The sequence below is a fragment of the Chanodichthys erythropterus genome, chromosome 15 (assembly GCF_024489055.1).
Source record: "Chanodichthys erythropterus isolate Z2021 chromosome 15, ASM2448905v1, whole genome shotgun sequence".
Lineage (NCBI taxonomy): Eukaryota > Metazoa > Chordata > Actinopteri > Cypriniformes > Xenocyprididae > Chanodichthys > Chanodichthys erythropterus.
In genome coordinates, this window is record NC_090235.1 from 8,822,174 (window position 1) to 9,053,537 (window position 231,364).

The window sequence follows — 231,364 nt, forward strand, 5'->3', positions numbered from 1 at the left end:
GGGTCGGGAAAGTGTGTTTGGCACGCCAACTCCAAAAAATCCCTGTGTTTTTCCAGGGAGTGGTATTTGATCTTTATAAAAGGGTTACTGCTGGGTACATGGTGACAGAAAGGGAGAAAAAAACAACAAAAAGAAAAGAAAACGCCACAAAACTGTCTTGGTCCATTCTTCTGTTACAGTATGGCTGTGTAGCAAGGAACAGTATCGTTGCTGACCATGTCCATCTACTCATCTTCTGATGGCTACTTTCAGCAGGATAACACGTCATGTCACAGAGTTCAAATCATCTCAAACTGGTTTCTTGAACATGACAATGAGTTCACTATACTCAAATGGCCTCCACACTCACCAGATCTCAATCCAATAGTGCAGCTTTGGGATGTGGTGGAGCTGGAGATTCACATCATGAATGTGCCGCTATCATGACAGTATGGACCGAAATCTCTCAGGAATATTTTCCAGCACCTTGCTGAATCTATGCCATGAAGAATTAACGCAGTTCTGAAGGAAAAAGTTGGTCCAACCCAGTACGAGTAAGGTGTACCTAAATATATTATATATGATATTTATCTGAAGGTTTAGTTTCAATAAATGCTCATTTAGGTCTGATGAAATGTTTTTGGCTTAGAAAGTCACTGTTTGTTTTCATGAAATGGTTTTAGTTTGAAAGATCAAATACTTTAGATAAAATTCAGTAGATTGCACCAAAGTTAGGGGGTCACTGTGTTCATTGAATATGGACATCAGACATAATGGTAAAAACACACTCATCACATAAGGACAAGAGCCACTTTTGAAAATGAGATGCACACATCCTGAAACAATCCAAAACAACATCTCTTCTCTGAAATCCATTAACCTGATGAGGCCACTCTCAGAGAGATCAAAGGTGGTGTAGCTGTGCTCATTCACTTAAATGATGAATTCACTGTTGAATGAATCAACAACACAATATGAAGAGTGATTCTCAGAAGCGTGTTCTCCACTTTTTTCTTTGTGTCCAGAATTACACCTTCAAGTGTGCTTGTGAAAATGTAGGTGTGTTTATGGCATTGCCTCGGGATCTTCCTGTGTAAATGCATCTCTTGACTTGTGATAGTGCTAGAAACATCTAAATTCACTTGGGTAGGAAGAACATTTTCTTCCATGGCTTCTAAGGCAATTTCTTTGTTTAAGTCTAGGCTAAAGACTCATCTGTTTAGTCAGGCATATAGTTAAATTCCCACAGCCCACTGAACTAGCTCTATGCCGGGAGCTATTGTTTTTCACATCCTCCTTTGTGCACAGTGTGCAAACTCTCTGGGATACCCTGATGACACCACATTTGCTAAAATGTAATGCAAGAAATCTCATGTCCCTCAATGCAGTGCACTCAATTAGATTTCCAGTGTGACAAATTGCAGTTGCTGCTTCCAGTTCTTCACATCTACTTTTTGATGCGTTATTTAATCAGACTGCCAAAAATAACATTTTTTACATATTGCGGGATCTGTGACATCACACAGGGAAATATATTTGCATATGGCTGCCTCCAGAGAAAGACATCGCCGAATAGTTAAACATCATCGCACAATAGGCCCCGCCCACTTGCATTCAGTCACTTAATGGCTGACATTTGCCTACACTGGATGTGAGCGTTGCGTCAAATGCATTTAGAACCCATTATAAACATTGACACTGTCTACACTGTGTACAGACGCGCGTTCAGTTTCTGATGCGCTGGAGTCTGCCAACAACAGGACAAATGGAACTGTGATAGAACGTTCGCCTTTATGCATCCAGTTTAAACAACTTATTTGCATCTCTGGACAGATTTCAGAAAGATTCCAGCATCAGAAACAAGATGAATTATTTTAATGGTATCTCGGATTGTGTCTGAGGATTATATGTTTGTTTGGAGCATTTTTTCTTGGCAGCGAGGCACAGTGTTATGGGGAGTTCGCAGATGTTTTGTTGACAGACAAAGCAGCCGACTGTATTAGATCTGACAGTAGATGCATCAGAAGTAAATTATTTCATAATACTTTGTCTGTAAATTATGGTTTTATGTGGATAATGTTTTCAAAATTCCTGTTCATGGTTCACCGACCAGCCTTAAAGGAGCGGTCCTCTAAAAATAGATCATTTCAGACAGAGGGTCAGAATGAAGGTTTAAAATAATTGTTTTTCTGCATATATATTTGTTTTATGAACTTAATTTAACATGTTTTTTTTTTTTTTGCCTGACTACCTTTCAGCACCCATGAGCAAAAATGGGAGAATTCAAGTACCGGAGGTCCTACGCCAGCCGAACAACTGCCATTGAGATAGATGGGAGTACTAATGGATAGTTTTCTTCAGGTATTATAGACCTCTTTGGATTCAACATGCAACATAATGAGGCCATTGTGATCAGTTTTCATGCTACAGTTTGCACATTGCATACTGTTTCATGTACTACTATATACTGCACAGATAGCACTAGTTTTCTATTCTAAATATTGCTATTGTCTGGTGATTCTTCTGACATTGTCTGGCAGTCATACACTGGTAATTATGCAAAAAGCACCATGCAGATGACAGACGAGGTGAAGAAGTAATTTCATACCAATCACTGCTCATTACCTAACGAACATTGATGACACTCAGCCCTGGAGAGGCCATACAAACCAGTACTGATGAGTTGTAATCACATTCTTATTTACCTCTTTGGAGATAACGAGGTTTTGGAACACAATTAAGCAGCAGTCAGGTTAAAGCAGGGTAATTCCAGCATTATTTCCTACCGATGAATAATTAACGCTAGTATAATTGGTATTTATTTGCCTGCCAATGCTGGGCGTCGGAAATGCTTGTTAATTGTGTTTCCTTTGACTCGACTCTCAACAACTCTTTCGGTTTTAATTAATAAGAAATTAATTTTACAGTGCTCTGTTTTGGCAGGGTTAATTTGCATATTGTATGTAAGAGTGATGCTGAATATTGGTGTTTTATATAAGCAATTCATTTGAGGTACTTTCTGTATGAAGTCTTTCTTTCAATTCCTATCTCTTTCTTTTGTGTTACTCTACTGACTTATAAGTACAAAAAGTGACTATTCCCTAAAACCATAGTATTCTGCCTACTTAGATTACAATTTTGTTGGATTTGGGTGGAATTTTCAATTCCGACTTTGCAGAGTTGCGTTTGTATGATGTCATAAGCATTGCATATGTCTTCTGTATATAAGAGTATCCCAGAATGCATTGTGATGAGCTCAGTTAAGCTTTAAATAGTTTAGATTATAAGAAAAAAAAAATGTTCTGCAGATAATTTTTTATTAAAGGATTGAGTTAATAACAACATGCTAATGTCAAGCTCCATTGGAATTAACTGTAACTTCCCGTGAGGCACTTTGAATGACTCTAGAGTTGAAGAGCGTTTCAAATCAAGTCACAGTCATATCTTATTAGTGTTGAGAAGATAGTTTCCTCCTTTTTAAATACAGTACACTCATGTTAAGCACTATGTACTATATAGCGAATCTGCTTGATTATTATATCATCAAAAAATGTAAACTATATTATCAGCCAGTTATACACGTGTGTGTGTATATATATGCACACATATATAAAGCAATATACTGTATACAATATAGCAAATCTCTGCAGCAATATAATATTTGCAGCATTTGTGCTAAAGACATGAATGAATTCTCAAGTCGTGTCCTGGTGAGGAAAGATGTCGGCAGACTGAGTTTTCCCGGAGTTTAAACATCCCATCTCCACCCCCGGATCTGGATCCAACTCCTCCCAATTTCCATATCCCTAAACCTTCCCGTCTCCGCCCCCTAAATCTGGATCCAACTCCTCCCACTTTACATATCCCTAAACCTACCCATCTCTGCCCCCCGGATCTGGATCCAACTCCTCCCAATTTCCATATCCCTAAACCTACCCGTCTCCGCCCACTAAATCTGGATCCAACTCCTTCCACTTTACATATCCCTAAACCTACCCATCTCTGCCCCCCGGATCTGGATCCAACTCCTCCCAATTTCCATATCCCTAAACCTTACCGTCTCCAACCCCTAAATCTGGATCCAACTCCTCCCAATTTCCATATCCCTAAACCTTCCTGTCTCTGCCCCCTAAATCTGGATCCAACTCCTCCCACTTTACATATCCCTAAACCTACCCATCTCTGCCCCCCGGATCTGGATCCAACTCCTCCCAATTTCCATATCCCTAAACCTACCCGTCTCTGCCCACTAAATCTGGATCCAACTCCTTCCACTTTACATATCCCTAAACCTACCCATCTCCACCCCCGGATCTGGATCCAACTCCTCCCAATTTCCATATCCCTAAACCTACCCGTCTCCGCCCACTAAATCTGGATCCAACTCCTTCCACTTTACATATCCCTAAACCTACCCATCTCTGTCCCCCGGATCTGGATCCAACTCCTCTCAATTTCCATATCCCTAAACCTACCCGTCTCCGACCTACCCATCTCCGCCCCCTAAATCTGGATCCAACTCCTCCCACTTTACATATCCCTAAACCTACCCATCTCTGCCCCCTGGATCTGGATCCAACTCCTCCCACTTTACATATCCCTAAACCTACCCATCTCTGCCCCCTGGATCTGGATAAAACTCCTTCCACTTTACATATCCCTAAACCTACCCATCTCTGCCCCGTGGATCTGGATCCAACTCCTCCCACTTTACATATCCCTAAACCTACCCATCTCTGCCCCGTGGATCTGGATCCAACTCCTCCCACTTTACATATCCCTAAACCTACCCATCTCTGCCCCGTGGATCTGGATCCAACTCCTCCCACTTTACATATCCCTAAACCTACCCATCTATGCCCCCTCAATCTGTATCCAACTCCTCCCACTTTACATATCCCTAAACCTACCCATCTCTGCCCCCTCAATCTGTAACCAACTCCTCCCACTTTACATATCCCTAAACCTACCCAACTCTGCCCCCTGGATCTAGATCCAACTCCTCCCACTCTACATATCCCTACACTGTAAAAAAAAATCAAAAGTTGAGAAAACTTAAAAGACTAAGGCAACAAACTTCAGCAGATTTTTGAGTTCTCTCAACTTTTTGTTGTATAAACAAAGTTGAGAAAACTCAAAAATCTTCTGAAGTTTTTTACAGTGTAAACCTACCCATCTTCGCCCCCTGGATCTAGATCCAACTCCTCCCACTTTACATATCCCTAAACGTACCCTTCTCCACGACCCTGGATCTTGTGTTCTGCAGTGAAGGGCTATTGGGTTTTTTGGGGGGCCAATTCAGCATTGGGCCATCAGGCGAGATAGAGAACTCTGATTGGCTGTTCAGTTTAGTGAACGAGTTGAAGCGTGAGAATAATAGCAAAACAGTGAGCAAACAAGTCAAGGCAGTACTGACAGAAGGCTGTTCTAATTTTACGTCATGTAGGCTACCTGAGTGTTCCTGGGCAAATGTTTAATATTAACGTGAGCCGAGTGGAATATAGAGAGTGAATATCAGCATGAATGATATTCAAAACTGTAAGCACGCGCTGCTTTGTTTACTGCAGCCTGCAATGCCGGTCTCCCTTTCTGAATCACGAATATAAACAAATAGACAGCGGTCTCCTTACACGCAGGCACAGAACTTTAATAAGTTATCAGATCTTTTATTTTTGCCTTGTAGACAACAAAAAAGGTGATTTTGAAGGGGCTCAAATCCAACATCAATATGAAAGGAGCACCTTAGCAACTGTATAGCAACACCTATAGTGAGTTATGCAGGAGCAAAAAAAAAAAAAAAAAAAAATAGATGCACATTTATTTAAATTCCAAAAAGACAGTCAAACCACATTATATCTAGCAAATTACTTCCAGTAAATGTATTTAAAATGGCTAAAAATTTCACCTTGAGGGAAAAAAGCCTTTAAATGGCCCATCATTCGTTCCTTTATGTCCCTATAAAAAGAGTTTTGCTGGATGACACAGTCATGCAGCGTCACACTGTGAGATTCACTCAGTTAAATGCCATTGGAAAGTTCACACTACAGTATTACCCACGATACATTTCACCTGACAGCTCTGTCACAGCATTTGGTAATGATTTTTTCTTCATTCACAGGCACCCTTTCTTCATTGACAGAGCTGTCATTGTGAGTTCAGAATGAAATGTTCCATATCTGGCCTTTTTTCTTGTTCCTCAGAAGTTCTTTCATCTGTACACAAACATACTCTGTGAGTCTATGATGCTAAAATAAGCAAGTGCACTAAACAGCTTTATCTTTGACTGTGACGAGCTAGAAAAAGACAAAAATCAAAACACATTGACACAATAATTTCAGTGTATGAATTAGTTTATGACATTCATTGGTTCCTTACATAATGTTCTAAACAGCTTTTTCATGTTTTTGTCTTAACCAATCTTTGCTGCACTGGGTAGCTCCTTCCCCAGTGGAATCACATTGGTCCAAAATAATTACCCACATAGCTGGATGTTAAATAATAATGAGTCTTAACCAATCATTGCAGTGTTGCATTGTATAGCTCCACCCCAATCGAATATAACAGGTCCAAAATAGCTGAACATTAAAGGGGACCTATTATGCAAAATTCACTTTCATAAGGTGTTTGAACATAGATTTGTGTGTAAACAACAAATCAATGTAAAAAAGCGTGACGTTTGAATGTGTAAAACTCACAATTGCAAGGGTGTTCTGGGTTGTTTATGGAGATGGTTACTGTTTTTTGTGGTTGTTTGCTGGTTTGAGTCAAAAGACTCAATCAGGTTTTTTTGATAAGAAGAAAAAATAGAAAAATATACTCTAATCTGTTCTATTCCATTCATTTTAACACATTTTTATAATCTATAATAGAGCTTGTGGAAAAGCATGAGACCTTTCCAATGGCTCACACACCACCTGATGGACATGGATGGTCTCATGATCATTATCTTGAAGAGGGCAGTGGGGAGAAATTGAAGCTCATGAAGAACCTGGAACTGTAGAGGAGAGAATGGCATGTGTCATGGAGGCGTTTTCTGTGCAGTGAGATATGAGATTCATCTGTTTTTTTATCACTGTTTCTAAAAACAAACATATGGTTGTGAAATCTTATCCATATGCTGCAGGTTTTCTTCTCTCACAAACACTAATTAAATCTCTCACTTTTCTGCACACTGCTGTTTTCTGCAAACATCACACAGGTGTTAGATGCCTTGGAAGGGTCCACTTCTCCCTCTGTCTCTCTATAAATCATGTTAATATACGAAATTTACTAAAATCTGTTTTTTTTTAACCTTTATAATATTGGTTCACTTTCAAATAAAAAAATACCTCCAGCTTTACTCACTCTCGAGCCATCCTGTATATGACTTTCTTCTTTCTGATGAACACAATCTGAGAAATATTAATAAATATCCTGACGCATACAAGCTTTTTAATGGCAGTGAGCGAGGATCAACGAGAATGAGCTGAAGAAAGTGCTTCCATCCACATCCATCCATCATAAACAATGTAGTAATGTGTGTAGATATGGGAAGGAGGCGGAATACAAAACGAAAGTAAATGCCAGCAGACCCTCACAGATGTCTGCCAAACATAATAAAACATAACATAAAATCCAGGCCTGGTCCTCTCTCGTTCTTCACTTTCGTCGCTCCCCTTTTATGCTTCCGGAGCTCCTTCGTGAAAGATTTGAGACCGGTGCAACTCGCAGCTGACGCTCATCACTCGCGTCACCGGTCTTGCGCCGTTCCCTCACAGCTCTCGCCCGCCCTGCTCATCACAAACATATTCCACATGGCTCCGGGGTGTTAATAAAGGCCTTATGAAGTGAAAATATAAATATTTAACAAGTTATAAAATAAAATATCTAGCTTCCGCCAGACGGCTTTCAGTATTCAATTGCGAAAAAAAACGGAACTGGTGTCACGTCAGTTAAGCTTTTTCAGTAAGTTGAATAGGGAAGGCGTAGGACGTAGCATAAGTGTTTTGAACTGCGAGAGTTTTACATTTTATTCAAAAGTAGAATACGGAAAGTGGTCCATGTGACTACAGTAGTTAAATCTTAATGTTATGAAGCGAAGTCTGCCAATACTGAGCCGGCGTTTTTTTGTTTTTGTTTTTTGCACACAAAAAGTATTCGCTTCTTAACATTAAGTTTGAACCACTGCAGTCACATGGACTATCTTAACAATGTCTTTCTTCGCCTTGAAAGTGGTAATAACGTTGCAGTCTATTGGAGACCAGAAAGCTCACAGATTTCATCAAAAAATATCTTAATTTGTATTCCGAAGATGAACGAAGGTCTTACGGGTTTGGAACGACATGAGGGTGAGTAATAAATGACAGAATTTTCATTTTTGGGTGAACCCTTTAATACAAATTAATTATTTTGTATTTGACTACTTTTCTCAAAATATCTGTTGAATTTCTTTGAAGTATAATTCAGAAAATTCCATTTCCTGTCATTCAATTCCAAATTTCAATTCAGCTTCCTGTGATTCTATTTAAAATTATACTCATGAAAGGGTGGAAATTCTGAATTTATGGTGTGTGACAGTGATTTTTACTATGTTTTACAAGGTGTTTTTTAGGCACAATGTGAAGTAGAAATCCTTAAAATCCCCTTAAATATGGTAAAATCATAAAAATATGACAGACATGCATTAAAAATGTGGCCATGGCCATATCAAGACACCACATCAGAGACATGGGGCCAATTATTTTTACATTTTCTCCAGAAAAAAATGTAAAAAAATTTGTTACACTATAATATTAAAGAATTTCTGTATTTATTAAAGCTATGATGAAATCATTAGGTATTAAATCATATTCTTCAACACAGACCCCTCTACATTTCACATTTCATCATGTTTTTTTTCCATAATGCATCACACACCATAGCTAATGCTAAATTCACTCTCATACTGCCGTGGTTGATGTTTGCTTGCAGCGCATTGACTTCCTAGGATCTGCTGTATGTCCTAAACATCTGTTGTATTCCATCTCACGCTAATCAAACCTGTTGTTTCTCCCACAGGAAGTCCACGCCTGTCAGGGACTTTGCCTTGTCGAATTAGGCCTTTTAACATAACGTCCACATCAAAGTCGGCGTGCAGAATAAACACATCGCCATCATTCAACGTGAGCCTTTATGGGATGTTACCACAGATCAGTCTGTGGCAAATTCAGAGCGATGTATAATCTCCAGAAACCACAGAGTCTTTTTGATTCGTGTCCGCTGTGCACAGCACAAGTCCATCTTTGTTTTATTCATAATCGCCTGAGCTTCCTGATCAAAGACTCCCACAGCACCTCCGTCCACCCACTGAGCGCTCCTCTACGATTAAACGGGACTGCCTGCCTGTCTCGCACCATCCAGAACCCGCTGTAACCTTTTCATCAGGTACTTCCTTCGTTTCGGTCTTTGTTAGTTGTCCTTGTGGGAATTCTGCCTCTCTTTCTCCCCCTTCTCTTTCTTTCCAGGATAAAATGAATGGGGAATAATAAAGTCTATATTCTGCTTTGATGCTTCTACCTGAATAAATTCTCATGTTTTCAGCACATCGCTCTGTAGATATGAAGGAGGAAGCTGGCACGGTTGGTGGCATCTTCTAGTATGAAGTAAGATGTGACAGCTTTGCGGTTGATATTGAGACATTGATCCCAGACTATTTCGGCACTTTTCATCATTCAAGTTTATTTCTACTACTTTTTCAAGACATTCATTGTTCTTTAGACTTCCTGTGTCTCTTGTACAGCAGTGCCTTGTCGGAAGCCTTCGAGTACAAGACATTTTTGTGAGGGTTTTTTTTTTAAAATATAAATTCTGTCATTTGAAAAGCATGAAGGAGTTGCTATTCGGTTGCTAAGATGTTCTGAGTGGTAAGCAGTTGCTAGGGTGTTCTGGGTGGTTGCTAGGTGGTTTCTTGCCTAAGGGGCTGTTTTTACACGACACTGTTTTTAACTAAAAACAGAAAACTTTTTGTGTTTTGGCAGTTCATGTACACAACAACTGCGTTTTTGGGGCCTGAAAATGCAAACTTTTGAAAACGTGCATGTTTGACATCGCCAACTACTGGCCTGGCAGCATAATACAGCATTTTTAGTCATTTTCGCAGATCCGTATAAACAGAAATGGTTTTGACAACGTTGCCGTTTATATTATTATATTATTTATATTATTATATTGTTACATATAGTTTTGTCTATAAATGTATCCAAACAGTTGTTCCCTTGTCTAATAAAACATGTAATTTATTAAAGCGTCTTTGGTGTTTCCATGGTTTCCATGATGTCATTCATAGGTGACGCACGGACATGGTCCATTTCCTGGTTAAAATTGCTTATTTCTCTGGATTTAAACATTCTTGGAAACATCTGGGATAATGTAAGTACACAAGTCAACAAAATATGTAACAATGTTCTGGGTTTTGGATATTTTAATCCAAAAATCTTATATATTGTGCCTTTAATAGTGAGAATTGGACCCAAAACTAATGTGTTACCAATGTTTTAAATATAAATTGAAATAATGCAAACAGATGGCTTCAACAAAAGTATGTATATATCAATTTATAAAGATCCTTCGTTTATAGATTATTTTTAAAAATCAGTTTCCCTTTGGAAAAAAAAAAAAAAAAAAAAAAAAAGAATGTTTTTACTCCCAGAGCATTTACTGTTCAGAGCATGAATATTGCACTATTTTTTTTCACCCATTTTATCATCTTGGTGAAAATAGCAAATTTGGTCGCTTAGAGAAGTATTAACTCACATCTCCTTTAAAAACTGCATTATTTAAGATTTTATTTATAGCTCAAACGTTGTGGGACAAGTTATGCACTAGAGTTGCTTAGTGCCAGGGGTTTGTTCAAATCCCTAACTAAGAGCAATAGTAATAATTATGCTTGACTTAACAAACAACATTAATTATTAGCAAACACGTTTGGTTTCAGGCCCAAGAAAATGCACAGAACCCAAGAGCCGTGTTTGACTGAGAGTTGAAATGGACCATAAATTATCTACTTAATATTAATGCATAAAGTACTGATAATTATACGACTCCATCAAATTCGAAATGTCAAAAACGAGGTCATGAATGGATGATTTTCTAATTCAGCTCTAACTCAAAAGTTAGTGATACATGCAAATGACTTATTTTATGGATTTTTTCACAGCCAATTGAGAGTTAAATCTATCTCTCCGCTAAATGAATAACCCACTTTTCAATAAATCAATTTATTAATTCACTAAAGTTCTGTTTAATTAACTGGGTCGGTCAGGGAGCCTCACATATGCAGAAATAACGGCGCCCTCTTTGTTGTTCATTAACAAGCGAATTAGATGGGAGCAGTTTAGTGTTTTTTTTAATCTTTGAACATGTTAATTAACTTTGAGGTGTATACAGTGAGCAGAAAAATTAATCATTTTCATGTTTTAATCAAAAGGGATGCAATTCATGAGAGATATCTGGAAATATATCATTAGGCTATATTAGACATCAAATAATGGCAGAGCTGTGGCGTTGGCGGTTAGCAAATTTGTTGCAGGTGTATTAGGCTGTGGCACTCATGGGAGCCCTATTCCCCATTTCTCTCCCATATTAATAAATAATAATTGATAAATAATGGCTGAAATACACTTTTCCAGGGCTCTGCTATACAGTAACCAATAAGGTGGTTGCTATAGGATATTCTGGCTGTTTGCTTGATGGTTGTTTAAATATCGCTCAGATTCCTCATTTGATGCAAATTTATGAGATATTTATTATAATCTGCCAGGCAGAAATCATTAGTCTGATCACTTAATAGGAAATACATGAGAGTTATTATTCATATCCATAGCTCCATTCATGTGCAAAATGAACATTAATTCTATACGTTCATGTCATGTCATGTCAGTGATTGTATTTACGATTTGATTTTTTAATTAAGCAATGAGATGAGGGCGTCAGTTGTGGAGGAAGAATTCGGGTATTGATCATAAGTTTTATTTGTGTATGTTGCCAAAAAATACCAGTTTAACCATTTTATAAAAGGTAAAAGTCTTGTTCAAATGTTTGAGGTCTGTAAAATTGTTCAGTGTTTTTAAAATAATTCCCATATGCTTATCAAGGCTGTATTTATTAGATGAAAATACAGTAAAAAAAAGCAATATTTTGAAATAATATTATATAAAATGTAATTTATTCCTGTGAAGGCAAACTCAATATGGTGATTTGCTGCTCAAGAAACATTTCCTATTATTGTCTTGTTGAAAACAGTTGTGCAGCTTAATATTTTCGCTGAAACCATGATACATTTTTTTCAGTATACTTTGAGGAATTTAGAAAGTTAAATAGAACAGCATTTTGTAAAAATGTAAAATACAAAATGTCTTTACTATCACTTACTATCTTTAATCAATTGAATGCATCCTTGCAGAATAAGAGTATGAATGAAGTCATGACATGAGAAAACTAAATTTGCTTTGATCTTTTGACATATGAGATATCTTTGTACCATTTCATAGCTTAAAACTTGACTTCACGCTGACTTCATTTGTATATGCCTGCCTCCAGAGAAAGACATCGACGAATAGTTTTACATCGCTGCACCACAGGCCCCGCCCACTGGCATTCATTTGCCTAATGGCTGACATTTGCAGAGTCTGGTTGTGAGTGTTGAATCAAAAGCAAACCATTATAATCACTGATGCTGTCTACACTGGATACAGTGTATAGATGCGTGTTTCTGATGTGCTCCAAACACTTGAGTCTAACGACAACAGGACAAATGGAAGAGTCCTATTTAAACAGATAATTTTCTCATTTCTGTAGAGACTTCAGAAGGATACCAGCATCAGGAACAAATATTTTTAATGATACTGCTTCCTATGCAATGATGTTACTGGCTTAAAGGAGCCGCCCTTTAAAAATGGATAATTTCAGACAAAAGGTCAGAATGAGGGTTGAAAACACTTGTTTTTCTGCATTAACATCATAAGTGAACCTTAAAGAACAAATTAAAATAACAAAAAAAAGACCCCTTTAAAAGATTTTTTTTTTTTTTGAATGCTATTATACAGTATATACTGTATAAAACATAATTGTATGGGCAATAGTAATAGTGATACCTTACTTATTTATAAAAGATGCTAAATGCTGGAATACTCTACAAGACTACGCAGTTTTTCTCTGTCACAACCACAAGTCATGTAATGTATTCCAACCTTAAGTTACACCCAGGAAATGGTCCAAAAATACATAAGTTCCAGATTTTTCCATCATGGTCGAACAAATCCTTGGGATTATTTGAGTCGGACCTCAAAGTGGTAGTCGTGCAGAGGCCCAGGGGCCGCCTGAGGGGTCTAGGGCAGAGGGCGATTCAGAATCAGTGCTAGGTGTTTTAGCAAGGCATGCTTCAGTTGGTTTATCGCTGACTTTGGAATAGAAAGCCAAGCACGAGTGAAGGAAATCACTAGGGGATGAGTGTAATGAAGGAATGGGAGGGAGGACAGGAAAACATGTCACTGTTGGTAAGTTTTGAAGAGTGTTAAAGTAGATGGTGGAGGGTTGGAAATGTGTTTGGGGAAGCTTCTTCAGAGTTCAAAGAGAGGAGCATACAAAACCCCATCCCATCTTGCAAGATTAACTCCGTACGGCACAACCTATGACAAGTCTCATGGCTTTATCCGCTGGTCAGATTTCAAAGTTAATATAAGGACAGATGAGATGCAGCAATGCACTATATATATATATCACAAAGCAGATAATCTCAAAATGCCCTGGATCAAGGTTAATCTGTCATAAAACACAATCTTAGCAAGAAAACATCTAATTCTCGACATCTTTGGCATGTTAGACCATGAAGATTTAACTCCTAAAGCATATTGTCCATTTAGTTGCAAACATTATGGGTGAGGAGACATAATGTTTAGTCCATTTAGTGCAATATATGTTTTATGTTGTGATGTAGAATGTTACAAGGATGAGCAGTTGTTATACAGCATTTAAACTTACTTTCCTTTGCTCTGATCTCTCTGGATTATCTGAGATTATGGGATTTCATATTTAAAATCACTACAGATGTTTCCCTCAATCAAGAATAAGAGATTCCGGAGAACCAAAGACACCATGAGACCCTCTGAGATTTGATAATCACCTGTCCTGGGAATTTATGCAACGTGCAATTGCGAGCATCGCAATTTAAAGGGGACCTATTATGCCTCTTTTCACAAGAAGTAATATAAGTGTCTGGTTTCCCCAGAATGTGTCTGTGAAGTTTCATTCATTTATTATAGCTTGTCAAATTTGCCCATATTTGGTTGTGAGCAAAAACACACAATTTTTGCGTGTGTACCTCTAAATGCAAATGAGCTGCTGCTTCCGGCCTGCTTTTCAAAATACATTTTAAAATGAAAACGACCTTCGTCTACACTGGCATTTCCACAGAATTTCAGAAACTACACTATATTGCCAAAGTATTGGGACACCCCTCCAAATCATTAAATTCAGGTGTTCCAATCACTTCCATGGCCACAGGTGTATTAAATCAAGCACCTAGGCATGCAGACTGCTTCTGCAAACATTTGTGAAAGAATGGAGCTCAGTGAATTCAAGCGTGGTACCGTGATAGGTTGCCACCTGTGCAATAAGTCCGTTTGTGAAATTTCCTCACTACTAAATATTCCACGGTGAACTGTTAATGGTATCATAACAGAGTTGAAGCAATTGGAAACAACAGCAACTCAGTCACGAAGCGGTAGACCACGTAAAATCACAGAGCAGGGTCAGCGCATGCCGAGGCACACAGTGAGCAGAAGTCGCCAACTTTCTGTAGAGTCAATAGCTACAGACCTCCAAACTTCAGATTAGCTCAAGAACAGTGCGTAGAGAGCTTCATGGAATTGGTTTCCATTACCGAGCAGCTGCATCCAAGCCTTACATCACCAAGTGCAATGCAAAGCGTTGGATGCAGTGGTGTAAAGCATGCCACCACTGGACTCTAGAGCAGTGGAGACGTGCTCTCTGGAGTGACGAATCACGCTTCTCTGTCTGGCAATCCGATGGACGAGTCTGTGTTTGGTGGTTGCCAGGAGAACGGTGCTTGCCTGACTGCATTGAGCCAAGGGTAAAGTTTGGTGGAGGGAGGATTATGGTGTGGGGTTGTTTTTCAGGGGTTGGGCTTGGCCCCTTAGTTCCAGTGAAAGGAACTTTTAATGCTTCAGCATACCAAGACATTTTGCATGTCACGACCAAAAATGCATGTCACCGTTCAAGTGAACTGCACAATGGCTGCTAAAAATGACAACAAAGCCAGCAAAGTTTGTAGTTCAATCTCCATGTTGTTGTTTATATGGAAGCAAACATGGGCAGCCATCATTTTCAAAAGTCTCCGTTTTGGTCTGTTTATACTAAAACGCAACCCTGGTGTTTTCAAACTAAAAAGGGGCTTTGAAAGTCTTCGTTTTTCAAGGGTTAAAAATGCCAGGGTAGTGTTAGCGACAGGCACAACTGTAGAAAAAATGTAGCGTTTTAAAACAGAAATGCACTAGTGTAAATGATAATTGTCAGTAACAGTGTTCAGCCTTACACTGTTCAAACCAGAGTCAGAGAGACTCAGTAAGAAGTTACAACTTGGACATCTGGACATTTCTGAGCAGTTAGTGGATAAATTTGTGTAGCTGCTGTGGAGTTTATTCAACTCATCTACTAGCATGTTAATCTTTTGTGCAAAACCTGTATGGACACCCACTATACATAGCGTACCTGTTTGCCAAACAGAGCCATACACACCAGGGGCCCGTTCTTCGTTATGTCGCTTATTACATCTGAGATCAAATGACACATCCAAGATGATATCATCGTGCTAATCGTGATCCGGCTAATTGGGTTCTTCGAACACACCTGTTGTTAATGATTAGTATCGCTGGATTGAGTTATCTGAGATAATTGTGCATTCATGTGTTGGCTTAAAAGGGGATATGTATCGATAGTAGAAACCTTGATCAGCAATGCAGCGATTGGCTGGAGTAAAGACGGCAACGTAATGACATCATAGAATGAGAAAAGACACCTGACGAAAAACTTGATGAATTTCTAGACATTTATAAGGAAAGAGCCAAGCGAATAAATGACAGAAGAACGACATGAATGTTAGATAAATGAAATGTGCACTATTTTTTTTTACATGATTACCCAATTATTTAGGCTATATTCACAATTTCTATTATTTGTACATTACATTTTTTATTTCAATGTTGTAATTAGCAACTAATTTACCTTTGAAGCATATTTGACAGCATTAATTAAAGTTTCTTAAGGGTCATGATCAAGTTATCTGCATCTCCTGCACTTCATCAAGCCACTCCTATAATATATGTCGCGGTTCAAATGCACAAATGCATGTATGGCATAGACATCTGTACATCATGTGTGTAAGACTCCAATAAAAAATATTACATAATTATTCCCTCACGTATTATTCTCTCACAGAGTAAAACTGTCGGTGTCTATTATGACACTACACGGCATTATAGTGTTATTTGCAAATTTATTTTTAAATCATTATTATTGTCCCTGGTTTACATTAGGGTACTCTTGTGGGAAAGTAGCAGAGGCTGGGACAGACTTTAAACATTACCTCTGCTTAAAAAGATGCAATCTAATCCTGTTTACATGAAATAAGCCTGCTCCCAAGCAGGTTTGAGCTTACGGACCTGTTGCTATGACAGCAAGTCTAGGATGAGCTTCGAAGAACCAAACGATCCAAGATCATGCCAAATCGTCAACAATCAAATCCAGCTAACTGAGTTAGCGACGTACAAAGAACGGGCCCCAGGCTAACATTTATGATTTGCTATCAAATGCTGTGAATGGTCTAATATATATATTTTTTTCTTTCAAAATAACACTTGTGAAAACAAAATGTGCAGTTTAAGGGGCAGTGATATTATAATAAGATGCCCTTCCTATGTCACTAGGGGAGTGAAATCTGAACGGCTCATTTTTTCTCATGCTTGTAGAGAAAGATTGACCAAAACAAAGTTATTGGGTTGTCCTTTTTCATGTTTTCTGGGTGGGCAGATGCACCGGGGACCCTATTATAGCACTTAAACAGAAAAAGTCAGATTTTCTGTATATGTCCCCTTTAAGGCTCACATGTATATTTGTATAATAATATAGAGATTCTTGCTTTGCTGTGACAGGCATGAATTTTTATGTGGTTGTGAGTGTATATGGATGTATTTCGGTGAGGAGAAGGAGAAGAATGACAATAAAAAGCAGATAAACTTTATGATGAAACATCAAGAAAGTATTATTTTCTTTCAAGAAAAAAGCAAAACAAAACAACAAAAACACTTGAATGGTGGTGTACGTCTTTGTGACCCATTACACAATGCTCAAAATAATGTTAGGAAGTTTTGTTTTTTTCACAATGTCACAATTGTGATAGTTGATGTTTTATCATTTTACTTTCTTGGCTTGATTGGATGTTTATTTTTATCTTTGTGTGCTACACTAACTAACTAGCAATAAGAAGTCAAAAAAATCTTAATTTTTCTGAACAAAAAGATTTTTTGTAATACCGTTTTAACTGGTAATGTTTTAATTAGATGTCCTCAGAATCACTTTTCATATCACTTTAAGTCTATTTAACTAGCAAAAGCAAGTTTACTTCTGACATCATTTGATTAATTCTGTGGTGTTTTATTATCTGTTTGTTTGTTTGTTTCTCTCATTATGTTCGATAAAATCAGTATGATGAACATTTAAAAGGATGCTTCTTAAGATAATAAAATGATCATGTAAACTAACTCTTGATCTCAAAGCAATGATTAACTTTAACTTTTAATTTAATTCTGCCAGTCATATGGTTTATTCTCTTTCTATTAATGCGTGTAAAAAGCAAATTATATTTAAAAAAGTCTGTATACACTTTTATTCTAAAAGAGTTTAGAAAGTACTGCATAACTCGAATGACACAAAGATCAGAATGCAATATTATATATTATAAGTATTGTGCTGCCATTAAGAGCACCTGGTGGCTTTTTCAACAGATGGTTCATGTTCATAAGAAGATAGATTCACATGCTTACCCAGTTTCATTTCCATACACAGCCTGCATGCACACATGATAAAAGCCTTTCAGGACGACCTGGTGTGAAAACACTGCTAAAATCACTGTTATGTGTCTCAAATCCTTTTTTGTGAAGGCAAATTCGTATTTGGGTCAAGATTTCGGGCAACTCTCTCTTTCACACTCCATTTCATTGTCTATTTTGCTCTGTCTTGCTCCCACCTCCCATGCCTCCGTCTCTATCCTCTCTCATCCGAGAACACAAGAGGACACGTTAACCTCTACCGCTTAGTATAAAGGAGAGGAATATTATAGGTGAGCTGCTGCATGTTTAGTGCTGATTGGTGGGTGTAAGCGCAGCAGACACAGGGGCTTGTTGCTTTTCCAAACTGCCCGCTGACCGGCCAATCACCTTGAAAATATGGGTAAGATGGACAGGCCTGACTGTGAAGCACTTTAGATGGACAGGCCTGACTGTGAAGCACTTTGGAAGATCATTTTCATAATCAGCACATCAACAAACGCCCTACAGCCTAACACACTGCCCTATTGGAAGAGACCACAGGGTCCAAAATTTGTGAATGTTGAAGACAGCCATTTTGTTTATGTGTGCTTGTCTGCTATCTATGCCAGTGGGTCATGTCCGTAAAATGGGTGTATATATATATATATATATATATATATATATATATATATATATATATATATATATATATATATACAAAGCCAGGGATGGGCAGTATTTATGATACATGTATTTCAAATACGTATTTCAAATACAAAATAGTATTTTGTAATTTGTATTTGATAGGGTTGATGAAAATGGCTTTGTATTTTGTATCAAAATACTTTAGTGTTTTGTATTTTTGTATTTTAAAAATACTGTAAAATACTGTGTAAGAAGTCTACATGATGACATCATAAAATTGCAGCTTCTGATTGGTGCCAGTAGTTTGCAGAGACTTTTTGAGATCAGAACAGAAAAATTGATCCATATGGAAGAAGGTGGTCAAGGTAAGAAACGCGCAGGCTGCTAGCTTTCCTTACATTTTTTTGCATAAATTGCTATAATTTTTAACAGATCGTGTTAAGTTTTGGTGTTCGTTTTGATAGCCTAGGCTAAACAGTTTACCAATTTACAATTTACATTCTTGAAAACAATTATACCGCGCAGCAGCCCCCTATATTGCTGAGGCAAAGTAGGCCCTTTGTTACCAAACACCAAGTGACTAAATTAGGAAACTGTTGGTTACTTTAAATTAACCTTCATCTGGGAGATCACAGGGATATGTTAATATTTGATCTGTTAAAGCCACAATATGAACTGACCCTTCGCAAAGACCCGCCCCCCTTAGTTACTGTTGCTTTGTCCGACAAGCCGTGGCGCTGTGACACCACAATGCATCACGGAGCAAAGAGGACACTGACAACACGTCGACAGACAAGACAGAGCAGGTTACTTATGATATTTAACAAAGTCCCAGCTTTAAAACTGTGTGGTTTTTTTTTTAAGAATTTCAAACAATAAAAACCGTTTTGTTGCTCTTTAAAGGTGCCCTAGATTCAAAAATTGAATTTACCTTTGCATAGTTGAATAACAAGAGTTCAGTACATGACATACAGTAAGTCTCAAACTCAATTGTTTCCTCCTTCTTATATAAATCTCATTTGTTTAAACGACCTCCGAAAAACAGGCGAATCTCAACATAACACCGAAAAAAAGTCGGGGTGTACGCCCCAATATTTGCATAATGCCAGCCCATGATGTTCCCAACATTATAAAATGCATAGACAATGGCAGCCAGTTAACGTCTGGAGCTGCACACAGCCGAATCATCAGACTAGGTAAGCAAGAACAATAGCGAAAAATGGCAGATGGAGCAATAATAACTGACATAATCCATGATAATATGATATTTTTAGTGATATTTGTAAATTGTCTTTCTAAAAGTTTCGTTAGCATGTTGCTAATGTACTGTTAAATGTGGTTAAAGTTACCATCGTTTCTTACTGTATTCACGGAGACAAGAGCCGTCGCTATTTTCATTTCTTTAAACACTTGCAGTCTGTATAATTCATAAACACATCTTCATTCTTTATAAATCTTTCCAACAGTGTAGCAATAGCCGTTAGCCACGGAGGACAGCGTCAAATTCACTCAGAATAAAACTTTTAACATCCAAATAAATACTTTACTCACGCAGGTAATTCGAAGCATGCATGCAGCATGCATGACGAACATCTTTTAGAGATCCATTTGAGGGTTATATTAGCTGTGTGAACTTTGTAAATGCGCTGTAATATAGTCGACAGCTCGTGTGGCAGGAAGCACGCGTCTTAAAGGGCCGGCGCAGAGTGTAAATCAGTGCATTGTTAATGGTGCCCCAAAATAGTCAGTTAAAAAAAGTAATTAAAAAAAAATCTATGGGGTATTTTGAGCTGAAACTTAACAGACACATTCAGGGGACACTTTAGACTTATATTACATCTTGTGAAAGAACGTTTTTGGGCATGTTTAATATGTCGTGACAGATTGCTGTAGCGCCTCAGCTCAAACGGCTCATAAACTGATCATCTCTTACTACGAGTCCATTTATAACATCAAATAAACATGAATGAACATGAGAATCAATGTTGTTTAAAACACGGAAAGATGTCAATATAAGTTACCCAATTTTTCAATTTTAACTCCACCGAGGTTAATCTTCTAACTCCTATCTGCTTTGTCGGACAAAATGGCGGATTACTTTTGAGTGTGTAGCAAAAGAGTAGACAAGCTTTGGGACATACTATCACGTCATACAATTGCGTCTTTGCTCTCTGCCGCATCCAGTCACCGTAAACTGCCCTGTCAATCATCTTACATCCTCCACATTTCATTTAGCTAATTTCCTACTGTATCGGAGAGAAATGCAGCACGTTGATCTGCAGTCGCAAGTCTTTCATGTGGAGAACTCTCCTCCGCATAATGATGCATTTAAAAGTTCATGGCAGATCTTTATAAAAGTTCACATTGGTATTTGCAAATGAAAAATAACACATACACCATTAAAATAAATATTTTCTATCAGTTTGAACTGATTATTAGTCACTCAAACAACCTCTCAGCGTCGATCGTGCATATTCGCCATGTTTTGTAGTTTTTAACACTTTTTACTAGTGTTTGTAGTTCTGAACTGAATCCTCATACAACGCGCAATGGGTTGTGGGCAATATTAGCCTCTATAGTGTGCACGGATCCACACTTTGAAAATCTACCGGAAATAGTAGACCATCTGGGGACTTTTGGCACACTCTTTTCAACATGCTATGCTTTGGGACCGTTTGGGACACACTTATTTTAATCTCACATACTATTTAGGATGGATAGTATTGACATTGGGACAGAATTCAAATGAGCCATTTTAATCTAGATTAATCTAGATCAATTCCAAGATTAATCCAGATTAAAAAAAAAATCTATGCCCACCACTATAAAATACAAAAGTTTATTTTGATGCATGGTGTGGCTGCTGTATTGTGTAGTTTATTTTGATACACTTAATATTAAGGTATTTGGTATTTTATTTTAAAATACATTTTGATGTATTTTTGTCCAACCCTGCACAAAGCCAATATGTATACATTAATATTCAATCTCATGTTTAAGTAACTTGTTTTTTTATTTTATATATTGTTTTATTTATTTCAAGCATATCTCCTCATGAGTCCTCATGTCTTTGTTAGAAGCATCATCTTTTCTGTGTGCTGACGAAGTGCAAACCTGTATTGAGTCGATGCAAGATATTGCCATGGTTACAAAAGTTGTTCCTGCTCTGCTGTCTGAAGGTGGGAATGGAAAGGGAACATCCTTTGCACCTCTATGGAGGCAGGCATGCAGCTACGGTAAATTGTTAAATGCCTGAAGATCGATATGCCTTGTCCGCTCGCCTCCTCGCTGATGGGTAGAAATGCTCTCAGCTTTCATTAGGAATGTCAGCAAACCAGAGATCTGACCTATACGCTGCCAGAGGTCAAACTGGCGCCCACTCGTGTACACCATGCCGAATTTAAGATTTGCTGAAGACTAAATAGGATCAACTATTTTAAGGCTTGAGCTTCATCTTCAAGCGTGTCATCTTTCAGTGGATATTAACTTATTCTTTTTGTCCAAAACATTCATAACTTGGAGACTGGCTGTAACCTATAACATTTGTCATGTCAGTTTTTCATATTTTTGCCTGTTTATTCATATTTGTAAATAAGTGTGTTTCTCTAGATCTTTCTAGTAGTCTGAGGTCAGTGCCCTTTGCCTGGACTTCAGCATGCACATAGAGATACTGAGCACCATCTAGTGGTGTGAAACAACAAGACTGAACACAATTACTCATTCTCAGTAACATCCTGCGCTCTGAAAGGTTTCAAAAGGAGTTTTTTGTAGTGATGCAATAAAAGAACCATTTTGGGTTTCCCAAAGAACCTTTCAGTGAACAGTTCTTAAACTGACCAGTTTTTTTCTTAGTGTGAAGAACATCTAGAGTAATGTAAAGAACATAAAAATGTTCCATGGATGTTAAAGCTTCTTCATTGAGCCATCAGTGGGAAAAAAGAACCTTTATTTTTAAGAGTGTGAGAAGGATTGTTATTTTGTAATCAGACCTAAATTGCATTATAAATCCTATAATATAATTGCATAATAATAGACCATTTTAAATGTTAAATCACTATTATTATTGCTCATATAGCTGACTTTAAAGATTTTTCAAAATTTCAGTCTTAAATATTTGGAGTGTAAATAATCCCACTTCATTTTTGTGCTGTTAATTTTCTTCCTGATAGATTTTATTTGCACCTGGTGAATTTTACAACACACAATCACCTAAAGACCACCTGGAAAAACATGGAACTGCTTATCAATAAATAAAAAAACCACTCAGAACAGCTTGGCAACCACATAGCAATGGCACCCAGGTAACCACAGGCAAGCAAAAAACTCCAAAAGGAGTTTTATTTATTATAATAACTAGAAGAAAAAAAAAAAAAAAAAAAAAAAAAATATATATATATATATATATATATAATATATATATATATATATATAATATATATATATAATTATTATACAAACAAAAAACATAAAAAGTTAATAAAAATAAAATTTGAAAGCATACAGATTCCCCAAAAAGTAATTTTATTTATTTATTTATAATAATAATAATAATAAACTGGTATTATTTAAAAAATAAATAAATAAAAACATAAAAATTGCCCAGATTGCATTAATATAAAATTTTTAAATGCATTTTAATGCATACAGATTCACCAAAAATCATTTTATTTATAATAACAAAAAAACATGCAAACAAACCAACTAGATTGGTATTATTGGTACTATTTATAGAATGCCCAAATTGCATTAAAATAAAAATAAATTTGGGCATTAAAAAAAATCAATAAATAAATACCTAGACTGGTATTAAGAATAAGCAATATATTCATAATATTAACTATAAAACAAAACAACAAACAAGAAAGAAAAAAAAAACAACCTAGACCAGCAAGTATTAAAAAAAAAAAAACACAAAATAAAAATAAAAAAGCATTTTAAAGCTTACAGATTCTCCCATAAAGAATTGTATTTATAATAACAAACAAACATGCAAACAAACAAACTACACTAGTAAAAAAAAAAAAAATAGTAAATAATAAAAAAATAGACAAGTGTAAAATACAAATGGCCTAAATTTGATAAAAAAAAAAAAAAAAACAATTCTAAAGCATACAGATTCCCATGCAAACCCGATTCCAAAAAAGTTGGGACACTGTACAAATTGTGAATAAAAAAGGAGTGCAATAATTTACAAATCTCATAAACTTATATTTTATTCACAATAGAATATAGATACCTGATTGGGTATAAAAAAGCCTCTCAGAGTGGCAGTGTCTTTCAGAAGTCAAGAGGCAGAGGCAGAGGATCACCAATTCCCCCAATGCTGCGGCGAAAAATAGTGGAGCAATATCAGAAAGGAGTTTCTCAGAGAAAAACTGCAAAGAGTTTGAAGTTATCATCATCTACAGTGCATAATATCATCCAAAGATTCAGAGAATCTGGAACAATCTCTGTGCGTAAGGGTCAAGGCCGGAAAAACATACTGGATGCTTGTGATCTTCGGGCTCTTATACGGCACTGCATCACATACAGGAATGCTACTGTAATGGAAATCACAACATGTGCTCAGGAATACTTCCAGAAAACATTGTCGGTGAACACAATCCACCAAGCCATTCGCAGTTGCCGGCTAAAACTCTACAGGTCAAAAAAGAAGCCATATCTAAACATGATCCAGAAACGCATGCGTTTTCTCTGGGCCAAGTCTCATTTAAAATGGACTGTGGCAAAGTGGAAAACTGTTCTGTGGTCAGACGAATCAAAATTTGAAGTTCTTTTTGGAAAACTGGGACACCATGTCATCCGGACTAAAGAGGACAAGGACAACCCAAGTTGTTATCAGCGCTCAGTTCAGAAGCCTGCATCTCTGATGGTATGGGGTTGCATGAGTGCGTGTGGCATGGGCAGCTTACACATCTGGAAAGGCACCATCAATGCTGAAAGGTATATCCAAGTTCTAGAACAACATATTCTCCCATCCAGACGTCGTCTCTTTCAGGGAAGACCTTGCATTTTCCAACATGACAATGCCAGACCACATACTGCATCAATTACATCATGGCTGCGCAGAAGGAGGATCCGGGTACTGAAATGGCCAGCCTGCAGTCCAGATCTTTCACCCATAGAAAACATTTGGTGCATCATAAAGAGGAAGATGCGACAAAGAAGACCTAAGACAGTTGAGCAACTAGAAGCCTGTATTAGACAAGAATGGGACAACATTCCCATTCCTAAACTTGAGCAACTTGTCTCCTCAGTCCCCAGATGTTTGCAGGCTGTTAAAAAAAAGAGGGGATGCCACACAGTGGTAAACATGGCCTTGTCCCAACGTTTTTGAAATGTGTTGATGCCATGAAATTTAAAATCAATATTTTTCCCTTAAAATGATACATTTTCTCAGTTTAAAAATTTGATATGTCATCTATGTTGTATTCTGAATAAAATATTGAAATTTGAAACTTCCACATCATTGCATTCTGTTTTTATTCACAATTTGTACAGTGTCCCAACTTTTTTGGAATCAGGTTTGTATTTTTCACATGAATCCCACACACAGAAATCAATAACAGTCTAACAGTCGAACTCTTATCCTGTTAGAGACAGATCTGTGGTTTCCTTCAGTCCTCCAGATCCGTCATATCCCTGAAACGCGGCTCCGTGGCCGTCTGTGTCCTCCCTCAGGAGCTCGCTTTCAGTCTGGGATGTTTCTTCATCCATCATACGTGACAGGCCTGTTGGAAAACACACAAAACATGCTGCTTCCTGAGAACAGGCTGCTGGGAAGGTAAGATCATGTGACCTGGAAACATGTAAGATCTCGTTAAACTGTTTAGCTCTTTCCACACCAAAGAAATTGACCTATAGGGTAAAAACGGACAGAAACAAAGAAAAAAAAAAACATGTTCTGGGTTGAAACAAATAAGGATTTAAGGAGCATTAGTACATATAGTTTTACTTGTCCTTCACTATTACAATGTTACTTTTCTGGCTATACATTTAAAAACTGTCACTTTTCTTTAAGTTTATCCCGCAATGTCTTACAAACATGTATTTCTTTTAAATATGTCAGTTTATAAAGTGTGTTTTTTCTTCTGGTAATCAAGTGAATGATTTATTTAGCTTTTAAAAAAAATAAATAAAATAAAAATAGAAATGTATCGTTATAAATGTCTTTACTGTCTCTATTGGTCAATGTAATACATCCTTAGTGAATAAAAGCATTCATTTCTTTCAAAAAATAAATAAATAAAAGAATTACCAAACTTTTGAACGGTAGTGTATGTATGTGATCTTAGAGCTTAAGTTCTATTGAACATAGACGAATCATTTAATATAAATCATGTGAAGGAAAAGATGTGATATCATTTCGGCGAAAGACAGACCGCAGATCTCCAGTAACGTCTGCCCACGTCTCTCTTCCTGCAGGAAAGCAGCTATCACATTTGATAATGGACCATTTAACGGCTTTCTCTAGGTAATGAGGCAGATGACTCAACTTCCTGTTAACACAAAGAGCAGTCTGGGAGCGAGACAAACTGACAGAACGAGACAGTGAGGTAAGAGTAAATACACCAACCTTCTGAAGAAAATTAGTGGGGTTTTTGCCAGTGCAAAACTCGATGCTTGGATGTTTTTGGTGGTTACTAGGGTGTCCTGGGTGGTTGCTAGGTAGCCAGATGTCTATAATATTCTGGTCTCTAGATATCATGTTGGAAAATCTATCTTAGACTGGTTAGTTGTCTTTTTGGTACGTGGTAGCTAATTTCTTTAGATGGTCTACACCAGGGGTTCTCAACTCTGGACCTCAAGGTCCAATTTCCCACAGTTTAGCTTCAGCCCTGATCAAACTCACCTGCCTACTATATCTTGCAATCCTGAAGACTTTGATTAGCTTGTTAGGTGTGTTTGGTCAGGGCTAAACTGTACAGGAAAATGGATCTTGAGGGCCAGAGTTGAGAACCCTTGGTCTACACTAGAGATAGGCAAGTTCAGTCCTAGTGAGCCGCTGTCCTGCAGAGTTTAGCTCCAACTTTAATCAAATACACCTGAACAAGCTAATTAAGCTCTTTGGGATTACTAAGGCTAAAGCCAGCTTTTTTTCAGGGTTGGAGCTAAACTCTGCAGGACAGCGGCTCTCTAGGACCGGACTTGCCTACCCCTGGTCTACACTATTAAACAAAGTTTCCAAAAGGAGATTTTGCAGCAATACACAGAATAACCATTTTTGGTATTCAATAGAACCATTCAGTGAACAATTCTTAAAAGAACCATTTTAAGTGTGAAGAACATTTTAATAATCTAAAGAACCTTTTTCACTCCATAGAACCTTTGTGGATTGGAAAAATTCCATGGATGTTAAAGGTTCTTGGAACCATAGATGCCAACAAAGTATCTTTTAAGAGTAAAGCTGGTCCAAGCTGATAATTACCTGGTTTACCAGCCATGATGTTCCAAAAATAACAAAACATACCTCTTCACCACCTTTAAATTGGTATAGCCAACTGGTTTGTTGCTTATCCAAGATAGCTGGACCAGCTAGAAACCAGATAAACTCTTAAAAATAAAGGTTATTTTTTAGTATCTATTGTTCCATTAAGATCCATGAAACCCAAAAAGTTATTTATAGTAGAAAAAGTTCTTTACATTTGTTTTAAACATACTTCACTTTGAGGGAAAAAAAGGTTCTTGAACTGTCCACTGAAAGGTTCTTAAGGGAACCCAAAATGGGTCTTCTATGGTTCTATATATATATTTTATATATATATATATATATATATATATATATATATATATATATATATATATATATATATATATATATATATATATATATATATATATATATATAATCTCAATCAACATTTATTTATACAGCCCTTTACAACATTCAAGGTGAACCAAAGTGCCTTCCAATAAAAAAACAAAACAATGTAAACAAAAATTAAAAACCAACAACAAGAAAATAAATAAAATACACGAAAACGCCACAACAACTGCTAGATATTAAAAGCCAGTCTAAATAAATAAGTTTTGAGCTTAGCTTTAAAAAGGCCCAGGTCAGTGATAGTGCGCATATCAGAGAGAAGCTTATTCCAGAGTCTGGGCCCAGCAACAGAAAAAGCCCGGTCACTCCAGTGTTTGTACCGTGACCTTGGGTCTTCCAGAAAAAGTTGATTTGTTGACCTAAGAGCCCTGGTTGGCTGATGCAGAGCCAGCATCTCAGTAATATAAGGTTCACAAAATATATGTAGGTATGACATGATCTCTAACCCTATAGCATGAGCAAAAGTGTTGGTGATTCTTGCCTTTGCAAACTTCACTCATCAACACTTTATTTTAACACTGTTATAGTGCCCATAAGACAACAGCATCTGCAAAGCACAGATAGCCACGTTCATAATTGATAAGTGTACATCTTCAGCTGTCTCCTAAAAACAAGCTCTTAAAAACTAAAGAGCATGGCAGAAAGCAATGCAACTTTCACAAAGTGAAAACTGTGCTGTGATGGACACTTGATTTCTCAGCTGGCTGTAGTTTCTTGTCAAACGTCTGTCTTGTAGGTGTTTGAATTGTCAAGCTCTTGTGAGCGTGTGGATTGAAGAGTAGCTTTGTGTGAAGGAATGCCAGGGAACAGAGTGTGTTTTGAATTAAGTCATGTCATACCTACAGACTTCATCTGTTTGCTTGCTAGAAAACGTCTTGTCAAAAAAATATTTTGAACCTTTTGATATAGAACATTTATTCAAAGGAATAGTTCAGCCAAACATAAAAAAAGTCCTCATTTACTCACCCTCATGCTCTTTCAAACCCATTTTCTTTCTTCTATCCGACATAAAAGGAGAAATTTAGCAAGATGCCGATGCTGCCTTTTTTTCTGTACATAGAAAGTGTATGGTGAATATGCTCAATGTTGAAGAAAAAAAGGCATAAAGCAACATAAAAATAGTCTTTAAGATTCATGTGCTATATTTAAATTCTTCTGAAGTAATTTGATACCTTAATGTGAGGAACAGACTGAAATTCAAGCTGTTATTCACTGAAATTAAAGCTGTTATTCACTTCAAACCTCAAATCTCATTCACACGTCTATATTTAAGTATAGTGCACCAATATGTATCACACCGAGTTTGATGCCAAACATCATATGCTCTTACACTGATCAGGCATAACATTATGAGCACTAACCGCTGAAGTGAATAACACTGATTATCTCTTCATCACGGCACCTGTTAGTGGGTGGAATATATTAGGCCGCAAGTGAATATTTTGTCCTCAAAGTTGATGTGTTAGAAGCAGGAAAAATGGGCAAGCGCGAGGATTTGAGCGAGTTTGACAAGGACCAAATTGTGATGGCTAGACGACTGGGTCAGAGCTTCTCCAAAACTGCAGCTCTTGTGGGGTGTTCCCGGTCTGCAGTGGTCAGTATCTATCAAAAGTGCTCCAAGGAAGGAACAGTGGTGAACTGGCGACAGAGTCATGGGTGGCCAAGGCTCATTGATACATGCGGGAGCGAAGGCTGGCCCGTGTGGTTCGATCCAACAGACGAGCTACTGTAGCTCAAATTGCTCAAGAAGTTAATGCTGGTTCTGATAGAAAGGTGTCAGAACACACAGTGCATCACAGTTTGTTGCGTATGGGGCTGCATAGCTGCAGACCATCCAGGGCGCCCATATTGACCCCTGTCCACCATGGAAAGCGCCAACAGTGGGCATGTGAGCATCAGAACTGGACCACAGAGCAATGGAAGAAGGTGGCCTGGTCTGATGAATAACGTTTTCTTTTATATCACGTGGATGGCTGGGTGTGTTGGTGTGTCACTTTCCTGGGGAACACATGACACCAGGATGCACTATGGGAAGAAGGCAAGCCGGCGGAGGCAGTGTGATGTTTTGGGCAATGTTCTGCTGGGAAACCTTGGGTCATGCCATCCATGTGGATGTTACTGTGACAGGTACCACCTACCTAAGCATTGTTGCAGACCTTGTACACCCTTTCATGCGATTCCCTGGTGGCTGTGGCCTCTTTCAGCAGGATAATGTGTCCTGCCACAAAGCAAAAATGGTTCAGGAATGGTTTGAGGAGCACAACAACGAGTTTGAGGTGTTGACTTCAAATTCCCCAGATCTCAATCCAACTGAGCATCTGTGGGATGTGCTGAACAAACAAGTCTGATATAGTCCATGTCTTCATTTTGACCATATTTGTCTGGTTAGACCTTTGTCGTAACATAAGCTGTAGCATCTCTGAGCCATTTGAAATGCTTACAAGGGATATGCTGAAGATGGATACAGTAATTGCTAATACTAACTGGCTTCAATGCACCTTATTTTCCACAAAAATGTATCATACAGTAAGAATGCTACTTGCTACTTTTGTCCTGTTTAATCTGGCAATCGTTCTCCCATTGGTGTCATGTGTTCTAATAAGACCTTGTGAGAGGCCGGTACTGTTCGCGTTGTCAGATTTACAGCATGCTAATTACTCCTGCCAGAGTTCTCGTTTATTGACAATGGCTTCCTTGAAAAAGCTTGTCGAGGGACTAATAATGACCAGCTGCTTCCCACACTGGAGCGCAAACTAATGAATACTCTTTCAATCAGGGCCTGTGATGGATTTAATGACAAAAATCATTTCCACCCACAGGCTCAATGAAACACGGACCAATATAAGCAGAATTGCATTGGTCCCAGAGGACTTGAAATCCGCGTGACCCGGATCAAACGCCGGTGGTAAATGGGGTTCACTGTCTTTGTTTCATTTCATTTTGTGTTTGTTTTCGCTTGATAAGTGATGAATGAAAAGCTTTATTGTATCAGTGCGTATCTCAATGGCTGCCATCTGTCTGAGGGCCCCGTTCGTATGCCGTCGTGGGAGGAAGCGGCTTTATTGATTCGATTCTGAGGCTGAGTCTCCTTGCAGACTATGCCAAATCTTTGAGTTAAATGACAAACGGGCTGAGAGAAAAGAAAAAATACTCTTCTAAACGTGCACCAGGACGTGAATGTATTTCCTGAGGACATCCCTCGTTGCCAAGGGTGTCACATTTTGGCAGGCTTTGATTGGTTTGATGGCTTCAGCGTCCTCAAGAAGGGTTGTTTCACAACCTTTAAGAGGATTTACAATGTTTTGTGCTGGGAGCCTTCGGGTTTGTCTCATTAATACCTGGGAATCTCTCTGGATTTGTTATGGGATGAAATGAATGTTGCAGACTTTCTGTTATGCTTTGAAATGTGTAATCCTCCTTCAATTCAAGGTCAAGTTATTGAGGTCTGCACTTCATTATTAAACTCTAATCTTTATTTAACAAGTGATATGGTGAACATGCTAATGGCAAATAAACATATCTGGGATTTACAGTGTATAGTTACAAATATGGGCCAGATATAGCCTATTGAATAAAGCAATAATGCACTCATTAAATGGATTTTACTGCAGGTAAGAAGTGTTCTTATGCAAACCGAGTGCCAACACCCCCCTTAGTGGCACAACATCTCCATAAAACATTGGCATTGAGTAGCCTATTTGCTATAAGTAATGCAGTTTATATCAGTGGTTCTCGATTGGTTGGGCCATGGGACCCAATTTTTCCATGTTCATTAAGCACATTTAAAAAATGGTTGACACACACAAGAACCATCCCACTTTACTTAACATGCATTAAATTGTAAGAATATGACTAATACTGATGAATAAACAGTTTAAGGTACGGCTATTAAATAGCAGTCCCAAAGTAGTATTTGTTAATAGCCTACAATAAGTTTAATAAGTTGGTATGAGCCACCACAGTAATTTTAAAATATACAAAATAAAGTGAGTTTACGGAAACAACAGTTACCGTGGTAAATACACAATAACATGAACTGTAAATAGGGCCAATGACATGACTGGTGTTTTTTTGTCCGAAGGCCTTAATAATAATAAAAAACAAAGATATGACATCCAAAGTATGTAAGGTAATACAACTAGATCACTTTTATTGAATCCAAAAGGTTTTAATCATATGTTGCTACATATAAAGGTATTTTAAAGACCTCTAGGCCTACCATTTTAATGGGCCTGTTCATAGGCCGAGAGAATTTTTTTTTTTTGCTGTCGGCCCACTGGTAAAGTGCCCGGTATGCCAGATGGCCAGTCCGCCCGTGGTCATGAAGCAACTAATTCTATCTTAACTATTTGAAAATTTCATGTTTTCGCATACTCATACGCATGTCCCGAAACATCACGTCATTCGGTACAACCGCTATAAAACATGGAAAATGTTGGAATATTTTAAAAACTTGTACAAAGTATAAAATGTTTGTCTTTTTGTTAGCTAGCTACTGTAGCAAGCTAACTAGATATCAGTCCATTAGCATTGTTTGAAAATATTGTCTATTTGGTATAACCAAAAGTGTCATTCGGTAAAACTGAAATTTTGGTTAAACCGAATGACTATTTTTCTTGTAAAAAATGACAAAAGCATTGTTAATGGATTATAAAAAACACATAATCTCATTGTTAACACTCAATAAAACTTCAAAATTAATTATATCTCATTTAGTTGTTTTTTTTTTTTCCCCTTTTAAAAACCTTATTCGTCAATGACCCAATAAAACACATAAACTGCTCCTGATGAATGGAATAAACAGCCTATTTGGATGCAAATCCTTCCCAGCTAACACACGATGTACCAATTACATAATTTATTGGTACCTTTTGGTAATTTCATGACTTACTAATTGACAACATAACCACGACGTTGCATGCTCGTAATTTCTTTTGCACTTTATTTGTAATGAAGTGATATACAGTGCTTGCTGCCGCATTTGCATGTGCAACATAACTGCGCTATGAGCACAATATAACCACTGAAAGGACAGGAAAGTTCGCTATTCTGAGGTGAGAGACTTTTTATTTCATAACGAAAATAACGTTACAATAATGACACTGACATATAATCTGACAACACCTCATCTGACCACAGATACTGAATCAGGACCACACTTTTTTTAGGCACTCTTTACTTGAACTTTTGGTGCGTGCAAGTCATGTCGGAAAGATCGTATTTACGAGCAGAACCGACATGAACGCCACCACAATGTCGTAAATACCAGTGCGAAGCTCGTAATTTTCTTTAAGCTCCGATCTGTACGAGTTGAGGACGTGTCAGTCAGAAACATAGCGAAATGCCACAATACACTACAGGTATTTAGCAGTGACATTGTCAGGCTTTTCTATTTACAACGAAGTAAGTTGATTCCAAGCAAAAAATATGATGGCATCACAATATAAAAATGTAATATGTAACAATAAAGTTTACAATGGCTTCATAAATTAATTAAAAAACATAAAAAAGCAACATACAACTAATACACATTCTTTGCTCTACATTTTCTTGAAGCAGAAGTGTTATTTTGTGTAATTAATTTAGAGAAGGCACACCGCCATTATACTCTGAGGAAAGTGACATGAACGCATCTACCATCGTACACACGACTTCCCACCTCGTAAATACAAATTTCCCAAGAGGACTTGAACGCACCATTTGTCAACAGCTTTCATGCACATCTTTCAAAATAAAAGTCTCGCATGATATAAAAATAAAATAATGTTTGTTGTTGTTTCTTTGACTACGCACTCCGCGACCCACTTTTGGGTGGTGACCACTGATCTATAAAAATGTTTCAGTTGAGAAACACTGGTTTATATGGTTCCTTTGCATAATTGATTCCAATTGGTCAATACTGCCTGTCTGTTTACACTATGCTGCTACATTTTTAAATAGATGTTGTTTGTGGATATTGTGAGGTTACAGCACAATTTCAATATGAACAATAAACAAAGAAACAAAGTCTACTTTTAAAAGAAGAATACTATTTATTGTAATACTTCATTTGATCATAATATAATGTAATATTTCTCAATGTACACAGAATATATACTTATTTATATATTTGGGCATAAGCTACTACAAGGAACACAAAGTAATTAAAGCAAACAGAAAAAAAAAACATCAGAATATCATTGGCACAAATGTGAAAAATACATACTGGAAGAAAAACTAACTCAAATAAACACATTACAGTCTCACAGTGAATACATTTTCATCGGTTTTCACATTCATGACTTAATACACAGATCTGAATGAAAACACAAACGTATGCTCTAAATGAAGAACCGCTTACCCAACATTTGAGGAGACGAGCTGCCTCTTTATAAACACACACACACACACACACACACACACACACACACATGTTTGTTTTTGTGAAATGTGGGGACATTCCATAGACATAATGGTTTTTATACTGTACAAACCGTATTTACTATCCCCCTACACTACCCCTAACCCTAAACCTAACCCTCACAGGAAACTGTGCACACTTTTACTTTCTCACAAAAACTCATTCTGTGTGATTTATAAGCCTTTTGAAAAGTGGGGACATGCTGAATGTCCTCATATTTCACCTTTTTTTGTAATACCCATGTCATACCCATGTCATTATACACATTTATGTCCTGATATTTCACAAAAACAAGTACACACACACACACACACACACACACACACACACACACACACACACACACACACACACACACACTCCTAAATATTTGATTTGAATGGGAGTAATTTGTGTCTTAGAGATCTGTCAACCATGATGTTTGAATTAAAGACAGAGAAAGGTGTAACATTGTAAAAGGAAATATGTTTAAAGTCATATTGTTTGCATTCCATTTAACTTCCATTATGTGACATATTTCTGAGTTCAACAGGATGTTCAACGAGAAAAAGGCAGGACTTCATCTACTGGGAATTGATTAGATTGTGAAATGCGGTCTCTTAAAAGTGTCGTAACTACAGCATCTAGACACCAAAACGCATCTTCATAAATGGATAGATGTAAGAAGCCGTGTATTCTGATCAAATACATTTTTGCTAATAACATATTAAGCACAAATATATTATTGTACATAACCTAACCCTAATTGATGGAGTGTGTAGCTTTTTATTTCTTATACAACCATGTAGGAAGACACATCATGGCCATATTCCAGGATGACAATGTCAAGATTCATCAGGCTCAGATTGTGAAAGAATGGTTCAGAGAGCATGAAGAATCATTTTCACACATGAATTGGCAACTCTGAGTCCAGACCTTAAATTCATTGAAAGTCTTTGGGATGTGCAGGAGGAGACTTTACACAGTGCTCACCTCTTGCATCAATAATCGATGCATCTCTTGATGGAAATAAACATTGTGATGTTATTTCCATTAAGAGGTGCATCGATTTTTGGTCAAGATCTTGCCAATTCATGTCTGAAAATGATTCTTCATGCTTCCTCCCAACCATTCTTTCACAATGTGAGCTTGATGAATCTTGACATTGTCATCCTGGAATATGACCATGATGTTTCTTCCTACTAAGGGTCGCACCGACTAATCGACTATATAATGCTTTAAGCGTGACTTCGACTAGTCACTAGTCATGGCCTATAGTGGCCGCAACAGGATAATAAATCTTTAAAGTCCACATTTACACTCCGTATCCAACAGTTAATGACAAATAAATGCATTTTTCAAGAGCGCTACACAAGATATGTTTGATTATACCATCTGTATGCTCAATATTGATTGGATGAATACACATTTTAAACAGCTTATTGTAAGTTAGTCGCCGTTCTAAACTGCACTGCTACATAACACACACACAGAGACATAGATCGTGCACGTTCCGTGATTTATCAATAAAATAGCAAATTTTAGCAAATATTTCTTAACTAAAACCCACAGCTTCACTATTCGTAGAGAGATGCTGCCAGATAGAATTAATTCACACACGCAATCGCTTTCTCACTAATGCATTCATATAAATGTAATCTTTACTGTGTTATTTTATCTGTATCTAATTTAGAACGAGCTGAAATCTGCGAGAAATATAACAACACAAAGACAAAAGAACTGATAAAATAAATTTATGTAGGAGCAATAGCCTTGTGGGCAGCGCTGTCACATTACGCCATAGCTGTGCACAAGGCAACCTGTGTTCCAGTCTTAGTTTAAGGTTGTTCACACAGGATGCATTTTTCTTTCAAAAATGTGAAACGCAGGCAGTGGAATAGGGAAAAAATGCAAGGTCTCAACACGCTTTTTTAATTTGAACTTAATCGCCACGTTTTTAGAATGTCGTGTCATGCGCGAGACACTGCAAAAGACGCAAGACGTGAGTGCAATGGTTATATACACATCCGTCTTGCATAGAAAAAAAAACCTTTTACATATAAGAAAAAATCAAAAAGTAGTGCATTGGAATGGAAAAAAAACATGTTCTGTGTGAACGGCCCCTTATTGACTCTACTTTAATCACATAAATGTCAACTTTAGAAAATCTGAAGTCGTTCAACCCCTACTTCCTGCATAGTTGTTTAAAAAAAGAAAGCTACACACTCCATCAATTAAGGTTAAAAGAACTGTTCCCAAACATATAACATGCTACAGCAGAAGCATAATAATCACTGCAATAATTATCCAATCATAGACTTGTAAGCGTTTGCCTATTTAAATCCAAACCGCAACTTGTTTCTTCTTTGTGGCTGGGCAGTCTATATGAAAAAGGACAAGTCCTTCATTGTATAAAACCCCAATTTCCTGCTTCAATAATAAATGTTTCTATTGCATACACTTTCTATTGTACTTCCTTATCAATAACACTTAATTGATTGTGTTACAATCTGAAAGATAATAATAATGGGTTATTGAAGGGTTCAAGTGCTTCAAGTATTTTTTTAATGTATAGCATCTGTTAATACAGTTTTGCCCTTGGTAAGTATTCGCACTTCAGATTAGCTCTATTCCCGTAATTAATATGCTTGACTTGTGTGAGCAAACTCTGCCATCAGCCCACATTAGCTGGCAAACAAACAAACAAGCACACTGAGACCCCAGTGCAGCAGAGCATGATGGGTAATGGGGCATTATGGCTGATGGCTCCTTCAGCGGTAAAAAAAGCAGTGGAGTCATGTGACACACTCCTGTACTAAGAGGCGGAGTTAAATTAGTGTCAATCACCGTGACAGTGTATTTACCGACTAATCAAGCGTCAGTCAGCGTGTACATAAAAGCTTAGCGGGGACAGAAAGGGCATCTTCTAAGTCTGCTGACACGGCGGCACTGATCTAAACCCAATCACACGGTGCTGACAGCAGCTGAATGAGACCCAGAACTCACTGAAAACAAGAGCTAAAGATGCTGAACGAGGTGAAAACCCGAGGTGTGGCTGCAGAGAGATGTTTGTAAGTGTTACCCTTGAGGAGCAGACAGATGAATAACAGGCTTTATGGGAAAACTAAGTGTGTGCATTGTAATGGGGCCTCAGAGAGATCAGACCGAGGTCATTCCAGTGAGATACAATGCAATAAATAAGAAAAGCTGCTCTGGTGGAGTTCAGTGGTAAAACAGACCAGCAAGAACTAAAAACACAGTTTTGCTAACACAACGACGTGGCAATTGAAACCATTCACCCATCTCACGACAACCACACACACAAATTTGCTTACAGAACATGTTTTCAACAAAACGGGGCTGCAACTTCCATAAACACTAAAGACACTTTCAATTTTCATGGGGTTTCAATGAACAATTCTTAAGCGAAACAATAAATGTTAATGAAAAAAAAAAAAAAAAAATCTAATATCAGAGCTGAAAAGAAAGCTGTTGAAGTTTTAGGTACACTACTATTCAGAAGAATATATATATATATATTTTTTTTTTATACTTTTATTCAGCAAAATGTATTGAATTGATCAGAGGTGACAGTAAAGACATTTGTTACTAAAGATTTCTATTACAATATTGTTTTTTGTTTTTAACTGTTTGCAACATTGAGAATAATTAGGAATGTTTCTTGAGCAGCAAATCAGGATATTAATGATTTCTGAAGGATCATGTGACACTGAAGACTGGAGTAATGATGCTGAAAATTCAGCTTTGATCACAAGAAATAAATTTACATTTTAAATATTATCAAATAGAAAACAGTCATTTTAAATTGTAATAATATTTCACAATATTACTGTTTTTTACTGTATCTTTGATCAAATAAATGCAGCATTTGTGAGCATATGAGACTCTTTTAATAATTTTGAGACTGTTTTAATAATTTTAAAATTTCTTACCAACCCTAAACTTCTGAATATTAGTTTAGTAAAGGTTTTTGACTTTGATCTATTATACATCAGATCCGCTTTAGACCTATCCATACAGTCAAAACCTTTTCATACAAACATATTTTCTGTCATTTGTGCACAAAATCAATTTCTATGTTAAGCATAGTGTAAATGAGGCTATAAATGATTGGATGGGTGTAAAAAGAAAACCAATTACAATTCAAGTATGCAAGTATCGCTCTACCCTGCCTTGCAAACACTTTAAGTAAAGATGGAAGTATTCTGTTAACGTTCGAAGGAGTATTAACAAAAGCATGAGATAAGGAAATGCATTTTCTGTCAAGTGTGATGGCAAAACATCTTTCCCATACATTTGAGTTCATTCAATCCTGAAGTATTAATAAAGATATAGATATGAATGCCCACACAATCAAACTGCAGCAAATTAAATTGAAAATGTCTTACAAGAATGTATTGATTTAGTTATTATTTTTCGTGTTTTTATAGGGCTATGTTGTCATTTTTGGAGTTTTTGGACACCCAACACTCCTTTGTTGTTCCATGGAAGAAAGAAGAACTCTGGTTTGGAATGATGACAGAATGTTCATTCAAGTGAACTAACCATTTAAAATGAATCAACGAAACACTGAAATGATAGAAGATGTTGAGAAATACTCACTTTGTGATAGTTAAGGCTGGAATGGTAAACACATTCAGATCATGATCTCTGTTCACCAAATGAATACTGTTACAGGGGAATGTATTCCATCACGATACAAAAAACAATGGATTTGGCTTATTTCACAGTGAGATTCACACTTCACAACATGAGTCAAAACACACAAACTATAAAAGAATGACTCAGTAAAATGAAACTTAAAAACACTGAAGCGTTCTCATAACGCGAAACTCAAACGCCAGGTGAATGACTGAATTTACTCTTCAAGTATTAAATTCCAGTGAGATTGACTTCAAGTTACGAACGGCGCAGCAAATATACGTTCGGTGACTGGAGGGAATGGAGAACCAAGGCTGTTGTTACAACACCAGCTACACACCGAATTTACATTCAAATGATTAACTCTCCAGTTATGATTATTCAATGTTAAGTTACTACGTCAAAGCTTCGTTAAGGCGAGTGTAGGCCTCCAGCTGTTAGTTTCCTCTATTTGCTTAGTATACAGTGTTCTTTCTGTACAGATTTTACATACGTTTATTCAGATTCACAGTCTGAATCTTCAATTTCTGTTTTCTTTGCATCCACAGGCGGAACTTATTGAAAAAATTCCAGAGCTCATTATGACTCTGAAATGAAATGTGATTGGCTGATTTGAAATGTAATCTGATTGGCTCTCCAACAGAACTTGAGGCATGATGTCATCTCTAAAGCTCAGCTATTTGAAGTAGTTGAGCCCGGCCACCAGAAGAAACTTCTCCAGGAAGAGTTCAGAGTCAAGCACCGCGATGTGAGCTGCGCGTCCGATCAGCGTGTTGGCCGTGTTCGGTAACGCATGAAACACGTTCTGTCTGATCAAACGACAGTTTGGAGCGCTCTGCAATGGCTGGAGTAAGTTATTGATCATCTCTGTATATACTGGACCTGTTAGGGAACAAATGGATATAACGCACATTACATACAGAATATACTATAATATAATTCCAGCTTTGCATCACAGTTACTTTAAATAGTAATGATATTTCACAATATTACTGCATTTTTGATCAAACAAATGCAGCCTTGGTGAGCAGAGATTTCTTTGAAAAACATTTTTAAAATTCTTAGCAATGCCAAACTTGTGAAAAATTCTAAATAAATGTAACGTTTTTTCCTGGTGCAATGCCTTGCCCCGTAGACTTTGATTTTAAATGCACTGCATGTAAAATGCACTTTTATGAATAAATGGCATGCGACAGTCTTGCATAGTTTTCAAAGAACTGATGCATAAACCTTGCAAATTCTGCAAATCTAGTGACTAGTTCTTTCCCAGAAGGGTCTTAGAATTCGTAAACATGACTTTGTCTCCCAGCGGATTGAGAAAAACCTGTGCCCGCAGACTCTTGGAAATCCTACCAATCTGATTGGAACTCGCCATATTGAGAAAGCTCATGCCATTTGTTTTTTTTTTTTGCAGTCTGCAGCTAGCTATGCATTGACATAGTATGCACATTCATATCCAAACCAAGTCTCTATTTCTAGCCATCCTCCATTGTTCTATGTGATCATAGTCTTTGTGTGTGTGTATGTGACAGCTCAGAGTGTGTATCCTTAGCTCTGTCTGTCACACTGACACTCACAGAGAGGCTGAATTCTCTAATCTGTCTCTCAAACTGAGAGAAAAATACCTGTCAAAGAGCTGCACGCCACTGACTGGTGACAGTCTCATAAACTGAAGAACACTCTCTTTCCTCTCGCTTTCTCTTTAACTTCTTGTCGCAGCTTCCTTTTCATTCACACCACTGGCAGAGCGATTTGCTGCTAATGGGGTATGTGTGCAGAAACATCTCAGGTTGATTTGTATTTTATATGTAAAAAAATTAAAAGAATTGTTGAAGCGATTGATCTCAGGGCATTCAAATCGGTAGCTAGGGTGTTGCTAAGTGCTAAGTGGAAGTTGCTAGGGCATTACTATGCTGTTGCTAGGCTGTTTTGAGTGTTTTAGAATGTTGGTATGTGGTTGCTGGAGTTTTCAGCACTATTCCATGGGTGTTCCAAAGGAATATATACGTAGATGGGTTTTGACTGCTCCAGACACGTTGACAGGTGTGATAACAAGGACGTTAAAAACAGCAGCCTCTAGTGTAAGTCACTAGTGCACCTCTTGAGACCAGGGGAGTGAGGTTTACCTGCACAGCTCTTTACTAGCTGGCCTGTATTACACTCACTCCCACCCGGGTCATGGCACCAATGTAACCTCCTCCGGTTCTACTTGTTCTGCTTTGGATGGACCTGTTGAGGCCAGGGGAGTGAGGTCTACCTGCACAGCTCTTTACTAGCTGGCCTCCATTACACTCACTCCCACCCGGGTCACGGCACCAATGTAACCTCCTCTGGTTCTACTTGCTCTGCTTTGGATGGACCTGTTGAGGCCAGGGGAGTGAGGTCTACCTGCACAGCTCTTTACTAGCTGGCCTCCATTACACTAACTCCCACCCGGGTCACGGCACCAATATAACCTCCTCCAGTTCTACTCCACTGCTCTGAGCAGACTTCTTGAGGCCAGGGGTGTGAAGTTTACCTGCACAGCTCTTTACTAGCTGGCCTCTGTTAAACTGGTTTGTTTTAACTCAATATGCAATATCCATATGCAGAATTATCACATTAATGACAAACTAAATACTGTGAAAATCATCTGCTAAGATCTATTGCAGATATACATATTTGAATACATGTGAATAACTAGGTTGCAGATGCACAGACAACTTGGCTGTTACAATATGGCAGATGGCTTACGTATAGCGGCCCATAGAAACAGACACTAATGAAGCGTTTATGTGTAATATATATATATATATATACAGTACAGTCCAAAAGTTTGGAACCACTAAGATTTTTAATGTTTTTAAAAGAAGTTTCGTCTGCTCACCAAGGCTACATTTATTTAATTAAAAATACAGTAAAAACAGTAATATTGTGAAATATTATTACAATTTGAAATAACTGTTTTCTATTTGAATATATTTCACAAAGTAATTTATTCCTGTGATGCAAAGCTGAATTTTCAGCATCATTACTGCAGTCTTCAGTGTCACATGATCCTTCAGAAATCATTCAAATATGCTGATCTGCTGCTCAAGAAACATTTAATGTGTACAATTGTACAAAATATTTGTGTACAATATGTTTTTTCAGGATTATTTGATGAATAGAAAGTTCAAAAGAACAGTGTTTATCTGAAATTTAATCTTTTGTAACATTATAAATGTCTTTACTGCCATTTGATTTAATGCATCCTTGCTGAATAAAAGTATTAATTTCTTTAATTTCTTTTAAAAAAAAAAAAAAAAAATTCTTACTGACCCCAAACTTTTGAACGGTAGTGTATAATGTTACAAAATCTTTGTATTTCAGATAAATTGTGTTCTTTTGAACTTTCTATTCATCAAGGAATCCTGAAAAAAAAGTAAACTGTGAAAAAAAATGTTTTCAACATTGAAAATAATCATAAATGTTTATTGAGCAGCAAATCAGCATATTAGAATGATTTCTGAAGGATCATGTGACACTGAAGACTGGAGTAACGATGCTGAAAATTCAGCTTTGCATCACAGGAATAAATTACTTTGTCAAATATATTTAAATAGTACACAGTTATTATAAATTGTAATAATATTTCACAATATTACTGTTTTTTACTGTATTTTTTATTAAATAAATGTAGCCTTGGTGAGCAGACGAAACTTCTTTTAAAAACATTAAAAATCTTAGTGGTTCCAAACTTTTGGACTGTACTGTGTATATATATATATATATATATATATATATATATATATATATATATATATATATATATATATATATATATATATATATGTTATGGGTTGTTCCTGTTGGCTGCTATGGGGGTTGCAATGTCCTTTCTAGGGAGTTCTGGGTTGGAACATGACGTTTTTGAGCTAACAGACCTGTGGTTCTGTCTTTAAGGGCTGTCCGACACATCTCAATGCGGGCTGAGTGGAAGGGCACGTATCGGTCCTGTGGGGAGGCCACCAACACCACGTTCTTGAAGAACTGCAGACCTGGACAAAGAAAGTAAGACAACTTAGGTATTTATGTATATGTGTTGGTGTTCATCCTTGATTATTTGCCCATGTGTCTACCTGGTTTCTTGCTGAGCGTGTAGAGGAAGGTCTGTCGTGGGTCAGTGTGGTCCCTGAACGTAAGCTGCAGTAGGGATCCAGACTTCTTCAGTTTCTGCATTAGCCATAGACCTGAAGAAGTCATAGGGGTTTATAAAGACGTGGAAACCGTGATACATTTTTCCAGGACTCTTTGATGAATATAAAGTTCAAAAGAACAGATTTTATTTGAAAAATAGAACTCTTTCGTAATATTTTAAATGTCTTTTTTGACATTTTTGATCAATTTAATACATCCTTGCTGAATAAAAGTGTTAATTTCTAAAAAAAAAAAAAAAAAATCATACTGACCCCAGGTTTTAAAGGTTTTGTATCTGTGTGATGTATTTCTGTGTGTACCTGTGCTGACCAGCGTGCTGTTGTTATACAGTGTTCCCAGGTGGGGTCCAGACAGGGACAGGAAAGTGTGGAGTTTACAGAGGTAACAGCGAAATCTGGGTCGGGTCAGAACAGAGCGAATGATGACATTCCCCAAAGAGTGTCCGATAAAACTGCAGAAAAGAAACAAAAAAGTCAGGCATCAAACTTTCCAAAAATGGTGGATTCAGTTTTGATGAGCTTCTAGGTCTCTTTACATTTAAATTATTTCTACATTTCACTTAGGAGCTACAGCTTCAATTAAGTCTCTCACGATATTCATTAAACTTTTTTTAACGTTTGATTTTGAAAAGACATTAGAGACTTTATAGCAGGAACAAAGACAGAGAGGACAGGGAATGGGAAGTATATCAAAAGACAATAAAATGACTGTAAAATGAAGATTAAAACTGAACTAGGAGAAACGTTTGTTCCATTTTCCAGTGGATTGTGTGAATTTAATTGCTTTTGAATTCCAAACACCACCTTTCTTTAACTCTACTGCCATCTTGTGGTAATAAAAGGTATAACATGCAGTTCTAGTGGGATCAGTGGTCTATTACCATCCAGGAGCCAATATCACACTTGAACTTCTGTGTACACTATTTGTATCGTGGACTCTAAAAGCAAGTGCAGCTTTATACTTAATCTGGATCAAGCATTTGGAGGCAAATCTTGTCTACAACATACTATTTAGTAGCAAGAAACCACTGAAGATCATACCTTTATCAAATTGTTCATGAATACCACTGTGTAAAGTGGTTGTGGCAGATGTATCTAAATGTCCAACCACAAGGGGGCGCACTAGTCTGTAATTTGTGTATATATGTACATTGTGTGTGTAGGATCACAGGGTTTTAATAAGTCATATGCATTGTTTAACTGGCTAACATGACATAGTTAGGCCTTGCTAGTAGATACCGTAACTCTCTGGATGCAAAAAGCATGAAATTGAATGTCTATTGGTCCAGACCAATAGTTTGAGCTCTAATGCTGTGCAGCTGAAATTGGCTGTGGTTTTATTGCACTGATATAATATGCTGGTAAGTTTTCTGCTGTTGATTGAGGTAATATGTTTATAAACCTGATTCGGTGGATGGTGAGGTTATACAGCTGGATGTGCTGAATTATCTCGTCCATAAGTCTGTCAGTCATGGTGTCAAAATCTGCAAATGTGTCCACCTGGAGACAGAAAATGAGGGAATGTCAACAGAAAACTGATCAATAGTGGGGACCAAATAGTTGTTATTGGTTGTTGAGTGCAGTACATGAGTATTGCTACAAGAGCTCACCAAATAGTATTATTCCCATTGTTACCTATAATAATTGTCTATTTTTAATCACTTTTTAAAATTGTTCCTATTTAAATCTACAAAGTCTTCCCAATGGTTTATTATGCCTTCCTGGCTCATATTCTCCATGTTGTTCAGTAATATCGTTCAATATTGCTGAAAAGATTTGCTCATTTTTGGCGTGATCTTGGTGTGATTCTGATCTAATCCCTGACTTTGTCATTGTCATTATGTAATTAATGTCCTGAGTGCTCTGATTGGCTGAATGGAGTTCACCAAGTTTGCTGGTTGGATGGATGTTCTACCTGGTTGCGTTCTGACATGAGGAAGTCCAGTCTAGATCCTGGCAGCCCGAGCTCTATAAATGTCTTGACCAACCGCAGATCTGCACTGTTACCTGGTAAAACAATCACAAAAAAGATTGCTACAGATACACGTATTATTTTTCATCTTAAATGTTTTGTAAACCTCTATAAATCTATATGTATGTCTTTAAGGTTGGAACGTTTACCATCAAGTCCATGGACACACACCACAAGGTGTATCCCATCCTCAAACTCTGTGTCATCTTCCTCAGGGGGGAAGTATGGAAGATCAGAGGCGAGGTAAGGCAGGTCACTGTAGAGAGTGCCTCTGAACACCAGCTCACTCAGCAGGGCTTCCTTTGCCTTATAGAAGCTATGAGTCAACAATGAAGAACTTTAATACTACAGTGAACGAGCACTAAAGTAGTATAGTAACAGGGTGCTGTGGGCTGGTTACCAGGGTGTTGCTATGCAGTTGGATTTAGCACATTCCATTGCAGTTTTATTGTTTGATAAGGAAATTGACATTTTTGATCCTAGCACAAACAGTGCAGCAAAATTTACTACCTAGGTGTAGCAATTTGTTCAAATAATTAAGCATGAGCACTAGTAATAGTGACACACTATATAGTAGGAGTTTAACGGTACACAAACATTATGGTTCGGTACGTACCTAAGCACTGATGTCACGGTTTGGTACAGGTTCGGTAATATTTATTTATTTTTTTATATAATAATCAATACTCAAATAAAAAAAAAAATTATATTGCACATAAGGGGTTTTGCATTAACTTCTAAATCTAATTATAAAATCAATCATTTACACAGTTACTGTCATATCTTGTTTTCATGACAAATTTATTTAAACGTATATTAAATAATTACTAACAGGTAAAGTAAATATAATGAATATATAGACTAATATAGTGCATATATTTAGTGAAATGCTCCCTTCTAGAGTTCCTTTCTCTAGTGAACTAACATGCTGTGAACACTAAATGACTTGCCTGAGGTAAATGTAGTGCTACTTGAGATATTATTCTCAAGCTGTTTTATTGATGACTTTCCGTGGTTGAAACACTGAGTGAGAGATTACACGTAAACATATCTAAGCATAGATCGTCTGTTCTTCTTCTTCTTCAGCACTTTTTCCTGTTGTGGCGGTTAGCAAACAGCGTTGCATTACCGCACATGCCCCCTGCTGGATTGGAGTGTAGATCATCTGTGACTGACTGTATTCATCATCTTACTGTATGCACTGAACCGTGACGTCTGTACCATGATGGTTCGGAATGACTACATGTACTGTTACATCCCTACTATATAGTATATAGACACACATTAGTGACTAATTTAGTAATAGTAAACACACTAACAATAAAATGTTGCTGCTAACTTTAAGCATGAAACTTTGTTTAAAAGAAAACCTTACTTAATCATTCTCTCGTTGATTTCCTGGTCAGCACCAAGGAAGGTGTTGGAGGAGATGATTCCGAAGGAGCCCAGGGGTTGATGGGTAATGGGGGAGGTGGCTTGGCGTGTGGAGATTCCACTGACTGACGGTGAATCACGAAGTACGGACGAGAAGGGCAAACATGTGGGAGCGCACGACACCGACAGGTTCACAACCTCCACCACTTTTTTATTCATGAATGCCAGACCTGTACTTTGCACTTTATTGGCTCTGCTCTGCCCCTCTAGTGCCTGCTGCTCTCTCTCATTGGCCAAAAGCTTGATGAGATCTGCGGGCCTTTCTTTCTCATTAGCAGTAATTCCGTGACTGCTCTTGTCATCGGTTGGTAAATCTGGGAGGTTCTCCGTACTTACTTCCTCGAGTTCATTCAAATGAATGTTACAGACACTGAGATCATCATGGTCCTTTTGATATGCATTTAACTCTAGCACCCCTTTGTGTTTGCAATATTCATTTTCACAGCTACAAATCTCCATGTTGTCATCCATTAGACCAGAATACTCTTTAAGCAAAACGTTTCCTTGACATTCCTCAGAGTTTTCAGTCAGTTCCTCCACTGTGGCATTTTCAACACCATTATCCAACAAAAATTGCTGGTATAGTAACATTTCTGTATTTACAAAAGCAAGATCTGTCTTTTCCTGATTGGACGACTCATCTGTGTCAATCTCCTGATTGTTTGTTTCGTTTCTGTCTGCACTAGTAACACCATGAAGATTCTGCTTCACCTCATTGGCTGCTTCAGTACTCTGCCTTAGCTGATTGGCCACACAAATATTCATCTTCTCCTGATAGATTGATTCCTCTCTGCCCTCCCTAGTATTGCCTTGAATATTCCGCTTCACCTCTTTGGCTTCTTCCTCACTCAGCCTCAACTGATTGGCCATACTAACATCCCCTTTCTCTTGATCGGTTGTTTCCTCTTTTTCCTCCCTAGGAAGATTCCGCTTTACCTCACTAGCTGCTTCCTCACTCAGCCTCAGCTGATTGACCACACAGACCACCTGATTAGGTGTTTCACGATCCTCCTCGGTGTCGTCAGGGCTGCTGATCTGCGGCGCTGAGGCGGATTTGGTCAAAGTGTTGAGCTGCCTCTCATCCTCCTCTTCGTACGGTAGCGAGCTTATGGAGGTCAAAGAGGCCTGTGTGGCACTGGGCAGGCTGCTGTGACTTTCCGTCTGTAAGCCCTCCAGAGAGCTCTGATGCACCGCCTGATGCCGTACCAAGTTCTGCAAGACGTCACGACCCCCTGCGACAACTCCTCGACCCTCCAGGGTCCAGGCTACAGAGCTTGGCTCGCTCTCAATACCCGAGTCTGAGATAACAGAGGAGGATCGGTTCATTAGCTTAGACCCGCCCAAGAATACGCCTCTGGGCGGGTTTTCGGACAAGCGACGGTTCTGTTGTAGAAAGTTACGAGAAGGGGACGTGGCTAAAGGGTCGGTTCCAAGAGACTTGGTGTTCAGTAGATTAGCTGGTGATGTATTCTTGCTCCCATAATCCTTTGCAGGTGCTTCAATGTATCTGTCATCTAATACTGCCTGTGGCTCCTCGTTGCCAAGACTCCCAGTATTGCCTGGTGTTTGAAGATGGTTGTCATGGTTATGATTGGGCAAGAACTCGAAGCTGTCAAGACTCGTGAGGTCGGGAAGTTCTGCAGCATCTGCTGGAACAAGCAGCAATGCCTGTCTGCTACTAAAATCAGTACTTTGGGTAATATTAGTTTGTTTTAGACCTGCATGATCAGATTCATCAAAGTCAACGGTTTCTTTTTGGCAGCTAGTTTTCTCCAGGTTACCCGTATCTATTGCGTCATCGCTGTCTACAGACCTACAGTCAACATCAAATCCTTCCTCTGTTTCATATTGGCATGTGGCTTCATCAACAGACCCATTTCTTGAATCACTTCTTGTCATGATGCATTCGCTTCTATTAATATCTGTCTCACACACATGGCCAATCAGAGTCTCTCCTTGAGGTCTTGTCTCTTTATAATCAGTGATGCAATCCTCCTGCTGGCCAATCAGCGCCATGTAAGTGGGCAAATCCATGCTATCTTCACAGGGAGGTTTCTCAGGGGGTGGTGCTGGTGAATTGGTGTCATGTGTTCCTTCAACTGTACTGATAGTTCTGGTTAGCTCAGGACATGGTTGAGAGTTCAAAACAGACTGATTTTGCTCATGGACGTTGTAGTCTAGAACAGAGAAACAGAAAAGCATTCGACTGTGTTTGTTCTGTTATTAAAAAAAAATGAAGGATACTTTAAGCCGTGTCCCTACCAAAGCGTTTTTATCCAGCTGAAAACGCTAGGCGCTCTGCTGCTTCAGCATTATTAAGCTCATTATTGTGTTCTTTTATTTATTAGTTTGTTAGTTAATTATTCTGTTCATTTAATCTTTTGTTCATTAATTAATTAATTAGTTAACTTATTCATTCATTAGTTTGGCCATTAATTAATTCTAATTTTAAACAGGGTCTCCGTTGGCTGTCACCTAAACAGGGCGTGTCCACGTATCTGTCCTCGAAGATGATTGGCAGGCTGCTCCAGTCTCCGTCAATGTCCAGGCATTCCACAGGAAGTGGAGGCATTCGGAGCAGGTAATCAGAGTTGCGCATCTCTGTGGCCACCTGTGCGTGTCTGTTGATTCTGTCATGAGAGATACACAGAGGTTTCAATGCGTTTCACATGTGTATTTATGGCACAGTTACATGCTTGCTGTACTATATATGTTAATTATTCTTATTTATATGAGAAATGAAACAAAACTATGGTATATGAATGTGGTAATCATTCAGCACCATGGTATTAAAGTGATTTTGCCAGTTTGCTAGTGTATTTGTGCATGTGTCTGAAAGAGAAAGACAGACACTACATTAAAGACTCACAGCTCCTCCTGAAATGTAAGTGAGGACTCTTTGGGATGTTCTGTGAAGAAATACGCTTCAGAAAATCTCCTGACCTGCACAAACATACACACAGACATTCAGTATGTACACAAATCATACAACACTACTTGTAGATCTCAAAGACACATTCTTTGTTGTTCGTTTCGATTTTTTAATCAGAGGCACTTTTGAATATTCAAATCAGCTCTTCACGTAAAATGATAAATTGTACACGCAAATACCTAATAATAAATTTAACATAATAGTATTTTTAACATGCAAAGTAGAATCTGTGATTTAAACACTTTTTTTAGTTGTTAAAAGCCTGTGTGAAAAAAAAGTTACTTCTTTTCTTTAAAATCAGTTTTTAGTTGTCAAAAAAGTTCCCCTTCTTGAAGAATCACACATTTCAAACTAATTCCTATACTGTATCAAGTCACTGTAGATCATGCTGAGTTATACATCATTCATGCTGCATCTGAATCATTTCAACTTTTCTCTCTCTATTTGTCTTGCAGGCACATTATGAATGCATTACAATCTTGTGTCTTATATATCTTTTTTAAGATCAGTCACACGTCCTCCACGGTGAGCAGGAATATTTTATAAAGGAACCTTGTGTAATAAAACCGCTCTAGTAATAAAGACAAAATTGGATTCATCTCTTTATCTTTTTCATCATTATAATAACTCACAGTTCTGTAATTAAAAGCTGAGCTGTCCTGTGGGTGGAATCACTGCATGTATCAGAAGAGATGAAGTTTCTGTCTAATACATCGCTCAAGATGAAGCAGAGTTGTGAGGGATGCTGGGAAATTCAGGCTGTGTAGGCGAACCTCAGTTTATTCCAGGATTTATCCTACAATAATATAAATCAGACTGACTAGAGACGAATTCTACTCTTAGCAATAATGCCAATTTGCCAGTGGGATTATTAAGTGAGCTACTGTATTTGAATTTATATATTTCATAAAGCGAAAATGGGCTTTAGAAATTCACCCTGTATGGCACTAAAAAACAGGGTTTTGCAACATTTGTAGAAGGCTTACATAATCCAGGGTTAGAAAAAGACCTATAGGTGTTGAACATGCTCATTAAAGTAGAAATGGCCTTTGCAACCCATTTTACTTCTGTAATTTTACATGTTTCTGAGTGAAACATGACACACTATGTAACTTTTTTTGTTCAAAATTAACAAAATTTAAATAAGCCAATGCATCATCAATGCTTCTTGCAAAAAGTGTTTATGTCTCACCCTGATTGACTATGGTAAGCCTATTATAAGTGTTTATCTTTTAAACCTATTGGGATGGTTTTTGTGGGAAATTGTGTACATGAATCACTCGCCAGTGCGTGTGTCTTCATATCAGTAAATCGAGAAAAGTTGCTCTGGCTACTTTGATGCGTGTATGGTGTGGGAGTGGCATAGGTTAGTTGACAGCGAGTGTGAATGGTTGACATGGAGCCACTAAATCTCCAACCTCCAGGGAATCGCCCGTTTTAAAACACGCTGAACAGAGGGGAGTCTGCTGGCAAAAGAAAATGCGACAGAGCTCGTAATAAAACAAGAACCAACATTAGCTTGGCTTTTCACAAGAACTGAGGGATTTGAAATGTTGTATAAGCATCGCCATGTTGATGGTGTTTTTTTTTTTACAGATGAGTAAGGTATTTTATTGAACATATAAGTTGCCATATGTAGCTCTAACAGAGTTCATTGTAAAGCATTATCTATTGTGAAGGGCCATTTGATTGTAGCTCTATGCTGGAATTCATTTTCAAGGGAGTACCGTGTCTACTAATGGGTATAGCTTGAGTAACGTCTTCAGCTAGTTAGATCCTTTCCATCTAAACTGGTTATATTGTTAAGCCTAGTAGTGAATGTTTTATTAGCAATAGGATAACCATATTCATCCTCACAGTCGCACAGAGCCAAAGCACAACCAAAACAATGTTCTTCCGCAAAATGCATGCAGTTTTGTTTTTTAACCACTAGAGGGCCAAAAGTTACATAGTGTACCTTTAACAAGATAAAATGTAGTCCAGGACTTCCCAGCCTAACATAAAACAGCCTCTCTCACCCTTAGCGTGTGGTGCTCCTGGGCCAGGTATGAGCGGATATGTGGATTAGGAACCGTGGCTTCCAAAAACTGTGTCCAAAGAGCAGACAGCTGAGCACAGAGCTGCGTCAGATCTTTACTGATCTGTTCAGCTACCTTCTCATGGCCACTTTGCAGCTACAGAGAGAGAGAGAGAGAGGTCAGTCTTATTTAGTCACAGAGCAATACTGATTCATGTGATGGTGTTAAAGAACCTAAATCATTGCCATTGTGTGTTTTTTACGGTTATTTGATAAGTACAGTGTTTCCCAAACCTGCAGTTCAATAGTCAGCTGGTTTAATGTTTCTTCAAGGGGAAGATCCTCTGGAAACAAGAACATTGGGGAAAGGTTAGACCATGCAAAATTTCACTTACAAAAAAGTATCATGGTAATACCTTTTTTTTTCTTCTTTAAATTACCTCTGAGCATGTGAATACCATGATAAATTGATATTGGTGATCATTCAATACCACCCAGTATGTGTCAAAGTACCATAGTATTACCATCCATGTAATCACTATATTATGATATTGTCAGTTTTGAAGATGTCTGTGTTATCTTGATGATATAATGCAGGGATTCCCAAACTTTTTTGTCAGCTGAATCCCTTTGACAAAGTATTTACTTAAAGTACCTCCTGAGAGTTAATATTTCAATACAGTAGTTTAAAAACACATTCACAAGTTCATGATTTTCTGATATTGGTTAATGGTCACATGACATACAGGCAAACAAATAAAATATTCATCTTTTTTAATAAGTGTTATATTTATCATTAGCTTTCCAACACTTTTAAACCACCTGCAAACTTTGTCCTTAAACTTTGTCCTGTTCCTTACACAAAAATAATGAATGAACTTCTTTTATGTTGCTGTTATTGTGCTTTTGTCTTTTGTGGAGCATCTGTTTAAAATATTGTTGTATGTCCCACAGAAGAAAGAAAATCTTGGTGGTTTTGAAAGACATGATGGTGAGTAAATATTGACAGAATAGTAATTTTTGAGTGAACTGTCCCTTTAAACCATCTTAGAGAAAGCCACACACATTTAAAATAAATGAGTTGCATAAGAGGTAGTGTTTATACCCGTCTCCATGCTTTGCAGTTGAGGGATCTCCTTCATTAGTGCTGTGTAATATGAGCGCAGAGCTCTGTGAGCCACCAGCAACAGTTTACAGATGCGCCGGTGCCACGTGTAAGCTCTCTGCAGACAGTTCTCCGATGGCACATAAAAACTGCCCTGGAAACAAACACACAAGCACACAGGACATACAGGGTGGAGGTCAGCTTTTACTGCATGTCACACTTCTTCCCTGTTATTTCTGCTCACACATAACCAGGTTGCATAAACGCTGAACAAAGGTTTTCTCAGCTTTAGCACAGCTTTAGTTACACAGCTACTGCTGAGTTCTCATAAATGCTCATTTAATAGCTGAAAGCACATGCTTCTCATGACAAAAAGAGGAAAAGGAGAATAGACCATGTCTGTCGGTCTATCTGTCTATCATTTATGTGTGAAGTGGTTGTTATGAGCAGCAGCTGTATGTTTGTTTAGCTGAGCCTGAAGCTCAATAATTAGATGAAGATCAAACGCAAGGTAAAACTTTAAACGCAGTCAGTTTCCCAGCAGTAAAATGGAAGTGTGCATACGTGGCACTTGCTTATGGAGAACGACACAGGGACGTCCTGTCGTCAGGAAGTGCACACGTATACTTCTCTGAGACGACAGACCCTCTCTGTTAACATACTGTACCGATAACTACAAAAGATTGTTTATATTATGTCACTCTTTTATGCAAAGCTGAATCAGCATCATTACTCCAGTCTTCAGTGTCACATGGTCCTTCAGAAATCATTCTAATATGCTGATTTGCTGCTCAGGAAACATTTCTTATTATTATCAATGTTGAAAACAGTTGTGCAGCTTAATATTTTTGTGGAAACTGTGATACTTAGGATTCTTTGATATATAAAAAGTTCTGCGTTTATTTCAAATGGAAATCTTTTGAACATTATAAAAGTCTTAACTGTCACTTTTGAGCAATTTAATGCACCTTTGCTTTATAAAAGTATTAATTCCTTTAAAAAAGTTACAATAAAGTTGAAACAGGCTTCTCTATGAATCTAACACTAAATGCGAGCTATTTTTAAATGTACAGTTTTATAACTATACCAAAAAACAGAGGTGATGCTCTAAAGTTTTGGAGCAAAAGCTCATAGATTGCTGATGCAGGAGTGATTGTGTGTCTGTTGGGCCTCTAATATGTCTTTACTGCATACTTGTGTATACTGTGTAATGTATGTATGCTCAAGGTGTAAAGATTGTGGTGAACACTGTCATTATATGTGTGAAGCTTTGTAATCTACATTCAGTTATGTCCTTTTGACTCAAACAGATGCGTACTGAATTCAGTCTCTCTCTCTTTCTCTCTCACACACACACACATGCACACACACAAACATCTGTTCTGTGCTTTCTGTTGACATTTCTCACTTTTAAGTATCTGTAACAGCTGGAAAACTCACACAGTCAATATTACACTCACATAAAAATGACATATTTTGATCATAGATTGAGTTCATAGAGCCAAACTGAATGTAAGAAGTTTGAGTGCAGAGTAAATGCATCGTGGGATAGTGTCATCACTGGGTGACCATGTGGTCAACTTGTGTACAAACACATTCATGCAAGTCTGTGCACTATATATTACAAGTACATTCAAGAATCAATTTGATCTAGTTCAACTCACCATCTTCAATTGCAGCAGTTAACAGGGAGAATATAAAACAATCCAAATTTTAGGTTGTTCACTGAAGTTTTAGTTCTCACACAAAGTTATTATATGATTCAGAAGTCTTGTAATATATACAAGCCATATTCCTTTTATGATACTGTTTGGTAACATTTTATTTTAATGGTCCACTCTAGACATTCTACTGACTATAAGTAACTTTTCCCTTTTGACCGGGAACTCGCACTGCATCCGAAGACACTTTGGGGAACACCAAAGTGTCTTCAGACGCAGTGTCTCATTCCCCTTCTCAGGGAACCATGGTTATATGCGTAACCTGAGACGGTCAACTTATTCAGCTAACCCGAACCCTATCACCTAACAGTATACTATCAAGGGCTTTTCACATTGCGCTTAACCCTGGCTTATTGTTGTTCAAATACCGCTTTTAACCCCGGGTAAAGGAACGTTTCACACTTTTAATTGAGAAGCAGGGTTTGTCCTGCTTTTTACCCGGAGTTATGAAACCCTGCTCCGGATTGCGGTGCTAAACTTGTACAGTGTGAAGCAGTGCTAGAATGTTACAGCTCGACGTTTAGCAACAGACAACCAATCGCATACTCATATTTGCATGCTTTGGATAGGCATGGAACAGTCACAGTGTATTTAAACAATAATTTCAGCATTTGAGAGAAAAAAATGTCAAATGCTGATAGAAAACGCAGCAATTTGAGTGAAGAGACTGTTTCATTCTTGCCTTTATAGTCCAAAATGTCCATTCAGTATAAACTTAGTGAGCTATTTAAAAAGGTCATATCCAATCAATGACACTGACACCACAGATATGCAAATAAGAATGTTAACCCAGGGTTTAAGAATGTACAATGTGAAACATTAGCTTATGACTACCCAGGACCCAGGATTGTTAACCCCGGGTTAATTATGAGCCGTGTGAAATGTGAAGCAAGATAACCCAGGATTCTGTTTACACAGGGTTTAGAATGACCCAGGGTTAATTATTTCAAGTGTGAAAAGCCCTTCAGTCTACCAATACTCTAATGAGAGTTAGGTGACATGTAGTTGCAAAGTTACTTATGCCTCGTTTCCACTGAACGGTTCGGTTCGGTACGGTTCGGAGCGGTACACCTTGATCAGGCTTGCGTTTCCACCGCAAACAGTACCCTTACTTGATAGGCGTGGCCAGAAAATAGTGATCGACGTCATTCTCGCGCGAAGAAGAAAACTATATAGTAAACAACAATGGAGGACAAGCTACAGCAGATCTTGTTCTTGCTTCTCGGCTTGAGGCTGTCTGTCACAAAAAGAAGACGAGTTTTGCATTCGGCGTTTCAGAATACAAAGATTGCAAAGTTCAGACGTCCATGCCGCAGCACCTACCAGCAAGCGGAGGAGAAACCCCGCGTAATTTAAAAACTATTTTACTGTGTCATGAAATGTAGTTTTAAAAGTTTTTCAGGCGAGAATGTAGTTGTTTAAATCTCAAATCTGTGGTTAATTTATAAAGAGAGTGCCTATTTGAAAATTTGATCTGACGTTGTCGGAGTTGTGAGATCCAGGCAATCACCGGGCGCTCGGTGCTAATGTACCCAGCTGAGAGCAGCTGTACCTCGGCTAGTCCTTCTGACATTCGCCGCTGGCTCTGATGTCTCTGTAATGGTTAAAAACAAGATATCATTCATCTTGTGTATAACGGGCAATCTTTGGTCTCATGAATTTATAATTTGTTCCCGGTCAAATCGCTTTGGCTGAAGGGAAAATTAAGTTTTATAACTTTATATATTTATTTAACTTTACCGTTGTAGTGTGCTGTACGTTTGACTGAATTGTTTGTTTGTCTTTATTTCTTATTGTAGCCTATAGCTTCTCATATTTTACTTATAATGGTTATTATTGATAATTAAAACTGACGTTTAACAAAAAGAGAAGGCTGTTTTGTCTTATTTCATGTCATTTTATTATAGGCTACATACAGTGAATATAATCAGAGTACATATGCACATATTGCCTGAATCACACATTAATAGGTTTCATAGTTTTTAAATAAAAACGAAAAGAGGCAGGGTTGTGTTTTATATTTTGTTTTGTTATATAGCCTACATGAAGTGAAGATAATTAATGCACACGTTGTCTGAACCACATTTGTGTGTGCTGTGTGGCGCCTCTTGTGTTGTCATTCCCCTTGTAGCACGCGCAAGTGACGATTCTCTGTCAACCAATCAACTTTCTGCAGAGTGTAGCTCCACCCTTTTGGTACGGTACTGTTGTGCTTGGTACCCCAACGAAAGGGTCCCAAAAAAGTGGTACGTTACGGCTCGGAATTAGGGTACCATTCACAACTTTTGACAATGGAAACGGAAAAAAATGCGTACCGTACCGTACCGAACCGAACCGTACCGTACCGCTCAGTGGAAACGAGGCATATAGTTAAAAATGTCTAAAGTGTCTAAAAATATCTAAAGTGGACCATCGAAATAAAATGTAACCTACTATTTTTGCATGCTTTTAGAAGTGTGACATCTCCAGTCCTCATTCATTGTAATTGTAGGGGAGAACCTGACAATTTCTCAAAATTTCTCTTTTGTGTTCTAGGCTACAGATGAAAGAAAGTTTGGATGGAACAATATAAAGATGAGTAAATGATTAATGAACCATTCCTTTAAGTGACCAAATACATTTTGCAAAAAACAAAAATATCAACTCATCACCCAATAAGCTTAAAGATTTAATCTTATGGCATATATAGAGAAAAGAGTATGATAAAAAAGCATCACATTATATCCTTCATCGTAAAGTAAAAGTGCTGAGGAGGCCTGTGAGCTCTTATAGAAAGAAGAGAGAGATGCTTGCTCCTCATGTTTAAGGCTGTTAAAGCTGGGCTCGTTACGATGATCAAACGCTGCCTCCCTCCAGCATAATGCTGTACTTAATAAAGTGCCCTGCAGGGGGGGTGTAAACATAGGACCCATATGGAGACGAGAGAGCTCGTTACGATTTCCTGCCTAAATGGAAATCTCCACAGGCAAGAGAAACCTCTCAATCCTTCCAATCAGAAAAAAAAAAAAAAAATGCAGGGCTACTTTGTCCTCAGCTACTGGTCAGAAAGGACAAATTACCTATGCTGTTTAATTCTAAATTGTTCTGGCTGAAGGTCTGAATTTCATGTAGAGCCAACTGAAGCAGGTAGCTATTATTTGGAAATACTATATACTAGCATATTGAATATTATATGCACTGCATGCTGCCTGGTATTTTTAAAAGAAATAATTGCATTACGCACCCAGTAGTATTCAAAGTTTTAAAAATGACAATTAAGTTGCATTGCATTATGGGATACTCATATAGCATCTCAGTGTATTGTACATTTTGGTAAGTATAATAGGTAATATGGATTGTCTATGCATACTGCAAGAATTGTTTGAGTATTATGGAATTATGCTATTCACACAACATAGCATCAGCATTTTCTTTCTTGATATATATTCTTTCTCTTATTGTGCTTGATCAGTGCATATTAATACAAATAAAAAAAAAACATGTAATGAATCAATCTCTGCAGCAGTTTTCCTTTTCTAACAAATTGAATGGGACTTAAACCATCTAAGAATCTAGTTTCAGATTCTGAAAGATGTCAGAATCACATGGTTGGATTTAAAAATTCAGTATAGAGATCAATAGAATCATTTAAACATAAGATTATGTTTCTGTGTAAAGTGAGTTGATCAGGTTAGATGTATGTGGTTACCTCTGTTGGAACAGGTTTGCAGTATCCCGCCCCAAACATCAGATTCTCCACTGACATTGCAGAGGGCGGAGCTTCACTCTCTGGAGATCCTTTACCTAGCCAAGCCCCCCTACCACTGCGCGCAAAACTAGAGGAAGACAAATGACAGAATGTAGGTACCTATGGCGTGATAAATGTGTGCAGCTGCTATCAATTGAATTAGCGTAAGGGTTCGCGGGGTGGGACCGCTCACAAGATTATTTATACTTTGTGTCTGACTGAAAACAAGACCTGCTGTGTGTCACATGGTCCTCACATAACCCACCTGTCTGATTAGTTTGTAAATGTCAATCTTGAGAATGTTTGTCATTAATGAGGCTTCTGTTCTCTGAAATCCATTACACATTACAGCTGACAAATACACACACTTTTGATTTGACAGCTTTGCTTTCAGAAGGGTTCAGGGAAAGATCTAGCACTTTAAAAGCTAAGTTTTAAAGAACATATCCACAGCAGTGAAAATACATCACATCCTGCCAATAAAAACTCCTACAAACAGGAGGTAGACCAGATCCAACAAACAGTATTCACCATTAAACTAGAAAAGCTCATAAATAATACTTGCCTTATACCCCAATGATAAAATATCAAAACTAAATTAAATTAAACTTCCCTAACACACCTAATTATTAAATTAAATTAAATAATACTTTCCTTATACCTTAATGATAAAATATCAAAACAAAACTAAATTAAATTAAATTAAACTTGCCTTACACGCCCAATGATTAAATTAAATTAAATTAAATAACACTTGCCTTATACACCTAATGATAAATTAATTTAAATTAAAGAATACACAAGACAGTAGTAATGGCTGCTGAAAAGTCAGCTTTGCCATCACAGGAATAAATTACATTTTAAAATATATTCAGATAGAAAACAGATATTTTAAATTGTAATAATAAGAGACTTTCAAAAATATAAAAAGAAAAAAAAATGTAAAGACCCCAACCTGTTGAACGGTTGTGTTACATTAATTATTCAAATAAATTAAAAATATAAAAACTACATTAAAATAGGAAGCAGTTATTTTAAATTGTAATAATATTTAACAATGTTACTGTTTTTACTGTGTAATTCAATTCAGTTAAATTAAATAATACTTGCCCTTAATAATTAAAATATATAAATTGAATTAAATTAAATTACATAATATTTGCATTACACCACTACTGATGAAATATCAAAATGGGTGATTGGCTGAAATCTGGTGGGGTGTAGTTTTGTGTGATCACCTAATCAGTGGTTGGTGCAGTGCCACCAGGGAGGCGTGGATTGAGACGGAGATGACGGACAGGTGGAAGTAGTCAAACATGACGGGAAGGTGATGGTGCAGGCCTTGGTGTGGATGGAAGTGCAAACCCAACGTCCTGCTGCTAATCAGAGGCACTGAAGAGATATCCGCCAACCTAAAACATGAAGACATGGACATTTTCAGTAAAGTTGCGTACATTTCCTGTAACCCTAAGACACCAAACAATACAATGCGCGCAGTTCAAAATAAGGAGGAAAACACATATATGTTTAGATAGATAGATATTTTTAATTAAATAAATATTATAGTTTATATATTATAGAATTTATGATAGATTTTATTTTCTCAGGTCTGCAATATGCAAGTAACAACCATACTGTGGCAGCCAGAGAAAAAGAGCAGCAGAAAAAGACCTGAATACAGGAAACTCGAGAAGGAAAGCAAATGTGAGGAGGAGAGGGAGATGGACAGGTAGGGTAGTTAATGAGCTCGCCTCACTGATGTCCCTGCAGAGCTCAGGGGCCACGGGGGCCGACCGCTGCCGCCGCTCTGAGCTCTGGGGCTCTGCTGCAGGTAAGACGCTCAAGTAATTGCTCTCATTTATGCTGCTTTGAGACAGAAGTGTGTGTGTGTGTGTGTGTGTGAGAGAAAGTATTTTAAGCTGAGGGCCATCGGTGTGGTTGCTCTTACTGTTCTTGATTAACACACACACACACACACTGTGCCAGCCTGAGGCTCTACCACACTCTCTCTCACTGCAGATCCTTAAATACAGACAGACAGAGAGATGATACAGAGAGAAGAAATTCTGGAAAGAGGGGGGAAATGGCTGTATGTGTTTGGAATGAAATATTGTGCATTATATATTACATCATAAAATGTATGTGAAATAGTATGCAAATGTTTCAAAATGTATGCTAGATTGTTCTCACATTACCTCATTTTCACCTTCTGTGTTTAGTGTTTAGTAGCTAATGACTAAATGTACTGAATACAGTGTGCTGTGTGTCTCCCATAATGCAATGCACTTGATTTGATCTCCCATTTTCTCTGTGATGGATGAAACAATATCAGTTGTGATTTTTAACATCTCTTTGTTGACACTGATGCATTGGACTGGCACATGTAAAGATATTATTATTCAAAATTGGATAGATTGCATAATGTTTTATTTATTTATTTATTTTTTAGAAACTATTGTCAAAAATTGTAGGCAAATAAATAGTATATAATAATACAGTAGGGTAGTATTCCATACCAAACATACACAAAAGTGAATGTCAAAAGTTTGGGGTCAATAAGATTTTTTTATTATTATTATTATTTGTAATTTTATTTAGCTATATTAAATAGATCAAAAGTAACAGTAAAGACAAAAAAAGATGTCACAGGTTCCACAAAAAACTTGTTTAACATTGATATTAATAAGAAATGTTTCCTGAGCAGCAAATCAGCATGTTAGAATGACTTCTGAAGGATCATGTGACACTGGAGACTGAGGTAATGATGCTGAAAATTCAGCTTGATCACAGGAATAAATTAGATTTTGAAACATATTCAAATAGAAAACAGTTATTTTGATATTTCATAATATTTCTGGTTTTACTGTATTTTTGATCAAATGTTTGAACTGTAATGTAGTCTTCAATGTTAAAAAGCATGGTCGATACTGCTTCATTTTCATTCATCACTCTGTACATGGAACATAAAGTGCATTGCATTGTGGGATACAGTACCCAGCGCAATATGCTCTGCTTGTATATTAAACATTTATAGAACGTAGAAGGTCATTTCCTGAATACTGAACATCCACATAGTGTGCAGAGTATACTGACTGCATATAGCAAAAATAGCCTGATATTATGCTGTTCTGAACACAGGCGGTGATGGTGCAAAGAAAGAAAAAGGTAGAAAAGAGACTTACTGCTGTTCATTGTCAGTGAAGTGCAGATCTAGTTTGAGCTGGACGTCCACCTCACTCACGGCTTCCTCCACCTGAGAGAGACACATCACCACACCTGTCAGTCAAAGCTAACTGCAGGTTTCAAAAACAAACCAAAATCTTTTCTACAGTGTTTCTAGAGCATGCTGTTAGCAGCGCCAGTGTCCTGGACCCGATTTATACGCTGAATGCATAAATGTAAATGTAAATAGAGTGAAACTCAAGAAGGCTGTTGTAAAACATAATAGTAACATAGCATCAATGGACTAAACAGTATTAGTTAATGAATTGTTTAGAACCAGTCAAAAATACTTTTAATTGAAAGCTGTTGCTTTGTGGTTGCTAAGGCGTTGTGATTGGTTGGCGCTGAGTGGTTGCATTCTCTTTATGATCTCATAGAGTTGTCAAAAGTACTGTACAGAAGAGGATTAGGGCCAAGCAATAATAAAAAAATAAAACCATCTAGAGATTAAAGTTGTTATCAAGAAAAAACTCGTTACATTTCGAGAAAAAAGTCGAAATAAAATGTTGAGAATAAACTCGTTAAATTACGAGAAAAAACTTGTTAAATTTTGAGAAAAAGGTCGAGATAAAATGTTGAGAATAAACTCATTAAATTACGAGAAAAAAGTTGTTCAATTTCAAGAAAAAAGTCGAGAATAAAGTCATTAAATTACGAGAAAAAAGTCGTTAAATTATGAGAAAAATGTCGTTAAATTTTGAGAAAAAAGTCGAGATCAAATTAATGACTCGTAATTTAATGACTTTATTCTCAACATTTTATCTGGACTTTTTTCTTGAAATTTAACAAGTTTTTTCTTGTAATTTAATGAGTTTATTCTCAACATTTTATTTCGACTTTTTTCTCGAAATTTAACAACTTTAATCTCAAGATGGTTTTATTTTTTTATTATTGCTTGGCCCTAATCCTCTTCCGTAGTACTGACTTTGGTACCAATCGGTAATGAAATTTTAAAAAAGTAACTCTTGGAGTGCGGTTGAGTGGATTCGTGAACACCTCTGATTGGCCTTTGTGTTGACGTGCTCATCGGATATATCTTGTGATTGGCTACAACGATCAACGCACGGCAGCATTTGAAAGCACACGCGAGTGTTTAATTTGAAAGCATTTTGAAAGTGGGAGCGTTTGAAAGCAGGCATCTATCAGCGGACCGGTCTGCAATAGACTCTTGCCTTTAAACAATCTGTATCTGTGTACTCGGTGAAGAGAGTCATTGATGACTATTTACAAATTTTTTTGAAGCTTTGATCATTGAAGCCAATCACAGACATATCCGATGAGTGACTCAACACAATGGCCAATCAGAGGTGTTTACGAATCCGCTCAACAGTGCTCAAAGCGTCATATTTCAAAATTTCAGTACCGACTTGGTACCGAAGTCGGTACTTTTGACAACACTACTGATTTCTAGATATGGCTACTAGCTACTAGCAAAAAAATTATAAAAATCATAGCATACCAGTCTTCAAGTAATTTAAGGTTTTATTCATCATGTATTTCTTATGCAAAATTGGAGCATTTCACATGCCCCACATGTAACAACATTGTTTCTGATGTGCAGAAAATGTGAGGAAACACACGACACATGAATATTTTGTTGTATGAATATCTGAACATGCAATATATCAAAAGAAAGAACAGAAAAACTGTTTTATTCCAACTTCATGCATTCTTTTTTATCATCACTTGAATGTAGGTAAAAAGCAACATTTTGAACCAAAGGCTGAGAAAATCGCAACTACAGCGTGCATAAGCAATGCTTTTATTGCTTTTTTTCTGCTTCTTTTTCATCTGTGTTTTGATCCAGAGATTCTGTACTCGTTCACAAGATGTGTAATAGCGCCCCCTACGGTATAACAATGAAAACATGGAAAGCCGGAAAATTCCGTCAGGCAGGGAAAGAGTTAAAAGAGTTAATTCTCATGAATAATGCAAAGAAAAGCTCAGAAACTGATGACATAGACGTGTACTCTCCAGCCACTGAAGCCAATAACCACTTCTAATTAACACATATATCTCATTGTTTATGACGTTGGTTCAACTTTGCTTTTTTAAACCGGAAGAACGAAATGGCTCAGAAAAACAAAAAAATAACCACTTTCCCCTTAATAATGAGTGCTATCGTTGTTTTCATTGATGTGAAATCAGTACAGTATCTGTTAACATCTCAAAAAATGTGTTTTGGAGTTTCATGACCCTTTAATGTGAGTGGACACAACCGCAGTAATTTTTGCCATTTTATGTGATCATGCCAACAAGCATATTGTTGTTGAAGAAGAACGTTTTAAATTAAATTAAATTTGATTATTTCATTATTAGTGGTGTATTATTATTATTATTATTATTATTATTATTATTAAGCATTTCTGTCAGTTATAATGTGCAGTTGAAAACACAACGCCAACAATTTTCCCAAATTTGATATATAAGAGTTTTGTATAAATCTGTTGTCAACAAAAGAGAAAAAAGGTTCTCCTGTAGTTTTAAAGCTTTATGGTTTAACGTTTGAAAGCAAAGACATTAAAACTGCAAAGAATATTAGTACTGTAATTTTACAGTTGTTTTGTCAAATAAAATGCTATATAAAATATTAATAATATTAAAATACTCAAATATTAAATACTCTCTTTTTTTACCATTCAACTGTATTCTTACTATAGTAATATTTCTTTGTTTTTGTTTTTTTGTTTTGTTTGTTTTTTTCACATGCTCACGTCTCGTATGTTGTTTTCCCATGTGCAGAATCTTTATGTGATAACAGGTGAGAGTGAACAGAACCACATGAACTTTATGTGCTCTCACATGTGTGCAGATATTTAATGACGGACCCTTACATGAAAACGTGACTTACACAGGAGGTTCCACACCGTTCTGACAAACTGGTGCACCCTCCGTCAATCTTTGAAAACAAACAGGGCTGCTCCAATTATTGATACACAGATTGATTAAACTCACACTCTGGGGAAATGGAAAGCTATTTTTAGACTTCTTATCTAGGGGGAGAGATAGAGAGTGAAATGGAGTGAGACAGGTAGGAGAGCGGGCACAGATAACTGCTTCAAGGTTAATAAGAATGATGGCCATAGAAATCTGATAAGACACTCTCCTACCTACAACTCCCTGCCTCTCCCTATCTCTCTTTTACCCATTTCACATATTTCATAATGTCTAAAATGAGCTGGTGTATGTGTTTGATAATGGTAATAATAATAAGGTAATACTATTTGAATATAACAGTTTAACAATGCTGTGATAAAGTAAGTACACCCCATGAAAATTATTTATTTTTTTGTTCTTGTTCTTCAACATTGTTGGACATATTGAGGTTTAACTGGCATTTCATCAATGTTAATAGATAAAATGGCTATTTAATTCAACAAATGGCACCTGGATTATACATTTTGTAACAAATATATGAACAAATATTGCCTTTTCCTGTGTGGGAAAAGTGCAAGTACACCCCTAACATCATGAAATCATATATACTACCATTCATATGTTTAGGGTCAATAAGATGATTATTATTATTATTATTATTTAAAGAAATGAATAAAGTGACAATAAAGACTTTTAAAGTGACAGTAAATGCCTTTACGTTGTTGCAATAGATTTCTATTTTAAATAAATGTTCTTTTCAACTTTCTGTTCATTTAAGTATTCTGGAGAAGAAAAACAAAATGTATCACAGTTTCCATTAAAATTTCCATTCCAATTTTCCACTTTATAATATGCCATTTACCTCTGCAGATTTTTATTTAATTGATTTGATTGAAGTGTAAAGTTATTATTATTCCAGCTCGCATTGTATTTGTCACATCTGTCAATCATTACTATGGTTTTTGATTTGCCCATACCTGTGTCTTCTTAAAGTGTTAGTTCACCCAAAAATGAAAATGATCTCATGATATACCCACCCTCAAGCTATCCTATGTGTATATGACTATATTTTGAAGCCAAAAAAAAAAAAAAAAAAAAATGCATCCATCCATCATAAAAGTAATCCATACGGCTCCAGGGTGGAAGAGTAACCTCTGACTCGACGCATGACGTAATGAGGAACGCGGAAGCGCAGAGGATAGAGCAAAACAAAACACCGATCACAAATTAGAAGTCTAAAATGAACATTTTTAAAGAAAAATGTCAGAGGATATATTATCGATATAAGAGAAGAGGAGCTTAAGTTTGTTGCACAGCCCTATTTGTCTGAACCTCGAGAGGCGTCTAAGCTTGCGATACCCCTACATTGCGTCAAGGGGTTAATTATTTGGCACAGTATGCATATGGTTGTCTGCCGGGAGCTAGTTATTTGAATTTATAAAGTTTTAAATATGGATATTTTTCTAACAAAAATTACATCGCTTTGCTTCAAAAGGCCTTCATTAACCCCATGGAATATATCTCCGATTGTGTTTATCTGAATGAAGGTGGCTTGAGGGTGAGTAAATCATGGGATCATTTTAATTTTTGTGTGAACTATCCCTTTAATTATCTCATTTAGTCCCTAGTGTTTCTCTGTGTATACAGTGGGTACGGAAAGTATTCAGACCCCCTTAAATTTTTCACTCTTTGTTATATTGCAGCTATTTGCTAAAATCAATCAAAGTTCATTTTTTTTCCTCATAATGTACACACAGCACCCCATATTGACAGAAAACCACAGAATTGTTGACATTTTTGCAGATTTATTAAAAAGAAAAACTGAAATATCACATGGTCCTAAGTATTCAGACCCTTTGCTCAGTATTTAGTAGAAGCACCCTTTTGATCTAATAAAGCCATGAGTCTTTTTGGGAAAGATGCAACAAGTTTTTCACACCTGGATTTGGGGATGCTCTGCCATTCCTCCTTGCAGATCCTCTCCAGTTCTGTCAGGTTGGATGGTAAACATTGGTGGACAGCCATTTTTAGGTCTTTCCAGAGATGCTCAATTGGGTTTAAGTCAAGGCTCTGGCTGGGCCATTCAAGAAGTTGTTGTGAAGCCACTCCTTCATTATTTTAGCTGTGTGCTTAGGGTCATTGTCTTGTTGGAAGGTAAACCATCTGCCCAGTCTGAGGTCCTGAGCACTCTGGAGAAGGTTTTCGTCCAGGATATCCTGTACTTGGCCGCATTCATCTTTCCCTCGATTGCAACCAGTCATACTGTCCCTGCAGCTAAAAAACACCCCCACAGCATGATGCTGCCACCATGCTTCACTGTTGGGACTGTATTGGACAGGTGATGAGCAGTGCCTGGTTTTCTCCTCACATACCGCTTAGAATTAAGGCCAAAAAGTTCTATCTTGGTCTCATCAGACCAGAGAATCTTATTTCTCACCATCTTGGCAAACTCCATGCAGGCTTTCATGTGTCTTGCACTGAGGAGAGGCTTCCGTCGGGCCACTCTGCCATAAAGCACTGACTGGTGGAGGGCTGCAGTGATGGTTGACTTTCTACAACTTTCTCCCATCTCCCGACTGCATCTTTGGAGCTCAGCCACAGTGATATTTGGGTTCTTCTTTACCTCTCTCACCAAGGCTCTTCTCCCCCGATAGCTCAGTTTGGCCGGACGGCCAGCTCTAGGAAGGGTTCTGGTCATCCCAAACATCTTCCATTTAAGGATTATGGAGGCCACTGTGCTCTTAGGAACCTTAAGTGCAGCAGCATTTTTTTTGTAACCTTGGCCAGATCTGTGCCTGGTCACAATTCTGTCTCTGAGCTCTTCAGGCAGTTCCTTTGACCTCATGATTCTCATTTGCTCTGACATGCACCGTGAGCTGTAAGGTCTTATATAGACAGGTGTGTGGCTTTCATAATCAAGTCCAATCAGTATAATCAAACACAGCTGGACTCAAATGAAGATGATCAGAATAAATGGACAGCACCTGAGTTAAATATATGAGTGTCACAGCAAAGGGTCTGAATACTTAGGACCATGTGATATTTCAGTTTTTCTTTTTTAATAAATCTGCAAAAATGTCGACAATTCTGTGTTTTTCTGTCAATATGGGGTGCTGTGTGTACATTAATGAGGAAAAAAATGAACTTAAATGATTTTAGCAAATGGCTGCAATATAACAAAGAGTGAACAATTTTAGGGGGTCTGAATACTTTCTGTATCCACTGTATATAGTCCTGATTTTCAGTTGTTCTTGGTCTGAGCTTGTCGATACTGTGGTTGTCCTGTTTCCTGTTTTTTTTTTCTTCTATATTTCATGAAAAAATGCAATTTTGAGTTTATTGCTTATAGATCCAGCTCTTGCATGCTTGCATATAGATCTAGCTCTTTATTTTCATGTTTGCAACCCATTGCATGACAGTATTCTGTGTGTAGTAGATTCTTTTTGTGGGATTTGAACCTACAACCTTCCACCTACCAGCCCAGTTTTTTTTTTTTTTTAATACTAGGTTGCTGATATCACCATAACTCACATCACAGCCCTCACTTCTGTTTTCAGAGCAGCGTGACACTCACCCTCTCCCCGTCCAGCAGCAGGTGCACTCTGAAGTTCATGCGGTCCTCCAGGGACACCTCCTCATTCCTGTACAGGATCTGAAAGATCCGACTGAACACTCCACCATCATGAACCCCAGCGCTGCTGAAACTGCACTCGCCTGCCCAGACACAGAGAAAAGAAGGTAGATTAGTTTCTCCACTGTTCACATCAAAGCATCTCCAGTGAGAGATTCTCCACTGTGTGCACATCAGAGCATACTCAGTGACGGGTCCCAGCAGAAAGAGAGATGTAGATGTGTTTCATTCATATTTAGTGTGTTGTTTTCTGACAGTGTATGGCAGGAATGTGATTTTCTATGTTTGGGGCTCTGAAATTGAGAGAAAGCAAAAAATCTAATGAAAAACTTGTGCTTATGCAGTGCCTGTAGGAATACAATTATCGTATCTAAATTGCAAGTCCTAGGCAGTACATGGAGAATAAGTGGAAATTATAATATAATATAATATAATATAATATAATATAATATAATATAATATAATATAATATAATATAATATAATATAATATAATATAATATAATAATTACTAAATTCCTTGCAATTAAAGTTTCCTCTAAGGAGAGAAAATCATGAATCTGTCCATCAAATCCAGCATTGCTTGTCCCGTTTTTCTCTAACCTTACACTAAAACAGCCACCATCAAGGCCATAACCATCAAACGTCGGCCACTGGCTCCACGTCCACCCGGAGAGAGACTAAGATCTTGTCTGTGATGGATGACAGCACCTCAGTGGGGTTTCTCTTCAGTGGAGAGGATGATAGCGCATGTCAGTGAGGTGCTGAGCGAAACAGTGAGGGTCTCCCGTAAAGACAGACCCCTGCTGAGTCTGTCTGTCTCTTGCCTCTGTCTGTCTCTCTCTTTCTATATCTTTCTTCCTCGCTGTGTGTCACCAAAACAGTTCTGCAGTGCGCCGATGCCCCAGAGACGCAGAGAGAGAGAGAGAGAGAGTGTGTCGGACAGTAGTGTCTAATCTTGCCAGGGGAGTCATGTGGTGTGTATATGTGTGTGTGTTTGATGGAGGGGAAGATTCAGAAACTGAGAAAAAAGATGATGGATAAGGTCAGTGTGTTTCTGATGAACACTATTTCAAGCCGTCTGACAGCAGTATGGAAATTCACAGCACTGCTCTGTAATGCGGCATATTGTATAATCTATAATATATCTTAAAGGGATAGTGCATTCAAAAATGAACATTTTGCATTTATTTAATCACCTTCAGGTTGTTAAAACCTGTATGACTTTTGTAAAACAAGAAAAGATGATTTATGATGAATATCCTGGATGCTATTTTCAACATAATGAACATGAAGGGGCTGTCAATCTCCAAAATATTGAAATTATTATTAAAAATTATCCTAAAAGTAGTCCATATGACTTGTGCACTCTTTCAAAGTCAATTGATAGCTTCAGGTTAGAATAGACTGAAATTTAAGACTTTTTTTTTTTTTTTTCATACTTCCGACTTGATCTATTATGCTTTTTTACATGTTCAACTTTCTTTAGTGTGTAACTGCTGTTTTTGCATGAAAAATGTTTGGGAAGTTACAAAGTACAAAGTCACTCCAAAGGGAGTTATTATTTCTGAACTCCTTGAAATGCCTTGATTGTAGTCTTGAGTTTTCTTCCAGAAATGTTAACACCACAAAAGTCATCATTTAAATAATTCCCACCTAAGGCATACTCAAAAATGTGGTCATAAGCGTGACATTTCTGAGATGTGGTGCATTCCAAATGGGAACTTCGGAGTGAAAACAATCATGTCTGCCATATTGAAGGGTCGTTCCAAACCGAAGTGCTCAAAACTATCCACTTCAAAGGGCCCTTCGGAATGAAGGATTTCGAAGGGTACAACTGATGGACACTTCGGGCCCCATGATCCTTTGCACAGGGAAGTTGTTTGACGTCACAGAATAGGTACAGGTGGTTAGGAGTTTGATTTTACCTACATGTATATATAGTATTTTTCTATACTGTAATATTTATACGAGTAAGATTTGGTACATTATTATAGTCAAAATGACACTGTACTTCAACAAAAATACTTTACAGCTCCCTTTATCAGTCCGTTCAAATGTTTCAAATACATACACAATATACATTATATTTAAAGTAAAAGACTGACAGTAGCTTATAATGTTACAGTAAATGATTGCGTATTAATACAAAAAGTAAACCAGGGGGAAAAGACAAAGGCGCCTCCTTGATTGATGCTGAAGTGTGTTCCAAAAAAAAAAAAAAAGTTTTTTCGACCCCTACACCTTTCATCCCTTCAAAGCTCTCACCCCAGAGGGTAAACCCTTTGAAGGGATTAGGGCATAGGGATGAGCCCTTCCGACACTCAAAGTGGTTGACCAATCACAACACACTGGTCCAGCTGTCCAATCAAAGCACATTGCACTTTCTAGAAGGAGGGGCTTCATAGAGACCATAAATAAAGAGAGCATTACTGACAGTAATGAGGAGCTGCAACAATGTCAAATTATATATATATATATATATATATATATATATATATATAATTTTAAAGGGTTAGTTCACCCAAAAACTAAAATGTATTACTTACCCTCATGCCGTTCCACACCCCTTACTAAAAACACATTTAAATCAGCTCATGTGAGTACAGTGGTTCAATATTAATATTATAAAGCGACGAGAATATGTTTGGAGCGCCAAAAAAAAAAAAAAAAAAAAAAACCAAAATAACGACTTATAAAGTGATGGCCGATTTCAAAACACTGCTTCATCGGAGCAGATGAATCAAGTGTGTCGAATCTTCTGTTCGGAGCGCCAAAGTCACGTGATTTCAGCCGTTGGCAGTTTGACACGCGATCTGAATCATGATTCGACACACTGATTCATTTATGCTCCTATGCTTCCTGAAGCATTGTTTTGAAATCGGCCATCATTAAATAAGTCGTTATTTTGTTGTTTTTTGCCGCACCAAAATATGTTCGTCGCTTTATAATATTAATATTGAACAACTGTACTCACATGAACTGATTTAAATATGTTTTTAGTACCTTTATGGATCTTGAGAGAGGAAATGTCCATTGCTCATTATGGAGGCCTCACTGAGCCATCGGATTTGAACTAAAATATCTTAATTTGTGTTCCGAAGATTAACGAAGGTCTTACGGGTGTGGAACGCCATGAGGGTAAGTAATAAAAGACAGAATTTTCATTTTGGGATGAACTAACCCTTTCATGAAGCCTTCGCACTAAAAGCACAAATAAGGTCTCATTGAAAGCAGACACTATGCAGTTTATTGTAAAGTCATAATTAATTATTGTCATAATGAAAAAATAGTTATAAATAGCTTTAAAGTTCTGTAAAGTTATTAGAAATGTATTTTTATGAAATGTCTTTATGAAAATAAAATTAAAAAGTTGTAGCAATCTAAAAAAAAATGCACTGCAGCTAAAGCCACATATTTCAAATCTGAAGGTGACAAGTCTAAAACTCTGAGTTTTATTAAATGTTTTTTCAAGATCATGTCATGTGATTTTATTTTGAGAAGACTCTAAAATGCTAACTGATGATTATAACCATATTTCAAGCATATATTCAGTGTATTGTCTCTGTTGTTTTGTGGTGCAAACTGTCCCACTCAGTTTCACTCTCCCCTGCACACATTCACACCTCTCCGGCCTGGATATGGCCCAAGCGTTGATATTCATTAGTTATAAAAACTATGTTCAGGCAAAATTTGCATTGGACTACAAAATTTTAGCACTGGGCCTTTATTCTTTTATTATATATACATATATATATATATATATATATATATATATATATATATATATATATACATATATATATATATATATATATATATATATATATATATATATATATACATATATAGTCTTTTTGCTTTTTGTGGTTCCTTTGTGTCTCCATCACTCAAAATTTCCCTTTTTGTGTTTCACAGCAGAAAGAAAGCCATACGAGTCTGGAACAGCATGGCACTGAGTAAATGAGAGAATTTTTAGGGCCCAAGCGAAAATTCGCGCAGGGCCCTCTTGTTCTTCTAAGGATTATTATTATTATTATTATTTTTTTTTTTTTTTTTCGTCTTCCGGGGCTTTTTGGGGGCCTTAACATGCTCAAAAACTCTTGAAAATTGGCACACACATTGGAATCCGCGGCCATTAGGACGCCGGAGAGGCTGGTACCCGGGCGTGGCAGGGGGGCTCGACAGCGCCCCCTTGAAAAAAGTCTGAAAATTTGGTCCATATATTAAACATGCTTGCACGTATTAGTATGAAACTCGGTACACATATAGACCTCATCGGGCCGAACAACTTTCGCGCTCTAAGTTAATCGCCACGCCAACAGGAAGTCAGCTATTAAGGGTTGTTTGAAAAACGCATGCTCTGGAATTTGATATACTCCTCCTAGACGATTAATCCGATCGCCACCAAACTCGGTCAGCATGAAGTCAAGACACTGATGATTAAAAATTGCCAGGGGATTTTTGATATCTCGAACGGTTTGGCCGTGGCGAGGCAACGAATTTATGGCGAGAAAAAGGAAACAGGAAATGTGTTATAACGTCTTAATACATATATTGATCTTTATGAAACTTCACGAGTGCGTTCGTTATAGGAGTCTGATCACATGGATGTGACTATTGTGAGTCAAAGTTATAGCGCCACCAACTGGCAGCAGGAAGTGTATCACTTTTTGAAATGTTTTGAGATCACCCTCTTATTTTTACCTGATTTGCTTCAAACTTCATCAGTGTAATGTCAATACACAGCAGATGTAGACCTATGACAGGATTTTTGATATTTGAAATATTGTTGCCATGGCAACAGGTCAAACTGTAATAATATTCTTGAGTGTTTTTGAGGCTCTTAACATGCTTCAAATTGCATGAAACTCGACACACACATCAATATTGTCAACCAGTAGACATGGACAAAGCCATAGAAATGGGCGTGGTGGAGGGGCTCAGTAGCGCCACCTTTTGACAAAAGTGGGGGTTAGTTTTTCCTACAGTCACCAAACTCGGTACACATATTATTCTCATCAAGCCGGACAATTTTCTAATTTACATTCATTAGCTCCGACCAACAGGAAGTCAGCTATTTTGGTTTGAATGTTAATTTTTTGAAAAAACAGGCTATGAATTTTATACTACTACTCCTACAGGGTTTATCCAATTTACACCAAGCTTTTTTTAACTTGTTGCGAACACATTGAAGTTGTTTAATTGCAAACGGATTTTGGATATCTCAAACGGTTTGGCCGTGGCGAGGCAACGAATTTATGGCGAGAAAAGGGAAACAGGAAATGTGTTATAACTTCTGCATACATTGATTGATGTTTATGAAACTTCAGGAGTGTGTTGGTTGTAGTAGTCTGATCACATGGATGTAACTATTGTGAGTCAAAGTTATAGCGCCACCAAATGGCAGCAAGAAGTGTATCACTTTTAAAATGCTTTGAGATCACCCTCTTATTTTTACCTGATTTGCTTCAAACTTCATCAGTGTAATGTCAATACACAGCAGATGTAGACCTATGACAGGATTTTTGATATTTGAAATATTGTTGCCATGGCAACAGGTCAAACTGTAATAATATTCTTGAGTGTTTTTGAGGCTCTTAACATGCTTCAAATTGCATGAAACTCGACACACACATCAATATTGTCAACCAGTAGACATGGACAAAGCCATAGAAATGGGCGTGGTGGAGGGGCTCAGTAGCGCCACCTTTTGACAAAAGTGGGGGGGTTAGTTTTTCCTACAGTCACCAAACTCGGTACACATATTATTCTCATCAAGCCGGACAATTTTCTAATTTACATTCATTAGCTCCGACCAACAGGAAGTCAGCTATTTTGGTTTGAATGTTAATTTTTTGAAAAAACAGGCTATGAATTTTATACTACTACTCCTACAGGGTTTATCCAATTTACACCAAGCTTTTTTTAACTTGTTGCGAACACATTGAAGTTGTTTAATTGCAAACGGATTTTGGATATCTCAAACGGTTTGGCCGTGGCGAGGCAACGAATTTATGGCAAGAAAAGGGAAACAAAGTGTTATAACTTCTGCATACATTAATTGATTTTGATGAAACTTTGGCTTAGCCTTCGTTGTACAAGGCTGATCACATGGATTTGACTATTGTGATTCAAAGTCATAGCGCCACCAACTGGAAGCAGAAAATGTGTCACTTTCAGCATACATTGAGATCACCCTCTTATTTTTACCTGATTTGCTTCAAAATTCATCAGAATAATGTTAAAACTTGGCACATGTAATCCTTTGAAAATGGGAAGGGAGGAGGGGCTCTATAGCGGCACCTTGTAGTGCAGTAAATGTGGAGTGAATTTGACATAGTCCTTTGATGTTTAACCGTTTTAAGTGCCTATTGCCCGCTGTGCACAGTTGCCCTGAAGCCACCGGGGTGGCGGTGCCACCGGGCTTGGGCCCGCCATCGCTGCTCGCAGCTATATTTATATTTGAGGGCATTTGTTTCTGGCTGTATTGTCCTAGTGCAGAACATTTGTCACCATATATGCAAAAACTTTTGATACAGCAAGATGTTTTTTGAGCTACATTTACAAAAGAATACTCATTCATATACTAGTTCAGTTTCTGCAGCTGTCTGATAGCAGTATGGTAATTCATTGCACTCCAATCTGACACGTTGTACAGTCAGAATTAGCATTTTAGCTCATGTCTCCAGGGTTTAATTATCATATCATGTGACATATGATTCATTCTCTTCATACCTATAATATTGTTCATGTTGTGTGAAGCTGTAAGGGATGCTGGATGTGTTAACTGTGGAGATTTTAATACACTGTTTTGACAGTGAGTATAGCACTGCATTACCTTTTCTTTTTTTTTACATGTGATAATGGAAGGAATAATGTGCATAATGAATAATAATACAGAGCGGGAAGCATCCAAAGCAGCGCAAGTTGAAGAAGAACTTAAAATGCAAAACGGAGTTTGTACTATTTTAACAGTTTAAATATTTTAACAGTAGAGAGCACACAGACACTGTAACACTTAAGTTTAGTTAGTCAGCCAGACAGTTGTCCAGATGGCATTTTAAAACTGGAAATAAAATTGCTTCAGAGCCCGAATGACGGACATATCCAAAATGGCCGCTGATGCCAGTGAGTGTGAGAGGTTGATTCAAACCGCTGCTGGCGTTCAGTCAAACAAGCCACGCCAAGACTCAATGTCAGACAGAGGCCGCAGAGTTTTGCTGCCAAATACAGACACACACGCACTGTAAATCCTCAGTAAAGACATTAAGATAAGATAGCTAAAGAAACACTGCTGTTCTCATATAACTAGAACTTAAACAAAATGAGCAACTGAATGAACAGGAAATACTTCATTTATTAGTGTCCTGGTTTCAAAGTTGTTTTTTTTTTGTTTTTTTTTGTAGTTTTGTTTCTGGTTTAGACACAGTTTTGCAGTTTTTTTTGTATGTGTGTATTAAAAACCACTACTGTTTAAAAGTTTAGGGTCAGTACGATGTTTTAATAAAAATTAATAATTTTATTCAGTAAAGTCGGATTACATTGATCAAAAGTGGAAGATTTTTGATTTAATTAACACTAACTAGCAATGAGCAAGACATTTGTTACAATATTTATTAATCTTTTGAGCATCAAATCAGCACATTAGAATAAGACTGGAATAATGGCATGTACTGTACTGAATAATGTAAAGAAATGTGTCTTTTTTTTAATAAATACCAGAAGAATCATAAGATTAGTCAGCAGACATCCGAAAACAAAATTCTAGTCTTGTTAGTATCTTGCACGTAAACAGAAGATGAAAGTGTGCTCAGAAGCTCATTACGGTGATGTGATGTCATTCAGATGACAGTATTTGATCTGTACTTCATAGTGTGCTGGAATCACGAGTATCTGTGGCCTGACTGAAATAACATTTCACTTTCACAAACATGCGAATACGCTTTCTTATAACTGCAAAAGCAAAATTGGAAGTAAATGGCAGTCCCATTGGTAATTAGGAGTGATTAATTCTCAAAAATGTGTTTGGAAAGATATGACAAAGAAGGTTACTTGACAACACTGTGTTGAAGAATACCCACAAGGATAGAAAACCAGATGTGTGTGTGTGTGTGTGTGTGTGTGTGTGTGTGTGTGTGTGTGTGTGTGTGTGTGTGTGTGTGTGTGTGTGTGTCAAATAGTTATTTAGGATCTTTTGAAAATGGTCTAAACAGGTGTCATACCAGCAATAATTGTGTGTGTGTGTGTGTGTGTGTGTGTGTGTGTGTGTGTGTGTGTGTGTGTGTGTGTGTGTGTGTGTGTGTGTGTGTGTGTGTGTGTGTGTGTGTGTGTGTGTGTGTGACCAGAAGCCGTCAATGTTGTGAAAACAGACTATATTTTCAGCTGACACTACATGGCGTCCTTGTCCCTGACTGCCGTCAGATGGCCATAAAACTAAAGCCATCTGTAGATTACTGTTTTGAGCACAAAGTGTGAGCTGAGAATGTGAGAAGAATGTAAGTTAGCACGCAGAACAAAACAAAGAAAACGTAAATTACATAGTGTGTATGTTTCTGTAACCAGGGGGGTTCAGGTCACAGAAAACCATGAGAAAATGTCTTTAATCATGCAGCAAAAATTTTAACCGCAAATGTAAACCTTTGTGTATAGTATACTAGAATAAGCCAGTGAGAGACCATGTAGCCTATTCATACATCCCACCCTGCAAAAACAAATTTCCTGGAGATGAGGACTGTCCGTTCAAAAAAGCCATAAAAAATATCATAATTACAGAAGACTTTTTGGCCCTTGAATTACCTGTAGTTCAAGCTAGCCAGGTCCGCGGTTCCCTACACCAAACATTATTTTGCACTTTGTTACTCTTGATAAGAAACAAAGTCTCAGCTTCCAAATTGTGTCCAGTTTTCATGAAATTCAAACAATAAATGGCATTTGACGCTCTTAAATGTGACGTGACAATGAATGAACATCAAAAGGTATGTTGATAGATACAGTACAATTTACGGAAATGTAGTATGTCTCAATTTGTGTTTAAATTCCGGAAAGACATCAATAAAACAGCTTGTGAACAATATTTCACTTGCATTAACCTCAGGAAAGTTATCAGGTGTTCACCGTTCTTTATTTAGCTAGAGAGGAGCATTTACTATGTTTAAAGTGTTTATGAAAACTACCTTATGTGCAGTTGAGTTGTATACAAACATTTCAGTTTTTATTTCAGTGCAGAAAAAATCCCAGTAAAATTTACGGTAAAAAAAACAGCAGCTGTGGTTGCCAGAACTTTACCGTAAAAAATACAGTAGCAATGTAAAAAAAATGTACAGTAAAATATTGATTTAATTAACTGATATAATGCTAATTTACCAATCTAATGAAGTACTGATATCTGTTTTGTACCTTTATAATACACTGACAGTCACCAAACACAGTGGTGATAAGAGTCACATGATGAATCAATGTTCATCACAAGCAGATTTTCCACAAGCTGAGAAGGACAATACTAACATATAGAAGGTGCACACAGTGTCATTCACACACACACTAAACACCATCATGGTAACATGCATGAAATTTTAAAAATGAAATAAACATTAATTTAACAACATTAGATGTAACATAAAACCCTAATGTACATAACAGATTAGAAAAAAATGAGAAAAACTACGAAGAAACAGAGTTATTTCAACGAAAATATATCAAATGTGAAGTGTCACGCAGGGAATTGTGGGAATGTCAGTTTATGGTTTTTCACTGTAAATTTTACAATGAATTGTTATTTTCACTTCCAAAAACTTTTTACCGTAAAATTACATTAAATGTACCGTTAGGTCTATTACAGTTAATCACCGTATATAGTACAGAAACTTTCTGTAAACCAATTGACAGTTTTTCACTGCAGCATTTTTACAGTCTTTTACTGTTAAAATCACAGTCATTTTTTACAGTGAATTATATCTGAAAAGAAGCTGTTTAATATAGTTTGGACTCTGTTGTTAGGCTAATTTTAACCTCTAATATTATAGCAATGTACTAAGTGTCCCCTGTATAGTTAATTCAATTTAAGTATTTCAGAGAACTGTGTAATGAATTTATACAATTTGAAAATAGCATATCAAATTAACAAATCAGTTTTTATTTCACAGTTATTGTCATTGCTGATCTGTTTTTGGCTTTGAAAGTAAGTGATAGAGTATAATTGATAATATGTCCAACTCTAAAAGCTTTATATCTAGATAGTAAATACTAGGGACTTTATCTCTGTTTGACTCTCTCTCTCTCTCTCTCTCTCTCTCTCTCTCTCTGTCCTCTAAAGGCTGTGTTTTGTCTGCACATTTATTTTTAACAGCAGGAACAGAGACAGCGAGGGGAATCCTCCCAAAATCCTCTCTGGGAAAGAGCCCTTGACTTAAACCACACTGACATCCTGGAGCAGACTCTTTCAATGGGCTTCACTATCATCAGTGAAACAAGGTATATAAAATCAATAACTGTAACCAAAATGATTAAAGTCCTCACAAACACATGCATTGTGCTTAATAACAGTGCTTGCAGCAAGTTTGACAGTAAAATTGTATTTAAAAATTGTTGTTCAGGAGGTGAATTTGAATTTGTTTCGAAAGTGCTGCTTTAAGGAAGCAGTGGCCCTGTAAAAGGAATGAATTTAGAGATGCATCTCCTCAGAGAAGATTTTAGCAGGCTGACAGTTTAAAACTTTCGGATGGTGCATCTTGAATCTAAACCACCACCACTAAACATATTAAATCTAAAAAATGGAAACAATAGAATGAATATACACTCACTAGCCGGTGTCACCAACTGATTAGTTGCGTATTGTCTGACACATAGATTTATGGAGACACTGAAACAACACAAAGTAAAGAATATAGGTCAATATAGAAAGTTCTCACCTGTGTATCCAGGTGTCGTGGCAGTGATTCTGTGGGGAACACGAGGAGACACGCGTAGACTTGCCCTCACCTGATAGAAGCTGCAAATGACAGAGAATTATTGAATTATTATAGATTTTATTCACAAATTACAAAGTGGAAAAGACCTTGAAATGAGACAAACCAAAGCAGAGAAAGTTACATTTAGTCTGAAACAGATATCCTTGCTTAAAAAAATCTCATAACCCAAACATAAAATCAAGATACAGTATAAACTAAACTCATATATTTTTTTCCCCGTTATTGAAGAATATATAGTTCTTGAAAAGTTTCAATGAATTGTGGTTAATTTAATGTTAATTTAATGTTTCAGCACTTTTAAATGTGCTGAAACAAAAAGTAATTTTTCCACAATATTACTGTTTTATTTTATTTTTCATCAAATAAATACAGCCTTGGTGAGTTTCTTTTAAAAACGTTTAAAAATATGAATTATTCCAAACATTTAGAAGAATTTCCAATGTATAAAATCGGGTCATTTGAACATCTTGTGTTTCCTAATAAAAAGATTGTGGGATGCTCTTCTGAACCATACTGGTAAAGATCTCTACACATGTGACTAAATTATTAATCCCTTCAGGACAAAATGGCAATAAATAATGGATATGATGCATGTTCTGATAGGATTTACACTGACCAAGACCAAGATAAACAGCCGTTTATCTGGTCAGTGTGAAATCGTATGCAGTGAATCTCTATTAGATCATAAATAATGATGATGAATTAATATGAAAGCTTAGTCTGCATGTTCAGACGCCCAGACTCCATCAGGGGGATTGTACAAACAAAGGTCACCTTGGCCAGTGAAGTGACTGTGGTTGCATGTTAAATGTTGAAGCACTTCACAGATCACACTCTCTGGAGTTCCTGGACTAAGTTGGGTCATCCCTGCACTTCACTTCAGCTCCGTAAGAACATCTACACCACAGTATGTTGACAGAACACTATAAAATGTGTCTACAGCATTATTATATGCACTGTAGCATGCTGTGCTAAAGTGTCTATGCTCTATAGCAAGCACTAAAATGTCTGTTGCACATGCTAAAACATGTCTGCAGTGCAGTACAAGCTACAACATGTTTGAAATACATGATGGACTGTAGCAGCATGTGCTAAAATGTCTGTAGCGCATGTTACAGCACGTCTACAATGTAGCACAAGCTACAACATGTCTAAAATTATATAGCACCAAATGTCTGTAGCATCTTAAAGGGTTAGTTCACCCAAAAATGAAAATTCTGTCATTAATTACTCACCATCATGTCGTTCCAAACCCGTAAGACTTTCGTTCATCTTTGGAAGACAAATAAAATATTTTTGGTGAAATCCGAGAGCTTTCAAGGCCCAGAAAGGTAGTAAAGACATCATTAAAATAGTCTATGTGACTACAGTTGAGCAACCTTAATGTTATGAAGTGACAAGAATATTTTGAGCTAAACAAAAACAACAACAAAAAAGGCTTTATTCAACAATTTCTTCTCTTCCATGTCAGTCTCAGCGCTGTTCGCGGAAGAGAAGAAATTGTTGAATAATACGAGTGTGAGCAATTAATGACAGAATTTTCATTTTTGGGTGAACTAACCCTTAGGTAGTGAATGTTTTATGAGCAGTAGGATAAGTTATGAGAACAAACCACATTCATCCACAGTCATGCAGATCTGAAGCACAACCAAAACCATGTGCTTCTGCAATTTTTTTATTTATTTTTTTAACCCTTAGAGGGCCAAATATTTCATAGTGGATTTTACTTAAAGGTACACTAACTAACTTGAAGGGTTAGTTCACCCAAAAATGAAAATTCTGTCATTAATTACTCACCCTCATGCCGTTCCACACCCGTAAGACCTTTGTTTATCTTCAGAACACAAATTAAGATATTATTGATAAAACCCAATGGCTAAGTAAGGCCTGCATTGCCAGCAAGATAATTTCAATGCTCAGAAAGCTACTAAAGATGAAAAAAACACTTTATTCAACAATATCTAGTGATTGGCGATTTCAAAACACTGCTTCGGAGCAGGTTCCACTGGTTCGGAGCGCGTATAAAAAAAACTGCCAAAGTCACGTGATTTCAGTAAACAAGGCTTCGCTACGTGATAAGTGCTTCGGAATTTCAGTGGTTCACCACTGGGGGGCGTGACTTTGGCAGTTTGATACACGCTACCAAACCACTGATTCAAAACAAAAGATTCGTAAAGCTTCGAAGCTTCATGAACAAGTGTTTTGAAATTGCCCATCACTAGATATTGTTGAATAAAGTCATTATTTTTTTTTTTTTGTGCACACAGTAGTCACATGAACTTTTAAATATGTCTTCAGTAGCTTTCTGGGCATCTGAAAGTGTTAATTGTTTTGCTGTCAATGGAGGCCTCACTGAGCCATCAGATTTTATGAAAAATGAAGATGAGTGAAGGTCTTACAGGTGTGGAACAACATGAGGGTGAGTAATTAATGACAGAATTTCATTTTTGGGTGAACTAACCCTTTAAGTAAAATTAACAAAGTGTACAAGAATATAATTTACTCAATTTCTTTAAGGTAACGGTTTAAAAATATATACATATTTATCTTAATTTTTGACCTACATTTTTTAGTTTGTCACTGCTTGCCACTGCACTGAATAAAACGGGGGCTGTTAAAAACAAACAGTATATTACAGCAGTCTGTGTCTTCTGGGGATTATTTCAGAGGAGATTCAGAGGTTTAGCTTCCTGCATTATGGAGGGGGAAGGGGCAGTCAAATCTCTGCAAAGCTGATGTTTCAGCCAACGGCCTTGCTTTAATCTCAGAGCAGACGCGGTGAGCTGAACAACATTATGACTGACCTCTACTCCATCACAACCTCTGCTTCACACAGCTGTCAGTAGACTAAGGATAGAGAGGAAATGCTATTCTGGATCTGCTGACAAACAGTTGTCTAATGAGACGTAACTGACTGTAGATGTGCTGCTGGAGTCTCTAGGATGTCTGGCCTTATCGTAGACTCGTTTTATCCAAGACACAGAGCAAACCATTTAGGTTCTTTTCCAGAAACTTTGATGGTCACCCTTGGGGTTGAGCTTGCAACCTTTGTTAGCACTGCCCTGTTCGTAAAGACAACTTTCTCTTTGTCGTAAACAATGCCTTTAGCATTCTGTGGTCTTCAAGTCTTCCTAGGAAGCTGCGTATGATTTTAGAAATCATAAATCATAGTTATGGTGTGATGTGAGAGAGGCAATAAGCTTTTTTTTTTTATTTGTCTGCCAGCTTTTTGTGTTATAAAATGAATGAGTAGAAGTAGTAGAATTTTTCTTAAAGTTTTTTCCCAGCTCTTTATCAACAGTACACCAAATGTGTACAAATTAACTGTTAACGCCACTGTTAATTAGATGTAGGTAAAATGGAAAGTATCAATGTAAAGTCCTGTAATTGGCTCATTTTAATTATGTTTTGGCCTTTGCTAATTCATTTTAAACTGATCTGCGGTGTGACATACATTTTTGACATGAATTGTTCTATTCCATTGTCATAAAAATATAGTTTTCAACATAATAATCAGAAATGTTTATTGAGCAGCAAATCAGCATATTAAAATAATTTCTGAAGGATCATGTGACACTGAAGTTTAGAGTAAAGCCCAAAGTATAGTTCACTTTTTATGCATACATGAGGGTCAGCGTACAGTGTGTGACGCAAATTTCGTCATCAGAAGTGTACGCGTATACTGTACTAGCACAATTTTTGTAACCATGTGTATTTGTACGCTTAGGTCACACATGTGCATTTATTTATAAAATTTAATTTTTTTTTTGCAGTAATTCGTTTATCCACAAAGTGACAACCATGCCCTGGGGCCATCAATTCACAAGGTAGTCAAAGAAAACCTGCATAAACAGAACAGACCAGAACGCATGCAAGCTACAGCGACGATGGAGGCCTACATAGACGAGAGATTGTGTGATGAGGTTATAAAGTACCCTTATTTGTACAACTCTTGCATGAAAGAGTACATGCACATGCGTTGAACGCCTGTGTACGAGTTAAATGAAGTATACTTTGCAAGGCTGTGTGTTCGACTGTGCACATACACTGGCCTACGCTTAAAACGAAGTATACCCGGGGCTTAATGCTGCTTCAAATTTAGCTTTGTATCACATGAATGAATTATATTTTAAAATACAGTTATGGAAAAAATTAAGAGACCACTCCAAGTTCAGAAATCAATGTTAAGTGGTCTCTTAATTTTTTCCATAGCTGTATATTAAAATAGATTTTTTTTTATTTTGATTAAATAAATTAATAGCCTTAGTGAGCTTAAGGGACTTTTCTCTCTCTCTCAAAAAAAAAAACATCTTTTAAACATTATTGTATAACATGATGCCAGTTATGTTTAATGTCAACCACCTATCTAAACACAGAATTAGCACCAAAGTGACTGTTTCAGAAGAATCATAAAGGTCATGGCAGGCAGCACATTTTTGTCCCTGAAACTCAAATTAGTTGCTAGTCAGATCCATATATGCTGCATAGTTAAAAATCAGGGACCTGTAAAATTATTGAATTCCCTGTAGACTTCACCTGCTGCTCACAGCAAGAGTGTAATTGATTTGGCTTGAACCAACGACAGAAACATAATGTACAAAAACAGCAAAAATCAATCATTAATCTACCAGTCTAGTGAACCGAACACCTTCACGTGACACCTCATGGTCTTAGCAGGGGAGATGTATATGAAAACAGTGTTTAACACTCAGTCCACACTAGCTAGCGGTACCTCAAGGTACAATCTTTATGGTTATAGTCAAAGCAATCTAGTTTTTTGCATTTGCAATGTAGATAATGGTAGATAATGAGTGCATTGACAGTGTTAAAGTATTTTATTATTATTAGTTATTATTTTAACAATTTTATTAGCAAGGAAGATTCTCTTCTCAATAAATAGCTTGCATTTCTGCATATGTTTGTGCCTAGACATGCACAGCCATCACTAAAAATAAGTTTAATTGTTCACTATTGTCAGTAAAAGATTTTTTTTTTCTATGAAACATACATACAAATGAAATTCCTAAAATAAGTGACACATACATATTCTGAGAAGTGTGTACTTTTTTGCATCACTTGTTGTACTAAATATATTGTTTTTTAAAGAAGCTTCAGAGTCACTCTCCCTGTCTGCTATTGAACAGATAGTCCCGCCCCAAACTCACACCATTGGTTGAGTGAATGTTATGTCGGAACCAATCAGGCTGCCCAAAAAGATTACAATTTAATTTGGTGTCACTAATGGCCTAGAAATCACACATTTCACCTTTAAAAATTAATTCAATTGCATGTTCTTTTCCTGTTAATGCATTTCCTGTTGAAACAGGAGATTGGAGTGGCACATATTGACAAAAAAGATTGAGTGACAAAAAAGTTTCAGTAAGATTCTGTTTGTTTGTTTGTTTGTTTGTTTGTTTTTGAAAAAAAAAATAAGAATAAGAATACTTTAATTCAAATTTTTTTATCATGGTTTCCACAAAAATATGAAGCAGCACAGCTGTTTTCAACATTGATAATAATAATAAAAAGAAATGTTTCTTGAGCAGCAGATCAGCATATTAGAATGATTTCTGAAGGATCATGTGACACTGAAGACTGTAGTAATGATGCTGAAAATTCACAGGAATAAATTACTTTTTTTTTTTTTAATAATTCAAATAGAAAAGTTATTTTAAATTGCAATAATTGTTCACAATATAACTTTTTACTGTATTTTTTGTCAAATAAATGTTGCATAGGTGAGCATAAGAGACAAAAACATTAACAAATCTTACTGGCCCCAAACTATTTAAAGGATTAGTTCACTTTCAAATGAAAATTACCCTTCAGCTTCACTCACCCTCAAGCCATCCTAGCTATATATGACTTTCTTTCTTCTGATGAACACAATCAGAGAAATATAAATAAATATCCTGACGCAGCCGATATAATGGCAGTAAGCACTACTAAACAAGCATGAGCTGAAGGAAGTGTCTCCATCCACATCCATACATCACAAACGTGTACTCCACATGGCTCCGGGGGTTTCATAAAGGCCTTCTGAAGCGAAGCAATGCATTTGTGTAAAAAAAAAAAAAAAAAATCCATTAAAAATCCATATTTAACAGGTTATGACGTAAAATATCTAGCTTCTGCCAGACCACTTTCCGTATTGAAGTTACGAAGAAAGTGTAAAACTCTAGCAGTTCGATTATAATATCGCCTTTCCTATTCAAGTTACGGCTGACGCAACTGACGCTACGCTAGTTCTGTTTTTTTTTCGTAATTTGAATACGGAAGGCGGTCCGGCGGAAGCTAGTTAACTTGTTAAATATGGATTTAATTTAAGTCTGAACAGTTTTAGATATGCCCTTGAGTCCAAGATGAGTCATTAACATTTTTTTGTGCATTTTCCTATTAAAAGTTAATTATGTATACTTTTAGAAACACTAACTGTTAGCATATGATTTCCAAGCTAATGAAACATTAACTAAAGCTCCAACACAATGCCGTCTATTCATTGCATCTGAAAAGAACATAAAAAAAATCTGGAATGTGAGAGCCCATTCACAACTGCACAGAGTGATCCAAACCTGCTCTTAGCGTTTGCACATGATGCCGTCACCATGTGCTCTTCCTGAACAGGTTGTTTAGAGAACAGACGCTTAAGCCATTCATCAGAGCCTCCAAACATGCAGAAGAACACAGACTTACCCTCTCTGGAAGAGATCCACATTGTGAAACTTGTGAAACTCCAGCGAGAACTCCACAGTGCCCTGTACTTCCGACATCATCTATTCCATCACCTAGAGAGACCAAGAGAAGTTCATTTGCAGCTAAACACATCAAAGCTTGCATTGTTTTGTTAGCTGTCCCAGAATGCATTTCTCTTTCAGAACTCTCTGTGTTGCTCTACCGTTGTCAGCGGAGCTGTGTTGTTCAATGAACATAATCCAGTGACTCAGTAATAGAGCGGCAGACGCACACCCGTGACTCAGGAAGACGCCATCTCTAATTACTCAGGCTCTGACTCATCACAGACAATATTTGTTCTGAGAAACTGATGTGCTGCTCTGCGATGATGCAGAGCTCCAAGACGAATGACAGCGGTGGCATTTCTGGACATGGTCCCAAATCATACTTATGACACCATACGTCTAAGAGGCGCCACAGTTCAAAGCTACTTCGCTCAGGCTGGACCTGTATGAGTGTACGGGATGCTAATCATATCTAATGGCTTCTTCCCACACAACAGGTCGTGTTGTGTTGACATGAGTGGAATGGCTGGAATCTGAGAGGATATTTGCTTTTCCAGACTGGCTTTATGGTGGATGAATAAGTGTGTTTTAGACAGGAATACTTAGTCATGGTTATTAGTATTCACAAATTCACTCAGTTTGTTATGAATTTGTCTTTTTTGTAGTGAAAGACTGATATATCCACCAGGCCATCAGCTTATATTGATGTACGTACACACACACACACACACACACACACACACACACACACACACACACACACACACACACACACACACACACACACACACATATTATGGCAGCATTTCTTATACTGCGTGCAATTAAATTAAATCATTTTAATTGAGAAAAATGGGAAAACATTTCTTCTGTAATAAAGAAAACCGTGTTTTACAGTAATGAGAATCATCAGTAAGAATGCTGAGAAAGGAAATATCAAACTCATTACTATAATGAGAACTGGGGAATAAAATGTGCTTAATTATCCTGAAAATAATGTTGTAGTACAAAAACTCCCAATGATCTTAATAATAGAAATATTGACTTTTTTATAATCTGAATCTGTCTAATTCGCCTGATATTTGAAGCAGATACTTTCAGAATAATTGATTTCTATGCCATGTTACAAGAACTGAACTGTCATTCACACTGCCTGGCCAAAAGAAAAAAAAGTCGCTGTTTGGATCTAAATAGGTGAGAGTCTGTTTCGGAACCTGGTGCGCTTTTTCTCCCTTGGCTCAGTTCGTTTAAGTGTATGTGAACACGGCAAATGCATTCGGACCCTCACCAAAACAATCTCTCCGAGATCGCCTGAACGAGGTGGTCTCGGCCCGATTACAAACAAACTCTGGGACGGTTCGCTTGTGGTGTGAAAGCAGTCCGGACCAAATGGACCAACGAACCCAATCATATCATCATAACGGGAAATTTGTTATGTAAAATGCAGCAGTGTTTGATTCTGTAAATGAGCACATTAGTTAGGCTACTGCAGTTAAAAAACAAAGAACGCCTCTTCATCTTAAAATGTTGTGTAATCGTGCTTCTCAGTGCAAGAATGCTGTCCCGACAAAGCTTTGATTCCCACTCAAGCTGCATTATAACATTCATGTAGTGTTTGCATGTGTCTCGACACAGTCTATTAGACAGTGCTGCGAGATACAGAGAGAGAGCGCGCTTATATTAGTGAGAATGTAGTACATAATTTAACAGCGGGAATGACGGCTACATTCGTATAGTGCTTGCATGTGTTTCAACAGTAGGTACTAAACAAGCCACAATATGCTCATGAAGCGAACTTGTCAGTCATTTTAATGGATGACGCAGAGCAAACTCTGACCATTAATTTGATTGAAAGTCTTTGGGATGTGCTGGAGTAGACTTTACAGAGTGCTCACCTCTTGCATTGTAACATTATTTCCATCAAGATGTGCATCAATTTTTGGTCAAGATCTTGTATTGACAATGCAAGAATCAAGCACTCTGTAAAGTTTACTCCAGCACATCCCAAAGATCACTGCAATAATGATTTTTCAATGATAATGAAAAAAGCATTTGCCTATTTAAATTCAAACAGCTGGGTAGTGTATATTTTCTAATATGTTAAAATGTTTCAATGCTGAAAACTATTTCTTTAAAACAACATTTCATAAAATGAGCTGTCATATCAAGAATCCTATATGTACAGTATGGACTGGAGATAATTCAATCAGTTATGCTTCATTAGTAAGCATGGGTTTATTTCGGTTGACTTATGTATCATTTCTTTTCCAGCAGTGTTATGAAGACACATCAAGACATTTTTCTATGAAATAAGAAATACGTCCATGAACTGCACTGTCATATTGCCAACGAATCTGCAGTTTTTACGGATGTCCCATCAGTGGGGGGCAAAGAAGCAGAATTTCCTGGACCTAAATCAGCTGGCATATTGCAGGTGAGCAAGAAAACCAATTGCAACAGAATGCGACGGCCAAACAGACTTGCACCGACCCTTATGATCCATGTGTGTTTCGTACAGTCGGTTAACTCCAGTGTGTGCTTATTATTGTCAGGCTCCAGTGAATTAAACAAGGTCAAAGTTGTCATAATCCAAATCAAGGTCAATGAGACATATCCTCAACTTTATGTCTCAAAGTTCTCAGTGAATCTTAGATTAGACTAGCCGAACAGACTAGCCAGACAAATTAAAATAAGATGAAAAAAGCTTTATTTAGTTGCTGAACAAAATTAGTACCCGTGTCACAGCCTGGAACATCATCTCCTCTGTGTTTCTAAGCAGATAGAGATGTATTTTTCCCAAGAACTCTTCCTGATTCTTATGCTTTGGTGTCAGAATACTGTGTCCCACAATGCAATGCTTGACCTGGCATTTCAAGTATGATGAATATAACAATATCAGCTGTAATTTTTCTTCTCTTGATTAATTATTCAAACACAATACAAATACAAATACAAAATAACCTTATTGGTTTCCAACTGGATTCAATGAATTCAACTTAACTGAAAAAAAAAAATCCTTCAATTCTTTCCACCTGTTTTTATGCAAAATTTAGGATATTGCATACAAAACACTTGATGGAAACACTAAGATGTGCGTAGATTCTAAAATAAAAACTTATGCACTCAATTTTTATCTGATAAGACATGCGCATAAACTATGACGGAAACACATTTACCAAATAAATGCTCAACAAAAAAACGTTGACTTTGCCTCAACAGCAGAATGTGATTGGATAACTGGGGCCCCATTTTAACAATCTAAGCGCATGGTCTGAAGCGCATGGCGTAGGTGCACGTGTCCAAATCCACTTTTGCTAGTTTAACGATGGAAAAAATGGTCCAAAAGTGTTGTACCTACTCCCTTAATGAGTCATGGGTGTGTGCTGAATCAGAGTGTCATCTTCCAAAGCCAGGTGCGCTTACACTATGGCAGATTGCTATTTACATGCTGGAATATAGACACCCCAGCCTGACAAGTCAGTTTAAATACATGTGTATATTGTAATTCTGATAAATGCAATGACTTTCCATTATGTAATCTTTTTATTTTTAATATTTGGCATGTTTTTGTGCTGCTGCGCATCCCTGTGTGTGTAATAAGCAGAGTGTACACGCGTTGTAGACCCGCTTATAGGCGCATATCACTAACATGCCCTTTAAACAACAACAACAAAAAAAAAATACTGCGCCATTGACTTTAGACCAGGTTCCAGCTGGTCTATGGGGCAGTCATTTTCAGTTGCCTCAAAATAGCAATACGCCAACAATGCACCTCATTTTCAGACCAGCGTGCCTGTGGGCGAACAGATGAGTGTGAGTGCATTTGCTATTTAAACAACATGGGTGCTGGACGTGAAAATGATAACTGCGTCGGGCTGAAACTAGCTAAAAACACTTGCGTCATGCCTGGTGTCGCATTGCGCTGGGTGTATGATAGGAACAATTTCATTGCACAGTATCTCAAATGTTGTTTTGGTGGTTCTGAAATGCCTGAGCCAAAGTCTGTTATTATATGACTGGGTATTCCATCTTCTGATTCATTTCTGTTATCCGCAAACAGTGATTGACTTGTTGCACAACTCTGAATGAAATTCAATAATGTAAAGACTGTAATGTGATAGGTTATCAAGGCATACATAATCCAATTTAGCCATTATGCTTTTTTCAATGCTAGAGCCACAGACCCTTGTTTCTTATTCCCAATAATAAGGCCATCAAGTGATAGTTTCCTATGAAATGCCGCACAAGTCCTGAAAAGTGAAGCCAAATCATTTCAGTCGCCTCCTGGTGGCTGGCTGCAGTATAGGTCTTAAACCCCGCCCTCTCCATGTAATCAAAAGAGATGCAAGCCAAACTAAGAAATCCGTGCACTTCAAATAATTTATTTTCCAAAGATGGCTTCTGTCATTTTAGGTAGTTATTATCATGCAAGCTTATGTTCAAGTGTTTGTTTTTCCACTAAGTTTGGTTTTAATAGTTATTTAATGCTATAATGACAGGTTGAAATGTCATGATTGACAGCTGTGCTTGTGATTGTGTCTGCGGGAGGGTGGGATGGACCTTGATACTTAATACTCCTTTTAATAAACAGAGATTAAAATGTTTCCAAACTGTGAGCCATAGTAAGGAAAACTACATTCACTGTCAGACGGGATGGGGGAGCGCAAAAATGTTTCTGTTAGCACTTATGAAAAATTGATAGGAATGTAGTTCTAGAAAACATTAACAGAGGGAGTTGAAAAAGAAACAATGAAGAGGCGGGACGTGAGCGAGTGTGACGTAGCATTAGATGGCTATTATTAGCGGTTTAGTGCTCTGTCTCAGTATGGCGGTTAAAGGTTAACAGCTCTGGAGGTGCAGTCACCTTCCTCTGGCAGCTGATGCTGAGAAATGGAAAATATGTTTCCTTTTGAAATGCTGTCCTTGCATTAACCAGCACAGTGTTCCACCGTGTTGACTTCACTGCCTGATTCAATATCCTGAGAGCCAGTCTGAGACGGGCAGGAGAGCATTGACCTCTGCAGCTGCTTGAGCAGAAACAGAGGGCATTATGGGTAACCATGCTTAATTTGAAACATATAGTGTGCATGTAGTAACTTTTTTACATAAGAATATAGAATAGAATAGAATAGAATAGAATAGAATAGAATAGAATAGAATAGAATAGAATAGAATAGAATAGAATAAAGTTGCTTCAGGTAAATGCATCTACTAAATTAATAAATATAGAATAGGAAAATTGATTTGGGTAAATATGCTAAATTAGTACACTCTAAAAAATGCTGGGTTAAAAACAACCCAAGTTGGGTTGAAAATGGACAAACCCAGCGATTGGGTTGTTTTAACCCAGGGTTAAATGTTTGCCCAACCTGCTGGGTAGTTTTATTTAAACGAACTATTATTTAAAAATTGCTATATGGCTAGATTAAAATGAACCCAAAATTACAAATAAAAACCAGATGCAATAAGAGACAACAATGATAGACAAAAGGTGAATGTTTATTAATAAGCTTTTTTATTAAATTTATTAATATAAATTTAATAGTTTAATAGTTTATTAATATAAATGTATTAATATGCAATTTAATAAATGTTAATTGTTTAATAATTATTCATTGAACATTAATAAATGTTAATTTCTAACATACTTTGTATAAAAAATTACAATACAGTCATTTTTAAACAATAGTTGAGTTAAATAAAACTACCCAGCAGGTTGGGCAAACATTTAACCCTACCGCTGGGTTAAAACATCCCATTTGCTGGGTTTGTCCATTTTCAACCCAACTTGGGTTGTTTTTTTGGGGTAAATGCATCTGCTTAATACATAAATATACTGTAAAATAAATAGGACATAGTAGCATAATATAACATTACTTTGGGTATAATTAATTTCAACATAAAATATATTTGCAAGCAGCAATTACGGGGCCAAGCACAAAAACGGCACAAGAAGCCAGCCAACATGACCGTGAGCATCAGACCAACAGCAGCAGTGAGCAATTAGAAAAAAAAGTTATTAGCATTTTTGTCAAGTTTGTTATAACTTTTGAGCACGAGGTGGCGCTGGTCCGAAACTTCTCAGGCTGCTTCAGGGCATTGTCCTGATGACCCATACCAAATTAATGAATTTTGGTCAAACCCATCAGAAGTTATAAGCAAAAATAGCCATTTTTCATATCTCCACTCCAGTAGGTGGCGCTGCGCCGAAACACTGTAAGATGCCTCAGGTCATGCTTGTGATGACACGTACCAAGTTTGGTCTGAATATGTCGAAGCATTGTAGAGATACAGCTTCAAGAGTAATTTTTGCATCATCTCTCAAATTCTTTGCTCCGGTATACGAAAACGGTTTGACTTATCAACTTGAAATCCATAACTTTTTGTCGGCATGGTCTGAAGATGATACGGTTCAATTTTGGTGAAAATCGGAGCAAAGGTCTAGGAGGAGTTTGAAAAAGTAGGTTTTTAAAGAAAAAACAATATGGCGGACAGGAAGTTCAGCTGAATATGGCAAATTTGATATCTATGTTCTCAGCATGACCCAAGGAATCTATTGAGACCAGTTTCATTACAATCGGTAGATATAATCAAAAGTTATTAGCATTTTTGTCAATTTTGTTATAACTTTTGACCACAAGGTGGTGCTGGTCCGAAACTTCTCAGGCTCCTTCAGGGCATTGTCCTGATGAACCATACCAAATTTATGAATTTTGGTCAAACCCATCAGAAGTTATAAGCAAAAACAGCCATTTTTCATATCTCCACTCCAGTAGGTGGCGCTGTGCTGAAACATTGTATGATGCCTCAGGTCATGCTTGTGATGACACGTACCAAGTTTGGTCTGAATATGATAAAGCATTGTAGAGATACCGCTTCAAGGGTAATTTTTGCATCACATCTCAAAATCTTTGCTCCGGTATACGAAAACGGTTTGACTTATCGACTTGAAATCCATAACTTTTTGTTGGCATGGTCTGAAGATGACACGGTTCAATTTTGGTGAAAATTGGAGCAACGGTCTAGGAGGAGTTCGAAAAAGTAGGTTTTTGAAGAAAAACAATATGGCGGACAGGAAGTTTAGCTGACTATAGCAAATGTGATATCTATGTTCTCAGCATGACCCAAGGAATCTACTGAGACCAGTTTCATTACAATTGGTGAATACAGTCAAAAGTTATTAGCATTTTTGTAAATTTTGTTATAACTTTTGACCACAAGGAGGCGCTGTGCCGAAACTTCTCAGGCTCCTTCAGGGCATTGTGCTGATGACCCATACCAAGTTTTGTAAAGATACGTTAATGCGTTCGTAAAATACAGCATTTTAGCACAAAATTCAAAATGGCCGACGGCCAAAATGGCCGATTTGGGAAAATTGGATATCATTCGACTCGGCATGATTCCCCGAATCCAACGAGACCAAATTTATGATTTTTGGACAAACCCATCAGAAGTTATAAGCAAAAATACCCATTTTTCATATCTCCGCACCAGTAGGTGGCGCTGCGCCGAAACACTGCATGGTACCTCAGGTCATGCTTGTGATGACATGTACCAAGTTTGGTCTGAATACGATAAAGCGTTGCGGAGATACAGCCTTACTTCTGTTTTCGCAAGAACTACGTACAATTCGTTCGTTAGTTTTTCGAAAACGTTTTGAGGAATCAACTTGAATTCCATAACTTTTTGTGAGCATGGTCTGAAGATGATCTGATTCAATTTTCATGAAAATCGGAGTAACGGCCTAGGAGGAGTTCGAAAAAGTAAGTTTTTCAGAAAATTCAAAATGGCGGAAAAATTTTCATGACAGAAAATGACGTCATAGATCGATTTGTCTTGACCCAAGGAATCAGAGGAAAAAAGAATTTTGTTTCTAGCCCTTATGGTTCAAAAGTTATTAACATAAACATAAGTGCAACTTTGGACAGCTGGTGGCGCTAGAGGGATTGAGATAGAGACTCCAAATTTGCTGTGGACAAAGTTCAGACTGTCCTCTGACTGTGTGCCAAATTTCACAACTTTCCCGCAAGCGTTTCTATGGGTTGCCATAGACTTCAAGAGCGGAAGAAGAAGAAGAAGAAGAAGAAAAAAAAAAAAAAAAAAAAAAAAGAACGCCAACAATAACAATAGGTGCCTCCGCACCTTCGGTGCTTGGCCCCTAAATATAACCTAACAATAATATGAAGCTTCTTTCTGTGAATACACCTTCTAAATAAATATATAATAAAACTGAACATAATAGAATGATATAAATTAGCTTTAATACAATAAATATAGAATAATACAGAACATAACAGACTAATATAAAGTCGCTTTACATGTGATCAGTTAAATTAAAAAAAAATGTATGAATGGAATAGAATAATTTTAGGTTGCATTACATTAAGCCAATTATTCTATTTTACTCTATGCATTTTTTTTCTAAAAATCTGTTTAATTAGAAAATACTGAAAAAAAAAAATATATTACAGTAAAATAATACATAAAATGTAATAAAATAAATTTTGTGAAAGCAACAAGGAACCTGAATGATCTGCTTGATTGATTCATGCTACAAGATTCATATATGATGCATATATAAGATTCTTGTTTGTAATTAGATTTAGATAGTGGAGTGGTATGATGATTAAACAATATTGGTTTAACTGAGTTCACTGCTTCCTTTACAAGCTATATTCACACACAGCGGATGTTACCAGGACATTAAACTGCTATCAAACATCTTGTTTGCAAAGGGAGTCAGGGAAATGAATTTCTTCATGTGTTTGGACTGCGGAGAGATCAACTGAACATATTTCAGTGAGACTGAATTACTTGGCACCTTTAATATTTTCAGATCTGCAAAAATGATGGAATTGTAACCTGCCCTGCTCCAAGCTTACTTCCAGTAATATTCAATATTTTTGTGTTCCCTTCCCGAGTGTATGTTTGTGTGCGGGCATAAATCTACTGCTGACTGAATACACTTGCTTGACTTTTGTGTTTAATCAATTCTGCAGGCTGTGGGCTTGCTGTGAGTGATCTATGATTTCATTCTGGCAGGAGTGAAGAGTCTTATGGGGCTGTCAGGTTGTGTCAGTCTATATACATCTATTTGAACCTGTGTTTGTAATTGTACGTGCCAAATGCTAATGGCACTTTCCATGAATAGAGGACAATGTTGGGCCACTATTAATCAAATGAAGCCACTTACACAAATAGTCAGTGAAAGGAGGTGCTTAACCTTCAGAAAATGTTCTTCAACAACCTCAAATATTGAGCTGCAACCCTGTGCCATTTTATTAGGTATACCCATTCAACTGCTTGTTAATGCAAATATCTAATCAGCCATTCACATGGGCAAAAATGCATTTAGCCATATAGACATGGTCAAGATGATTTGCTGAAGTTCAAATGGAGCTTCAGAATGGGGAAGACCCATTTTTTTCTTTGAAAAAGACCAAATGAGGTCAAATGAATAAAAAATCAAATATGTCAAAATTATTTTTTACAGCGCATTCACTTGCACCACGTATCAGACAGGAAATGAACTAGCGGACATCCTAATTCCACTCCTAATTTGAGTCATGGCTGAAATCAATCAATAAACACCTAGAAAGTAATTTGGTGAGTCACAAGCTTTCTTGCATTCAGTTCAGATGTTCCTTTGCCTTTCCCGAAGGGGCTTTCCAGTTCATTTGAAGCTCACGCACAGCTGATGTCATTATGCTGATGTTTATATTATATAAATCTATTAAAATATTTCTTTTTGTCCTCTAAAGCCAGTAATGTTTCATCATTGCAGGAATACGACCACAATCATTTGATATGAAATCAGTTTAAACCCAAATACAACAAATCCTCCACGTGGCCATGGTAAGAAAGACAAATATGCAGCAATAAGTTCAGTGTTTCTGCCTAGAAAAGCTTAAAAAAACTGCTGACCCTGCTCATAAAATCTTGAACAACATTTTAGACGGCACACATCAGCAGGCACAATGCAGTCAATGGCAATGAATTAAGCTGTTAAACTGGTACATTCAATGCTGTACTGTGTCAACATACAGCATATTCCTTGAACTGGAATGACTTTTGCATTTTCTATTTTACAGCACAAATCAACTTCACCAGCCTTGAACACACACACACTTTAAGCGATGCCTCAAAAGTCAAACTCTGGTAACTCCATGTCTAACACATGTCTACACTGTACTGTACCATTTTACTAATGGATTTGTAGTAGTTTTGGAGATGTGGGTGTGTATGCAGGTGTGAGATATCTAGACATCTCCTAGGCTCTTCTTCAGATAGATAGATAGAATATGGTGTAGAACATAACGTAACTACCTACAGTAGTACCTACTAGTCTTAAAAATCGTGAAACGTATGCAATATTTCACAGTAAACATTTAAAACAGTAGTCTGCTACACTAATGTCACATGACCTCTTTATGCTGCATATTCAATTCCTTATTTACCATTTCGAATTATGATTGTAAGACATTTTTAATAGAATTTTGTGTAAAAGCATTTGCCAGTCTGATAGATGATTAACTACTAATTCAAGAAGTGAGTAAAATCATTTCTGGTACTTTATCACACTGGAAATGAAAGGTTAAGTTGGGCACATTGCATTGTGGGATACAGTATCTAACACATTGTGCTTTGCATGCACATTTTAGAAAAAACTAGGCTGTTTCATGCATTCAAAAATGCACATGCCTTGCATAGTATTCATATGCTTTCTTTAGTTTAGGTATTAGTATGAAATTGTAACAAACTGTTTTTCTCAAGTAAGCTGGCTGTGACGCAAGTCTTTACTTTGCTCCAGAATTAGACCAAAAATTCCTACAGTCAGAAGACAGGGTGAGATGACAGGGGTTTGGTTTTTGTGGTTAGATCACACGACAGAAATATGACTGAACTAAACATATAAAGATAAATGATTCTTACTGTGTACAAGAAGATACAGATAGATAGATAGATAGATAGATAGATAGATAGATAGATAGATAGATAGATAGATAGATAGATAGATAGATAGATAGATAGATAGATAGATAGATAGATAGATAGATAGATAGATAGATAGATAGATAGATAGATAGATAGATAGATAATTTGCATGTAGTTTGCAAAAGTGATATTTAGCTCTATTTAATAAAAGTCCTGCAATAGGACAAGGAGATTTATACATGTGCTTGACCCTGCGGGAACAATGTGATAGTGAAAAGCGATTAGAGAGATCACATGAGAGAGAGTCACAGGACCGCATGAGACCGGTCTGAGTACAAACTGTTACAAATCCATTCAAAGTGACCTGAGAAAACCTGACATGAAATGCACACACATGCTGTCTGATGAGGTTTTCACACAGAGCTGTTCACATTACTGTTTTCACGGCTGACTCAAATCTGTAAACATGTAAAAACATCCTGAATAGCCACAGATCACTGCCTGTGGGCCATACAGAGATAATATCATGCTAAAGTACAACAATGTTTTATTCTTAATGAAGCTGAAAATACTGATGCAACTCAATCAAAGCCAATCAAAACATTATAGACTATATGATGTTTAATATGCAGTTTTTCGCTTTGGGCGTTGCTATCCAAGCAACATAATGTCCAATTGTTGTGACTGGTAAGTACAAAAATGTTCTAACCAGATATGTTTCCAGCTAAGAGTAAATTATCTCTCCACACTGAAAGTAAAGAAAATTTCTGAATGGCACAACATAATTAGAGGCAATTTGAACATATGCCTATTTCATATTTAATGTACAGCTATTTTTATTTCAGTTTCACTGTGGACAGAACTACTAATTAAACATCCTGTTGCTCTTTTATTTGTCTTCATCTATGAAAACTCCACAATCAGTCACAATTCAGGAACTGGAATCCCTTGAATTCCAGTGCTCTGAGCATTATACAACTTTGCGTTGATTTTCCTAGATCATCTACAGAGACTAAACATAGCTCGTATTCTTTTTTCCCAGCATTCCCACAATATCATGCAACATGTTTTGCCTGGAGCAGCGTGGACAGACCTGACCGATCGGAAGTCTGATGGAAAATCTGCTGTTTTACCACATCAGTAATGGCACGCTGGTGTCTGGGGTATTCCTTGTCCTCCGGCAAGCCTGGGCCACATCCATTAAACACGTCGAAAAGCGTCTGTGCCCCAGCGGGACTTGCAGGTTTGCATTTGAATGTCACTATCTATATAGTCCAACATTCACAGCGCTCATTTACAGTCCAGATTATTCCAGATTTTACACCGGCCTGTAAATTCCAGACTGAGTCAAATACCATGAGCTGAATTTGTAAGTCTCCTCTACACGAGACGTAATTTGAAAAGTAGATCCGCAGCCCAACTCGCCAAGACAGAGCTGTGAATGTCAGATTTATTGACCTTCACAAAAAAAAGATATCATCAACCATCTGAGCAATTCCAGTTCAGATTATGTTTTGATCTGATAATTTTTGTCGTCTTGATGTAAAAGTGTCCCGTTCAAGGTGGACGTCTGAATCTGATAAATGCAGAATAATAGTAATTCCAAAGTAAAATTCCAGTGGATTTGTTCCGTTCTTGTGAGCTTCAGTAGCCGGGAGTTTCTTGAGTCTTCAGCAGGCTGTTTCTGTCAGTTCAGCCCTGCTAGAAACACCTTATCACACAAAATCTCTCAGAGCGCTAGAAGAGATGTTTACACTCAGTTTTGTGCCATATACATGAAGGAAACCAGAAGCCTATGTTTTTCCTCACCATTACAAAAATGCGTCATATACCATATAAATCCATGTTATGACTCATATGTGGTTCCTTCAGGTTTTGATTGAACTGTTTCTGACCTGTCAAGCGACATATTAGCCCTCTGACACACAGCTAACTAGTGTACTTACAAATAACAGAAACCAAATTAGTGTACATGCAAATAAATCAAATCATTCCCAGACGTGGTGTCCGGCACACTGCGTACCGCTCAAGTCAACACTAATGTCAGCCGTCACATGCTTTAAATGTGTGGTTTTGGAGTACAAATACGTTGCTGTGCGTCTCTGATGGAGCCAGATGGCTGGTGCGTTGCATTGGCAGAATATGCATCCAATATGTTCCTAACAGGGATTTATGCCGGATAACGGAATATTTTCCTGCCAGTCCATCTAAGAGCAGCTTAAAGACCAGACCAGACTAGACAGTCATTAGGAAGCTGCATTCAAAAGCAGTCAGTCGACGTGAGCTAAACACAGATGAACAATAAAAGAGAAAGAGCGTAAACGTCCATCACCTTACCTGCCTATGCGACGACGCTGCTGTGCGACCCTGTAGGCGTGATCCACGCACCCACTTTGATCCTATGTCATTAGTTCAGAGGGAGGGAGTGAGTGTGACTACGGCAGGTCTCAATGTTGACACGGACACGAGCGGCTCACGGCTGCTTCTGCTGTTGGTACTGATGCTGATGCTGTTGTTGCCATAGTGATCATTCAGCTCCTGTGTGCTGCGGTAACGCGCTTGCGTTCTCCCACCTCCAGAGATGATGTCCAATCTGCCTAAGTGCTGCTGCGCCACTCGCTTGGCCCCCCTCTCTCCTTCTCTCTCTCTCTCTCTCTGAAGCTGGATGCATAATAATGCTCAGGGATAGATCTGTGCTCTGTGTTGTCAGATGCACTATGCATACAGGCTTACATCAGTGTCAATAGATGTGAGATAATTCAACTTTACACACATTCAACACACCAAATGTGTCTGTACTTATAGTTAAAGTTGAGAATTAAAATCTAAATTGATTGTGGTTGGATTGAACTATTTTCCTTTGCACATTATCTGTCAGTTAATAAACCAATGAATAAATAAATCTAAAATAATAGGCAAAATTATTTACTATGTATGTGTGTGGTTGTGTGTGTAAAATTTTATACTCACTCTCCCTTTAAGGGAGGTACTGGCAAATATAGGGTTAACCCTGTCTTTAAACTTAATAAATAATAATAATATTTTCTTATTAATATTATTATTATTATTATTATTATTTAATGTTTAAATGGGTAAATTCACAATACAACTTAAAACCTTGTTTTGTGTACTTAAAGTTAAAAAACAGGGTTAACCCTATATTTGCCAGTACCTCCCTTAAAGGGATAGATCACCCAAAAATTAAAACTCTGTCATCATTTCCTCACCCTCAAGTTGTTCCAAATCTGTATGAATTTCTTTCTTCTGCTGAACACAAAAGCATATGGGTAACAGTTGATGGGCCCCATTGACTTCCATATTATGGAGGGAAAAAAGTACTATGGAAGTCAATGGAACATTCTTTAATATATCTTCTTTTGTGTTCAGCAGAAGAAAGAAACACATACAGGTCTGGAACAACTTGAGGGTGAGTAAAATGATAACAGAATTTTCATTTTTGGGTGAACTTTCCCTTTAATACTCACATAATTTTGATGTACTGTTGGTCTGATCATCTTTTTTAAACATTAGTATTGCTGTAGATTTATGAGGCTTGCTTTAATTATATGCCCATGACTGTTGGGTGATAAACCTCTGCTATTCGTAATAACATATGTATGTTACCCAGCATTCATTGCATGCATACTGATGGTTGTTTAAACACACAGTGTGTGCTGTACACTAAAAGCATGCAGGTCTGTTTCAGCCAGTGAACATGGAGGTCACCTTGGACACTGTGTGTACCAATCAAATATTGATGCTATATCGGTGCAGTCAGTATATACATCCTTCTGAGAGTGTTTTTAAAAGCTCACGTAGGTAGTTGCACAAAAATGCTGCATTTCTGAGTACTAGCAGACTCTGCAGGTGTGCACCATCTGGTCTGGACAGGTAACTTCCTGATTGTATCTGCATACAGGAAACCCGAAATACTAGAGGGTGGTGTCATTGCATAAGCAAATACCATGAGTTCTGCAAGCCTTAGAAGCTTGAAATTGCATGCAACTCTTAAGGTTATGATACACGGGGCAACTTTTTGAGTAATGTTGCCGGGCAGTGTCAGCGATGATGCTTTTGTAATTTTCCGTTGAGAATGGGTTACAAATTTCTATCTGGATACATTAGATTAGCATGGAAAGGTGCTAAGCATCATCACTTAGCGACATTGCCTGGCTACATTGCTGAAAAAGTTGCCCCATGTATCATCACCTTTACTATTTCTGCAGTATTTAGTATGTTTGCTATAAATAGTTTAACATTTTATGCACAAAATGAATTTTTGAAAAGTTTTTGTTTTGAAAGGCCCACAGAGTTACTTTTTTTAAGTAAATCAACCTATGAATGCTTACTTATTGTTGGGATAGGAGAACGTATTTTAACAAAAAATGACACAGTTTATGTTTAAGACATTTTTACACAAAATTTGGATTTAAAAATGCAGAATCACCCATTCAGTACCATTGTAAAACTTGGTATAGCCAGGATGTTTTTAAATATATCTCTGATTATTTTCGTCTGAAAGAAGATTGTCATGTACACCTAGGATGGCTTGAGGGTGAGTAAATCATGGGATAATTTCATTTTTGGGTGAACTATCCCTTTAACTGTAATTTACTGTAGCCTATGTGTGAAGGGTATTGTCAAAGATAAAAAAAAAACAAACAAACAAACAAACAAACAAAAAAAACACAGGACAAGATGTTAAAAGCTGTCTCTTATGCCAATAGGCTTATTGTTGGGAATGGTAGACAATCAACTGGTAGGGATTCTCCATGTTGGGTGGGAGGTAAATCTTGGTCAGGGTACCATTTTGGATCAATTGGGCATGTGACACATCATCAGTAGTGTACCCTTGCATCACTGGGTGATTCAGCCTTTCAACACTATACACCCTCCCCAAGGGTGGCCTGTTGCAGGATGATCAGTCCTCAGCTTGTGTCCTGTGCTCCTGAAATTCACTCTGTTAAAGGAGTCTGCAGCTGGCTGAAAGGTTGACAGGTAGGCGTTCTTGAGTGATTTATGTTGCTTTACTTGGGGCCCAGCATGGGTCATTCCACTTGGGCCAAATCCACTGGCTACTTCTATCTGCGACCTCTGTGACTTCTCTGATAGTCTTTCTCAAAGCCTGACCATGGATTCCCAGTTCTTTCAACAGTCTGATGATAGATGACGCCACAAATCCTCTACATCCCACTTCAACTGGGTAAACTTTGGTATGCCAACCATGCTACTTTGCTTCTGCTGCAAGCTCTACATAGCACAGCTTCTTTCACCCAAAGGCCTCCTGAACTAGGTTCTCCATGGGACTGTGAGCTCTATGATGTAGACATCTTAGGTATGGGACCAGAGTACCAAGTCTTTCTTGAGGTTGGTGTGGGTGATCTCAGGTGAAAAGATTAACTGTTGGCTGATGTCTGCCTGCATTTTCCAGTCATGGGCCAGGCATAGATTTCCTGATTCTTATTTAGTGAAAGGATTTTTGGGTGTTTTCCTTCCTCCTCCGACAAACGTTGGTGCCTTCAGGGTATTGTTTGCTCTAGGTGGCTGGGAGTTGATTGCTCTCCGCTTGCTCTACAAAGCTAATGCCAGGATCTTGAGACCTGACAGTGTGTCCAAGTGTATCTCCCTTTGCGTGAGTCCGAACTGTAGGCACCAGAGCTTCAATTTCCCTGACAGTTGAGTCTTGTTGATGATGTCCAGGCTGTTAACAACCTCTTGCCTTAGTTGTTGCACCTGCTCTTTGTCCTTAAGGCTTGAGTCGTATCATCTGCCTAGGCTTTTGACAGGCTGCTCAGACTCTGTTGGTATTGGGTCGTCCCCAATGTAAAACTTAGTGCCTCTAAGCACCCCCTTGAGGAGATCTTTCATGATTTGCTTGGCTTGATTTTCATTCAGGCCCACTCAATATTCTCCTGCAGATTTCCAAGTAGCCGCTTGATGCATGCTTCGGTAGTTGTCAGAGTTGTCATGTCGTCCATGTATGCTCTGATAGGTGGAAGTTGGAGCCCGGCCCTGGTTCGTTCCCTGCCCACCACCCATTTTGAGGCCCTGATAATGACTTCCATGTCATTGTGAAAACCAGATGTGTGCAGCCTGCCATGATGTCTACTTCCAAGCACTGCTATGTGTGTCAATTGTAAGTCTTGGAAATTGGTCTTTTCCAGTGTTGTGATATGTTCTGGTATGTGGAAGGAAGATTCCCAGATAATCCTGGAATTCCTGCTTTCTGTACAGATGCATCGATGTACTTTTTTCTTTCCAGGTAGGCACAGCCTCTGTGCTACTATGCTAAAGAAGATTTTCCCCTCTACATTGAGAAGACAGACAGCCTTGGGTATTCTTTGCCACATGCCATCGTACCCTCATAAGCCTCCACTGAAAGCATAGGATGTCCGGTGCGTTGTTATAGAGCTAGTATGGTACTCTGTTAGGCCCCAGAGCAGCTGCTGCTCTTGTTAGGCAGACCATATTTTCTACCTCTTTCCATTTAGGAGGGCTAGTGTCCAAGTTGAATTCAGGTGGTTGAATTGAGGGGATTTCAGGTGGAATGATTATTTGCTCATGCCTTTTTGTGTTATGATGGATGTTTTCCAGGTGTTTCTCCAATTCCTGCCTTGATGTTTTCAAGGTTCTGCTTTTTTCCTCTGCAAAGAGGTCTTTGACGAAACTAAAGGGGTCTTTTTAGAAACATGTTCTTGCATGTTCTTTCTTCTTTTGCCCTTTCCTCAAGTTCTTACATTTACGATAAATTTCAGGCAACCACAACTGCCAGTTTTTACTGTAAATTTAACAGGATTTTTTGTTACATTTTATTTTAAGGTGACATAGTTACATTGTACTTAGTCAAATATTACTTAACTACATGTACTTACTATAGAGTCATAGTTAGGGTTTGGTTTAGGGTTAGTAACTTGTAATTATGGATGATTTACTGTTATTACTATAGGAAGTACATTTAGTAACGTGTAACTACGTCACCTTAAAATAAAATGTTACCTTTTTTCCACAGTGTAGTGTAAACATTTGGCACATTGTCATTGCATAATATGTACTGTTTGACCTGCTAATATGCAGTATGCTTTAAGCAGTATGTTAGTATTCTTTTTCAAACCTAGCCTCAGCGGTATACTAATATTCTGTACTAATTGACCACACTTGCTCTTGGTCAGTCAATTTGGATGCTATATTAGCAGCCTTGCTTTTTTTATGGCTCACTATCAGTGAGTAATTTTGCAGTCTTCACACATTCTTCAAGTGTTTTTGCCTGGTGTCTAAAATCTTTAATTAATGACCAGTCATCCAGATGTTCCATGACAGCCTGAACATGTGTTTTATGAGGACATGTTGCATGCTTCAGCATTTCTTCGTTTTAAGCTTTTGCTATAACTGTTTTGAGTGTTTTTCACTTTCTTTTTTATAACAGACAAAGCCACTTTAATCTTGTGAAGAGTGAATGAAGGTGTTGAATTATATATCCTGTAAGATGAAATGCAGATACTGTCTGAGCCCTACGGCAATACCCTAAGTCCTCTTGTAAGGTATAAATTATATTACATTTGATGTAACAGAAGATATTGTGGCTGACATGCCTGTTAGCAAGTCACTTTCATAGACCCGTTTTGATGTCATTAGTATTTCCTTTCCCAGAATCCTCCTCTGATGAGGGCAAAGCTGCAAGGCAAGACCTTTATACTGAGGGTGCTTATGCAAGCAGACACAGATCGACCGTCATTTTACAGTGACTTTACAATCTCCTTTTTTCTTTTTAGAGCATTCCCAAAGTCCCTGCGGTGTCTCCTATATTCATTTATATAATCAAATAAGGACTAATCTAATATAAACATACAAATGTTTTATTGGTTTATTAAATATTGTGCAATATGTCCCATCTGTTAGATGCACCTCAACATCCCTCACAGTTAGTCATCAAAATGTCTTACCATTTTCTGAGGAAGATTTTTTTGCTGCTTCTTTACTTATTCCCTCAGCTTTTTTTTTCTTTGTTTTCTTTCTTTCTTTTTTTTTTTTCTTTTTTTTTTTTTTTTTTTTTTGGTCCCTTCAGTGTTTAAACACATTTTTGGCATAAATTGAGGTTTATTATGCAATATGTCCCAATTGACAGATTTCACATCCTTCACTATTAGTCATCAGGCCGTCTGACTAGAAACCTGCACCCACTGAATTTTGCAGAACATTCCATAGAATTTCAACACCAAGTTCTACACATATTCTTCTATTAGATATTTTGGTTAATTAGTGGTGATTGCTAAAAGTAAGTTTATGTGTTACACCTCATATTGTGTGATTGGACTTGCCAGGGATGTAATAAAACTGGTGAAAACCCATAGACATGCCTACGTATATGTCTTAAAAGTATGTACTGTTTTTATGAACAAAAAGTACTTTTGAGTGTGTAGCGGAAGAGTAGACAAGCTTTGGGACATACAACTTTGTAATTACGCCATTAACGGATTGCTCTGTTGCTTGGTGACATGCAAGTGTCACTGTCTAAGCTTCCCTGTCAATCATCTTGTCACAGATAACATCCTTCACATTTCATTTCATTTAATTTGAAACCATATAAGAAAGAAATGTATTAGCACGTTGATCTGTCAGTCGTTGGTCTTTCATGCAGAGAACTCTGTGTTTGCTGAATGATGCATTTACAAACCCAATTCCAAAAAAGTTGGGACACTGTACAAATTGTGACTAAAAAAGAACATATAAGGAACACCTGGAGGACCAATTTGCAACTTATTATGTCAATTGGCAACATGATTGGGTATAAAAAGAGCCTCTCAGAGTGTAGGTAAAAAAAAAAAAAAAGCTATATCTAAACATGATCCAGAAGCGCAGGCGTTTTCTCTGGGCCAAGGCTAATTTAAAATGGACTGTGGCAAAGTGGAAAACTGTCCTGTGGTCAGATGAATCAAAATTTGAAGTTCTTTTTGGAAAACTGGGGCGCCATGTCATCCAGACTAAAGAGGACAAGGACAACCCAAGTTGTTATCAGCGCTCAGTTCAGAACGGATTGCTCTGTTGCTTGGTGACATGCAAGTGTCACTGTCTAAGCTTCCCTGTCAATCATCTTGTCACAGATAACATCCTTCACATTTCATTTCATTTCAAATCTCATGGGGTCGCATGAGTGCGTGTGGCATGGGCAGCTTACACACCTGGAAAGGCACCATCAATGCTGAAAGGTATATCCAAGTTCTAGAACAACATATGCTCCCATCCAGACATCGTCTCTTTCAGGGAAGACCTTGCATTTTCCAACATGACAATGCCAGACCACATACTGCATCAATTACAACATCATGGCTGCATAGAAGGATCCGGGTACTGAAATGGCCAGCCTGCAGTCCAGATCTTTCACCCATAGAAAACAGTTGTCGCATCATAAAGAGGAAGATGTGACAAAGAAGACCTAAGACAGTTGAGCAACTAGAAGCCTGAATTAGACAAGAATGGGACAACATTCCCATTCCTAAACTTGAGCAACTTGTCTCCTCAGTCCCCAGATGTTTGCAGACTGTTAAAAAAAGAAGAGGGGATGTCACACAGTGGTAAACATGGCCTTGTCCCAACTTTTTTGAGATGTGTTGATGCCATGAACTTTAAAATCAAATTATTTTTTCCCTTAAAATGATACATTTTCTCAGTTTAAACATTTGATATGTCATCTATGTTGTATTTCCGAATCAAATATTGAAATATGAAACTTCCACATCATTGCATTCTGTTTTTATTCACAATTTGTACAGTCTCAACTTTTTTGGAAGCGGGTTTGTTAATGACTAAACGTTCACAATGTTGTTTCAGATGAAATATAATGTTTTTTCATCAGGCTAGATACTGATTATTATTCACTCAAACGCCTTTATCTAATGCTGCCTTCAACGTCTGAAGTCGTGATTACAAGCTCCTTGCATTCAGGTAATTTGTTGTTGGAAAGAACAGGAATCATGTAGGACACCAGGTTTTATTCTTGCCTATTTATTGGGAAAATCTTATTAAAGCCAAAATGATATTTAGCGTCCCATTCATTGACAAACATATAAACATTTACTGAGCTATCTAGATAGTCAGCATTGCTGACAATTCTGGAATTTCGGTCAAATTTTCATCTAATTTTGTTGTGCATAAAACATCTAATATGGTTCAAATGAATATTCATATATGCACTACAACAAGACAAAGCGATGTAGCTGTTGTGGAAAACATTTATAAAGAATACCAGTCATAGAAGCAGCTGTTCTCCCCTCCGCCATGTTTAAAGTTAATGGTACGCCCAACTCGGGAACTTGCAAAATTATCCCAGAGCTTCCCAGTGGTAAATACGATTTCAGAGGGCATTCATGACCAATTTTTAACTAGGAACCTTATATATAACCTTATATTTACGATAATTAGCATGTGTAAATAGCATGTGTAGGCAACAATAATATCTAACCTTTGATCCTTCATGTTTGCGATGTTTGTAGTTTTTAGCACTTTTATTCTACATGAATCCTCATCCAACGCACAGTGGGTTGTGTGCAGCACTAACCGTAAGAGTGTGCACGATTTTGCACTTTGATTTTCCAAAGGCAATAGTAAACCATCCGGGTACCTTTGGGATACTCATTTTGACACTACGATTTGAGCACATCAATTCTAATTTCGAATACTATTAAGGACGCAAATTGGTTTGCAGCATTAAGCTGCAGTCACACTAGACTTTAAGCACTCAGATTTCTACGGACACTGCAACTGTCTTGATATGACGTCACACTGTGCAGCATCATAAGTTTTATAAAGATAAATTGAACATATAACAAATAAGAATAAATATGAAAGTAAAAATAAAGAATTTACTGTAAAAAAAAAAAAAAAGTGCATTCTTTTAATTCAGCCAAGAGGTCACTTGGTCTGTTGGTCACCTATTTACATGATATGAATTTGCAAACTAAAACTTTCGAGCTTTAAATCCCTTCTGCAGATATTCTTCAACAATTAATGCAGAGAATGTGGCAAAACAAAGTGAAGGAACAGTAAAATGCAGTAGTTTCAGTGCCAGTCTACCTGGAGAAACCTTCTTAGATTTAGCAGCAGTATCTCTACCTGCATATGCAACCTTTGTGCAATCAGCCCGGATTTATTCATGCGGTTTGACGTATGATACGTGAATAATGGTTGTCAACTAGGTGGAATGTTGAATGTATTTTTTTAACCAGCATCAGGAACACACAATCTAACTGTGTTTATGACAGGCTCTCCCCGCAGTAGGGCTTCCCATTAGAAGAATTACCGCTGCTCAACATGTGTTATTAGCTCCTGTGCAGAAATGAAAAAAGGTGCTCGTAACGCCCGAGGCTCAACATCTCCCTTAAACATCAGTCATAAAAAAAACTAAAAACCTTGCCACCACCCCTCAAAGCTCACCCAGCCAATCGGACGCCAGAAACCAAGCCAGGTCGCCCTTGCAAAAAACCCTTAATGTGTCCCAAAAGTTTGGCATCTCTTGCACAGGTCGTCTTCAGTCAGAGAGCCCCGTGGGCACAGCTGAATACGGACTGGAGGGGGACGACGCATCTCTGGGCCAAAGGACAAAACTTCTACATCCATTCAGACTCTCACATCCCTGTTGAGGGACAGAAACATGGCTCCTCACCTCAGCATGAGCAGGTAAGATCTCAAACACTGGTGACCCTCATTGAAGACATGGAAAAGATCTTAAACTTCTTCTTGAGGCTATTTTTGGGAATATTTCCCTCTGATGAGTTGTTTTGACCATTTGTTGAGTGCCTAGTGTTTTGAATTGTCACAAACTGTGAAATTTATTCCTATTCCCTGACCAATGTGTGTCTAATTTCCCTTCGATAAGCTAACTTCACCCTTTTTTAGTGCACTAAGTGTATTAAACACTTATGTAGGACCTAAATTGAGCCTTAACTGCATCTGTGTTGTTCAGAAGGGGTTTTTAAGGCAGGTTCTTTTCTGTTAGTACATGATAAAATGCCTGTATAAATCTCTATGATTTTTCTTTTCTTCTAAGTGCCTTTGTAATTATAGTTTAGATGAAAGTTGAGGAGGAACTTCCCTCAACATCTGGATGAAAGACAGCAGTTGGTTTGCTCAGGAAAACAGCAGTTGTCTTGAAAGAGACTGACACGTTCCAACACAAATCTGATGATATTCCCCATATTACAGTGTGTCTGTTTGCAAGATGTGAATGTCGGACACATTAGGCCACATGTGAGCTACTCAATTGAAATGACTTCATAGGAGTATATTGACCGTCATGGTCAGTGGTTATGGAAAACCTGTAAATATTAGGGAATTTTCAATTGGGATTTCCAGGCCTGGAAGAATAATAAAAAGCTTGGATAGTTTTTAGTTTATAGGTTTTTTTTATAGTTATGCTAGGTTCTAAAATATAAGAAATGTTTTTTTTCTCAGTAATTTTTTTTTTTTTTTTTTTTTTTTTTTTTAGTAAATAATTAATGTACATTCTTTGGTCAAAAGCTTTGGGGAACCCAGCACAGAACTTTAGTATATGGTATACCACTCAAATCTTCTAAAGAAGTACCATGGTTCTACCATGTGTTTTTGTTAATGCATTTTGAACAAATACCATTTTATTATTATTTTTTACTTTTTTTTTGCTTCCACAGTTTTCTATGGATATTTACTGTACATATTACTTGGTCCTAATATGGAACATTTCCAAAAACAACAACAACAAAAAAACATTCATAACCATGGTACCATATCTGTGCTTTATGGCTGATGTGTCAGTGAGTCAGTTGTTATATAAAGCAGACAGAGCCCTCAGTTTTTGGGGGTTTTTTGGCATTTTTATTCTGTTGCTGGTCACAAATCCCCTGTACCATGATTATTCAGTAGCTTGTGATTTCCAGAACGTTCTCTCATCGTTTGTGTTCAGAAAGGGAATGAAGCCTGTGCTGATGACGCTGTGAGTGGGAGGATATAGTCCTCCCCGCATGGATTACGAGTGTTCGACAGGATGAAATCCAAGATTTAGATAACCCCACCTTCTAATCTGAGCTTCACCCACTACTGTATGAAACATACTGTATGAGAGAATCCTACAAAAGCTCACGAAAAACCTCATGTATCATGGTCTCAGATGACAATGCCATACTGCCTTTATATATAGTATGTAGTATTTCATGTATAATAGTACTAAATACTGAATAATTAACATATTCCTGATTGATTGATTGATTGATTGATTGATTGATTGATTGATTGATTGATTGATTGATTGATTGATTGATTGATTGTATTTAGAAAACTTTGTAGTTAGGTAATTCTCACAGAAGACAGTCACATATTACCCCAAAATCTAGTAAATGAAATAGGGAATTATATTTTTTAATTTGCTTAATGACATTTTATGGCTTTGTAATATTGTTTCATGATAATTAAGCACATCTTTACCCAGTCTTTATTACCGTAATTTGTCAGGATGTTTATTTTATTTTATTTTTTTTTTCATTTTGGGATTAATTTGCAACTTTGAGAATTGCTGGAAATGTGCCAAATGATCATGAAAATAGTGTCATAATGCTTAATAATCATAATGACCATAAAAAGTTTTTTTCTTTTTCTTTTTTTCAAAATGTTTTTAATTTCAATAATTTTAATTTTAATCATATCCGAGAGCCATAACTATCCTATAAATGAGTTTTATTTTTATTTTTCCCCCAGTAGCAGTTGGAAACATCCCCAATACTTTAATTAAGACACTGTGAATGTTCAGGAAAGCTGCCAGGAAATTTGGCTCACACACAAATGTCACGACAGCTCGAGGACCACTGCCATATGTGTGACACACACACACACACACACACACACACACACACACACACACACACACACACACATTGGGTTTCAATGTTTTATAGAGACTTTCTATTGACATAATGATTTTTTTGAATACTATACAAACAGTATATTCTATCCCCTAAACCCATCACAGAAAACGTTCTGCATTTTTATATTTTCAAAAAAACATAATTCCATTTATAAATCATAAAAAAATAATAATTTTTGTCCCCAGAATGTAGGGTTTACCAGGAACACACATACAGGGCAAACTCTTTATTTTTACATTATAGTTGATTAGTATCTTCATATGCTCATTGTCTATTTTTTTCTTTTTTTTTTTAACATGTCCACCTGAAAACTCTCTGCGCTCTTGAAATCACAAATTTGAAGTTGTATAATTATCAGTATTGTGCTCTGATCCTTCTGTATCAATATTCTGTCATCTTCACACACGCTTCTGCCTCAACAGAGCTGCAACTGAAAAATACAAGCTGTTATTTTTGTATAATAGAACAATTGCTTGCAAAGCAAAACCATTTGTCAAGGGAGTGAGATTAAGCTGAGAGAGAGAGGATTATTTTGACAGTTTTAAAAGGGTTGACTGAGATGCATATGAAAGCATTATTAATACAGAGAATTTTTTTTTTTTTTAAATAATACTTTTATTCAGTAAGGATGCATTCCATTGATCAAAAGTGACAGCAAAGACATAAAATTGTTTACCAACGATTTCTATGTCAGATAAATGCTGTTACTGTTTATTAAAGAATCCTGGAAAAAAAAAAAAAAGTATCACGGTTTCCACAAAAATATGAAGCTGCACCGTTTTCAACTGTTATAATCATAAATGTGTCTTGAGCAGCAAATCAGCATAATAGAATGATTTCTGAAGGATCATGTGACACTGAAGACTGAAGTAATGATGCTGAAATTTCAAACAGGAATAAATTGTTTTAAAATATATTAACATAGAAAACACTTATATTAAATTGTTAAATATTTCACAATATTTCTGTTTTTACTGTACTTTTGATCAAATAAATGCAGCCTTGGTGAGCAGAAGAGACAAAAACAGTACCCGTCGTTCAGCTTATTGTTCAGTGTCTATATTATTCCAAATCTGCTTTGTATGAGAAACTGAAATATAAATTAGTAACTCAAAAGTTGTTATTCAAATCTTGACATCTGCCTTAGTGCATTCATTAGATTTAATCAGAGAAGTTCTGATGTCTGAATCATTTATTGAGGCAGATATTTTCAATGAATCAGTGTCAGGAAACTTGAACACATAATGACTGATGGGCAGAGAGCCTGCCAAGTTTTGTGATCGAGTGATACATGCGTAGGCCGATTCTTATTGTGCTGTAGAGCTGTCACAGTGACTGCTGTGGATTCTCAGGGCATCTGTTTCAAATATCTGATATCTGTCAGGTAGCAGGACAATTTATGCAGGACAATTTATGCATAATGTTTGCAAAAAAAAACAAACACTTACAGCGGCTTTAAAATGTTTACCATTAATCCAGTGGAACAACAGGGGACTGAATAACTTGCTGTGTGTATTCTGTTCTGGCTTCTGACACTGACAAGAGCATAAAGCCTAAAGCTCGCTCTGTGATGGATAGATGGATGGATGGATGGATGGATGGATGGATGGATGGATGGATGGATGGATGGATGGATGGATGGATGACAGTGTTAGGTGTGTGCAATGCTGTGGATAGATGGTGCTCCTTGTGTGAGACTCATGACTCATTCATCATTACTGTGGAAGAATATCTTCCTGTTACCTACTTGTGCATCTCTAGCCAATTTAAAACAACACACACACACACACGGATGCCACAGTGGACAGGTGGCTCAGGGTCTGATCAAAAGCTCAGTGTCTCTGTCCCTGTCTCATCATGGCTTTCTTCCAGTCAGGAGCAAGTCTCTTCTGCTCACCAAAGCTGAATTTTTAAGATCAAAAATATAGTAAAAACAGTAATTGTGTTTGTGAAATATAATTAATACCATCAATTTAATGCATCTTTGCTGAATAAAAGTAATAATTTCTTTTAAAAATAAAATAACAAAACAATTTGACTGACCCCAAACTTTTCGACAGTAGTGCACATCAAAACATATCTTGAATCAGAGACACAAAATTATACTAATATATAGGCATCAAGGGGGACATGTCTTACCAATATTCGAAATAATATTTTTACAAGTTCAACTTTTGCAATACTTCTTCCTCGCTCTTGAATATTTGATTGCATTAGTGATGTTTTGTGAATCAGAATGTTGTCTGTCTCTTTCTCTGGCAGGAGTCGGATCGGGCGACGGACGTTGGCAGGATGTTTAACACGGATGATTGTTTTCACGTTGCTCTGTGCTCCAGCTCTCGCTCGTGAGTATCTTCTTTTGATGTTTAATGTGTCCCAGACATTTTGACTAGTGATAAAATAGTCTTTCACTGCCACTCATCCCATAATGCTTTTGTCTTTCCTGTTTATGTCATTGTTGTTATAATAATGTAATAATGAATCTTAGAAGGATATTAGGAATAAAGAAAACTGCTATTTTAAATGACAGAAGATTAATGAAGGTTCTATTTGGTCATTTAGCAGACATTTTAAACCTCATGTTGTGTTCAGGTCAATTTGACATGAAGAGGATTTTCTTTTTCCTGAAAATGCTAGTTAACCATTAAACATACCCTGGGTCTGTAGTGACCCGGTACGTAATTCACTATACCCTCCTCCTCATTCATTTTTTAAAGTTAGACCGCAACCTTCCTATTATTCCTCAATCAATGCATTATAAACAATATAACAAGATAATAAAATAAAATAATAATAAAATTATAAAAGAATGCCTATTTTCCCATTCATTTTTTTGTAAAAAAAATGTATAGGGTTGCTAACGACCTGTGGTGTGTAACAATGAAAGTATATATACCCTACAGAAAAAAAAAAACATGAAAACACACATGCAAAAACACGTGATCACATGTAAAATTCATGTGTTTTTATGTAAGGGTGTATAAATATATATATATATATATATATATATATATATATATATATATATAATCTGCACAACAATAATCGAATCTTTAATGACTGAATAAGTGCAATGTATAATGTCTGATACACAACAATGAAGTAACGTTTCACTCATAGTTAATGCAGGCCGAAAACAAAAGAATAGGAAGTATCATCAACAAAACTTGAAATGGCTCAGCGATTTACTGCGGAGCAAGTATTGAATGCAATCAAATATTAGTGAAACTGTCACTTTATGGTGGGTCTGGTGAAGAAGCTGTCAGCGATGTTGAAAATGATAGTTTTGAGAATATGTTTGAGACCGCGAATATAAGCCAGATGCTGAATGTACTGGGAAAGCTAACAAAATATGCTTTATTTTATTCTTCTGTATTTGTCATTATCAGGAGAGTTTTATATTATCGCGACAGGTCCATTTGTGTTAGATATAGATCTGGGTCACTAAAGACCCGAATATGTAATAGTGATTGGCGAAACATTCATGCATTTAAAGGTTAATTTTACTGGACTAAAATGTACTGATTTTGTTCTAACAACTTCCCAAAAATGTCTTGATAATTTTTGAACTCTCAATCAATTTTGAAATTCAGGTTATTGTTGACAGGAAACACCACACTTTTAACATGGTGGAGAAAAAAAATCCCAAAAAAGTACAAAAATTATCAGAACATTTTTGGAAAGTTGTTATACCTTTTGTGAGCAAAGTCAGTAGGTTTTAGTCCAATGTGATGACTAAATGTGATTTGAGAAAAAGAAAAACCCTCTGTGTCAAAAAAAAAAGTCTGTTGAAAGACTGAAATATTAATAGTCTTGGTTTTATTTTCAATTTTGACAACTATGTGCAGTTGTGATCAGTTTGACTTCAGTGTGTGGTTCACAATGAATCACCCTGCATAAGTGTGTCTGCTTGCATGTATAAACGTGTGTGGCTTCATTCTCGGCTTTGTCCCTCATTTGCACTAATGGGTGGTTTTAAAATGACACGAGGATATGAGGGTTTAAAGCGCTCTCACAGGGCTCTGTTCCCGGATAAACAGCACTGTAAAAACACAGGGAAATGCCTTTTTTTACTATGGTACCTTTTGCTCCTGCCTGTTTATTTCAGTCGTTCAAGAAGTTCCAGATGTCAGTGTGTCTGTTCATACTGTTCCTGTGTTAAAGCGCTGCGTCAGCAGATGAAGCCCTCCACCGCCCGTGCGGTTATTTCATGATTTTCAGCACTGCAGTTTTGATGTCTTTTGACATTCAGAGCCAAACTTCAACCCTTACAAAAACTGCTTTGGTGGTACCTGATGGTAATACTGTGGTACTTTTGAAATATGCCATGGCTGTACTGTTCATTATTAACAAGATATTTAAAAGAATACCATAGCATTATCATCACGGTATTTTCCTGAAACCATGATGAATTTCCAAAACATATCATGGTACGGTTGTGATAGGGCTTTAGGGAAGTGATCAAATGTTAAAACAAATCTAAATTATTTTACATTTTAGCCAACCTTTTGGGCATTTTGATAGCATTTTTTTTTATCATTTTTTAAATCACAGAACTGAACAGATATTTTAGCATCTTAAATAGGCTATCTTTAACATGAAGTTCATACGTATATGAAAAACGACAGATCAAGTCCATTTTCAGCATATTTTAAGTGCATCAGGCTGTCAAACAGTGAACTATAGAAAGGAAACAGGGCTGATGTTCTCCATCAGAGGGCCTAATGTTCATGGTAGGAAACTGTCCTTGTGATAGATGGAGTGTCACATTTGTTTTCCTGTCGCGCACTTACATTAGATTAATACAATGAGCACAGATGACTTTATCTGTCCGTCATCTGACCTTTTGAAAGCTGTCCTGCAGGCCCACACATGTACACTTAAGTCCATAATTCCAGAAAGTGCTTCCCCACTGTAATTACGACAAATTGATCACATCTTACGCTCAACGGTGCGCATATGGCCTTTAAATGATGCTGGTGTGAATTAGAAAATGAATTTGTTTATTGTATTCCTATTTACATTTGTAGCTTGACTGGAAAGATTTTGAGCAGGAAGATTTACCTGCTGTCAAGAGATGCATGAATGTAACATTTTTACAATCCGAGCGTATTCTCTGGTGATATGTTACTGCAGAAACGACACTCATGTCACTTATGAATTTTTCAGAGCTGGATTTGAACAGATTAGACGGCGACACGGTGTGCCCAACCATGAAGAATGGACAAGATGACCTTCCAGGTAAAATAGAGCCCCTGTGAAAAACATGCTGTGAACTGTGTGCATTCAATGCCGACATTTGGGAACTGCGTGTTGTATACAAATTGCGTCATTATTGATAAAAAATATTCTTCTTTTAGGCATTGTTTACCTATAAATACTCTTAAGTAGGACATGCAGCAGCACAAAGCTGTTTGTTTTATTAGGTAAAGATGCTGAAGCTGATAGTCGCCTTGTTTCAAGACATCTTTAGATCTCAAATGAGGCAAATAAAACTTTCGTCTCTGGCCAGGCAATTTCTGCAGTGGAAACACTTCTAGCTCAGCAAGATCTTAATTGGTTGCGACTCCTTCGCTTTTAACAAATAATGCGGAGGGTGCAACCTCAAATCACAAACATGTGCTGCTCTGTGCACAGGCTGGAAACAGGGAGTAAGCAAGTTGCAGTGTATTTACTGGAGCAAACAGATTTAGAGAGACCTACTGAATGTTTTTGATGCATATTAATGCATTTAACTGCATTCAGTTATTTATTGCATGAATGTTATAATAATTGGATCTAATCAGGTTAAAATTTGATTTTTGTAAGAATAAAATGCATTGTATACAATTGGTACACAATTGTCTTTTTAAATTAATTTAATTATTTATTTATTAATTTATTCAATTAATGCAGCAAATAAAGCCTTAACAATTTTTTATTTGATCAAAATTCACTCCAAATTATGATAGAAATAAGATAGCAGATAACAGTGGAAAGAACCTAGAATATAAGCAGGGTGCGCTTTCTACCGTCTTGTTCTCCGTGAGCAACTTTTTGGAGCGTGTTACAAAAATAAACCAAAACTAGATGTATGTTTGCCACACAGACATGAGATATGTGTCAATAGAAAGCTTGAAATGTTTACTTTAAAGGAGCCAATTCAGTTGTATTTGTGTGCGGCAGGATTTGATCTAATCACACAGTTTCAGTTGGATGTCATCCCCATGAGGGGCGTCAGAAAGGTAGAAGGTTCCACACCCCTCCAGGTGGCGTACAGACTCGACAAAGAGGCCAACTTCCAGATCCCAACCAGGTAACTCTAAACCTGACCACTCAATACACTATATGCACAAATACTATGTGCAAAAACAACACACATGAATTATGTACAACTACAAAAAAACTACACTCTTATCAATATATGCATAAGTGCACTACATGAACCAAAGCTAAATATTTCACATATTGTATACACACACACACAACCATGTTGGCATCCGTGATCTTTGTTTCAGGTGTTGCATTATTACAGGTCAGAGCCAGGTGTTATCACCTTCTGAATAGCTTCTAATAATGCAAAAACTAACTTGTCTGGACCCATGTGGATCCGCTTAAGCAAAACTCTGCATACCCAGACGCCCCATACAATCACGCTGACACACAAATAGCCACGGTTCAGCTGCTTGTGATTTTTTTTCTTCTTCTTTTTTGTAGTTTGAGGAACAAAGACATTCTAAGAGTCTCACTGATAACTGACTAGTCTTAGGGGAAAATATAAATTATTATAAATTATTTTTATGCTTTAAAGAGCATGAATTTTATAATAAACTTTAAAGAGGTAACTGATAAACATCAGTTATATACCTTTGTGAAAAAGAAGCACACTTTAGCATACTTTTAAAACAGTACTTATTACCGAAATTATACATTTCAATGCAAACAGAATGTAATATTTTCATGTTAATTGCGATTTCTGAGAAACGCATACTTTCATGTATAATGGGTTATTTAATTTTTCGCCTTATTGCAAAGAACTGCTACTTTTATATAGTGTAAACAAAATATATTGCTATTTTCACTTAGTGCAAATATACGGAAGAGGATTAGGGCCAAGCAATAATAAAAAAATAAAACCATCTCAAGATTAAAGTTGTTAAATTTCGAGAAAAAGGTCAAGATAAAATTTTGAGAATAAACTCATTAAATTCCGAGAAAAAAAACACGTTAAATTTCGAGAAAAAAGTCGAGATAACATGTTGAGAATAAACGTGTTAAATTATGAGAAAAAGGTTGTTAAATTACGGGGAAAAAATCTTTAAATTATGAGAAAAAATTCATTAAATTTAGAGAAAAAAAGTCACGATAAAATGTTGGGAATAAACTCATTAAATTATGAGAAAAAAGTCTTCAGAGAAAAAAGAATTTGTTCTCGTAATTTAACAAATTTGTTCTCATAATTTAACGAATTTGCTCTGGTAATTTATCAACTTTTTTCTCATATTTTAACGAATTTGTTCTGGTAATTTAATGAGTTTATTCTCAACATTTTATCTCAATTTTTTTCTCGCAATTTAACGAGTTTATTCTCAACATATTATTTCGACTTTTTTCTCGAAATTTAACAACTTTAATCTCGAGATGGTTTTATTTTTTTATTATTGCTTGGCCCTAATTCTCTTCCGTACAAATAGCTGCTGCCTTCATTTTTTTTTTTTTTTTTTTTCTAGAGATAAAGTATGTTTATGAGCTGTTTAATTCATAAAATGTAATAAAAGTTTAAAATTTATTAAAACAAAATTAAATAATTTAAACTAAATCCATAAAATGATCCCATGATTGGAGTGCCTGACAGAACCATTTAAGGTTCTATATTGAACCTTTTCTTCAGTGGGGATGCAGCTTTGTAAAATATTCATGAAAGACAAGGCCTGAGCGTCTTGATGACACTAATCTTCACTAACGCAATCCAAAAACTGTGCTGTAACAAAAGGAAATAGTTATGCAACTGACACTACCCACCAAATTATTAAATGGACTCTCAGCTCGTCTTTGAAGTAATGGAAGAGCATGACTTAGAAATGGAATGGGAGAAAGTGATTTCTTGAGACTGAGATTATTCCGAACATTGGCCCTCATTAATTTTACTAGCCAACAGGAAACTCCATATTTATGGCCTTGCCTTGATCCATTTACAAGCTGGTTAAAGGCCACTGTAGCTTCATTTGTAAGAACATCTCCCGCAGAGCACCTCTGCCTGTTAAAACGCCACACGGGGTCGAGCCCAGAGAGGGTGCGTGTAAAACCAGACAAGGTAATTGATTCTCAGATGGTGTGTGTTGTTCACTCACTGCCTGCAGCCCGGGCTCTGATTCTTTAACACACCGCTGTGAAAGCCAGCACCGTCCCTTTGAAATAACTAATAGACAACAGCACACAGGCTTTGAAGATGAAAGTGTACTTCGCTCTGATCTGTTTGCTATTCATAATTTTATCTCAGAGCAACTTGAAGCCGAGCTGATATGTGTGTATAATGCAGGCTGTTCCCTTGATGATCAGACAATAATGGAGGTGAATTACTATTCTTAGAGGTAATAGATCCCTTTTATAAATAGATGCGCTTCGTGACGATAACGTAACTTCATTATGAATTTGCAGAAGTACTTTATATTTAACAAATCTACCAATGCAACATTATAGTTTGAAATATAAGCTTTTACAGAGCAATTCTTGAAAAATGTTCGACAATTTTACCAGCCATCAGTTTTTAAAATGGTTTATTTTGTTTTATTTTATTTTATTTTATTTTATTTTATTTTATTTTATTTTATTTTATTTTATTTTATTTTATTTTATTTTATTTTATTTTATTTTATTTTATTTTATTTTATTTTATTTTATTTTATCTTATCTTTACAGTTTCACTAAAATCACCCGCCCACAGGCTGTAACTCAATATTCATATAGATTAAATTATATTTAAACATTTGAAACAGGCTTCAAAACCTTGTTTTGTTTGTTTGCTTGCTTGTTTGTTTGTTTTTAAGAAAAGTTCCACAATTTTACCTGCCATTAGTTTTTTAATATTAAAATTTTTCTGCTTTGAAATTAAACACTAGAATTTTTTCAATACAAATGGACTATTATTTAATTTTTTTTTTTTTTCTTCTCATTTTCACTAAAGCCACCTGTCCTCAGACCATATTTCAATATTAATATAGATTAAAATATATATTTAAAACTTTAAAGTGTGCTTATAAAGCTGTTTTATGGAATATTAGGTATTTTATAACTTACATTTTCTGTGTCACAACCATGATATGATCATAACAGATCATACAGACATTTTTTGTTTGTTTGTATCTAACAGCGCTGACTGATAGTGATTGCCGTCTGCAATCCATTTGTGAAAAATAAAACAAACTGTATTAAGGTACATATATTTAATAAATATCCATATTTGTTTCCCACCAGGCTGAACTTTCCAAGGGGCTTCCCAGATGAGTATTCCTTCATGACTACCTTCCGCATGATCAAGAACACTGTGAACAAGGTGTGGAACATCTGGCAGGTGGTGGATGAAGACGGCTTGAAGCAGGCAGGTATGCGTCTGAATGGAGACCAGCAGGCCCTAGAGTTCTTCCTCACCACCATGGAAGGAGACGTCCAGACCGTCACCTTTCCGGGCCTTTCCGTCCTCTTCAACACTAAATGGCACAAAGTGATGGTTGGCGTGGAGAAGGAGCTGGTGACGCTGTACGTGGACTGTCACCCGGTGGACCAGAAGCCCATCAAGAGGAAAGGCTACGTCAACACGGAAGGAGACACTCTGATCGGAAGACTGGATTCTGATCCCAACACCTCTGTAGTGGTGAGAGGCAACAGTTTCATCTTTAGTGTTTTCTTCACTTTCTTAAATGTGTGGAACTTTTTTTACACATGAAGTATTCATTCATTCATTTGACAGATATGTACAGTCCCATGAGATTAATTACACGTAGATGTATAAACATTATTATAAAATGCATTATTTATTTATAAGAAAGAAATTAATAGTATGCTTTTGACAGAATTTTTTAAAATATACCTCATGTGATGAATTGCATATAGATTTAGATATAAAAAAATGCATTGCCTATTTATGTATTTATTAATAATAATAAAAATGTTGTGTATGTATTGGCAGTAGCAAGTCCTGTACTTGCTCTGCAGCAGCAATAACCTACAGCAATAAAAGCAGCAGCAGCAGTGTAGCAGATCTATTCCACCAAAACCAAACATGCAACATTTTCATACTCATTACCATACCAAACACTCCAAGAGTTGTCATTACAGACCTAATATTGAACATGCTTGGAAGGGTTAATTCAGTTGTTTTGATCTCTACAGTATTTGATGAATGTTACTGTCACCCTGCACCTGTCAAACCCATCACATACTGTTACAGTCTCTACCTGTGATAAATGTGTCGGTCTTTGTAACTGTCAAACTCTCTGATGAGTGTTACTGTCAGATTGCTGGACCCTCAGCATCTTGTCACTTCCTGTCCAAAGGACAGATAAAAATAAGTCTGATAGTGCTGTCAGTCAGTGAACTAAAACAGAAAACCTAAAGCTGATATATGTAAATCATAAAAGGCTTGGATTTGTATAAATAGTCCAGTGGTTGCATTAAGGTGATGATACGCGGGGCAGCTTTTTGAGCAATGTTGCTGGGCAGTTTTGTCGAAGGATGTTGCTTGGGTACTTTCCCATTGAGAATGTGCAGCAAATTTCGATCAAAAATATCCAGATTTGTTGCTCATTCTTAATGGGAAAGTACCCAAGAAACATCGCTCGGCAAAAATTCCCGGCAGCATCGCTCAAAAAGTTGCCCTGTGTGTCTTCACCTTTATTAGACTTTCGCATTGTCTGTCACTTTGACGGACCGAACCGTAAAAAGTTACATCATTACCAATTTTCAAAAACTAAAAACTTATTATGCATGTAGGCCATTCATTTACACGACAACTGCATTTTGGGGGCCTACTGTTATCATCTCTGTGAGAACTACAAAAATGTGAATTTGTGAAAACGGTGACGTCATGTGCATGCGTATTATATATTCAGTCTATAGGCGCAAAGTGTTTATTAACAAAGTTACATTGCCAACTACTGGCCTTGCAACATAATACGGCTTTTTTTTTTTTTTTTTTTTTTTTTTGCCTTTTGTGGATCTTTGGATTGAATGGGGGTTGTTTTGACAATGTTGTATATGCAAAAATGCAAATAAAGAAAATTTTTACATTTTTAGTACATTGTTGTCATGTAAAACATGAGCTTTCTGCCTGAACAGGCAAACATGTACAACGCTAGGGCTAGGTAAAAAATATTGATTTCTCAATTTTAATCAATTCACATTTTTATGAAACAATATCGATTTTTAAATTCCAAGAATCAAACTTTCCCTGTCTGGAAGAGGTTTTTTTTTTTTTTTTCCTCTCTGAGTGTTTGCTTATCTGCAATACGTCCATTGGACATTTCCTGTCAGATGTCAAATAGACATTTAGAAAATGTCTTTTAAGATGTTTATGATTTAAAAAGTTTGTAAAACTGACATCTTAAAGATGTCTATCAGATGTTTGTAAACAGCAGATGATTTGTGATGAAGTAAGTGATGTTTAACAGACATCTTGCAGATGTACATGTGCTATCTGGGTTTGGTCTATGTTTTTTTTTTTTCAGCTGAATGAACGGAATATGTGCTTTGATACTTTTGATAGTCAGTCAAGGCATCAATAAAAAAAAGCTTGTAAACAATATGTCACGTAATGTTACATTTACCTCAGAAAAGCCATTCAGTGGCCATAAACTCTAGAGGGGAGCATTTTGCTAAATATATGCATCATACATATTCATTATGTTTTTACTGTTCTTCAGTGTGCATGTACGTTTGAATAAATCCATCAAGTTTTTGACAGTCACCATTTAAATGTTACAAAATAACGAATCAGAGTAAAAATATATTTACTCTATGCAGTTATTATTATAACTGTATTATTATAACATGGATTTAAACTGGTTGCTCAGTTGTGCATAATAAAACGCATCAACACTGATGCAGAGGTCATTGTTATTAGATTTTGTTCTTGAAGCTGAAACCGTGCTCTGCTGCCACACTGGAGTGTACTCGCCACCAACTGGACAGGGGTGGGAATTACAGTGTAATCTGTCAAAATCACTGATGGCCTTCAGATTTTTCTGAGATTCAGTAAATGATGGGAAATTTCGGCTCTGATATAGTCATTGTTTTTGGTTGTAGTTACTGTACAAATAAAGCAATTACTTGTTTTATGTTTTCCAGTTTGAGTTGCAGTGGATGCTGATTCACTGTGACCCAAAGAGAGCTCAGAGAGAGAGCTGTACAGAACTCCCTCTGGCTGAGGTAACCATTCTTTCATCACTTCCTGTTTTGTCTTAAATGAGAAATGGACCAATCACAGTCTCTTTTTGTTATGTTTAATCACTTAAATATGGGAAAATCAAGTCAGTTACATGCTAAAAGGCTGAAAGGTTTGACTGGTTTTTTACCCTCTACAGCAGGGATGGACAACTCCGGTCCTGGAGGGCCAGTGTCCTGCAGAGTTTATCTCCATCCCTGATAAAAACTCACTTGCCTATAACTTTCTACTAATCCTAAAGACCTTGATTAGCTGGTTCAGGTGTGTTTGATTAGGGTTAGAGCTAAACTCTGCTGATACTGGCCCTCCAGGACCGGAGTTGTCCATCCCTGCTCTACAGCAAGCGCCCGAAACTCTCAAACCTTGCCAGCAAAGACCATCAAATCACATTAGGCTGGTTTAAGAAGGTTTTAAGCAGTAAACTGCAAATAAAACTGTACAATTTAAGATTTTAGTATTATCAACAGCATTACTCTTTCTAATATATGCACTGCATAACCAAGGTACGGCCTTAAAAATATCAACAGTTTATTGCTATGGCAGACTGGAAACGCTAGTTGCCTCAAAAGACCTCACAACACCTCACTATGCAACTTAACGTCAATGTCGACATTCATGCATTTGCTTTGTTTTTTGACGAGTTGGCCGGTGGGGCGCTATCGTAGGCCGCATGTTGTGGCGCCATCTACAGGTGTGCTTTCTCTTTTTGGTGAAGGGGTTTAATTTTCACTAACTGCAATAATCTTAATTCTCTCTCTCTTGCTTCTTCAGATGTATGCCAATGCTGAGGTATTTAATTTTTTACTTTTGTTTTTTTTTTTATTAATGAATTAATTTATTATTATTTTTTAGCAAATAATCTACTACAATGCTTTGTTGCTGAAGTGACTCATTGCTACCTGCTATACTTACTGCAATCCACAAAACATGACCCAGAACAGCTTTATGTATTTATATTATGTATTTATATATGAGATTATTAACACCTCAAGGTAAATAATGTATTATTTTATTAAGAAATTTCTTTGGAATTTAACTTAACCATACTTTAAAGAATATGATTACTTTTTTAAATGTGTTGTTCCTTGGCTTGCTTAAAGCTTAAGCTAATAAAGAGTAGCTGACAGCAGAGACCTAACAATTATCATTTTATTCTTTATTGTGTTAAAGTAATTGTTTATGGTCCTTGAGAAAGAGAGATTATTTGAAGCTTTTCCAGTTACTGATTTTGGCGTTTAATGAAACCAATTATATTTGACTAAAGCCAACAATAAAAAGGATTCTAAAACATTTCATGTTTACGTTTACTCATTGTTTCCTTCTTTTATGCCTTCAACACTTTATAGCCGGATCCCAAACCAATCCCTGGTCCCCCTGGCCCTGAGGGTCCTGAGGGGCCTCGTGGACCCCAAGGAGAAGATGGCAGAGATGGGAGAGACGTATGTCTTTCTGTTCAATATACACTTGACTAATGTAAATTAAGGCAAGCCACTACAGGCAAAAACTTTGTTTTTTAATTGTTTTTAAACAACACTGTTATAATACATAATGTAAAATACATAATATTATAAAAATGAACTTATTTAGCCTGGTGACAGATGTTGTTGTTACACTTTACAGCATAGTTTAATAATTAAACTATTCATTTTCTTTTTATTTATTTGGGAAAAATAGAAAATACAAAATGATTACATACTGTATGTTAACAGCCATAACATTAGTCTCTATATTCAACAAGATGTCATCTACTTATAGCATTCGATTTCCCTATTCATTCCCTGTAGAGAACTCAAATTAAAATGATTATCAGTTGCAACAATACTTGAAACAAAACTCATGTTCTTTTGTATTGTCATCTTCTGTGATCCAGAGTTTTTCCTGTACTAAAAGTCTAGTGAACCTCCATTAGAGCTTTTCCTTAGACTTAAGCAGCTCAAGCTAATGAACCACTTCTTCTTTCGTCCCCGGCAGCTCATTAGGGGTTTTGTTCTCTTGTTCAGGGAGGCAGGAACTGCTCATTAGAGATTTTCTTATGTCAACACCTCTGTCCTCCTTTTCTCAATTTTTATTTTCTTCTGTTCTTCAGGGTATTCCAGGTACCCCGGGCACCCCTGGAGCTCAGGTAAGTGTGAAATATTTATGGAACATCTTCATCTCCAACATCTTCCAACATCTAAATCAGCAGAAGTTCAACAAGATTCACAAGTTGGTCCTAGGACCATGCACTGATATTGAAATTCTGACCTATACTGATAAGCCAATATTTTTTAATGTTATTAAGATGATATATAATAAACAATAAGCCTCAAGAAGCCGTGGTTTACAGTGAATTTATAACAGCTAAGGGGCGATGTTAGGCATGATGCAGAGGGTTATAGATGCAACTTTCATGAAGTAAAATCTCTAAAAGCCTTCCTTCCACTGGAAAAAATAGTTTCTGTCTCCCTGACCATGAACAGCAACAGAATGCATCATCTCGTGGAGATCAACTAAAAACAGACTAGGTAAAGTCAGATTGTAGCAAAGACTGCTTGAGAGTGAGTCAGTCAGTAGCAAAGACTTTTATTTTGAAAGACACTAGCATTGTCAGTGTCAAGGAAACCCCTTAACTGTTAAAAAGACAAGATATAACAGCCTGCATTCAGATGGATTTTTTTAAAAATATGAACAAAGGACTAACCTGAAGGAAAATGCTATATCAATGCAGATCTAACCATTTTATAAATCTATTATTATTATTATTATTATTATTATTATTAAACACTAAAATAAATATTGTAAGCTACAAAGTTTACAAAACTGATACAGAATTCTATACAAGTTTTTAATGAAAACCTGCTAAAAAATAGTTTGTAAACTACAAGGATTATAAAGCTCATATACAATTCAATTCTAATAATAAAAAACACACTAAAAAGAATTAGTTTGTAAGCTACAAAGATTTTAAAGCTACACTAAAAAAAATCAAAACACACTAAAAAAAAATAAAATTGTTTGCTACAAATATTGTAAAATTGATATATACACTTCTGGGCAAAAAAGAAAAGAAAAAAGGTCAAGCCCAAAATGGCTAAACACTAAGCTTTTAATTGTCTTAACCACAAATTATTGGTCAGGTAATTAATTAGTAAAATTTAAATAAATCCACTTTTTAAAAATCCATTGCTGTCTCAAAAACAAAACAAAACAAACAAAAAAAAACCATCAAAGACAGAATAAAGTTTTTGGCAGAATGTGGGAATTTGTATGCGGAGTGATGAATCACAATGAAACACGATGCGTGGTAATGGTAAAGCTCCAGAGCAATGTCTTCGAAAATCTGCTGAGAAATATAAAAATAAATCCATCTCTGCCACAGTGAAGCATGGAGGAAGAGGTGTCATTGTGTGGGTGGATTTTCCTTTAAATAAAATGAGCACAGAGTCCTGAGAACTAAATTTGAACAATGCCCTATGTGCCACATGGATTGTATTATACAATATTTTGTAGTATATAAACTTCTAAAATGAAAATATAGTATAAGAAGTATAAGTATATAAGTTTATAAGTAAGTATTGACTAAAACGAAAACTTAGATTTCACTCAGTAAGACTGAACATCGCCTTTATTGAACTTGACCGCTATATCCATTAAAACAGAGCAGCAAGTTTTATATTATAACTCCTAATCAGAAAATGCATTTTCAGGCTGCCAGATCCAAAACACAGCCAATCAATCCAGCTTCCTGTGTCAATATCTATTAAGGGAAAGCGTGGTTGAATTGCACCATCATCTGGAGTGTCATAAATAGGTGAAATACTGCTCAGAGCTGACTCTGGTCCTATCAGATGAGGACAGATGAATAGAGGAGTCCGGCATCGCTAATTATGTTAGAATAGACCCACCGAGCTCCGCCATATCTTAGCAACAGCTTCAGTCGATGCTGAATGATGATAAACCTGTTTTTGTCTTTCTGTGTGTGTTGTAGGGCAGTAAAGGAGATCGAGGTGAGGTTGGACTGCCAGGACAAAGAGGACTGCAGGGGGCCCCAGGACCAATGGTTAGTATTGAGACACATGGCCTTAATAACACAACCTAAATGAGACAATAACACTTTACATTAAAGTTCCATTTGGTAATGTTATTAAACTGCATTAGTTAACACAAATTAACAATGGATAGTTGTACTTTTATTAACTAATGTTAACAAAAATAAGTAAATAAATACTATCACAAATGTATTGCTCATTATGTTAATGCGATGGGACCTTATTGGAAAGAGTTAACAATGAGACAATCAATAATATGTAATCAGTTTCACAGCTGCACACAAACTGTTTTATTTCATTGTGCTAAATGAATCACTGTAATGTTAACTGATTCTCTTTGTATGTGTGTAGGGACCAATGGGCCCCATGGGGCCACGAGGACCGGTGGGAGAAAGAGTAAGAGACCTCAGAATGATCCCTTAAATCTGTTTGAATTCACAAGTTATTGACACGTTATTGTGATAAGAAACGTATGAATGTGAAAATAAAGCACAGGTCATGCTTGATGTTAAAAGTTATCAAGTGCAATAAGCCACAAAAATTATTCACACACTGACTGACACACACCTGAAGTGCACACAAACAGAAAGCCACCTTAACATCACACATGCTTGAATGTCTGTTTTGGCGAGTTTTCACATAAACACAGTCGGTTATGTTTTAAGTGAATGTAAAAAGATGGGAGAAAATCAGATGTGTCAATATATTGGATCAGATCTTAAAGTGACAGCAGCCTAATAAACCTGCTTCCGTCTATCATTAATGTTAATTAAACAACAAAAAAACAAAGCTAAACTTATGCTAATATTTGGTTTTGTTGGGGTTTCTAGGGTCTTCCTGGTTTCCCTGGATCTGCCGGACCCCCTGTAAGTCTTTTCCCCATTTTTGGAAAGCAAACAAATACTTCACTGCTAAATGCTAAATGATTTTGTTTTTGTGCTGTTGACGTGTTGTATTGACATTGTATTGTCATATTGGTTTCTTGTATTTTGTATTGTATTTAAAAATCATTTGTATTGTATTTAAAAATCATGTTTTTTTGTTTTTTTTTAGAAAATGTATACATTTTGAAGGTTTGACTTATTCCTTTTTTTAATCTTTTCTAGGGACCAGAGACTGTTGGCCCTCCAGTATGTATAAATAAATCTCTGTAATTTGACTCACTCTCGGCTTTTCATTTTACATTTACACTTTTTAATGCTACTTTCCACTCATGCAGGGACCCCCAGGGAAGCCTGGTACTCCAGGAGATGAGGGAAACATCGGACCAGAGGTTGGAATTCTTTTCAAAGTGTCATGAAATGCATTAATACACTTAAGGCATCTTAACACAGCTAAAGATTTAAGGCTACTCTCTGCCTGCTCAAAATTCTGTGTAATGCTGCATAAAATCCTGACTAAATTATGTCTGCTCTGATCCACTTCAGCCCCTAGTATCAAAGTATACAGTTATAATTGCTGTTTAAATGCATTTATGCCACCCTTTAAGCAGCATTAAACAGACACCTAAATGCCATTTCAGTGCTTCTGTGCCGCCTTTGCAGTGTAAAATTGGCATTAGATATAGGTTTTCATACTTAATGTAGCTCTCATTGCTTTATTGGTTGTCTCTGTTACCTGATTATAAATGTTCTTTATTATATTTTCCAGGGTCCTCCTGGGCCAAGAGGAGGACTTGGGCTCCCAGGACCACCAGGCCCACCAGGACCTCCAGGACCAGCAGTAAGACTTGCTTCTACCATTGACATATTTCCTAATTTCATAAGTTTAGCAATTTTACATATGGCGAATGTTTTTAAACAACCTAAAAGGAACAGATACGGTTATGGGCTTAATTTAGTTAAAGGTTTAGTTCACCCAAAAATGAAAATTCTGTCATTTATTACTCACCCTCATGTCGTTCCACACCATTAAGACCTTCATTCATCTTCGGAACACAAATTAAGATATTTTTGATAAAATCCGATGTCTTTAGTATATTTCTGGGCATCTGAAAGTGTTAATAAACAGTTCATGTGACTACAGTGGTTCAACCTTAATGTTATGAAGCAACGAGAATGTGGAACGACATGAGGGTGAGTAATAAATGACAGAATTTTCATTTTTGGGTGAACTAACCCTTTAAAAAATACTGAAAGTAATTGTTTAAACTGAACTAAGTCAAACTGTTATCAACTAACTTACTGACTATAAATTTATTAATACAATTTGCAGGCCCCATGAGGTTTTAAGATAAGCTGTCAAACATTTTAAACACATTTCAACCATCTATCCTGAAAAATCTTCATCACATCATAGTCCAGAATAAATCGTAATGTTGCACGTTTTTCTATGCTGCTTGCAATTCTGAAGAAAAAACAAAACAAAAACTGTAACACAAGTTAAATTGAAAATCATCTGTTTTGGTCATGAAAGAGTGGTGGCAGTGACAGTGTATAGGTGAAGGAACTTATACTTTTATTGTACACATTTGTATTAGACTAAATTTCAAATGTCTGCTAGACATTCATTTTGTCAACTTTTAGCACTACATTAGTGTGTAAGTTATCAAGCATAAAGGCTACTAACAGATACAAAACTTCAATTTTGGTTCTTGAAGTTTTGCTATTGGCTATCTGTTATACATTGTAATTCACTTTTGTCTTTGTACATTCTAAGACTCTTTGAGTAGTTTTGTCCCTGCTGTTAACCCTTACTTTAATTGGGTCAGGTGACTTCTGTTGGCTTTCAGAGGGCTTAGAACTAATGCAGATCTTCCACACATGTCTTTTCTTTATGCTTTAACCAATGAGGATTTTAACAGGGGCTTTGCTTGAGTTTGTGTGTCTGAATCTAAACTACGCTGCTGTCATTCTGCTATCCGTAGGGGCCACAAGGTGCTGGGAACCCTGAGGGAAGTGGGGAGACTGTGAGTGCTTGTTAGATTTTAATAATATTCATGCTTCACACGGACACACAGAACTTGCACATCAGCATTCAAGACATGTTTTCTGGTTTTTCAGGCCTATATCTTGGGACACAAAAAGATACAGTATGCAACATATAGAACTTGGAAAATATGTCAACTTGCACTATATTTGCTCTGTAATTTATCATTGGCTGATGGAACTACAGCAAAATCTTAATAAGAGTTGACAGTCGCTTGCAGTTCTCTCTTTTTAAATCTTCAGTGCCTCTTTTGCATGTCTCTGGTGAGCTACATAGGCTGGATGTGTATTATTCTTCACTTCCTGTCTGATCCTCCAGTTAATGATGAATGGACCTGATGCGCTTGTGTGTCTCATTTTGTTAGCAGTGCCAGACAACATGCCCAGCTGGACCACAGGGATTGCCTGGTCTGCCAGGGATGAAGGTGAGTCCCTACCCCTAAGTATTAAACTTTGCCATGTAACACAACTGTGCTTGTGCTTCAGACATGAATCATTCCTCTAATCATGTGTCTTGTTGAGGAGAAATCCACTGTTACTTACTACATGATCAGAGTTCTGATTTACACCTGATGGATGACATAAAAAAATGGCATAAATTTACATTGAAAGAAACTCAAATTTTAACATTTTGCGCTAATCATGTTGTTCTGAGCCAAATGTGATATTGATTTTATACAAACGTTAAGTTAATATTAAGTGACTTAAATTTTAGACAGAAATGTTTGCTATTTTGGCAGTGTTTTGTTACTAAATGAATCAACTGCTTCGAACAAATCGTTTGAATAAATGATTCTGTGACTCACTCATTAAGTGCATCATTTTATTTTTCCATCATATTTTCTATATTCAAAATGTTATTTTTAAAACATTAATCTCAACATTATTTATGCAGGTTTTACCAATTCAGATGCAACTTCTGTACAGCACAAAGATGAATTTTATTTTTAGTGATTTGATTGGTAACAGCTCTATAGTGTCTTATTATTGTAATTGTATTTATTGATTACATATAAGACATTTCTCAGACCGTAGATATGGATTTTTAGATGAATTTAGCAACATGTTCTCCAACCAATATGACCATATAGGTCGTTTGTCGCTTCCCTGAAATGCGACTCATAGGAGCATTTCATACTACGGTGGCGCCCCTGTCGACAACAGGACACTTTCATTTTAATTCATGAAATACGACCCATAGGAACATTTGCTTTCATTTTAATGCATTGTTCCCTTTTATCTGCGTCATATTTTGGGTTTCGCATAGCTCAGCTGGTAGAGCATTGCAATAACAACATGCAAATATTGTTCAATCAGGTTCAATCCCAGGGAATACATGTGCTCATAAAGTGTAAATGCACTAGAAATCACTAAGAGTAGGTTTAGGGGTGGGGTGGGTGTAGTCATTAATAAAATGTAATTTTTGTAAATGGAAATAGGAGAAATGGTGTAAAAAGTCCACACATTGCATTCAAATGAACACGCATTTTGATTGGTAATGACAGTCATACATCATTTCCTGACGACAGATGTAACACGACTCTGTCATTATTTTTACGCCCACTAGAGGGTGCATGACTTCAGAGCGTAAATAAAGGTCGTAATATGGTGCTTAAACGACCTATAGGGTCGTTTTTTAAAGTCTTGGTCTTGTCTTGGTCTCAACACACTCTGGTCTTGGTCTCGACTTGGTCTCAGTGTAGGTGGTCTTGACTACAACACTAGCATCCAGCCACCTGGAGGTGATCAAAATGGTTTGGCTTCACTTTTAAAGACATGTGCGGCACACCTGAGATCAACCCCAATCGCCTTCCAATGCCCTAGAACACCTTAGCATCCACATAGCAACACCCTAGTAACACACCAAACACCCATACGCTTGGAAAGTTTTCAATAACAATCGGAAAAATATGTATTTAGTCCTTAAACTTTAAAAATATAAACAATTTAAAAACTTTAAAAATGTAAGTATTGCTTTAAATTTTTATATATATATATATATATATATATATATATATATATATATATATATATATATATATATATATATATATATAATATTTGTGTTTCTTAATACTGTAGGTTCCATTTACTTATTGTTGCACAAAGATTAAATGTGTTGTCTGGAGTAGCATAATTTTGCTCACTGAGGAATGTTTCTTTGGCCAAACACCAACTGCTTTTCTAATGAATGAGTGTGTTATTAAATTGAATCTCTCTGCCAGGGACATCGTGGTCTTCCAGGTGTGGACGGTGTGCCAGGTATCCAAGGTGAAAAGGTAAGAATGCTTTGAAATGTTCTTAAGAATGATAAAAACCAAGAAACAGCAATACACAAGCTCTTCAGAATGATTAATCAACAACTGTAGTCATTTTCTTCTTTATTTACAGGGAGAGCAAGGAACCGCTGGAGAGCAAGGTCCTCCTGGACGTGCAGGAGATGATGTATGAAAACTTTATTCATTCGTTGTAGATCGAGATTGAGTCTTTTACACTTTGTCATATTATGTTTACTCAAATTCCCTACAGGGTCAGCGAGGTCCAATCGGATTCCCTGGAGCTCATGGCGATAAAGGAGATCGGGTAAGATTTAAAACATCTTCTTCATCTGCATCAGATGAAGAAAGAGCCAGAGGAACGCTTGCAGAGCAATATCCTCCAATGCATGAAATAATTATTACATTTGTTTAAAGCTCATTAAAGCCAATCAAATAACATCTGCAGTCATTGAACAGATTAAAACTGCTGTGCTAGCATAATGTATGCAGGCTAAAAATTTTAGGCTTGTGTGACTAAACAAAAGCAATAGAAATGTCATTTTCCATCTGAGCAGAATGAGCTTTGGTAAAGTTTTAGCCTGCCTGTTTCATGTCTGCAGGGTCCGCCTGGATTCAACGGGATCCCAGGACCCACCGGACCACCAGGATCCCCAGTACGTGAGCAGGATTTCACAGACTTTTTTTTTTTTTTTTTTTTTTAATCAAAAATATACACTAAACTACAGTCTTCTATCAAAGTACAGAGGATTTATGTCTTCATCTGATATTTATGAGAAAAGACTGTACAGCAAGCCAGTCTAGTGGAAATGTAGTTCAGCAGAGCTTATAGGAAATAAAGCAAGATTGTATGATTATTTAGGGAGATAGTCCAGTTCTGTGGCACCATGAGTGCATAAATTAGTTAAATATATACTAAACTAAAAATAATATGTATTATGTAAATTATTATAATATCTATATTTATTATAAACAATATATTAATATAATAACATTATATATTGTATACAATAAATACATTTTCAGAATCAGCATAAATTTATGGCAGCAATAGATGCTACAGTATTTATACTAAATTTAAGTATAATATACAATGGTCCTTCCCTGTTGCATTGATATGATACCTTGAAAATTATCGATAGTATGGTGACAACACTAGTGTGGGGTGCCACGAATTTTTGAAAATTTTCAAAGGGTGACGTGACTGAAAAAAGTTTGGGAAACACTGCTTTAATGATTGATTGTGGACATGTATTTGCAAAGTTACTTATAGTTAGAATGTCTAAAGTGGACAATCGCAAAATAAAGTGGACATCACAAAAATAAAGTGTTCCCAAAAATATTGCTGTTTTTAGTGCAAATACTGGCGGATATTTACACCTCTGTGTATTGTGGTATAATATAAAACAGTGCAATAATAACAACACATTCAGTGTATATGATTGTATTTAGTAAAATCATAAATGGATGCTGCTTTATTGGGACATTACTTGTACAGATAATGAATTCTGTATTGAGTTTAGTGAAGTAAATGAGTATTTATGTGTCTTAACAGGGTGTTGAAGGCATCAGAGGGCGACAGGGACATCCTGGTCCTAAAGGAGATGATGTGAGTTATTGCTGTCCGTGTGATCTACTCTACTCAAGAACACTATGAATTAAATAATCTGTGAAATCATAATGTGAAATCAAATCTGATGAATTATAATGTGTTGTTTTAGGGTGCGATCGGAGCCCCAGGAGAGAAAGGAGCTGCTGGTGCCAAGGGTGACACTGTGAGTGACATTTATGCTTCAAATGACCTTCATATTCACCGTCACTGTAATACTTATGAAATTGTGCTGAAGAGTTACTTGAAATGTCTTTGATAACTTTAATGATGTTGAAGAGGATGTGTATTTGTAGGGTGAGCCAGGAAAGCATGGATCTGATGGAGCACCAGGAGCTCCAGGAGAGAAGGTGAGTTATGATGACGTTTATGCTAATGCATACAATTCAAAATTCATGGAAAAGCATTTCCATTTGTACCTGGTGCACTGCATGCAGATCCAGTTTTTTATGATGCTATTTTATGGTTTTGCTTATTAAAATGCTTATTGTTTTGTGACTCAAATCAATGATTCTTAAATTGTTCAACGATAAAAACTGAAGAAGAATTTGAGATTTTGCCGTCTGCTTGACAGGGAGACCCAGGTCTGCCCGGAGCCATTGGTGTCAGAGGAATTGTGGGAATTCCAGTGAGTTAATAAGTGCATTTGTATATGTTTTAGTATGTGTGTGCTTTTCCTGAAATGATTCTCAAAGCTGCTGCTGTTCCTCTGAAAGCTATCGAAAGAGATTTTGCCTTTACAGTAAATACTGAATTTACATGAGGCATGTGGTACTGACATCAACAAACTGTAAATGAGGAGATTTTTACTCATTTGTAATCTGTGACTCACCTTGACTTAACTGTGTTGCATCTCAAATTCAGGGTTTACCAGGAAAACAGGGACTCGTGGGTCCTGCAGGCCAAAAGGTAAACATCATTTACATAAAAAAAATAATACATGCTGAATCTAATTTAAATTTTAAAACAGTGATGCCATAGAAAGCAATTGCACTCTTTCTATTACAGGGTGAAATTGGTGCTGTAGGACTGACTGGTCCAGTTGGGCTTCCTGGTAAAGATGTGAGTATTATGGTATTTTTTGCACTTGTATGCATATGTTTTTATGGTCACACTTTAGTTTAGGGTCCAATTCTCACTATTAACTACAATATTTGCCTCAAACTCCTAATTACTGCTTATTAATAGTTAGTAAGGTAAATTTAGATATTATGTAGGATTAAGGATGTAGAATACGGTCATGCAGAATAAGACATTAATATGTGCTTTATAAGTACTAATAAACAGCCAATATCCTAGTAATATGCATGATAATAATAAGCAACTAGTTAATAGTGAGAATTGGACCCTAAACTAAAGTGTTACTGTTTTTATTTATGATTATTAATCTTGTTAATTTGATATTTTAGGGAGCACCTGGACCAGCAGGAGAAGATGGAACTCCAGGAGCCAAAGGAGCCACTGTAATAAAAACACAATTCAAAAATACATACAAACATCTTTTTTTTAGATTTTTGATTTTTATTATTTTATTTGCTTATTTTGCTTTGGTGCACACCATTCTGTGCTCAGATTATAATTCATCGTAATTTCCTAAAAAATGGATCCAATTAATCAACAAATTTCTCTCCTCAGGGTGAAACAGGAAAACAGGGTCCAGTCGGCCCAATGGGCCCGCAAGGAGTCCAGGTGGGTTGGACATATCAGTGGACCTGTTGGTTTGATTATGGATCTTAATGGCTGTGTTCCAATTTGCAAACTTATACTATGCAGTAAACGTCTGTACTTTACTGGAGATGGCAAAGACAGTCCATGTGAGCGAGTTGCAATTTATCGTGCAAGTAAAAAACAAATGTGTATTGTTTGATACTACCATGTTTGCATGTGATTCCAAGCATTTACAGGCATCCCAACCAGCAAAAACTCATTTTCGAGAGAGATGACAACCCTCACCCCCATTCCCATTTAGTATAATTACAGTAAATGCGTGACTACTGATAAAAGGCAATTATATGGTGAAGCGCTTTATACATTGTTATTGTACAGTAATTCATTATTATTTTGAATACTTACGCAGGGAGATAAAGGTGACCAAGGACTCATGGGTCCTCGTGGAATCAAGGGTCACACGGGTCATAAAGGAGACCAGGTGTGATCATTGTTCATTGTAATAATCATAACAGAGCAGACCTTATTATTTTTCACTGTGTTATCATGTCATTATTCTGTTATTTCAGGGTCCAGTGGGTCCCATCGGTCCCAAAGGAAGTGAGGTAAATTATAAAGCCCCAGTCGATCCATGCACTCAGTGACCTTATTAAATGCCTGCTGCTTCCTGCACTTGCATTAACACCATGTAATTTTACAGTAATATCTTTCTCTCTTTTTCATTCTACAGGGAGATCCAGGTGTTTCGGGAGAACCAGGCGTGAAGGGTGATCAGGTTCGACATATTTATAGCAACATACCCGGTCACACCCTCTAATTATATTTCAGTATGTGTACAGCAGTGTGATGGTTTTTAATGATGGTTTACAGGGGCCTCCGGGTATTACTGGAATCAAGGGAGAGGTAAGTGTGCCACCTTCAACATCCATATATATATATATATATATAAATCATTAATAGATTTAGAAATGAAATAAATTATTTTATAAAATACATATATATTAGAGCTGCGACTAGCAATTATTTTGATCGAATAATATATTTTTTCTTTCTTTTTTTCTATTTTTCAATTAGTCTATTAATCTAATTATTATTATGGTTAATCTATTGATTCTTTTCTAATTAGTTGGTTAATCCTTTAGTTAATGTATCGATAAATAATAACCATATATATATATATATATATATATATATATATATATATATATATATATATATATATATATATATATATATATATATATATATATATATATATATATAATGATAGACCTAAACTTACCACAACTTAATACTTTTCCTTCAGAAAGTACAAATGATTGCCTTTGTTGTATGTTTTTTCTTCTTATTCATTGTTTTGTTCAAGCGTGGAGAGAAAGGCCAGAGAGGAGCTACAGGAGCTGATGGTCGTCCAGGACAGCCAGGCCATGAGGGTCTGACAGGACCCCAGGGAGCCAGAGGTCTGGAGGGGGAACGAGGTCTGCCAGGATCCCCTGGTCCCAGAGGTCTACCTGTCAGTACATTGCTTAATGACATTGTTCACTTTCAGCGTTGACTGAACAGTATGTTGGTATTTAAAAATGCCTTGTGCAGTTGTTGCTGATGTTGTTGAAAACATTTATTTTTAAAGGGTCCCAAGATGAATGACGAGAAGATCCGTGAGATTTGTTCAGTTATTGTTGAAGGTACAACATCTTTATTAGTTATTAAAGGATTTGTTCACTCCAGAATTAAAATTTCCTGATAATTTACCAATGGGGTGAAGGTCCACATTGCAGTTTCAGTGCAGCTTCAGCTACACGATCCCAGACAAGGAATAAGGGTCTTATCTAGCGAAACGATCGCTAAAAAAATAAACATATATAGGGCCCTATAATACACCCGGCGCAATGCGACGCAAGTGTGTTTGCTAGTTTGCGTCCGGCGCCGTTTGCGTTTTCCCGTTCAGCGCCACGTCCTTAAATTAGTAAATGCATTTGCGCCAGTTAGTGTGCCCATGGGCGTGCTGGTTTAAAAAAGAGCCGTGTTCAGGCGCATTGCTATTTTAAGGAGCTGAAAATAGCGCATCTCGCTCTTAAAGGGAATGGGAGATGACACTCTGATTGGTTTATTGAACGTTACGCATATTACTCTTTAAGAGAATAGGGACAACCCATTTCAAAAATGACCGTTTTTCCGTCGTTAAAATAGCAAAAGTGGATTTGGACACGCCCTGAGCGCACCTGCGCCGTGCGCTTTACACTTTGCGTTTAGATCGTTAAAATAGGGCCCATATACTTTTAAATGCTTGTCTTGCACTAGCTCTGCAATGTGCGTCTATGACTTCATGCATTACGTAGTCATGTTGGAAAGGTCACGGTCAAATGGCCTTTACAAAAAAAAAAAGGTAAAACAATGATGTTGGAAGATTTTGAAGTTGGAGGAGAAAATGAGAACACGTGACCTTTCCAACGTGATTATTTAATGCGTTAAGTCATGGATGCGCATTGCAGAACTAGTGCAAGACGAGCATTTGTGATTAAAAAGTATATCTCTTTTTTTTTTTTTAGAAAATTATAATAATTTCTATAGACAATAACCTTGTTCCTCGTCTGGGATCTTGTAGAGCCCTTTAAAGCTGCACTGAAACTGCAAATGGGACCTTCAACCTTTTGTCCCCCACTAAAGTCCATTATATGGACAAAAATCCTGGAATGTTTTCCTCAACAACCTTAATTTCTGTTCGACTGAGGAAAGAAAGACATAAACATCTTGAATGACATGGGGTGAGAAAATTATCAGGAAATGTTAATTCTGGAGTGAACTAATACTTTAACGTCACCATGAAATCAAAATTGACAATTCTTATTTTTTATGGAATATTGCAGTATTTATTATAAATGATTTATCTGTGCACATCATTCTTTTTTTTAGTTAATGTGCCCTTGTAATCTTTTAATAACTTCCCCTCCCTCTTGTAACAACATCTCTTCTCTGGCACAAGGGCGGAACAACCTGTCATTCACATGACATCACAGCAATAGCAAACCACAATCATCCAATCAGTTACCGATGAACAAAATCAATACCCACCCTACATTTGATCTTGATCGAGAAGCTGTTTCGGGGGCCATTTACAAGACATTTTCAGCTAAAAATGTAAAACTTTTTAAGCATTTTGGTCATTCATTTACATGACAACGGCGTTTTAGTGGCCTGAAAACACAAACTTTTGGGTATCAAACTATACTGCTATCGTCTCCGTGTAAAAACACGAATTTGTGAAAAAGATGATGTCATGCCCATGCATATTACATCACGTGTTCAGTCTGTAGGCGCATAGTGTTTCTTTACAAAGTGACATTGCCAACTACTGGCCTGACGTGAATAATACCGCGTTTATAATAATTTTCGTGGATCTGTGTAAACGGAGATCATTTTGACAGTGGTGTTGTCTGTACATGAAAACTGCAAAGGAAAAACTTTTCCATTTTAGTAAATAGTTGTTGTGTAAATATACCCTATTCCCGTATCGGATATACAGTACATCACACTAGGGAAGAAAAGACTTCCATTTAATGCAGACTTTAATCACTTTAAAACATCTATATCATGGGTGTCCAGTCCTATTCCTGGAGATCTACCTTCATTCAAAGTCCAGCCCTGATCAAACAGTCCTGAACCAGCTAATTAAGATCTTCAAGAGCACTTGATAATTACAGACGTGTGTTTTGGAGCAGAGTTGGATCTGAGGTTGATCTCCAGGAACAGGATTGGGCACTCCTGACCTACATCAATTGTATGGCAACTAAACTTTAACATCGTATTGTACCAAACAGAACATTTAGATGCCTACAAGAAGGAATTAGCCAAGAAACCTCTTCCCATTGGAGCCCCTGGAAGTCCAGGACTCATGGGACCACCTGGACCACCGGGACCAGCAGGTCCTGCAGGAGAAGCCGGACCCAGAGGAGTTATGGGCCCCAAGGGGCCTCAAGGATACTATGGCCTTCCTGGAAAACCAGGAGTTAAAGGTACCATTGATTTGACTCTCACTTCCTTTGATATTTCCAAACTATGTCTCACTGTTCCAATTGGTGCTCAGCTGAATTAAAGCTAAGCTCTTTAGGATGCAGTGTTGTGATTGCAGTGAGCCTTTATTTGTTTTTTATTGCCTGTGAATTCTCAAGATCAAATGCTCATAATTATGAAATATTGAGTTCAGCTTCAGCTGCATCATACAAATTGTTTACTTTATAAAAATGCATTAAAGATTTCACAGCAAAAAGACACTTGCTAAAAAATATAAACTATTAATCAGACAACAGAAGGCATTTAGATTGTTTACAGTAGGTTTTTCAGCAAAGTTTTGATCACGTTGACAGTTTAGAGGCTTTAGAAATTTGCATATGCATAATAATATGATACAATAAGCTTTATCGGCTTAGCACTTAAAAGTAATTCAGGCAACTCGCCAATTTTAAAAAGAGCACGTTGTAAAGCCCCTTTAGTGATCCACATCATGCTAATGGTGCTTGCTAAAATTCCTTTAATATCACATAATGTGCACAGCTGAATACCTCTGCAAGAATCAACTGTTTTTATGCTATTTCATAATTGGATTTTGCCTCTGGCGGAATTTACAGTCTAAAACTGCGAGCTCACATTGATTTCAATCAGTTACTGGCGGTCTTGTCATTCAAGGGTAACAGCCTCCAGAATGTTAAGCATTGCAGTTCTTTTGTCCTCACAAGCGGAGGCTGTTGTACAGTGAGTGCAGTCTGCGCTAATTGCCACCGAGCCGAGGAGGAATGCTACGCTTGCTAATAAGACAGAGATTGAGATGCAATAACAGGATAATTAGAAAAGCCCCCGACTGCATCTCAATCTACCTCAATTATTTCTGCAGAACCTCTGAGGATGTCAACATGTTTAGTGAAGTTTACAAATGCTTCTCCAGAGGAAAATGTTCTAGCATTCTCTGAGCACTCATGCCTAGCAGGGATTTTGTTAGTATAAATGTCAGAAGAGGTTCTGAAGACCCTTAGAAGAGCTTAAAAAAGAGAGTGATAGAATACTCCGGATTCACTAATGTCAGCACTATTAAAACTACACTGTTACCACTCAAACACAGTTGCTTCATGTTGGTATATGCAGTACTTGTCTATGCGCATGTTCTAATGGACATTTAACAATGCCAATTCAACGTTTCAAATTAAATGTTGAAATCAATAATTATCACTTTGCAAATTACCTTGTAAATGCATGAATATGGCAAAAATTCAGTACATATCAAACTATCATAATCTGATTCTAATGATGATTATCTGAACATTTTTTTGTAAAGCATCTTGCCATATGAAATGTCCTATATAAATGTCTATAAAGTGACAATGTGATAGATTTTATTGTCTAATACTTTATATGTTTATGCATTTGTGTAGGTGATGCAGGACAAAAAGGTGACAAGGGCGATAATGGAATTGGTATTCCAGGAATTCCTGGAGAACCCGGACCTCAAGGTACAAAACGCTAAACCTCAACTTTCTGCTAGTCATATTTTAGCACCAATTGTTGATTGTTCTAGTTAGCGTTTAGATATTGAGTAGGTGGAAAGACTTCAAAAGTGCTGATCTAGACCAGGAGATCTCAACTTTGGCCCTTGAGGTCCACTTTCATGCAGTGTTTAGCTCCAGCACTAATGAACAAACACACCTGAACAAGCTAATCAATGGCTGTGTCCGAAATCGCCCTCTATACCCTTAAATAGGGCACTATTTGAGGGGACAGCCATTTGTAGTGCTGTCCTGAACCATAGGCTGAATCCCAAATGGGACACTTCTACGCACTTTCGATCTTGTGGAATTACAATGGTTGCCGGGGTTAGGTGCTTCTACATCAGTGTTATTCACCTATCTTTCCCCTCTGATTTTAGGGGGAAGTTATGGGTAGGATTAGGTTTAGAGGTAGGAATAGGGTTAAGACTACATTTTCAGACAGGAATAATATGTTGATCCAGGAACATTTCTTACTTGGCAAAATCACGATTTCAATATCGAGTGCACTCATTCAATCCCATAATGCACTACAGTAACCAATGTACTCTCAACCATAGATATGTATATATATATATATCTATGCGCTCAATGGTTAGAGAATACCCATAATGCACTGTTGAGGGTCATGCCGAATGGATTTCCGCACCTGAATCATCCATCCATCCATTTTTCAACCCACTGGTCAAATGTGGGTACAGCGTAATATCATACAGGTATAAATAAATTTTTTAATTGGTTATTAAATTGTTCAATTAAGGTTTATACATACTAGTTCCCATGACAGAGTTCAAGATAAATGTTTCCATTGCTACTGGAGCTGCCAGTTTGTAAGTTTCAAATGATTATTAAACACCAAGTACAAAATATGCAAAAGCGGCAGCCCTTCCGACGCACTCAGTATCTGAATTCTCTCACTTGTTTTAATTCGCTTCTCCAAGTGAACTATGTGTAATGTAGGGAATAGTGAATAAGGGTATAGGGAGCAATTTTAAACAGCCAAGGTCTTCAGGATTACTAGAAAGTTACAGGTAGCCGAGTTTGATCAAGGTTGGAGCTAAACTCTGCAGGAAAGTGGACCTTGAGGGCCAGAATTGAGAAGCCCTGATCTAGACTGTACTATATGTTGTAGTCAAATTCTTGTATGAACATTTTCAAAACCCTTTCTTATCAAATCTTATTTCATTATAACAGGACCAGCTGGCAAGCCTGGCATTGGCAAGGATGGTCAAGATGGTGCCAGAGGAGAGGCCGGTGTGCCTGGAACCCCAGGAACCCCTGGAGTGAGAGGAGCCCAGGGTCCCCCTGGTCTTTGTGATCCTTCAAACTGCTACAGGCCTCAACCTCTTTACCTGGTTGGCGGGAAGAAATCCGTCAACATCAAGGGTCCATGAACAGAAACATAGAAACCTATTAGAAACCTTCATCACCGTCATCATCAGGAGCACAGATGCAGTCCATTTCTAACAAACTTGAAGAGTTCAAACGGCGAGCAGACAGCGACTTAAACAAACGTGACAGTTGTATAGAGACACACGGATGCAGCTCCTGATGGTGGATCCAGCTCACATGGTTTATTGTTGTACCTTGTACATAAACTAGTGTTTGTTCTTTCAGATGGTTTACAGTAAATTGCAGATAAATAAATTAATTGGAAATTGATGTTTCCGTTCTTGGGCCACAAACTGGTAAAATCAATGGTGAAGTAATTTGCGGACCTCTACATGCCATGAGATTGCATTTCTGCATGTATTTTTAAAATAATTTTCATAAAAAAATGTGATTGTAAAGACCAATGTTAGACATGGTGCCAGACATTAAGCTACGCCAACAGAACGACAGTGTGATCCAACAACAGGCCAGCTTGAATAAAAGCTTTTCACCACCATGCTACCTGCGTGCTATGCTTTATTTTTCATGAAAAGCTTTAATAAGAAGAGCTTTGTCAGCCTGTAGATAAGAACTGCATAATTTTTAGACAATTAGTTGCAGAAAATGTATTTCTTAACTGAGTACTGTACTTTCAGAAGGACTGATTATAATGGTTACAATATTTTCTTAAAAAGCTTTTCTTATTTATATACAGCAGAGCTTCAATAACTAGACCTGGCTTTATAATATTTAGTGATATCATTTGATTATTATTATTTTGATGGCATTGACCTTAAAAGGATAGTTCACCCAAAAATGAAAATGTATCATTTATTCATGTCGTTCCAAACGAAGATGATGAAATCTGAGTAATTTCTTTCCCTCCATTGACAGTCCACGCAACTACCACGTTGATGCTTCAATAAGTTCATACAGAGATTGTAAAACTAATTCATATGAATTGAGCGGTTTAGTCCAAATTTTCTGAAGACACTCGATCATTTTATACGATGCAGAGATTTATTTTAGGCTAATTTAATTTAAATGGAAGCTTGTGTTCGCTTGACATACAAGAACCAATGAGGTTAATTCTCGTGTGTTACTACGGAAGAGGATTAGGGCCAAGCAATAATAGAAAAATAAAACCATCCTGAGATTAAATTTGTTAAATTTTGAGAAAAAAACTCGTTAAATTTCGAGAAAAAAGTCGAGATAAAATGTTGAGAATAAACTCGTTAAATTACGAGGAAAAAACTTGTTAAATTACGAGGAAAAACTCGTTAAATTTAGAGAAAAAGGTCGAGATAAAATGTTGAGAATAAACTCTTTAAATTTAGAGAAAAAAGTCAAGATAAAATGTTGAGAATAAACTCGTTAAATTAAGAGAAAAAAGTCGAGATAAAATGTTGAGAATAAACTCGTTAAATTACGAGAAAAAACTCGTTAAATTTAGAGAAAAGGTCGAGATAAAATGTTGAGATTAAACTCGTTAAATTACAAGAAAAAACTCAAATGTAGAGAAAAAAGTCGAGATAAAATGTTGAGAAAAAACTCGTTAAATTACGAGAAAAAAGTCGAGATAAAATGTTGAGAAAAAAATCGTTAAATTACGAGGAAAAAAAAATTAAATTTAGAGAAAAAGGTCGAGATAAAATGTTGAGAATAAACTCGTTAAATTACAAGGAAAAAAAAAAATTTAATTTAGAGAAAAAGGTCGAGATAAAATGTTGAGAAAAAACGCGTTAAATTTAGAGAAAAGGTCGAGATAAAATGTTGAGATGAAACTTATTAAAAGAAAAAACTTGTTAAATTTAGAGAAAAAGGTCGAGATAAAATGTTGAGAAAAAACTCGTTAAATTACGAGAAAAAAAATCGTTAAATTTAGAGAAAAAGGTCGAGATAAAATGTTGAGAATAAACTCGTTAAATTACGAGAAAAATGTCGTTAAATTACGAGAAAAAATTTGTTAAATTACGAGAAAAAACCTCGTTAAATTTAGAGAAAAAGGTCGAGATAAAATGTTGAGAAAAAACTCTTTAAATTTAGAGAAAAAGGTCGAGATTAAATTTAACGAGTTTATTCTCAACATTTTATCTCGACCTTTTTCTCTAAATTTAACGAGTTTATTCTCAACATTTTGAGAAAAAAGTCGAGATAAAATGTTGAGAATAAACTCGTTAAATTACAAGAAAAAACTCAAATGTAGAGAAAAAAGTCGAGATAAAATGTTGAGAAAAAACTCGTTAAATTACGAGAAAAAAGTCGAGATAAAATGTTGAGAAAAAAATCGTTAAATTACGAGGAAAAAAAAATTAAATTTAGAGAAAAAGGTCGAGATAAAATGTTGAGAATAAACTCGTTAAATTACAAGGAAAAAAAAAAATTTAATTTAGAGAAAAAGGTCGAGATAAAATGTTGAGAAAAAACGCGTTAAATTTAGAGAAAAGGTCGAGATAAAATGTTGAGATGAAACTTATTAAAAGAAAAAACTTGTTAAATTTAGAGAAAAAGGTCGAGATAAAATGTTGAGAAAAAACTCGTTAAATTACGAGAAAAATGTCGTTAAATTACGAGAAAAAATTTGTTAAATTACGAGAAAAAACCTCGTTAAATTTAGAGAAAAAGGTCGAGATAAAATGTTGAGAATAAACTCGTTAAATTACGAGAAAAATGTCGTTAAATTACGAGAAAAAATTTGTTAAATTACGAGAAAAAACCTCGTTAAATTTAGAGAAAAAGGTCGAGATAAAATGTTGAGAAAAAACTCTTTAAATTTAGAGAAAAAGGTCGAGATTAAATTTAACGAGTTTATTCTCAACATTTTATCTCGACCTTTTTCTCTAAATTTAACGAGTTTATTCTCAACATTTTGAGAAAAAAGTCGAGATAAAATGTTGAGAATAAACTCGTTAAATTTGGAGAAAAAACTCGTTAAATTTAGAGAAAAGGTCGAGATATAATGTTGAGATGAAACTTGTTAAATTAAAAGAAAAAACTTGTTAAATTTAGAGAAAAAGGTCGAGATAAAATGTTGAGAATAAACTCGTTAAATTACGAGAAAAAACTCGTTAAATTTAGAGAAAAAGGTCGAGATAAAATGTTGAGAAAAAACTCGTTAAATTTAGAGAAAAAGGTCGAGATAAAATGTTGAGAATAAACTCGTTAAATTTAGAGAAAAAAGTCGAGATAAAATGTTGAGAATAAACTCGTTAAATTTAGAGAAAAAACTCGTTAAATTTAGAGAAAAAGGTCGAGATAAAATGTTGAGAAAAAACTCGTTAAATTACGAGGAAAAAAAAATTTAAATTTAGAGAAAAAGGTCGAGATAAAATGTTGAGAATAAACTCGTTAAATTACGAGAAAAAAACATTAAATTTAGAGAAAAAATTTGTTAAATTACGAATCTGTTCTCATTATTTAACAACTTTTTTCTCAACATTTTATCTCAACTTTTTTTCTCTAAATTTAATGACTTTTTTTCTCATAATTTAATGAATTTGTTCTCATAATCTAACGACTTTTTTTCGTAATTTAATGACTTTATTCTCAACATTTTATCTCGACTCTTTTCTCAAAATTTAACGATTTTTTTCTCGAAATTTAACAACTTTAATCTCGCGATGGTTCTATTTTTTTATTATTGCTTGGCCCTAATCCTCTTCCTTATGTTACACACAAAAACGAATGAAGTTTGTTCTCACCCATCAAGCACGGTTGCATCGGTTTACATTCGCTGATCAGTGTTTATGTGAATTAAAACCTAAATCAAATCTGTTCATCATATAAAGTGATCGAGTCGAGTCTCTTTATGAACTTTTTGAAGCATCAAATTGGTAGTTGCATAGACTGTCAATTGAGGGACAGAAATTGCTCAGATTTCATTAAAAGATCTTCATTTGTGTTTCAAAGATGTACAAAAGTCTTATGGGTTTGGAACAACAAACAATTGATGACAACTGATAATTCACATGAAATAATTGTACTGTTTTAAAACAAAAGTGCCTGAGACCTTTGACCGGCTCATAGATTAAAAAAGAAAAAAGATAGCACCTTATGTACAGCATAAGACCTTGTCGTCATATAAACAAGAAATCTATCTTAATAACATAGTAATAGTGATAATAGTAATAATAATCCATTTGAACATTGTTTGTTCATTTAGATAGTTTTGCAGGAACAAAATATGCAAACTTTTGAGTTCCTCACTGAAAAACTGTATATGGTATTAACTTCATAAGTTTTTCTCCCACAATAACAGCCCAATATAAAATGGACCTGTTCCACTCTTTATTAACACATATGCTCTCCCTCCACACATACACATACATCAAACTAATTATGATTCATTATAGCACCAGAGAACCAGTATAAACAGGTAGATTATACCATGCATAAATTATACTATTTTACATCACCTGCACCTGTAGTTCATTAGAATAATTTAATGCAAATTGATATGAAAAAAACAAATACAGTCATTAACAGCTTGAAGAAGACAAACTAACAGGAGGATATGAAGTCAAAAAAGCAGCTATATTTGAATAAAGTGGAGGAGGACATGATAGCAATGCTGATTGGGATTTCTTTGGCTTGCACTGAAAAAGCACCATGAATTTACATAAATTTGCATCAGTTTTACTCTCAGCTTTTCAAAATACAGTACCAAAACATCCACTCTTGAAGGCTGGGCAAACAATTAAGAAATGCAGAAAAAAAGAAACAATCATAAAAAATGTTGTTATCAAGTTTGTGTATACAATACTAATTACAAAGAGATTTATCATGAGCATTGAATGGAGGTGAAAAAACAAGGAGGTACAAGAAAGCCTATATTGGTATCATGGGTGGTTTTGTTTTCAAATGTAATTAATCAACAAATTCAATTCATTCTTAACACATCCATTAATTATACTGTACGTTATTTCAGCCATTTTGCTAAATTCAATATATGACCTTACACTAAAACCCCGCCCTCCACAGAAAGCCAATGTGAAAATGCAAAATGACTGACAGGCAGAGAGACTTTCTGATTGGCTGGGAAAGAACAGACCACTCCCTGTGTCACAGAGGCACCTATTTCAGTTATACGTGTCAAAAAAGCATAGTGACAATTTAAAAAAAAAAAAATTAAATATCAAAATAAAAACAACATATCTTGAAGTATTAGCAATTGCAAAAAAAAAAAAAACTTTAAAAAAACTAAGAAAATTTAATTCTCTTCTTTGTAGTTTTTCAACCTTAGATAGTCCGATTCAAAAAAGGAAGATAAAATAATTATTTAAAAAATAATAATAATATATTTAAGCATTATTTGTATGTGAATATACTCCCCACCCCACCCACAAAAAAAAAAAAAAAAATTGGATTTCATAATTCCATTCATGCCAATTCATAATTTCCTGAACGCCTTTTGACAACTCTTCTTGACCTCTGCTACAATGCTCATCACTTGTTTGTGGGCTGAAGAGAGTTTGTTTTGACACCCTCACCTCTTTCAACGCATTTAATTGGCTCACAAGGGAGCAATCTGCAGGATTGATCCATCTAAATTCTTTAGTGGCACAAATGATGGTAGCGCACATTCACGCTGGACCTTTAACTAGGACTTTGTGTTCCTGAACCTTCATAATGACAAAAAGGCAATGTTGTTTTAAAGGAAAGTGCTACACAAACCTATTAAAGAGTGGTGGCATCAGTGGTGTTTATTTCTGCAGTGACGGACTTTTTCAGAAATTGTTTTCAACACAAACCAGCGGTGTTAACCTATTAAACAGGCATTGAATCGAGCAGCTGCCTTTCAGTCATCACAAATGCAAGTTTAATGATCCAATATGAAAAAAAAAGGCCTGATGCATGGCTATTAAAGAGATACAACATAGACTAAAAAAAGAGCAGAAATGCACTTTTCCAGCACCTCCACAACCTCTAATGATCCTTATTGAGATTTCCTATTGACGAGCGCAAAAGCATGGTGTCTTTTCCCAGAGGAACAGAGCGATTCATCAATAAAACTCAAGCAGAGAATTCCCCAGACTTGATAAGCCAATCCTGCCCTGGTACAGACATCACTAACAATGCATCAACTCTTGATTACCGATCGATGACCTCAGTAAACGGCGTCAGCAGAACTTGAGTGTGGGCGGGACAACATCTGGAGACAGATTGTGTCACTACGACATCACGGTCTGGTAAGTACTGTAAACAGCTTTCTTTCGTGGCAGGAATTCACGTCCTGTTACATGAAAAGCTTTGAAAGTCTTGACTTGAAGTAAATGACCTTGAGCTAAAACTTACTCACCCACCCTCCCCTAAAAAAAAAAAGAAGAAGAAGTCATAACCAACTCTGACCGGCAGGACACTTGTGGGCTCTTCGCACTTAAAATGATTGAGCAAGGGCCATTTTTAACCCTGGGTTAATGTGTTTCACACTATACTAGTTTAGCATTTGATCCTGAGTTGTCAGTTTGTAGAGATTTCACACTCTACATCTGGATTAACATTTATTATTGATATGCAAATAAGAATCTATACATTGAGTGGACAAGTACAGAACAAGATGGGTTTTATTAAACATGTTTACTGTCTCTTTTTAACATGTTTAACTGTTTCTCTCAGACACTGTGCAATGACAGAAGCTTTAGCATTAATATTTAATGAGGTGTTTACAAGATTTTATAGCAAAAAAAAAGCTGTTTGTGATTAAAACCCACTAATGAATCAATTCTGACCGATTTGTAAACCAGTTCAACTGATTCATTGAAAGAACACAACTTCTAAAAGAATCAAAATATCTAGGCACGACTAGAAAATTGTAGCCTATTCACTATAGAAAGTTCCATACATTTTCCATGATTAACCCTGCTCTTGAGCTGGATTTCACTAAACACAGTTGAAAGTGCTAATGCTAAACGCTAACACTTTTTTAAAACTATAAGTGTGAAATGCTACTTAACCCAGGACTAAAATTGGTCTTTACTCGGGGTTAAAACAGGCATTAATCAAAGTGAAATGCCTATTACAAACACACATTTACACACACATATATTTACACACCCTTCAGACTCTGGAGTTCACCTGATGGTAAAGAACATTTTCTTGGCTTACTGAATGTCCAAGTTCATAAATAGGTGTTAGCCCAGGACAGTGAGGGGTGTATTAAGTCCCCTTGACGTTTTTAGTGTGAGGTCTTGATGCCAGACTGGCATAGTAGGCACATTGTGAGGGGTCGCACTGTCCTGGTGGTCCAGGAGGTCCGGGCTGACCGTGAGGACCAGGATTACCAGGCTCTCCCTGAGCACCTGCAGCTCCAGGAAGACCGTCTTTTCCATATCCTGGCATACCTGCAGGACCTGTGGGGTAAAATTGATCTCAGCAGTTGTTTATCATTTCCAACATTCACAAACAAATGATCGATCGATCGAAACTATAAGAAAACATCTTACCAATGGGACCAACTGGACCAGGCTCTCCTCTCTGTCCAACACCATCTTCTCCCTTGTCACCTTTTGAACCTCGTTCACCTAAAAAACAGCGTAGGTTGAAAAGGTCGAACTAGAAACATCAATCGAGCAAAATAACAATCTAAAGTTCGTTTGTGGTACCTTTAGGACCAACTGGACCTCTGGATCCTTCTGCTCCATTTTGTCCAGGCATTCCAGGCTCTCCAGCTGGACCTTGTCTGCCAGGAGGTCCGTCTTTTCCTGGAGGACCAGGTGGACCAGGACGGCCAGCCGTGCTCTTGATATGAGCGGGTTGCATTTGAGCCATGAGGTAAGCTAGTTTAGCTGTGAAAATCAATGGAAAGTTTCGAAATATAAAAAGAAATTGCAAAGTATCTTCAAGTCAAATACGTTTTTGCCAAATTAATCTCACCATCCAGTTGTTTGGAAAGTTCCTCTTGAATGAGCCGCCGCATTTGTTCCAGTGATGGCGTCTCGCCCTTAAAATGTATCAAAATGATGTCATGATCTTTATTACATCATTAGCATCACAGATTTTACTTTAAAATACTAATGTAGACTCACTCTGAGACCTGGGAGTCCCGGGTGTCCTGGAGAACCAGGGGGCCCAGAGGGACCCACTTCCCCTGGGGGTCCCGACATGCCCATCATACCTGTGTGACCCTTCCTACCGGGAGGCCCAGGGTTACCCGGAACACCCGGATCTCCAACGGGTCCTTTGTCTCCTTTTATTCCATTATCACCCTGCAGAAACAAGCAACCAAGTAAGACAAGTTGTGATTTGATTCAAGTGGATGGATGGATGGATGGATGGATGGATGGATGGATGGATGGATGGATGGATGGATGGATACCTTTTCTCCCTTCTGTCCTCTGTCTCCTGGTTTTCCTAACATGCCCTATGATAAAAACATGGTTAATTCAAAAATTATGAAAGTGTTCATATAATATTAATGAAAATTAAAGAACCATTACTCACTTGTTTTCCCTCTGGGCCAATTGGACCAGACGGACCCTGAGGGAAAAACGCAAGTGTTTATAGTGCTTATGTTCAAACAGGCAGATAACTACAACACTTCATATCCACTTAGGATTGACTGCTGTTCATTTCTATAGAATTACAAGGATTGTTTGTAATGGCGTAAAAGCTTTATTTTTAGATATGCAAGTAATGAAGTTCCCATCAGTCCCAAACCAACACCTCCACTCACCGATGGCCCTTTTGGACCTGGGAATCCGGGTAATCCTGGGCTACCTGCTTCACCCTTGTGTCCTGGCTGACCCTGAAATACAGTAAAACAAAGTGATCATTTACACTTTTGAACTATATCATTATCAACAATAAGTTTAAAGTTTAGTTGTTGTGCTTTGTGTTTTATTTTAATATATGTAAATTTTGACAGAATTTATTTGATCTATTTTACTATTTTTCTCCAAATATTTCCTCCTGTGGCCCCCTAAAAATTCCCGAAGCCTTGCTTAAAAGGGTTAGTTCACCCAAAAATGAAATTTCTGTCATTAAGTACTCACCCTCGTGGAGTTCCACACCCATAAGAGCTTCATTCATCTTCAGAACATAAATTAGGATATTTTTGATGAAATCTGATTTTTTTAAAATTTATTTTTATCTCCTATAGAATGCAATGAAATTACCACATTCAAGGTCCAGAGAAGTAGTACAGACATGGTTAAAGGTGTCATTGAATTGAAAATTGAATTTACCGTGGCATAGTTAAATAACAAGAGTTCAGTACATGGAAAAGACATACAGTGAGTCTCAAACTCCATTGTTTCCTCCTTCTTATATAAATCTCATTTGTTTAAAAGACCTCAGAGGAACAGGCGAATCTCAACATAACACCGACTGTTACGTAACAATTGAGGTGTACCCCCCCAATATTTGCATATGCCAGCTCATGTTCAAGGCATTACACAAGGGCAGCCAGTATTAACGTCTGGATCTGTGCACAGCTGAATCATCAGACTAGGTAAGCAAGCAAGGACAATAGCAAAAAATGGCAGATGAAGCAATAATAACTGACATGATTCATGATTACATGATATTTTTAGTGATATTTGTAAATTGTCTTTCTAAATGTTTCGTTAGCATGTTGCTAATGTACTGTTAAATGTGGTTAAAGTTACCATCATTTCTTACTGTATTCACGGAGATAACAGTCGTCACTATTTTCATTTTTAAACACTTGCAGTCTGTATAATTCATAAACACAACTTCATTCTTTATTAATCTCTCCAACAGTGTAGCATTAGCCGTTAGCCACGGAGCATAGCCTCAAACTCATTCAGAATCAATGTAAACATCAAAATAAACACTGTACTTAAGCGATTAGACATGCTGCATGACGAACACTTTGTAAAGATCAATTTTGAGGGTTATATTAGCTGTGTGAACTTTGTTTGTGCAGTTATAGAGTCGAAAGCTCGGGAGGGGCGGAGAGCGCGCGATTTAAAGGGGCAGCAGCATGAATTGGTGCATTTCTAATTATGCGTCAAAACAGGCAGTTAAAAAAATGAATTAAAAAAAAATCTATGTGGTATTTTGAGCTGAAACTTCACAGACACATTCAGGGGACACCTTAGACTTATATTACATCTTGTGAAAGAACGTTCAATGGCACCTTTAAAATAGTCAACATGACTACAGTGGTTCAATCTTAATGTTATGAAGCAATGAAAATACTTTTTGTGTGAAAAATAAAACAAAAATAATGACTTTATTCAACAATTTCTTATCTTCCCTGTCAGTCTCCTATGCTGTTGATGCAGTGCAGTGCTTCCGTGTTTATGTCCGAACGCCACCTCCGTATTGGCCGACGCTGTTCTCCCAATACTGACGTAGAACACGGAAGATCTGCAATGTGTCACCAATGTATACTGCGTAGGAGACTGACAAGGCAGAGGAAATTGTTGAATAAAGTCGTTATTTTTGTTTTGTTTTTACAGACAAAAGTATTCTTGTCGCTTCATAACATTAAGGTTGAACCACCGTAGTCACGTTGACTATAAAGACGATGTCTTTACTTTTCTGGACCTTGAATGTGGTAATAACATTGCTTTCTAAACCTCTCGGATTTCATCAAAAATATCTTAATTTGTGTTCTGAAGATGAATGAAGGTCTTAAAGGTTTGGAACGACATGAGTACATTAATGACAGAACTAACCCTTTAATAGACACACCAGCAAGAGACTGTTTTTAGGTTCAAAAGTTGTTCTAAATATAAATCTCAGTTCATAAAACAACATGGCTAGCCATATTGACAAAGTTATATGAATCTTACAGGATTTCCCTGAGATCCGGGCTTGCCTGCTGGTCCTGGTTCTCCAGGTTGACCCTGAAAGACAAAACACAGTGACCCAATAGAATAATCACACTGCTGCTGTTTTGTTTTGCAGTTTAATTGGTTCATCAAAGGTATCCTCACCGGTTCTCCTCGTGGTCCTCTCATGCCCTCTGGCCCTGGTGGTCCGTTGTTACCCTGAGCAATACAAGCACACCAATTAAAACCCAACACCTTCTGCTCACAGAGGTCAGCTTTGCAGTGAGCTCTGACATAGAGAGAAAGATGCACGTCTTTTACTCACATCTTTCCCAGGTGGACCCTCACGTCCAGGAACACCCTGCTTCCCATCTTCACCCTAATGCAACCAATATGACAGGACAGCATTTATAAACAGTTTCTGGATGATTTATGGAGCATATATTAATGCTGTAGTTCTCCAGCTCTGAATATGAATGTATATATAAGCATTCATTTCAATTGCAATTGACTAACCTTTGACCCTGGTGGTCCTGGTTCCCCCCTGTGACCTTTGAAACCCTGGAAAAGACAACAATAAATATGTGGATATTTTAGATAATAATACCATGGAACATTTTGTGAGGTGAAACAGCCTGGTTAGTCCAGCTTTCCAAAGAAATCCATTCGTAATCTACAGAACAGGAGAATCTTTATAAGGTTTTTAATCGTTTCAGAAGAGCATTACTCACAGGCATTCCTCTGAGTCCGTCTCTTCCTGGTGTTCCTGGCTCTCCCTGTTTACCCTACAAGCGGAAAAAAAAATAATCATGTTTTTTTTTTTTTTTTTATGACTGTATATACAGAACTAAGTATTGCTAGGATGTTGGTATGTATGCAGAACATCAGACTCATACTGGCTCTCCTGTTTCTCCTGGTCTTCCATCCTTTCCAGGTTTACCCATCATGCCCTTCATCAGAGAATATGTAGTATCAGGCAGTATGTAGGTAAAAAGGAAAAAAACAGCATCATGGAGTTATTAGATAGATTTTATTTCCACTGAAATCAGCACAACTGTTTTCAACATTGATAATAATAAATGTTTCTTGAGCGGCAAATCAGCATATTAGAATGATTCCTGAAGGATCATGTGACATTGAAGACTGGAGTAATGATGCTGAAAATTCAGCTTTGATCACAGAATTTTTTTTTTTTTTTTTAAAACATATTCAAATAAAAAAACAGTTATTTTAAATTGTAATAATTCTTAGCATTACTGTTTTTACTGTATTTTTGATCAAATAAATGCAGCCTTGGTGAGCAGAAGAGAATTCTTATCAAATCTTACCAACCACAAACTTATGAACGGAAAAAAAAATGTCACTGAAAAAACAATGAAAGGGATGTAATCACGCACCATTAGACCTGGCAGGCCTGGAGGTCCCTGAATACCTTTCAGTCCTTCTTTACCCTGGTAAAACACATTCGTATGACTATCGCTCAGCGATAACACGGACAGATTTCAGTCTTGCAATCCATTCAACTAATACACATTCAAATCACAGACCAAAACATATAAGCCTTGCCTTTTCTCCTGGAGGTCCAGGTGCTCCAATAGGTCCAGGGTTTCCATCATTACCCTATGGATACAGCAAAGAATTAAAGTTTTTTTAGTATAGCTACACAGATTGGAAGTGTTCTTTTATAAAAGAGGAGTTTTAAAATACTCACAGGTTGACCCATGGCTCCAGCAGCCCCCGGATAACCAGGAGGTCCTGGGACGCCCTGGGAAAATACAAATCAAATGAGAGAAAGATGTGGCATAAGGCTAAATAATGGTATGTCAAATAGTCTGAACGTACATATAATACATTACGTATGTGATGTTAATGGAAGGTTGACAGTACCTTTTCACCCTTATCTCCAGGTGTTCCTGGAGGACCTCTGTCACCTTTGACCCCCTGCAATGGAACCAAAATAAGTTGTTATTAAAAACAAACACCAAAACTAGAGTGATGCAATGCTGCCGGCTCACATATACTTGACCCATATAAGAGTAAGTAGACTTAAACAATATACTAACCTTGGTTCCATCAGCACCAGGTGGTCCTGCGGGTCCTGTTGGTCCAGGAGGACCCTGCAAAAGCCACCAGTTAAATCCCAATAAAGACTCATGAAATCACCTCTAATTTGAGATTTTAAATTTAATTTTTTTAAACTGATTAAATGTTTATACTTCTAGTCCTTATACTTCTGTTATGTTTCAGTTCGATCAAGCTTAAAGAATACAGTTTGATTTCTGAATCATGATCCCTCACCGCATATCCATCCTGTCCGTTTTTCCCAGGTGGTCCAGAATGGCCTTTGTCACCTGGAGCTCCTGGAGTACCTGGTTGTCCAGGCGGTCCAGGGGGACAATCTGAACAAATGTCCTGGGAAAGAGAAAAAAACAAAGTTACAACCTCAAGAAGAATGAAAAGACTTAACAAGAATGAACAAAATAAACTGAAAATCAAGGCTTTTCAACACTATTTGTGTTTACAAATTTGAAGACTGCTTATCGGATCATTAAAGGTAAATGCCAAATTAAAACATATTACACAGAACTTTAATGGTGTAATGGAGTTTTAATTACTATAATGGTGCAGCCAAATTAAGTTAAAAAATACCGGCAAATAAACTAATACTTACTAAGCCTTTCTTGTGTCCCAGTTCAAGTAGAAAACTTATGAATGGTGTGGGTCCGACTCTACCCTGATCTGTATTATGCACTTTAACATATATGTCCTTAATATGTCCTATCTACTTTAACTTATCTGCCTATCCTATGCATTTTCAACTGGATGGATGGATGGATGACAATGAATGGACTGAAGGGCAGATGAATGAATGGAAGGGCGGATGGATAATTGATGAATAGAGGAATGGATGAATGAAAGGGTGGATGGATGGATGGATGGATGGATGGATGGATAAATGAATGAATGGACTGAAGGGCGGATGGATGGATGGATGGATGGATGGATGGATGGATGGATGGATGGATGGATGGATGGATGGATGGATGGATGGATGGATGGATGGATGGATGACAATGAATGAACTGAATAGAGGAATGGATGAGGGTGGATGGATGGATGGATGGATGGATGGATGGATAAATGAATGAATGGACTGAAGGGCAGATGGATGGATGGATGGATGAATGGATGGAGGGATGGATGGATGACAATGAATGGACTGAAGGGCGAATGAAAGGGTGGATGGATGGATGGATGGATGGATGGATGGATGGATGGATGGATGGATGGATGACAATGAATGAACTGAAGGGCAGATGAATGAATGGAAGGGCGGATGGATAATTGATGAATAGAGGAATGGATAAATGAAAGGGTGGATGGATGGATGGATGGATGGATGGATGGATGGTTGGATGGATGGATGGATGACAATGAATGAACCGAAGGGCAGATGAATGAATGGAAGGGCGGATGGATAATTGATTAATAGAGGAATGGATGAATGAAAGGGTGGATGGATGGATGGATGGATGGATGGATGGATGGATGGATGGATGGATGGATAAATGAATGAATGGACTGAAGGGTGGATGGATGGATGGATGGATGGATGGATGGATGGATGGATGGATGGATGGATGGATGACAATGAATGGACTGAAAGGGCGAATGAATGATGGATGGATGGATGGATGGATGTATGGATGGATGATGGATGGATGACAATGAATGAACTGAAGGGCAGATGAATGAATGGAAGGGTGGATGGATAATTGATGAATAGAGGAATGGATGAATGGAAGGGTGGATGGATGGATGGATCAATGAATGAATAAATGAATGAATGGACTGAAGTGCAGATGGATGGATGGATGGATGGATGGATGGGTGGATGATAAAAGTAAGGAAGGACAGAAGAATGGATGGATGGATGGATGGATGGATGGATGGAGGATTGCAGAATGAATTAATGGATAGATGATAAAAGTAAGGAAGGACAGAAGAACAGATGGATGGATGGATGAGTGGGTGGATGGATGGATGGATGGATGGATGGATGGATGGATGGATGGATGACTGTTACCTTCAGATCAGAAAGGTCTGCAGCTTTTCCCTGCAAAAAAGAAGTTGGGAAAAACAAAAGTCAATTAAAAACTTTATACATAATTCATATCATATCAGCAGCAGGTGAATATGTCAGCTGATTTGATGAATCCATATTTAAATGACGAACAGGTATCACTCACTGGTTCTCCAGGTGAGCCCTTCTCTCCAGGTCTTCCTGGTAAACCCTGCAGGTAGACACACACACACACACACATGTACATGAGCCATGAGTCCTGCTGATGATCCTCACCACAGGAAAACACATTCAAAGCTTGTTAGTCAAACTGAAACTGAATGAGATCCACAGCAGAGCAGAGAAACTGGTTTAGTTCTGCATCACATCTCAGGATTGGAAAGTAAAGCTCTTCTTGTCATTGTACAGGTACAATATTATTATTAAAAGCTAAAGATGCTCCACCTGTTGGATGACTGTGATCTCAGAGACTACAGTTCACATGTAGCTTTTAGCTAATAATGCTCCAATACACTGGAATTGTCCTTGTACTACTAAATCAAAATGAATCTTACATTATGTCCAGCGGGTCCCTGCGGTCCGCTCACTCCAGGAGGTCCTCTCAAACCCTGGATATCAAACATGACACGTCACTTAAGGGTGTTCTGTGAGCATCTGTCTCATTTGAAGGTGATATAAATATGAACAGATTGTTTACCGCAGCTCCTGGTGGTCCCGGAGGTCCTGAAGACCCCTGAGAAAAACAGAATATCAGTCAGCTATGCACATAAAGAAATAAGTGTCTCTGTTTGTCTTCAGATCCATGAGTAAAAAAAGACACTAAACTGGGTCAGAAATATATGGAAATGTCACATAAGCTTTCACATAATAGATCCATATTTTCTGTACTGTGTGCATACAGTATGTTTGCTTGTATATGCATATGTGTTTGTAAATATGCATGTTTGTCCGTGCATATGCCATCTGTTTGCTTTAGTTTGATTAGTTACAATGATTTCAATCCCCTTTCCAATTCATGGCAAATTTCAAATTTCATTTTTAAAGGGCAGTTTTTGGCCATATGGTTTTTTGGAGTTATTTGTGTTAGTGCTAATGTGAAAATGACTGCGTTTTGATTGGATATTCCAATGGAAAAATGATTAAATAAACAGCCGCATGACTGTGTGTGTGTGTGTGTGTGTGTGTGTGTGTGTGTGTGTGTGTGTGTGTGTATGTGTGTGTGTGCTTTTGTTTATATTACATTGTGGGGACCAAATGTCCCCATGATGTAATATAAACCTGAGTTCACCTACATCGTGGGGACCAGCCAGCGGTCCCCACAATGTAAATGGGTTTATAAATCATATAGAATGAGTTTTTGTGAAAAAGTAAAAGTTTGCACAGTTTCCTGTGAGGGTTAGGTTTAGGGGTAGGGGCAGGGTAGGGGGATAGAATGTACAGTTTGTTCAGTGTAAAATGCATTGAAGTCTATGGAAAGTCCCCACAATTCACAAAAACAAACATGTGTGTGTGTGTGTGTGTGTGTGTGTGTGTGTGTGTGTGTGTGTGTGTGTGTGTGTGTGTGTGTGTGCGTGTGTGTTTCTGTACCTGGGGTCCAGTGGTTCCTTCTCCCGGTGGTCCTCTGTTTCCTGGCATTCCCTGCATTCCCTGTGGGCCAGGCAAACCCTAAAACACAAAATAAAATGTGAAAAACAGGGCTGAATAATTATAATTCCAGTTCCAATTTTTCAGTAAGATTGCTCAGGAAGGCTACATTTATTTGTTCAAAAATACAGTAATATTGTGAAATATTATTACAGTTTAAAATAAAAATTGAATTGTAATTTATTCCAGTAATGGCAAAGCTGAAATTTCAGCATCATTACTCTAGTCTTCAGTGTCACATCCTTCAGAAATCATTCTAATATGCTGATTTGCTGCTCAAGAAACATTTCTGATTATTACCAATTCAACAGTTGTGCTGCTTCATATTTTTGCAGAATCATTTTTGTGGAAATGTTTTTGATTGTTTGATAAATAGAAAAATGAAAAGAACAGCATTTATTTGAACATTATAAATGTCTTTACTGTAACTTGATGAATTTAATGCATTCTTGCTGGTTAAAAGCTTTTAAAAAAAATATCTTACTGACCCTGAACATTTAAACAAGAGTGTATGTCCTGTATTTATTAAGTCTAACGTACAGTACTGTGCAATATTTTCACAAAGTGCTTGTACATACAACAATCTCAATGGATTATTACAATTAATGCCAAAAGGAATAATATAAATAACTTTGTGTGTGTGTGTGTGTGTGTGTGTGTGTGTGTGTGTGTGTGTGTGTGTGTGTGTGTGTGTGTGTGTGTGTGTGTGTGTGTGTGTGTGTGTGTGTGTGTGTGTGTGTGTGTGTGTGTGTGCTTTTGTTTATATTACATTGTGGGGACCAAATGTCCCCATGATGTAATATAAACCTGAGTTCACCTACATCGTGGGGACCAGCCAGCGGTCCCCACAATGTAAATGGGTTTATAAATCATATAGAATGAGTTTTTGTGAAAAAGTAAAAGTTTGCACAGTTTCCTGTGAGGGTTAGGTTTAGGGGTAGGGGCAGGGTAGGGGGATAGAATGTACAGTTTGTTCAGTGTAAAATGCATTGAAGTCTATGGAAAGTCCCCACAATTCACAAAAACAAACATGTGTGTGTGTGTGTGTGTGTGTGTGTGTGTGTGTGTGTGTGTGTGTGTGTGTGTGTGTGTGTGTGTGTGTGTGTGTGTGTGTGTGTGTGTGTGTGTGTGTGTGTGTGTGTGTGTGTGTGTGTGTGTGTGTGTGTGTGTGTGTGTGTGTGTGTGTGTGTGTGTGTGTGAAAATACTAACATGCCTAAGACTTTTGCACAGTACTGTATATAGCACTGGTATAGCACTAATTACAATACAAGTACAATAGCAAAATGCATATCCGGCACTTTTTCCCCAGGAAAACTTCTTTGCTATACTTATCTGGTTGTCTGAAATTTCAGTAAAACATCACATAAATGAAATGCAGTGATTCAGCTTTTGCCTCTGGGGAACACACACCTGCTCATGATAAAAAAAAGGCCCAAAAAGATATTTCATGCTGATGGAAGACAAATAGAAGTCATTTTCTTTCTTGTAACAAGAAAGAAAACTAGTAGAAGTCTCATTACCTTCAGTCCGGGAGGTCCGGCTGGGCCCGGGGGTCCTGTATCACCCTGTAATTAAAGAAAGCAGATTACTACTGTGCTTCTAGTTTCTCCATTTCTCTCAATCGTTTATTAGTCATTTCACTTTCCCTCTCATAAAATCACATTTAGTTTATTTTTATGAATGTTATTTCTTTTGACGTCATACAGTAGCTTTGTGAGACAAACAGAATGTAAAGTCAGGATTCACTGAAAATCACCATGGTTTGCTACCAATAATACGGCATACAAATTCATCCATTTGATTATTATACACATATGTTAATAAACATGTAACTCTGTTGGATAGACTGCAGATGTGTGCGTGTGTGCATAGCTGGAAAAATAAGGCAGCTGTAGCTATAAAACAACCCCAGTTCCCCTTTAACACCTGCAGCCACAGTCTCATTGACTCATTAGTTTAATGTGTGGTGGATTTATTCTCCACGTTTCAGTGCTTTTAACCACAATCAGCAAATATAAATGGAAAAAGTTAGCGTAAACAACTTTCAGATTCTCCAGAGCACAAGATGTAAACAATGTGATGCCTATTAAATGCAATTTTACACGCTCATGATGGGAAACCGTAAAACAAGAATGAAACAAAATGCATGCTCTTTTCTTCTTAAGCTAATTGCTCGGTAGTTTTGAGAATCCACATGGACAATTTCATATCAATAACAAAAATATAATTGATGTTATCAAACTTATGAATTCTAAGATGAATGCATTACCTTTGCTCCCTCTTTGCCTTTTCCTGGCAAACCGATTTCTCCTCTTAAACCAGGCTCACCGGTTGGACCAGGGGGTCCAGCAGGACCATCTTTACCTGCATCACCCTGGTGGGATGTAAATAGCCATGAAGACAGATAAAAAAATAAATCAATTAAAATGAAAAATAAAATTACATTCCCTTACAACAGGATAAATTATGGTTCATAATTATAAATAACTCAGAATCACACCGGAAGGGGGTGCAAATGGCTCTGATTAGCATATGAATGAAACTACATCAAATATGCCACATTACCCATTGGATGAAACCAAAACTTTTAAAAAAGAAAAAGCATTTGTGATTAAACTCTTCTAAATTAGCATAGCTAAACATTAAACACCATTAAATTTCCCATTTAACATTAATCTTGCACATTACACAACACTTAATTTTAGCATTTACTCTCCCTTTCAAGTGTCATGGCAAAACATGCTGGGAAATAGAAATCCCAGCCCAGTTTCAGTTAAATTTAAGTTTGTCAACTTGGGGAAAGCATGGGTGTGTCTACTGCCAAGCCAATTCCACGTCAATCATCGGCAGTTCCCGACAATTATCTGTGCTGCCTGCACATTCCCGTGAACAGTCATTAACCAAAAACTTCCATGGCAATTTACAGTGCTGTTAACTGACAAAAATAACACATTCCATGCAGTGCTGTTGGTCCTCCACACGCTGTCAAAACAGTGCCAGTCCACCAAGGCATGGACTCTATAAGAGCCCTGAAGGTGTGCTGTGGTTTCTGGCACCAAGACTTTAGCAGCAGATCCTTCAAGTCCTGTAGGTTGCGAGGTGGAGCCACCGCGGATCGAACTTGTTGGTCTAACAAGACAGCCAGTGCCACAGTTCCTCAACAAACCGTCCATACTGGCGTGATGAATACAATCCTCAACTGGACACAACCACAACGCAGCCCTGAAGTATCAGCAGAGATCGAGTCAACTAGATCATCCATTGTGAAAGCCTCATCGACATGACAGCCAGTAGCACAGTTCCTCAACAAACCGTCCATACCGGCGTGATGAATACGATCCTCAACTGGATGGAACTGAAATAAATACTTTGATTGTTGTGATCCTATCAGACTTATGATAGCAACCTGAATCGTAACAAAGCAGTTTGCCAGAGGAGAACTGCCCCCCTGACTAAGCCTGGTTTCTCCCAAGGTTTTTTTCTCCATTTTAACACCTATTTGCCACCTGTTTTCCACCTGATGTCACCTGTTGGAGTTTGGGTTCCTTGCCGCTGTCGCCTTTGGCTTGCTTAGTTGGGGACACTTGAAATTTGATATTCAACAGTGAAGAGCTGCTGTGCAGCAAAAATTATATACCAGTTATCAATGTAAAGCTGCTTTGACACAATCTACATTGTAAAAAGTGCTATATAAATAAAAGTGACTTGACTTGACTTGACTAACACATCCCACAGCTGCTCAACTGGATTAAGATCTAGGGAATCTGGAACTCTTCATCATGTTCCTAAACCATTCCTGAATAATGTGTGCAGTGTGGCAGGGTGCACTATCTTTCAGAAAGAGGCCACTTCCACCAGGAAACCCCATTGTCATGAAGGGGTGTACCTGGTCTGCAACAATGTTTAGGTAGATGGCACATGTCAAATTTACGTCCGCATGAATGGTGGACCCAGGATTTCCCAGCAGAACATTGCCCAGAGATTCACACTCCCTCCACCGGCTTGTCTTTGTCCCACAGTGCATCCTGGTGCCATCACTTCCCCATGTAAATGATGCACACATACATGGCTGATGGGACTCATCAGACCAGGTGACCTTCTTCCACTGCTCCAAGGTCCAAATCCAATGCTCACATGCCCATTGTAGCCACTGTCGACGGTGGACACGGGTAATCATAGGCACTCTGATTGGTCTGCGGTTATGCATCCCCATACGCAGCAGTGTGTTTGTGACACATTCCTCCCATAACCATCATTCAAATTTTGTGTGACTTGTGCAACAATAGCCACAACTATATGTTGTCTCGGACCAGATGGGATAGCCTCCGTTGCCCTCATGCATCGATGAGCCTTGGGCACCCAAACCCTGTCACCGGTTTGTGGTTTGTCCCTCCTCAGACAAGTGTTGGTAAATTCTCACCACTGCACACCGGGAGCAACACACAAGTTGCCTCTTCAAAAATACTCTGACCAAGTCGCCTTGCCATAACAACTTGGCCCATGTCAAATTCTCTTAGATTGTTATTCCTGACCATTTCGTTGATTACTAGAACTGATTGTTTGCTACCATCTGATCTACAGTACCCAGACCTTAATATATGGCCTTATTAGGAAATGATCGACAATATTCACTTCACTTGTTCACTTGTGTATCATATATGTGACCAGTCACGGAAAGTAGGGACACAAGTCGGTTCTGGGGCATTTTGAGTTATTCACAGATTCTGAAAGTGTAGTCTCCAAGCTTGCCAACGATGTGTAACACATGGAAATCTGATAATGTTTGGAGAAGTTGTGGTCATTTGAAGGTAGGCACTCAAGGAAGCTCTATAGGGAGAAAAACGCCTCTAAAGTTGCAGTTCTCGCCTGTTCTCACCTGCTGGGAGTGACAATAGGGCTCATTTACATCTCATTTAGATAAGCCATACCTCCTGTAAAGCTGCATGGACCACATACTATTAATAATAAAGGTTAATGTGTATTGTAAATGTCAGTAGTTTTTTTTTTTTGACTTTTATAAAAATGATTTGGAGGCTGAAATATTTTACTTTTTTTGTCAAAACTCTATTTGAACTTGTGCATTGTAGATAACATGTTGAAAGACACTCCTTTAAAATCTGCCCATCATTTTTAATGTTATTATTTTAATGTTTATGTAAAGAAAAAGTACATATTGATGCTAATTTTATTTGTTATTTGCTGGTTTTCTACATAAAACTTGGTGAATTGACTTTTTGAACAGGATTCTGTTAAAACCGTGATCATTTTGGTCACCACGGGCGGACTGGCCATCTGGCATACCGGGCACTTTCCCGGTGGGCCGACGTGCTTTTTGGGGCCGACAGTCGCCGACCGCCAAAAAAAAAAAAAAAAAAAAAAAAAAAATCCTCTCAGCCCATGAAAGTGGTAGGCCTAGATCGGCGGCCCAATGCTTTTTCATTTGACACTGGGCTGCTGGCCCAAAACACTTTAGTCAAAAATATCACATAGGCTATTTTTTTCCTTCTGACAGACGCGGCTCATGAAACATGTAGCTTAGCGGCCCATTGGTTGTTTTCTTGATTGACACTGGACTGGCTCAATCATATCTTTGAACAGCACCATCTATAAGATTTCTGCCTGCACGCAATATAAAAAATATAATTAATAACCACGCTAAGTATTGTGCATAAATTATATAAACCTAAAATAATTATGTAAGTAGTAAAGCAATACAAACGCAAACGGGCGTTTTAAGTTTATTAAACATTTTGAGTCACCCCTCCCTTGCCTCACAGTGGTTTGGTCCACCGCGCACGTCACACTCGCTTGTGCTTAGATTCTGTAGAAGTCCGGCGGCGCCGGCGGGAGAGAACAGTTCTACAGACAGATGAGTTCCAGTAAGTCGGCTGTCAAGGCTATTTTATTCAAAAACATCGGGTGAAGTGATTATTTTCTCTTTAACGCTGATGGTGCTGAGTAATTAGTCATAACAACAGCAACAACAACAAAAAAAAGATGGTAACTGATGAATTTGACTGAATTTTTTCCGCTATTTCCGATTACTCCGCTATTTTAGAGATTATAATGTTACCTAGCTTGTTTACCATAGCTTGTTGGATATAAGTAACCCACACCAACAACAATTAACATTGTGATAAGAATAAGTAAACTGTAATAAGGCTAATAGATTTACTGTTGTGTGTTGGGTTATGCTCAGTGTGTATTCATCGTATTTTGGTGACTTGGTTGTAAACAACTAAAAATAAATAAATAAGTAGAATAAATTTTATATATATAAGCGGAAGGACGGGTGGGATTTGTGATCTTATGTGGTGGTGGGCCGGTCTGGGCCAAAAAGCCAGGGCCGATTTTTGGTCCCAGTCCATCCCTGTTGGTCACTATAATCATGAAATAAAATTTTCTCACCTGAGAAGCCTGTTAAAGAAGAATAGGCAATCCAGGAACTAACTGGACTAACAGAGGCCAGAGATCGCTAACTATGGCTATTCAAAACACTTTTCAAGACAATAAATACACGATTGAGACGATGAATGCATGTATTGCCTGAATTTTCGTCTGAATAGCGCTGGCTCCGTGGGCGTGAGCTGAATCACGGGCATCTGACATGGCTCTCTTTTCATACAGATTACATAAACACAGAAGGTTTGTTTTCGATTTGACTTACACGTTTTAAAACTTGACATTTCAACGTTTTTTCAGACATAAGTCTAATTTTTTTATGATTAGTATTCACTTACAGTTCATTTTCTGAGTTCATTTTCAGATTGGACTGCGTTCAGAGGGAGAGGAGAGATCACGCATCATGTTAGTTTTCTTTATTTTACAAAAAGCACAACATTGTGTTTTTACTCTGAGTGTACACAAATAAAAGAACACATTCTATACATTCTATTTCAATTGATATATTACTTATGTCTCTATGACAAAAAATGACGGAGTATTTTAAGTCTGTTTTGCTGCAATGTGAAAAAAAATCCTGCAAAATGCGCCGGCGCGTTACACGACTCCAGAGAGGTAATGTCTTATTATGCCGCTTTCATCGTCGCTCAGATCGTCTTCAGAATCAGTGAGCGCTTGTTCATAAGCATCCGGCTTGTCGAAGAAGTACTTCAAAACTTTTTCGGTGTAACGGTTCTTCATTGAATTTTGATATCAGCTAGAGCCGGCCAGAATGCTGCATAATAAGTAGCCACGCTTCCCAGTATGGAAATACACACAGACAATAACACGCCCCTACTGTGTGCTAGAATCGCCGAAAAACAAGCCGATTTCAACCTCAAAATGTATGCTTTTAAATATACCACTACTGCTATCTCAAACACAGAAAGGCTTCTTCATGATCTCAACTAACAGATTCTGCAAAAAAACGAAAATCACCAATTTTGAAAAAAAAATTCTTCTTTCTCATTTTGCTCGAAAGTTGTGCTGCCGACTTGTGTCCCTGGTTTCCGTGACGGGTCACATATTCACACACAGTATACTTGTACACACACACACATTTTTTAATTAGTTGATTATTTAATTTCCGCACCTTCTCTCCTCTCTGTCCAGCGATACCAGGTGGGCCGATGCTGCCTGGAATACCCTGAAAAATACACACACATGATGTTGTTTACACTTGCAAAGACAAAAAAAAAAACCCTTTTAAAAGTTAAATGATAAAATTTGATTATTACTAAAAAAAAAAAAAATAGATAACCTGCTTATGCTGTATGTCTCGATATACTGTACATTTACACATTTGACACAAATTGTATGTTTCCCTAAAATAGATCTTGTATTTTGGATGTCAAAAAAGGTTTTGAAAATAAATAATTTATTTAAGAACATACCACATTGCCTGGCAGCCCTCGGGGCCCTTGAGAGCCCATCAATCCGGGCGGACCCTAAAGACAGTGAAGAGTTTGAGAGTGAAAAGTTCAGGAAACAAAAAATACATCACATGTGAGAAGAAAACAAACTCACTGGATCTCCGGGTCTCCCTGCTTCTCCTTTATCACCAGCATCACCCTTAGGGCCCTGTCCACAACAACAGGAGAAAAACATCAGACAGTTGTGTGTGGAATACAGAAGAAATTTCAAAGGTAAGTCACTGTATTTTACAGTGCCGTAGTTACATTGTAATTACTCAAATAAGTACTGAGTACTATTAATTAACTACATGTACTTACTGTAGAGTTACAGTTAGGGTTAGGGTTTGGTTTAGGGTTAGTTACTTGTAATTATGCATAATTTACTTTTATTACTATAGTAAGTACACATAATAACGTTTAACTATGGCACTGTAAAATAAAGTATTACCCAAAGGTATGACTGGAATATGAAGGTTAAGCATGAATTTTCATCATATTCAGTAGATTGTGTGATGTCTGTTTAAATAATTGTTTCGGGTTTACCGCAGGTCCTGGATGCCCTCTGAACCCCTGCTCTCCAGGAAGTCCTCTTTGACCCTGGGAATATCAGAGATGTGAAGTTTATCAGATTAATTTTATTAAAAGGTACCAAATCTGAATTTATACCATAATATCTTCAACGCGTGTAATATGTAATTTAATGGTTTTTTGGGTTTTTTTTCTGTTTGAATATACGTTTTAGTTCATTCAGCCATGGTGACTTTGAAATCTCCTTTCATAAAGTTTATGCAGCACTCCAGAAATGAAACCTGGCTCTCTTTTAAGATGATGTCAGGGCAGTTTCTCTGACAGAAATGATTGCATTTGGCTGAGCTAGTCAGAACTGCAGTAATTCAACAGAGATTTCTCATTTCACACTAATAAATTCAAGTGAGAGCAGATACATCATCGTAACAAGCTTGTCTGTGTTTCTATAAATGATGCACCGCTTGGTGTCTGGACTATTTTATTAGATGACGGAAAGAGTGAGTTCAGCTATATGATTTTTTTATGTATATAACATAATATAATATGAGGATTAATGTCAGAAGTAGTATTAGAATGGGAGGGCATGATGGTCATAATGTCAATATGACCTCATACATATTAATTAGCCCTCACTAATCTTCCAAGACATTTGGTTATGTTTTCTAATTAATTTTAATCAGTTAAACTTTCACATTGATATTTATAAACTGATGTCTTGTGAAGATGTGCTTGAGTTGTCTGGCCTTTTAGACTTTGTTTGCTTATTTTCTTTATTAGATATACTAATATTAATTAGTAAAGAGATTGAGTTTGCAGAAAAGCTCATCTTGGAGATAAAAAACAACAACTTTTAAACCGCTACAGTAAATGTCAATAGCACTGATCTGTGGATAAATACTCAGAATCTGCTTTTTTAAAAGCTCGGGGCAAAAAGGCGATGTCCTATAGCAGAATGATGTTTTAATGTGAGCCAACAGAGGTACATAATATCAGCTGACGAGCTGCAACGCCCCTGACCTTCAGGTTTATTAATATTCCCTTATGCAACGTTGAATCTCTTAATATCCATTGTCACATAATGCGTGATACACTTCAGATGACTGTTCTCAGAAATGAAAAGCACATATTTTGCTGTTCCCTTTCAAGCATATTTGCCTCATAATTCCTCAAACTGACAGCAGGATTCATTATGTCAGCATTATGAACGCACTAGTGACAGTAAAGTGATGCTATAAATTAAATCAGTTTCAGAAGCACAAGAGACTTAGTCATTTAACCAATCCTGACTCTCTACTGCCCTCTTGAGATGATTCGCACAACCAGGAAAAGTTACTTCATTACATATAAAATGATTCTGGAAGTGTTGGAAACAATAAAAGCTCACCGTCTCGCCTGGATTTCCTTGATCTCCTTTCTCTCCCTTCTCTCCCGGCTTGCCCTAAAGATGAGGAAGTGTAAAATGTGAATGTAAAACAGGCAAAATATGCCCCAAAAAGTGCATTAATAGTCTATTAATAGATATACTCAAAATATCTATTAAATGAAAAACTATTCTCAAAAACTATTACTCAAAATATGCTTAAAATCAAGACAAAACCGATAACTTACCGGTTCACCAGGTTCAGGAATCACATTGGCCACCTAAAAAAAAAAAAAAAAAAAAAAAATATATATATATATATATATAAATAATATGAATTAAAAGCCACATTCATCAACAAACAATGCATCAGCTGAATCAATATATGATTAAATACAAAAAATGTTCTAATGCTCTATTATATCAGATATCCAATGATTACTTATGTTAGCTGTAAATGTATATTCGTATGGTTATATCTGTATACAGTATGTCAGTTATCAACTGTACTCACATTGCCTGGGACCCCGGCCGGACCCCTGGGGCCCACCTCACCCTGTATGAATGAAAAACGGTCACAATGAGAGGTTATATCCTCACCCTGTCAGCATGTTAATTATCTCATTAACAACCTCATGCCCTCAGGAAACCATCTCAAATGTGTGAAACCTACAGCAGCACACGGTCATAAATGGTCCTCTGTAAGCCTTTTATTTATACTGTATAATGTTTATATCGCAAACGTCATTTTGGGAGGTGACTTGTAGGCTAAAACAAAACTAATTAATTAAAATATAGAATGATTAGGTGATTATCATTTTTAGACATGAATTAACTAAATATACTACCATTCAAAAGTTGTTTTAATGTTTTTGAAAGTCTCTTATGCTCATCAAAGCTGCATTTATCTGATGAAAAATACAGTAAAAACAATAATATATTGTGAAATATTATTACAATGATTTATATTTGAATACATTTAAAAATGTAATTTATTCCTGTGATGATAAGCTGAATTTTCAGCATCATTACTCCAGTCTTCAGTGTCACATGATCCTTGCTGTTCAAGAAACATTTCTTCTTATTATCAGTGTTGAAAACAGTTGTGCTGCTTAATATTTTTGCGGAAATTGTGATACAAAATAATCTTACTGGCCCTAACCTAAATATATATACACGTTTCCAGCTGTCTTTTTTGCTTCTCACCTTGTCTCCTTTCTCTCCTTTTGAGCCAGTAGGTCCATCTTTTCCTCTCTCCCCCTACAAAAGATAAATTGGGATGAAGATCTGATAAAAGTATGACACAACTAGACCAAAACCAGATTAAAAAAGACACAAACTGACATGAATAAGACTACAAAATATATATTGGTATAATTTCTTATATTTTTCTTCCCATCCGTGTGCTGAACAAGCATCCAAGTGAATAGATGATGATTCTCACAGTAGTGTTTTTCTAGAGTAGAGCCTGATATTTTTTACAAATCAATATCTATTGATTCTGTTAATCAATGAAACATCTGATTCTGACTTCAAAACATCAAGAGAGAAGAACGAGAATTTGATTCTCTCGAAATAACATCCATATAGTTCCGTCTTACTTGGCCTCCTCTCTCTCCTTTGGGTCCCATTGGGCCGACCTGCCCAGCCAAACCAGACTCTCCCTGAGACAGAACAAGACAGAGAAAGAAAGACAGTTGTTTCTTATGTCCTTCTGTCAAGACATTCTTAAGACTGATTTAAGTTTTACTTTCCTCACCCGTTCACCAGCAGGTCCTCGGGGGCCTGGAGGGCCCTCATCTCCCTGAGAGAAAGAGAAAGTGGCATTAGTGACAAAAAATTAGATTTCCATCCCAGATCTTAAAGCACTAGTCCACACATCACGCTTTACCTTCGGCCCTGGTTTACCAGGGAAACCGTCCTGTCCGGGTTCTCCTCGTTGCCCCTAAAGGAAATACAAAATAATTAAAAACTGCAGTGTAACAAAAAACACACGTGAAAAGGTCAAAATCCAGATCTGGCCTTTAGATGAGTGTATAAATGATGAAGTTCTGCCTCCAGAGAACTGAGTTCACAGCTTGCCTCATTAAAACCGTTCTAACCTTCTCGCCGTCGTTTCCAGGGAAACCATCCAATCCATCTTTTCCTGGCAGGCCCTGAAAAATAATTACCATTAAAATCATTATTTCAAGTTTGTCCACACTAAAAATGAGTGTTCGATTAATAGGGCAACAGATTGTTGAAGTGTGTGGACAGTATGCTTTTGAGCTCTCAGGGTAATGTCACAGAGACTCACTGGTTTTCCTGGTTCTCCTAGTTTTCCTGGGAAGCCGATTTCACCAGGTAATCCCTGCGAGAACAAACAGATCAATTTAATATCATTTGCTACTTTTTCATGGCTCGAGTGCAGTTCGCAAATAAAAACGCATAAAAAACATATGATATTGATGTATGTAAACTTACTGGAGGTCCCGTCTGTCCAGGGCTGCCAGCAGGTCCAAGAGGCCCCTGAGGACCCTAAACACAAAATAAAAGTTGCAATGTTCAATTTGAAATTCAATTGCTTTTATTAGATTTTTGGAATGAAACATTTACTTTTTTCCAAAATGTAACAATATTATGGTGTCAGTGAAATTACTCACTTACATGATTTATATGATCACTGCATGTAACTATTAAAACGCATTTAATATTTTAATCTGAATGATGTTCATTCCTCTAGTAACCACTAGAGGTCACTAAAATAAGTTTTTTTATTACAATATAATCATGTTCAGAATGCAATATAATCATAATACTATTTATGCAGTAAGAACTATATACTATTTTCTGTATGTATAAAATACGCAAATGTTATTTGTCAAAACATATACTGCTGCATATATATATATATATATATATATATATATATATATATATATATAGTATGCAGTAACAGTACAATTAACAGTTAAAATAAAGGGCAAATAGTTCTGCTCAGACTAAGAATGAATGTTCTGGTGGTTCTTACAGGTGGACCTGGAAGGCCATCAACTCCCGGCAATCCTGCGTCCCCTTTTTTACCCTGGAGAAACAGAGAAGACAATGTCTCATGAGCTTGTATTATGTGAAAGGAAAATAAATAAGGAGAAAATAAGGAATAAAGATATATTTTATAAAATAAAGTGGTTGTATTAGTATCAGCTTTAATATATATATATAGTAGTTAACATTTGAAGTGGATCAAAAAAGTTAATCAAATTTGTCCTAAGAACTAAGTTGTCCTAAGAAGAAGGTTTTAGGACAACTTTGATGAAAAGTTTTGATCCACTTCAAATTTTGACTATATATACACATAGTATATCAGCATTTTTAACGACTGTTGGTCTGATTGATAAGATAAGGCGTAGGACTTTTTATTCAAACTTTATCCTTTTTTCTGAGTCAGGTATCCATCTCTTCTAAGCCTGATTTTACTTCAGGCATTTGATTTCTCAAATTATGTCAAAATGTAATGCAAGAAAAAAAAAAAAAAAAGGTCAGGTAGAGTTCAAGTCTTCTATCTGCCATCTATAATGACTCAAATGTAACTTTCCATTCATTAGAGGCACAAGTGTTGTGCTGCCCTCTCCTGGACAAACTAGAAATGGCACTTGATTTACACTTTCAATAATGTTCTGTTGGCTGTCAGCATGACAGAATTCTATATTAAATAGAAATTGGAAATATGACAAAATAGCTGTAGAACAAATATACTAATGTCCACGTGAGCATGGTTTTATTTCCTGTGTTGATATATTTCCAACTGAAACAGGATGTATGGATAGGGCTCATACAGAAGTGCTCATACTTTCTTTTTTAGCCAACAGACTTTATTTATTGTCACAGTCACAAACCATGATTTGCTACCCGCTATTGCTAGTCGGTTTCAGGTAGGGATGTTTTTATATCCCTCCCTGCTGTTGTTTGAGTATGCTAGCATATAGATGGCCTCATAGCTTTTAGACATGGACTAAAATACAATTTTGATAAAGAGCTTTAAGAAGTGGAGAGAAGCAGAGGGTACAATGACCTCTCCCTCACTTTCATCTTTGGTCAATCACTGACATGACAGAACATGCTAACTCTTGCTAACGCTTTAGCATCCCCTGCTGCTGGCAAGTATGGCAAGGAAAAGTACTTTGAAGGAATTACAGCAATAAGAGCTTAAAATAAGAGTATTTTAAAAGATAGATAGGAACACTTAGCATCTCACTCAGAGCTTTCAGTCGTTCTGTGTCATACTCATGCGCCACCCGCTGCGTTTATGCACTGTCTTAAAGATCTGTGCTAGATTCCCTCTCTAAGAGCTACTGACAGCCTGTTTCCCCCGCTGGGATGGAGAGAACTTGGGCTACACTCAAAACACCTGCAACCCTGCTGAGATACAAGACTGAGCTAGGAAATGTGCACCTAAAAATTAAATTCACATTTGCAAGGACAAAAGTTAGAGTGACCAAACGTCCTGTTTTCCCAGGACATGTCCAGGTTGTTTTTTATAAAGTGATGAAAATGTCCTGGTTTTCATTGTTTTTCATTGACCGGTGTTACGAGATTTTCGGTTTCTGAGATTTTCGGTTTCCGACAGGAGGATGTGGAAGAACATCAGGATGAAGAGGAAAACAAGGATGAAGAAGAAAACTAAAGATATATATATTTTTGTTAGTTTTTGTAACTTTGTGAGAGCTATTTTTGTTAAATTTGGATTTCTAATATAGCAGAGGTATTTTTTAGGTATTTACTTATTTTTCTAATACAAAAGAGACATTATTTCTATCATTATTTCATTCGTTATTTTTTAAACTTCTCATAATAAAACATGTTGAGTAACCTCTGAGAAGCTTATCTGAATTTGTGTCTTTGGTTATGGATAGCATTTTGTAATATAACAATTTTCTACCCATACAGAGGAGGCATACATTAAATGTATTGAAATTATAAGGCGTTTTTGAGTAAACTTCGAGTATCATTTGAGCATCTCATTTGTCCTGGTTTTTGGTAATCAAAATATGGTCACCCTAACAAAAGTATCATTAAAAGTAGGCAATATGACTCATGCATACAATGACAGTCTGTTCATGGCTTAACATTTAACGCACAACTCATATGAACTACTTTTATGCCACTTTTATGTCACTTTTGGAGCTTGACAGCCCTATTTAGCAGTGTGAACATTGTGCAAAACCAGTGTAATTTTATTATTATTATTATTGTTATTATTATTTATATGCTATTAAAAATCTTTTGAATTAAATTTTTATTAGTTAGTTCATTAGTTCTTTATTATTATTTCCAGTTTATTTAAATGTCATTTTAAGTTTTATTTCATAGCAATATATTAGTACTACAACTTATTTGTAATAAGTAAAGCCTGACATGAAATAATACTCAGAAAAATAGATAAAAAATTTAAAATCTAAAAGAATATATAATAAAAGTTTGCATATGTGCATTTTGAGTATCATATTTGATACAACAGGCTTTTATGGCTCATATAACATGATATAACATAATATGGAGATAATACTCAATATACTATATATATATATATATATATATATATATATATATATATATATATATAAAAAAAATGTTTAGAAAAAATGTATATATATATATATATATATACATTTTTTCTAAACATTTTTTTTATATATATTATATAAAAAATGTTTAGAAAAAATGTATATATTATATATATATATATATATAGTACAGTCCAAAAGTTTGGAACCACTAAGATTTTTAATGTTTTTAAAAGAAGTTTCGTCTGCTCACCAAGGCTACATTTATGTAATTAAAAATACAGTAAAAACAGTAATATTGTGAAATATTATTACAATTTAAAATAACTGTTTTCTATTTGAATATATTTCACAAAGCAATTTATTCCTGTAATGGCAAAGCTGAATTTTCAGCATCATTAGAAAAAGTAATGCTCAAAAGTAAGTCAAGAAATTATGACAGGCTTTTCTAGTTTTGATCATGTTGATAATTTAGAGGTCTTAGAAATGTACATATCTTATTGTCTTTGCAATTAACCAAGGCAACATTTCTAATTTTTGTTTAAAGTTTTTAATTAATATTTATATTTTATTTTATTTTAATAAACAAAACATAACTAACAGCACTGTGCTAAACATCTTTTGTGGTAAAGTCATATTTATTAGAAACAACATGAGGGTTAGTAAATTAAAATTTTTATTTAATTACACTAAAATGACACTAAAACCCTTTTCTGATTGCTTGTTTTTTCCTTTATGGAATTATCCAAGTACTATAATTATTTTTGGCAAGAAACAATGTTTTCCAAGTACTCTGAGAACATTTTAATGATGCTGTCATCTCATCAGTTTGAGGGCATCTGAGAGCATTCGAACATCTCCTGTCTCTTTTTCTAACGAGCTCCTCGCTTTAATCTGACCCCGCAGAGCACTCAAAAATACCAGATCATGAACCAAACTGCACTGAGATTCACGGTTTCTATGGTTACCCCAGATTAGGTTCTAGAACACCTTACATTTCCATTAAAAGCAGCCCAGATGGATTATCACAATAAAATATAAATGTCCTACCCTTTGTCCATTCTCACCAGGCTCACCGGGCGGGCCTTGAGGTCCAGGTGCGCCCTGAGAAAAACAACATAAACAATAGGCTAATTAAAAACAATGAAGTACACAACAATAGCAGACAGAGAAAATATGATGCTTCTTTTTCATGAACAGCCCATGAATGTGATATTTTATGATGTACTGTGCAGTGATCCCAACAGGGATTTGTATGTAAATCGTCTGAATGTCATTGCATTAGTTATAAAATATCAAAGTATCATCGGCAATCAGGAGCTTTTCTCAGAGCCAACTTTACTTTTCTTCATCAATATGTAACAATAAAACTTGTTTGAAATAGCATTAAATTACAAAATATATCTTACAGGAGGTCCAGGGGGGCCGTCCGCTCCTGGGGGTCCACGTTCTCCTGGGAAGCCCTGAAAAAACACACACACACAGTTTTAGAGAATACTCTGAAGAAGAAAAGGTAGACTCATCTTCTGAACAGATTTGAACTTACAGTCTCCCCCTTGAGTCCTGCCAACTGAACCTGAGGAAAAACACACAGCAACTCGATACTGCTGTTTTACAATGTAAAATCATTCAGTTAGCGAATCAAATGTCTTACCGCATCGCCAGGTATTCCAGCAGGACCTCGTTCACCCTATCAAACAAACACGGGTTTACTGAAATTTGGATGATTTAACCAACCATTATTCAATGCTGGTTAAAATCCCACAAACAGTGATTTGATATTCTGTGCTGAGTTAAACCGGAGAGGAATCGTCTGTACTGCAAATTGCAACGTCTGACATTTTTTGTCATTTCCTTTGGGAATAAGTTGAAAATGTGTCTGAGACAGTGAGCGAAAGATAAAATGACACAGACTGGTTGCATATTTGAATGGGTATCTTTGTGGATGAGCGTGAGAAACACAGACATATGATACAAAACTATCATTTTTCAAGAAAGATATATGTTTTGGGGTTTTTATGCAAAATACAGAAGAGTTAAATATATCTAGGTGTATCTGAGTTTTTGTAAGAAAAATATCCATATTTAAAGGTGCCCTAGAACTTTTTTTTAAAGGGCACCTATTATGCAAAATTCACTTTTACATGGTGTTTGACCATAAATGTGTGTTGGCAGTGTGTGAGCAAAACCACCCTAGAATGAGAAAAATCCACCCAGTGGTTTTTTCACAATCTCAATAATTCATAAGCACTGTCTCAGAACGCCCTGTTCTAAGATTGCTCTCGCTGTGACGTAGAATTGCGCTAAGTCCCACCCACGTGGTTTGATTGACAATCTGGTTTTGGCATAGACCCCGCCGTCGGTGATCTGTCAACCATCCTCCATTGTTTCAACGACAGCCGGTAATGTCTCCTAAGAAACATAAGTGTTCTGTTGTGGGATGTAATAATGAACATAGTAGTTTTCACTTACTTCCGACATCAGAGCCACTGAAAACGCAGTGAATGGATTTTATTTACGAAGGAAAGGCGCCACTCAAAATTCCAAAATACGTTTATGTTTGCGCGAATCATTTTTTGACTGACTGTTTTGAGAACGAGGGTCAATTCAAAGCAGGTCTTGTTTCAAAGTTAATCCTCAAGTGTGGATCGTTGCCTACTGTTCGCGATCCAACGTCACCTCCAGAAGAAGTAAGTGTATTTAATGGTTTTTGAGCAAATAGTCATTTCAGTCGATGTCAGCCAATTCAATAACAAATGCGTCTGAAGTTGCTGTCGTCGTCGTAGAATGTCTGTGTATATAATTTAAACCTTGTTTGTATAGTGTGTATCTAACGTACTTAGCAAACGTTATCACAGTATTTGTGTTTGTAGTTTCAAAAAATTGCGCGAACGTTATCACAGTGTGTGTGTGTGTGTGTGTGTGTGTTGCACATCCATAATTGCAAAGGGGACGCGATTAAAACTCTATAAGTACATAAATGTATCAAATAACCATTCAGAGACGTCCTGCTCCATTCTCGATTGTGTTTCTTCTGCCGGAGTCTCTTCATCATCTGGGTCTGATTCCGGTTCAAACATGTACGGCTGAATGCCATACAAAACAGCGGGTCTCTCACTCTCAGCCATTCTGCTTTTACTGACTGTTTATTGCCTTAGGTATGCAAGTTACGCCCTCATCCAAAGGCAGGGCGGGGATATGCAGCTCATTTATATTTAAGGTGGTACACACCAAAACAGCTCTTTTTAAAACAGGCCCCAAAAATGACATTTTCAAATGGTTATAATAAATTAACTGTGGGGTATTTTGTGCTGAAACTTCACAAATACATTCTGGGGACACCCAAGACCAATATTACATCTTGTAAAAAGGGGCATAATAGATGCCCTTTAAAAAATTTAAGTCTAAGGTGTCCCCTGAATGTGTCTGTGAAGTTTCAGCTCAAAATACCCCATAGATTTTTTTTAAATTCTTTTTTTAAACTGCCTATTTTGGGTCATAATTAGAAATGAGCCGATTCAGGATGTGTGGCCCTTTAATTCTCGTGCTCCATGCCCCAAGAGCTCAGGCTTGCCTTAAACAACATCAAACAGCTAATATAACCCTCAAAATGGATGTTCGTCATGCAGCATGTCTAATCGCGTAAATACAGTGTTTATTTTGATGTTTACATTTGATTCTGAATGAATTTGAGGCTATGCTCTGTGGCTAACGGCTAATGCTACACTGTTGGAGAGATTTATAAAGAATGAAGTTGTGTTTATGAATTATACAGACTGCAAGTGTTTAATAATGAAAATAGCGACGGCTCTTGTCTCCGTGAATACAGTAATGAACGATGGTTTATTAACAGTACATTAGCAACATGCTAACGAAACATTTAGACAGTTTACAAATATCACTAAAAATATCATGATATCATGGATCATGTCAGTTATTATTGCTCCATCTGCCATTTTTTGCTATTGTCCTTGCTTTCTTACCTAGTCTGATGATTCAGCTGTGCACATCCAGACGTTCTGCCCTTGTCTAATGCCTTTTATCCAGACGTTAATACTGGCTGCCCTTGTGTAATGCCTCGATCATGGCATTTTAATCGAGGTCTTTTAAACAAATGAGATTTATATAAGAAGGAGGAAACAATGGAGTTTGAGACTCACTGTATATCTTTTCCATGTACTGAACTCTTGTTATTTAACTATGCCGAGGTAAATTCAATTTTTGAATCTAGGGCACCTTTAAAACTTTATTAACTAAAATAACTAGCTTCCGGCAAATGGCCGTACGCATTGATTTTTCGGTGGAAGAGTGACCTTTGACCCGACCCATGATGTAACCACGAACGCAAAGCACAGAGAATAGAGCAAAACAAAACACTGGTCACTAATAAGTCTATGCTTACGATACTCCTGCATCCTCCATTTAGCACAAGTCGACTTGCGCAGTATGCGTATGGTCATCTAGTTATTTTAAGTAGTTATAAATATGAATATTTTTCTTACAAAAACCCATCGTTTCACTTCAGAAGGCCTTTCTTAACCCCCTGGAGCTGTATGGATTATTTTTATGATGAATGGATGCATTTTTTGGGCTTCAAAGTCTCGCCCCTCATTCACTATCATTATAAAGCTTGGAAGAGTTAGGATTTTTTTAAAGGTGCCCTAGAATCAAAAATTGAATTTACCTTGGCATAGTTGAATAACAAGAGTTCAGTACATGGAAAAGACATACAGTGAGTTTCAACTCCATTGTTTCCTCCTTCTTATATAAATCTCATTTGTTTAAAAGACTTCCGGAAAACAGGCGAATCTCAACATAACACCAACTGTTACGTAATTAGTATGTATGACCCCAACATTTCCATATGCCAGCTCATGTTCAAGGCATTACACAAGGGCAGAACGTCTGGATGTGCACAGCTGAATCATCAGACTAGGTAAGCAAGCAAGAACAAAAGCGAAAAATGTCAGATGGAGCAATAATAACTGACATGATCCATGGTTACATGATATTTTTAGTGATATTTGTAAATTGTCTTTCTAAATGTTTCGTTAGCATGTTGCTAATGTACTGTTAAATGTAGTTAAAGTTACCATCGTTTATTACTGTATTCACGGAGACAAGAGCCGTCGCTATTTTCATTTTTAAACACTTTCAGTCTGTATAATGCATAAACACAACTTCATTCTTTATAAATCTCTCCAACAGTGTAGCATTAGCCGTTAGCCACGAAGCACTATCAAACTCATTCAGAATCAAATGTAAACATCCAAATAAATACTATACTCACAGGAATCGATGCATGCATGCAGCATGAATGACGAACATCTTGTAAAGATCCATTTGAGGGTTATATTAGCTGTGTGAACTTTGTTTATGCACCGTATAACTGCACTTATAGTCAAGAGCTCGGGAGGGCAGGAAGCGAGAGATTTAAAGGGGCCACGCAGCCTGAATCGGTGCATAGTTAATGATGCCCCAAAATAGGCGATTAAGAAAATGTATTAAAAAAAAATATATGAGGTATTTTGAGCTGAAACTTCACAGACACATTCAGGGGACACCTTAGACTTATATTACATCTTGTGAAAAGACGTTCTATGGCACCTTTAAATGAAGATATGAATGAAGATCTCAATGAAGATAGTCATATACAACTAGGATGGCTTAAGGGTGAGTAAATCATGGGATAATTTTAATTTTTGGGTGAACTATCCCTTTAACTTTGTGCTCTACAGAAGAGGCCAAATGGGTTGGAACAACTTGAGGATGAATAAAAGACTTGCCCATATCTTTAAAAGCAAAGCAACCAGCATCCCCAAAAAGTGTCTCTATACCTTTTCTCCTTTGACTCCATTTGGACCTGGAGTGCCAATCAGCCCCCTAAGACCCTGATTTTAGGGGACAAAAAAATAGCATGAAGTCATTTAGTTCAAACACATAGCAATACTTGACATAAGCTCATATTAGTATCTTCAGCATTCAGTGTAAATGACGTGCTGAGCAAAATCTTTCATGACAAATTATATACATAACAGAACCCTCTAAACACTTACATCTTTTCCTGGAAGACCTGGTTTCCCTGGAAACCCATCTAAACCTGGTTCACCCTAAATAACATTTGAAAGAGAGACATCATTGAATTGAAATTTTCTGTAATAAAAATGCATACACAACCGGTCAAAAGTTTAGGGACAGTACTTTTAAAAAAAAAATTACATTTAAATTAAAATTAATATTAAAATAGAAAACAGTCATTTAAAATTGTAATAATATTTCACAAATGTTACTGTTCTTACAGTATTGTTAATAAAATAAATGCAGCCTAGTTGATAAGACACTTCTTCTTCAAAAAAAATTACATATAATATTACAGCATTTTTTCTTTTGTTCTCCTTTTGGAAGCACAATTATGTCCGATAAGTTATTAATTTTGTCCCACAAACAACATATAGGTTCGGAATGACGCAAGGGTGACCCACTTCTTTAACATTAAACTACATATATTTGTCTAGAGAGGCGTTTTGTTTCGTTTTTAATACAGACAACAGCAGCTGACTGTCGGGATGGAAAAATGACTGTAACATGACAATCTCTTGAAAAACATGTGCAATATCCACTACACAGAGCCTGCTGTTTCAGGTCAAGAATGCAGGAAATATAACAGATGGTAGATGAGTTTGCATGATATATTTATTTTGAGTTCAAGGTCATTTCAGTTCAAATGAAAAACCATTCTCGCAAAAGCAATATCTGATATTTCCTGTTTCAATGAACCATACATTAATTCTAAAAATATATCTCTTTGCTCCATTTGCATTGGATCACCAGCATTTATACTTAAAATAATGCATTTTTGCTTGCCAAGGCAAACTAATCTGGTTAAAGCTGAAGTGTGTACACTGTAAAAAAAAACATTAATAATAATTAAAAAATGTGACATTTACGGTAAAAAAACAGCAGCTATGGTTGACAGAACTTTACTGTTAAAATATGTTAAAAACATTTTAGGTTTTATGGACTGAACTGAAGATTTTTAATTGAAGAATTTAACTTGCAGTTTAAAAAAAGGTGTATTTTATTAACTGATACAAAGTTAACATTTAACAATCTGTATCTGATTGTACCTTTGGTAATGTGAAAGCCACACGTAGAATCAAAGTTCATCACAAATAGCTTTTTCACAAACTGATGTAAATACTGATAAAAGACACACAGTGTCGCACAAAACACCATCATGGTATAATATGTGACATTTAAATAATGTAATAAACAATTAACCACACAAGATGTTACAAAATCCTACTGTACATAACTGATAACAAAAACCTAGAAAGAAAATTATCAATAAAAAACAAAAAACATCAAATGTGAGGTATCACAGGGAATTATGTGACTGGGAATGTCAATTTATGTTTTTTCACTGCAAGTCACAGGATGACTTTTCCCAAAAACTGTAAATATCCCGCCTTATTTACAATGAAATGTCTTGTTCGGTTTATTATTTTTTTCATTGTATATAGTAAGGAAACTTGCTGTTAATCAACAGGTTTTTAATCATCACATTTTCACAGTCTTTTACCATTAAAATTGCATTTTTTAAAAATGTATCGTATTTTAAAAATATCTAGCATAATAAAATATTGTTTGTTTGAGCATCCCAACCAGCCAAATACAGCAACATCAGCTCAACCAGTGCTGTGAGTTTAGGGCGGGCCTAACCTGTATGAAAACAATCAGTATTTTTGCAGTTCCATATGCTGTCACTAGGGGCGCAAAGTTGCTTTAGCATTAACTAAGTTTGTTTCAGAAAAGTCAAATTTGTCTTAAAAGCATGTGTGGAGGTGGACCGTCGGACAGACTGCGGAATGACGGCAATGCTGTACCATGTGAAACTGTCTGGCTGCACAACGCCCCCACAGAACAGGAAATATGGAGTCTGCATCAGCACTGTGACATCTGTTTGAGTTATTAGTCTGCCTGCGTACACTCTGTAGAAATATTCCCTCTGTAGCGTTTGGATCTGACAGGTATGTACCGTGCTTCGTGACAATGACTGGTTTGGACTCCGTCCAAGTTATTCCAAAGCAGCAAAACTCAAACAGGGGACGATGACAAGGGGAAGACGATCGGGAACATTGTCCCAGGCCTTGAAGTGGGTGAAAGGGGCTCTTGCAATGACAAGACTAAACTAGATTTTTACACTTTCTGAAGAGGACGTGATACGTTCAAAACCTCTGCTGCATGATTTAAGAATCATTCATGTCTGTAGCACAAACAGTGCAGGTCGAGTTATGTGCCAAAGTTCAGCGTTAGGGGTTTGTTCAGATCGCTAAGCCTAAGTAATGGTGTTTGTGGGAACAATTGTTGTGATTGACAGGTGTCAGTCATCCTTTACCCTATTTCCGGGGGATCCTTTGTCTCCTTTATTTCCGGCGCCACCCTGATGAAAAACACAACATGCGGTTAATATGTTACAAACTTCACAGCAGGGTTATTACAGTTAACTAAAACTAAAACCACATAAAACCATTTTTATATGATTTTATGTAATAAAATCGAACTAAAACTAAATAAAAATTAATAAAAACTATATAGACATAATTAAAAAAACTAAAAAAAAAACTAAAAAAAAATAAAACTTTAACTAAAATTGGAAAAATTCATTTAAAATATTAATAAAAATTATAATAGCTACTGGACAACACTATGATTGGTCATGAACAGATGTAACACAATATTATGCAATGTTACAGAATGCAAAGATTTCATTTTGATTTGTTTGGTGTGATTATCTACTAAAGCCAGATTTGGAATGAATGAATGAATGACTGAATGAATGAATGAATGAATGAATGAATGAATGAATGAATGAATGAATGAATGAATGAATATTTAAATTAAGGATTCAAATCATTATATAATTGTTAGATACAAATATGTATTTATGAGACATGAAATTGCAATTGTGTGAAACATAAAGTAGCATTTATGATAAAGTTTTAATATTTACATGAAAATTCTATGTGAATTGAATTTCAGGCCTGTATGAATTTCTTTCTTCTGCTGAACACAAAAGAAAATATTTTAAAGAACATGGGTAACCAAACAGTTCATGAACCCCACTGATTTCCACAGTATGGACAAAAAAAAAATACTATTGAAGTCAATGGAGCCCATCAACTGTTTGGTTACTGACATTCTTCTTTTGTGTTCAGCAGAAGAAAGAAATGCATACAGGTTTGGAACAACTTGAGGGTGAGTAAATGGGTGAACTATCTCTTTAAGTATGTTTTTATTATTTTACTCTGAGGCAGAAATGGTCTTCCATAATCATCAGTAAAAGCAGCTGGTTTAAATGCACAGGTCATACTTACAGACACCCCTTTAGGACCCGGTGCTCCGGGCGGACCAGATTCACCTTGGATACCCTGAATGGAAACAGGTCAGATCAAGAAGGCCAGATCATGTTAAAAATGATGTGAGAAGAACATCTAGCACAGCGTCAGAAATTGATCCCAAAAATGAGGCAATGCAGAGCAGATAACATGAAGAATACACTGAAATCTACTATAACAGCAGAGGGCTGCATAATCTAACACTATGTTATAATTTTGTGCAATATTTTAAATTTCATCTTAATTTGATTTCATAGGTAAAATCAACAATGCATTTAACATAATTTCTTATTAAGAAGTATCATATCATAAATCATTTTTAGGATTATAACGACCTCTTTGTACAAGTTTGTTTTTGACACTGATCTAACCACACAGTACATATTCTATCTCATATTCTATCTCTGTCTAAAGGTGGTGATGTTTTACCTTTGGTCCAAGAGGTCCAGGTAACCCAGCTTCACCTGCAACTCCTCGTTCACCCTGTTCATCAGCATGACATGCTTGGTCAATATCACCATCAAATTATAGCATCAACTAACGCAAACACACATTTTTTTTACTCACTCTTTCTCCCTTATCGCCTTGTTTCCCAGCCAGACCTGGTAAACCATCTGATCCCTAAAAATGGCCAAATAAACATTAAATATGTATTTTTATGAACACATCACAATATTACTGTTTTTACTTGTTGATTGTTTTCTACTCAAGTCTATCTTACTCTTTCTCCTTTGTCACCTCTAGCTCCAGGTGCACCGCTCTCGCCGCTGTCCCCCTGTGGAGAGAGATGGAATTTCAGTATGGCTTCGCAATTAGATGTCACATGACTCCTGGATGCGAAAACTTTCCATCCTTTAGAGCAGGGGTGGGGAATGTTGATCCTGGAGGGCCATTGTCCTGCAGACTTTAGCCCCAACCCTAAAAAAAAAACCTCACCTTCCTGTAACTTTCGTTATCCTTAAGGACCTTGATTAGCTTCAGGTGTGTTTAATTAGGGTTGGAGCTAAACTCAATGGCCCTCCAGGATCAACGTTCCCCACTCCTGCTGTAGCGTGTGTTATACATGTTCAATGGGGCCAAATGCGTGTGAAGCACTAATTAGTTTAATTTACATGTTCCTGAGAAAACCTGAAAAATCTGATGTTTCAACCAAAAGAGTAATTATCAAAAACCATCCAAAAACTGTCTGTTTTTGCTCTAAAGTATCAGACTTAACATTTCTATCTTCATTCACGGAAAAATCACATACTGTAAGAGCATATGAATTGTGTAGAAAGGCTTGTGAGACCAAAATATAAAAAGACAAAATGAGGCCAACAGCAGTCAGAGTAGTTTTCTAGTCAAGACAATTAATCACACACTAACGCTAAACACCACTAAGGAAACCTATAGAAATAGTTCCCATTATATCTTGCCTTTCTGACGTCTCGTGCACTCCAGGGAATCTCCTGGAATTCTGAGAGTTGAACGGTACAAGAGAAAAGCTTTTATGACCTGATTATAGTAATGGCTTCACATACTACAGCTGACAGCATATAATTAAGTTGTGAAAGTCATGAATCGACATACTCTCAAAGTATGCACTTCAATAAAGCCAACCGATAATGACAAACACCATCAAGAGAAAGTAACAACAGAAGGACCACAACATAGAGAGATGACAACCTACATATATAGCATATTGTGGATGCTAAGATTTCATTTCAATTAGTTTTTAATGAATCGATCAATTGTTGAAACTAGTTTCCATAATTGGTTGTTCTGCTTCCTCAATAAATAAGCTACAATTAGTACAAAATGCAGCTGCTACAGTTCTTACCAGGTCAAGAAAATTTGATCATATATCACCAATTTTATCATCTCTACACTGGTTACCCATTAAGTTCCATTTCGATTATAAAGTATTGCTAAATGTTTTAGCTCCTGTGTATTAACCGATCTTCTATCGCCCTACAATCCTTCACGCTCTTTAAGATCACAAAACTCTGGACTTCTGGTTGTACCTAGGATACCTAAGTCCACTAAAGGAGGAAGAGCATTTACACATTTGGCTCCAAAACTCTGGAATAGCCTTCCTGATAATGTTCGGGGCTCAGACTCACTCACCCAGTTTAAATCTAGATTAAAGACGCATCTCTTTAGCCAAGCATTCACATAATGCATCTCATATCAGATCAATTGCACATGGCTATCTTTGCTTAATGTTAAGAACAGCAGCTACGCTAATTATTATCCATTTGCTTTTCTGTTTTGACTAGAGAGGACATCAGCTTCAGTTTGGATCCAGCCTCTTAAGAAGACCTCAGATGACCAATACCTGTGAAGAGACGGCGCCAACTCCTGCGAGGACTTCAGAAGACGCAATCATCTGCACATTCCCAAATTTCTATATATCCTAATTATTGTTAATATGCAATTAATTTTTCCAGGAGCTCATTGCTTCTACCTTCAGTTAAAGGTGCTAAAGAGGATGTTTTGTTTTATACATTTTTGCAATATTACTTGAAACTGTCTTTACTAACTGATAAAAGACTATTTATTAGGTGCACTGAAAGTGATAATATTAATATACATCATCTGTGCACGAGGTAGGGCCTTAAAAACATGACGTTCCTTGTGAGAGACATGCGCGGATTGGCCCTCTGGCTTGTCAATCACTGCCATGACCTTGTGAGAGACGAGACGAGTAACTTTCCACACTCCACAGGCGCCGCATGCAATGTTTTTGTCAGGAGACAGGAATAACAACTGCAGATTATGAGTTACCTGCGGTGAGTCCGACATAATGAATCCACTAACACGACACAGCGAATGCCGGTGGTAAACACTCGTGTTCCAATAAGAGTGTTTACGAGTTTTGGGAGGCGTTCCTTCGAAGGAGGGGGGTTGTTACGCATGCGCTCATTTCAAAAACTCAGTAACAGTCTTTGGTTTCTCAGTCGACGAAAAGATCCTCTTTAGCACCTTTAAACTGCTAACAGTGATTGTAAATGAATTGCCTAAATTATTACATTATTTGCTAACTGCATTCTTTAAATTGCAATGTTGACATGCATTCTCCGTAAAGCTGCTTTGAAACGATATGCATCGTGAAAAGCGCTATACAAATAAATGTGAATTGAATTGAATAATTCTGAGATAAAGTTTAAAGGGGTACTTCACCACTGGAAAATGGGTTTTCAATAAAACTTGGCTGCCTAATACAGCAGAAAGAAAGAAAAAAACAGAGAAAAACGGCTGTTGTCTTCCCTTTTGCCAAACAGGTATAGGAAAACTTCAACACCCATAAGTAGTGGGCATGTTGCCGTCCAAAGCCACTCCCACCAGTCTTGCCCAGAGTCAAATACCGCCTTGCTTTAGTAGGAAATACTTCTTAGCAAACTTTTAGTCATAATGGTGTCAACTTGTTTTGATCCCGGGTGCAAGAATTCAAAGAGTAAATGTTGAACGTTAGTGAGTTACTTTAGGTTTCCAGTGAAGCATCCAGCACATTGTAGGCAGTAAATATGAAGAGAACGCTGAGACCGAAAATCTGAAAAACCTCTGTGTTTGTAGTCAACATTTCAAACTGGGTAACCACGTCACAGTGTTTTAGGCTGGACGGAAGGGATAAACCAAAAGAAACTGCTCTTTTGTCAGTTGATTGTTTTCTACTGCCCAACCCCCCGAAGCAAAATGCTGAAGTAGAAAAAAAGCTGTTGCCATAGTATCCCATTTTTACCATAATGCTGTTTAAAGAGTTGACAAAGTATGATACAATTTTCGGTGATAAACCCACCCCTACAATAACTGTTATGTTAATAACCATCTGTTGATCCGACTGTAGTTGGGTGAGGATAAAAAATTCATAAGTATAATAATTCTCACGAAATTCCTGGAGTCCACCACATCATCTTTTGCTGACAAATAAACGTGAATTTCTCGGTCCAGGTAACACAGAGAACGAGTAAACATTGTCCATATATTACCGACACTTTAACTATACAAAGTGAGTTGAAAATCAGAGAAGATAAACTTTCAAATTAAGCAATAATATCACATTTTTTAGATAATGAATAAAGATGCATTTATAAGAAATGAAGTTGCAATTGTGAAATATAAAGAAGCATTTATGATAAAGTTGACGTATGATGCAAAAAGATTTTAGGTAACAAGATGGTAGGTAACATAATCATGCTACCTTCTAGCTTTTGGACAGTTTCTAATGTAGCATTGCCAAAGGAAATCCCAGAATGCATTGCAGCAAACTCAGTGAACATATAGGCATATTGATTACTTAAATTCGGTAATGTAAAGCAAGTCTTAGATTATGTAAAAATAATTAAACATTGAATATTTGCGTGAACTACTGCACCACAGCTCCGACATGAAGATCTCAGTGTGAAAGGACTGACAATTTGACCACATGACAAGGTCTGAGAAAGACAGAGACAGAGCAACACCTCAAACACAAACATGCGTTTGTGGCATCATGCACTTTAACCAGCCAACTCCTCGATATGCTGCTAGCTAACATTATATAACACACTGATACATGTGAGTACACAGACATACATTCGGACATACATACATGTATGGACGCGCATGCAAATAATTGACACATACATATACGAGCAAACTGCAAATCATGCATAACCATTTTTTTTTAGGGTTGCCAAAGTGTTCTGGGCTGCGTTTCCCAACTTGGCTTACAATGCTGGGAAACGCAGCCCTGGGTAGTTGCTTACTGACCCATATGGCTTGGATTCCTCCTTTATTGTAGGTCTAGGGATTATTTATTGTCTGCCTTCTAAAAAATGTCTTATGTAGTATTTTTAATCAAGATATATTTGAAAAGGTAAATGACTTAAGATAGTAAGTCTTGTTTTCAGAAGAAAAATCAAATATAATGAGTTTATGATTAAAAGAAAAAAAAATCTGTCAGAGGTGTAAGAAAAATAATCTTGATTTCTCCTTGTTTATTTTTCTTACTCTAATGATAGATATTATTCTTGTTTTATGCAATAACATTTCATTTTGATAAATTGTTCAGAAAATAAGCCTTCAGTCATATCGCTTCTCAAGTAAATGTTTCTTGATTTAAGAATGTTTCGATTTATGGAATCTTGTTTTCGCCATGAAATAAAAATAAAAAAGGTAATCGTGACTCTCAATTCTGACTGTATTTCTTGCAGTTGAAAATGATATCTCAAAATTCTGTCTTCTTTTCCACAGAATTCTGAGATATCATTTTCAACTGCAAGAAATACAGTCAGAATTGAGAGTCACGATTACTTTTTTATTTTGTGAGTTATAAAGTCAGAATTGCGAAATACAAACTTGCATTTGTGACTTTTTTTCTCGTAATTGTGAGTATAAATCCCACAGTTGTGACTTTATTATATTGCAAGATTATATTTAAAAATTCTGAAAAAAAGAGTCCCAATTACTTTTTAATTTTCTATTCAGTGGCGGAAACAAGCTTCCATAGATATTCGTACTGGAAAACAAGACAAAACTACTGAATAAGGAAATAACTTTTGCCGCGTCGAAAAGTAACAGCACACACACCTAAGGGTTTGTTGTAAACCAACAATAATTGTTGAGTGTGTTTGTTTTGTAATTGTTGTTTTGCTCCAGCACAGCAGGGGTCAATATTCACATTTGCTGTTTTTAGGTCGCCCGCAGGACATTCCACTGACCAATCCAGCATGCAACATTTTTCTAACTGTGGGCGTCGGCTGGCATCTAAATTTGGCAGCATAGTGCCCGAGTCCAATGGAAATTTCTAAATACGATTCTTTTCGAGAAGTCTTCACAGATCAAATGAGTGAAATCTGGACATTTACTGATATCAAAATAAGCACAGGTAAATGTTTAAATAATGGCATTTGCCATTCTGTTCCCAAGACACGGTTGTCTAATTATGACATTATTCTGAGGTAATTATGCCCTGGAGTCTGTACGTCTGTCTGCTGAGCAGCGGAGGATGTCTGTTTAAAGCGCAGTGAGTGGGTGTTCAGTGTTTTGCATATCCTCTGAGGTTGGCGGACCTATAATTCTGCTGTTCAAAATACGGTATTTGTATTGTCTTTATCCTCAAAAGAACGACAATTTTCACATTTTTTAGTTTCTGCTATGTTCTTTTTGTAATCCTAGACTTTAGACTCAAGGGAAGAATGAAGTTTTTGATGAAAACGACAAACAAATGTGCACAAACAAACACACATATACTGTAGACTAAACATTCACTGTGTTTTGTCTATCCTGAGGAGTTTGGCTGTTAAATTCATGACCTTACCTTCTCTCCTCTATCACCTTTGATAGAGACAGCCTGGCCCTGCAAATAATCAATCAACACCGATCAATTATTCTCCAGGCCCAGAGACACAGAAACAGCAAAGATGGAAGCATATCAATATAATATAAAAATAAATCATGCTTTTCTCTAACTGTAACTGATAACTTGTATGTGAAAAGCATACAACATTTCTAATATGCAGCAATGCTGTTTTAGGTTCATCTAAACAGTTAATGAAGCTTTATAAGAGATAGTATTAGTGTCATACACGTTCTCCTTTCTGCCCTTTGAGCCCTGGCGGTCCTTCTGCCCCTTTTAGACCAGGATCCCCCTGCAGATGTACAGTTTATGCAAAGATCCATCGGAAATGCATCCAGAGATGTGCAAAAGCATATTAAAGTTGTTGTGATACTGAAACACTATTTGACCTTTTCACCCTTGGGCCCTGTGGCACCCGGTAGACCTGTCTCACCCTGTAGGATGGGAAAGATTGAGAGAGATAGCAAAAGAGAGAGCAATGAGGGGATACATTTTGAAAGTGGAGGTCAGAAATAAGAGCGATTATAGAATGAATGCATTACAAAAAGGAACTGAATGCATTACAAAAGAAAGTTCAGATTAAAAAAAAAAAAAAAAAATTGATATCCAGCCTTATATCTTTAAAGAAATGTTATAGGTTCATACAAACTAATTTCTATAAAAGCACCCATGACATTTCTGATTAACACAGATAATTTTGACTCATCCTTCAATACAAAAATGCACAGCTCATAATTTTTTTTTAAATATTTTATTATTTTTATATATATATATATTTATTTTTTTATTTTTTTATTTATTTATTTTCATCACACTAGTCTCATGTAAAAAAAATGTAATTTAATTTTAAAGTCATGTGGCTATACTATATGTACTGTAAACTTAATTTTGGCCTTTACAAACTGAGGAATGAGCCAAAATTATTTTTTTTGTGGTAATCAACAACATGTCACAGATTTTGCTTATAGAACCTCAAACATTCCTTATTAGCATGACTAAAATTTCTTCAGCACATGTTTCAGAAAATAATTAGTCTATTTAGTCTTTTATTTCTCATGTACTGTAAATAATTTTGTTTACTATACAGCATAATAAGGCTAATATTCAATTTTTTGCATGTTAAACATGGGGGTTGACCAGCTTTAAAAGTGTGACCTTTGACCTGGAAGGTCTTACCCTTTCCCCTGCAGGACAGGAGCAGTTGACCGCAGCTGGTTTCTTCTGCTCAGCACTTGTTGGTTTTGGGGTGGGCAGCGGGACTGGGGGGGCCTCGGTCGCCAAAGATTGTTCACACTGAGTGAGAAGAGAAAGTGAACGAGGAAACGGAAAGAGACTGAATGTGTTATGAAAGAAAGAACGAAAGAGAGAGGAATCGAAGAGGAAAGGATGGCAGAGCAGCTTCAGATGTCCAGTATGAAATTCTGGACACTGGACAACAAATATTCCCCGTCTTCATCTTCATCAAGGACTACAAACAAAAACCTTTGAGTCCTGTGCGAAAGCATGTGTTTTTGCCTTATTATCTAGGTGATGTGTTTACATATTCTTTTTGTAGAAATAATGAGTTGAGAATAAAGGTGTGTGTGTGTGTGTGTGTGCGTGTGTGTGTGTGTGTGTGTCACATGCACTTACTGGGCCACCAGGAATATCGCAACATGTCTCCTGCTCAGACTGTTTACCATCACAGTAGATCACCATCCTCTGGAGGTCAAACTATACATGAAAGACAGGATTGTATTAGATGTGATTTTGGTTGACTTAAAACTTCATAAACATACACTACAGTTCAAAAGTTAAGGGTCAGTAAGATTTTTTACATTTTTCCAGTCTCTTTTGCTCAACAAAGGCTGCATTAATATGATCAAAATACAATTTAAACTGTAATATTGTGAAATAGATAAATAAAATATTACAATTTAAAATAACTTTTCTATTTTAATATATTTTAAAATGTAATTTAGGTAACACTTTAGTTTAGTGTCCAATTCTCACTATTAACTTGCTTATTAGCATACATATTACTAGGATATTGGCTGTTTATTAGTACTTATAAAGCACATATTAATGTCTTATTCTGCATGACCATATTGTACATCCTTATTCCTCCCAATACCTAAACTTAACAACTACCTTACTAACTAGTAATAAGCAGTAATTAGGAGTTTATTGAGGCAAAAGTCCTAGTTAAGGGTTAGTTAATAGTTAGAATTGGACTCTAAAGTGTGACCAATCAGTCTAATATAATTCTAATATTTATTCTTATTATTAACAATGTTGAAAACAGATGTGCTGCTTATCATTTTGTCAAAAGCTGATACATTTATTTCAGGATTCTTTGATGAATATAATGTTCAAAAGAGCATTTATATGAAATAAAATTTGATCAATTTAAAGAAAATTCTGTCATTAATTACTCACCCTCAGACTAATCCATATTAATTGAGCGGTTTAGTCCAAATTTTCTAAAGAGACTTGAGAGCTTTATATGATGAACAGATTTAATTTTATTTTTAATTTTATTCACATAAAGACTGATCAGCGGACATAAACAGAAGCTCAACTGTACCTGATTGACGTGCGAGAACAAACCTCTTGCTCATTGGAAAATCATTGGTTCTTGCGGAAGCTCAAACGTGCTGCGTAACACGAGAATGAACCTCATTGGTTCTTACGGAAGCTCAAACGTGCTGCGTAACACGAGAATGAACCTCATTGGTTCTTGCGGAAGCTCAAACGTGCTGCGTAACACGAGAATGAACCTCATTGGTTCTTGCAGAAGCTTAAACGTGCTGCGTAACACGAGAATGAACCTCATTGGTTCTTGCGGAAGCTCAAACGTGCTGCGTAACACGAGAATGAACCTCATTGGTTCTTACGGAAGCTCAAACGTGCTGCGTAACACGAGAATGAACCTCATTGGTTCTTGCTGAAGCTCAAACGTGCTGCGTAACACGAGAATGACCCTCATTGGTTCTTGCTGAAGCTCAAACGTGCTGCGTAACACGAGAATGAACCTCATTGGTTCTTACGGAAGCTCAAATGTGATGCGTAACACAAGAATGAACCTCATTGGTTCTTGCTGAAGCTCAAACGTGCTGCGTAACACGAGAATGACCCTCATTGGTTCTTGAGGAAGCTCAAATGTGATGCGTAACACAAGAATGAACCTCATTGGTTCTTGAGGAAGCTCAAATGTGATGCGTAACACAAGAATGAACCTCATTGGTTCTTGCGGAAGCTCAAACGTGCTGCGTAACACGAGAATGAACCTCATTGGTTCTTACGGAAGCTCAAACGTGCTGCGTAACACGAGAATGACCCTCATTGGTTCTTGCTGAAGCTCAAATGTGCTGCGTAACACAAGAATGAACCTCACTGGTTCTTGCAGAAGCTCAAACATGCTGCGTAACACAAGAATGAACCTCATTGGTTCTTGCGGAAGCTCAAACGTGCTGTGTAACACGAGAATGAACCTCATTGGTTCTTGCTGAAGCTCAAACGTGCTGCGTAACACGAGAATGAACCTCATTGGTTCTTGCGGAAGCTCAAACGTGCTGTGTAACACGAGAATGAACCTCATTGGTTCTTGAGGAAGATCAAATGTGATGCGTAACACGAGAATGAACCTCACTGGTTCTTGCTGAAGCTCAAACGTGCTGCGTAACACGAGAATGAACCTCATTGGTTCTTGCAGAAGCTTAAACGTGCTGCGTAACACGAGAATGAACCTCATTGGTTCTTGCGGAAGCTTAAACGTGCTGCGTAACACGAGAATGAACCTCATTGGTTCTTGCTGAAGCTCAAACGTGCTGCGTAACACGAGAATGAACCTCATTGGTTCTTGCGGAAGCTTAAACGTGCTGCGTAACACGAGAATGAACCTCATTGGTTCTTGCGGAAGCTTAAACGTGCTACGTAACACAAGAATGAACCTCACTGGTTCTTGCAGAAGCTCAAACGTGCTGCGTAACAAGAATGAACCTCATTGGTTCTTGCGGAAGCTCAAACGTGCTGCGTAACACGAGAATGAACCTCATTGGTTCTTGCAGAAGCTCAAACGTGCTGCGTAACACGAGAATGAACCTCATTGGTTCTTGCTGAAGCTCAAACGTGCTGCGTAACACAAGAATGAACGTCATTGGTTCTTGCGGAAGCTTAAACGTGCTGTGTAACACAAGAATGAACCTCATTGGTTCTTGCGGAAGCTCAAACGTGCTGCGTAACACGAGAATGAACCTCATTGGTTCTTGCAGAAGCTCAAACGTGCTGCGTAACACGAGAATGAACCTCATTGGTTCTTGCGGAAGCTCAAACGTGCTGCGTAACAAGAATGAACCTCATTGGTTCTTGCGGAAGCTCAAACGTGCTGCGTAACAAGAATGAACCTCATTGGTTCTTGCGGAAGCTCAAACGTGCTGTGTAACACAAGAATGAACCTCATTGGTTCTTGCAGAAGCTCAAACGTGCTGCGTAACACGAGAATGAACCTCATTGGTTCTTGCGGAAGCTCAAACGTGCTGCGTAACACGAGAATGAACCTCATTGGTTCTTGCGGAAGCTCAAACGTGCTGCGTAACACGAGAATGAACCTCATTGGTTCTTGCGGAAGCTTAAATGTGCTGCGTAACACGAGAATGAACCTCATTGGTTCTTGCAGAAGCTCAAACGTGCTGCGTAACACAAGAATGAACCTCATTGGTTCTTGCAGAAGCTCAAACGTGCTGCGTAACACAAGAATGAACCTCATTGGTTCTTGCAGAAGCTTAAACGTGCTGAGTAACACGAGAATGAACCTCATTGGTTCTTGCAGAAGCTCAAACGTGCTGCGTAACACGAGAATGAACCTCATTGGTTCTTGCGGAAGCTCAAACGTGCTGCGTAACACAAGAATGAACGTCATTGGTTCTTGCGGAAGCTTAAACGTGCTATGTAACACAAGAATGAACCTCACTGGTTCTTGCAGAAGCTCAAACGTGCTGCGTAACACGAGAATGAACCTCATTGGTTCTTGCGGAAGCTTAAACGTGTTGCGTAACACAAGAATGAACCTCATTGGTTCTTGCAGTAGCTTAAACGTGCTGCGTAACACGAGAATGAACCTCATTGGTTCTTGCAGTAGCTTAAACGTGCTGCGTAACACGAGAATGAACCTCATTGGTTCTTGCAGAAGCTCAAACGTGCTGCGTAACATAAGAATGATGATGAAAGAAATGATGAACTAAAGTCTTACGGGTTTGGAACATGAGGGTGAGTACCTTAGTGTTCAATGGTATTACTATTTGATGCCGTCATTTCACAGTATTTTTGTGTAAGGGAGACTTAATCTTTAAGATGTAAACTAATCTAAATGAGAATATGTATAATTAAACCTCAACACAGGTGCTTACATCAATGGGAACGCTGTCATAGAGTCTCTTGCCAATGACAGTCTTTCCCTGGATGTCAATGTCTTCTCTGTCCTCTATGGGCAGCGTCTCAATGTGCTTGCAGTCCAGGAAAAGGGACACAGACTTGGAGTCCACCCTCATGCCAATCTTATGCCAGTTACGGTCAAACAGGTTGTCCACCTCTGGGTTCTTAAAGACCGCCCGGACTGCGTCCTTCGTCAGGCCCACAGCGTTGTACTCCACCGCCTTGTTCTCTCCATCCAGACGGATGGACACCTGGAGAATATTTATAGAATATATTTGACATTAAAAATAAGTTTTATTTGGTAAAATGTAGAGAAATGGAAATATCAGATCCTCTTTGGCGCCCCAGAATAAGGACCCCTCAGTATATGCACCTGTGGGATGCCGTATTTGTCATAGACCTGCCACAGGTACCAGTCTTCCTTACGGGAGGTCTTCCTGAACTTAAATGTGGTCACAAACGCATATTCATCAGGCAAACCCTGAGGCAAGACATCTCTACAACACAAGAAACAAAGAAAGCTCTCGTTAAAAATTGAAAATATATATGTATAACGTATCAGACAAGACAACATTTAAAAAAAGGGTGATTTTTACATATACCACTGCAAGTAATGACTCACTCACTAATCACTTACTCTGTTTGTTGGACGATGGGCATGGTACCGAGCCGGACATACGGGGTCTGACCTGGCTCAAATTTTTCTCCAAGAAAATCTCTTACATTGAAGTATTCCATCAAATCAAAACCTGAGAAAAACATGGGGGAAAAAAAGAAGAAAAAAAACTTGACATAAACTGTAAACTTGTCCCTCAAATCTGATTAGTTGATTGGAAAGTTGTTCCAGGATCAACAAAGACGAAATCACGTTCACTAAATCTCCCTGTAGTAGATTATCGTTAACGTGTCTTTCCATCAGAGATCACTAGGTGGAGTCCAAGAGACAGGTCAAAATGACAACATACTGTGAATTATAACTTTCCTAAATCTTTCTTGAAGCAGAGGATTCACTTATATATATAAAGAGAAACATAAAATTATACATAGTGCCATAAACAAATAGGTCAATATGCAGTGATATAGCTTCTATGTTTTGCTAAGCTAGGCACGTTTACTGATTTAGCACATTTCATAAGGCAGTAATAAAAAAATAAAAAAATCCATGAACAGACAAGTTCAGTTTAAGTGCAAATATAATTTAATATCACAGTTAATTTCAAATAACTCAAAATAATGCATGAAATGAATAATAAAAACGTTATTTAAAATGATTGATATAATCATGGTACAATATATAAAGTACAGTATGTACAAATTGTATTATAAATACAATAAAAATATATTATACAAATATAATATAAGTTACATTATAATTAGTAAATACAATAGAATTTACACAATGTATATATTTTATTTATTATTATTTAAATGTATAGAATTTTATATATTAGTAATATAATTATATTATTTATATATTAATTATTGTATTTATTATATTATTATTTGCTTATCCACCCATTCTCCAAACCGCTTGTCCTATGTAAGGACACTGGGATAATATATATATATATATATATATATATATATATATATATATACACATACATATATATATATATATATATATATATATATATATATATATATATATATATATATACACATACATATATATATATATATATATATATATATACATATCAGTACACAAAAATATTCCACCACAAAATGCAATGTCTGACCAATCAGAATCAAGTATTCCAAAAAGACATGTAATAGAAACAAAAAGTATAAATACAAAAACATTAATAGAAATAAATCACAGTAAAGAGCAAATTAGTTAAATTTTTCTCCTTAAGCGTTCTAATATCTGTCCTCCATATCCACGAGCAGAACGACACGCCTCACTCGGGCCACTTTCCACATTCACACAAAAAAGTCCATGCCTCTGGGATCAAACATGACATCATTGCTTTTTAAAAATAGTAAAGTGCTGCTGCTCTGTGTGTGTGGATATCAGCCCACTAATTAATGCTTCAGATCCGCAGCCAACACTCATTAAACTGCACTTGCTGCACCAGATGTTTTAAAAAACAACCTTTCATGTGCAATTATGTCACTGCTGCTCCAGCATGTGTGTGTGTGTGTGTGTGTGGGTGTGTGTATCTACTGAGGTTGGCAGTATTGGCCTTCTACCCCAGTATAGTGGCCAAACCAGGGCACTCCTTTAACCAATACATAGTCTGTCACCATGGCGATGCCAGTGGGGCTCTGGGCGTTGGCTGGGGAATCAAGTCAAGGGTCGATCTGCGACACACTAATGCCGGTTGAGTTAAACGTTCAAAAGAGCTCTCTGTACATGAAACGCTGATGGTGTGTGTATGCGACGCCTGTTAGATCTCACTTTCACTTAATGAATTCTCATGTTGTTTTCTTAAGGCAGGTGTGCTGGTGTCAGCAAACGGAGGCTTTTTTAAACAGTCTGGAGAGAACGATTATTTGAACTGAAGGATGTTTGGAGTTGTTTAACTCGGTGGTAATGTGAGAACGTGCAAGTCTAGGCCAGACTGTGTGTGTGTGTCTGTGTCTGTAATAGAGTAACAGGTGGCTGAGAACGTAGAAAGCAGATACTCTGTTAACAGCAAAGTACAAAAAAATGCATAAAACAACAAAAGCACTTTCATCTTTCGAGCTTTTTTTGCTTTCACAAAGCACAACAAATCCCTCATGGTTTCTGCCAGACCAGCATTAGGGGGCCGTTCGTTCACACTTTCTTCAGTTCCATCTGTGGAAGTTTTTTAATTTAACATCTTTGGCTGTTACGGTACATCTCGATGCTTTTGCAGTCTGAAAGCTGAATTAAGTTAATAGTTCAAGTTTTCAAAACATTGGACCGATTAAATGAATCAATATTTCCATAAAGCAAGTCTGGTGTAATTTGCCCCTTAAAGGAAAAGTTCACAAAAAAAAAAAAAAATGTGATCATTTACTCACTGTCTTGTTTTTTCCAACTCTGCATGACTTTAAAACACAAAAAGAGAAGTTTAACACCATAAAAGCCCAAATTACTTATATAGGATACTATTTGTTGTCTGAAGCAAAGAACAACACAAATTTAAGCAGTTATTTGCAGAAAATATTGCTCCAAAATCTCTTTCTCATTAACATGACACATGAGAACCAATGCTGTTCAACATTGTCACTAAACCAGGTTAGATTGTCAGCAAATAAAAACTTCAAAATATTTTAAATACAATATATATAATATTTACAGTATACTATGATGCCAATTCCAAATTGTATGTACATTTTCTGCTAAATGTTTTCTTTTTAATTCGATGGAATTTACCTTAAAATGCTATTAAAGGCACAATATGTAATATGTCCTGGATAAAATTGCTTATTTCTCTGGATTTAAATATTTTGGATAATGTAAGTACACAAGTAAACAAAATATATAACACTGTTTTAGTGGTTTTTGGATGTTTTAATCCATATTGTGCCTTTAATTCCTATGACCTTATTAATTTGTAGTTTCTGAACCTCTGAAAGTTCATCTTCTTAAAAAACACTGTATGCACTTGTATGTTTATCAGTTTGATGTATTGGTTCGAGCTGTTTGTTTGATTTCACACCATGTTCAACTCTTCCTCCAGCTGTTTGCTTCTCACCAGCTCATTTCCACGACTGTTTGTCTCTGCGTCTCCATGCGCCAGGCACGACTCTCTCTCTCTTTCTCCCCCGATAGCATTTCTAAGCTTGGAGGAACCTTGCATGGCGAGCAGGACCTGTAATTTGGGCCTGGCGAGTGAAAGCGTATAATCACGACCGAGGCTTATTTTAAACAGTGAGGGAGGCTGTACCAGTTCTGCGGCGCGGCACAGATGAGCGCGTTACGACGCATGTCTTTGATCCGAACACATGGGCACTTCTGCATACAAGGCGACGATCTAGAAACCAGCCCCCTGAAGTACAAGTTAAGGAAGCGTTTTAAGACAGTCACAGCGTGTCAGCGTGACAAACTTCTCTGTGGTTACAGCCAAGTCTTTGATCCACAGATGCATGTGCTAAATAAAAAAAATCGTGATGTTTTTTTTCCACTCAGTATCTCTAAGAGAAATGATTTTGCTTAAAATGCATGGGTCTTACTCTTGAGAATTTCTTGTCATCAGGTATCGGGTCTCCTTTAGGACCCAGAGTGATCCCACTGGTTCGACAATCAACAGACTTTTAATGGGTAAAGTTAGTATTTTTAGCGCCTAATAGAGTACCTCAGGGATGACGCATTTTTGTAGGCAAAACCCGGAAGCGAGTTAGCATTTTAGGGCTTCCGGTTCCAACGGCTTAAAGTCTATGGGTTTTTTGAATGGGTTTTAGCTAAATCGCCTGAAATAAGGTCTGTGGTTAACAAAGCCTCTAAATACTTTCATGTTTTGATCTATGACATAAAACACAGTTATAACCCACTTGTGATTTTTTAAACCTTTACTGTGCCTTAAAAACGGCGGTTGCTAACAAAGTGCTAAAAGGGACTACTTCCTTTGGTGGGGACTTTAGACATCATCATAACAAACAGGACATTTGGACAGCATTTCTCAAGAAAAAGTGGATAAGTATTCTTACACAGCACAGATAATAATCAGCAAGCATGTTTTTAAATAAAGTTGTTTTTTAAATAAACTTTGAAGAAGCTTGGTGGTGACAACGTTGATCCGCGACCATGGTGTGCTATAGTCCGTTTATAGCCTATACTGTTAGCTTTTTATATCTGACGACTTTATTAAGGCTTCAAAATGTAAATGTTGTTTTAACTTGTAAAGATTATCTTGATAGTCAAAATGTGTAAGTGTCATAACCCTTTGTTAAACTCAGAGCTTATTTTCTGCGATTTTCCAAAAGTCTATGGGAAAAATGCATAGGCTTTCAACCGAGGGAACCCGTGCGCCGCTAACTTCCGGGTTGGCCTACAAAAACGCGTCATCCCTGAGGTACTCTATTACAATTCCTTAACGATTCCAAAAAATATTACAATTTATATTATCATTTAAAATGTGTTATAATGACCATTAATGTCTTTTAAATGACATGGTTCATATGTTGTGAAGTCAAGTATTTCTTATTCTTACTGTTTCAGACGTTATAGTGTTGTAGCATTTAAAGGGATAGTTCATCCAAAAATGAAAATTCAATGTTTATCTGCTTACCCCCAGGGTATCCAAGATGTAGGTGACTTTGTTTCTTCAGTAGAACACAAATGATGATTTTTAACTCCAACTGTTGCGGTCTGTCAGCCGTATAATGGGTGTCAATGTGAACTCCATCTATAAGAGTAAAAAAAAAACACACACAGACAAATCCAAATCAAACCCTGCGGCTCGTGACAACACATTGATGTCCTAAGACACGAAACGATCGGTTTGTGCGAGAAACCGAACAGTATTTATATCATTTTTTACCTCTAATACACCACTATGTCCAACTACGTTCAGCATCCGGTTGGTAAGGTCAAAAAACACGTTCTGATGACGGAAGTGATGTCTCACGCTTTGTTTCAATGAGTCCGAGACATCACTTCCGTTGTCAGAGCGCGTTCAGACCTCACTAACCGGATGTGCAGGGCAGTTGGATATAGTGGTGTTTTAGAGGTAAAAAAATGATATAAATACTGTTTGGTTTCTAGCACAAACCGATCGTTTCATGTCTTAGGACATCAATGTGTCGTCACGAGCCGCAGGGTTTCATTTGGATTTGTCTGTGCGTGTTTTTTTGACTCTTATAGATTGTGTTCCCATTGACATGCATTATACGGCTGACAGACGGCAACGGTTGGAGTTAAAAATCATCATTTGTGTTCTACTGAAGAAACAAAGTCACCTACATCTTGGATGCTCTGGGGGTAAGCAGATAAACATCAAATTTTCATTTTTGGGTGAACTATCCCTTTAAATACTTTTTTTTTACAGAAATAAAATATGGTGGATAATTACCAATTTAGAAGTTATTGAATTAAACATTTTTTTTTCATATTATAGCCTATCAATGTTGTTTTTATAAAAATAAAACATTAAACACATTATGTGGTCTTTGTAAAGCTAACAGATGATGAACCTGTGTGTTACTAGCGTGTCTGCTACATAAAGCCTCTTTTAGGCTTTTTGTTATTGTAATGCTTTTATGTGGATACATTTTAGTTGCTTTTATTTTGTACAGTGAATTTAGCCTGCTACAAGAAGCCAATGCAGCTAACATACTACAATATATCGCAATAACTTTTGATCAGGCATTACTGCCTGGGTCCTAAAGGAGACCCTATTCCTGGGCGGACTCGGTTTCTCGTGACACCGGTCTTTACAAAATCTGCCGTGCTGGCTCAAAATGTGCGGCCATACCATGCGCATGTGCAAAACCTGTACTTCAAACAATAGGCTACACTGAAAAACATCTATTGTAGGCCTATACATTGTATGCTCTTAAGATATTTTCCAAATAATGTAAACGTAATGTTGAAAAGGTCATTTCTGAAGGGCCGCCCAAGGACGATAACTATAACGATAATGATATAGTTCTAAAAATCATTATACTATACATATAAAAGAATAGCAGAGTCCACACCACAAATATAATGATAACGGCACAGAAATTATATTGTTGGAATTACTTACAGAAAGATTTTTTTCCAGCTGATAAATGATAAAAACATTGCAGCCAATCAGAATCCATCCTGCTTTAAAAGCGCTCAAGCATTTAAAGAGCAGACGACAAAACTGTAACACGTTTATAATCAACATAATGATATTGTGTGTTGGTGTGGATGCTAATGTAGTTATCCTATCAGTGATCATAGTTATTGTTTGGTGTGAACGGGCTTTAAAGGCGGACGTTAGATAACATTCTGTTTATTATAATGCACTTACACCCTATGCTGGCAGTTATGCTTCTGAAAATCCAATTTTCTGTATACTTGAACTTTCCAAACCCTCAAAACACATCTTACACATTTATCAAACACCCCACCAAAGCTTTATCTAGTGTCTAAGTGCTTCAAATAAAGAAGTTTTGTGTTGTTAAAGGTACTTTACAGATGCAGTCTTGAGTCAGCAATTTTTTAGGTCCATTTTGGCCTTGCTTTGACCAACACTGATGTTCTAAACTTCAGAAACAGCATGCAGATGTTGGCAGCTTCAGCAATTGTGACATCTCATGTGAACCTGGAATTTCCCTGAAGATTTAGCTTGTGTTGTTTTCTTAAATATCGCAGATTACAGGAGCAAGACACCATAATTAACACTTACAGCCACCAAATGAGGAGATATCTAGTCTAGTCAGTGCAATCCAAAAGAATTGCAACCAAACAGATCCAAGCACAAACGTCAAGAAGATGATAGAAACGATGAAGAAAGCTCAGTGACCCACAAATGATGTTCAGATGTGGAGAGATCACACCTTAAACTTCACCTGAACACTGAAGACAGCACTTCTCTTCATTATAAGTAGTATAATTAGAGTCAAATGGACCACATTTCAGAAACTTTCAAAGTTTTTAACTTTTTTTGAAGCAAAGCAGATATAAAAAGTGAAGAAAGAGCTGGTTTTTAAAGCATAAATCATGTCACCTTCATTTTCCAGGGTTACGACTTCTCTGAGGATTTATCAAGATGGATTTGAGCAATTAAAACATGACTCAAACTCATCAGATTTATGACAAATGACTCTCTTGACAATTTTACATACAGCAGTGTCTGTATATGCAAGTGAATCAGTCCTTCTATTCCACACACCCCTATAGCACCAGATTGTATAGTCATTTTCTTGCACAGGTAAGTGCTCTCTCTCTCTCTCTCTCTCTCTCTGTCTCTCTCTCTGTTTTGGTCTGGTTTTTTACTTTAGGTTGATGAATTTCAGTGGGTGTCTCACAGAGGAACTCAGAACCCCCTGAAGACCCAAACACAACATCCTCCAGATCTGTGCAATCACTAAAGAACTCCACGTTTCTTAGAACAGAGGAGGGCAAAAGATCTCTTATTTCGAAACCTCACTGTCTCACTGCAACGTTTCATGTTTTAAAGCATAACCTTCTGGGAAAAGAAAGCTTTATTTCTGATCCAAAAGTACTTTAAATGTAGAAACTACACTTGTAGTTTGTGGTATTAACACTTACATCCACACAAAAAAGATTGGGAGTCCATATGTTAGAATCATTATACTGTGCACTTCTTCATTTATTTCTGAGCACCAATCAGAAAATAAAATACATTAGGGAGGATTTTCATGTAACTGTGTAACCGTGAGAGGAACAGACATTTTCTCACATCACAGAAACACTCATATATATTAAAGGATCATCATGAAACACCAGTTTTGAGATGTTAACCTGTCCAACATGATGGAAGATAATAATTTTTTTTTATTTAAAAAGCCAATTTATAACAAATGGATTGGTGAGCTGAAAGCGCCCATGATTATTCATGAGACTGCAATGCAAATCCTATGAGAAGTTGCTGTCTCATAATTATCCATGACAGCATGTGAACTTTTGCAGATGCAAACAGTGAATTGATACAATGCTGAGAGGATTTCATGACACGTTTAACACCAAAGCATTGTGGGAAGAACACGGACACATTACCTGGAACCTCCGTCAGTCCAGCACTGGTGCTGTTTGGTCTGAAACGGCCTGCCTGGACCTTCATGTTGGGACACAGAACATCTGTGGAGGGAAACACAATATAATGGGTGAACTTATTTTTGGATGGCAAAATGACCTTAGGAATTACACAGTACTCCAAAGGTGTTTGAATTATCTAGAGCAATTTAATTCTACAGTTAGAATAGTAATATTTTAGTCCTATTTTGGTAATATGATGCATTTTGAGGTATTGCAATCTGTGTTTTATTAACACTCCAGGGTCTCCAGAAATTTCAAAACATGTGCTTTAGGAGAGCAGACTTCATCATTAATTCATATTGTGAAATTACATTTTTTGTTGACATTTTATTGTACTGGCTCCAGGTGCCCAGGCAATCTGCCGTGGTATTTCGCCAATGACAAACCTTTTCACTCATGAATATTTAACATTTAAACATTTTAGGTTATACAGACAATTAGGATGAAAATAGATTTAGATATAGCGTTGCGAGGGGAGAAAAAAAAAAAACTTTGCATGACCTTTTTTTCCAATTAAGACACTTCTTTTTCAAATTAAAAAAGAGAGTTTTCTTTAATATATCTTAATTGTTGTTAGACAACAACAAGAATAGAGACTTTTGCCTGATATATGAAGATGTTTCAGAAGCAAAATAATGTCTCAAACTCTACTCAAATTTGCAAAGATAATAAAGTCTGCCATCAAAACTCATAAATTTCTATATGAACTCAAAGATTTCTTATCAGTGTGTTGTGTATGTATGTATGTATATAAATACATAGGCCTGTATTATATAATCAGTTATCATATTATATCTATACTCTTACTGCATGTTAAAATGGTGACATTTGAGCGTATATTTATTTTCTTAAAGGGGTCCTATTATGTTTTTTTACATGTTCAACTTTCTTTAGTGTGTGATGTTGCTGTTCGTGCATGAAAAAGGTCTGCAAAGTTACAAAGAACAAAGTCACTCCAAAGAATATTCTCTGTATCAGTAAACACTGTTTCTGGACTCGCTCAAACGCCTCGATCGTAAAAATTGTCTTGAATTTTCTTCCAGGAACGTACATGTCACAATATTCCTCATTTAAATAATTCCCACCCTATTCATATGAAAAAAAACTTGTGATACATGGCTGAGTTCTGTTAGTAGCGTGTTGTCACCATGCCAACACAGTAATTTCCACCCTGAATCTAAACCCCCTTTTTTCGGCCTTCCTAATACGCAAAATTGATGCCACAGTTAGTGTAATTACAGTAGTGTTACATTTACAACACACACTGCAGTTGCCCAATCACAACATTGCTATAGGCCAGGTGACCAATCAACTCAGACTGCACTTTTTGGAAAGTGGGCTTTAAAGAAACCAAAACTAAAACAGAGCATTTGAGAAAGGGTGAAAACAGGTGCTGGAACAATGAAAAATAATAATTTCTAATAATTGTTTGAGTTTCTTTTTTGAGGATTAAAGGTGCACCTGATTCAAAAATTGAATTTATCTTGGCATAGTTAAATAAGAATAGTTCAGTACATGGAAATGACATACAGTGAGTCTCAAACTCCATTGTTTCCTCCTCCTTATATAAATCTCATTTGTTTAAAAGACCTCAGAAGAACAGGCGAATCTCAACATAACACCGACTGTTACGTAACAGTCGGGGTGTACACCCCCAATATTTGCATATGCCAGCCCATGTTCCCAACATTATGAAAGGGATTATTACACATCTGGATCTGTGCACAGCTGAATCATCAGACTAGGTAAGCAAGCAAGAACAATAGCGAAAAATGGCAGATGGAGCAATAATAACTGACATGATTCATCATAACATGATATTTTTAGTGATATTTGTAAATTGTCTTTCTAAATGTTTCGTTAGCATGTTGCTAATGTACTGTTAAATGTGGTTAAAGTTACCATCGTTTCTTACTGTATTCGCGGAGACAAGAGCCTTCACTATTTTCATTTTTAAACACTTGCAGTCTGTATAATTCATAAACACAACTTCATTCTTTATAAATCTCTCCAACAGTGTGTAATGTTAGCTTTAGTCACGGAGCATAGCCTCAAACTCATTCATAACCAAATGTAAACATCCAAATAAACACTGTATTTACGCGATTAGACATGCTGCATGACGAACACTTTGTAAAAATCCATTTTGAGGGTTATATTAGCTGTTTGAACTTTTTTTATGTTGTTTAAGGCAACCGCGAGCTCTTGGGGCGTGGAGCACCAGATTTAAAGGGGCCGCGTACCCTGAATCGGCTCATTTATAATGATGCCCTAAAATAGGCAGTTAAAAAAATGAATTAAAAAAAATCTATGGGGTATTTTGAGCTGAAACTTCACAGACACATTCAGGGGACACCTTAGACTTATATTACATTTTTTTAAAAAAAGTTCTAGGGCACCTTTAAATGATGAAAGGCATATAGGACCCCTTTAAGGCTTTTTAGGAAGGAAGAAAAAAACTGAATGAAACCTAAATAAGAATGCTGTAACGTTTCTGAGCAGTGAACATTGCCCTCTTTGAAAAGGTATGATTTTACTGGCAGCTGAAGGAAATGAACAGTCGAGTGAATGTCACTGTAATATTATCCATCTTCCTCTCTGTGCTTGAAGACAGACTGTTAGCGAATCTTTTCCAAGCCCTCCAGCGAAGACATGGTGGCATAACTTACGACTCTATGATACTGGCACATAGACGTGGGGAAAGTTACAGGTTGGTCCACTGAGCTTAGAGTTTGTTGGGGTGCAGCTATGCTAACGTCACAGCGGTGATAATTTAGGACATACAAACGGGCAGATTTCAAATGGCGACGCATAGCTAGTGACAGCAGTGATGACAGGAGGAAACGAAACACCAGCAGACTTGCTTTACTATGGCATCTGTGATGAGAATGTGCTATTTGTAGAGAGGAACTTGCTAGTGCTAAGGAAGGATGCTAATATTAGCCAGACACTAGTGGATGACTGCTTATTGCTTTTGTTTGGTCTGTTTGTTACTTTTAATTGAAAAGAGAGTAGAAGAAATGATGTGATTGGCAAATGTTGTGTTCTAGATCTGAACTACCATCACACACAAGCACCACAACACACACACACACACACAGGTTTGTTTTTGTGAATTGTGGGGACATTCCATAGGCGTAATGGTTTTTATACTGTACAAACTGTATTTTCTATTGCCCTACTAAACCTAACCATCACAGGAAACTGTGCACATTTTTACTTTCTCAAAAAACTCATTCTGTATGATTTATAAGCCTTTTGAAAAATGAGGACATGGAGCAATATCCTCATAAGTCACTCTCTCCTTGTACGTCATACCCATGTCATTATACAAATTTGTGTCCTGATATGTCACAAAAACACACGCACACACACACACACACACACACACACATAGCTGTTATCTTTGGAGGAATAGTGCCAAAATAAAAGTTATGTCATTATTTACTCACCGTATGCTGTTATTTTTTACTATGAAATTCAAAAGGAGATATTTTCAACGAATATAGACTTCCATATTCAAACAAAAGTGTCAAGCTCCAAAAATCTCATAAAAGCCATAATATTGTTTAAGTTATCAACCTTTAAATTAGCAGTTGACATGATTTATGATACTTTTCTGCATGAGAAAAATAAATAAACAAAATCTACTTTTGTCTTCCACATGAATGAACAAACAAACAAACAAACGAATGAATTAAAGAAAGTTTGGAACTACATGATTTTTGACTGAACTATTCTGGTCATCATTCTGCTTCTGACTGATGACAACCAGACAAGTATAATGCCACCAAGTGGTCAAACTTTAATTTTAGGTTTCCAGGTGTAAAATCATAAAGTGCTATCTAAAATAGGCTTTACAAACATTAGCTCAGTCAAACCTGAAAAAAAGGAGAGTAAGTGGGAATTTAGTATCAACAGGATATGTCCATTTTGGAATCTTCCAATTTAATGGAAAAGGAATGATGTTAGTTGGCTACTCCAAGGTTCCCATTTCATCTTCATCAAAAGGCTAAATCCAAGTCTTCCCTTCATATGGATGTTCACTGTTAGAATAATGCACAAAATCACGCTATAATACCATTGATTAAATGATTTATGTCTTTTTAAGCCTCTCTCTCTCTCTCTGCTACACATGCACAGACTCTTGGCATGAACCAGGCAGACGCCCAAACCACATAGCGGCTGATCACGTCCCTGACAATCATGTACAATCAGACCCTGTAATTTTCTTTAATCGCTCCTATAAAAAGTGCTTTGTAGCATTTAAGAGGCCTCAACTTTGCTATGAATTCCACTTTACAGAGGCTGGGTCACTTGACACAATTACATCTCTGTCCAATACAGTGTCCTCAGCGTGACTCTCCCAAACCCCCACACCCCTGAGCGTGTCCCTGCCCTGAACCAAACATCACCCTCATGACCACAAAAAAATAAAGAGCTGGCCGCCCACCGGGGATAAATAAAGGTCGGAGAAAAGAGCACCTGGCTGTCTATATTTGCGTTGTATTCCTTATGTGAGCCAAGTCATTTTACCAGAGGACATCAATGTATCGTTTTCAAAGGGTTTATGTGCATAATAACTTTTGCTTTCTGTTCCCGTGTCCTCAACCTTCCTAAACAAAAAATGTCAATCGCTAACTATTTCTAGCAGTTCTTAAGGTCAGTTCATACTAATGATGATGATAACTATAACGATAACTATAACGATATAAGAATAGTAGAGTCCACAACGCATCAATAATGATAATGGCACAGAGAAACAAAATCGTTTGATGATAAAAACATTGACAGCCAATTAGAATCCATCCTGCTAAAAAGAGCTCGAGCTTTTAAAGTGACAGACGACAAAACGTGTGGACGCTAAAACAGTATCGTTCTCGGTGATCATGCCAGAAGATTAAACTAGTGGGTATTGGAGCTAGTACATTTCTAGTTAGTTTGCTGCAACCAAATTATTGAGTCAGCGAGTTAACTAAAGAATGATTCTTGAATGAACAATGTCTTTGGCTGCGTCCGAAATCTTAAAGGGATAGTTCACCCAAAAATGAAAATTTGATGTTTATCTGTTTACCCCCAGTGCATCCAAGATGTAGGTGACATTTTTTCTTCAGTCGATCACAAATGATGATTTTTAACTGCAACCACTGCCCTCTGTCATTCAAATAATAGGAGTGGATTGGAACTTCTACTATAAGAGTGAATAAACCTTGCTTAGACAAATCCAAATTAAACCCTGCGGCTTGTGACGACACATTAATGTCCTAAGACACAAAACGATCGGTTTGTGAGAGAAACCGAAAAGTATTTATATCATTACCTCTAATACACCACTATGTCCAACTCCGTTCATGACTCCTTTAGTGATGTCTGATCGCGCTCTGTCAACGGCAGTGATGTCTCGCGCATATACTTCAATGAGTGTCAGACATCACTGCCGTTGACAGAGCGCGATCAGACATCACTAAAGGAGTCATGAACGGAGTGGACATAGTGGTGTATTAGAGGTAAAAAATGATATAAATACTTTTCGGTTTCTCACACAAACCGATCAAAATTGCTGTTTCCTGAGATACCTTCATCTGAGCGATTTTTGAAAGCAGCATAGGCCTAGTTGTATTCTTTACTGCCTTTGATATCCCACAATCCTCTGCTTTCCATTCTGTGACAGTTGAGCTAAAAATTAAAGATGGCACCTGAAAGTAAGTTAAGGTTGGTCAGTTTGTGTGTAAATGTATGTTTTTGACCAAAGTTTTCCACTTTTGGTTTCATAGTAGTAAATAAATATTTGCTTAGTTATCACCACATTTTGTATATCATTAAACCCTTACGCTGCCTCAGAAATCTGTCCAAAATCAGTTTTGTGAGGTGCTTTCGCGCGCAAACTCTGCCTGCAAAGACTTTGCCTGATAGGGCAGCGAGGCAACAAGTCAGCTGCCTAATATTTCAGATGTGACTTCAATTGATTCATTGAAAAGATCTGTCTCAAAAGAATGATTCACAGTTAGATTTCGTAATGAACTGTTCCTTTAACCTCACAGTTTCTTTTGGGGGACTGACCCCACAATTAGCATGCTGCTAAAATGACAAGTAACTAACTAAATGTGGTTGTCCATAAAGAGTTGTTTTTGATTAACCTATTTCCTTTGGCGAAATGACAAAGCAATCAAAAGCCAGTCGTGCGTCATTGTTTAAATGGCACTTATGAGTGATTTCTAACTGTGCTCTATCGAGGGCAACTTCCTTCAGCTGTGGCATAAAGGCTGTAATTTAGAGAGTGGCCATGAAAATAAAATGATGGACTGAGAAGAACATAGCCTTCAGATTGCTGCATTTGTACAGTGTTTTTCAAAGACTTTTTCATTTGTTTGATTGTAGAGCAAATCAAAATGTGATTGGATTACATCAAAAAATTATATCAGCTGGTTAAATGAATATAAATAAATTATGATGCACCTGCAAAATGTTTCCAGATGTTGTTGGTTAAGAATCTAATGGATGCATATGCACATGACTGATTTGCACTATATTGACTTTAGTTAGTGCATAAAATTCTATTTTGAAATGACCAAACATTTACCAAGCTAATGAATTAGGATGAATTTATTCATGCTTAAAAAGGGCCAACTGGTACCGGCTGATCAATGAAACTAGCAATTAATCACCCTGACATTTCAGGCTAGAGAATGATGCAGCATTTTAGAAAGTGCTGTGTCATATAGAGGACTTTTTAAAACCATACCCATCGTTACTTTTTTGCTTATGAAGTTCTCAAGCTAAACAGACCCCAACTAAAACACCCTAGCAACTGCACGCATTTAAAACCCATTCAGAATGCCAGTATCAACAACTGAAACATCTTACATCCAAGTTTTCTCAGATGCACTAGAGACAATCCTACTTTATTACAGTGTTCTGAAGTCCAACCCAAAATATTACTCGTTGACACATCTGAATCCTCAAACAAGTGTGCAATCTATCCTCGGAAACACAAGAAAGGGAAGGGCTTAATCAAATGTTTTCTCTCTTATTTGAAATGCCCATTAAGCTAATCAAAACCAGATTTAGGAAACGGAGACAACAGATGCTAAAGCAAACAAGAGGAAATTAGCACACCCAACATATTACAGTGCACTGCTGTTCTGTTCAGGAGCGTCCCACCGCTGATTACAGATCTGGCATGCTGTGGTCATGGGTGGACCACCAACCTGAACCAAAGCCCAGATATACTAAGTGATGAAACTACTAGTCAAACACGCTTGTGCTTTTCGTTTATTTCAAGCATGCTAAAAATGGACCACTGCACTTCCTGTATTATCATAGAGCTGTATGTAATATTCACCATTTTATCAAAAGGAAATTATATTAGAAAGTTATGAATTATTATGAATGATTTCATTACTGTTATGGTGAATATTACCTGAACAATTCAAAGAAAGAAAGAAAGAAAGAAAGAAATGGATTCTAAATGACTTTTAGAGAAGAAAATGCAATTTTCTTAAAATTCCAAAACTGCATTATGGGTAATCACATTTAAAATAATGCTAATTGTGCTCTTAGATGTAATGATTTTAATCTTTTCACATAAAACAAATTAAAAGCCAAAGATTAAAAAGTAAAAATGCAGTATGGTGAAGCCCAGTTGAAACATTAGGACTGTAATTTTCAGAGCAAAAATAACTTGGACCTTGGAGATGCCATGTTTTCTAGCCAATAGTAATTTTAGATGCCAATGCTAGTGCCAGATTATCTTGGTTATCACAGAACTGGACCTGATATGCAGTTCCAGTTGTCTAAACGCTTGAAGGATAATCCCTGATAGGACAACAAAGTCTGTATCTGGCAGTGAGTGTTTGAATATTCTTGCCCTCTGAGTCATGTATGTCATTACAGTCATTCAGAGGAGGACCTTTGGTTGGAACCAGGGCTGGGTCAAGGTTTGGGTTTGCATGAATCAGTTTATCTCTTTTTATCTCTCCATCTCCCTGCCAAGTCCAAGTGGTTCCCTATCTTTCCACACTAGGCTGTCTGATTTAAAGTAGGTACTGGAGAAGGCTTGTGTTACAACCTCTTCAAATACCAATGATTGTACCTTCAACAAAAGACTGCTTCACCACTGTATGTGTCATGTTTTTATATTGCTTTGACTACACAAGAGTTCTGGATAGCGGATGTGCTACTACAGACTCAGATTTCCACTTAAACTGAAGAGCTCCATCCAGGTGTCGTCATTCTCCTGTTCATGCTAATTTTAGAGAGGAATGTCAAGGCTAAGCATCCATCATCACTAAAAACATACATGCATACACATAATTTGCATTTGTATGGTCAATCTAGGCCACATACCTCAACGGTTTGGGTGTATTTTTGAATCTATATTCATAGTTTTAATACAAGCTTGTTGTTTGTAATGGCCTCCAAAGACTATCCCACATGTACTTTTAGGTTATCTTTGCCTGCAGAGCAGATGTGATCTGGAAAAGCACTTGTGCTCAGAGCTTTTCTGTCTTCTGGTCTTACACCTCTTTACTCGGAACTCACCGAGGCAAGAAACCACAGAAATGTTCAGGCAAAAGAGCTTCCAGTTCCTGTCCAACAAGTCTTGTATGGCACAGAACAGACCTTCTTGTGAATGGGAATGTGTGCCAACAAAAGCAGATTAATTGACTGATGTGTTTAGTCAACGGTCAAGCTGACTCCAACTCCCACCTAACCTATCTGAGTGTGTAAAGAAATGTATTGGCATCTATGTTTCTATGAAGAACCTTTAATGTCCCTGGAACCATTTCATTGGACAAAAGGTTCTTTATAGTGGAAAAAGTTCTTTAGATTTTTAAAAAGTTCTTCACACTAAAAATGAAAGCTTCTTTTGGAGAACCCAAAATGATTATTCTATGGCAGTGGTCAGCAATCTTTTTGTCACAAAGTGCCATTTTCAATCCCCATGGTGTTTCTAGTTGGACCTATTTAACCAAACAGATAGCTATCTGTTTTGTTAAAACTGATCTTCAGGATGAACTTTCAGTTTCATTTGTGGTAGTTTACACGTCGGCTTGCTGAAGAGATGATACTCTAGCGCTATCATATTGGGGTACATGTTTAGTTTTTACAATTTTAGTAAAATATACATGTGGCTTTAACAATCAGATGCATTTTGTCTAGTTTCATCTCATCTCTTTTGGTCTTTTCATGATTGGATAGCTATACCCAATCAGAAAAACACATGAAATGACCAGGTACACATGAACAGAGTTTCTCCGAAATTTATAGCATTAACTATATACAGCGGAACAAGCTTATTTGCGTGATGTGCAGTTGGCGCGCTAATGGTTTGTCAGAGCTGCCAATCTCATGGCAATTGGTGCGTATTTTACGAGGGGGCCAATTTTTATGAATTTGTATGACTACACTCGTACGATTTTTCAAAAAGGACCACCCCTAATGTCCTCCGTTACCCGTAACTGGAGTATAGACAAATCATATGAAAACGAATTAGCCACCGCGTAAAATACATACAAATTCACTGTAAACCTGAATACGTTGGCAAAACTCAAACAATTTTTAGGCAATCAGTTGCTTGCACCACATGATGCTAACTCTCCAAAATCCCACATTAACACAAACTCTTCAGAAACAGTTCAGTTTACTTAAAATGCATCAGTTCTATGAACTTAAAAGAAAATGAAAGTGCTAAATACTCATAAAAATTTATTTGACTGAACTAATTAAATAGTTTAATTTAAGTAAGTCCTACTCTCAAACCAATTTATTATTTTGAGCATTAGGGTTTGCAGTGTTGCTATGTTGCTGTTAGTTTGCATTAATTCTCACAATGAGGAATGATCACCTCAAAATGTAGATTGTATGCAGGTACGAGGTACTTTATCTGAATGAAATACATACACCTCTCTCGCTTTTGCTCATGTGGCAGCGATTACCCCTCCGCATGCCATAGGTTGCCGACCTATTCTATGGCATCTCTGCAAAACCTTAATTTTTTAAATAATGTTCATGATTTAAGGTCAAAGTCGTCAATAATACTCACTCTCGCAGAGTCTCCTCCTCAACCTGCCCCTGATCTTGTCAATGGCGTCAAAGTCCGTCACGTGGAACACATGAGCACTTTTGGGCTCGGCGGCGATCTCCTCCAGCTCCTCCCTAAGAGCTTCCCCAATCCCTACAGCGAACAACCTGATTCCAGCAGCCGCTGCAGCAAGCGATGGCTCCAAAACAAAATCCTGACTCCTGCCATCCGTTAGCAAGATAGCAACTTTCTGAATACCCTTGGCGGCAGGCCTTGCCCCTGTCCTCTCCGTGAAGATGTTGTTGGTGGTGAAGCTGATGGCGTCTCCAGTCTTGGTGTTCCCACCCAGGTAGCGGATGTTCCCAGCGGCACGCTTGACCTCCTCGAGAGTTTTGTACCTGCCCAGGTTGAATTCGGCGGTGGGGCGGTCACTGTAGCGAACCACGGCCACACGTGTCTTCTCCGCACCTACATCAAAAGATTCCACCAGGTTTGCCACCCACTGCCGGATCTTCTCAAAGTTTTCCTTTCCCACACTGGAAGAGGTGTCCAAGATGAATACCAAATCATAGTGGACGTTCTTGCAACCTGGGACAAAAGACATGCAATTTTACAGAGGCTGTGTATACAGTTTAGCCACAGATTTACGTGGTTTGTGTTTCTGTCAGTGTACCATGGTCCAGTTGGATAATACATGGACTGAATTTTACAGAGAACACAAAGCTACTAGTATATGTCAGGTGCAAAACCTCAGTATGCACACATTACAACAGACTCATTGAAAGTCAGAATTAGATCCACCGAGCCAAAGTTAAACAGAGATGTGGTTGGGGTCATGAAAACAGTATATTTAGGCTAGTATGTGACCTCACCTGCCCTTTGTCCTTCAACACCACTTCCATACAGAGTCAGAGCCAGTATGGCCAGGACCAGAGAGATCTTGAGGCCGAATCGAAACTCCATCTCCTTCTCCACTATTGTTCGTTGATATTCCTACTAAGGTGTGATGATCATCAAGTTGCTGCTCCTGTGGAGACATGAGAACAAATGTGAGGTGATCAGTCATTCTGACTCAGAGCTGAGTTATATTGATAGATTGCAAACAGAAGTGGAGTGTATGATTCATTTTAGCTGTGTCCTATACACAAGATTTTTCTTACTGATGTACTGCTGGTGCAGCCCACATTAATCCTGATTTGTACTTTCCAAGTTGCCGTTTTAGTTTGAGCCAATATCAACATGCTCATAAACACAGTATACAAGTGAATACATGACTATTTTACCATTTTAAGTACAATATAAATACAATTATTATTATTATTACAATTGTGTCTTACACATAAGTAAAATGTCTAAATCACTTATAATAATTGGTAAATGTGTAGTATTTAATTGTCATAAAAACTATGTCAAAAATCATTCTCTTTATAGATTTTCTGTCTTATTTTGTGATGAAGTGTGAACTAGACATGTCTCTATGAGATTCATCCATATATGACTGATGGACACCTCTGGAAATGTTGTCGTTCCAGGTATGATTTGTTAAGTACATGTTGAAGAAATAATGTTTGTTTGACAGATACTATAGCAAAAGTGCTATCATGAATTTGAGGTGAAGTATGCATAATATTATAAATAACACATAATGAAAGATTATAGGTCTCCATCAGGAAACCAGAGTAAACAAGGTGGGGCTATAGAAAGAAAACCCCCAGAAAGTTTTATGTCCAACTGTAATTCATTCCCCTGTTCAGCAAACTATACATAGGCCTACACCGCTGGTGACTAACCACAGTCCTCTGGCTAAGCTGAACTGATTTTCTCTGTAAAATAGGGTGTTCTTCTGATTTAGCGGAGAACAGTTCACCCCAGGGAGCACACTGTCATCACAGAGCGAGGGAACAACGTTGGGAAGCGTTGAATTATGGTTTGCAGAACCTTGATGATGTGGCAATCTCTCCTCACAGGCAATTTCAGCAAAGTTCTCTATAACTTTCAGGTGCATTAAATTGCTATTCTCCTGAAAAACCTTCACCAAGGACAATAGAATGAACTTCATCAATGGGAAATGGGACTTTGATGACTTGTAAAAATGGCATCAATTGAGCTATTTAAAAGTCCCCTTGCTATGTTTCCAGTACAAAAGCTGATGCATCTAGAAATGGAAAACTGCCCATTTTTGCATCTTTCAGACCTATAGGATAACAGCCCTGTTCCTCGTGAACTGATGGTCGGAGGCCTCCTCTCACACAATTCACTGTCTTTTCTTTGTTGCTTTCCATAGCTCTCATTCCTCTCCCTCCTTTTTTTCCTTCATGAAGGTTTGCACTATCATCATATGACCCAGAAAGTCTCGTTTGCTCTTTACTTTTGGTCTTAAAAGCCCACAGTATATCCCAGCATGGCGAGCTCTTTGAACCCTTTGACCAAAGCAGGTCTTCTCATGTTTCTTTGAAGCTGTGAAAATATCCTGCATTCGTTTAACTAGTAACATTTACTGTATACATTTGCAGTAAACAACATTTATACTGGTTTTTCATGTCTCTGTGAAAACAAATAGCCTCCTGTAACGTTCTTCTCTAATTCAGATTACTTTATAAAAATTTTATATTTAGAATATTATATATATATATATATATATATATATATATGTAATGTCAATCTGTCTTGTTTTTTACGTTCAGTTCAGCAGTCCAAAGTATTAAAGGGCACTTTGTTCTTCCAGCCCTTTGGTCAAGCTATTAGCCTAAATTACTGTTGCGTTTTTAAAAACTAATGGACCTGTGCTTGGTTAAAAAGATTTAAAAAACAAAGTTCTTTTCATAACTTAAATGAAATGGTTGTGGAAGTGAACACCCAGTTCTGTTTTTAGCCATTCTGTTCACTGCTACATATGTTGGTCAAAACCCATTTTACAGTACACATTATATGGTCAATGTCCCATATGGAATATGGGGGTAAGTACCATGATCAAGGGCACAATGGTCATGGTCATCAACCTTACGTTTACCAGCCCTATATATATATTTATATATATGACTACCAATCTAGATCTTTCATTTACCAGTCCTATGACTGACAACCTTTGCATTACCAGCTCTAAGGCCTATAACCTATCAATTACCAGCCCTAAAACCTTTTGTTAACCATCCATACACTGTAAAAAAAATCCCGTTGTTTCTACGGAAAAATACCGGCAGCTGTGGTTACCAGAACAATACTGTAAAAATGACATCAAACCGTAAACATACTTACAGAGTTACATGTGAATTTTACATTTTAAATATGTATATTTAACATTGGATTTCAGTACACTGTAAAAAAAATCCCAGTAATATTTACGGTAAAATAACATATCTCATTAACTGATATAATGTTAATTTACCAACCTAATGAAGTACTAATATCTGTTTTGTACCCTTATAATACACTGACAGTCACCAAACACAGTGGTGATAAGAGTCACGTGATGAATCAATGTTCATCACGAGCAGATTTTCCACAAGCTGAGAAGGACAACACTAACATATAGAAGGTTCACACAGTGTCATTCACACGCACACTAAACACCATCATGGTAACATGCATGAAATTAAACATTAATTTAACAACATTAGATGTAACATAAAACCCTAATGTACATAACTGAAGAAACAGAGTTATTTCAACGAAAATATATAAAATGTGAAGTGTCACGCAGGGAATTGTGGGAATGTCAATTTACGGTTTTTCACTGTAAATTTTACAATGAATTGTTATTTTTCAATTTCAAAAACTGTGAATTTAACGGTATTTTACTGTAAAATTACATTAAATGTACCGTTAGATCTATTACTGTTATTCACCGTATATAGTACGGAAACTAATTAACAGTTTTTCACCGCAGAATTTTTTACAGTCTTTTACTATTAAAATCCCGGTAATTTTTTACAGTGTACAACATACAATCATTTAGTTACCTGCATCCTATTATCTGCATTCTTTCATCGACCAATTTACAACATTTTAGTTATTAGATTAGATGCACAGTATAACATACAATTATTGGCTTATAATAACCCACAATCTTTTGGTTACAAATATAACTGACTGACCCATCTCAATCTTTTGGTTGCCAGTCCTATGACCTGCATTCATTCATCGACTAACTTACGACCTTTTAGTTATTAGATGTCCAGTATAACATACCATTTTTGGTTTATAATAACCCACAATCTTTTGGTTACAAATGTAATTGCCTGACCCAGTCACCCCTGGTATTTCTTTATTGAACAATTTGCAATTTTCAAAACCATCAAGTCATTTATTATCATTTTTGTATTGTCTGCAAGTACATTTCTCATTTTGAATCTCCTTTTAGTGTGTCTATCTCCACTAACACTCAAGGGCCCAACTGCGGCCAAACTCCAAAACTTTGCTAAACGACCAGCCTGGGAGCAACCTGCAGATGAATAAACCAGAAATCTTCGCTCTTGCTCTTCTGAAATGTTAAAAACAGCCTTTACTTCTACTAAAGTTCCCACAAAAAGCAGAAGAACAAAGAAAGCTCTACAGTTGTAGACCAGACTGGGCTATCAAGACATATTGCTAAACATCTTAGAGCAAAAATCAAACACTGTTTGCTGATGGGATACAGTTTGGAAATGAATGATAAACTTCACTCTTACCTGTGCTGTCAATCTGTAGGAACAAGAGAATCTTCTTCTCCTCCAAAAACACACCTCACACCTGAAGTGTCAAAGCAGCATCCTCCTAGAAATAAAGCTCCAGGTAAGGTCATACACAGGTGTGATAACACACACACACACAGTAATCCTGCAGTGAGGAGCACAGTGTTGTGGAGTCTGCTCTCCTCTGCTGGGAGGTGGGAGGGCAGAGGAACTGCTCCTCTAAGTGTTGGGTTTCAGTGGGGACGGGATGGCTGCCCTGCCCTGCCCTGTTCACGCACATAAAATAGGGCTCTGACAGACTGCACCAATTATAGAGCAACTTTCCGGGATATTTTTGTCACTTTCTTTCTCGTCATCGCTTTCTTTTTCTCTTACACCAGTTCTTCTCTCTCCTCTTGTCTCCACGGCTTTAGGGATAGAGTCTTCTCTCCAAGCCAGGCTGAGCTGACTACAGGATGCCAATGGAACTGATGGGTGATTTTTGCCAACAAGGTCAACCTGTTGAATACAGTATACTCTAAAAGTATGGGAATACAGACACAGCTCTGGTTTAACGCATCCATAAAAAAAAAAAAAAAAAATCTGGTTCAAGAGACTGATAACCTGATTTAAAACAGCAATTACAAAAACCTAAACATAGTTTAAGATAGTAGACTAGTATAAGCAGAACTTCACCTGGTTTAGTACATCCGTTCCAGTTACGTAACTAAATTATGATACAAATTGGAAAACATTTACCTGGTTGAAGAAACCCAATCAAAAACTTGAAATCCTCATTGATTATGTACAACCAAAGTAACCTGGTTCAACCCACCTATTATCTACATCTGATCTCTGGCATCTCTTTTATGTTGGTAGGGGCAAGTTAAAGCAGATAAAGTTTTTGGAATGGGTCATGTGATAAATAGATCTGTTGTGGTTTGAATCCGGCCTGCATTATGTCCAAACCTGTTTTGCCCCTCTCTCTCTCTCCACTGTCCTGTACAATAAAGGTGAGAGCCCCCTAAACATTTGAGGTGAAAAAATCCTTATTTTCAGTAGATACTGGAGGTAAATTGTGGTTGAATTTTATTTTGGTCATCAAGGAACATTTCGCACTTAACTTAGAAGCAGGGATAGCACCGGTTTTTATTTGGGGTTATAAAACCCTGCTCCATTTGTGCCAAACATGTGGTGTGAAACCATGCAGTGTTAGAATGCTACAACTAGATGCTTAGTAACCAGTAACCAATCGTGTGCTTCATATTCACATGCTTTGGACAGTCACAGAAACACTGTGCATTGTATATAAACAGACCTTTCAGCATTTGAAGGGACAAATGTCAAATGGCATGGGTTTACAATGACCCAGGGTTAACTAGGCCTATTTCAAGTGTGAAAAGCCCTATTGAGACATTGTGTTCACTTTAATTTCATTATTTTAAGATGTTTAATCTAACATTTTATGATGAAAAAATCATAATATTTAGGCTATTTCTAGATCTTCACAATATGTACAGATCTTTTCAAATGACAAATATGAACTTGGTTTAGTTTAATAAAGCTAATAGTTGTAATAGTTAACCCTGGGCCATTAGGTAAATGGATTCCTGTGTTATCTTCCTTCACATTGCTAATAATTTACCCGGGATTAAGAATTAATCCTAGGTATTCATAAAGTGATTTTCCACACATCCCTAAACCCTGGGTTAACGTTTGCAAATTTGCATATTTGTGGTGTACGTGTTGCTGATTGGATGAACGCGGCACGCAATATGTTTTCATAAAGGTTCTAGCATTGCTCATCCTCATATTATATATTATTGCTAACCATCAAGTTTATCCTAAATGGACTTTCCGGACTATAAAGGTAAGAATGATAGGCTTATGTGTTCTTCTTCACATCACAAACGATCGGTTTGTGCGAGAAACCGAACAGTATTTATATTTTTTTACCTCTAAAACACCACTATGTCCAACTGCTCTGCACATCCGGTTAGTGAGATCTGATCGCGCTCTGACAACGGAAGTGATGTCTTGCACTCATTGAAGCAAAGCGCGAGACATCACTTCCGTCATCAGAACGTGTTTTTTGACCTCACTAACCGGATGCTCAAGGCAGTTGGACATAGTGGTGTTTTAGAGGTAAAAAAATTATATAAATACTGTTTGGTTTCTCACACAAACCAATTATTTCATGTCTTAGGACATCAATGTGTTGTCACGAGCCGCTGGGTTTAATTTGGATTTGTCTGTGCGTGTTTTTTTTTACTCTTATGAAGTTCCCACTGACACGCATTATTCGACTGACAGACCGCAACGGTTGGAGTTAAAAATCATCATTTGTGTTCTACTGAAGAAACAAAGTCACCTACATCTTGGATGCCCTGGGGATAAGCAGATAAACATCAATTTTTCATTTTTGGGTGAACTATCCCTTTAACTAGCTTAAACCAGCTAATGACCAGCTGCAATGCTTCAAAACATACCTAACCAGCATATGCATGGGTTTTTTCAACAGGGAAGGCACAATATTGGTTGCTTCTAAGCATCTACTTGTAATATTCTAGCGCCACATCGTTTCACAAAAGCGGTGCTTACCCTGCTCCAGAGTGGGGTTTCATATCCCCTGGTAAAAAGCGGTGCTAACCCCACTTGTAATTTACAAGTTAAAAGCAGCTCAAAGCAACCTTTAGAACGACGATAACCCGGGGATAAGCACAATAGCTATTTAGGATGGATGGATGGAAAGAGAGACAGACAGATACTTACTCCAGGAGTTGTGTGCCCGCACAAATTGTACTTTCAATCTCTTTAAACACTAGCATTATCTAAATGTCAATTAGTCGAGTTAATATCTCAGAGGAAACCCCCCCCCCCAAAAAGAACTTTTTGTACCTTAAAAGATTATTGCGTTAACTATACTGAGGTCATGTCAGCAGGCCGGCCTTTCTGCTGTTTTTAGCTTTAATTTTTCCTGTCAGACCGTCTTGTTCTTTGAGGCCGAACATGCCAGATATCCTGTGTGCACGGCTCGTCTCTGAAGACCCCTGTTTTCCCTCCCTTCCCCTTTCCCTCCTGTCTTACTTTTCTTGTCTCATCTGGACGTCTTACCACAGAGTACTTTCACAGGCATCGGGCACACACGGAATCTTACAAACATGCACTTTCCAAACTCCCTAAATCCCATCTTTATGCGCAGTAAAACATATCAACAACCGAGCCACACAGCAATAAACATTCGACTGTAAAATCATGCAGGAAGTAGCTGCTCATGCTTCGCCTCGTTGAAGATCTATTTCCATCCTCTACCTTTGTAAGGGGTCTCACTGGAGGTCGCACTAACTTTAGCACAGGGCAAAGTCCAGCGGAGGACAACTGATGGTTTGGCACAGATGCAGGTCTACAAGAGTGACGAGGAAGTCAAGTTATAGGTTCTTTGAACTCAAGTGAGGAGACATGCAGTGTTATAAAGGTCATTCAGATCTGTTTCTGTTACGAAGATTTCATTATGGAAAAATGTAATTACAGCTTGAGCTTACAATTAAATTAGGGGAAGAAAGTATTTGTATGGTATTTGCTGCCCATTCCTTTTACATATTACAAACTCTGTCTAGCGGTCAGATGCCTTTAATGGTGTCCTCCATTGGCAGCAGGTTGATCAGCACAACAGATACCAGCTTGAAACCAGTTTGGGTCATGTTTCCATCCTGGTCCTAATTAAAACATTTTTAAAATTACTACCACTAATTATAATAATAATGAGATGTTCATCAGTTCAGAGCCCCTCTGCAGTTGGCATACTCAGCTACGTTGAATTGAATTGGACAAACCTGGTAAAAATGAATGGTATATCCCATAATCCATAATAACAGTGTCATTTTAGTGCTAGCTCTATATAGTGCTAAAATTACATTCTGTGAAAGCCATTTTAGTCAATTGGCACTGTATTTGGTCCCCAGAGAGAAGACGTATTTATTTATTTATTAATCTCAGAATGTGTCAGGCACAGCAATATTTTATTGATTTATGTAAAATGGAAAAGAAACAGTGATCATTTAAATTTTTACTGGCTGCCGTGAACAGTATTGACAAATTCTTTGCGCAAGCTGTCAACGTTTTAGCAACGATAATCATTTTATATAAAGAATATAAATGGATTTTATTACTGGATTCTGATTGGTCAGTCATAGTGTTCTACAGGTAATTTTGTATAATAAAAAAAAGTGCATAAATCAATATTCAATATAATCAATATTGTAAAGCAAGACACCACAGCTGCATAGGTATTTTAATAATTAATAAACATTACCATACTTCTCCAGTTAATTAATCACAGTACATTAAGACATTACATTTTATATTACAACTTTTCTGAAATCTTATGTTCAAAATTTGACTGACTCATTGTACATAATCCTTTATACTCATATACCCATATTTGGATCAGGAATGTTGTACTGTTTTCTACATTACTGAGCTGTTTTACCATCTAAACCCAAGAGGGAAAATCCTCTGCAGACATGGTTATATTGCCATGTTCAAGTCTCTAACCCCAACACCGTGTGTTGCACTTCCTCTTCGGGTCAAAGAGTCAGAACACGGCTTCCTGAATGTCATTAACAGCCATCCTTCTCCCAACTTTACCCACTGCCTCCATCTCACAAATCCCAGGTTCCCGTGGGTTCCATCATGATGCCTTTTCCAGCACACGGCTGGCATCTCTGATGGCCTTCTCAGAGGAGTGTTGACCAGGGCCGGCTGAGGCTTGTTTGCTCTCATCAGCAGATAATCCACCTGTTAATGAGCTGGATTTGCTCTGATCCTCCTCTAGCCGCTGGGTCCTTCTCAGTCTTAGACGCCTTTTGACTGCATCCTGGTTCTTAGCGGGAGCGGCTAATTTGCTGTTGCCGTGCTCTGATTGGCAGATGTTCTCGAGAGCATGTGCCGAGCGAGCTGACGGATTACCTTCCCCTTGCCCCGCCTCCTTCCCCGCTGGTCTATCAGAACAAATCTTAACTTGATTGACAGGTAGCAGTGTTTTGTGGTGCTCTGTGATGGTACTCAGCGGGAGGCGCTCTGGTGACTTGGTTGGGCCATCCTGCCAACAAACCTTTGCTTTTCTTGGATACGTCTTAGCAGACTTACAGCCCGCTGCTTTGGCCTCCTGAGTGCTTTTGATCTTCTGCCGCTGTGCCTCTCTCACCTCTAGGGGGAGCTCTAGCGGAGCGAGTTTCAGAGGGCGTCTCGGGGGCAGATTCTCAGCCTCTTTCTCTTGCTCTGAGGGCTTAGCAGAAGCTCTACCCTGATCCTGTATGGAGGAGGAAGAGGAGAAGGAGGAGGAGGATGAGGAGAGCGTCAAGCAAACAGGTTCCTCAGCATGTGTCGGTAACAGATGGAGGGCAGGTGTGCGTGAGAGACGGCCCTTTTTAGACACCAGCTGAATGCCACAGCCATTTAGATGGATCATTGCATTTTTCCCAAGGCAGGGCAAACTTTCCTGAATCTGTAACACACGCATGTGGAAAAGTGTGACATTTACATGCATTTTTCTATGACACAATTTTTATGGAAAAAATCTAATTATACACACTGCTAAGTTTGGACATAGTACTCTTTTTTTTTTTTTTTTTTTTTTTTCATAGTACTCAGATTTTTTTTTGATATGATGTTTATGCTTAAATGCATAAAATTAGTTTTATGGACATAATTGAAATATGAACATTATATTATATAAATAATATTACCATTTACATATTTACATTTGTGTATAATTGAAGAATGAATAGGTGTGCCCACATTATCAGTGGTATTGTATATATAATTTGATTAAAAAAAAAAAAGATAAAAAACAACAATCATGTTTACACTAGGGAATATATTTATATTTAATTTGCAACTACTTCTTACGAAAAACATTGTAATATTTGATCAAATTAGAGAAGAAACATTTGCCCTCCTGTTAAACATGAATACTGATATTTTCTCTCTATTATAATTTTTTTTAATAATCTTTACATTCCTTTCCATTACAGTAGCAATAACAGTACTGTACATATTTGTCATATTTGCACTGGTTACATTTGTTTAATTGTACATTTTCATATGTGTGTGCACTTTCAAATGAGACTAAATTTCATTGTACAGCTAAACAATGACAATAAAGGTTTTCTATTTCTATTTCTATTTACACTAAGGTGCCACAGAATGTTTTATTACTGATTTAAAAAGACACCAACTTCATTCCAAAAGTGGAATATAAACAGTTATTTTTTAAATAAACTGATGAACAGACGAATAGAATAGAATAGAATAGAATAGAATAGAATGCTTATATACTCACAACTGATGCCATAATTTCCTGTGTGTGTTTTTGCCGAATCATCAGGCCGTGCGTGTTTGTTTTTCCTCTGTCCTGACCTGCACGAGACTGTCACTTTGCAGAGAGAGAAAGAGAGAGGTTGCGTTATTAGACTAACAACTGTCTCCGTAAGATCCTTATGAGGATTGGGGTCAGTGTGCAGGTGTGTTGTGATCTTTGCTGATGTCAAAGCCACTTCACACACACACACACACACAAACCCACATGTGCTCTCATGGACACATGGCCTTCTTTCCTTTTATTGACAAACACATTTTGTTTTCAAATGTTTAGTAGAAAATGTGATTGTTTTGTCAGCAGGCACTAGATGGCGCTACAGACTGCAGCCTCAAGCGTGCATGAATGTGGACTAGAACACCAGCTTACTACTACCTAAATACTACACACTATACACTGCCTACAATTTTGTTAAAAAATGTTTAACATCACAGTTGTCATTTTATATTCAATCAACTGGATTAATTAGCATTGTTTAATTTCAACAATCAAATACTGAGTCAAAATATAGATTGTAAATGCTTTTGGAATTGGAAGGGAAGGTCAAGTTGAACATATTGCATTGTGAAATACAGAATCCCTGCAGTGTTTTGTTTGGATATTTTGGCAAATTATTCTGCATTATTCTGACATTTCTGAATTCTCTGGGTAAAAATCTAAATCTACACATGTGGAAATGTAAAGCAAGCAAATGACACCCAATTTGATGATTCATTTGTGAGGCGGAATGAGATATCCAGTGGCCTAATCTTCTCTCAAATTCCTCATAGTCACCCTGAAATCCTCTTCTTCCATGCTGGGGCTGATGGGATTATATGTATGGCTGTGGTGTTGAGCGAGAGCTGATCCTGGTGACCTAGAGCAGGGAAAGTGCTGTCGTAATCCAGACTGAGCCAAGCGCCGCATGAGGCGCGACAGCTTGAAAAAGCAAACTGACCACATATTCGCACGGGCATGAGTGCAGAGACACCGAAATTGGTTTCAAAAGGGCAATGGGCTTAACGAGCATCAGTGCCGCGCAGGCTTTCAAATCTGGTGAAGAATTGCAACAATCTGCCTGAAACCCCAAGCCTTCAAGGCAGCCATATCCATCTGTCCTTATCCACACACAGATGTGATTGTTCAGATGGAACCAGCTGATAATGGTGCTTTTGTGTGCACTTCCTCTCTCCATTTTCATTTTTGCTCTGGTTCAGTATTGTTGGGCTGTGAGGAACTACTGATAAAACATTGACTTCAAAGCCATCGCAGGTGAACATGACATAAACTTTTAATAGTTTACTTAAAAATGCTTAAAGTTATTGTTGCTCAGCGGTTGTAGGTTCTGCTGGATGGTTGCCAGGTTGTTACTAAGGTGTTCTGGTTGTTTGCCAGGGTGGCACTAGCTAAGATGTTCTGGGTTTCGCTGAGTATTTGCCAAGGTGTTCTAGGTGGCTGCTTAGGTGTTGTTAAAGTGTTATGGGTGGCTGCAAGGGTGTTGCTAAGTGGATGATCTGGGTGGATACCATGGTACTGATAAGTGTTTGGTTTTCTAGGGGGTTGCCAGGGGCTGTTCAGTAGTTGCTAGGGTGTACTAGATGGCTCCCAGGATGTTACTAAGGTGTTCAGGGTGGTCATTAGGGTGTTTTGGATGGCTTTCAGGGTGTTGCTAAGTTGCTCTGGGTGGATTGATGGCAGGTTATTGATAAGGTGCTATCAGGGTGTTGTTCAGTGGTTGCTAGGTTGTTCTGGGTGGCTGCCATGGTGTTGTTTAATGGTGGTTAGGCTGCCTAGGTGCCAGGCTGTTGCTAGGTGGTCGCTATGGTGTTCTGGGTTGATGCCAGGATATTACTAAGGTGTTCTGGGTGGCTACCAGGGTGTTGCTTAATGGTGGCTAGGGTGCTTGGCTACCAGTGTGTTGCTAAGTGGTTTCTAGGGTGTTCTGGGTTGATGCCAGGGTATTACTAAGGTGTACTTCTGGCTGCCTGGGTGTTGCTAAGTGGTTGTTAGTGTGCTTGGTGGCCAGGGTGTTGCTAAGTGTTTGCTAGGGTGTTCTGGGTTGATGCCAGGGTACTACTAAGGTCTTCTGGGTGGCTGCCAGGGTGTTGATAAGTGGTGGCTGGAGTGCCTAGATGCCAGGGTGTTGCTAAGTGGTTGCTGGAGTGCCTAGATGCCAGGGTGTTGCTAAGTGGTTGCTAGGGTGTTCTGGGTTGATGCCAGTGTATTACTAAGGTGTTCTGGGTGGCTGCCTGCGTGTTGCTAAGTAGTGGCCAGGGTGCTTGGCGGCCAGGGTGTTGCTAAGTGGTTGCTACAGTGATCTGGGTTGATGCCAGGGTATAACTAAAGTGTTCTGGGTGGCTGCCTGGGTGTCGCTACAGTAAGTGGTGGCTAGGGTGCCTGGGTTCCAGGGTGTTGTAAGTGGTTGCTAGGGTGATCTGGGTTGATGCCAGGGTATAACTAAAGTGTTCTGGGTGGCTGCCTGGGTGTTGCTACAGTAAGAGGGGGCTAGGGTGCCTGGGTTCCAGGGTGTTGTAAGTGGTTGCTAGGGTGCTCTGGGTTGATGCCAGTGTATTACTAAGGTGTTCTGGGTGGCTGCCTGGGTGTTGCTAAGTAGGGGCTAGGATGCTTGGCGGCCAGGGTGTTTCTAAGTGGTTGCTAAGGTGTTCTGGGTTGATGCCAGTGTATTACTAAGGTGTTCTGGGTGGCTGCCTGCGTGTTGCTAAGTAGTGGCCAGGGTGCTTGGTGGCCAGGGTGTTGCTAAGTGGTTGCTACGGTGTTCTGGGTTGATGCCAGGGTATAACTAAAGTGTTCTGGGTGGCTGCCTGGGTGTTGCTACAGTAAGAGGGGGCTAGGGTGCCTGGGTTCCAGGGTGTTGTAAGTGGTTGCTAGGGTGGTCTGGGTTGATGCCAGTGTATTACTAAGGTGTTCTGGGTGGCTGCCTGGGTGTTGCTAAGTAGGGGCTAGGGTGCTTGGCGGCAAGGGTGTTGCTAATTGGTTGCTAAGGTGTTCTGGGTTGATGCCAGTGTATTACTAAGGTGTTCTGGGTGGCTGCCTGCGTGTTTCTAAGTAGTGGCCAGGGTGCTTGGCGGCCAGGGTGTTGCTAAGTGGTTGCTAAGGTGTTCTGGGTTGATGCCAGGGTATAACTAAAGTGTTCTGGGTGGCTGCCTGGGTGTTGCTACAGTAAGTGGTGGCTAGGGTGCCTGGGTTCCAGGGTGTTGTAAGTGGTTGCTAGGGTGTTCTGGGTTGATGCCAGTGTATTACTAAGGTGTTCTGGGTGGCTGCCTGGGTGTTGCTAAGTAGGGGCTAGGGTGCTTGGCGGCCAGGGTGTTGCTAATTGGTTGCTAAGGTGTTCTGGGTTGATGCCAGTGTATTACTAAGGTGTTCTGGGTGGCTGCCTGCATGTTGCTAAGTAGTGGCCAGGGTGCTTGGCGGCCAGGGTGTTGCTAAGTGGTTGCTAAGGTGTTCTGGGTTGATGCCAGGGTATAACTAAAGTGTTCTGGGTGGCTGCCTGGGTGTTGCTACAGTAAGTGGTGGCTAGGGTGCCTGGGTTCCAGGGTGTTGTAAGTGGTTGCTAGGGTGTTCTGGGTTGATGCCAGTGTATTACTAAGGTATTCTGGGTGGCTGCCTGGGTGTTGCTAAGTAGGGGCTAGGATGCTTGGCGGCCAGGGTGTTGCTAAGTGGTTGCTAAGGTGTTCTGGGTTGATGCCAGTGTATTACTAAGGTGTTCTGGGTGGCTGCCTGCATGTTGCTAAGTAGTGGCCAGGGTGCTTGGCGCCCAGGGAGTTGCTAAGTGGTTGCTAAGGTGTTCTGGGTTGATGCCAGGGTATAACTAAAGTGTTCTGGGTGGCTGCCTGGGTGTTGCTACAGTAAGTGGTGGCTAGGGTGCCTGGGTTCCAGGGTGTTGTAAGTGGTTGCTAGGGTGTTCTGGGTTGATGCCAGTGTATTACTAAGGTATTCTGGGTGTTGCTAAGTGGTGGCTAGGGTGCCGCTAAGTGGTTGCTAGGGTGTTCTGGGTTGATGCCAGTGTATTACTAAGGTGTTCTGGGTGGCTGCCTTGGTGTTGCTAAGTAGTGGCTAAGGTGCTTGGCAGCCAGGGTGTTGCTGAGTGGTCGCTAGGGTGTTCTGGGTTGATGCCAGTGTATTACTAAGGTGTTCTGGGTGGCTGCCTGGGTGTTGCTACAGTAAGTGATGGCTAGGGTGCCTGGGTGTTGTCAGTGGTTGTTAGGGTGTACTGGCTGGCTGTCAGGGTATTTCTGAGTGGTTTGTTCTGAGTGATCATTAGGGTATATGGAGATTTTCATTTCCACCAGGTGGAAAATTAAGCTTGATCTGAAAATAGGCAAGAGAAAAAATTGGAATGTTTAGTATAATTTTAACTTGTGCCTAAAAATGTGACAATTTTTCCAATTCTCTTTCATCACCAGGTGCAACACATACAATTTTATGCCTCTGAGCAAACGTGGTTCTCACAGCCTTCTCAAGATGTTTCCAGCCATCCTAATAGAGAAAAATACGGTTTTCTTGTCAGATGCCTTATGGAGTTCATTGAACGTGTCTCAGCCTGAAGTTGTTTCTGCTGAAATGTCAAACACCTGTAGTGCAAAGAGAAAAAGAGGTTATTACAGCAAAGACGAGAATCTCACAGGGTTTGTAACGGTTGGCTCTGTGGTTCTCCAGACAGCCCCACGATGAACAAAAGTGCTCAGATTTAGTCACGGTCTCCTGTGGAGGGGTCACTGACCGCCTTTTATATGAGGGAATTTTAGACACCCACTGTTCCACAGTGCTTTCCCATGTTTCAATCTTGAAGCACCACAAAAATGAGAGGGAGAAAATAATGACAGCAGTTTTATTTTTGGATAAATTATTACTTTAATTCAACCCACATAAATAGTTTAGCACAGAGATTTTGTTAGAGAAAGTTGTAAACTCAGATTTGAATGACCAGAAATCAATGTTGTGTGTTTTTTGGAGATTTAATCTTCTGGAGTTTCGCAGCACATTTGCATGATTTCTTATGCAAATATAATTTATTTGACATAATGGCAATATGGTGCTAAAGGATGTACTCTGAAATGAAAAGAACAGTACTCTTGGCTAGAAATAAATCCCAAGTCATTTTCGATGAAGGTGGATTCATTTTGTCCCGAATGCCCTAGTGCATTAGCTAAATTTTTCATTACTCTTTATTAAAATTTAAATAGCTTATGAAACTTATGAAGCTAATGCATATATTTATTGATATATGCACACATACATTATAACTTATGTCGTATGACAGGGATTATATATATATATATATATATATATATATATATATATATATATATATATATATATATATATATATATATATATATATATATATATATATATATATGGCCTAATACATATGTATATATATAATTTATATATGTGTATGTGTGCGCACATAAAATACTTATTAAAAGTAATAATAATAATTACTTAAAAAACAAAACAAAACATTTTTAAATTAAAAAACTTTTTTCCTCCCAGCATTTCAGTGTGGATTTGGCCTTTCGGCTCTCACTGTATGTGCATATGCATTATGCAACACATACATGTGAACATAAGCTTGTGTAATATCTCTCCCTCAGCACCTGCATATTAGACGGGCCGTTCATATCAGTGATTTATAAAGAGAGAGGTTAGCTTCCCTCTTCGGGTGGCTTGGCTGGGTGCTGAAGCTCTTTTGAGCTGCGTTTTAAATTACAGACTGGATCTAGCGCCAGAGATCCAGCCTCCCTCCACCACTGCTCTTATGCTGTCGCTCTCCCCCGGCCTCAAACAGCAGCCTGACAGCTTAATTAGCGAGGAGCCGCGGGAGATGAATAGGGCCGCGGAACATTCGCTTCCACCTACTCAATAAAGGCCGGCATCCAGCTGTAGACCCACGAAACACTGAGGACGTTGATGTCATAGAAGCTGCTGAACTGCAACCTTACGGAGAACCGGGAAAAAGAGTGAAAAGAATATTCATTTGCTGGAGCATTAGCTAATGTACTCTGTTACTGATGACAGCGCTGTGATTAGCATAAGAAATCAGCTCTGTAGAAAAACGTACTGTGCAATAGATTCTGTTATGCTCTCAGTCTGGACTAAGAAGATAAGTCAACATAATATCGAATTTACTCTATTTCTTTTAAGTTTATTGTACTACAGAGACGCTAAAGGGAAAAAATATGAGATGAGAAAAATAATAAGTCAATACTTTTGCATTCTCTTGCATGTGTTTTGCATCCCTCCTGAGATTCTTTGCGTTCACTCGCAAAATTTTTGCGCTCCCCCGAGAAACTTTGCCAACAATTGCAAAACCTTTTCCTTCACCTTAAGGGACATGGTGGCGGGAAAAAAAATGAGATTGGAGGAATAATAAGTCGTCAATGCTTTTGCGTTCTCTTGCAAATGTTTTGCAGTCCCCCGGGAAACTTTGTGTTCGTTCGCAAAACCTTTTCCTTTACCATGTCCCTTTAGGGTCTCTGTAGCTTTGAATTCTTTATAAGCGAATGCAAAGTTTTTTGGGGGAAAGCAAAACTTTAGCGAGGGAACGCAAAAGCATTGAAATATTTTTTTAATGTTAACCAATTAACTAAATAGCTATTTAATCATTGTTTTAGGCTACAGTTGTAGATAATGCACCTTTCTAATATCTTACAAAGAGTGAACACCTTTATTTAATGCTAGTTGACATTGATATAATAAAAGTTGTGGGGAAAATTAAGGAAGAGGATTAAGGCCAAGCAATAATAAAAAAAATAAAACCATCTCGAGATTAAAGTTGTTAAATTTTGAGAAAAAAACTCTTTAAATTTCGAGGAAAAAGTCGAGATAAAATGTTGAGAATAAAGTCATTAAGTTATGAGAAAAAAGTTGTTAAATTACGAGAACAATGTTCGTTAAATTACGAATGTTCTCATAATTTAACAACTTTTTTCTCTAAATTTAACTAATTTGTTCTCTTAATTTAACAACTTTTTCTCGTAGTTTAATGAGTTTATTCTCAACATTTGATCTCGACTTTTTTCTCGAAATTTAACAAAA

General features: G+C 37.2%; 3 protein-coding genes across 8 annotated transcripts; 1 reads left to right on the forward strand and 2 right to left on the reverse strand.

Moving 5' to 3' along the window:
- Nucleotides 1-35,065: 35,065 nt before the first annotated feature.
- On the reverse strand, nucleotides 35,066-85,294 carry fam135b (family with sequence similarity 135 member B). Of its 4 annotated transcripts, none has more exons than XM_067412231.1 (20): nucleotides 85,229-85,294; nucleotides 85,027-85,118; nucleotides 78,274-78,353; nucleotides 67,308-67,447; nucleotides 60,817-60,887; nucleotides 58,873-59,046; nucleotides 57,596-57,722; nucleotides 52,187-52,340; nucleotides 51,376-51,425; nucleotides 51,083-51,238; nucleotides 49,002-49,075; nucleotides 48,608-48,762; nucleotides 46,074-48,309; nucleotides 44,848-45,014; nucleotides 44,642-44,733; nucleotides 44,129-44,226; nucleotides 43,027-43,178; nucleotides 42,649-42,759; nucleotides 42,454-42,567; nucleotides 35,066-39,430 (listed from the first exon to the last, which is right to left on the reverse strand). In XM_067412231.1, the coding sequence occupies exons 2-20, from the start codon at nucleotides 85,104-85,106 to the stop codon at nucleotides 39,225-39,227; spliced, it is 4,437 nt and encodes a 1,478-aa protein (XP_067268332.1). In that variant the 5' UTR covers nucleotides 85,107-85,118; nucleotides 85,229-85,294; the 3' UTR covers nucleotides 35,066-39,224. The 4 variants fall into 4 exon arrangements, with proteins under 4 accessions (XP_067268332.1, XP_067268335.1, XP_067268331.1 ...); XM_067412234.1 differs by lacking the exons at nucleotides 85,027-85,118; nucleotides 85,229-85,294 and adding exons at nucleotides 79,569-79,605; nucleotides 84,173-84,205; XM_067412230.1 differs by having other exon boundaries at nucleotides 85,027-85,250.
- A 351-nt stretch (nucleotides 85,295-85,645) lies between these two features.
- On the forward strand, nucleotides 85,646-142,061 carry LOC137037813 (collagen alpha-1(IX) chain-like). 3 transcript variants are annotated; one of them, XM_067412114.1, is made up of 40 exons: nucleotides 85,646-85,777; nucleotides 87,342-87,504; nucleotides 97,048-97,248; nucleotides 107,520-107,675; nucleotides 112,154-112,236; nucleotides 115,061-115,132; nucleotides 116,057-116,186; nucleotides 119,345-119,741; nucleotides 122,213-122,293; nucleotides 123,656-123,748; nucleotides 124,396-124,431; nucleotides 126,277-126,348; nucleotides 126,689-126,733; nucleotides 127,168-127,203; nucleotides 127,444-127,467; nucleotides 127,557-127,610; nucleotides 127,988-128,059; nucleotides 129,204-129,245; nucleotides 129,633-129,689; nucleotides 131,490-131,543; nucleotides 131,656-131,709; nucleotides 131,794-131,847; nucleotides 132,143-132,196; nucleotides 133,096-133,149; nucleotides 133,262-133,315; nucleotides 133,446-133,499; nucleotides 133,724-133,777; nucleotides 134,014-134,058; nucleotides 134,158-134,211; nucleotides 134,559-134,612; nucleotides 134,785-134,838; nucleotides 135,227-135,298; nucleotides 135,387-135,422; nucleotides 135,548-135,592; nucleotides 135,688-135,720; nucleotides 136,184-136,330; nucleotides 136,448-136,502; nucleotides 138,636-138,830; nucleotides 140,241-140,318; nucleotides 141,546-142,061. In XM_067412114.1, exons 4-40 carry the CDS (start codon nucleotides 107,650-107,652, stop codon nucleotides 141,743-141,745), a joined length of 2,820 nt encoding a protein of 939 aa, XP_067268215.1. In that variant the 5' UTR covers nucleotides 85,646-85,777; nucleotides 87,342-87,504; nucleotides 97,048-97,248; nucleotides 107,520-107,649; the 3' UTR covers nucleotides 141,746-142,061. The 3 variants fall into 3 exon arrangements, with proteins under 3 accessions (XP_067268215.1, XP_067268216.1, XP_067268217.1); XM_067412115.1 differs by lacking the exons at nucleotides 85,646-85,777; nucleotides 87,342-87,504 and adding an exon at nucleotides 95,218-95,228; XM_067412116.1 differs by lacking the exons at nucleotides 85,646-85,777; nucleotides 87,342-87,504; nucleotides 97,048-97,248 and having other exon boundaries at nucleotides 107,454-107,675.
- Nucleotides 142,062-148,877: 6,816 nt separating this feature from the next.
- Nucleotides 148,878-217,988, reverse strand: col22a1 (collagen, type XXII, alpha 1). Its single transcript, XM_067412280.1, has 65 exons — nucleotides 217,963-217,988; nucleotides 214,168-214,322; nucleotides 213,317-213,883; nucleotides 203,233-203,313; nucleotides 195,244-195,355; nucleotides 194,980-195,103; nucleotides 194,582-194,857; nucleotides 190,827-190,907; nucleotides 190,371-190,487; nucleotides 189,584-189,628; nucleotides 189,424-189,486; nucleotides 189,156-189,194; nucleotides 183,597-183,650; nucleotides 183,443-183,496; nucleotides 183,305-183,358; nucleotides 182,855-182,908; nucleotides 181,876-181,920; nucleotides 179,534-179,587; nucleotides 179,315-179,368; nucleotides 175,132-175,167; nucleotides 175,024-175,053; nucleotides 174,887-174,940; nucleotides 174,528-174,581; nucleotides 170,945-170,998; nucleotides 170,398-170,451; nucleotides 170,231-170,284; nucleotides 170,037-170,090; nucleotides 169,826-169,879; nucleotides 169,694-169,738; nucleotides 169,536-169,598; nucleotides 169,141-169,194; nucleotides 168,449-168,490; nucleotides 168,183-168,215; nucleotides 167,959-168,012; nucleotides 166,590-166,643; nucleotides 166,159-166,212; nucleotides 166,026-166,079; nucleotides 165,725-165,778; nucleotides 160,460-160,564; nucleotides 159,711-159,755; nucleotides 158,133-158,210; nucleotides 157,243-157,278; nucleotides 157,100-157,153; nucleotides 156,712-156,756; nucleotides 156,543-156,578; nucleotides 154,760-154,873; nucleotides 154,525-154,578; nucleotides 154,349-154,402; nucleotides 154,173-154,226; nucleotides 154,028-154,081; nucleotides 153,859-153,912; nucleotides 153,358-153,411; nucleotides 153,193-153,246; nucleotides 152,978-153,022; nucleotides 152,787-152,840; nucleotides 152,627-152,680; nucleotides 152,483-152,536; nucleotides 150,394-150,465; nucleotides 150,162-150,197; nucleotides 150,037-150,081; nucleotides 149,747-149,926; nucleotides 149,595-149,661; nucleotides 149,324-149,506; nucleotides 149,165-149,242; nucleotides 148,878-149,071 (listed from the first exon to the last, which is right to left on the reverse strand). The coding sequence occupies exons 2-65, from the start codon at nucleotides 214,256-214,258 to the stop codon at nucleotides 148,878-148,880; spliced, it is 4,869 nt and encodes a 1,622-aa protein (XP_067268381.1). The 5' UTR covers nucleotides 214,259-214,322; nucleotides 217,963-217,988.
- Between the last annotated feature and the right edge of the window lie 13,376 nt (nucleotides 217,989-231,364).

What these genes read in the sequence shown, in the direction of transcription:
- fam135b (XM_067412231.1), bottom strand. Translation starts at nt 85,106, where the DNA reads ATGATGTCGGAAGTACAGGGCACTGTGGAGTTCTCGCTGGAGTTTCAC. An exon ending in TGCTGCTGGACGGGGAGAGG is followed by an intron (nt 60,888 to 67,307) that starts GTGAGTGTCACG and finishes TGTCTCTCTCAG; the next exon opens with GTGGAGGAAGCCGTGAGTGA. An exon ending in AGGAGCACCACACGCTAAGG is followed by an intron (nt 49,076 to 51,082) that starts GTGAGAGAGGCT and finishes ATGTTTGTGCAG; the next exon opens with GTCAGGAGATTTTCTGAAGC.
- LOC137037813 (XM_067412114.1), top strand. Translation starts at nt 107,650, where the DNA reads ATGGCTCCTCACCTCAGCATGAGCAG. An exon ending in AACTTCCAGATCCCAACCAG is followed by an intron (nt 116,187 to 119,344) that starts GTAACTCTAAAC and finishes GTTTCCCACCAG; the next exon opens with GCTGAACTTTCCAAGGGGCT. An exon ending in CAGGACCTCCAGGACCAGCA is followed by an intron (nt 128,060 to 129,203) that starts GTAAGACTTGCT and finishes TGCTATCCGTAG; the next exon opens with GGGCCACAAGGTGCTGGGAA.
- col22a1 (XM_067412280.1), bottom strand. Translation starts at nt 214,258, where the DNA reads ATGGAGTTTCGATTCGGCCTCAAGATCTCTCTGGTCCTGGCCATACTG. An exon ending in AGGGCTCACCTGGAGAACCA is followed by an intron (nt 156,579 to 156,711) that starts GTGAGTGATACC and finishes TCTTTTTTGCAG; the next exon opens with GGAAAAGCTGCAGACCTTTC. An exon ending in ACGGACTCAGAGGAATGCCT is followed by an intron (nt 153,023 to 153,192) that starts GTGAGTAATGCT and finishes TGTCTTTTCCAG; the next exon opens with GGTTTCAAAGGTCACAGGGG.